The following is a 288,358-nucleotide window of genomic DNA, read 5'->3' as shown; positions in this document are numbered from 1 at the left end:
GTCCTTGTTGCACTCTACTTTCTACTTTTCACCAATTCCAAATGGCCCCCCTTCTAATAAATCTGAAAGGATAGAATTGTCCAACTAGCAGAGGGCAATGTAGTTATAACCATATTTCAAAAACCTGTCCAATCCCTTCAGACCTTTCAGATTTTCACAAAGGGCCTTGGGATAGGAGCTAAGGGACGCTTTACAATTGGGAAGTAGTGTTTCATAGGCTCAAGATATGATGAAACGTTTAGAAATGAACAAGGTATTAGCTGAACAACCTTTGGTGCTATTTGATGGTGTCAAGCAGTGTAACTAAATTGTATATCGTCTCTTCTCAGGTAAGATGTTCAAGTCCGTGGATCTGTCGCTGATCGTTGAGTTTATGCTAATGTTCTACAAGGACAAGCCAATTGATTGGTTGCTGGATCACATCATGTGGGTTAAGGTGTGCAACCCAGAGAAGGACGCGGTAAGTTCAACCTCCCCCATGGTAAACCTAGGCCCAGTTGGAAGTAAACCTTTCCTTATATGTTGTGGTAACCACTGTCCTGGTACAAGCTGTCCTTCAGACCCAGTCATGTTAGATCAGTGATTACTTCAAGGGAGAAAGAAAATACTGATCTGTTACAGAGTATCCAAGCAGGGAGTTACATGTAAATACTGTGACTTTCCAAACGGGTCTCAGAAAATGGTGCAACTCTCACACACTCATACTCTCTTTCTCTCTCCCTTCTCCTCTTTCCCACCTCTCCCCTGCCTGTCACACACTCATACTCTCTTTCTCTCTCCCTTCTCCTCTTTCCCACCTCTCCCCTGCCTGTCACACACTCATACTCTCTTTCTCTCACCCTCCTCCTCTTTCCCACCTCTCCCCTGCCTGTCACACACTCATACTCTCTTTCTCTCTCCCTTCTCCTCTTTCCCACCTCTCCCCTGCCTGTCACACACTCATACTCTCTTTCTCTCTCCCTTCTCCTCTTTCCCACCTCTCCCCTGCCTGTCACACACTCATACTCTCTTTCTCTCACCCTCCTCCTCTTTCCCACCTCTCCCCTGCCTGTCACACACTCATACTCTCTTTCTCTCACCCTTCTCCTCTTTCCCACCTCTCCCCTGCCTGTCACACACTCATACTCTCTTTCTCTCGCCCTCCTCCTCTTTCCCACCTCTCCCCTGCCTGTCACACACTCATACTCTCTTTCTCTCTCCCTTCTCCTCTTTCCCACCTCTCCCCTGCCTGTCACACACTCATACTCTCTTTCTCTCACCCTCCTCCTCTTTCCCACCTCTCCCCTGCCTGTCACACACTCATACTCTCTTTCTCTCTCCCTTCTCCTCTTTCCCACCTCTCCCCTGCCTGTCACACACTCATACTCTCTTTCTCTCACCCTCCTCCTCTTTCCCACCTCTCCCCTGCCTGTCACACACTCATACTCTCTTTCTCTCTCCCTTCTCCTCTTTCCCACCTCTCCCCTGCCTGTCACACACTCATACTCTCTTTCTCTCACCCTCCTCCTCTTTCCCACCTCTCCCCTGCCTGTCACACACTCATACTCTCTTTCTCTCTCCCTTCTCCTCTTTCCCACCTCTCCCCTGCCTGTCACACACTCATACTCTCTTTCTCTCTCCCTTCTCCTCTTTCCCACCTCTCCCCTGCCTGTCACACACTCATACTCTCTTTCTCTCACCCTCCTCCTCTTTCCCACCTCTCCCCTGCCTGTCACACACTCATACTCTCTTTCTCTCACCCTTCTCCTCTTTCCCACCTCTCCCCTGCCTGTCACACACTCATACTCTCTTTCTCTCGCCCTCCTCCTCTTTCCCACCTCTCCCCTGCCTGTCACACACTCATACTCTCTTTCTCTCTCCCTTCTCCTCTTTCCCACCTCTCCCCTGCCTGTCACACACTCATACTCTCTTTCTCTCACCCTCCTCCTCTTTCCCACCTCTCCCCTGCCTGTCACACACTCATACTCTCTTTCTCTCTCCCTTCTCCTCTTTCCCACCTCTCCCCTGCCTGTCACACACTCATACTCTCTTTCTCTCACCCTCCTCCTCTTTCCCACCTCTCCCCTGCCTGTCACACACTCATACTCTCTTTCTCTCTCCCTTCTCCTCTTTCCCACCTCTCCCCTGCCTGTCACACACTCATACTCTCTTTCTCTCTCCCTTCTCCTCTTTCCCACCTCTCCCCTGCCTGTCACACACAGAAACACTGCGACAGGCAGAAGGCCAACCTGAGAATTCGCTTCAAGCCCTCTCTCTTCCAGCATGTAGGCACCCACTCTTCCCTGGCTGGAAAGATCCAGAAACTCAAGGTATGGGTGTGTGTGTGTGTGTGTGTGTGTGTGTGTGTGTGTGTGTGTGTGTGTGTGTGTGTGTGTGTGTGTGTGTGTGTGTGTGTGTGTGTGTGTGTGTGTGTGTGTGTGTGTGTGTGTGTGTGTGTGTGTGCCTACATGGGGCTTACTAGCATCCACTCACTGTGCATGTGTCATATTATCTACTAAAGTCTGTGTATGTTCAAATATTCGTTTTCAAGTCTCTGAGCCCTGCAGTACTGGAATGCATTCCAAGTCACCATACAGACTCCAGCTGTAAAGACTTTGTTTAATGTCTCTGATTACTGTATTATTAAGAGCAATGGATATCAGCCTAAATACTGCTACTGTAGTCTAACCCAGGGTTCTCCAAACTCGGTCCTGGGTCCCCCATTGGGTGAATGTTTTGGTTTTTGCACCAGCATTACACAGCTGATTTAAATAAACAACTCAACTTTAAATATCCCCAGGACCGAGTTTAGGAAATCCTGGTCTAACCCAATCAATTCACTATTGATCCGCTCGTCCTGGACCAAGGCTTTCTCAATTCAGAGATTCTTTACCAAGCAGACCAGCTCACCACTTTCTATACATTAATGCTTACATGTATTTAGCAAATACTCGTATTTGATGAAGAGTATTTGATTTATTATATTCAATTGTTTATTTGAATGGGGATAGGTACAATTAGAACTATGACACATTCAGCTAGAATGGGATGAATTGGATGCACTGTCACCATCATCATTATCAGAGGAATTTGACTTACAGTTGCAACGGCCTATAAGCAAGCTCAAAGTGTTTTACAGTGCTACAAGTCATCTCTCAGAGATTTGTTGTGACATTATCTGGTGTTAGAAATATACTATTCTCTTTTATCATGAAATTGCACATTCTCCATGTGGAATTTCATCATTTTGTCCAACAGTAATGTAGTTACTCTCAACCCCAAAGCCACTTGGAGGAGAGATGAGAGACTATGACTCACATTCATTTTCAAGTAAATCATGTAAATGGAATAGTTAAAGGATTTAAATGAACATTTAAGTCAGACTTCCAGATCTCAATTCAGAATTCATCCCTGTCTTTAGAACTGCACATTCAAAGTCAATATGAGAACGATATCTAGAAACACCCTCATATCTTCTCCCTAAACCCTCCTCTTTTTTTCTAATTATTCATTCCAGGACAAGGACTTTGGCAAGCAGACCCTGCACAAGGGCCACGCCAACCCGCTGGCGGAGGTGACCACCAGCCTGAAGACCTACCAGCACTTCACCCTGGAGAAGGCCTACCTGGGAGAGGACTTCTTCTGGGCCTTCACCCCTGTGGCTGGGGACTTCATCCGCATCCGCTTCTTCACCCCCGTCCGCATCGAAAGGTGTGTGTGCTCACATTCTTGGATACACACACATACAGTTGAATTCGGAAGTTTACGTACACCTAAGCCAAATATATTTAAACTCAGTTTTTCACAATTCAGTTCTGCCCACAAATGTTCTATAGGATTGATGTCAGGGCTTTGTGATTGCCACTCCAATACCTTGACTTTGTTGTCCTTAAGCCATCTTTCCACAACTTTGGAAGTATACTTGTGGTCATTGTCCATTTAGAAGACCCATTTACGACCAAGCTTTAACTTGCTGACTGATGTCTTGAGATGTTGCTTCAATATTTTGTGAAGTGCACCAGTCCCTCTTGCAGCAAAGCACCTCCACAACATGATGCTGCCACCCCCATGCTTCACAGTTGGGATGGTGGCCTTTGGCTTGCAAGACTCCTTGTTTTCCTCCAAACATAACGATGGTCATTATGGCCAAAGAGTTATTGTAACGGTTTTTTGTAGACGAAGGAGAGTCGGACCAAAATGCAGCGTGTAGATTGCGATCCATGTTTAATGAAAACGTAAAACACGAATCAATACACATACTACAAAACAAAAAGAACGTAACGAAAACCGAAACAGCCTATAGTAGTGTAAACTAACTTAGAGACAGGAACAAGGACACTAAGGACAATCACCCACGAAACACACAAAGAATATGGCTGCCTAAATATGGTTCCCATTCAGAGACAACGAAAATCATCTGACTCTGATTGAGAACCGCCTCAGGCAGCCATAGACTAACGCTAGACATCCCACAAAACCCCAAGACAAAAACACACCACAATAACCCATGTCACACCCTGGCCTGACCGAATAAATGAAGAATGAACATAATATATTTCGACCAGGGCGTGACAGTTATATTTTTGTTTCATCAGACCAGAGGACATTTCTCCAAAAAGTACGATCTTGGTCCCCATGTGCAGATTCAAACCGTAGTCTGGCTTTTTTATGGTTGTTTTGAAGCGGTGGCTTCTTCCTTGCTGAGCGGCCTTTCAGGTTATGTCGATATAGGACTCGTTTTACTGTGGATATAGATACTTTTGTACCTGTTTCGTCCAGCATCTTCACAAGGTCCTTTGCTGTTGTTCTGGGATTGATTTGCACTTTTTGCACCAAAGTACATTGATCTCTAGGAGACAGAACGCATCTCCTTCATGAGCGGTATGACGGCTGCATGGTCCCATGGTGTTTATACTTGCGTACTATTGTTTGTACAGATGAACGTGGTACCGTCTTGGCTGATTTCTTTAGATTTTCCCATGATGTCAAGCAAAGAGGCACTGAGTTTGAAGGTAGGCCTTGAAATATATCCAAAGGTACACCTCCAATTGACTCAAACAATGTCAATTAGAATCTTATAAAGCCATGACATCATTTAATGGAATTTATGGAATTCCAAGCTGTTTAAAGGCAAGGTCAATTTAGTGTGTGTAAACTTCTGACTTATTGGAATTGTGATACAGTGAATTATAAGTGAAATAATTTGTCTGTGAAAAATTAATTAGATGTCGTAACCGACATATGTAAACTTCCGACTTCAACTGTACATGGCATGCTTGAATACACAAAAATACATGGACCCACACACATGCACAAACACACATACACTGTGCTAGTGGACAAAAACGATCTCCACACAGATCTCCACACATGTCCCAGACTGTCGCTCTCGCTCTCCCCTCTTTCTCTCCCTCTCTCTCTCCCTCTTGCTCTCCCCTCTCTCTCCCCCTTTCCCTCTCGCTCTCCCCTAGTCCCATGTGAATAATCTGCATACGCATGACGTAAAAATACATACAGTATTTAAACACGAATGTAAATGACTTTTTCAATAGGCATAGGGGCCCTGTCACAGATCAGAACAACCATGTTGTTCCTCCATGTCTTCACATTACTGTCAGGGCAGAGGGTCTATCTGCTTCTGGATCCCTCAAACTGATAATGCCTCTGTGGTCACCACTGTCTTCTAGTGGTGATGCTGTGGCTCTGTGGTCACCACTGTCTTCTAGTAGTGATGCTGCGTCTCTGTGGTCACCAGTGTCTTCTAATGGTGACGCTGTGTCTCTGTGGTCACCAGTGTCCTCTAATGGTGACGCTGTGTCTCTGTGGTCACCACTGTCTTCTAGTGGTGACGCTGTGTCTCTATGGTCACCACTGGCTTCTAGTGGTGACGCTGTGGCTCTGTGGTCACCACTGTCTTCTAATGGTGACGCTGTGTCTCTGTGGTCACCAGTGTCCTCTAATGGTGACGCTGTGTCTCTGTGGTCACCACTGTCTTCTAGTGGTGACGCTGTGTCTCTGTGGTCACCAGTGTCCTCTAATGGTGACGCTGTGTCTTTGTGGTCACCAGTGTCCTCTAATGGTGACGCTGTGTCTCTGTGGTCACCACTGTCTTCTAGTGGTGACGCTGTGGCTCTGTGGTTACCACTGTCTTCTAGTGGTGACGCTGTCTCTGTGGTCACCACTGTCTTCTCGTGGTGACGCTGTGGCTCTGTGGTCACCACTGTCTTCTAATGGTGACGCTGTGTCTCTGTGGTCACCAGTGTCCTCTAATGGTGACGCTGTGTCTCTGTGGTCACCAGTGTCCTCTAATGGTGACGCTGTGTCTCTGTGGTCACCACTGTCTTCTAGTGGTGACGCTGTGGCTCTGTGGTTACCACTGTCTTCTAGTGGTGACGCTGTCTCTGTGGTCACCGCTGTCTTCTCGTGGTGACGCTGTGGCTCTGTGGTCACCACTGTCTTCTAATGGTGACGCTGTGTCTCTGTGGTCACCAGTGTCCTCTAATGGTGACGCTGTGTCTCTGTGGTCACCACTGTCTTCTAGTGGTGACGCTGTGGCTCTGTGGTTACCACTGTCTTCTAGTGGTGACGCTGTGGCTCTGTTGTCACAACTGTCTTCAAGTGGTGACACTGTGGCTCTGTGGTCACCAGTGTCTTCTAATGGTGACACTGTGGCTCTGTGGTCACCAGTGTCTTCTAATGGTGACGCTGTGGCTCTGTCGTCACCAGTGTCTTCTAACGGTGATGCTGTGGCTCTGTGGTCACCAGTGTCTTCTAATGGTGACGCTGTGTCTCTGTGGTCACCACTGTCTTCTAGTGGTGACGCTGTGGCTCTGTGGTCACCAGTGTCTTCTAATGGTGACACTGTGGCTCTGTGGTCACCAGTGTCTTCTAGTGGTGACGCTGTGACTCTGTGGTCACCAGTGTCTTCTAATGGTGACACTGTGGCTCTGTGGTCACCAGTGTCTTCTAATGGTGACGCTGTGGCTCTGTGGTCACCAGTGTCTTCTAACGGTGATGCTGTGGCTCTGTGGTCACCAGTGTCTTCTAATGGTGACGCTGTGTCTCTGTGGTCACCACTGTCTTCTAGTGGTGACGCTGTGGCTCTGTGGTCACCACTGTCTTCTAGTGGTGATGCTGTGTCTCTGTAGTCACCACTGTCTTCTAGTGGTGACGCTGTGGCTCTGTTGTCACAACTGTCTTCTAGTGGTGACGCTGTGGCTCTGTGGTCACCAGTGTCTTCTAATGGTGACGCTGTGGCTTTGTGGTCACCAGTGTCTTCTAATGGTGACGCTGTGGCTCTGTGGTCACCAGTGTCTTCTAATGGTGATGCTGTGGCTCTGTGGTCACCACTGTCTTCTAGTAGTGATGCTGCGTCTCTGTGGTCACCAGTGTCTTCTAATGGTGACGCTGTGTCTCTGTGGTCACCAGTGTCCTCTAATGATGACGCTGTGTCTCTCTGGTCACCACTGTCTTCTAGTGGTGACGCTGTGTCTCTGTGGTCACCACTGGCTTCTAGTGGTGACGCTGTGGCTCTGTGGTCACCACTGTCTTCTAATGGTGACGCTGTGTCTCTGTGGTCACCAGTGTCCTCTAATGGTGACGCTGTGTCTCTGTGGTCAACACTGTCTTCTAGTGGTGACGCTGTGGTTCTGTGGTTACCACTGTCTTCTAGTGGTGACGCTGTGTCTCTGTGGTCACCAGTGTCCTCTAATGGTGATGCTGTGTCTCTGTGGTCACCACTGTCTTCTAGTGGTGACGCTGTGGCTCTGTGGTTACCACTGTCTTCTAGTGGTGACGCTGTCTCTGTGGTCACCACTGTCTTCTCGTGGTGACGCTGTGGCTCTGTGGTCACCACTGTCTTCTAATGGTGACGCTGTGTCTCTGTGGTCACCAGTGTCCTCTAATGGTGACGCTGTGTCTCTGTGGTCACCACTGTCTTCTAGTGGTGACGCTGTGGCTCTGTGGTTACCACTGTCTTCTAGTGGTGACGCTGTGGCTCTGTTGTCACAACTGTCTTCAAGTGGTGACACTGTGGCTCTGTGGTCACCAGTGTCTTCTAATGGTGACACTGTGGCTCTGTGGTCACCAGTGTCTTCTAATGGTGATGCTGTGGCTCTGTGGTCACCAGTGTCTTCTAACGGTGACGCTGTGGCTCTGTGGTCACCTGTGTCTTCTAATGGTGACGCTGTGGCTCTGTGGTCACCAGTGTCTTCTAATGGTGACGCTGTGGCTCTGTGGTCACCAGTGTCTTCTAATGGTGACGCTGTGGCTCTGTGGTCACCAGTGTTTTCGAATGGTGACGCTGTTTCTCTGTGGTTACCCCTTTTGGGGTGTGTGGTCCAGACTGCTGTACTTGGTGGAACATGCATTTGGACAAAGCAAAATGTAGAGGGAGTTTGAACTGGCTGGCTGGCTGGCTGGCTGGCTGGCTGATGATGATGGACCAGCTGTATCCCCACTTTCAAAATAGGGGTGCACCCCCATTTTTTTCATCTTGAAAATGATAATGATCCATTGGGTAATTTATCATGTTCAATGATTAGTAGTGTTTTGAGCTTGTATATATTAAAATAGATATGGCCATTTTATATATGATATAATCATTAACAGATTGCTTCTAAAACCCTGTCCCCCGTTGCCTCAAGATGAATAATTTTGACCACTGGACAGTTTTGATTCACTCACATGCACCACTGTGTTGGTTGCACCACTGGTGTATAAAATGAAAAGCCACCTGCAAAAGAAAATTGTTAATCTATTTTGTTGTGCTGTTGTTACATGCATGTCGTTGTTTCATGTCCGATGGTGTTGATTCAATGGTGTTGTTCCATATCTTTTGAGTTCCGTGCACCATGAGCAAATTCATTGTATCGTTTGACTTTGCCTGTTAGAACCATGATGAGCACGGGCATGTTTGATTAGGCTTCGCTGTATCATAGACTCTGACTCTGAGTAGCCTTCCATCAGTCTACCAAAGGTTGCACCTTAGCAGAAAACGTCAAGTTCTGTAGCTCGAGGCCTGTCAATGAGTAGCTTGCAATTGAGAAATAATCAGTAGGACTAATATATCATGACTCATTCTGTGAAATAACCCCCGAACCCTGCCCCCATTCTGCATTTTGTCATATTTATTTTCCCAACATCAATCGGTTATGTCAAATAGTTCAAATGTTGTCATTCAGTTACAAAAGTAACATTTCTGAGTGAGCCCATATGCAAGCACATCGTGGACGCTTTGCGGTTACATATGGAGCCAAGCTGTTTTTATGTGCCTATGTGCCAAATGAAAAAGCACAGGATAATATGTATTTCGATAAAACAAACAGCTCTGCTTGACTTGGTTAGTAATATTGAACAAACAAGCCATTTCTAGTCTTTGCATCAAATATGTATTTTTTTTAAAGTTAATTTTAAACATTTTCATGGCACCAAAAAAAAGTCCATGTCTAAAGAAAAGTGTGCACCCATAATGATGATGATGATCGTGGTGGATCAATTTGTGTTGAATATCAAATTGACATCTCCCCATTTGTTATTCTCTCTCTCTCTCTCTCTCTCTCTCTCTCTCTCTCTCTCTCTCTCTCTATCTATGTATCTATCTATCTATCTTTCAAGGTATTTCTTCCGTAGCGGGAACATTGAGCACCCAGGGGACAAGCTGTTCAACACCACTGTGGAGGTGCTGCCTTTTGACGTGAGTCTCACCGCTATTTACCCGATTCAATCCCAGCACATTATTACCATTACATAACCTTTACCATATATTATCTTACAATATGAAGCTCGCCACTATAAGCCTGATTCATCCTGTCCCAGGATTGCCAGTACATAGACCTTTACTATAGTAATATCACTGGAAATATATGTAATTACAGTGATTTATACAACGGGTGGATGTAATCCTGAATGCTGATTGAGCATTCCAGCCAGTGTCTATTCCACAAGTTACCACAGCTAAAATGCCTATTTACTCTGTTCCATCTGACTGCGCAATCCACTGTCTCATCAGCCCAGCCAGGCAATATATGAACGTGATCTCCGCTATAAAAAGCATCTAGACATTATCTCACATTTCTTTTAGACTAACATTTAGTTTTCAACACCAGAGATTTGTATAAACCTTGCTGTCTACCTCTCTGACATTTGCAACATTATTTCAATATTCAAATTCGATCTCCAGCTGTCCCATAGTAATGAACGCATCAGGAGACGGAACGAGACAGATATGCAGGCATGCAGCTTTTCTCAGTCAGTTGAAATCATGAAACAGCTGGCATCATTTTCATGGATATATACAAAGAAATGTCAATTAAAAAAAGGTCAAACAAAACAAAGTACAGCTAGTTTGCAGCCTTTCCAGCTTCGGTTTGAAGTGATTGTGTTAGCTGTGCTGTTGGCTAGCTCCTCTGAACAACAGTGTACTGATGAGAGAGCCCATTTTCTATGCCAGGCTAAATCGTGCCTCATTGTTATGTATCCAAATAAATTTCACAAAGAAACAGCTTAAACTAATGCAAATGCAGCTACTTTGTTATTATTCTGTCTGTACTGTTTGACGTGACCATTAGTTACCATAGTTGGCTAGCTAGCAAGCAAGGGATAAGAATGTTGCCAGCCAGTATGGCAATGGAACATTTAGAACGAATAAACGACTGGGTCGGGTCTCTGGCAACCGAACCGATAAAACGAATGACCAGCCGGCTTGGGTAGCAGCCCTAGATTTGTGTCGGGACTGTATCTTGCGGAAGGATTAAATAGCATGAATAAATTCATCAAAATAACATTTTTTATGAAAATATGTCAACCATTATTTGAATATGTTGGTAACCCATTGTATAAAAGTGATAATGCCTTCGAAGCTGGTGTTTGGAGGATATATTGGCACGGTTTGCCGGCACTCGACTTAGTCTCGGGCCTAACAACACCTGTGCCAATATAACACCAGCTTCTCGGGCATTATCACTTAATTATACCATGGCATTGTTGAATACTACTTTCTGATTGGCTTGAAGGGCACTCTAGAGCGTGCATTATTTCCTTGAAACGCACAGAATATTTGCATGGTAGAATTCAACGGCTATAGTTAATTTTTACATGTTTTGTTTGAGCTGCTTTTGAAAGCAAAAGTCGAATTGAAAACAGTATTGGTATTTGTTGAATTCGATTATCATAATAGCCAGCTAGGACTGATGGTTTGGTTAGCTAAACTAGCAAGTCTGTTTGTTTAGTTACCAAGGCAACTACTGTAGCAATCTAGTAAACTTGCTAGATACTTCAGTGGATGTTGAACACATTTCTATCTGCAAATGATCAAAGTTCTAGTGGCAAACGTGTTAAATTATAACCATGGTATGAAAGGGACAGTCAACTCGGGGCTCTATGCGTTCTCTGGAAAATAATGCAACTCCGTGGAAAGTCCGCTAACGCTTCGTGGAACACACCTTCCGTATTGTTCAATATCCCTTACATATACCGAGTATACCAAACACTAGGAACACCCCCTTTGCCCTCAGAACAGCCTCTATTTGTCGGGCTATGGACTCTGCAAGGTGTCGAAAGCGTTCTACAGGGATGTACTGTTACATACAGGGTCTCAAGATCATATACTTTCAGGAGATCTCTATTATTTTGTGTTATTTCTAGTGAGATACAGCCCATCTCATGGAAAGCCACACTGGATACATCACTCTTCCTCAAGTGGAACGGTATATAAAGTCATGTGAAGTCAGCTTCCATCTGGTTGACATAGAAGCACATAAGCCATGTTTAAGGGCGAGCACCCACAGTGTTAAGCCCCAGAGGACACAGAGAAGAGATGAGAAATGACTCAAGACAGAGTGAGGTTATTCTCTCTCAAAATAAAAAGAGAATATGAGAGAGATATTGTGGAGAAAGAAACAGAAAAAGAGGACTCCCAGGCGGTGGTAATCAAATCAGTCTCCCGCCGGCCACGGTTTGAGAGCTTTCGCCTTAAAGAATATTTCACCCGGCAGGGTGGCTAGGCGAGGTGGGGATTTCAGATTAGGTTCCGCAAACTGACGCTCACCTTGACAGATTAATAGCTGGGGTTTTTTCCCCTCACTCTTCTCCCTCTCTGTCTATCTCTATTTTATTATTGATTTTCCCTCCTTCACTCATTCAATCTCTCCTTACACCTGACTGTCATTGAGACCCTGTAATGCTGCAAGAGGGTGGAGGTGTTTGTGTTTTTGTTGTTGTTGTTCCTCCTATGGGAAGAATATGAGTAGAAGTGTTGATGATGAGTAGAAGTGTTACATGTCTTTAGAGTCATAACAAGTTATGCTGGTCTTAGAATGGAGAAGAAAGGATTGAGGAAAGAAAGGTAAGGAAAGACAGAGAGAATAAAGACGAGGAAAGATAAGAAAACAAGAAGATGATGCGAGAGAGACGCTGTCAGGTGCAGTTAAACGTCGGGAAATGTCATATTTTTACAGTGTAGCGTACAGATGTACAGTAGGATCTTAATTTGATCACTGTTGCATTACTGAGAGTACAGATGAGCTTTGTGATTTACATAAATTCACTGAAAACCTACACTAACACACGGTTACACTAACAGTATTGCACTTTTTATGGAGCTTACTTTCTGTAGCAAATAGCCTAACCACCGATCAAGCAACATTATGCACTAAACGTTCAAATCTTGTTGCTGCAGGATTATTTTGCTGTGACAATATAGGTCAAATTAAGATCCTACATCTGTAATTACTTGTGTGATTGGGCATGCATTGATTTCTCTTTAGAGGACCAACAGAAGGGGAAAATCCTGCTACAAAAGGTCAGCTTGTTTTCCCTCCTTTCCTTTCTCCTTCATTGCTTTAGATAAGCGAGTCAAACAGATATTTCTCCAACAGTATCAATTGCTATGACCCAGCAGCAACACTAAAGAGTCCCGCTGTATTAACTATGATGACCCATTGATATCTTTCTCACTTTTATGTTGTAAGACGAGGTTAAAGTTAGGTTGATCTGAGTTCACGAGTAGTGCCGTGAGGTGTGTGTGTGTGCGCGCATGTGTGTGTGTGTGCATGATTTACTAACTGAATCTGGAGATTAAAGGAGGTCAGTAGCAAGGAGTTTGCTGTTGTCAATGCATTGGTTGATGATGTATACAGTAGATTTTATCTGTGATCTGAGTGCAGATCAAACAGGATTTCTGCCTGCATTGATCTTGGTTGTGTGTGTGTGTGTGTGTGTGTGTGTGTGTGTGTGTGTGTGTGTGTGTGTGTGTGTGTGTGTGTGTGTGTGTGTGTGTGTGTGTGTGTGTGTGTGTGTGTGTGTGTGTGTGCGTGCGTGCGTGCGTGCGTGCGTGCGTGCGTGCGTGCGTGTACATTCGGCAAGCTTGCAAGCGTATATGTGTTCCTGTGTTGTGTTCCTCACACACCTCTCTCTCTTTCTCCTACAGAATATCCAATCAGAAAAAGAGGCCTTGAAAGAGGGGAGAGAGAAAACACCAAAGTACCACAGAACAGAGGACGGCTTTATCAGAATAGGTGAGTATTTTGCTTTCTGTAGCAAAAATGTTGTTACTGTACCCTCTAATGAAAATGACCCACCCATGGACATGTTTCAATAGGTGGTTATTAGTACTGGGGATGTATTTACCAGAAGTGTTAAGAACTAGTACTGCAGAAAGAATCACCCAAAGCCAAACAAAGGACTCCACTGTCATAAAAATGATGTCATCTTTTTAGAGAATCCAACACTGTACTCCCTGCCAAAATATCCCTCCAAAATTCTTTCCCTTTTGTTTTCATCCATCCATTCTTCAGTCCCCTTCATCTAACAAAACCTTGTGCCAGATTCTAACCGGTACTGGCAAACAGGAATAGTTCACATGGACTAACAGGCCCTGACAAATTACACACACACAAACACAAACACACACACATACGCTCTTACACAGGCCCCTGACAAATCCATCTCACTCAATTACTGAGCGCTCCAACACATGATTAGCTGCTGCACCGTCTAGGACTTTCACAGGAGGACGGGAGGAGTAGATAAGGACTGCCTTCACAGTTTTTAGAGGACCTTAGGTGCTCTTTCTGAAATTGCGTGAAGTGCAAGACAAGTGTTGCACTGGTGCGCTTTAAAATGATAGCATGGTACTCATTGAAAATAATTGGATTTAATGACACTACAGTGTTTTATATCATATTGAAAAATCAGGATGGGTAAAATGTAGTTAACATGAGGTAGAAATAAGGGTTTGAGCTCAATTCCATTACAACTGAATCAGTGGCAGTGTTAGATACACCATCGTTCCTTCCTTCAATCGAGATCTGAGGAGTGGATTTGTTATGCAATAGGGCAGAGACCTTGCTTTCATGTACACTATTATCTATCCAATGACATACAGATGGTTGATTAATTCAATGAAGGAAGGAAGGAAGGAAGGAAGGAAGGAAGGAAGGAAGGAAGGAAGGAAGGAAGGAAGGAAGGAAGGAAGGAAGGAAGGAAGGAAGGAAGGAAGGAAGGAAGTAGACAGCGAGTGAGGATGTGTGTTCTGTGTAGTCAAACACGTCCCCAGGCCAGTGATTACTGTCCGTAACACATAGACAGGCTTTCATCCCCTTGAAAGAGGTACTCCTTCTGACAGCATATAAATTACTACAAGCGCTCCTGCTCATTCATAAATATTTCAAGGGGGAATCAATATCAATCTGGCACAGTAGTCAATTAATTGTGCGATATTGCTATCAAATGTTCACCAGGTTCTTCTCCCTCCAGCTCTACTTTCAGGCGTAGTGTAACCTAAACCATAGAACTCACTCTATCACTGTGTCACTCTATCACTGTGTAAGATTGATATGAGAGAGAATTAATTGTGTATAGTTAGCATTTCAGTAGTAGATCAACAAAGAAAGCATAGCAAGCTGAATGCATGGTATGGTCATATTTGATACCAGCGCCTTGCCTTGAACCAATTGAAATGTCAACACAACATATCTTGTATCTAATGTGCTCTCTGTTAGAATTTAGGAGCACATGCAGTATTTATTGAGGTACAAATGAAATACAATGCTTCATCATGACTACAGTGTTTACTGACAAAGTCAATAGACCCTTTTTCAGTACACAACGCACAGATGCGTGCGACTCTTGGCTGCAGTAAGCAAGCCATCGCCATCTGCGCCCATTCAACATAGCCTAGATTTACGTTGTTATTACTTCTAAACAAAATAACTTTTGACGATTCTCGTACGCTTACAATTATGTTTTGATTCCTGCTTGAACAGTCACTAAGATTCTGTTTGGTTGTGATCTTTGCAAAATAACTATTTTGGATACAGCAGTTGTTTGCTAGAATGCCAATGCTCATTGATATACTGTAGCCTGTAGCAAAAGCTAGCCAAAGAGCCACTTTACTGGCTGAAGTTTAAGTGTTTTTTAAGTATAATGCAGCTGATTTGCGATGATGACACAAACATTACATTAAGCAGGACATTCAAACGAGCTTTAAAATCCAATTATAATCCAATTACAATCCATAAACAGCATCTAAATGGAGGCTTTTTTTGGCCAGTTGCTGGCATTCTATAAGAACTCCCCCTTGTTCTGCCACCAGCTTGCACGCGTCCCCCTCGTGCGACAATGTTTGTAAACACAGAAATGGTTCTATAGATGTCCAGCCACAGTCTATTGGTTATGTTGGTCTGATATATCGATTCTCTCTCTCTCTCTCTCTCTCTGACCTCTAGGAGTGTTCCATAATGGGATCGCTGAGGGAGAGGTGGATCCCACATTCGGGCCCCTGGAAGCCCTTCGTCTCTCTGTGATCACAGACTGCCCCGTCTGGGTCATCCTGAGCGAGGTAAGCCGGCTCAGTCATCACCCGCTCACCACAGAGCCTTGAAAGCCTTTGTCTTATAAAGAATCCCTTGTATTTTAGGCAACTTAAAGTGTTGGTTCACTGAAAAATCTAAAATGGTCAGATGTTTTCAGGCTTCAAAGTGGTCTATTGTAAAGTAGAATATATACCTCAAACAGATAGAATATGATTTTGTCTCAAATGCTATTCCTCTTGCACTTCAGATATTCATCAAGAAAGCAGAGTGAATGTCAACACCCCGCAGCAATACCTCAGTCATCCGTTCGACCGTTCGACAGAGGAACGGAGCCTTTGAAAGCTATACTCATTCCCTGGCTTTTGGCAATTAGTTTCTCGAGCGTAGTCGGAGTGCGCCATCTGTTGGCGAGATCTTGCCATCGCAGGGTCCTTCTGAGACTGTCAACTCAATCCATGGTTGACAGACCGTGTGGGAAGATCTTCCCAGACACTCGTAATCGGAGAACGCGCCCTGCGTGAACGACACAAAGACGACGCTGTATTTAGGAAACTGTATTTATGTGTACATAAAGGTTTATGTTTTAAATAATTGTAATTACACTGGTAATTGTCAAATAGCTCGCAAGATTGTTTAGCTCCTTTTGATGACATTATGACAATGAAATGTTGCTGCTTCGGAATCAAAGACTTGGCCTACAACGTTACCAAGATACAGGTATGTCTGAATTGTGCAACTTCAATAACTGATAATCATGTTTGACAAATGTTACTGGTTTTACCCAAATGTATTCCCAGTAGGCAGAATCTACCGCACACTCATAGCTGATTTGTGAAGGTGCTGGAGGCAAAAGGCAAAACTGGAGAAGCAGGAAATAGTCTCCCGCACACAAAAATGTATTTATTTGTGGCTGAGCTTTCGGGCAGTCGATCAAATGTATTCAGAAAATACCTATGTATGTGGATATAGGCCTAATATGCATATTTATGTAACACAATCATATGAATGATCTCTATTATGTGTGTTGATATGTATTTACAGTGAGTGTCCACAAAAGTCAGTCAGAAAAGTAGCCTAGGCCTATACAGTGTAGATGGAAATAGAACTTTAGCCAGAAAGTACACACATGTCTAATGTTTGAATAAAATATCTTTATATGGTCAATTCTAAAGCCAGAAGTCAATGTAGGCACATTATGATTATGGTTCTTACATCTGTTTGAGATTTATTTCAAGAACCATCTTCCCTAACATTGTTTTTCCCCCTTCTCCGCCTATCAATTTGCCTTAATGTGACATGAAGTTAACCAGGTTGTGGGGATAAATCAATGTAAGGCAAGGCCAGACACAAGCTACTCAATTGCATTAGCTAGGGAACTGGAAAAGACAGCAGCCTCAATAATACAGGAAACATATCTGGTTTACAGGAAACATATCTGTTGGATTTTCTATGTCTGCCACATATCAGATACACAAGGTTAGTTGTAATCCAAGGAGCCACATATCAGATACACATGTGGAGTAATTGTCTGGACTAGTCGGATGTAAGAGAAATATGTAGCTCTAATCAATGCATGAAGAATCATCTTTACTTCTCAGTAGAATCTATGTTTCTCATAATGACCATGAAGAAGTCAAGGAAGGACCCCTCTCTTCCCCTCAAGCGAGGTCTCATGAGAGAGTGAAACTGTCCAATATATGACAACCCCTCTCATTCCACATGTTCTGCACTACTACTATAATGAATTGATGATGGAATTTATTAAAGTAGTGTAATTGTCCTGACACCAGACTTATACATCTTCCAAACAGGCTCTGTGACGGCAAGGGCAAAACTCAAGTTCTATGTATTGCTAGATGCAAAGTATTTTGCAGTTAAAGGGACACATTCATTTGCTTTTGCATACTTGGATCCAAAAAACATTCCTTTATCAGAGCCCAACCGAAGAACCATTGAAAGCCCTTGATCGAAATCTAAAGAGTTGTCGGCACAGAACAGGAGTATGGGATCTCAGCCAATACAAGTGTATTGAAAGTGAAATTCAACTTGGGGACTTAACTCAGAAGCGAGGCCGCTTTTCTATCGAATACAGAATGCAACATTGATTCTGATTCTGCTCAATGTTAACACAGTTTCTCAGCAACAACTGACCTAAACTTGTTTTCCATTTATTGGCGTGTGCACTCCAGTAAACAAGCTGTTTTAGGAGCCCCTTCGTTGCTATCGGTATGGCCACTATACAGTAGCAGGTGCGTGGGTGCATTAAGTCAACGTAGGGCTATGGATAGAAAAATCTGAACTGTACCCAATGAGCTAAGAAGGAGAAAGTGTTTTCTTTTCTTGTAAGGTGCACTGGAATGCATTGCTATTATATGTTGTATTTTGTATAATTTAGATAAACTATATTTAATGATGTTATCTATCCATTCTGTGAATTGTAATAAAGATGGAATTTCAAATGACATGGGTTTGTTTTTGTTTCAAGTTATTTGCTCTGGTCAATTCAATAAAAATCTGAGTAATCTCGTGTGAATTAGTCTGCTTTTGTGAAAGGTAGGCTATGCTACTTTTCTGGTACCAAATCACATGTACATGGGTCACATTCCTTGCATATTTCATTAATGGACCATGTGACTGCAAAGTCCCATTGATATTTTGACACCATAGGCTTTGGTGCTTGGTAGAATGTAAGTGAGTAGGCCTATGTGTCGCTATGACATTGGCTCGATAGAATTGGAGTGCCCGTTTTCTGCAATTCAACTTTGAAAGGCAATGTCCACATTTACTGTAAATGCTGCATAAACTATGTCGGCTCAATCGGAAATTACTTTTAGAAATGTCCATTGAGCTATAGTTCCTTCCACAGGTCGGATTGAATGCATCTCTAGGCCATAAGGTTTTGTGATAATATTGTAGGGTAGGCTATTTGATATTTTCAGTTAGCAGCATACAGTCAGGGCACTTCAGAAAACAGGATGTATAGAACACAACATTCATTTTCAAACATGATCATCCATACAACATAAAGCGCTTTGAGCACATGTAAAAGTACTACATAAATCCAGTCCATTATTATGGGGTTCAAACACCCCCATATTTGACCAGGATGGGGGCATGCAATTAGCATTTGTTGTTGTTTATGATCAGAAAAAAACAACTGTATCCAAATGAATGCATCTGTCAACAGGGATGTAATTATATTGTACATTATTGAATAAGCCTACACCATATTCAATAAACCTCACATTCAGAATGATCACATCGGCGCTTTAGTTGTTAAATTAATATGTAAAGAGTTTTACTATTTTATTCGATCTTCACAAAGTACATAAATCATTAATTGATCATAAACTACAACAATCATCAATCATTTTCGCTGCTGCAAATTTATATTTGAGCCTTGTCTGACTATAACCAATCGGCATGCATTTCCTCTTAGAGCTGGACAAATCATCGCCGTCCACGAGGTTGAGATTGGGGGCGGAGACCATTCATTGTGATGAGCGTGTAGTACAAGCAATCACATTCCTATAATTCCCGGAAAATATCAACGTTTTCAAATTGGCAACCAATCAGCAAGTGGAGAAGGTGGAGCTACTAATCCAGTATGCATGCCCCAAAGCCACACGTGATCCGGCTGTAGTTCCAAGTTGTCACATCGGAATCAGGAGGTAAGTAAAGACGAACAAATATCACTTCTTACAAACATAAGTCGCTAAATTATAATGTCAGTCTAAATTGACATAGGATGTTCAGCTGTTTACATACAGGCCAGTATCGTTTAATTGCAATACTGAATAAGATCAAGAACCCATGCGTGGTCTTAGCATAGACTGGCTAGCTGACGGCCAGCTAGCAAGCTAATTTAGCCTAGTTAGCAATTAAGAGAACAAATTAATGTAATTGTTCCGTTTATTGTCATGTAACACCGTCAGTTGCACACTTTTCTCGTGTGTTCATTTTGCCGACATTTTGTGTAAGTCAAGTTGGACAGGCTAACGTTACCTAACTTGGCTACATGGGAGGCATCGAATGTGGATAGCAAGCTATACCAGCCTCGAGTTAAAAGCAAGGAAAATGACATATTGCCTCTGTTACAATAATGTTCCGACATTTTCACAAACTATATTGTAGTTGAAAAACACTAGAAATCGGTAAAAAAAAAAGTGGTGGTGATGATGATGCAGCAGTGTGTGTCATGGTGCGAAACCAATATATGGCTATTTAAATTTCGTACACAAGTAAATGAATGGACTCATGATAAGCATTCTGCCCTAACTATGTAGCTATGTCATTTTTCATGTGGTAATTGTAATCGCGTTTCCTGTGTTGGATATAGTGGGTAACATTAGCATACTCCCTTCAAAAGATGAGTACTATAGCTAGCTACAGATAATATTATATGTGAAATAATTTCCCTTAGGAGCTACATGAAGCCTGCTTGTAGGAATTGCTACGTGTTTTATAGGAAAACCTTGTTACCCCTGTTCTACCATGGAAACGGGTATTACTGGCAAAGCACTTAGAAGTCTGACCAGTTTTACAAACCCACTTCCGCCACTGAATGAAACCAGAAAGTGCAACGGCTAGATAGAGGTCATACAGCGCCCTCTTGGAAATGTGGCTTTTACAGTTTGCTTATCTAACAGAATTGGTTAGCTTTGGGACACATCAGAAGTATTGTATTGGTTGGACTCCCTGAGTTGTGCATAGATCTGGTGGCTGGCGACCGAAAATAACCATATCACAACATTGCCAGCTTCATCCCCCCCCCCCCGATTTATTTTCTGCCACCAAGGCACATGTATAATTTCTAGGAACTCGACTTGCCAGATGTTAACATTTCACTTTACCTCTCTATGAAATAAATGTCTGAATCCAACTTTTGTATGAACTGCACCATATTCCTGCTGTGTGTGTAGTGCTTGGTCTAATTGCAGGAATATGGTGCAGTTCGGAGAACAATTGGATTCGGGCGCTTATTTGATAGTGAGGGACACTTCACTTTATATCTGGTAAATCGAGTTCCTAGAGATTCTACGTATGCCTTTATTGACAGGAAAAGTTTTTGGGGGGTGGGGCCGGCTATATTCTGATAGGGTTATTTTCCGTCTCCACCCACCCGAAGGATGCAGAACTCAGGGTGTCCAACCAATACAGACTCCCGATGTTTCCCAAGGCTAGAATTGGTGTGTCTTATTGAATGGTTAGCTATTGTGAGAAATGTAATTGGTATTCTATATAAATAATTTATCTGAATGGGCGTAGGAAGTTGGACATTTGTTGTTATACCTTGTTAAATAATAACTTCTCAGTTCTCTGGTGGGTAATGTTTAAAACAGATCTGTTATGTTTTAAGATACTTGCATTTTAAATCCACTCTTGTTGACAATTTAGTAACTAATGTTGAATGGCACAATAGACTGATACACATGCTTTTAAAATATAATATTAGCTTTTACATAATCTTCTTACATCTTGCATTATCTTTTTTGAGATGGTCAAGGCCCCGAAAGGCACATGGGGGGGCTTTGGGTCCTTATCTGCTTCAACCCAGGGCACACCCCTTCCCAGATCCCTACAGTATGACCTAGACTGGGCTTCACAGCACAGAGTTGGCTTTCCAGTATCAGATGCTGCGTGTTTCTTATCCATGAGAGGACACTCTGTGAAAGCACAGTTTGACATCTTGCACAAGATGTCTCCTACTTAGATGGTATACACTGAGAGAACCATATGACCTCGGCATTAGAAGACAGCACTGTTTTCCCCAAGTACAGCGTGAACTGGATGGAATGAATTCAGAAGACTGGCTGACAGATAACGCTCCTTGCTGTGTTGCTTGAGCACTGATTGATTAGTCTACAGTCACCCTCCCTCCTTCTATCTGCTCTGCTCTCAAGGACATGTGACCACTGAGGCATGATGTGAATGGGGGAAGGCTGTCCACTTGGCAGCACAACTAGGGTCTCCCCTCCTGTGTGTGTGTGGTGTTTTGTTTGCCCGCATGACATCTCCAGCCTTTGTTGAGAAAGTTACATTTGGCACTACTCACATTTATCCTTCTGGCCCTCCCACCCTGGACCACAAAACGCCCCACATCTGTCCTAGGCTGCAAGCACCCTTCAAGCTCCTGTATCCCCCAAACAGAGCGACTGTGGGTTAGGGCTGGGCGATATATCGAATGAATTAGAATTTGTTTTTGCGTGATATTCCAAATTCTTGTATTGCAAGAATCAAGGTTATTTTCCCGATTTTATGAGTTTGGTTTGTCTGCTTGTTCTCATGTTGTATTTTTGGGAGTCATTGTCCCAAAGGCGGGAAGGCAGGCGAAAAGCTTAGATCCAAAATCAGCCTATAGAAACACATTGGCCTGATTTTGGACAGATTTTTATGGTTTACACATACACACCAGGCCCTTTCTCCTGCCTCTCACGTCAAACAAGTTAAGAGATCACATCCTTCTCTCTGACAAGTGGTTTCAACTTGCTATTTGAGGTTTGGTTAAACAGAATGGGTCATATGGACACAAACTCATAGAGATATTATTCTACTGTAATAGAGTAACTTTTCCAAAAATACCCTTTGTTAAATTATGCTCAGAGCAGACACTACTAAAACGAGAGTATCAATATGACAACCCCTCTTGTTCCACATGTTCTGCACTACTACTATAATGAATTGATGGTGGAATTTATTAAAGTACTGTAATTGTCGCTCTGGAAAATCAATGTTCAGTTTGTCGCTCGCAGCATTAGGAGTACCGGTAGCAGCATTTTAGCCACAGACTGTTATACTAGCTATCTAGTATGTGTTTTTATAAATATGCCATAAGCATAAAATACAATCATATAAGGAATTGGCAACTTGTTCTCATTCTGAGAAGTAAAGTACACTACATGACCAAAGTCATCGGCATTCATATGGAGTTGGTCCCCCATTTGCTGCTATAACTGCTTTTACTCTTCTGGGAAGGCTTTCCATTAGATGTTGCAACTTTGCTGTGGGAACTTGCTTCCATTCAGCCACCAGCATTAGTGAGGTCAGGTACTGATGTTGGGCGATTAGGCTTGGCTCGCAGTTGGCGTTATAATTCATCGCAAAGGTATTAAATGGGATTGAGGTCAGGGCTCTGTGCAGGCCAGTCAAGTTCTTTCACACCAATCTCGACAAACCATTTCTGTATGGACTGTGCTTTGTGCAAGGGGGTATTGTCATGCTAAAACCAGAAAATACATTCTCTGAACTGTTGCCACAAGGTTGGAAGCACAGAATCATCTAGAATGTCATTGTATGCTGTAGCGGTAACATTTCCCTTCACTGCAACTAAGGGATTTAGGCCGAACCATGAAAAACAGCCACATACCAGTATTCCTCCTCCACCAAACTTTACAGTTGGTGCTATGCATTCGGGTAGGTTGTCTGTTGGCCTGCCAGATGGTGAAGCATGATTCATCACTCCAGAGAACATGTTTCCACTGCTCCAGAGTCCAATGGCGGAAGCTTTACACCACTCCAGCTGACACTTGCCTGCGCATGGTGATCTTAGGCTTGTATGCGGCTGCTCGGCCACGGAACCCATTTCATGAAGTTCGTGACACTGTTGGTGTGCAGATGTTGCTTCCAGAGGCAGTTTGCAACTCGGTAGTGAGAGTTGCAACTGAGGACAGACAATTTTAATGCGCTACATTCCAACTCTGCGGTTCTGTGAGCTTGTGTGGCCTACCACTTCGCGGCTGAGCCGTTGTTGCTCCTAGACCTTTCTACTTCACAATAACCGCACTTGCAGTTGACCGAAACTCTTGCAGGGCAGAAATTTGATGAAAGGTGGCATCCTATGATGGTGAAACATTGAAAGTCACTGAGCTCTTTAGTAAGTCCATGCTACTGTCAATGTTTGTCTATAGATATTTCATGGCTGTGTGCTCAATTTTATTCACCTGCCAGCAACGGGTATGGCTAAAATAGCTGTATCCACAAATTTGAAGCGGTGTCCACATACCTTTGTGTGTATATATAAGTCTAGGTTACTTGATTTCAACATCTGAACAAAGTGACAGGCTAACATGCTTTTCAAACAGAGACAACTTCAACCTTGTTGGCTAGCAAATAGATCCAAGTTGGCTAAACTTGAAATATAAAGATTAGCTGGCCACTCACTATCACGTGGGCTTGAGAGATTGTTGATGAAACCTATGTTAATTTTCTATAGCCTAATACCTGCTACAAGAAGTTGGGCATTATTAGTGAATGTGCATTATGCATGGTTCTGATTAAATTTGTAACAAAGGGCATTTTCATAGACTTGAAAGCCAGATCAGTGATATTGCCCAAGCTGAACTGTGGACCTTGCAAGTCAACTACAACCCCATTGCCTCACCCACTCCCAAAAGTCTTGTATCTTAACCCCTCACTTGGTCATCAAGAAGATGCATGCATGGTGCTTTGGTGGTGAGCTTCCCTCTGGTTATCCCCTCTCTGTTGGCAGCCTGACTTGTTGCAGGGAAACACCCTCGTCACAGTTTACAAACAGACGCATGGCAGAGCCCTCTGTTAGAGAACACACCAGCTGTCGCGTAGACAGACACCGCCAGGACCATCACCGGGCCTGAAGGTGTCCCTCTTGGCCAGTGAAAGCAAAGTGGTGACAGTATTTCTTCTATGTGAAGGGAAAGTTGAGATTAATTTCTCTTTAGGCACTGCGTGGTCATCACTAGTTAACACAGCCACAAATTCGTAATTATGCCTAACACCTCTATTTCTACAAATGTTTTTGTTTTCCAAAATGTTTACGAAATAGCAAATTTTCTCTTTGTGGCTGTGCGAACTAGTGACAACCACCCTGCGTGGCTGTTGCCTGGCTACCCAAACCCCTTGCTACACGCTAGTGCCGATTTATGATTAAATCGAATATTGTGATATCTGACGTTGATGGTATATGTTGCAGCAAGACTATACTCCATTTAAAATGTACAAATCCGAAACTGTGCAGTTTTTTCAGCATGTTTAAATTAACTAAGCCTTTTATTTTTTTAACCACATGAAGATTATTTAATGAGAATGCGACTAATATTGTAAATACGCATAAATTGTACTTAACATTGTCATTAATGGCACAAAACGATTATATTGGGTATGGTGATATTGGGAGCAGCATATCATAGTAGATGTCCACCAACGGTTTCTTCTCTGCAATATGTCAGGATTTTAGTACCTCCCGACGATTTGTACATTTCGCACACACACAGGCGGTGTTCGCAGCTCCCCTGATTTGTCCCCTCAGGACACTCCTTAAGGGATATGGTTGTAGAGGTGATCTGTCCCTTGGGGGGGGGGGGGGCTCTGGTTATCTGGACAGATGGGAGTTGACTGGGGGGGATGGGTGTATAGCTCTCACCCACCTTCAAGGATTTTTGTCCAGCTACTCCAGTGAATTTCTTTTCACATGTATAATCGGGTGAATAATGTCGGCAGTCAAGTCTACAGCCGGTGGTCCTGTAAAAACGGTGCACTGAACGATCACCGTACCAACGCTAGGTCCACATTCGGTGCAGTGTGTGCGAGCCTTTAGAATGCACATATGACCTGCAGAACAAGCTCAATAGAGATACTGAATAGGAGTTGTGATGAGAACGGTAGTACTGGAGTATTAATCTTCATACCATATATGGACAGTAATGCATTATGGTTATCTTGACCTAATAACCATTTTGTTTAGACTGTCTGGGCTAGTTACCACCATTACTGCTGTGCCATGGGAAGTGCTAGCCGGTGGTGCTACTGATGCTAATACCACGTGGGGTTAAGATATGTACATGGTACGTATAGTGTGCGATTGCATGCTAGCGTGTAGGTGCTGGTGTGTGTCAGCAGTTCCTGCAAGAGGAAGGCATTGATGCTGTGGACTGGCCCGCCCGTTCCCCAGACCTGAATACAATTGAGTCCATCTGGGACATCATGTCTCGCTCCATCCACCAACGCCACGTTGCCCCACAGACTGTCCAGGAGTTGGCGGATGCTTTAGTCCAGGTCTGGGAGGAGATCCCTCAGGAGACCATCCTCCACCTCATCAGGAGCATGCCCAGGCGTTGTAGGGAGGTCATATAGGAATGTGGAGGCCACACACACTACTGAGCCTCATTTTGACTTGTTTTAAGGACATTACATCAAAGTTGGATCAGCCTGTAGTGTGGTTTTCCACTTTAATTTTGAGTGTGACTCCAAATCCAGACCTCCATGGGTTGATAAATTTGATTTCCATTGATCATTTTTGTGTGATTCTGTTGTCAGCACATTCAACTATGTAAAGAAAAAAGTATTTAATAAGAATATTTCATTCATTCAGATGTAGGATGTGTTATTTTAGTGTTCGCTTTATTTTTTGAGCAGTGTATATCAGTTGTATACTGCATATGGTAATGTGGACCTAATAGTACTCTTACATACTCACTCTCTCTGTGACCAGCCCCACTTATTTGGCTAATGGTATCAGAACATGCTGAGGGGTGAGAGTAGGGGGGATTTATGAGGGCACAAATTGCAATCTCATTGGCTTTATCCGATTAGAGAAGACAACTCAATCCCGAATCAATCCTTTCCCCCTAGGCACTAGCGAAGATCTGAGAGGATTGGATAGGTATAAGGGCTCAGACACAGCAATAGCGTTTCCTGGCCGAGAGTACTTAGAACCGCTGAACGCAATTTGAACGCAATTGTTTGAAAAAAGTTGTCAGTCTACTGCGGATGGTCCCTAAAACCCGATTGGCAGACACAAGCTCGATCCACATTCAGTGCGACATATGCTAGCCTTAAGAAACATTGTTATAATAATCTGATAATTCGGCAGAATATTTGCCATATTGCTTACACTTATGTAGTCCACTCCAGTAGATGGGTGGTAGGGCAGGCTAAGGGTTGATTTGGGACTGTGTCGGAGGAACATATGTCTGTGTGCACACAGTCTGTCCTAAATTATTTGTATTGTGTCGAGTAAATTGCCTGTGAATAATATGAAAGTTAAATATGTGTCGTGTATAAACTCAGTGGGTGTTATATGGCCTGCTAGTGTAATCTCATTGGGACTGATCGCATTAGGGGAAAGGCTAAGGCTGCATATCCCTCAGGCACCCCTCTCGTCGCTATGGCAATGGGTGCCAGGGAGGCTCTGGGTAATGGCATGGTGACCATATGCCTGGAAACGGTCAGAGGGTGTGTGCGTTCTGCAGGCATGGAAAGGATAAACGTTTAAAACCTTAGGAGGGAACCTAGTAGTATTAATGGACCATTTTGGTTCCAGGAACTTTCAATTATAGTCCTTATAAGACCGGGGTTGTCGGTTTGATTCCTGCATGGACCACCTATTCCGCTAGGTTTTTTATGTTCTAATAGGATAAAAAGCTCTATGGAATTTGACACGATGGCCACCTGCTCTGGAAGTAACCTTTTTTTCTCCAGCTCAGCGATATGTTGACTTGCATTGTCACTCGCCCACATATTTCTGGTGTCTCATGTAGTCCAGCCTCTCACATATTCACCCTCCCCCGTTTCCTTCCTTAAAAAAAAAAATCTTGTTTATCCCCTTATTTACTCTTTATTTAATGGCTGCATTTTCTCTGCTGTCATTTCCCTTTCTCCATCACATCCCTTCCACCATCTCTTGCCCTACCCATAGCTCCCACCGTTTGAAATCAGCCTTTACTCTTAGTCATTTTGATGTGAAAGGAACGAATGGGTGTAACTAAGCAATAATACTGTAACTCCGCTCCTCCTCCCTAGCCCTCGAGGTAAGGTGGCTAGAAATCTGGAAAGGCTAAGGAAGGAATTCAATAGGAATCAGTGTTTTCCCCCATATTCATTACCGGTATGTCATTAAAAAAATGTATTTCTGCCAAGGTGTGCTTTTAAATGGATAATATGTTAGAGGCATTCAGCTCTTACCCTAAAGGGTCTGAAGCCTGCTAGTTTTCTGTTCTACCTGATGATTAATTGCACCCACCTGGTGTCCCAGGTCTAAATCAGTCTGTGATGATAGGTGAACAATGAAAAAATGCAGTGGAACTGACTTGGCGGTCCAGAGTTGAGTTTGAGGGGTCTAGGGGAACAGCTAGCATGGTATTGCACTAACGCTAGTCGCAATGAAACCCCACTACCCTTGCCGCCACTGCAGAAAAAAGTCCTATGGTGAAACATTGGGAATCTGAATGTAGATGCAAACAGGAAGTGGGGATCTGTTAATTAGCCAAAGTAATTAGTAGGCTCGAGTCAGCAAGACTATCATTATCTGCCATACTTCTTATTATTAAAGCACTTATGGACAGCTGAGACAACCGCTCACATTTTATCCTAGTTTATGAATTGATCTCTCTCCTCTCCCCTAGACAATGGAATTGAATGTGAGGTGTGTTGTGCTGCTGGCCGTGGGCCTGTGCTCCACGCTGCTACTGACCACAGTGGCTGCCCACCAGGAGGAGGAGGAGCCTATCATGGAGCTGGCGGAAGACATGGGCGTGGAGGACGAGCTGGAGGACCTGGGCCTTGGGGAGGAGCTTCTGGACGGGGAGGTGGAGCCAGAGGATGCAGACACACCACCGGGACCGCCTCCAGCCCCTAAAGTAAGTATCCTATTGACCTAGACCAGTGTGTATGAAGTTAGTTTTAGTGGTTAGATAGTGTAGCTCCTCTTTTTCCCTCCAGCATACCCACATTGTGACAGCCAAGGAGGAGAGGTTATGCCAACATGGCTGCTCACTGTTCCCCTCAGGGATAAATGGATCATAATTTAGTTTACTGCTTGGATATACTCTGCATCGACTCAAAGGGAGTGCCTCACTTGTACACACATACATACCAACCGACCCATTTTCACTAGTCAAATGTCCATTGTGACTGGGCTGTAGAGTGAATGGGAGGTTTGAGCTCATTTTTTTATGACCTGAGTCTAAACCAAAATATCACAGATGAGACAAATTGTTCACCTGCCACTTTAAGGGTGGGAGGTTACCGTGGTTGTGCAACTACAGTCATGTTTGTGCCTGTGAGATTGAGTCTGACTACTAGAAGTGTTGTCTTCTCTTCCCTAGCAGTTGAAACTCAAACATAGAAAAGCAACCTAGCTTGTGAACAGAACAATGTAATTAGCCAAGAAACACAAGGACAAAGTCTCACTTCAGTAAATTTTAGTTTCAATTAAATTAGACTAACTTTTATGCTTGTGCACAGAGCTTCTAAAAATGAATCTTTCACTCAGCTCTACACATACGCACAGCCCCCAGCCAGGCAGTGCTGTAGCGCAAGGTGGAATAGTCTATTGGATTTGTAGTTCTTTGACTTTGTACAATTTTAAATTACCAGCTAACAAAATGGCAGAAATACTTACAAAACAACAGCTTCTGCATTGTTTATTTTACTATAAATTTGATCATACTTGACTATTTTTATTCACACATGCGAGTGAAAGGCTCACTGAAGCCCTGAACACCAGCCACCGTGGCTGGTGAAATAGACATCTTACCCGCCAATGCCAAAACCTACCTGCAGGTGGCGGGTGTTCATTTTAGACCCTGTTTCTACATAAAGGATATGGCTAATGCCAGAGTCATGAGACATTTCCAGTGGTGAATATCTCTGACTAGCCTAACTTCAGTAGAAGTAGGGAGGCATTTAAAATAAACTCTGAGGTGATACATTGACTAGCAATGTGACTTGAAGGTTTGCTATCTGGCTGGCCTATGTCCTCCCATTGCTCTTGCATAGGACACACACACACACACACACGTGTCCTGGTTGGCACACTGGGCAGTAGACGAGCTGACCCACTGACCCCTCTGTTCTCCGCTCCTCTCTAGGTGACCTACAAAGCTCCCGAGCCCATGGGAGAACACTTCTTTGCCGAATCTTTTGACAGAGGGACCCTAGACAGGTGAGAACTCATTAATCTTTGAAACAGTGCTGTTAAACACAGGCATTATTGTATACAGTCATTTGTAATGCAAATTACATCTACATCAAGGAAGATATATTCAAATATGCTGTGCTGAAATAACATGGGTGTTATAAACTGCATTTGTCTTCTCTTTATATGCCACACTGTACTGTTTGAGTGCTCACCATAGGACCAGCTGCCATTTTGACCTAAATATGAACCCAGCCCCAAGGTCATTCCCCCAGGGACTGTCCCTCTGGTGTCCAGGTGCTACCCTGTTTACTTGACTCAAGTCAATTTGCTTCTCCTGTTTCAGCTGGGTTCTCTCAAAGGCCAAGAAGGAGGATATTGATGAGGATATCGCCAAGTATGATGGTAGGCACTAAGACAGTTATGGCCCTGGTCAGAGAAGTATTTTTCCCCGCATTAATTACACAAAAAAAACAGCCGTTATTTTTTGCGGATGGGCGTGCTTTGTAATGTTTCTAAATCAATGAATGTGTTACTAGTAAGATGTCATGTGGTATATTGCTCAATTTCATTTAATATGTTGTGAACTGAGTCTTTTTAACCAAAATATCAGAGATGAGAGACATTTTCAGCTGCCCCTTGAAGGTTACCGTGGTAATGAGGCCACTTGAGTCATCAGGTGTGCCTTTGAAAATTTGTCTTCAATAGCAGTGGAAGCAAACTTTAACATTGAAAAACAGCCTGACTTGTGAACAAAACAATGTAAATATCCAATAAATACATGTATAAATTCTTATTGTAGTAGTTACACCAACTTTTATGCCTGTGTAGATTGCTTCTAAAAACAAATCTTTTAGCACTTCACTCACAGCCCCCCAGCCAGGTGGTATAGCTATAACATTAGGATTCAATTTGTTTGGTGCACTGCCAGATATGAAACAAAACGGCAGAAATACTTTGAAAACAGCTACTGCAGCATGTGCCCATACTTGACTTTTAACTATTTTTATATAAAATGCTCGCACTGTAGTGGCCCAAGTGTGACCACCCGCTAACATGGCTTGTGAATTAGATATTCTTACCTGCCAATGCTAAAATCTACCTGCATTTGACGGGCGGTGGGTGTTAAATTTAGGCCAGGTCTCTGACACATTTGTATTAAGTAGGGCACAACATAGCAAATCATTTTACAAACAGAAAACAAAAATGTGTGTTTGGTGCTTAATGAATACAACCTAGCTTTGGCTCCATTCAGGCAGTTATCAAGTGAGTATATTCACATATTTGACCTCCTCCTTGCAGGTAAATGGGAGGTGGAGGACATGAAAGACAGCAAGCTGCCCGGAGACAAAGGCCTGGTCCTCAAGTCACGTGCTAAGCACCACGCCATCTCAGCCCAGCTCCTCAGACCCTTCATCTTCGACACCAAACCCCTCATCGTCCAGTATGAGGTCAACTTCCAGCAGGGGATCGACTGTGGCGGTGCCTACGTCAAACTGCTCTCCCAGACCCCAGACCTTAACCTGGTAAGCCACACGTCTGCACCAAAGACGGACCACAGCCTGTCGTTTCGAATGGGAACAAATTAGTTATAGTGGGCAGAACAAGAAAGTAGGGGGGCGCCGCCAAGGACACGAAGCCAAGGCACGTTATAGCATGTTTTCGTTAGGGAACAGCTACTTTGCGAAGTGCGTGTGCAATAACTCAATGCACACTTGGACTCATTCTAAAAACCGATTTTGAATAATTATAATAATAAAATAAATAGTATACATTTACAAATGGTTAAATCTACAAAACTTAGTCCACTCTGTTCGTAAAATGTTCTAGTTTTGGAAACTGTATTGAGATCAAATGTTTCATCGGTGAGAATCTGCAGAAGATGAGCCAAAATCCATCTCGCTCTGTCATCTCCCACTGCCAGCCACTGGGCTTCCTCTCACCACCATATTTGGTAGTACCAGTGTAGACGGCCTGGAAATCCGGTAGCCAGTTACACATTCCATAATGCTCTAATACAGAGCCACAGTAAATGTATATTTGTCCTTCCCACCAGGATGAGTTTGTTGACAAGACTCCCTACACCATCATGTTCGGACCAGACAAGTGTGGCGAGGACTACAAGCTGCACTTCATCTTCCGCCACAAGAACCCCAAGACTGGCGAGTACGAGGAGAAGCACGCCAAGAAGCCTGACGCAGACCTGCGCACCTACTACACCGACAAGAAGACCCACCTTTACACACTGGGTAAGACATTTCAACATGTTCTCAGGCACCATTCAGGTATCCCTGTTGTTGTAACTGGTGCGATGTCACTTAACGATCACATAGAAATGTATTGTGTGGGACACACGATCGTATGCCAGTTAGATTAGGGAATAGTGTTCGTTCTTCTTGTTACATTTCTATTAGTTCCTCTAACCATTTCTGTCTCTCTCCCGCCTCCTAGTGGTGAACCCAGACAACAGATTTGAGGTGCTGGTAGACCAGACAGTGGTGAACAGTGGTAACCTGCTGACAGACATGACCCCACCCATCAATCCTGCCGCCGAGATCGAGGACCCCGACGACCACAAGCCAGAGGACTGGGACGAGAGGCCCAAGATCCAGGACCCTGACGCAGTCAAACCTGAGGACTGGTAAGGGCCTGTGTATAAGAGGGAGAGAGGGGCTATTTCAGCAGGTTAGTGTAATGAATGTGAAACGGCTAGCTTAGTTAACGGTGGTGCGCGCTAAATAGTTTCAATCGGTGACGTCACTTGCTCTGAGACCTTGGAGTAGTAGTTCCCCTTGCTCTGCAAGGGCCGCGGCTTTTGTGGAGCGATGGGTAACAATGCTTCGTGGGTGACTGTTGTTGATGTATGCAGAGGGTCCCTGGTTCGCGCCTGGGTATGGGCGAGGGGACGGTCTAAAGTTATACTGTTACATTAGCTTACATGTAAATTACACCGCATGTGCATGTTTCAAATGTAGTTGGATTGTTTTGACATGGGATAATAGGTGTGTCCTGTGGACAGTTTTATGTTTGTGCCAGGTGTGGGGGTCTGTGTTAGTGTGGGTGTGCTGTGTTAGTGCGTGTACCCTCTAATTCACCCGCCTGCCCCACAGGGATGAGGATGCGCCAAAACAGATCCCAGATGAGGATGCAGTGAAGCCAGACGGCTGGCTGGATGATCAGCCAGAGTACACCAGTGACCCCGATGCAGTCAAGCCCGAGGACTGGTAACTACCATACCGTCGCATTCAGCTCACCCCGCTATCTTGCTACACTCTCAAACTGCTGTCTCTCTCCCCTCTACCATAGTACTCCATCTCTTCTCTTTCTCCTCTTTCTCTACCTTCATCTACCACCTCTCTGTCTTCTTCTCTCTCCCCTTCATATACCACCTCCCCTCCGTCTTCTCTTCCCTCATGTTGTATCCTCATCTAGGTCAGCACACTTGTGTGTTGGAAGCTAATTGCTAGCCTTTGCAGCAGCTCCTCTTCTCTGTGAAGAGAGTGGGCTTCCTGGTGAGAGGAGCTAATTTCACATGGCATGCTTTGCCTCAGGACAGCCAGGCCTTTTTGGGCTGCGACGAGCTGCTTTTTCACTGCTTTTTCACTGCTTTGATGTCTCACTTCTGTGGCGGAAATTAAATTAGAGCTGGTAGAGAAGAGCTAGAGGAACGGGACACAGTGGAAAGAGGGCGGAGACCAATGTTGAGATACGGGCTAATGACCCCTTTTCGAGGTCCTCTAAATGCAGTCTCTTTTCTCTCTCGTTCTTTGCTTTCTCACACCCATAGTAACTTGCAACCGTATACCATCATTTTGTACACTGTATGACTGCGTCTGTGACATTGTCGTAACTTGTTCTTCTTTTTCTCCAGGGATGAGGACATGGATGGCGAGTGGGAGGCCCCTCAGATCCCGAACGCCCTCTGTGAGACCGCCCCCGGCTGCGGTGCATGGCAACGGCCCATGATTGACAACCCCAACTACAAGGGCAAGTGGAAGGCCCCAATGATCGACAATCCCAACTACCAGGTAACCCTTCACACCTCCCAGCGTGTACCATGTACCAAAGCATCGGCCTCTTTAGGAACATGCTTCACCCCAGTGAAGTGTGTAGCCTAAATAACATGCACACAATAGTTTCACTTGCTCTTCCAGAATTTGCCAACTATTTGTAAACTATATATACAAAAGTATGTGGGACATCCCTTTAAATTAGTGGATATGGCCATTTCAGCTACACCCATTGTATAAAATCGAGCACACAGCCATGCAATCTGTAAAGTTTGGAGGAGGAATGATGGTCTGAGGCTGTTTTTCGGGCTAGGCCCCTTAGTTCTAGTGAAGGGATATCTTAACACTACAGCATACAAATATGCAGTTCTGTGCTTTCAACAATGTGGCAACAGCTTGGGGAAGGCCCTTTCCTGTTTCAACATTACAATGCCCCCTTGCAAAGAGCGAGGTCTATACAGAAATGGTTTGTCGACATTAGTGTGAAAGAACTTGACTGGCCTGCACAGAGCCCTGACCTCAACTCCATCAAACACCTTTGGATGAACTGGAACTCCTAATGCTCTTGTGGCTGAATGGAATCAAGTCCCTGTAGGAATGTTCCTTCCCAGAAGAGTGGAGGCTGTTATAGCAGCAAAGGGGGGGACCAACTCCATATTAATGCCCATGATTTTGGAAGTAGATGTTTGACGAGCTGGTGTCCACACACTTTTGGTCATGTGGTGTATGTATTGATGAGAGCTTATTTACATTATCTTGAATAGTCATTTTATTTCATGTGTTTAAGAAAATGTCCTACCCTTTTTTCTTTTTTCTACTGAGCTGTCATTGCAGACAAATCCCAATGTACATACTTCGAACCCTAACATAATTGTAATGCTCACAGTACAGTGTACTCTACTCTCAATGTACCTCCACCTCTGCTTCCCCAGGGTGTGTGGAAGCCCAGGAAGATTGGCAATCCGGACTTCTTCGAGGACCTCCATCCCTTCAGAATGACCCCCTTCAACGCCGTGGGCCTGGAGCTGTGGTCCATGTCCAGCGACATCTTCTTCGATAACTTCTTCATCACCAACGAGCGGCACACGGCCGAGCGCTGGGCCAATGACGGCTGGGGTTTGAAGAAAGCTGCTGAGGGAGCCGCTGAGGTGGGTACAACTGCACAGACACAGACACTGATACTTGTACACCTACACTTGAATGCTTCATGTGGATCATGAAGCATACTTAATTTGGATCTCTCGTGAAACGTAACTGTTTTTGCAAGCAAAGCGTGAAGGTGGTGTACACAGGACCCGTGTAGAGGTATGTTGAGAGGTCGCATAATAGTTAGGACGGGCGAGTCCTCGCGCCTCGTTGATAAAACAAAAAAATATGCTGACATTTGATAAGGAAATGTATGCGGTGTCATTAACTGGCAGGACCACTCTTCTATCCTAACCATAGCACTTTCAACGTCTCTTTTGGATTCCTGTTGCATATAAGAAGTAGAGTACAGCAAGATCTTAATTTTCCCAATGGATGTTTGTTTTGCAGCAAGTGCAACTACGGGACCTGTCCTTGTAGCCAGGGACTTCTCTGAAACCTCTCCATGGAGCTATGCAGATATGCAACACAGAAAATGAAGTCCCTAGCCTCTGGGGTTAGCAATAAATTAAATCCAGACTAAACTAGAGGTGACGTGTTGTCCAACCACAGACTTAGAATCGGGCCGCCTGTATGAAGTGTTGTCTCAGAATAGGAGCGCTGATCAAGTGTCAGGCCCGTCCCGTCCATGTAATCTTATTCATCTTTATTCAGAGAATATCAGTGGTTAGTGGTGACTTCTTTGCCTGTGTGTTCTCATGGGGACACCAGAATAGACTCACTCCCCACGCCCTTCAGAGGAATGCTACTGGTTAGCGTGGCTATCTGTTCCGTGTGACGCGTAAAAACCCTGGCCTGCTCCGCCCATAAGTGGAAACAGACATACACATGGTGTTCTAGGGAGAGCGAGGCCAAGCTGAAGCAGTAACAGTGGAACAGTCACTCACCATGCTACAGCTACTCCTCTGTATGAGTTGGATTTAGTTGAAAAGCTTCCTGAGCTAGCCTAGCATGACTCTTACCCGGTCCCTTTCTTGAGCGAGCCTAGCATGACTCTTACCCAGTCCCTTTCTTGAGCGAGCCTAGCATGACTGTTACCCAGAGGAAGAGTGTAGCCTGAAGTGGCTGGTGCATTCTTGCACCGCGAGAGTACACTGTTCCATAAAGCCAAACATACAGCTGGGGCTCTAGACTATTAAGAAGCAGTTGCCCTGCTTCTCACACGCGTAGGTGGTCTCGCTCCATTGCAGTTGAGGCAAAATAAGCTTGTGTGCAGTAGAGTTGTGAGTCCAGTTGGGATGATGTTGGCTCGTACCCAAGGATTAGCTGTTAGTTTGGTTGCCTCTCGTCTAAATCCCTGCAGCCCCAGACCTATGCTGCCTTTTATTCCTAAAGATGAATTCTTGAGATGCCTGGCATGTTGGGCTTAATGGCCCTCTCTATACATCTAGGCTTCTCGCTCTCCGGTCTTAGCTCTCTCTTAGCGGTCTCCGCTCTCTCTTAGCGGTCTCCGCTCTCTCTTAGCGGTCTCTTAGCGTTCTCTCTTGGCACGCTCTTTCTTGTTGTTCTTAGTCTCGCACACGCGGCTGTACTAGCTACATACCCCTCACCGTGGGGCCCGCTGAGCATTCCACTGCTTTCACAGCCTCATTGTTTGATCTATGGATCATTTGGTTTTACACTGGTAGCCATGCTGGGCCAGTTGGCTGCCACTGTTAATATGGAACAGCTCGTCTCAGGTCTGATATTGTAGTATGGATGGAGTTGGATGCACACCCTCCCATGATCTGTCATTGTTCTCCCATAGTATGCGAGACTTAGTTTAGGACCAATGAATGATCAAACTAACTTTTGACTGAGATTGAACAAAAGCAGAGTCTTTTTGTTTTATCAAGTGCACAAGTATGTTGCACAAGTATGCACTGTGAAACAGGAAACCCCCAGCCCTTATGAAGACTCTCAGGAAGTGAGATGTGTAAAGAATAACTTTAAAAAAAGAATCATAACACAATACATATTTAGGGTTCATATGAAAGATACAGGAGTGAAGTTTTTTGTTTTGTTTTTTGTGGTCGACTTGGTATTGACCATTTCTTAATGCCCCATACCCAACACTTTGTTATACCAGCCATATTGTGGCAAACTTGTTACAAAGAACTACTTTCAATGGCACCCCCAATAGTGTATATGTAATCCATACCCTGTTGGTAATGTCGTTGATGTTGGTTGGTTGTGGTCGTTGGTTCCCAGATCTGGACCATTCCGTGACTGTGTTCTCCCATCTCCTCTAGCCCGGGCTGGTAAACCAAATGATGACTGCAGCAGACGAGCGTCCCTGGTTGTGGGTGGTCTATGTGCTGACTGTGGCCGTGCCCCTCATCCTCATCATTGTCTTCTTCTGCACTGGAAAGGTGAGGGACCAAAGACCATTTAAGGTTTCATCTCAATAGTGTCTAATTTATTATTAAAATTACTCCCACACACATTTACCTCTGCATGGTTATTTGTCAACAGTTCGGTCAAGTCGTCAGTACTTTTTCCCCCCCAAGACTTTCAGTGAATGTCGGTGGGAGTAAAATCCTTAATGGATGACTAAGTGATGTCATCAGAGAATGTTTTGATCTGTGTTGATGTGTAATCTTTTCTCTCTCTCCCCAACAGAAGGCGGTGGCTCCAGCTGCAGCTGACTACAAGAAGACAGACGAGCCTCAGCCAGACGTGAAGGAGGAGGAAGAGGAGAAGGCTGAGGAGGACCAAGTCAAGGAAGAGAAGAGCCAGCCAGGTTAGGACTCATTGGCTCGGTCCCCCTCTGTCTGTACTGTAGCTTCACAATGCGTGCTGCCTTGCCTCACCTGGGGGTATTTCACAATGGTCTCAGTAAAAGCTAACTCTGTGTTGGTTGGTTTCCATAGCAGCAGCGGGGAAGAAGAGTGATGCAGAGGACAGCCCTGCAGAGAAGGAAGAGGAAGACGAGGAGGAGGAGGAAGAAGAAGAGGCAGCAGTGAATGAGGAAGAGGAAGAGGAGGCGGCAAATGATCAGGTACGGGACACTAAGGCAAGTCTTGGTAAGCATGATGTGATTTGTTGTGACGACAAATCAGAGCTTGCCACTTTTGTAGAAAGAGCATTGTAAAAATGGCTTTAGAAATAATTGTGCCAGGGTTGATTTAGTTAATTTAATCGTTCAGAATAGAAATAATGATGACCCAATTCTCCCTCTCATTCCCGCTCTCTCCAGAAACAAGAAGATGATGTCCTCAGGAGGTCCCCTAGAAACACAAAAGGGAGAAAGGACTGAAGTGGCTGCCACAACCCTGGATCTTCTGATTTGAAAAACCAACTGGCCTGACCCCCCCCCCCCCCGGCTCCCTTTATTCCCCACTGCCTCCGGCTGTCTTCTCCACACCTCCCCCCTCCCAGGACGATGAAGCGATCTCTCTCTCGTCAGGATCAACAGAAAACAATCATGACTGCCTCCAATATGGAAGTGTGGATTCCAGTATGGTGAAGATGAAGACTGAGTTGTTGGTGTAAAAAGGGGCTTTTTCGAACAGTGAAGAAAGAATAAATCGATTTCCCATACCATTCTGTAACAGTACAGCAGACACTAACCTAGGGACCCCACCTTGTCTTCTCCTCCCACCCCCCACCCCCAACACCCTATGCTTCTGCTAATCAGCCCCATCCATCCATCCCGCAGATCTAGACAGTATTTATCAACCGGTGAATCTGGGCAACACTACAGCTCGTAGGTTTTAGCCATTTTCCCCCTCAATGTCTTCTTGCTTGGTCCAGTTTAACAGTCCCATGTGTTTTGTATGTGTCAGAGGAGTAGATAGACTTAACATTAGCATTTCTGTTGAAGGTCGACAAAAAAAAAACATGCAATTTGGATGTCTTGTCTGCTTTTAACACTGCAGTTGTGGTTTTGGGGGGATTTCAAGAGACAAACGTTCCCATGATAAACAGGTCTCCTCGACATTTCATTCCATGTGGCTTTCACCACGTAAAAAAAAAAGTGTGTTTAGTTGTAGAATACCTCGCTCAAGTTGTTCCTAATAGAGTGGAGCTGGGAGTAAGGGGGGGTCTTACTTCCTGCTTAGTTCCCTGCAGAACTGTGGGGCGGGCAAAGTTTTTGAAACAGAGAGCTTAGTAAACGGGCTTCAATAGATTAGATTCTGTGCTGCGTTACACAACCCTAGAGAGAAAGGTTTGCTGAACGTTTTTCTTCTGTGAATGTACTGTGATGTTTCTTTTAATACTTTGTACATGTCTTTTTTCATTTGTTTTTGATCTATAATGTAGGGATATAGTGTAAGTGTACATTAACAAATATTTGTGAGGGAGGGAGTATGTGAGGCTGGTGCTCGAAGGGGTGACTGTTGGTTGCCGGCAGGCTTCACTGAGATGCCAAGGTTTTCATACTGATGTCCTTGCTCCTGCTGACTCATCAAGAGAAGATGGAGAAAAAAAATCCTGGCTCAGCCCGCTCATCCTCCTCCCTCATTGGTGGGATAATTCAGTCTCCCGCCTGGCTATTGGTAGCTGAGTAAGTAAGCACATCCTGTGACTGCATTTCCTAAGTCAAAAGCAGCAGAATATAACACAGATCTTTAAGACTTTTACTCATGTTTCTCATGACAGTTTGAGTCTTACAAGAGTCATAAAGAGTACTCTCAGGGTGTCAGACAAGCTTCCCCCCTCACTACTATCTCACTGAATGATTCATTGATGTCTTTTCCTTTTAAACTTAATCTCATACGACATGAAAAAGGAACTAAGGAGGAAAGATTGGAACCGCCTACAGTGTTTTACGTTCCTTGTTTCTTTCTCCCATTCTTGTGAACCTGTCCATGCTGTTTTCAGAACATCAAAAAGCAGTGGAAGTCAAAAGCCATTAGAGGTTTGTCTCATATACAAAAAAAAAGTTGGCACTTTTCAAGGCAACTGAGGCTACCACGGAAACACATACTAGGTCATTTGCTGTCGCTGTCTGTCTGCATGGAATCCTGATCAAGTGTTATGGTCTCAGATTCCTTAGTGGTGAATGTCGGTCAGTCATGTTTGGAATCCTACAATTTTTATTCTCCGGTGTCTGATCGAGCGAGGTGAATGGGAATTGGTTCCCCCGACAAAACTCTAAGCTGCATGTGATTGGGTGATGAGGATCCACAGCAGCTGTTGGTTGATTGGGCATTCATCTACTCCAGTACATTTTGGAGGGCGGGGAGGAAAAGGTAGAACTTACGATGATACTCACAAAACACATAAACAGATTTCATTAAGAGATTGGAGGTTGACAGTGTTTTTCCTGTATTGGTCTCATGGTTTTGTGTGTTGTGGCATGTACAGCTTCCGCCTTGAGGAAATAGACCTCCATTTCTCATTGTTCTTTTTTCTTATTGTGAAATGGCCTGTGTCATGGGGTATATGCGAAGTAGTTAGTTCCCACTGCAACCTGGTTAGTAATGTTTCTTTATGGTACCATTGCTACAGGGTTTGTGTGAGGCTTAGATAAAATTAGAGGTGGGAGACCGAGACACCTAGTTGGCGTTTTCAAGAAAATGAAAAGGTCAGAGAACTACACTTTTATGAATATTCCTAAAGACATGCAGCTCTCCTTTACGCTCTTTCTGGCTACCTTTTTCATTTGAGTCTACAAAGTTTTCATTATTTTACCTTTTATTTGGTTCTACCTAAAGCTGCCTAGATAAGACTCCTAGACTGAACAGTGCACTGTAATGTACCTTACATATATCTCAGCTTTCCTGTGTGACAATACTCTCTGATGGGTCACCGAAATGAATGGGTTTAACCTAACTTAGTCCTGTACACTAGAGAGAGAAAATGAACTATAAAGAGTTACCTTTGGTTATCACGGTTGAGATTTAATATCACATCATGGGTAAAGTTGAATAATTGTTTAGTGGTGGCTTTAAAAACTGATCACAAATAGCCATGTTAATATGGGTCACAGACTGCTCCTCTGACCCATGTCTGTTATAAATGCAGTCATCTATGAATAGGGACGCCATTTTCTTTTGATGAATAAAAAGGCCTAATAGAAACTGACTGGGAGCCCGAGTGTTTCATTGCTGCCTGTCACTTGGTATTAATCGACATTTCACTGAGCAGATATTATGCCCAGGCTGTTTGATGCTGCATATTTTAAAACTACAGTGCATTTGGAAAGTATTCAGATCCCTTGCAAACTTGTAAAAAATAAAAACTGAAATATTAGATTTACATAGGTATTCAGACCCTTTACTCAGTACTTTGTTGAAGCACCTTTGACAGCCATTACAGCCTCAAGTCTTCTTGGGTATGATGCTACAAGCTTGGCACACCTGTATTTGGGGGCTGTTTCTGGGGACCTTCAATGCTGCTGACATTTTTCGTGACCCTTCCCCAGATTTGTGTCTTGACACACAATCGGAGTTCTACGAACAATTCCTTTGACCTCATGGCTTGGTTTCTGCTCTGACAGCACTTTCAACTGTAGGACCTTATATGGATGGGTGTGTGCCTTTCCAAATCATGTCCAATCAATTGAATTTACCACAGGTGGACTTCAAGTTGTAGAAACATCTGAAGGATGATCAATGGAAAAAGGATGCACCTGAGCTCAATTTAGAGTCTTAGAAAAGGGTCTGAATACTTGTAAATGTGTTTCTGTTTTTTATTTTCAATACATATGTAAACATTTCTAAAACCATGTTTTTGAGTTTTCATTATGGGGTAGTGTGTAGATTAACTGATTTAATCAATTTTAAAATAAAGGCTGTAAGGTAACAAAGTGGGAAAAGGGGAAGGGGTCTGATTACTTTCTGAATACACTATACATTTTTGCTCACTGCACATTTCTAGTTGGTTGTACTCTTTTTATTTGCATGTGTGTGATTAATGTAATATGAACATTATTCGTACATGTAATGAATATATGAACTATGTTCATATTTAAAGCTTGTCAGCTATAATTCAGTTTAAAATTTAATTCAAAAAGAGATCTGTTTTGAATCAATGGTCTCTCATTCAGAGCCATTTCTACATCTATGGCACTAAAGGTAAAACATATCTGCTGTTCAAGTAATCCTGTATTGTAACCAGACCGCATGATCACATGCTATCAGCGCTGGAAGACTGATTAGAGATGCTTAAGGGTGCATTTGACCCTGAACAAAATGACATGAGAAGGAGGCTTCTTTACAGAATCAATTTGCCACAACTTTTCCTGAATGGTTTAAAATATACCCTAGTGTAACAAACTGTTATGCCCTGTTGCCTCCAGTCTAGAGTCAAGCTATTTTGGGAAGCCAGATGAACATATTTCAATTGTGTAATTTAATCAGTTTATTGGCTCATTCATCCCCCTCCTCTCCCCTGTAACTGTTCCCTAGGTCGTTGCTGTAAATAAGAATGTGTTCTCAGTCAACTTACCTGGTAAAATAAAAATGTCACATAATAGGTGGTTCAACTCAGGGGTTGGGAGAGTTCTATCAGTGCTACAGTGACCTCCATAAGACAGCTTTGTTTCTGTTTCCTCTACAGATTTGGGATTCGGTTATAGTGGGGTTTTCCAGAGGGGATCCACATAGAATGATCACACAATGTAGCCTGGTTCCTGTCTCTGTACAGCTGGCCAATCCTGTCATTTGCAGAGGGGCAAGGTAAAAAGATCAATCAATAGAATTTTGCATTGTGACTAGACTATAACATGGGACAAGAAACTAAGAGGAACAATATGCCAAATATAGTCCTGGCCATAGTCAATGGTTTTCTTCAATTCAGTTGCATTAATTGCATTGCATTAGGCATGCTTTAGTCTAAATTGCGCATGCGCATCCCCTTTGGTAGTGATTGGTTGGCCTTCTTCCCGCCCTGCAGTGAAACAGAATTGAGGGATCGGGAAAGATGTTTAATGTTGACCAGGTAAACATTTAATGCCACATGTTTCTACAGTTCCTTTTGATTTATTGTACATTATGTAATGTTAAGACCATAACTGTCAGATTATTTTATTAGTCTAGATTTATATTTAATATAATTCAAAGCTTGACATGAGTAAATCACTTTGCTGATTATTAACACATTTTGGTAGCTACTGTATCGAACAAACAAGCAATGATTTTGTAGCTAAACCCAGTGATTAATTCGAGCCGGAACAAGATCCTGCCCCTCTCCGTTTTGGACTGTTTTGTTCCGGAACCTATTTATGCCGGACACGGTACTTCTCAAGGCATGAAAAATAATTGTCACTTTTTGCAATGTAAAAATTATAATAAAAGCAATCAAAGTTCATTCGAGTTGCCTCTTCCTTAATTAGCCGCCACCACAAAGAAATGTAATGTCAGAAAGTAGATTTTCAGCCCGGGCCTAATATTCTAAGAGTTGATTCGGTTTTGGCAGGCCCGGGTTTATGGTTTGCGCAACAATTGTAACCTGTTTGAGACCAACGCTTGTCGGTGGCTCGCATAACTAGAATGAAATTCACTATTTAGGATCTTTCTCCCACTCTGCTCTGATAGACTTGAGCCTGCAACTCTCATCTTTCCAGCGTTGCACTTCATCATTTTTTTCCTAATAGAATCATAGCCGCAGCACCTTTGATAAATTGAAATAGATTTGCCAAAGTGATAGAATTACGTCTGTCTGTTCAGAAATACATGTAATAATAAATATCCAACTACACAACGAGAAGGCCTATCATTTTGCCAAAGAGTATCAATTGCTTCTTTCTTTTTTTAAATTGCCAAGCTGTGGATTCTGGCCCAATAACAAGGAATAGCCTACAGTAGGGAACGCGCGTCGGGGAAAAAAAATAGCATGCAGACAAAACAGGCCTTTCGCAATATTTCATATACAATCTAGGGAAACACAGGTTTGAAAGCTAATGTCTCCTGCTGAAAACTGAAGACTATGCTGTAGGCTCCCAAAAATATTTTATCAACTTCCAAATATTGTTGTGAGAGAGGGGTTTTTGGCACGAGCGCATCGGCTATCACCAGCGAGTGTTGCTGAGCATCATTGGGCGAGTCAGTGAAACTGGAAAGCATTTTAAGGACTATAATTTCCTCCTCACATTGTAGCCACACGCCTAGGCTATTGATGGATTCAAGACATGGACGTTTGTATTGATCTCATATTATATTTGTCAGTGTCAAAGTAGCCTGCCATTTTAAATTGTGTTTATGAAAAAAATATTCTACCAAAGTCTCCAATCCCTAGGCTACGGAAAATGTTCACAATATGTGCAACTTCTCTAAGTGCCTCTAGTCGACAGCTCCATGCCACTACGCAAATGCGATGATTGAAGGTGTTAGCTACCCGGAATGCATTTCCGGTACCCCAGGTTGCACCTTCTCGCGCTCACTTTTTGTTCCCGCACCTCCCGAATTACAAATTAAGCACTGGCTTAACCTGTCATTGTGCAAACAAGCATAGTTTACCCGTGTGTGTGGCTCATAGAAAATTGTTTAAACATGGGTAGCTAACACCTTCAATTGGAATTCCAGTGCTCTGAATTCACTGATTATGCATACATTGCAGATTACAAAAAACGACCTAATCAATTAGCTGCACTTTACCATAAATAATATTGTAATCAGATTATACATATTTTAGAAAAACTAGATTGACTTTTTCATGGATTCCTAAATTCAGAAAGGATGTTTGCGAAAAAAACAACACCTTTCTGTTTTTTAATGACATTCAATTCAGCATTGGAAAAAGGCGCAAATTAATGTTTGTTACACCTAAACGAGACTGACCACAGGTTAGAGACCATTTTGATGACACCAAATGCATTTGATGGATACTTTTTGTCTTATTCTAATGCCTTTTAAGGGGAAAGTAATCAAAAAGAAACAAAATAAACTGATTACATTACTGAGTTTGGGTAATACAAAAGTTATGTTACTGATTCAATATTTTGGACAGGTAACTGACAGATTACATTTAGAAAGTAACTAACCAAATCCGATTGTCAGACGTGCATAGCTGCCATCAAAGAGTGGGCCACCAACAAACAAACAGGAGCAAATATAGCCCACAACATTTACACAAATATCTTGACCATCGTTCAGGATCCAAGCACGTCTGCCCGTGCTTCCGATGGCCTCATTCCATCCCACTTTTGACACCAATGTAGCGAACAATGAACCCTGGGGTGTATTAGCCGGATTCCGTTGCCAAACGTTTTTGCTACGGTCTGTGACTGATGAATACACCCCTGGTCTCGCAACCCGTGGGCAAACTTCATGCTTACCATAAGGGCTACTACATTATTGCCTTCTTTCAAATCAAATTGTATTCATCACATGCTTTGTAAACAACAGGTGTAGACTAAAAGTGAAATGCTTACTTACGGGCCCTTCTCAACAATGCAGAGTGAAAAAAAAGAGAAGTAATAATAAATACACAATGAGTAACGATAACTTGTCTGTCAATATACACGGGCCGATGTGCAGGGGCACGCGGTAATTGAGGGACATTTACATATAACTAGGAATAAAGTGACTAGGCAAAAGGAGAGATAATTAACAGTAGCAGCAGCAGCATAAGTGATGTGTCAAAAAAGGGTCCGTTTTATAGCTTGGGGGTAGAAGCTGTTCACGGTCCTGTTGGTTCCAGACTTGGTGCATCCGTACTGCTTGCCCTGCGGAGAGCAATTCGCCACACTTCTCTATACCAAGTCCCTGACATTTACATGCCTCTCTGATGGACTCACAGGTGCCATCGAACTTCTGACACCAGTGTAGCGATTTGATGTACCTACTTATCAGTTACAACACATTCTTCCAATAAAGAGTGTGTATTCGTTAGTTGAGCTTACTTGAAGTCTGACTGACTGTGCCATACTTTCACAAGTTTTCAAAGGATACAAGGTTGTACATTTTAACTGTAAATTCATGCAAATGTCACGGTCTCTCTATGTATTGTTTGTTTTCACTGTCAATCGTTACAATGAGGTGGGGACAGCGACAAAGTATCTTTGGCGACACTACTGTCTTGCAAAGCATAAGGCTCGAGAAAAAGTAAAGGAAAAAAACTTGTTCCAAAATGGCGACGAAGATCTGCCTGTCCATTGGAAAACAATAGAAATAGCAAAGAGGGGCATAGTTTGATTGTTGTCGCAATTTGTTTTTGTTTTGCATTTGACCTAACTGCATCAGATTCGGGTTGTGTGTTTCTAGCTATATGCAGTACTGGACGAAGTAGTCTGGGTATCATGCTTTGTTGTAGTTGGTTTTCAAGCTAGCTAGCTAACACCGTTACATCCGTATATTGTTGCAGTTGGCTGCTAGCTATCAAGTCACATTATTTGGACCTACACCGAGGATCAGCTCGCCAGGCAGAACAAGGATGGGGCTCGCCAGGCAGAGCACAGGAAACATTTGACTTCCAAGTCAAGTTGTGCGCACTTTTGTTATTACCAAGCAAACATTTTTAGTGTTTTGTAGGTCGGTGGTAATCGGTAACTTGACGTTTTATCCTGCCTAGCTAGCAGAAGTTAATTGCCGGAGTAAGTTACTGTAGCTACAGTAGTTAGCTAGCTTAGTAGAAACACTCAGCGTCACTTGGTTTCGCTAGCTAACTTCATGGCTAACGTTAGCTAGTTAACGGTAACTGAATTTCACAATGAGACTGGTGTGTTTGTTGTAGCTAACAGGTAGCTAACCAACTACGTAAAGTTGGGTAAGTCGTCAGTAAGATGTTTTAAAATATTAATTGTTGATAATGTAAACTATAATCTTACACGGTGAAATGTTTGTTCGAGCTAATACGGTCCAGTTTTGCGATGGCTAGCTAAATGTTAGATAGCTACTGTAGCGGCTAAAGTTAAAGTTATGGGCTTTTCTCGCACAAACTTTGGATGTTTGACTAGAGGAATGTTAGGAAGTCCCATACTAGCATTTTAGTGAGCAGCTAGCTAATGGTAACTTGGCTAGATTAGTGTCTCAACTAATGATATATGACGTGCGTATCTGTGATACAAATAATTTATATACTATATTAAAGATACATGAGTTTAATTTATACTTTTTAATTCATATAGACAAGGCTTGAATGAGCTTTCGCGAATTTGTCTAACTCGCCAATGTTGGGGCCTTTAGCTAGTTAGCTAGCTAACGTTAGCCAGACAGTTATTAGTGGCAATATTTTTCATGATGTGATAGATACGGTGCACCATCTACCTTGCTGGCTAGGCAGTTGAACAAGATTTTATTAATCGTCTTTTTCGTGCGTTTTCCGAGTGTTGTGACTGAAGTCTATTAGTAAGACAAAGGTCGACTATGGAAGCAGTAACGTTAGTTGACACTCTGTAAAAGGGTACCGGGTATAGACACCCACCCTGAAAAGGAGCAAATTCAGCATTTTATCCGGACTGCCGAAACCTGAGTCCAGAGTTTAAAACACTCTTTATTGATGATGGCCGATTTTGTAGTGCCGCGACACAGTGCGGTGATGGAGCGACTCCGCCGTCGAATCGAGCTCTTCAGGAGGCATAACACCAGCTGCGAGAACCGCTACGACAACACAGCGAGGGAGCGGCTGGAGATGGAACGGCAGCAGACCTTTGCACTGCACCAACGGTGCTTGCAAACTAAGGCCAAGCGGTCGAGTAAGCACAGACAGCCAACATCCGACCAAGCAGTTCAGAGAGGGTCAGGGACCGGGGGCAACAACGCAGACTTAGGGGATGGTGGGACGCCCGAGCAGAGCAGAAACAGCACTTTGATTGCGGTAAGTGACCATTTCATAAAGTGGATGCAAATGCACCACAAATCTGATAACAGCTTCATGGCTAAATTAGTATTAGTATTTAAATTAGTATTTTTCATGTGCAGCGATTGCAAGTCAAGGACAGAGCATTATTTGCTATCATTTGCAGTGTGCTCCATGTGCAGAAATTGCCACGAGTTGTAGCCAGTATCATGTGTACTCCTGTGTGCATTCTGGGTGGCTGCTGTCACATGTTCTCATTGTTGTCCTGCTGTGTTTACTAGGCAGCCTTTGACATGCTGGGGCACAATGTTCACTTTTTTTTTGCTGTGGTGAAACTCATTTTTCCCACTATATTAGTTCAAACATAAATGTCAGTGTAACAGAATATGGAAAGGACTTTTTCAACAAGGCATACTGTCGAAGTTGTGTCACAGTGAGGTGTCCACTAGAGTTGTCCATGTATTGTTGGCACTGAAGTTCATGTTTAGTCACAGCCATTCTGTAGAGTTGTCATGGATCTCTAAGTTATCGGAATGCTGATAGCACAGCCAAAGTGGGATAAACAAGTCTCAAGAAGGCTGAGTCATATTAAAATACTGCTTCTCTCTCTTGTGGCTCAGAAAAGTAGCAAAGTATTCAGTGAGTGCTCACACAGAGAACAGTCTCTAATAATATCTAGGCTTGTTTCTTTCTTCATCAATCTTCCAGTTGTCCAATGGACTTATAATCAACCATCATGGGAAAAAAGTTGCTGCCTCCATTGTTTTCAGTGTTGATTAGGCTCTATCGGGCGTTGGAGGAAATTTCTGTTTGCTCAAGTTACCTCTACTGACCCTGTAGTAATTATCCCAGGCATATGTTATACTCGAGGGAAACCAAAAAGTGAAAAGGAACAATTGAATTACACATGGCAACTTAGCGACATCTTGTATTTGCATGTGTTGTGGAGATGAGGAAAGTAGGATGGAATACATTTTCATGCAGTTTGGCTGTCTTGGCAGTCTGACCTACCATGGCAGTATCCATTTGGACAGTTTTTTGTTTTTTTGCCATGAACCCCACCTGAAGCATTTTGCCTCTGTGACCCCTCTTAACAATGGAATCTGCATTAGGGGAAACGGTGTCACTGTCCACCACAGCACATTTGGTATTGTTTTTGATTTGTGGACGAAACAGAGAAGAGTTCCATTGAGAAGTCTGGCAATAGAATTGCTGTCCATATTCTGCTCTTCTATCGCATGTGCAATTAAGTCAGGGGGGGGGGGTTTGTTGTTTGCAGTAACTTTGTTGTTATAATATCCCAAATTGACAGGACAGTTTCACAGTTTCACAAAACGTTTTTTTTTACACAAACCAGGCTTCAGTCACAGCCCAGTAGGAATTGACTGCCTCCCACCATTTGGGCAACAGCTGCATTAGGACAATATATCTACCCTCTGAATGAATGATGACTCAGGGTATTAGAAAAAACAACTCCACCCCCAGCCTAATGCTCTGAGCCTCTGACTCATCATTGCTCTGTGCCCTTTCCTGAACCTCATAATGCAATGCCACGGTATAGCTGTGTGTGTATCAAGCCACAGGGCAGAACTTGACTCTCCATTCCATTGTTGATGAACCCTATAACCTAGGAGTAATGTCACTTTCTAAAACTGATCTACATTCCATTCATGAATAGCAGTGCTAGCTAGCCCACTAGTGACTGGTACTGGGTTAGCAAGCTACCTAGCCTATCTTTCGTTCCGTCACGCTGTGCCAAATTAACGAGGCTCCGCTCCAGCCTGGCCAGTCAGTATGAGGTTAAAGCTTGTCCTATAAACTGTCCCCCCAGCCTTTAGTTAGAACGGCCCGCTGCTCCGTTCCACTCCTGCACATCCCAGGGAGGCCCATTGTGGCCACGCCGGTGGCTTCAAAGGCAAAACGGACGCTATCTTAGCTCTGGGTCCAGCGTTTGGAATTCGGCATGCTCCCCTCCATGGCCCAGGCACTAGCTCTTTTGTTGTAGGACTTCCTCCGTCTATACACATGTTAATTAGTTTCATGTGACTTGGGTCTGTGGTAGGTGGGGTAATGGCGATGATTGCTCAAAAGAAGAGGTGGGGGAGGCAGAGAGGTTGGAGTGAAAGGGTGAAGACAGAGACCAGTTTTTCAGGTTCATAAAGCACTGGAGTGAGTCACTAGACTGGCTTTTCTCTCCTCCAGGGGAGTGATGGGGTTAGAGACGAGGCCAGATCAGATGAGCCGCGCACACACTCTTCTCTCTCTCTAAAGCCAAACAGCTCGGCACAGCCAGCACACAGTGTGAGAGACCAGATCAAAGGAGCAGTGAGCTGCCTATGTTGTCAGCGGTGGAACTAACATACTTTTAACTCCTTTGCAGATATGAAACAGACAATCCTATCAGTCAAAAATATAAAAATCCCAGTTTATGCTACAACACCAACTTTATAGGAGGTTTTAAAATAGGTTCTGTTTGATTCAACATTCCATGACATACATTAAAGCACTGTTGGCAGAATAGAGGGTTGCAGTTCAATGCCTGATTGTTAATATAATTCACTGATACATTTCTTGGTAGTCCCAAAAAATATTACTGTCAGGTTGTACATCACTGCTGGCCTGGTACATTGTTTGTTGCCTCCATTCCGGATGCACTGTTTCCATTTGGATTTTTTTTTTGGGGGGGGGGGGGGTTGGTGAATGTAACTAAGGCTGGAAAGGTAAATACAATCAGACTAGCAAGGGCAATGATCAGAAGTCAGTCATAATGTGGCTAAAAAGCTACCCTATCTATTTATGTAGCAAGCTAAAAACACGTAGCCTAATGTTAGCTAGCTGCTATGAGGATGTCAAGTCATTGAAGGAGTGGGTGAGTGACTTTTTCCGCTCATATCATTTTTCGGTGGCTATACACAGCTAGAGATGCAGGTGTCATTTGGTTACCAAGCAAGAATTTGAACAACTGTTATCCAGTTAGCTAGCATATCTCTCGTGTTCGCAACTTCACTCTAGCTATCTAGCTGCTCTGATTTCAGAGCACTCTTGTTTGAATGTGCCAGAGCGCAGAATAACTGATGAATTTGCAAATTTGCAACACCTGCTGAATATGACCGGTGTCAGTAAACGTAGGAAAAAATTAAGGTAGTCACGAACGCTCTAGCTAACATGTAAACAGCCTAACCAGCTCTGCTAGGGCGAGTAAAATGATCGGTGAGGTGTTCTCTCATTTGTGTTGAAGTAGCTTGCTTGCCAACTTTAGCCAGTTAGATTGGGTGCTTGGTTGGGACAAGCATGCATTGATTGGCAGGCAAGCTGTAGAAGGACGAGTAGGCTACAATTCCCCGTTATCAGTCCAATTTTTACGGCCAACTAGCTGAAAGTTTGAGAGGGATCATCTAATGATCCGTTGTTAGATTTGAGCACATCTTGTTTTGGCTAGCATTAGTTGTTGATGTGCATAACTGAAGGGGGGAGAGCCTACCTTTTCATGGTTGTTTTATGAATAGGACTGTAAAATGCGTTCTAATGCTCTGAAGTCGCAGCTGCCTGTAAACACAGTCCAGTTCAATTGTGTTATGGTGGGCTTGTGTGGCAAATGGCTTGTTTGCATAAATTCCTACTGTAGCTCTGATTGGCTATGGTGCACCGGTCTGCGTAGACTCTGGTCCTGAACATGTCTCTGCAGTGCGCATTGCATGGAGTGTGGGGGGGAAAGTAAGATAAAAATCAATACATACAGTGCCTTGCGAAAGTATTCGGCCCCCTTGAACTTTGCAACCTTTTGCCACATTTCAGGCTTCAAACATAAAGATATAAAACTATTTTTTTGTGAAGATTCAACAACAAGTGGGACACAATCATGAAGTGGAACGACATTTATTGGATATTTCAAACCTTTTTAACAAATCAAAAACTGTAAAATTGGGTGTGCAAAATTATTCAGCCCCTTTTACTTTCAGTGCAGCAAACTCTCTCCAGAAGTTCAGTGAGGATCTCTGAATGATCCAATATTGACCTAAATGACTAATGATGATAAATACAATCCACCTGTGTGAAATCAAGTCTCAGTATAAATGCACCTGCACTGTGATAGTCTCAGAGGCCCGTTAAAAGCGCAAAGAGCATCATGAAGAACAAGGAACACACCAGGCAGGTCTGAGATACTGTTGTGAAGAAGTTTAAAGCCGGATTTGGATACAAAAAAGATTTCCCAAGCTTTAAACATCCCAAGGAGCACTGTGCAAGCGATAATATTGAAATGGAAGGAGTATCAGACCACTGCAAATCTACCAAGACCTGGCCGTCCCTCTAAACTTTCAGCTCATACAAGGAGAAGACTGATCAGAGATGCAGCCAAGAGGCCCATGATCACTCTGGATGAACTGCAGAGATCTACAGCTGAGGGTGGGAGACTCTGTCCATAGGACAACAATCAGTCGTATATTGCACAAATCTGGCCTTTATGGAAGTGGCAAGAAGAAAGCCATTTCTTAAAGATATCCATAAAAAGTGTTGTTTAAAGTTTGCCACAAGCCACCTGGGAGACACACCAAACATGTGGAAGAAGGTGCTCTGGTCAGATGAAACCAAAATTGAACTTTTTGGAAACAATGCAAAATGTTATGTTTGGTGTAAAAGCAACACAGCTCATCACCCTGAACACACCATCCCCACTGTCAAACATGGTGGTGGCAGCATCATGGTTTGGGCCTGCTTTTCTTCAACAGGGACAGGGAAGATGGTTAAAATTGATGGGAAGATGGATGGAGCCAAATACAGGACCATTCTGGAAGAAAACCTGATGGAGTCTGCAAAAGACCTGAGACTGGGATGGAGATTTGTCTTCCAACAAGACAATGATCCAAAACATAAAGCAACATCTACAATGGAATGGTTCAAAAATAAACATATCCAGGTGTTAGAATGGCCAAGTCAAAGTCCAGACCTGAATCCAATCGAGAATCTGTGGAAAGAACTGAAAACTGCTGTTCACAAATGCTCTCCATCCAACCTCACTGAGCTCGAGCTGTTTTGCAAGGAGGAATGGGAAAAAATGTCAGTCTCTCGATGTGCAAAACTGATAGACATACCCCAAGCGACTTACAGCTGTAATCGCAGCAAAAGGTGGCGCTACAAAGTATTAACTTAAGGGGGCTGAATAATTTTGCACGCCCGATTTTTCAGTTTTTGATTTGTTAAAAAAGTTTCAAATATCCAATAAATGTTGTTCCACTTCATGATTGTGTCCCACTTGTTGTTGATTCTTCACAAAAAAATACAGTTTTATATCTTTGTTTGAAGCCTGAAATGTGGCAAAAGGTCGCAAAGTTCAAGGGGGCCGAATACTTTCGCAAGGCACTGTACTTGTAAATGGTAGCCTAGTGGTTAGAGCATTGGGCCAGAAATGGTGGATTGCTGGATCGAATCCCCTAGCTGACAAGGTAAAAATTTATCGTTCTGCCCCTGAGCATGGCAGTTAACCCACTGTTCCCTGGGCGCCGAAGATGTGAAATGTTGATTTAAGGCAGCACCCGCACACCTCTCTGATTCAGAGGGGTTGGGTTAAATGCGTAAGACACATTGCAGTAGAATACATTCAGTTGGACTATCTGACTAGGTATCTCCCTTTCCCCAAATAAGGTATCCAAACAATAATGAAAACCCTGTAGCAGTAAAATATATATATATATATACACATAAACTCATCAAAAAAAGAAACGTCCTCCCACTGTCAACTGTTTATTTTCAGCAAACTTAACAAATATTTGTATGAACGTATAAGATTCAACAACTGAGACACAAACTGAACAAGTTCCACAGACCTGACTAACAGAAATGGTATAATGTGTCCCTGAACAAAGGGAGGGGGGGGGGTCAAAATCAAGTCGGTATCTGGTGTGGCCTCCAGCTGCATTAAAACTGCAGTGCATCTTCTCATGGACTGCACCAGATTTGGCAGTCCTTGCTGTGAGATGTTACCCCACTCCTCCGCCAAGGCACCTGCAAGTTCCCGGACATTTCTGGGGGAATGGCCCTAGCCCTCACCCTCCGATCCAACAGGTCCCAGACGTGAGATCCGAGCTCTTCGCTGGCTATGGCAGAACACTGACATTCCTGTCTTGCAGGAAATCACGCACAGAACGAGCAGTATGGTTGGTGGCATTGTCATGCTGAAGGGTCATGTCAGGATGAGTCTGCAGGATGGGTACCACATGAGGGAGGAGGATGTCTTCCCTGTAACGCTCAGCGTTGAGATTGCCTGCAATAATGACAAGCTCAGTCCGATGACACTCTGACACACCGCCCCAGACCATGACGGACCCTCCACCTCCAAATCTATCCCTTCGACGATAAACGCAAATCCAACCATCGCCCCTGATGAGACAAAACAGTGACTCGTCAGTGAAGAGCACTTTTTGCCAGTCCTGTCTGGTTCAGCGACGGGGTGTTTATACTAGAGGTCGACCGATTAATCAGAATGGCCGATTTAATTAGGGCCGATTTCAAGTTTTCATAACGATCGGAAATCGGCATTTCCGATTGTCTGTTAACGCAAATGCCTGTTACGCAAATGCAGTAAGCCAAGGTAAGTTAGCATTAAATTTCTTATAAGAAACAATCATAATCACTAGTTAACTACACATGGTTGATGATATTACTAGATATTATCTAGCGTGTCCTGTGGCGCATATTATCTGACTGAGCATACAAGTATCTAAGTATCTGACTGAGCGGTGGTAGGCAGAAGCAGGCGCGTAAACATGAATTCAAATTCTTCGTTGTGCGTCAAGTATTGCGCTGTTTATGACTTCAAACCCATCAACTCCCGAGATGAGGCTGGTGTGACCGAAGTGAAATGGCTGGCTAGTTAGCGCGCGCTAATAGCGTTTCAAACTTCACTCGCTCTAAGCCTTGGTGGTTGTTTCCCTTGCTTTGATGTGGTTGGTGGCTGTTGTCGTTGTGTTGCTGGTTTGATCCCAGGGAGGAGAGGGACGGAAGCTATACTGTTACACTGGCAATACTAAAGTGCCTATAAGAACATCCAATAGTCAAAGGTTAATGAAATACAAATGGTATAGACGGAAATAGTCCTATAATAACTACAACCTAAAACCTCTTACCTGGGAATATTGAAGACTCATGTTAAAAGGAACCACCAGCTTTCATATGTTCTCATGTTCTGAGCAAGGAACTCACACGTTAGCTTTCTTACATAGCACATATTGCACTTTTACGTTCTTCTGCAACACTTTGGTTTTGCATTATTTAAACCAAATTGAACATGTTTCATTATCTACTTGAGGCTAAATTGATTTTGTTGATGTATTATAGTTAGTTAAAATAAGTGATAATTCAGTATTGTTGAAATTGTCATTATTAAAAATATATATATATATAATTTTTTTTTTTTTAAATCGGCCAATTTAATCGTTATCGGCTTTTTTGGTCAACCAATAATCGGTACAGGCGTTAAATCATAATCGGCCGACCTCTAGTTTGTACCCATAGGCAACATTGTTGCTGGTGATGTCTAGTGAGGATCTGCCTTACAACAGGCCTACAAGCCCTCAGTTCAGCCTCTCTCAGCCTATTGCAGACAGTCTGATCACTGATGGAGGGATTGTGCGTTCATGGTGTACTTCGGGCGGTTGTTGTTGCCATCCTGTACCTGTCAAACTGTGGTCCTATACACTGACTCTGCGTGCAATGAACGCAAGAGAAGTGACACAATTTCACCTGGTTAATATTGCCTGCTAACCTGGGTTTCTTTTAGCTAAATATGCAGGTTTAAAAATATATACTTCTGTGTATTGATTTTAAGAAAGGCATTGATGTTCATGGTTAGGTACACATTGGAGCAACGATACGCACTGCATCGAGTATATGCAATGCAGGACACACTAGTTAATATCTTGTAATATCATCAACCATGTGTAGTTAACTAGCCATTATGATTGATTGTTTTTTATAAGATAAGTTTAATGCTAGCTAGAAACTTACCGTGGCTTACTACATTCACGTAACACGCAGGCTCCTCGTGGAGAGCAATGAGAGGCAGGTGGTTAGGGCATTGGACCTCTTGAAACTCCCCATCCCGGATCCGGGATCGTGACTAAAGCCTCAGGCTCATTAGCATAACGCAACGTTAACGATTTCTGAAAATCGCAAATAAAATGAAAATAATGTGCCTACTCTCAAGCTTAGCCTTTTCTTAACAACACTGTCATCTCAGATTTTCAAAATATGCTTTTGAACCATAGCAATTCACTAATTTGTGTAAGAGGATGCTAAGCTAGCTTAGCATTTTGAGTAGCATTTAGCACGCAACATTTTCACAAAAACCAGATAACCAAATAAATAAAATCATTTACCTTCGGAGCTTCGGATGTTTTCAATGAGGAGACTCTCAGTTACATAGCAAATGTGCAGTTTTTCCTGAAAGCATCTTTGTGTAGGAGAAATCGCTCCGTTTTGTACATCACATTTGGCTACCGAAACGAACCGAAAATTCAGTCACCTACAACGTCAAACTTTTTCCGAATTAACTCCATAATATCGACCGAAACATGGCAAACGTTGTTTGGAATCAATCCTCAAGGTGTTTTTTCACATATCTCTTCATTGATATATCGTTCGTGGAAGCCTGCTTTCTTCTCTGAATTCCATGGAAAAATACTTGCAGCTGAGTTTTGCGCACCAATTTTGGCGCAGGACACCGGGCGGACACCTGGTAAATGTGGTCTCTTATGGTCAATCTTCCAATGATATGCCTACAAATACGTCACAATGCTGCAGACACCTTGGGGAAACGACAGAAAGGGCAGACTCACTCCTCTCGCATTCACAGCCATATAAGGAGACAATGGAAAACGGAGCCTCAAAAATCCTGCTCATTTCCTGGATGCCGTCTCATCTTGGTTTTGCCTGTAACTCACGTTCTAGGGCACGCACAAAGAATATCTTTGCAGTTCTGGACACGTCAGTGTTTTCTTTCCAAAGCTACCAATTATATGCATAGTCGAGCATCTTTTTGTGACAAAATATTGCGCTTAAAACGGGCACGTCTTTTTATCCAAAAATGATATAGCGCCCCCAGAGTTTCAACAGGTTAACTGTAAGGTTGCAAGATTGAATCCCCCGAGCTGACAAGGTGAACATCTGTCGTTCTGCCGCTGAACGAGGCAGTCAACCCATCGTTCCTAGGCCGTCATTGAAAATAAGTATGTGTTCTTAACTGACTTGCCTAGTTAAATAAAGATTTAAATAAAGGTGTAAAAAAACAGATTGTTGTGATCTTGAAATCGTCCCTAATTAATCGGCCATTCCGATATAATTGTTCGACCTCTAGTTTAAACACTTTACAATGAAGGTCTATCTTTGAAAGACAGGGTCCTGAAAAGGGGCTGTTTCTTTTTTTGGTGAGTTTACATGCATGCGTACATACACAGATAAATGCCTCTTTTTTTTTTTTTTTTATTATTCTTTTTTTTTTTTTACTCCGGTGTCTTTTAATTGTACAAACGCACGGTCGCTTTCCCACTCTTTCTTGGTATAGAATTTTCGCAAATACTTTAGAATGTTTAGGAATTAAGTTTTCTAAGAATTTGTGGAAATGTTATAATTACCATATCTAAATGCTCACTTGTCAAATGTTTTTGTGTCATTCCTCCTAGGTGTACATGAACACATGTTAATGAAATTTCATGTTGCAAAAATGCTGTCAGTTCTACTTTAAAGGTGCACAGTACTATACAGGCGTGATTAAACAATCTGCATGGATTGTCCCAGTACATTCAAATATCTCCGCACAGGAGGGTAAACCTGAGGGGATCTGGTTGCCTAGGATGTCAGTCTGGGGTTCGGCCTCTGCATTCGGATGAGATGAGCGTACATTTCGTTGGCTAGTGTTTCTATCATAGCCTGGAAAAATAATGGAGAAATTACTCTAGTAGGGCTTTCCCCAACAAAACAAAAATCTTGTTTGACTGAAAGTCATCTGTTAAGCTGACTTTTTGTTTAAATAAGACAGAAATGCCTCAAGAGGGAGCCAGAGATCTAGAAGATAAAAACCTTAACCTGACCCAACCATTCTCCTGCAGGCTTTCTCAGATTCTGCCATTACTCTCCTGGAGTTGCCTGTAATAAGCTACACGAGGAGTCGACAATCTTTCTCATGTGGAAGGGCAATTTATCATATGCACATTTTCGTGGAACAGTTCCATTTAATTTATAATAATGTATTCATATCGCAATCATTGTCATGTGGTTAAATCAAAATTATATCTAAATGAAAATGATACAAACCTATAAAGTAACTTCTATTGCCATTGTCAACTATGTAAAAATAGCCTACATAAAGCCAACAAGTAAAAACATTACAGCCTGTAGGTAGAAAATATCTTTATTTTTATTTATTTTTTATATATTTTTTTAAAATAAAACAATATATTACCTATCAATCACAATGGTTAAGCATGGCCTTTCTGCAATGAACTTGAAACATTGTATTAACTTGGGTCCACCCTAAGCTTGTGCTAGCGAACTTGCTATGTTGTTTAAAATATTCTGGGACCTCAGTTTCCTGTGCCAGTGAGCTCGGGACAGACACCGCTGTTGGCTATTTGCGCAAGGGATGAGAAGCAGTGCTTGACTTGGGAAGGAGCTTTCCGAAGCTGAGTACTGGCACCTCAGCATTTCTACTGCTTGAGCTCCTGTTCCTCTTATAGAATATGAACTAAAACGTATTGTGAAGCTCCTGCACCTAAATATAAACGGTACCAACAATTAAAATGAGTACCGGAACCTATGTCGAGCACTGATAAGTAAGCAGGTAGGCCTATTTTATGTTTCCATTGGATCAGAGTACAGCATTTTCCCCTTGTCATGCTGAGTGGTTGTCAAAAGGGAGAGAGCTGGAAATAGTTCCTCAATGTATTTTTTTAAATTATTTTTTTATTTTATAAATATTGTCATTCTCAATGGCTGTTTGTTAAAACAGACTTTTGTTTTCTTGCAGTTTGAGGTGAAGAAAACATTACTTTGAGAAGCTCCACAGCTCATTGGTGGTGGTGCATTGAGCCATTCAGAAATACTATCAGATCCCCAAATGTCACATTTTATATGCCTACATTTGCTTGCGGGCCTGGTATCCTATATGTACTAGTTATGTGTATGTAATCCTACTTCTATCCGTAATCAGGTACCCGTCAAACAAGACCATCACTAAATTGGCAACTCGGAAAAGGAATTAAATAAACCAAAACTCGTTTTTCACAAGTGTAGAATAGGTTGTGCGCTCTACAAACAATGTATCCATTCCGACAATGAGAACGGTAAAAAGACTGGAATAATATATTGAATGCGTTAACAGAAATTACAGTAACCAAACAAACATTGTAGATTAGGAATTAATGGTAAATGTAATACTGGTGATTATGTAATGGGCAATTGATATACACTAACATTCAAATGCAAACAATTCACAAAATAAAGTTATGAAACAATAAATGCGCACAACTTGGAGGGAGAGTGCCCATTGTGGAGAGGGCAGCGCATTGTGCATCTGGGTGCTGCATGGTCTATCAGACGTCTGCATTGACCATGCAGCATTTGGTGATGTGGCGTCTGCGGAAGTCAGAGCATTCATACTACTTGTGCTTTGCGAAGAAGATGGAGCTGTTGTCAAGGAAGTGAGTTTGTGTTTTATACAGGATGTACAGCCCCCAACCTACCATCAATCAGTCATGTCAATGCGAAGCTATATAGAAACCTCTGCTTTGTTACAACATTTGGGAGTCGCATGGCGATGCGGAACGAGCATCTGGAGGCTCCACGATCGCATCATACACACCATATGGTGCATCCGACCACATTTTCAGATCAAGCATAAATTGTCTTTTTGGCCAGGGCTCCGCAATGCAATAATTCACTGAGATGGGAGTAAATATCTATTTATTTATTTATTTGCCACTGCTCGACCAATAAAAAACAATGATCTTGGTCGTCCAACAGCCTATCGACCAAACAATCGACCAGTCCACTAATTGGGGTCAGCCCTAGACTCTAGCATGGGGGGGGGACAAAAACGTATTGAACCTGCTTTGTGAAATAGGCTACAACCCAGTTCTGCGATCAGGTACCGCCATCCATGTAATCCTTATTAATTATGATCTAAAAAGCTAAACTGATCTTAGATCAGCACTCTTGCTTGATTAATATGAGCCAAGAGCTGCGTAAAGCTCTCCTAAACCCATGTCAAGTTTGACTATGTTTGACTACAGACTGTATACCTTATGGCAAGCTGCCAGTCCAGTTACAGAAAGCTAACCTAAACAAAGTCATAAGGTTGCATTACTGCCCTCATAAGGTTCTGTGTCTGAATCCATCAGAGACGCTTATACTTTGCACTCCTGGTCTGTTTCTCACCACTGGGGATAAGTAGCGGCTTAATTATTTGTCACAATTTTAATTTCTATAGACATCGATGGGCTTAATATTTTAAATGGGTAACTTGCCTCAACACAGTGATAAAAGTTGATTGGGGTTTTATTTTCCTTGTGAAGCAGTGTAATGTTTACAGGACCGTTAAGCATATCTTCATGCTAGCTGTACCCATAGACTTCCAGTCTTTTTGATAAGCTAGTTAGCAAAACTGTTTCTAGCGCAGATACATTAAGTTAATCTGACTCTCTGTTTTTAAAGGGCAACTGAATGCACAAAACAACTTTTCTGAAGTTGAAAATGACCTATGTGGCTTCGATATTAGTCAAACATTTACTCCAGTGTCAAAATTGACTTAAGTTTAAATAGGCTAATTTGTCCAAGTCAGTATTTTCCAAAACTGAGTTTTATGAGAATTTTGTAATGAGATTGTCACGACCTAACCCACAAGATGGTTGTGTTTGGATTACAACACCGATTGTAACGCCTAGGGAGAATTGTCATGCATGGAGAACAGTCTGCGGTGATTGTGCTCTATCCAAACATAGCAGCACCTACCGTGAGACTCACCTGCCCATTACGCGGTGGCTCGGACTTGTTTGCATGAAACAACAGGTTGCCAAAGTTCTGTTGAAAGAACACTTGGCCCCTAACCCCTTTATGGAGTGACCACTTGTTGATGTGTTTGATAGTGATCCCTTGAGTCTGCCACATTTGGGGAAAATGAGGATAGCGACGATGCGCACTTACATCCCAACTGCCATTTGTCAATATTCCAAAATTATAAACTCATTTGCAAGCATCTTGCGTCCGGCTGCAACATGTTCTATGACATGATTCACTATGAAACACTGCCATACAGAAGCACACTGGCAAAATACTTATTTTTCATGCAGTTTAAAAATAAAAAACTTTTAAAACCACCTTAACTAGATGTAAAATTGTGCGACTAAAATGTCCTCTGCAAAATGTGTAAATTAATTTGATTTCTTGGTTTGTCTTAGATTAATTATGACTATTTTGAGGAAGTGGTAGTGGCTATCTTGTTGCTACCGTACTTCAAGAGTGACAAACAGTAACTGCCAATGTATGCTAAAGCCAACAAAACACACCCACATCAAACCTCACCCCCCAAGACTCAAATCTCATATTTCATAATGAGCAGCAGAAAAACGCATGCGGAATCAGTGAGTTCAGTGTTTCCCTTATGATTTTTTTCAGCAGCGGAGAAAGCTAGTTTCCTACAATTCTACACATTTTGATGTGTTCTGTTATCTGAGTGACTCAAACATTATTCAAAAGAATTTTACATTTTTCATTCTCCCTGACTGTAGTTTTACATTTTGGTGGTTATTAGTTCTCAAAAAGATGATCTTATAAATATATAGCTATAAATGTATTCATTTTAAAATGATAGTTTGAACCATGTTTTGAGGCTATACAGTCAGTTTACATGTATATTATTTACAAAACATTAGAGAAAAACAAGCTCATATTTTGGATTCTGTTGGGGTATGACAGTTGAACTAAGCTCATGATGCTTTTTATAAGTTATATTCAAGAATCAATGGATATATTTTGTTAATTTCGAAGTTTAAAAAAAATGGATGTAACTAACTTGTGGCAAGGTTCTCAATCAAAAGCATTGTGACAGTTTTCAGCATGTGTTTATTGTATGGTACTAATGTTTACATTTCATTTACATTTCAGTAATTTTGCAGATGCTCATATCCAGAGCCACTTTCAGTAAAGAGTACATTTTCGTATTAGTCCCCCGTGGGAATCAAACCCACAACCCTGGTGTCGCAGGTGCCATTTTCTACCAACTGAGCCACATGGGGACATTATATTTTTTTTGACTTGTTATTTACTCTAGTTGCAGGAGTCAGTGAAGAGGAAGCTGGAAAGCACTGGCTCCCCTGGTCAGGTCAACGGCTTCAGCGATGGCTATCCCCCGTCCAAAAAGGCTTGCCTAGACAACAGCTCGTCCAATGGCGGCATCCCCCCTCGCTCACCCCTGGACTCCAAGCATGGCATTGGCGCAGACTCTCTCATACCCAATGGTGGAGAACATGGTGGAACTGCCGCTGGGGAGCAGGAGTTCCAGCTCAAAGAGATGAAGCAGGAGCCCATGGATGACATTCTCCCCTGCATGTTGCCGTCAGGGGGCGGAGCCAGCAACAGCCTCTTCCCTGACCTCAACCTCAATGAGCAGGAGTGGACGGAGCTCATGGAGGAGCTCAACCGCTCGGTTGCCTATGAGGACATCCAGGACATCCTCAACGACGGTTTCGAGGACCGCAAGGACCCTCCAGATCTGGCCGGACCCACCCCTGGGACGGGCGCACAGTCTGGCGGTACCTCACAGGGAGGCCTCCTGCTTCCAGAACTGGCCAGTGTCAAGGCAGAGTTCTCCCCGGCCTCTACCGCCTTCGAGCAGGACTCGTGCGCCGGCTCGCCCCACGCCAGGCCCAAGTCATCGGGGCCGCCCATGCAGCACTCCGCCAGCTTCCTGGCAGCGGCCACCTCCACCGTCTCCTCCCCGCCCCAGCCCCTCAGCCAGCAGCCTCCCCCATCCAGGCAGCTCCCTCCCCAGAACCACCGCCTTCCCCCGGGGCCTGTCTCCAAAGACCTGTCCCCTGCCCAGCAGCTCCAGCAGCTAGCCGCCCAGCAGCAGAGAGCCCAGCAGATGCAGTCCCAGCTCCAACAGCAGCAACATGCTCAGAAACAGCAGCAAGCCCAAAAACAACAACAGCAGCAAGCCCCCAAATTCCACCCCCCTGGGTCCCACCCCTGCCGTCCATCTTGGCCACCCCAGTCGGCCCCGTCTCAGAGCCCCCTAGGGGGAGCTTACGGCCTGGAGAAGCCCACCAGCCCCTCCCTATACCCCCAGGACTTCCCAAATAACCCCAAGCCCCAGCTGATGATGCCTGGACAGCCCAACAAGGGCTCACCCAAAGCCGTGGCCGGCGGGTACCTGCAGCCCGGAGGCCCCCACACCAACATGCTGGGCCACCCTGCTCAAGGACCAGGGGCTCCGCTTAGCCACCCTGCAGCAGCAGGCCCTGGGGGCCTGGGCTCTGCCATGCTCAACTACAGCAACACCAAGCCCCTGTCCCACTATGAGGCTGCGGCCCAGGGGCCACGACAGGGCCCCCCCAGTGCCCAGAGCCAGAACAAGGCAGTGCTGCTGTCGCTCCTCAGACAGCAGCAGCAGATGAAGCAGAAGCAAGGCCTGTCCTTCAGACCACAGCTACCCCACGGGCAGGTAAGAATACAGCTCACCTTGAACTTTATCACAAGACTGCTCATTGTGTAACCATTACTTTTATGTGACCAGGTTTGATATGAAGCAGGCTTAAAAAGGCTTCATTATAAGAGTCCTGGGTGGCGCAACATTAAAGTACTGCAGTGCTGGGGCGCCACTACAGTCTGGGATTTGATGTCACAACAGGCCGTGACCGGGAGCCACATAGGACGGTATACAATTGGCCCAGTGCCGTCCGGTGTAAGGAAGGGTTTACCCGGTGGGGCTTTCCTTTGCTCATCGTGCTCTACTGACTCCTTGTGACAGGGCCGGGCACCTGCAAGTTGACTCCGGTCGTCAGTCCAGCGGTGTTTCCTCCGACACTTTGGTGGGGCTGACATCCGGGTTAAGCGCGCCCTGTTCACAGTCAGGCCTGTTCACAGTCAGGCCTGTTCACAGTCAGGCCTGTTCACAGTCAGGCCTGTTCACAGTCAGGCCTGGTTAGAAACGGGACAGGACATCACCTGGGAATACCAAGTGCCGCAATACATTTTCTTTTTATAAGAGTCAAGGATCCACATGGAAAGATCAAGTGTTAGGCTATATTGGTATTCTGAATAACCGTTAAAAAGTTAAGAGGTCAACAAGTGCATATGAAAGGCTTACACTTACATTACTTGGTTATGGTCATCACCCAAGCCTAACATAATTTCACACTGCTTGACTGGGAGAATAGAGCTATTAACATTTCCAACAGGGGGAAGGCCCAAAGCATGTTTTATACTGGCATCAGCGAATAGCATTACAACTGAGGCACAAAGAACATTCCAAGGCCATGTTGTGTACAAAAACACACGCACACACACACACTACTCCAGTGCTACGACGCTGGTGAATGAGGGAGTATAATTTTGAAGCCAAACAATAAGGGCTTGTTAAAAATGAGCAATGGAGTCGTCTGTCTTGCCCTTTTAGTTTGAAAGAATGGCTCCAAATAAAGACTTGTCAAGAACCACACCAACCACACCATGTCAAGAACCACACCATCCACACCATGTCAAGAACCACACCAATGGATAGCATAGTTTTAATTATATTTGGTAATATATATGTCAACATGTAATTTCTGGGTAACAATTAAGTACATGACGGTGACTACAATGGGAAACAAAAATAGCTTCTTAGCGAAGAGACATTTCTCAAGCACAAACTTCTAGGACTGTCTGGGAGTAGTAGGGAGGGGAAAACTAACTGTTATTGGCGTAGCGGTTTGGAACTTTCTCTTTCTTATTTGTCTATTAATAAATGTACCCCCTGGTGATGTCACCAGGCAGGCCAAAACTCCATCCCACCAAAACAGTGGTCTTTTCAAACAGCTCTTACAGTAAAAGGGCATTGTCATTTTCACAATTTCACAGTTTTATTCCAACCTCCATAGTGCGGAAATGTAAATAAAACACAGAAAAATCATGTTTTTGACTGCACTCGGCCTTTAAGGTATACTGCATGTAGGCTGATAGTTGATGGTGGATCTAAGGCCTAGCAGGCTTTTTATGTTAGTCAACAAACACAACCCACACACTGTCCTTGTAGCTTATGTTTTGGTCCTACAAGTCTGGCATGGGCCCCACGGTTTGAGGGGACAGCGTGTGTGTCTGGGTCAAGCAGCTGGTTGCTAAGGAGCTGGCATGCAGTCTCCCATGGGGGGTTGGATGGGGGTGGAGGGGGTGGAACCAGGGAGGGGACAACCACGACAAAGCAGCCTTTCATGCAGCCCCCTCTACCTCGTCCCCTCTACCTCGCCTGTCCTCCACAATAGTATATTTTAGGAGTAGCCCCCCCGTACAGTTTCTTAACCCACTTGGGGTTTTCCCTCTCGCGAGAAGGGGCTCTTCCTACCCTCTCCTCTCCCTGACTCAACTGTGTTCTGCGGTGTGTGTGTGTGTGGACGGACCCAAAATATCCCCCGGCCGGAGCTAGAGGCCTGAGGCTAGCCCCTGAGAACTCTGGGTAACTTTCCAGATGTTTCTATGGCGAGATGGTTAGCACACTGGCTGAGGCTAACACTGCCAACATGGAGCTGTGGTTCTCACAGCTGTTCAAGGAAAGCACTTGTATGAGGACATAAACTAACTTATGAACTTTCAAACTGAAGTTGTACAACCACTGTCTTCATTTAAAGCTGTGTTGATTAAGGACATAACTAGTTTTTTTAGGTAAAGCCTGAGCTTTTTATTTGAATGACTTTTTTCCTTTGCGTTACATCAAACCTTGGTTTTTGCTTTACATCAAATGTTATTTCTGAACATATTCCCCCCACTTGTTTGACAAGGCCCCTAAAGCCTTACCTCAGACTGGATGCTGTCTCACTCCCTCTTCCTCTGGTTGACATTAATGGAATAACTATACAATTTTCCCCAATTTCAATTTTGCAGGAACAGAACGCATACCCTGCCGCACCGCACGGCCCTGGACCTGGCAACGCCATGGCCCCCCAGCTGGGGGGGCTTGGCAACGGCATGGCGGGAAACCTCGGCAACGTGGCCTACCTGTCGGGGCAGGCAGCGGTGAAGCAGCAGCAGCTGATGGAGCAGCAGAAACAGTTCCTACTGGGCCAGAGGCAGCAGCTGATCATGGCCCAACAGGTTAATACCTGGGGTCAAGGGTCATCTACTGTTGGTAGAATTTGGGTCTTGGATCAGGGTCTAGGAGCAGCATACCCCACCCTCAATCCTAATGACAAAATACAAAGAGATCAGACTTCCTGGCTCATTCACATGATTGGTTTCAACTTGCCCATTTACTATGTAAAGTCTGAGACAGGATCTCTGTCTGTTCTACCTGACTGGGCCTGCTAGTGCTGCATAGCCCTACATGTTGTCTATTAGTAACATATATATACACAAGGGCGAGCAATTTGTCTGCATGTAGAAGTGGTTATATGACTGACAGTTTCACAGTAGGTGTTTTCCATCTCTGGTCCTTGTCCAAGAGAATGTATGGGAGGAATTTCAGTCACCGGTGTATGCATGTATGACACAATCATGCTCTAATATGTTTTCTGTGTTTCAGGAAAAACAGCGTCAGCAGCAAGAGCAGCAGCTCCAGAGGCACCTGACCCGTCCCCCTCCCCAGTACCAGGACCAACAGAACCAGCAACCTGGCGCACAGAACAACCCCTTCCAGCAGCAGCAGGCTACCCAGTTTACAAGTAAATGAGACCCTACGTCACCACGTTACATCCAATGTAGCGTAACCCCCCCCCAACCCCCCTAGACACTCCAAGGTCTTAAAATGGCTTGTAGGGCTCTAATCCAATCCTCTACCTGAGTTCTGGCATAAGTGTACAGATGTTCACTTCCCTTTTATGGATTTCAGATTATTGAATTGTCTAATGTAGTTTCCTCTCATGTTTAGCCATATTGTTTTTATTCATTACACTAGGGCAGTGAATTTGTTTCTTGACGACCCAAAAAGTTTTGGAATTTTCCTTCAACCCTGGTGAATAAACAGGCACAACCCAGTCGCTTTCCACAGCCCGAAACAAATCAACCATTACCTATGGAAAGAGCAGGTCTATATTGGTTAGGGGGTAAGAGGGCGATTTTGGAAGCACAGCTAAACTCTTTACCACTGCTTGCACTTCCCTTTGCTATTGAATAGGCACTTTTTTTATGTCTGGTCATGGGCCAGAAGGTTTGCTTCGATGATGTAACTCACACAGAACAACTTTGTTTGGCAGTACACTAATATGTACTCTTCAATGCAAATGCTTCTTACCGTATGATTCATTTGAATGGTAAACCAGTAATGAGGTCTGTGTTCTCTCGTTGCTGAATACATTTGCCCTTTGTTCTGTGTCTTTGGAGAGAACAGCTGCTGTCTCAATGCTCGCTGTCCTTTTTACCTCATAATGGCATGAACTTATTGTGGTAGCTAGACCGTATCAGTTCCTTTCTGCTATCTGCATTCATGAAAAATAATGACAGATATGGAGACATGGAAAGCCATTTAAGTATATTGAGAGAGACTTGGTCTTCTCCTATAATGAGTTTATTGATTAAGATTGAGTTATAAAAACATGTGTAACTATTATGCGAAGGTTAGCTTTTCAATTTGTCACGTTTTTGTGACTCACTTCTTCTTTTGCTTCTCCCTGCAGGTTCGTCACAGCCATTGAGCAACGTTGGTACGCTGGGAGGCCCCGCCCCCGGAGCTCAGCGAATTTTCCCCCAGACGCAACAAGGCATGATTGGTATGACCATGGGCCAACAGGGTGGTGCTGGCCCCACCCCTGGTGTCCCTCCTCCCTCCAGCCAGGCAGACATGAGCCTCGCCTCCTGTGTGGGTGTTATGGACTCTGCCTTACAGCATCAGGTACTCTACAGCAACATGAACATGCACCCCTCCCAGCAAAGTTCCATGCAGAGGCAGCCTGTAGGCAATATGGGTGCCTCCTACCGACAGAACGTGCTATCCCAGCAGCAACACCTTAAAAACCAGCCCAACGCCGCCCTGCTGAAACAACAGCAGCAGCAGCAGTTAGCCAGGCCTGGCGGCAACATGCCCAGTGTTATGCCCAACGCCATGCAGAGCACCCAGAGCCAACCTTGGCAGCAGCAGGGCATGCAGCAATCTATGGGTGCCCAGCAACCTCCCTCCAGCAACGGAGGTCTCCTGCCCAATGCCTTTGCCAACCCCAACGCCTTCCACATGCAGCAACAGACCCACATACCAAACAAGATGCCTGTTGGCAACACCCCTTTTGGCGCCAATGCCAACGGCAGGCCCATGGGCGCCATGAACCCTGCCCAGCAACAGATGATGCAGCAGGCCCAGCAAAGGACTGCAGCCAACCCCCAAGTTTCCCTTGGGCAGCCCTTAGGCCCAGGGCAAGTCTTACCCAATCAGCAACAGCAGCAGGGTTCCCAAGGCCAGGGGGTGTTGCCCGACCTGGGTGCCTTTGGTCAGCCGCAGGGGGGGCGTTTGGTCAGCCAGGTGCTCCAGTGCAGACAGCAGGGCTACCAGGTCAACAGAACTGCTAACCAACAACAACAGCAGCAGCAGTTGCCGTTTATCTACAACACTGGGTCAGGGGCTAGCAGTTTGCCCAGCTTTCCTGGAGAGAGTGACCTGGTGGACTCTCTGCTGAAAGAACGCAGCACGCAGGAGTGGATGGACGATCTGGATGAGCTCTTAGCTAGCCACCACTGATGAGTTTTAATGAACAGGAGAGTCTCAATAGTCTGTGGTGGCTTCCTCTTCTCCATCTGCGCCAATGTTAGAGCCGGATGGTTGAGAGCAAGTGTCTGCTAGACATACGTCTTCCATGTTGTGTTCACCTTGCCTTTTCAGATCAGTAGATTAAGACTGAGAGGAGCTGGGGAGAGGAAGCCTTCAGGCAAGTGAGATTCATCTGATGAGTTGGTGAGATGGAATGTTGGTGTATGTGTTCCAAGCCAATTGCCAATGAAAGGCAGGAACAGAGAGGGTTACTAATGGAATCCTGTTACTTTTCTGACACGGTTAAGAGACGGTCATCCTCAGTATTGTGTGTACTGTGTATATAAGTTCAGGAGAATGATTGGATGGAAATGATGGTGTGCAGGACCAAAACCCCTGTGTGGATTCCTATTGGAGTATTTCCCCAGGACTGGGAGACGTATAGAAAGAACTCTGCTACTATTATTACTACTACTGAACCAGTGACTCAGTACTAAACCACTGAATCAAGGGTGAATCAAACGTCGCGCACACACACTTTGTCTACGCTTACCACAGTAGAGGTGCTTATTTTGGTTTCATTGCCCCCCTATCCGTCCTCTGCTTTGTTAGAAGTTGCGGCCTTAAATGCAAATGAATGCTCTATGTAGCAGAGGTGACCTAGTAACACAGTCCCTCATGTCAAATGTTGGTATTGATATTGCTAATAAATAGACGTGTGCCATCCCTTCTCTACTCTCAAACCAATGATGAGGTGCGCCAAGGAGACTCAACAGTGGCATACATATTCATTTGGTGAGCCAGTGCCAATAAGAGACAAGACTGCTCCTCTGTTAGTTGTGCAATGACCCCCCCTCCAATGGAGGCAGGTTACAAAAGTAAAGTGACAAATGGGGACAGAGTCCCAACACCACCCAAATACACCTTTGAATGATGCTTGTATCATGTTTATAAAATGGACTCCCTTTAGGTTCGTTACCATGTTTGACCAGGTTACCCTAAAATCACTGTCTTTAAACATTCGGTCCATTGTCATTTTAATAACCAAGCTATAAGATCATGTATGAATAGTGGACATTATTGCCTTCAGACACATTGCAGACAATCTTTTTCCATTCCCTTGAACAACAGTACAGCCAGATACTTAAGTTGAGATGTTTGAATTTGTTCATCCTCTTTTGTGTCAGGGGCTCCTTGTACATTTTTCACTATATTTTTTTGTATGTATGCATTTTCCGATTTGTTCTGAAGATAGATCTTATTTTTATATGTATATTGCAGCGGATTTTTGTAAGTAATTCATACTTTTAATATGGTTCTCTGTAAAACAGGAGTATTATGTAAATATAGTTATTTAGAAACGGACCCTGTGTTTTGTCTTAGTTTTGTGTGTGTGAATTGTAACTGACAAGCATTATGATATTAAGTGCCAATGTAAGGTGTGAGTAGAATCCCGTAGAACAGTGTGTTCCTATGTATCTCATTCCACTTAGTCATGATGATTTGACTTCCATCTGTTTTCTTGTCCTTCCTTGTAATTATTTTTGCATCCTATATCACAGGAATGGGCAGCTTCCAGTCTTCAGGGGCCTGACTGAGGAGCCTGACACATTTCTGTCCCAACCTTAACTCTGGACTCAAAATCAACTGTTCATGGTCTCCGGTTTAGAATGGAATTAATTAACTGAACCAGATGTGCTGGGGAAAGGTGTCTCTGACACTAATCAGGACCCAGAGTACTGGAATTGCCCATCCCTGATACACTCCCCTACGTATTTGTTTCTGAGCACTTCTACATTAATGTGGATGCTCCCATGATTACGGATAATCCTGAATAATGATGAGTGCGAAAGTTAAATGCACAAATATCATACCCCCACAACAAACTTTTTTTGGGGGGAGGGGGGTGTTTTATGATCTGTGCCTCAGACGTTCTCTCTCATCATTAGTCGTTGTTTATTCATGGTTCTCTGTAATCTTGGTAGCATCCACATTAATGTAGAAGTGCTAAGAAACATACTCTACCCTTAGTGACAATGCATCCAACATGTTTGTAGTCACAAACTTGATGTAGTCAGTGTGTTAGGAATATAGGCCCAAATACTAAATTATTGACTAAATTTAACACCCTATGTGCATTTGTCCAAATAACTATGACACCTTAAAATGGGGGGGGGGGGGGGGGGATACATAATGCTTTAATTTCTTAAACGGTGAAACCTATGTATGGAAATACCCTAAAATAAAAGGTGACATTCTTTACTGTCACCTCATATGAAACATTTGATCTCAAATTCTGGAATTAAATGTGTAGGAGAGTATATTGCATTGACTCTATGCTGATATATATTACATTTTATTGGTCACATTTGCAGATGGTTAGCAGATGATAATGCGAGTGTAGCAAAATGCTTGTGCTTCTAGTTCCGATTATGCAGTAAAATCTAACAAGTAATCTAACAAATTCACAACTACTACCTTATACACACATGTAAAGGGATGAATATGTACATATAAATATATGGATGAGTGATGGCGTGCGGCATAGGCAAGATGCAGTAGATGGTATAGAGTACAGTATATACATATGAGATGAGTAATATAGGATATGTAGACATTATTAAAGTGGTTTTATTTAAGTGACTAGTGATACCTCTATGTGAACATTATTAAAGTGGTGTTTTTTTTAATGACTAGTGATACCTTTTATTAAGTCTGTTTATTTAAGTGGCCAGAGATTTGAGTCTATGTTGGCAGCAGCCTCTCTGTTAGTGGTGGCTGTTTAACAGTCTGGTCTTGAGATAGAAGCTGTTTTTTCAGTCTCTCGGACCCAGCTTTGATGCACCTCTACTGACCTTGTCTTCTGGATGATAGCAGGGTGAACAGGCAGTGGCTCGGGTGGTTGTTATCCTTGATGATCTTTTTAGCCTTTCTGTGACATCGGGTGCTGTAGGTGTCCTGGAAGGCAGGTAGTTTGCCCCCAGTGATGCGTTGTGCAGACCTCACTACTAGAGGTCGGCAGATTTTATGATTTTTCACCGCTGATACCTCTTTATTGGAGGACCAAAAAAAGCAGATACCGATTTAATCAGCCAATTTTTTTTTATTTTTTTTTATTTTTTACATTTATTTGTAATAATGACAATTACAACAATACTGAATTAACACTTATTTTAACTTAATATAATACATCAATAGAAATCAATTTAGCCTCAAATAAATAATGAAACATGTTCAATTTGGTTTAAATAAAGCAAAAACAAAAGTGTTGGAGAAGAAAGTAAAAGTGCAATATGTGCCATGTAAAAAAGCTAATGTTTAAGTTCCTTGCTCAGAACATGAGAACATATGAAAGCTGGTGGTTCCTTTTAGAAGGAGGCTTCAATATTCCCAGGTGAGAAGTTTTAGGTTGTAGTTATTATAGGAATTATAGGACAATTTCTCTCTATACGATTTGTATTTCGTATACCTTTGACTATTGGATGTTCTTATAGGCACTTTAGTATTGCCAGTGTAACAGTATAGCTTCCGTCCCTCTCTTCGCCCCTACCTGGGCTCGAACCAGGAACACATCGACAACAGCCACCCTCGAAGCAGCGTTACCCATGCAGAGCAAGGGGAACAACTACTCCCAAGTCTCAGAGCGAGTGATGTTTGAAACGCTATTAGCGCGCACCCCGCTAACTAGCTAGCCATTTCACATCAGTTACACCAGCCTAATATCAGGAGTTGATAGGCTTGAAGTCATGAACAGCTCAATGCTTCAAGCATTGCGAAGAGCTGCTGGCAATACGCACAGAAATGCTGTTTGAATTAATGCTTACGAGCCTGCTGCTGCCTACCATCACTCAGACTGCTCTATCAAATCATAGACTTAATTACAACCTAATAACACACAGAAATATGAGCCTTAGGTCATTAATATGGTTGAACCTGGAAACTATCATCTCGAAAACAAGATGTTTATTCTTTCAATGAAATACGGAACCGTTCCGTATTTTATTTAACGGGTGGTGTCTATAAGTCTCTAAATATTCCTGTTACATTGCACAACCTTCAATGTTATGTTATAATTACGTAAAATTCTGGTAAATTAGGCAGCCCAAACTGTTGCATATACACTGACTGTGTGCAATGAACGCAAGAGAAGTGACACAATTTCACCTGGTTAATATTGCCTGCTAACCTGGATTTCTTTTAGCAAAATATATACTTCTGTGTATTGATTTTAAGAAAGGCTTTGATGTTTATGGTTAGGTACAGTCGTGCAACGATTGTGCTTTTTTCGCAAATGTGCTTTTGTTAAATCATACCCCGTTTGGCGAAGTCGACTGTCTTTGTTAGGAAGAAATAGTCTTCACAGAGTTCACAACGAGCCAGGTTAGCAGGCAATATTAACTAAATATGCAGGTCTAAAAATATATACTTGTGTATTGATTTTAAGAAAGGCATTGATGTTTAGGTACATATTGGAGCAAGACAGTCCTTTTTCGCGTATAAGCACCGCATTGATTATATGCAACGCAGGACACGCTAGATAAACTAGTGACATCATCAACCATGTGTAGTTAACTAGTGATTTATGATTGATTGTTTTTTATAAGAAATGTAATGCTAGCTAGCAACTTACCTTGCCTTCTTACTGCATTCGTGTAACAGGCAGTCTCCTCATGCAATGTAATCAGGTGGTTCGAATGTTGGACTAGACGGCAGTGTAGCCTAGTGGTTAGAGCATTGGACTAGTAACCGAAAGGTTGCAAGATTGAATCCCCGAGCTAACAAGGTTAAAAAATTTGTCATTCTGCTCCTGAACAAGGCAGTTAACCTAGGCCGTCATTGAGAATAAGAATGTGTTCTTAACTGACTTGCCTAGTTAAATAAAGGTTAAAAATGTAAAAAAGATCTGCCAAATCGGTGTCCAAAAATACCAATTTCCGATTATGAAAACTTCTCTACGCACTACCCTCTGGAGAGCCTTGCGGTTGAGGGCGGTGCAATTGTGTTTTAGATGACAAGCCAAATTTCTTCAGCCTCTTGAGGTTGAAGAGGCGCTGTTGCGCTGCCTTCACCACACTGTCTGTGTGGGTGGACCATTTCAGTTTGTCTGTGATGTGTTTGCCGAGGAACTTAACTTTCCACCCTCTCCACTACTGTCCCGTCAATGTAGATAGGGGGCTGCTCCATCTGCTGTTTCCTGAAGTCCACGATCATCTACTTTGTTTTGTTGACGTTGAGTGAGAGGTTAATTTCCTGACGCCATATTCGGGAGGGCCCTCACCACCTCCCTATAGGCCTACCACTAGTGTCGTCTGCAAACTTGATGATTGAGTTGGAAGCGTGCATGGCCACGCAGTCATGAGTGAACAGGGAGTACAATGCTGTGAACGCACCCTTGTGGGGCCGCAGTGTTGAGTATCAGCAGGGTGGAGATGTTATTTCCTACCTTCACCACCTGGGGGCGGCCCATCAAAGTCCAGGACCCAGTTGGACTGGGCTGGGTCAAGACCCCCGGGTCTCGAGCTTAATGATGAGTTTGCAGGGTACTATGGTGTTAAATGCTGAGCTGTAGGCAATGAACAACATTCTTACATAGGTATTCCTCTTGTCCAGATGGGATAGGGCAGTGTGATGGCGATTGCATTATCAGTGGACCTATTGGGGCGGTAAGTAAATTGTAGTGGGTCTAGGGTATCAGGTAGGGTGGTGATATAGTCCTTGACTAGTCTGTCATCATGAAGTGCTTTGAGAAAAGTGCAATGGGGCGATAGTCATTTAGTTCAGTTACCTTAGCTTTCTTGGGAACAGGAACAATGGTGGCCATCTTGAAGCATGTGGTAACAGACTGGGATAGGGATTGGTTGAATATGTCCATAAACGCCAGCCAGCTGGTCTGCGCATGCTCTGAGGACGCGGCTGGGGATGTTGTCTGGGCCGGCAGCCTTGCGAGTGTTAACACATTTAAATGTTTTACTCGCGTTGGCCACGGAGAAGAGCCCACAGGCTTTGGTAGTGGACTGTGTCAGTGGCACTGTTGTCCTCAAAGCGAGCAAATAAGTTGTTTTCATTTGTCTGGGAGCAAAACGTTGGTGTCTGCAATGGGGCTGGATGTATTTTTATTTTTTTTGTAATATAGCATAGATAAATATGCTTAGACATGAAACCGTCTGCTCCTTGACCATTGCACTGGGCTGCCAGGGGTGTAATCAATATGCCATTTCTGTTGCAGAACTTTTAAGTGGAAGGAGCGTGATGAACCAGGGAGGGACATGCCTACATTTATCCAATAGAAACTCATTTTAGTTGCAAAATGGAGGTAACTGTTTGGACTAATGATCAAACCCCTGATGAAGCAATGGATAATAAATTACCCACATGATCCAGGCCACTCAAAGACCGCAGCCTCTCGCACAGAGTTGACACCTATCGGTCCCCTCAGTCAGGGAAACGACATCTAAATACCAGGCTGGAAAGACACACTTTTTAGCTCTAAGACATGCTGGATCAGGTAGTGCTCATTGCAGGAGTTACGGTGTGTTAGAGCAAGGTAATTTGTTCACTATACATTGCACAAAGTGTTTACATTGTGGGCATGGCTACCTGCAGACTAAGGTGTGTATTTGGGGCAGCTTCTCACTCCAGGTGACCTACGCCAGACGCACATATTTGGTCTCAGCACCCAGCACCTCGGGACCGCCAGAGTTTGAGAGGGTCTTTAGAGCTCAGTCAGTCTGCTAAAGCTGGTAGATCAGAAATGTTGACTAATGTCGGTAAGGTGAAGACATATCATTTAAGCAATGACCTGACGTGTCATTCTTCACCACCACTCCGAAATTAATGGCACTTGAGAAATGACTTAGTGTTGAGAAATACCCTAGAGAAATGTCCTAGTCTTATCAAACACTTGGGAAGCATTATACTAGTGTGGGTGGGTATTTAGTTTTTGCAATCTTTGTTTCATCAGACCAGAGAATCATGTTTTTTATGGTCTGAGAGTCTTTAGGGGCATTTTGGCAAACTCCAAGTGGGTTGTTATGTGCCTTTTTACTGAGGAGTGCCTTCCGTCTGGCAACTCTACCATAAAGGCACCTCAGTTTAAGGCACATGACAGCCCGCTTGGAGTTTTCCAAAAGCCCCCTAAAGACTCTCAGACCATAAGAAACAAGATTCTCTGGTCTGATGAAACCAAGATTGAACACTTTGGCCTGAATGCTAAGCATCATGTCTGGAGGAAACCTGGCACCATCCTTACGGTGAGGCATGGTTGTGGCAGCATCATGCTGTCGGGATGTTTTTAAGAGGCAGGGACTGGGAGACTAGTCAGGACTGAGGGAAAGATGAAGGGAGCAAACTACAGAGAGATCCTTGATGAAAACCTGCTCCAGAGCGCTCAGGACCTCAGACTGGGCCGAAGGTTCCCTTTTAAGGACAACAACCATAAGCACACAGCCAAGACAATGCAGGAGTGGCTTCGGGACAAGTCTCTAAATGTTCCTGAGTGGCACAGACAGAGCCCGGACTTGAACCCGATCGATCAAACATCTCTTGAGACCTGAAAATAGCTGTGCAGCAACGCACACCATCCAACCTGACAGAGCTTGAGAGGATCTGCAGAGAAGAATGGGAGAAACTAACCAAATACAAGTGTGCTAACCTTGTAGCGTCATACCCAAGAAGACTCGGATGTAATCGCTGCCAAAGGTGCTTTATCAAAATACTGAGTAAAGGGTCTGAATACTTATGTAAATGTGATATTTATTTTTTAAATGATTAAATTAGCAAGAATGTTAAAAAAAACAGGTTTGCATTGTAATTTTCAGATAGTGTGTAGATTCATAAGGGGGAAAAAATATTATATAAATGTTATTTTAAGGCTGTAATGTAACAATGTGGAAGAAGTCAAGGGGTCTTTACCAATGCACTGTATGCCATACTTATGATCTCTGAGTGAGAGTGACTAACAAATGAAATGGGGGCCCACTGTAGGTCAGCGCCCCTGGGCATGTGCACGGTCAGTATTCAGCCATGATAACTGGCTATACTAACTTACCACTCAAAATGGTGAGCTGACATGGCTAATTGACTGACTGTCCATGACTGACAAAACAAGAAAAACTGCTGATGCTCAACCAAATTTTGAACTTCCACCTTGTGTATTCTACCAGTGGTATAAAGTACATAAGTAATACTTTTTAAAGTGTTTTTACTTACATGTTTTGGGGGGGGGGGGTGTCTGTACTTTACTATTTATATTTGACTGCTTTTACTTCACTACAATCCTAAAGAAAATATTGTAATTTTTACTCCATAAATTTTCTCTGACACCTAAAAGTATGTGTTACATTTTAAATGCTAAAGTGGTCCAATTCACACAGTTATAAAGAGAAAATCCTTGGTCCTCCCTACTGCCTCTGATCTGGCAGACTTATGAAAAATGTGTAAATCATTTGAGTGTTGGAGTGTCCAGGCTAGTTTGCTTAATATATGCAATTTCAAATGATTTATACTTAAGTATATTTTTGCAATTACATTTACTTTTGATACTTAAGTATATTTAAAACCAAATACTTTTTACTTTTAGTGAAGTCGTATTTTACTGGGTGACTTTCACTTGAGTCATTTTCTATTGAGGTATCTTTTACTTTTACTCAAGTATGACAAATGGGTGATTTTTCTATCACTATTCTACTATTCTAACTCTCAACAGTAAGTTAAGATACTGACTGAGTTCCTAAAAAATTCATATTTTTTTGGGGTTCGCGCTAAGCGACCGCTTATGCCTGGAGCCAGCCCTGAGCTGGAGGCTCAAACAGTTCAAATCAAATGTATTTATATAGCCCTTCGTACATCAGCTGATATCTCAAAGTTCTGTACAGAAACCCAGCCTAAAACCCCAAACAGCAAGCAATGCAGGTGTAGAAGCATGGTGGCTAGGAAAAACTCCCTAGAAAGGCCAAAACCTATGAAGAAACCAGGCTATGTGGGGTAGCCAGTCCTCTTCTGGCTGTTCCTCAAATGCCACTTTCCCCATATCTTTCCCATAGGAAACTTTTAGAAAAGTTGTAATCTCATATTCTGTTCAAGACAAATTAATTTTGTCATGTTTTTAGTCAATATACTTCAAACACACATCATCCACTCATTCATTGTGCATTAATCAATATTAAAAACGCTCATCCGGAGGCGGTGCTCCTAGTGGCCGGGGACTTTAATACAGGGAAACTCAAATCAGTTTCTCACTGAGCTAAAGAGTAGAGCTGCCGCTTTCAAGGAGTGGGACTCTAACCCGGAAGCTTATAAGAAATCCCACTATGCCATCTGACCAACCATCAAATAAGCAAAGCGTCACTACAGAACTAAGATTGATTCATACTACCCAGGCTCTGACGCTCGTCGGATGTGGCAGGGCTTGCAAACTATTACAGACTTCAAAGGGAAGCACAGCCATGAGCTGCCCAGTGATACGAACCTTCCACACAAGCTTAATTACTTCTATGCTCGTTTCGAGGTAAGTAACACTGAAACATGCATGAGAGCACCAGCTGTTCCGGATGACTGTGATCACACTCTCCGTTGTCTTTACTGACAATTTCAACATGTCCCTGACTGAATCTGTAATACCAACATGTTTCAAGCAGACCACCATAGTCCCTGTGCCCAAGAACGCTAAGGTAATCTGCCTAAATGACTACTGACCTGTAGCCATGAAGTGCTTTGAAAGGCTGGTCATGGCTCACATCAACACCATTACCCCAAAAACCCTAGACCCACTCTAATTTGCATACCACCCCAACAGATCCACAGATGATGCAATCTCTATTGCACTTGTAACAGTATAGACTTTATGTCCGTCCCCTCGCCCCGACCTGGGTGTGAACCAGGGACGCTCTGCACACGTCAACAGTCACCCTCGAAGCATCGTTACCCATCGCGCCACAAAAGCCACGGCACTTGCAGAGCAAGGGGAACCACTACTTCAAGGTCTCAGAGCAAGTGACGTCACCGATTTGAAACGCTATTTAGCGCGCACCACCGCTAACTAGCTAGCCGTTTCACATCCGTTGCACACTCAACACTGCCCTTTCTCACCTGGACAAAAGGAACACCTATGTGAGAATGCTATTCATTGACTACAGCTCAACGTTCAACACCATAGTGCAATCTAAGCTCATCACTAAGCTAAGGACCCTGGGACTAAACACCACCCTCTGCAACTAGATCCTGGACTTCCTGACGGGCCGCCCCCAGGTGGTAAGGGTAGGGAACAACACATCTGCCATGCTGATCCTCAGTCCCCTCCTGTACTCCGTGTTCACTCATGACTGCATGGCCAGGCACGACTCCAACACCATCATCAAGTTTGCCGATGACACAACAACGATGAGACAGCCTATAGGAAGGAGGTCAGAGACCTGGTTGTGTGGTGCCAGGACAGCATCTCTCCCACAACGTGATCAAGACAAAGGAGATAAGGACAACCTGATTGTGGACTACCTGAAAAGGAGGACCGAGCACGCCCCCATTCTCATTGACAGGGCTGTAGTGGAGCAGGTTGAGAGCTTCAAGTTCCTTGGTGTCACCAACAGTCTATCATGATCCAAACACACTGAGACAGTCGTGAAGAGGGCACGACAAAGCCTATTCCCCCTCAGGAGACTGAAAAGCTCCTCAGATCCTCAAAAGGTTCTATAGCTGCACCATCGAGAGCATCCTGACTTGTTGCATCACTGCCTGGTATGGCAACTGCTCGGCCTCTGACCGCAAGGCACTACAGAGGGTAGTGCGTACGGCCCAGTACATCACTGTGGCCAAGCTTCCTGCCATCCAGAACCTCTATATCATCAGGCAGTGTCAGAGGAAGGCCGAAAAATGGTCAGACTCCAGCCACCCTAGTCATACTGTTCTCTCTGCTACCGCACGGCAAGCGGCACCGGAGCGCCAAGTCTTGGTCCAAAAGGCTTCTTAACAGTTTCTCCCCCCGAGCCATAAGACTCCTGAACAGCTAATCAAAGCGCTACCCAGACACCTCTTTATGCTGCTGCTACTTACTGTTTATAATCTGTGCATAGTCACTTTAACTCTACGTGCATGTACATATTACCTCAATTACCTCATCTAACCGATGCCCCCGCACATTGACTCTGTACTGGTCACCCTGTATATAGCCCTGCTTGTTATTTTACTGCCAATGTTTTATTTATTTTTAACTTGCTCCTATTTTAATTTTTTTTTACGTCACTTATTTTTTTCATTCACTTCTTAATGCATTGTTGGTTAAGGGCTTGTAAAGTAAGCATTTCACTGTAAGGTCTACACCTATTGTATTCGACGCATGTGAAAAGACAATTTGATTTGATTCTGAATTATTGCTCAATAATTCACTAAAATATATCTTTCTTGCTCTCCCTCTCCCCCTCCTTATCTCCCTCTGACTAGCCCCTCTGAATTTCAGTGCTAAGGTTCTGTGGGTTGTCCACACTGGCGATTCTTTATTCTGTGTGCCGATTCTACCTGGGTCTGGACCTTACCCAGCGCTCCAGCACTGTCCTCTGCCTCACTGAGGGGGAGAGGGGGAGCAATGAAGGAAGGGAGTGATGAGGAGAAGAGATTAAAGGATTGAGGCGGGAGAGATGGGAAGAGATTGTTACAGGGAGGAATTGTGTGGGAGACGTTTCTGTACATATCCATTGACTGCCAGTTGGCAAATTTTAACAGAAGGTGGCGCCAAAGTATATTGTTTGAAACATGTTTTTTGGATACCCTGTTTTCTGTAGGTGATTGATGTTATGTTGTATGACTTTGGTATGGATACCTATATATGATATGTGCTGGAACTTAACAGTGACTAAAATGCAAATCAGATTTTTTTTCTCCATTATATGCAAACACACTGACCAACAGACCAACAGGACTTGGTTGTTGTATGGAGGGAGTCTGACAGAGAACATTCAGGCTGTCAGCCAACAGATGAATGGTTACAGCAGGGATTCCCAACCACTAGGCAATGGACCAGCCTGCCCTTTTTATAGTTTATAGCCTGGCTAATGTGTGACACACACACAAGCAGGTCGGAAAACCATTCTTTCCTCCACAATATTCAAAACACAACCAATGAAGATGGATTTAGGGCTGATCTAATAACACGTGTAAGCATGGGTGAGCTGTTGGTCTGTATGGGTCGATCTGTGTTCACTGACCTGTAGTCAGTCATGTCCAAACACAACAGCACTACTAGTTTGCTGAGCAGGTATTTTCCATGAATGGCCTTGTATGCTTATTACCTGTGCCGTTGGTTTAGTATGAATGAGTCTGACACAGGTTTTACCCACTTCAAATACACAGGGTAAAACACTGGTTATTGGTGTGAAAGAGGTATAAGTATATGCATGGGGCGAGGCTCCCATCACCCTCTCTGATCAATTCATGGTTGCCGCACTTCTGAACTGAAATATGAACTGAAGCTTACAAAGGTTCTACCTACTAGCTAGCACTTGGCAGTGTCAATGTTACAGACTCGTCACATAAACAATATCAAAGAGCCGATATAGTCTGGTGCTTTGGTCTGGTCAGATATTTAACTTTCTCCCCAAAGTAATTGTAATGTTTCTACTGGGACCGAAAATTATGACGAATCAAGCAATACTTACCATATATGGGAAGTACATCATCATCGAGAGCAACCACAGTTGGTTCCTGTACCTCTTGCTTAGGGATCTCGACATCATCCTCTGCTAATGACGCCATCTTCTTTGCATTGTTTGTAAATCCTTTTACGTGACATTTTATGGATGAACAAATAACACAGTTTCAGTGTAAACCAAAGTACTGTTAAAAAATGTGTCATGCTTTCCAAAGGGAAGCCATTATAAATGTGTGGGACATACAAACATGGTTTTCAGAATCACTAAGGTTCTAGCGAGCTCTCATCTGAAAAGGTACTAAAATGTACTTAATTGCAGGTATTCATTCTTGCTATGGTTATTACAAGTGCAACACAGGATAATACTTCTAAAGCCAATTATATTAATTAATCAGGTATTACAGATATATCATATATGAGCTATTACTGTATATTTTCATTGTATATACTTATTGTAGTATTAGGTTATTACTTATGTGGAAATTGGTCTGTCACAACTAACTACGATGTTGGTAACAACTTCTAATGAGCTGGCTCGAGCTATGGCATACAACTAGCTAGCAAGCTAAACCAGCCAGCTTGTCTAGCTAACAGTAAATACCATCAAATGGTTTGGCTAAGCTAAACTTAGCTATCACCACACTGACAGTAGACTAGCCTAGCTAGTAACATTAATCTTAGCTTATTAACTTAGGTTGCTAACCAGGCCACTGTACAGGCTAGTGACTTTACATTTGCTTATTTTTTATTTAACTAGGCAAGTCAGTTAACATATTCTTGTTTAAAATGACAGCCTACCCCGGCCAAACCAGGACAATGCTGGGCCAATTGTGCATGGCCCTATGGGACTCACAATCACAGCTGGATTTGAACCAGGGACTGTAGTGATGCCTCTTTTACCACTGATCCCCAGTGAAGGCCATCTAAGTTAGATCTGGACTATTTGAGTGGGCTTCTATTGGGCTACACGTGGCCAAGCTATAGGCTGTGTATAAACTGGGTGGTTCGAGCCCTGAATGCTGATTGACTGACAGCCATTGCATATCACGGGTATGACAAAACATGTATTTTTACTCCTCTAATTACTTTGCTATCCAGTTGATAATAGCAAAAGGCACCTCGCGGGTTTGTGGTATATGGCAAATATACCATCGCTAAGAGCTGTATCCAGGCACTCCGTATTGTGTCGTGCAAAGAATAGCTATTTGCCCTGGTATATTGGCCATATACCACAACACCTCATGCCTTATTGATTAGAAATACAACTAGCTAGTTACTGTTTGTGTAAACATCTCAATCCCAGATGTGTCATTTAGACCTTAGCTAACGACAGGCTGGGACCGAGAACGAGATTGAGGCATCACTCGGGATCCCTCAAAAGGATGGACAAATCCACCGATTAATCAAGACAAAATCAATTCTACATTTTAACTACATTCATATCTTACTATTTATTTACCTTGGTTGTCCTTGGTCAACGTTGACTGTTGTTCAACAACATGAGAACAAGTAAACATCTGTTTCTTTGCTGAATGATGTTACTACAATTTCCCCACCTGGGTATTTCACGGCAATTTCTATAATTACCGCTGGATACACATTCAAACTCTTAAACTGTGCGCCCAAATCCAATACTGTTTTTACCTGACCCAGGGATTTTGAATTGAACATGGCGTGTGTGCTAAGTGATATATTGTCAGATAGATTAATGTGATATATTAATCCAAGTTCTCGCACAAGAGAAAGGCATAGCATTATCAATGTTGATGTAGTAACATTCATTATCTGGGCTTGGGCACAGAGATCATTTGTGGATGTATTTCACTTACGGTAATCAGTTACCTTGTTAAATTACTCCTCAGTGGATATACTGATATGGATCAAAAATAGAGGGCTTGCCCATTTCATATACTGAATTATTTGATAAATACATCTCTGCTGTTTGGACACGTCATCAGTGATGTTTCCCAGGATCATGTTTCAACATTATACAACTTCACCCATCAGACCTTAGCTTGTGTCATAAGTGACATTCTTCTAGTTCCCATGGATTTACAGATCCCTGCCATTCCAAGGCGCGACGAACCACTGGCCAACTCCCTGTCGCAAAATAACGATATGCACTTGTTCCTATCTTTCAGTACAACCGTGGAAGGATGGGGCAAACGTGGAGAAGACGGGATTTGGTGTTTGGGATGATGGAGGTCAAACACAACAGACTGAGGACAGTTCTTAAAGTGGTGTAAAACCGCTCACAGGAAACCTTCATCCCTGTCATCAGACGACATGTGTGAAGGGGTTCCACCATTCTGAGTGGCTGCTGGAGAGCATATGTCAGGTCTCTAGACAGTCAACCACACAAACAACTTTGTGGATCCTCACACAGGATGTCACACACAACACATTGAAAGAGGGTGGCAGACAATAAAGGGGCAGATTTGGAGGCTAAAGGAAAATCGGACCAAAAAATGTTTAAGAAAATAAGAAAGGAGTGCTCTCTCAACTCTTCAAAGACATCCGATTAGAATATTAGCTGTATGATCTTTCAGCCTTTGCATGCATCCCCTAGAGGAAATGTAACCGGGAGTACCCGGTGCCAGGTATTTTGCTGTGTCAATTTAAATAGCGGTCAATACCGGACCTTTAAATGCAAGCATCCCCTGCAAGCTCTAATTTGCCAAAAACAGCAATCTCAACTTTTCATTTATATCAACCAATGCGATGTCTTTGGGACAACCATCCTACAGCAAATGAATGTTTCATTATTTTGACAGGGTTATAAGCATGTTTGGTTGCTATCTGTTTGGGTCACTCCATGTAACAATGTGTATCACATGAAACGGGAGACTCTTGATTCTATTGCTTCATAACATATCACTGTCCTATCAACAGGCTAAGCACCAACCCTCAGTGTCTTACCAAACTTCACCTACTACAATCAAAAACACGTAACATAGAGAATAAATCAAATGGGTTTCACTTTACATTGAGTTGCTTGTTCCTGCATAAAAACATGATTTACAATACTTTTCTTTGTAACAACATTGTAATAACTGACATTTTGATGTATCCTGTGAAATATGTTATTGCATTGAAAGTATATTGTAATTACACTTATAGGTTGAGATGGATTCCCATTGATCACAAATACAAGTGCTTTATTGGGTGTCTGCCTAAATTGTAACATAGTAATTACATGAGTAACACACAATGTGTTTCACTTTACGTTACGTTGCTTGTTCCTTTGTAGAAACATTGTAGTTACGATACTTTTCTTTGTAACATTGTAATAAATAACATTTGGATATATACTGTGAAATATGTAATTGCATTGAAGTACATTGTAAACACATCTTGCAAAAATCTTCCCTTGAAATTAGCAGGCACTGATGCGGAAGATAATTGTGTAGTTTATTTTTGTATTTTTTAAGCTTTTCCTTGTCACTGTGCATTTTTAAAAGGTCAACTACTTTTTTTGATTTGTTTACTATTGTTCGTCTCCATTGTTTTCAAGTGTTGGTGGGGAGACGGGTGGCAGCGCTGAAGTAGCCACTATATACTCCTGAACGAGGCCATTAACCCCCTCTTCCAAGGCTTTCATTGTAAATAAGAATTTGTTCTTAACTGACTTGTCTAGTTACATATATCTACAAAGGTTATACCATTATGTGTTTTTCTTTATATTAAGTTGCTTGCTCCTGGGTAGATACATTATAGTTACATGCATATCCATTGCATGTAACATTGCATATACATTGCTCTTACATTTTATTCAGTACATCCTTTAAGCCAAATAATATGGAAATAAGATAACAAGCTGTAATTAATGATAGGGTTTGCATAGTTACAACAGCTGACGGAGTCCTTGCCTAGCTTATTTAGGTGGTAGTGACTTATGTAGTTACACAATAGGCTGCATTGTTAACATGGTGCTACACAGGAGACTAACATGTTAGTTACATTTGGAACTAGACCTCTTGTAATCACGCATACATCAATCATACGTAATTACACATGTGGAATAACCCTCAAGTAGATTTGTATTTACATATCCTTGTTACACTTGTGTAATAACCCAAATAACACATTATTACAGTGTAATTAGTAATGACATGTAACTATGTTATAAATAAATGTATTACTATTTAGTTACATATTAATGTGCACTTAAAGTAAAGTGTTAACCAATATATTCTTATTACTAATTTTAAATGTACAATTGCAGCATTGTTAGTTTTATTTATTTTTTATCACATAGAAGAGCTACTATCCCTCTCTCCACCCACCCCAATCCCACCCTCCTTTCCACATCTGTGAATTTGAATATGAATGTGAGATGCTCAATTGCGCTCAACTAAAATACGGGAATACTTTTGAATAAAAAAAATATGTATTTAAATGTTATCTGCATAAATAAATCACCTTTAACAATATTAAACGTGTTGATTCTATTTGCATTGAAGTTGTGTAGACTTGACAATCAGTATTTTACATTGTAAACATTAATTTGAGACCAATGCACATATGGGATACTTCTGTGTTTGGGCTCCCCAAGCCTTCAGCTTTACCAGCTTGTCATGTGGGGGAAATCTGTTTGGGGAAAGGACTATAACCACAGACAGAGCAGCATCTGGTTACTTTAAAGACTTAATTGGAGTTGGGGGATTCAATTTAGGATGAAAGAGGGGCTCAAACGTTTCTGCCCCATCTGGATAGTGTTTACAGTAGAGTAGTACAAATCATATACATAAAATGGTACTACTATCCCAGAGTCCTACTGTACACTGTGGAATGATTCCAAATATCCTTCATGATCAAATCAAATTGGATTGTTTGCATACACATATTTAGCAGATGTTATTGTGGGTGTAGCGAAATACTTGTCTTCCTAGTTCCAACAGCGCAGTAGTGTCTAACAATTCACAATAATGAAAGTAACACTTCCATTCCGCTGCTATGGAAACATGCATAGAGTCCATACCATAATAGAGCAGCATGAGAAGCATCAGAGAGGAGTGGCAGGAGGAGTGGGTACATTTGTATGCAACTGGACTATGATACATACTTAATCTCCACCTGTATCCTTCTGGAGGTTTTTAAATCTATTAAATGGCACCCCAGATCTGTGGTGGCCCACCCTACTCTTGAAGAGATAATAGATGTGCAGGTTTCTATGTAGTCTAATCAAGTCCTGATGAGCAGGTGCTTAGTATGGTCAGGTGTGTTTAGAACAGGGTTGGATCAAAAGCCATCGAGCGGAGGGTTGGATATCCCTGTGCTAGATGTTTAGGGACTATGGAAACAGCATGGTTTCCAGTTCTCTTCTGCACGGAATAAATATTGTGGAATGCATCATGCCTGCATTAATGTTAGAAATGTCACGCCCTGGTCGAAGTATGTTGTGTTTGTCTGCATTTATTTGGTCAGGCCACAGGGTGTGACATGGGTTTTTTGTGGTGTGTTTTGTCTTGGGGGTGTATAGCATAGTCTATGGCTGCCTGAGGCGGTTCTCAATCAGAGTCAGGTGATTATCGTTGTCTCTGATTGGGAACCATATTTAGGCAGCCATATTCTTTGAGTATTTCGTGGGTGATTGTTCCTGTCTGTGTTTTTTTGTCACCAGATAGGCTGTATAGGTTTTCACGGTCCGTTTGTCATTTTTGTATTGGTCATTTTTCATCGTCATTAAACATGTCTCTAAAATACCACGCTGCATTTTGGTCCACTTCTCCTTCACCAGACGAATGCCGTTACAAGAAAACACATTCCCAGACAAATGTATTAAATTATTCACCAGGGGAGGAGCAAACCTGGTGGAGCAAACCCCTCCTCACCCACAGTTTCATCTTCCAGGAGGGCCAGTGGGTGGCTTCCAGTGTGGGTCTACTTAAAGAAAGTCCAACAGACGATTAAGATGACAGTAGTGTGTGGTGGTTAGTTTGACTGGGTGATGTGGTTACTGATGGATTCATAAGCTGTGGCTAACTCTCGTCTTCTGTCTTACTGGACTTGGTGTTTTAGATTGACAGGTATTTGACTGACTATTCCAGCCTGTGTTAGAGCCAAGTGTGTGTGCATTGGGGTGGCTTCACACCACTTCTGATGCATAGTTGTCTGCTGAGTGCTTTCGGAGGTGTGGTGGAGTGATGGAAAATGAGGCGGGAGCAAACTCATGCTGTTCCTTTTGAATCGGTTGACAGCTTCGTAGCCAGGATATGCTGCGTCAAAAATAGAAATCCTTCCACGGAAATGTAGTGCATCCCATTCTGTGCACCTTTGCATTGCCACAACGCATGGCTGTCATTGAACACCATTGGTTTTCCTGAGTTTACGATGCATCATTTTGATCGGTTTGGAAGCACCCTTAGTCTATCGTTCTGTACTGGTTTGTCCAGGAACATAGTGTGGTGCACAGATTCTGTGGTGGTTACCCCATAACTGATGCCACATTAGCTTTTATTGTCCCTTAGAACTGTGGGTAAAAAGATGTCTGTGCCAATGGACTTCCTGTCTGAATTGAAGCTTTTCCACACCAAGTGTTCCACAGCTGGCTCACACTGGCCTACATGAATACACACACACTAAAGCTCATGATCTAAGTTAAAAGTATTCTATTCGTGTTTAGAAGCTGAATTCAATTCTCATTGATACTGTTTGCGCATCACACTGGCCCTATTGATTCCCTGTTTATAGCTTAGCAAAATTCCAATGGGCAGCTTTCACAGGTCAATACTTTAGCTTGCCAAAAGCACTTAATATGCTAACTGTCGTCTGAACCATTGCCTCCACAAGAGACTGGTAAACCCATATTTTTCTCTTTCCTTAAACAACCTAGATACACATGACGAAAGATGAAGTTGGAGAGAGGAAAAAGAGATAAAAATATTGGTATCGTGTGCCAGCATGGAGAAAATCTGTGGAGCTTCCTTCTCCTCTGAAGTCCTGTGAACCTTCACAGTAAACTCGGGATGAGCCTCGGGTCCTGATATGCCCTCAACAGCTCCGTGAAGGAATTGCTAATCAAATGCAGATAAAACTCAAGGTTGACTGACTACAAAGAAAGAATTGCTTCTAGAGACTTGGACATGTATTTTTATTCGAAGTCACTGTTTATACATGTTTCTTTTGTGTCATGAAACACTGACACAATTACACTGCAGCTTCTTGCTCATTTTATCGGTTATAAACATTTGCTTTCAGCCTGAGTAGAATTTAAGTACTCCACTGAGGGAAATTGTGTAGGCATGTGAAGAATGCATCTGATTGAGCTGTCTGTGATTTCTGTATTGTCATCGAATCAACCAGATTCTGGAGTAATAGGCTGCCAGTGGAATGCTCAACCTAGAATTGAACTCAAGGATTCACTGCGAACAGGACCTACATACTAAGGGAGAGGACATGCGAGAGAGGAAGCAATTTTGAGATATTGGTACATGCCATGTGCCAGTGCCAAACACTTCAATTGAAGTGTCAGTGCATCATTAATTAACAGTGATTTTTTTGCAGCTTGTAACTTGAATAACCCAAGGAAGTGTAGTCTATACGTGTCTGTAGTGTGTGGAAGTAGCATTGCTCCTGGGGTTAATTGTAGCTTCCTGTCATTCTCAGGCCAACTGACCCTCTCCCCCCACCAGACACTCCCGCCAAGGTAAAACCACTAGAACAACTTTTCCTTCTGTCAATAGGCCACTATGTCATTGTACACATGCAATCACATCCCATTATTAAGGAATTACAGCAATGATACTTGTTGTAGAAATGACATTGCTGCACAGTTACAGTAGGTCTATTTTTGACACATCCACACAAAGTTGTGATGGGCTCATTGTCAATTGTCTTCCCTTGATTCCTCGTACCCTCCCCTTAATTATTTTCCAAACACATTGTCAGAGAACGTCTGAAGGTCTCTGGTTTCTCGTTTCCAGAACATTTGCACTTATATGTTAGTCAGATCAAAATGAGTCTGTTCGGAATGTTCCATCTCCATACTGCATGATAGCTGGATGGTGTATCCAGGTCAGCGGAAGTCAGTCAGTCTCTGTAAGGGGAAACTTCCCTTCCTTATCGTTGCATCGGGGCTCGAAGCCAACTGGATCAGTGTCTAGTGTTTACTGTCTTTAAGGCCTGGTTTCTGTCTAAATCACCACCGTGGAAGCCAGAAAGGAAGTGTTGACCCCCAGGTAAAAAGACAATGGAAAAAGTGTTTACTGTCAATGGCCAAGTTTTAAATTGAGACTGCACGCGCAACTCAGACTGTCGTGCAAGTCCTCCATTGACATCAATGTATGACTTAACGCAAGTGTGTTTCAATGTAGAATTTGGCCCTATGACAGGGTTCCACAGTAGCAGAGGATGGGGGTGGATAGTCTGTGTTAAGATTCCACCCAATCCTAATCAGCTCCTCTTTATCATAATTAATAGACAAGAGTTGGTGTAAACACCAAAGAGTGCCCATGCTGCATAACCATCATAAAAAAACAAGACATTTAGTAGCCTTTGTTCTCACTGAGTGATATAGTGTCATCAACCCCATGGGTTTGAAGGAGGCCATGGAAAACTCTTACAAGGCTGTTAAATCATTGGGAAAGGAAAGTGACCACTTCACCCTGCCGTTGACCACTTCGCCCTGCCGGTGAGCACTGCGCCCTGCAGGTGACCTTGTCTGTGACCACTGCACTAACAGCTGATATGAATTTGAATAATGCTGATGAATAAGCAGAGTGCTTCTCTAGCCAGAATAGATTCAGACCTTACACTTGAAACTGGAATGGCAGTGTCAGCCAATCAGCCCCTTTGTTGTTCAACGTGAGGTGTCATTCCATAATGGCTGCTGCATGAGAAGCATGAGAACAAAAACAGCAACAATCTTCTCCGTGTAACAGTTGGGATAATGGGACAAGTGAAGAAAACCTGTGGATGTCCCTGCCATCTTATTAGTGCATGGCCACAACACTCTCTCCCCTCTCCTCACCTCTCTCTCTCTCCAGTAATTGACATTGGTGTTTCAACACCACCATCCCGGCTCCAGGAAGTCTGTTTCTGGCACTGACCACCAGATGGGATTTAGCTTCTTCCTGTGGCAGGAAGCTGGTTCAAGGATGCAAGGAGATGGTGAGGAGAGAGGGGGCAGAAAGGTTGAACGGGGGAGGACAGGGTAATTGGGGGAGGACAGGGGTAGAGTGGGACTCAAGGAGGGTTGGAGCTATGTCAACAAACAGCTCCAGGTTCTAACAAAGGCAGTGGGACAATGGTCGAAGGGTTTGTGGGTTCAGACCGCTGAGTGTTTGGGTGTAAACGGGCCGTGTCATTGCCTGTTGTTGTTGTCTATAAGCTAGCTATCCAATAGGCTTAAGGCTTAGGGTGGAAGAATCACTAAGGAAGCTAAGGTAGAAGGACTAACATCCTCAGAGTTTAGCTTGGGGATTGGTCATATGTGGTTGGGTTGGGCAGAATGTGTTAGGGATAGTGGTTAAACAGGTTGTTGTGGAAAAAGTGTACTGCCATTACCTTGCATGAATTTCAGAACAAACGGAATAGATAGCTTGAGTGTGTTGTACAGTTGTGTGCATGTGTTGGTAAGCGTACAGACTCAGATTTAGGTTAAGAACATTTTTAATATAGCAGATGAGTGACACAATCTTTTCCACACCTGCATCCTCCCTGAGGAGTGGTGTCATACAACCTCTATCCTGTCACAATGATCACTGCCATACGACCTCTATCCTGTCCCAATGATCACTGTCATACAACCTCCATCCTGTCCCGATGATCACTGTCATACAACCTCTATTCTGACACAATGATCACTGTCTCACTTCCAATATGTAGGTCAGTAGTCCAGCTACAATATATCCTGTCTTTACATATACCCAAATCACTCTAACACACACACACACACACACACACACACGCACGCACGCACGCACGCACTCACGCACGCACGCACGCACGCACGCACACACACACACACACACACACACACACACACACACACACACACACACACACACACACAGCCTCACTTGTCTGAGTAGGCACTGAGAGAGACTGAGCCCGTAGGACTACTTAACTGTGTGTGTGGATGTTTAGAAGAGTTCCTGGTCTTGTAATCATGGGGCCTTAGCAGGACAATAGGAAAGTATTGGGCGCTGACTGCACTCACTCTGCACTCTGAATGGGAGTGGAGGGTCAAAGGAAGAGCTTCTCTAAATGTAGCCTGGAGGTAACTAGACACAACATGTTTATAGGTTGAGGGCTGTAAGGAGTGACTGTTAATACTAACTTCTTTGGGAAATCATGTTTTATTTGTGAATTCATGCAACATACTGGACATAATGTCATCATGATTGACAAAGTTGAGCAATTTCTCTCATCTCTAGTTAAAGATTTATATTGTGTATCCATTCAAATGTGCGATTCAAGGCTATTGGAGGGGGGTGGTGGGGGAGGTGTGTGTGTGTGTGTGTGTGTGTGGGGGGGGGGGGGGGTTGGAGAGGAGTTTGAGGAGTTGAATACCACTGCTGGTTTGGAGTGTGGCTAGATTCTACCAATATGACTGGAAGTCAGAGAGATTCGGGTTTTCCTATTATTTTTCAACCACACACACACTCAGCTGGACTACAAAAATACACATGCACGCACACATTTACATGCACACACTTGCATACCAACACCCTGTCTTGAGGTAGACTAAATTCCTCTTCCCGATTTAACATTTTTCATACAAAACAACATTTATCACAAGTGTTATTTCTGTATTGGTACACACTGTATCATCACTGAAAAATGAGGAGCTACTCTGATACAGAAACGAGGTCACAAAATCACCACATCCCACAAAAAGCTGGGAAAACTAGTGGGTGGTCACGAGGGGCGTGAAAGAGGCACTTAGAAAAAGAATAGGAAAACCAAATCTCTCTGACTTCCAGTCATATTGGTAGAATCTAGCCACACTCCAAACCAGCAGTGGTGTTCAGTAGGAACGGAGAGGGAGAAAATGTTTTCAAACTCCTCAAACTCCTCTGCAACCCCCCACCACCCCCTCCCACACACACACACACACACACACACACACACACACACACACACACACACACACACACACACACACACACACACACACACACACACACACACACACACACACACACACACACACACACACACACACACACACACACACACACACACACACACACACACACACACACACACAATAGCCTTGAATCACACATTTGAATGGATACACGATATAAATATTTAACTAGAGATGAGAGAAATTGCTCAACTTTGTCAATCATGCTGACATTATGTCCAGTATGTTGCATGAATTCACAAATAAAACATGATTCCCCAAAGAAGTTAGTATTACAGTTTTTTACAATCACTTTGGCACTAATTTCAGAACCTTGTGGTCATTTTCCCCACTCCAGTGTATATTTGGCCTTGTGTTTTAGGTTATTTGCCTGCTGTAAGGTGGAAAGCAGACTGAACCAGGTTTTCCTCTAGGATTTTGGGCTTAGCTCCATTCTGTTTATTTTTTATCCTGAAAAATTCCCCAGTCCTTAATGATTACAACAATACGTATAACATGATGCAGCAACCAATATGCTTGAAAATATGTTGAGTGATACTCAGTAATGTGTTGTATTGGATTTGCCTCACACACACACTTACACATACCAACTGATTAATGGACTGCTGAATGCCATCCCTATATCTGTCTATCCTGTCCTGTTTCATGCCTGTTTATTAATTAAATGTTCACTCCCTGTACTTGTTTCGCGTCTCCCAGCGTTGGTCCTCACAGAATGCTGACACCACAATTTGGAGCATCAGGGAGCTTTTGTTTTTTGTTTTTGTTGGTGACATCGGGTGCCGCTGCCGATGGAACCGGGGGTGCCTTAGCCGGCTCGTTGAGCTTCCATGCCTTAGATGGCTCGAGAGGTTTCCATGCCTTAGTTGGCTCGAGAGGTTTCCATGCCTTAGATGGCTCGAGAGGTTTCAATGCCTTAGCTGGCTCGAGAGGTTTCCATGCCTTAGATGGCTCGAGAGGTTTCCATGCCTTAGCTGGCTCGAGAGGTTTCCATGCCTTAGATGGCTCGAGAGGTTTCCATGCCTTAGATGGCTCGAGAGGCTTCCATGCCTCAGCTGGCTCGTCGGGCTTCCATGCCTTAGATGGCTTGAGAGGTTTCCATGCCTTAGCTGGCTCGAGAGGCTTCCATGCCTTAGCCGGCTTGTCAGGCTTCCATGTCTTAGATGGCTCGAGAGGTTTCCATGCCTTAGCTGGCTCGAGAGGCTTCCATGCCTTAGCCGGCTTGTCGGGCTTCCATGCCTTAGATGGCTCGAGAGGTTTCCATGCCTTAGCTGGCTCGAGAGGCTTCCATGCCTCAGCTGGCTCGTCGGGCTTCCATGCCTTAGATGGCTCGAGAGGTTTCCATGCCTTAGCTGGCTCGAGAGGCTTCCATGCCTTAGCCGGCTTGTCGATCTTCCATGCCTTAGATTGCTCGAGAGGTTTCCATGCCTTAGCTGGCTCGAGAGGCTTCCATGCCTCAGCTGGCTCGTCGGGCTTCCATGCCTTAGATGGCTCGAGAGGTTTCCATGCCTTAGCTGGCTCGAGAGGCTTCCATGCCTTAGCCGGCTTGTCGGGCTTCCATGCCTTAGATGGCTCGAGAGGTTTCCATGCCTTAACTGGCTCGAGAGGCTTCCATGCCTCAGCTGGCTCGTTGAGCTTCCATGCCTTAGATGTCTTGAGAGGTTTCCATGCCTTAGCTGGCTCGAGAGGCTCCCATGCCTCAGCTGGCTCGTTGAGCTTCCATGCCTTAGATGGCTCGAGAGGTTTCTATGCCTTAGCTGGCTCGAGAGGCTTCCATGCCTTAGATGGCTCGAGAGGTTTCCTTGCCTCGGTTGGCTCGGCAGGCTCCCATCCCATTTTATGCCCCAGCCTCAGCCTTAGGCCTAGCACGCTTCAGCCGGATCATCAGGCTCCCATGCCTCAGCCGGCTCGTCAGGCTCCCAGGCTCTCCTGCTCCCCCTCCCTGGCACTCGATGGCACCAGGCTGCCCATCATGACGCACACATGTCACCTTTGTTACGTGAATCAGCGCTTCATTGGACTCACCTGTACTCTTTCATGTTTTGATTGCCTTCCCTATATCTGTCTGTTCCTCTGTTTCATCCCTGTGTCAGCATTAATGTTATGTTTTTCATGTCCAGACGCTGTCCTGTCCTGTTTCATGTCTGTTTATTAATTAACTGTTCACTCCCTGTACTTGCTTCTCGTCTCCCAGCATTGGTCCTTACAATATTACTCATTTCTGAGACTCACTTAGATAATTCTAATTCTGCTGTATTTGATGATACAGCAGTAGCAATACAAGGACATAACATCTATAGAAGAGACAGAAATGCTTATGGGAGAGATGTTGCTGTATATATTCAGAGCCATATCCCTTTATTGCTTAGAGATGATCTTATGTCAAGTGTTATTGAAACGTTGTGGTTGCAGGTTCACTTGGCACATCTAAAGCCTTCTCTTTTGGGATGTTGCTATAGGCCACCATGTGCTAACAGTCAGTATCTAAATAATATGTGTGAAATGCTTGATAGTGTATGTGATGTAAACAGAGAGGTCTACTTTCTTGGGGACCTGAATATTGACTGGTTTTCATCAAGCTGTCTGCTCAAGAGGAAGCTTCTCACTTTAACCAATGCCTGTAATCTGGTTCAATTTATTAATCAATTTACCAGGGTGTTTACAAACACTACAGGAACAAGATCATTCAAATGTATTGATAACATTTCTACTAATACTGTAGACTTTGTTCTAAATCTGTGTCCATACCCATTGGATGCAGTGATCACAATATAGTGGCTATATCCAGGACAAGCAAAGTTACAAAAGCTGGGCCTAAAATAGTGTATACAAAAGATTTTGCTGTGACTCTTATCTGGATAATATTAAACATATGTGTTGGTCTGATGCGATTCATAATTAGCATCCAGACGCTGCACTTGATTGATTTATGAAATTGCTTCTTCCAATTATTGCTAAACATGCACCTGTTAAGAAACTGACTGTTAGAACTGTTAAGGCTCCGTGGATTGATGAGGAATGTAAAAACTGTATGGTTGAAAGAGATTAGGCAAAAGGAGTGGCTAATAAGTCTGGCTGCACATCTGACTGGGTGGCTTACTGCATATTGAGAAATGATGTGACTAAACTCACCAAAAAGAAGAAAAAACAGTATTATGAAGCAAAGATCAATGATATACAGTGGGTATAGAGAGTCACCACTCCCTTTCAAATTGTTCACCTTCTGTTACATTGCAGCCTGAATTGAAAACACATCAAATTATACATTTCCCAACTTTATTTACACACAGTAACCCACAATTACCAAGTGAAAAAAAACATCTTTATTAATATTAAAACAGTAAAATACCCTATTTGGATAAGTGACCCCCCCCCCTTAGAATTGCAATTGCAAACTTGCTGAGGTATAGTTCAGAATAAAAGCAGATGTTCATAGAGGAATCCACTGCTTAGTAGTACAATTCAAAGCAAAGAATCCACTACAGGCAGATCAGGCGACTGGCGACTTTGAAGGAGCTTCAAGCCTGTATGGCAAAGACAATGGCAATGTGTGCATGACCACAATATCACAAGTGCTCCATAAATCTGGCCTTTATAGGGAGGGTGGCAAGAAAAAAAACACTCCTCAAAAAAGCCACATCAAGTCTCATTTGAGCTTTGCCAAGAGGCACATTATAGATTCCGAGGCCAAGTGGCAAAAGGTGCTGTGGTCTTTTTGGAACTTTTTGGCCTGGACACAAAATGATATGTCTGGCAAAAACCCAATACATCTTTCCACCCAAAGAACACCATGCCTACAGTAAAGTACAGGATTGGCAGCATCCTGTTGTGAGGGGTGTTTCTCTTCAGCTGGGACTGGAGAGAAACTTGTCAGGATAGAAGGGAAAATGGACAGTGCAAAATACCTACATATTCTTGAGGAGAACCTGCAGCCCTCTGCCAGTAAGTTGAAAATGGAAAGATGGGTCATGTTTCAACATTACAATGACCTAAAGCACAACGCCAAAGCAACCGTACAGTGTCTGAAGGACAAGAAGGAGAATGTCCTTGAGTGGCCGAGTCAGAGCCTTGATCTAAATCCCATTGAGAATCTGTGGGATGACTTGAAGAGCGCAGTCCTTGAGTGGTCACTATGCAATTTTACTGAGTTTGAACAATTCTGCAAGGAAGAAGTGGGCAAATATTGGACAGTCTAGGTGTGCAAAGTTAGTAGAGACATATTCAAAGACACTCATGGCTGTAATTCAAGCATGGCTGTAATTATATATATTTTTTCACTTGGATATTGTGGGTTACTGTAGGTAAATAAAGACAGAAAAAGTCTGATTTTGTGTTTTTATTTTAGGCTGTAAGGCAACAAAATGTAAACATTTTGAAAGGGGGTGGTGACTTTGTTGTACTTGAAATGAAATGATGGGCAGAAAGACACATTCAACTCCATCTTTCATTGAATCAGATGCAGTGGTGTAACATACTTAAGTAAAACATACTTTAAAGTACTACTTAAGTAGTTTTGATGGGTATCTGTACTTTACTGTACTATTCATATTTTTGACAACTTTTACTTTTACTTCACTACATTCCTAAAGAAAATAATGTACTTTTAAATACATTTTCCCTGACCCCCAAAAGTATTCGTTACATTTTCCATCCTTAGCAGGAAAGGAAAATGGTCCGATTCACTTATCAAGAGAACATCCCTGGTCATCCCTACTGCCTCTGATCTGGCAGACTCACTAAACACAAATGCTTCATCTGTAAAGTATGTCTGTATGTTGGAGTGTGCCCCTGGCTATCTGTAAATTAATAGAACATGAAATTTGTCACGTTTGATTTGGTTAATATAAGGAATTTGAAATAATTTATACTTTTACTTTACTTTTGATACTTAAGTATATTTTAGCAATTACATTTACTTTTGATACTCAAGTATTTGTAAAAACAAATACTTTTACTCAAGTAGTTTCTTACTGGGTGACTTTCACTTTTACTTGAGTCATTTTCTATTAAGGTATCTTTACTTTTACTCAAGCGTTACTATTGGGTACTTTTTCCACCATTGATCAGATGGCTTATTCATCATAAAACCATTTGATGTTGCCAATTATTTGAATGATTACTTAATTGGCAAAGTGGGCAAACTTAGGCAGGAAAAGCCAACAACGAACAGTGAGCCATTATACTCAACAAACTCAACTCGTCGTGTTTGGAGGACAAAGAATGCTGAGTTGCATCCAAAGAACACCATACCTACTGTGAAGCATGGGGGCGGAAACATCATGCTTTGGGGCTGTTTTTCTGCAAAGGGACCAGGATGACTGATCCGTGTAAAGGAAAGAATGAATGGGGCCATGTATCGTGAGATTTCGAGTGAAAACCTCCTTCCATCAGCAAGGGCATTGAAGATGAAATGTGGCTGGGTCTTTCAGCATGACAATGATCCCAAACACACCGCCCGTGCAACGAAGGAGTGGCTTCGTAAGAAGCATTTCAAGGTCCTGGAATGGCCTAGCCAGTTTCCAGATCTCAACCCCATAGAAAATCTTTGGAGGGAGTTGAAAGTCCGTGTTGCCCAGCAACAGCCCCAAAACATCACTGCTCTAGAAAAGATCTGCATGGAGGAATGGGCCAAAATACCAGCAACAGTGTGTGAAAACCTTTTGAAAACGTTTGACCTCTGTCATTGCCAACAAAGGGTATATAACAAAGTATTGAGATAAACTTTTTCTATTGACCAAATACTTATTTTCCACCATAATTTGCAAATAAATTCATAAAAAATCCTACAATGTGATTTTCTGGATTTTTTTTTTCTAATTTTGTTTGTCATAGTTGAAGTGTACCTGTGATGAAAATGACATGCCTCTCTCATCTCTTTAAGTGGGAGAACTTGCACAATTGGTGGCTGCCTAAATACTTTTTTGCCCCACTGTATGTCACTCCCATTTGTTCCTTCCCAAGGTGTCGTTGTTTCTGTTTCATGTCTGTGCATTGTTCTTGGTATAATTTGTTAATTCATTAAATGTATTCACTCCCTGAACTTGCTTTCCTACTCCCAGCGCACATGATGCAGAATGACACCTCACCAAAAGGAATCATCAGGGAGTGTTTTTGTTCTGTTGAAGATGTCGGGTCCGGGTATCAGAACCGGAGTAACCTGGGAGGCCTCAGCCGGTTTGTCGGATTCCCATGTCTCGACGGGTTCCCCTGCCTCAGCGGGATCGATGGGTTGCGTGCCTCGAACCGAGGCAACCGGGGTGGTCTCAACTGGCTCATCAGGCTCTCACGCCTCAGCCGGTTCATCAGGTTTCTGTGCCTCAGCGGTGGCGACCGGTCCTCTCCTGATACCCGGGATCGTTCCTGTGGTTGGCGGCCGGAGCCGCGCACCGGGGAGGGGGTACTGTCACGTATGCTCTCTCCTGCGACATGCTCCCGCGCCTCAGCCGGATCCACAGGTTCCCGCGCCTTAGCAGAGGTGACCGGTCCGCTCCGCTCCTGATTCCCGGGATCAGCGTCCTGCAACTGGAGCCGCGCATTGGGGAGGGGGTACTGTCACGTGTGCTCCCCTCTGGCCTCTAGGTCACCAGGCGGCTCGTTATGGTGCATACCTGTCACCATCGTTACGCGCATTGGCACATAATGACACTCACCTGGGCTCCATCTCCTCCTTGATTACCTGCCCTATATATGTCACTCCCTTTGGTTCCTTCCCCAGGCGTCATTGTTTCTGTTTCATGTCTGTGCGTTGTTCGTGTTTCCTTTATTCATTAAATGTATTCACTCCCTGAACCTGCTTCCCGACTCTCAGCTCACACGTTACAGCTATCTTTTCTCTTTCTTCATTGCCCCAGTCTGCTAGCTGCTAGCTCTCTATTTTTCACTTTGCACTTTCTACTTTAGGGCAATTCCGTGTTAACGAAATTACGCTGAGACTCAGATTTTTCACTTTAAAATGTATGCCAAACTAAACACTGGTTTAACAAACCATAGAACTATGTGCACAATGACTACTTTGAACAATTTACACAGTATGTGCACAGTTCTTTCTGTAAAATGTGTCTTTGTAAAAATGTTCAGTGGAAATTATTCAAAGTAGTCATTGTGCATGGAGTTCTATGGTGTGTTAAACTTTGAAATCAATGTTTTTTTGTTTGGCATACATTGTAAGGTGAAAAATCTCTGCTCGACTCAAAATGTTTTCTTTGAGTGTCAGTTCAGTAAGTCAGTAATTCTGTCTTTAGAAAAGTGTGCGAGTGCTTATGCATGCACACACATTTATGTAATCACTATGATCAGATGGAGCCTCTCCCGTAGAGACTCCAGCAGCTACTAAACTTGACTAGACAGAGGCAGGGAAATTGCACTTGGCCTTGTTGTCTTGTTTACCAGCATCCATATCCTTTATCTGTCTGGAAAACAACTCAAATAGCTGGTTTCTTCCTGGAACCCCAGTGGCCCTATTTGGCTTTGTCGACTCACTTTCCTGTTTTTCCAAGTATCACCAGCTATTGTTTTCACTTCACAATGATGTTTAGATTAGATACCCAACACCGGTCCGCACTAAAATGAGAATGAAAAGGAAGGTGTGTAGGAGGCTCTCTCTTGGGGGTCTCCAACGTGAGCGGTGGGAGCGAGAGGGATGGATGTATATGTTTAAGTGAAGGGGAAAATGCTCTACACACACAAGAAAATGTGCATCTTGACGGGATGTACACACACTCACAACAAATGTGGCAACCAAGACTACTACCAGCAGGAAGTCTCCCCCACATGAAAAGTCTTGTCAGATGCCAGTTTACATTGGCAGACCAACTTAAGGGGGATGAGGAAGGAAAAGGAGGGGGGAGATAATAGTTCATCAGATGCTCTCTGATCTGTTGTTTTCACATGCTCTGCTTATCTGCATTGTGGAACAGAAGAGCACAACTCAAGCCAGAGCCAAATGTTACCGTCTCCTTCTGGCCCTACTGTGTTACACTCCCTGAGGCTGTCTGTGTTTTTGGCTGAATGTTTTCCTCCTTCTCCTTAGCTGCTGTGTATTTTTCTGTATTGACTAGCGACAGATGAATTATCTGAGTGCCAAAAAGGGGATTAAGCATTATTCTAAAGCAGTGTAGCAGTAGCTGCTCTGGAATGTGTATGTGTGCTGCAATGGAGGCTGCTGAGGGGAGGACGGCTCATAATAATGGCCGGAATGGAGTGAATGGAATGGTGTCAAACATGGTTTCAATGTGTTTGATACCATTGTATTCTCTCCATTCCAGACATTATTATGAGCCGTCCTCCCCTCAACAGCCTCCACTAGTGTGCTTGTAATGTATACTAAAGTTTAGCATCAGACTATAACCTAAGAGCAGTGTTTCCCAAATGGTCACTCGGCAAGGTGTGTGTGTGTGTGTGTGTGTGTGTGTGTGTGTGTGTGTGTGTGTGTGTGTGTGTGTGTGTGTGTGTGTGTGTGTGTGTGTGTGTGTGTGTGTGTGTGTGTGTGTGTGTGTGTGTGTGTGTGTGTGTGTGTGTGTGTGTGTGTGTTTGTGCGTGTATCTGTATGTTCTCCAGTGGTGAGGATGACAAGTGGCTCAGGATTGTTTGTAGGGAACGAAATGCATCAGTGGTGCATGTTATTGGAATGCAAACAAACCCTAAACAGGGATGGTAGACACACACACACACACACCACTACCGTGCTACATTTTTCTCTCCTTGATGTCCTCCACTCTATGAATTCTCAATTGGTCCTAAGAGTCCAGCTTTATGTCCACTTCTAGGTTTTCTTGACTGCTCGACTTCTCATGGAGCCTGCAAAATATCAAGACTCTTATGTCTGACAGTATGACAGCAGTTCCAATCAGAGCCTTCCCACCGGGCAAAAACTGGTTGAATCAACGTTGTTTCCACGTAATTTCAACAAAAAAATATATATATGTGATGACGTTGAATAACGTGGAAAACTGATTGGATTTGAAAAAAGTAATCAACTTCAGGGAATTTAGTCGTTTTTAACAGAAATCCAATGACAAGGTGACACTTTTTGATTTCACGTTGAATTCACATTAGATGATAACTCAATCAAGTGTAAACCAAAACTAGACGTTAAAATGACATCTGTGCCCAGTGGTGGCTTATTCTTATTCTGAAATCTTTCAGGTAACAGTATATTTTTTTTAGAAACCATTTCAAAAAGTTTGTTTTGTAGAAAAAATAGGGCTAATCATTACCACATACTAACCACATGCCCTCCCACAGATGTGGAGGTTGAGAATGTTGAAAGTTACAACACACCTACATACACGTTATGTTAATTAGGAGAAGGGGTAGTGGTATGTTTGCCCGTGTGTGTGAACGTGCATGTGTGTTTATACTTTGATAGAGAGACAGAACTGTTAAGGACTCCCACCAGCTCTCCAAATGGGGATAGGACGAGAACAGCTTTATGTGTGAAACGGATCCCCTGTTTGTTTAGGAGATAGAACCTAATCGCATTGGCCGACCTCTGCTCTCTCTGGCCGCACAGAGACGGTCGCTCTGAGGGGAGTCAGTCTCCCCTTTTGGCTTTTTACGAGGTCTGGGGACCCTTAACTATGTCTCTGAAAACATACAGTGGAAAGGGACTGGTATCTTCAGCATCATCTTTCCCAGAGTTATCACCCTGCCCGGTGTTATCACTCTGTGAAAAGCTTTTATTGGCCCGCACAGTGATAGGTTTGTTGATGTCCAAGCTGAAAGAGAAACTTCCCATGCTATTGTTTCTGGTATAGGTTATAGGCCTACGGTTCCTTCAGTCCAGCTCATCAAATAATTGATAAGCATTGTGATAATACAAACAGGATATTTATATTAAAGTAAACATTGATTGATCAGGCTGATTGTTCAGGCTTTACATGTTGTGTTAACCGTAAAGAGTATAACAAACTTTGTCTATGTAGGCTATTAGATCATTTCCTGTCGCACATTCAACTTTTATATATACATGCAGAGCTAAGATTAGGCCATTTCACACTCCTTTATCATTTTCCTATTGCAGAGATCCATATAATTGGCAAGATGTCTGTTGTTTATCAGGATTGCTTGCCCTGTTTGTTAGCATCTATATTGCAGTTTTGCATTATACACTACATTGTTGCTAGACCTTCAGTATGGATAGCTTCTACTTTTTAGAACAGCAAAGATGTTATTTTCTTGACTGAGCTATGTGTGATAAAAAATAAATAAAAAAACTGCTCAACAATTGCAGTTTACTGCTGAGAAACCTAACAAAAACCACATCATATTACAACAAAACATGAAAGAAGACATTAAAGTAATCCAAAAATGGGCATTTGACAATCTAAAAGATGTTTTCTACTGACAAGTTTGAAGTTGCCCACACATTTATCAGCAAGTGCTATCTAGTGTTTAGGATTTCTGTCGCGAGCCCAGACCGTAGATCATGCAGCTCTGAGTGGAGAGCAGGCCTGGTTACAGCAAAAAGTCCCATAGGGGCGGCACTTCAAGCCCACTACTGAGTTAAAGATCCACAATGCAAGGCTCTGATGGTTTTTTGAATATTGCAGGAAAAAATGAACAAGGCAAAATGTGGTCTGGGGGCAGAGAGGGAGGATCACATTTCTTTAAAAGCACTCAAATGTTGTTTCAACTCCTGCTTAATTTCCTGAGGGCCCATTTTTTTTCTTTCTGTTTTAGGTTGTGGAGTCCAGATTTGCATATGCTCCATGCCTCCTGTTCTGATTGGCTGGGTCCTCCCCTGCTTGTATCATCACAGATCCAAACTTCCTCAGTGTTCTCCTAACTTTACTTTGTAGCTACAAGCTGATGAACCGAGAGGCTGGGAGCCAGCAGCTAAGTGAGTGAGTAGTGCAGTAAGCTATGAGTGTATGTATGTGTAAGAGAGGGAGGCAAGAGTTATAGTTATAGGGTTTGTAATTTAGTTCTCTGACTCAACTTAAGGGTTGTATAAGGTTGTTGGTATAAAAAGGATGTAGGGTTATCTTTAATTTCATTTTAATTTTGTTTTTTTAGGAAATACATTCGATTGTTTCATTGATACATTTAGCTGTAATTGTTGGTATATTTTGTGCTGATATTCAGAGCTCTGTAAAAGCATAAGAATATGGGTGGATGAGCAGTTTGATTCATGGTTTTTACTGATAAAAGATAATTCTATGTTTTGTTGATTTATAACTCAGATATTGAACTATCAACATTTTTCTATCAAAAGGTTTAACTTTTTTTCATCAGTCATCAGTATTTAAATTGAAGAAGATCATTTTAGAGTAGGGGCAAAGAATTACACCACCTTATCTCAGTAGTTTATAGTGGGTGTTAGACATGCCCTTTTAAATGCTGGACAGGACAGTAATATCTCACACAGTCATGCTGCTGGCTCTACTGCTGGTTCTGTGTCTTGCTTCTGGGGCCCAGTGTTCAGACCCGGCCCCATTAACTGTTATGTACAGAGTCTGGGAGGAGCAGCCTGTGGGCACCAGGGTCGGCCATTTGGTCGATGATCTGCGTCAGAGAGGCGAGACAGAGGCATTGGAGGATTTCCAGGTCGTGGAGCATGGTCAAGCCCTGCCTTTCTCCATCGGAGCGAGCGACGGAACTCTCTCCACTCTGGGACAGCTGGACCGGGAGGAGCTGTGTCGAGGCTCGGACCTGTGTGAGTTGGCCTTCAGTGTCCTCTACAGGAAAGGTGGTGCTATCCACTTTCTGAGGGTGCGGGTGGAGGTGATGGACCTGAATGACCACAGCCCCACCTTCCCCAGTGGCAAGCAGGAATTGGAGATCTCTGAGACGGCCACGTTGAGGATGCGGATTCCCCTGGACCGAGCCGTGGACCCGGATGCCGGCCCCAATGGACTGCAGACCTACTCACTGTCCGTTAACCAGCACTTTGCCTTGGATGTAAGGAGCACTGCGGATGGGCCAAAGCAAGCAGAGCTGGTGGTGATAAAGGAGCTGGACAGGGAGGTGCAGTCCTCCTTTGAGCTGACTCTGGTGGCCTGGGACAAGGGGAACCCTCCCAGGTCAGGCAGTACTCTGGTCAGAGTCAAAGTCTTGGACTCTAACGATAACAGCCCCATGTTTGAGGATGGCACCCCCACCGTGGAACTAACTGAGGACACAGCCCGTGGGACTATCGTCATCAACCTCAAGGCCACTGACCCTGATCAAGGGGCCAATGGGGAGGTTGAGTACTCTCTAAGCAAACATGCTCCACCTGAGGTGCAGAAGCTTTTCAGTGTCCACCCCCAGAGTGGGGCAGTGACCTTAAAAGGTGAACTGGACTATGAGGACAAACACTCTTATGAGGTGGACATCCAGGCTCGCGATCTGGGGCCCAACGCCATCCCCTCTCACTGTAAACTACACGTCAAGCTGAGGGACGTCAATGATAATGCACCAAGGATCCACGTGACTTGGACACCTCCTGATTCCCCAGTGGCAACTGTTTTAGAGGGTGCACCGGAGGACACATTCCTCGCACTGGTGATGGTCTCTGATGCAGATTCCGGGGACAATGGGAATGTGCATGCCCACATCTGGCACGGATCAGGCCACTTCCGCCTCAAGAAAATCCATGGCGACAACTACATGATCGTAACCAATGGCACCCTGGACCGCGAAAAGGTCATGGAGTATAACCTCACGTTACTTGCCCAGGATTACGGTGACCCTCCACTGTCATGTGTTAGATACCTAGTTGTCCATGTGTTGGATGAGAATGACAATGCCCCTGTGTTCTCCAAGTCCCACTACAGGGCTTCCTTCAAGGAGAACAATGGCGTAGGCCTACAGGTCCTCAAGGTAGAAGCTAATGATGTGGACATTGAGCTCAGCGGCAGGGTGTCCTACTCCATCCGAGAGTCCAATGAACTGGGAACTCCCACGGCGTCTTTTGCCATCCACCCCATCAGTGGCGTAGTCAGCGCCCAGCAGTCATTGGACTATGAGGAGTCTCCCACCTACTCCTTCATCGTGGAGGCCATAGACCATGGGCATCCACCCCTCACCAGCACTGCCACGGTACTCATCGAGATCCAAGATGTCAATGACAACTACCCCGTCATCAATGAGCCAATGCCAAAGAAAGGCATAGCCTTTGTGAGCGTCCCTGTCAACGCAGAGAAGGGGGAGATGGTGACAGAGCTAGGGGATGGTGCTGAAGAAGGCTCCACCTATCCTCCGATCGATCGCTCTGCACAAAATGGACTTTCAGGATTCCTGGCCACTACCATCAAGGCCAACGATCTAGACTCTGGCCTCAATGGAAGACTCAGCTACATGATCACAGATGGAAACCCCACAGGGCTGTTCAGACTCGACGACACTACCGGACAACTGTATGTTAACACGACCAATGCGACAGAGCTCATTGGGAAGACTTTCAAAGTGGATATCGCTGTATCGGACAAGGGCTCTCCAAGGCTAGTGACAAAGGTCACCTTGGAGGTAACTTTCGTCAACTTGCGGGACCATCTGAAGAACTCAGCCCCTGGTAACCGTGGCCATCTGAGTTTCACCATGATGATGGCCATATGCCTTGGGGGCAGCTGCCTCCTGCTTCTCCTGGCTGTTGCCCTGGTGACCACCTTCTGTCGACCCACGAAACGAGACAACCATGCCTACAACTGCAGGATGGCTGAGTCTACCTACACGCGTCACCCTCGCCGTCCACAGAAGAACATCAGGAAGACGGACATCCAGCTGGTGCCAGTCCTGAGGGGACGAAGGGAGGGCCCTCCGGAAGACGAGGATGAAGCCCAGCCCCTCTCCCAGCCCCTGGTGGTTGAAGAGCAGCACACCGAAAGGCAATACAGCATAGCCACCTCCATGCACCCAACAGTCCACTCCCAGGCCTACCCTGATGGGGGCGCAACGCTGCCAGTCTCCCATACCAGAACACTCAGGAAACCTGGAAGCATCGAGCTGGACGGCAGTCTCCCTCGAACCCCCACCACTCCTTACCGAACCCTGCGCAAGGCAACAAACCCTTCGTTGTCCTCCTCACTCTCTCAGACCAGCACCCTGAGGCGACATGGGAACTCTGAGATCCAGGCTAGGCCTGACGTTGAAGAGCCAGAACCATCCTCCCCAGTGTCCCAGGTAGCAACACTTAGAAGGTCCAAGAACACAGATACCAGAGGTGGACAGGATGCTGAAGACCACAGACGGATGCTGAGGAACTTAGTCCGCCTCTCCATGGCTGCCTTCGGAGACAACTCCATCGAGCTGTCTGCTGCCTCTCCAGAAGTACAGGTAATAAACATTTTAGTTATAAATACTACAAACATGAATGCACATTTGGTATATATCATGCAATGCATTACCTTGATTTCCATCATTCTCATGTTCGATGATACCGTATATACATCTAACTAATAACATACTTTTGTTTTGTAAATAGGCCTTCTTTTTTTCACTTAAAGAATTACTGTAAGTAATTAAGTGTAACCTATAGGAATATAAATTGAATGTCCTGAGAGCAAATATTTTTCTCCCTCTGTTCCTCTCTGCTATTTTGGCCCGGTGTTTAGCTTACATATAGGAAGCCTGAGGGGACAGCTGACAGATGATGCTGGAGCCAAAGCATTGAGTTTATTCAGGTGCTCATGTGTCAACCACTGTAATCCTGTCTACCTCTGTGCCCCCCGAGCAATCTCTCCTTTTACTCAATATCACATAACAGATTCATACAGGGGAGGAAAAATGGCAGGAAGAATCAGTAGACCACTCTTATTCTCTAAGCCCAGCCAAAGTAAGCTCTGATATGTCTGTAGTGTAAGGTAATACTGCCTTGACATGTAAGGACCTCGAGTTGTCAGTTACAAATTGCCCAAATTGCTATTTCTGAGCTCACTTTAAGCAAAGAAAAACAGCAACTGTAAAGGTCTGGTTTCCAACTACTCCAGAAGTGCTGTGCTAGTCAAACGATGCATCCTCATTGAGGGAGAATTCATGCAGTCGACAATGCCAAACACCCAATGGGCTTAGAACATAGAGTCTGGCAAGGTCTGAAGGCCTCATGTGAATTACATTTTAACAGCAGGAAGAGGCCTGATTCTTGACCCACCTTTCCTGCACCCCCGCCTGCCCGCCCGCCCGCCCCACTTGGCACTTTGGCTTTAGAGTCTCTCCGTCCTTCGCCTCCACACGTTCATATTTCGGAGGTTCATCCTGGAAGGAAACTGGTCAGAGAAGAATAGTCCTTTATGTAAAAGCACTTTCCTGTCCACCCTCGACCCTCTGTGTGCAACACATACATGTGCCTACGCACGCACACACACACACACACACACACACACACACACACACACACACACACACACACACACACACACACACACACACACACACACACACACACACACACACACACACACACACACACACACACACACACACACACTTCCCTCTCTTCACATCACAAAGCCTGTTTCCTCTCTGAGCTTGGGGCCACAGTTAGCAGCACATCCGGTCCTATGAAAAAGATGCCAGCACAAACCGCTCCAATTGTCTAATTGAATGACACCCATTCCCTCTCCCACTGAAAGCCACCTTTCTTTCACATGTTGCAACAGTTAAATCAACATGTACCATGAACATAGATAAACAATGAGAACCACAGTACTTCATGGTATTTACATGCTGTTCAATTTAGTAGATTAAAAACTCTGACGTTTGTCGGCATTGCCTTGGTCAGGGAGTTTAAACGATATCCCATACAGTTGGTATAAAACTGTCCAAACAGCCTCAGTACACTACATTCCCCAAGCACTAGTTTGTTATTCTGACTTCTGTGTTATAATATCAGTAGCTGGTTTCCATCCAATTCGTGACATATTTTCATGCGGATATTCTCAAATCTGAGAATTTCCTCACTAGAGGTGCGCTTCCATCAAACTGACTTTTTGCGAATAAAATGCTGTGCGTGATGATGAAGGGCACATAAAAAACACTTTTGGGCTTAAGTTTCCATGTACCGAATAAAAAGTTATATGTGTTTCCAATCAATTGTTATCTTTGTGGATGATTTTGGCACAAAAAGTATTTGATAAAGAGCAAATGTGCCCACTCAGGTCTTGGCACCAACAGCTTGCAGATAGGCTACAGTGCAGACGGTACATGATGCGATTATGGATAAGAGCCAGATCATTTTTATTACTAAATTAGCAGCCAAGCACCGATTCCAAAGCTTTTCCATAGTAATTGTTGCATATTTCGTTTTACAGACACAAAAGTATCGCACCATGTCCAACGAACAAAATGTCTATCGACACTTATGAAATTGTACCGACACTTAGTCTTTCCATCACACCTGTCGTGTTATTTTTTTTTACAAGGCACGACTTAACATAAAAAGGTTGGCTGGAAACATGGTTACCGTCTCCTAACTCCTCTCTCCTCCTGCAAATTTAAAACAAGGTTACTGTCTCCTAACCCCTCTCTCCTCCTGCCAATTTACAGCAGATCTCCCAGCTCCTCTCCCTGCTCCACCAGGGCCAGCTGCAGCCGAGACCCAACTTCCGAGGCAACAAGTACTCCCATCGCGCTGGCAGGTGAGTACATTTCCTCTTTCTTTTTTTCTTTTCTTCCCTTTTTCTTTTAATTATCCCTCCTTTGTTTCAGAGCCATTTGGCTGTTGATCACTACTACCGCTACCGCCTTGCCAGACTCTATGTTCTAAGCCCATTGGGTGTTCGGCATTGTCGACTGCATGAATTCTCCCTCAATGAGGATGCATTGCAACGTCATGTTTTTTATTTATATGTATCCTTTATATGTACAAGTGATCCCATTAAGATGTTTTTCTCTGCTCGAAGGCACCCTATAAATAATTATAGTTTCAAATGGTCCTATGAATATAACTAGGCAATAGAGCTCAGGTTTGTGTCTGATAAACCGGAAGACCACCTCTGCCCTCAGTCTGCCAGTAACAGGAAGAGTGTCTCATAACCTAGGTGATCTGCCAGTCAGTCAATGTGTCAGGGGGCATGTTAGAGCATGACTCACTGTCCTGACTCATGCCTCTCGGGCAGGAACCAGCACATCCAATGACCACAATGTTATTATCATCTATAGTGAGAGGTTTATATCTGGTTCGGCTTCTTAGCTAACACAAGGAATGAAGAGTCTGTCATAGTGTTTTCTTTCATTGAGATCATCTTAAAACAAGACACAGGCACGATGCAGACTTTTCTCCTCTACTTAGGTATCTGTTTTTATGTGTCATCATGACACGTAAAAACATGTTGACCCCCCCCACACTGAGAGGTGACATTAGTCTACCTGATTGGGTGAGACAGCCTGTCTCTGGCCTGATTGGCCTAGCTATCTCCCTTGGTTCCAGGTCTGTCTGGCTCTGACTGGCTCAGATAACGTCTCTGACAGGGAGCATGTTCTGTTATCAGTCTATACCTCAAGTCTCTGGTATTTTATCATTAAACACTAAAACACCTAGAAGTACAGTGCATTTGGAATGTTATTCAGACCGCTTGACTTTTTCCACATTTTGTTACATTACAGCCTTATTCTAAAATCGTATTTTTGCCCTCATCAATCTACACACTATACCCCATAACGACAAACCAAAAACAGTTTTTTTTAAATGTCCGCAAATTTGTTAAAGATAAAAAAATACGTAAATATCACATTTACAAAAGTATTCAGACCCTTTTACTCAATACTTTGTTGAAGCACCTTTGGCAGTGATTACAGCCTTAAGTATTTTTGGATATGACGCTACAAGCTTGGAACACCTGTATTTGGGTAGTTTCTTCTATTCTTCTCTGCAGATCCTCTCAATCTCTGTCAGGTTGGATGGGGAGCGTCACTGCACAGATATTTTCAGGTCTCTCCAGAGATGTTCGATCGGGTTCAAGTCCGGGCTCTGGCTGGGCCACTCAAGGACAATCAGAGACTTGTCCCAAGGCCACTCTTGCATTGTCTTAGCTGTGTGCTTAGAGTCGCCCCAGTCTGAGGTCCTGAGAACTCTGGAGCAGGTTTTCATCAAGGATCTGTCTGTACTATGCTCCGTTCATCATTCCCTCAATCCTGACTAGTCTCCCAGTCCTTGCCGCTGAAAAACATCCCCACAGCATGATGTTGCCATCACGATGCTTCACCGTAGGGATGTTTCCAGGTTTCCTCCAGATGTGACATTTGGCATTCAAGCCAGAGTTCAATCTTGGTTTCAACAGACCAGAGAATCTTGTTTCTCATGGTCTGAGAGTCTTTAGGAGCCTTTTGGAAAACTCCAAGCGGGCTGTCATGGGCCTTTTACTTAGGAGTGGCTTCAATCTGGCCACCTGATTGGTGGAGTGCTGCAACCTTATTAAATTGTAAAAAAAAAAAAAATGCTTCTTAGCAAAGTGCAATTTCTCAAGCAATATTTTTGCTAGGACTGTCTGGGAGGAGAGAGGTTTGGAACTACCTTTCTTATTGGTATTGTTCTAACCTCTTGATGTAGCAATATATATAAAACACAGGAAAATGAAGGTTTTGACTGCACTGGTCCTTTAAACTATTATATTGAGCTCAGATCAGCATATTTCCAGAATGGAATCAACTTTCTCCCATCCAAATTTGGGAAAATTGAACAGGACAGTCATAATGATGGTTCCACAAGATGGCTGACGTTGGTTCTAAAATGTCCTCCCTCACTGTCCCTGACACTCCCCTGTCTGCTTCCCTGAAGGACCGGTGTTCAGGATACTGATTGTCAGAGCACCAAGGACAGTGGCCATGGCGAGAGTGAAGCCGGAGACATGGACTGGGACACGGGCCGAGACTCCCCTGTCAACCTGCTACTGGAGGAGGACCTTAACACCCTGCTCAACAACCCTGGTAAGAACCGTTTTTATTTTTCAATGAAACCTTTATTTTACTAAGTTGTCCCATAGACATCAGAATACCCTTTCACCACTAAAGAGAACTTATACTATTTTATAGTCAACAAACAACAATAACATTGAAGAAAACTTAAAACAAATAATGGTCAAAACTAACACAGAGAAAATACTTTTAGTTGCATTCCTAGCTCTCTGTGGGGCTTCATTCTGTTTTGACAATTCATAGCTGACTTAAAAGACTAACAATGGGTGTTTTCACTCAGCCGTGAAGATTCACATTGGGATATACTGTATGTGAAACAGTAGTGAGCGCAGCGCTCTGTATGGTCAAACAGACTAATATGTTCACATTCTATTGTCCAACATACACAGTAAATATATGTGTGGAGTTCCTTCCAGGTATTGTTCAGGTCATTGTCTCGTTCTGACTAGGGGCCCTGTCTTTGTTCTTTTCAAATCAAAGACACACCCCTTAGTTTTTCTCACTTAAGACCTCCGGGCAAATACGGGGATTTCTATCTTTCGGTTGATCTTCAGTGAGAGCAATATAAAGTCTATGCTGGTACAGTAATCTCACACAGGGGTGTTACAAAGACCTGCGTGTGTGTCTGTGTGTAATCCTTGAGTCACCCGTACCCAAAGGCAAAGGGGTCCTCCATTAGCGTTGTAGAGTCACACTATATTTGTGAGACACGCAAATGGTGAGAAGCTCAGGCTCTTTGAGGATTCCTGACTATGTTTAAGCCGCCTGTTTCTCAGATGTTTTGTCTTCTCACCTGGAGAGTCTTTCTTTCTTGTATTTTGCTATGGTAGTCCCATTTTCTAAGCTGTATAGAGCAACCAGACAGACACACCCCGTCACCACCACCCACTCTTCCCTGAGGCAGTAAACAGATAGTCTCACCTCTGACATCATGTTTCAAATCCAATTTGTTTGCCACATGCTTCGTAAACAACAAGGTGTAGTGAAATGCTTACTTACGGGGCCCTTCCCAACGATGCAGAGAGAAAGGAAATTGAGAAACTAAGAAAAGTAAAACACATAATAATATAAGTAAAAATAGATACACAATAAGTAAGGATAACTTGGCTGGATACACGGGTTACCAGTACCGAGCCGATGTGCAGGGGTACGAGGGAATTTAGGTCAACTGCTACCTACATGTACAAATTACCTTGACTAACCTGTACCCCAGCACATTGACTCGGTATATAGCCTCGTTATTGTTATGCCATTTTCTTGTGTTACTTTTAGATTTTATTGATTAGATTTTGTTAAACTTTAGTTTATTTAGTCAATACTCTATTTCTTGAACTGCATTGCTGGTTAATGACTTGTAAGTAAGCATTTCACGGTAACAGAGTAACAGTAAGGTCTACACCTGTTGTATTCGGTCTGTGTGACAAATCAAATTGAATAGAGTGACAGATAGTAAACAGTAGCAGAAGAGTATGCGATAAGTCAAAGAAAATGTAGTGCAAAAGTGGTCTATACAGAGAGTCCGGGTAGTTGTTTGGTTAAATATTTAACTAACTATTTAGCAGTCTTATGGCTTGCGGGTAGAAGCTGTTCAGTGTCCTGTTAGTTCCAAACTTGGTTCATCGGTACCGCTTGCCGTGCGGTAACAGAGAGAACAGTCCATGAATTGTATGGCTGAAGTCTTTGGCAATTTTAATGGTCTTCCTCTGACACCACCTGGTATAGAGGTACTGGATGGCAGGGAGCTCACCCCCAGTGATGTACTGAGCCCTCCGAATTACCTTCTGCACCTTGTGCCAAGCAGTTTCCATACCAAGCAGTGATGCAGCTAGTCAAGATGCTCTCAATGGTACAGCTGTAGAACCTTCTGAGAATCTGAGGGCCTATGCCAAATATTTTCAGCCTCCTGAGGGAGAAGAGTCATTGTCGTGCCTCTTCACAACTATGTAGGTGAGTTTGGACCATGATAGATCCTTAGTGATGTCGACACAGAGGAACTTGAAGCTTTCGGCCCGCTCCACTACAGCCACGTCAATGTGAATGGAGGCGTGCTCGGCCCTCCGTTTCCTGTAGTCAACACTTGTTTTTTTCGATCAGTTCCTTTGTCTTGCAGACATTGAGGGAGAGGTTGTTTTCCTGGCACCACAATGCCAGGTCTCTGACCTCCTCCCTGTAGGCTATCTCATTGTTGTTGGTGATCAGGCCTAGCACCGTTGTGTCTTCAGAAAACTTTAAAATGGTGTTGGAGTTGTGCGCATCCATGCAGTCGTTGGAGGAACAGGGAGTACAGAAGTACAGATTTGCCAAATGGAGGGCGAGTGAGAGCTTTGTATGCATCTGTGTTAGTGGAATAAAGGTGATCTCGAGTTTTTTTTCACCTCTAGTAGTATAGATGACATTCTGATAGAAATGAGGTAAGACTGATTTCAGTTTCCCTGCATTAAATTCACTGGCCACTAGGAGTGCCTCCTCTGGATGAGCATTTACAGGTCATTGAGTGCGGTCTTAGTGCCAGCATCTCCAACTTCTTAATCATAGCCTCAATTTTGTCCCGCATATTGAATATAGTTGCGGAGAGTCCCTGTAATCCTAGAATCAGGTCATTCAGGTGAGAAAAAACATCACCCAGATAGGCCAGTCCTGTGAGAAACTCATCATCATGCAAGACAAGTGAAAATCATGGTCAGTAAAGAAAACTTTAAGCTCGTCTCTCAATTCAATACTTTGCCCCTTGATAACCAGCACACTTCTGTCTGTTGTTAAAGCGTTACATGGTCGCTGTCTTTATCATTGCGTAGTGCAGAAAATGCACGCGAGTTCAGGGGCCTTGCTTTAACAAAGTTAACCATGTTCACTGTAGTGCCCAAAATGTCTTTCAAGCTGTCAGGCATTCCCTTGGCAGAAAGAGCCTCTCAGTGGAGGCTGCAGTGTACCCAAGTGGCGTCAGGAGCAACTGCTTGCATGTCATGGCTTTTGCAACATCACTAAAGATAACAACAAATCTTGACCACCAAAGTCCACTTGATATCACAAAGCTGTCCAATACTTTAAAAATGTCCTCTCCTGTTGTCCTGGTTTTCCAGTGGTTTGCAGAAGAGAATGTCTTCCTTAATTGACCACCCATAAACATAATGGACATATACCAGGAGCTGTGCCAGGCCCGCCACGTCTGTTGACTCATCCAGCTGTAACGCATAGAATTCACTGGCTTGTATGCGAAGCAGAAATTGTTTCAAAATCTCCTGCCATGTCAAAGATGCGTCGTGAAACAGTGTTGTTTGATGAGAGCACTGTCTGTATAGTTTTTTGGGGCTTTTTCATCCAGCATTGTCCCAGCCATATCCGCGGCAGCAGGAAGAATGAAGTCCTCCACAATAGTATGGGGCTTGCCTGTCCTAGCCACTCGGTAGCTCACCATATAAGACGCTTCTAGCCCCTTCTTATTAATGGTATCTGTTGCTTTTATACATCTTACTACTTGAAAGTTATCTTAATTCTCGCAAAAGAATAATAGGTTGTTTTGTTTCTAAATGTCTGCGCAAGAGTGAAAGTTTCATTGAGTTGTGAGATAGTACTTTTGCACATATAACACACTGTGGCTGAGGAAAGGCACTACTCCCAATGTAAGTGAACCCCAAATCAATCTAGTTCTCATCAGATTCACAACTGTCAGTGTCCATGCTAGCTGGGCTAACAACAAATGTATAATTACTGATGCTAGCGTTGGATGTGCTCATGGAAGCAGAACAACTTGTGTCGTCAACAGGTGCAGATGTAGTACTGCTGGTAGTAACAGTACTACCAGTAGAGCTGGTGTGTGTCTCTATGGACGCGGGCCTTACTTTCTTTTTGACCATAGAGCAAACCGGAATGAGCAGCAGCTATGTTTGGCTACATACGGACGATTAATGAAATTCCTGCTAGAGAATAACGGTTAATGTGATTGAATGTTAATTATTCGACTAGGCTTCCTGTATTTGACATTGTGTTGTTATTTCGCTGAACACAAGATTTAAGGTTTAAGATTTAAGGTTTAATTTTATTTCTGTATGTTATCCGTGTCGTCGTTCAGCCACGACTCAGTGAAACATAAGATATTCCGATTTTCAATGTCCCGTTGGTAGGATATTTGTGATCGTAGCTAGTCTATTTTGTTATCCAATGATTGTACGTTGGCTAATAGAACTGATGGTCAAGGCAGATTGCCCACCTGCCGTCGGATCCTTACAAGGCACCCCGAAGAACGTCCCCAATATCTCTGTCTCTTCTTCATGCGAATGACAAGATTTGGGCCTTGTCGGGTGTCTGAAGTAAATCCTTAGCGTCTGACTCGTTAAAGAACAAATCTGTGTCCAGTACGAGGTGAGTAGTCGCTGTCCTGATATCCAAAAGCTCTTTTCGATCATAAGAGACGGTAGGAGAAACATTATGTACAAAAGAAGTTTACAAATAAGGTGAAAAAACACACAATAGCACAATTGGTTAGGAGTCTGTAAAACGGCAGCATTAACCTCCGGCGCCATTCTTCTTAGAAGATTTCTTTGGGCACAAGCACTGTTCATGTCACAATCTGTTCACACCCCTCTTGTTGGTGGAGAGAATTTAGCATTCTTTGTAAAAGTTTATTTCCTGCAATTCTACACATTTTGTCATGGGGCGCAAAGAACATTTAGCAGTTTTAAAGCATATTTTCTAGCAATTCTATACATTTTGCTATGTCTAATGTGTATTCATGTGATATTGGAGTGACAAAAAAATGACAACTATATCTATGGGCTAAAAAACCTAAATAAAAAAATGTTAGCTGACATGGGCTACTTGATCTGGACATTTCTGACAAGTTATAAATAGCTCTCTAATGTATGCAATGACTGACATGACAAGAGGAAAACTGATGATGCACGACCCAATTTCCAAATTGCACCTCGTGCATTCTACTATTACAACTTTCAAGAGTACATTTAAAGCCAGACTGAGTTCCTTAAAAACGAGTGTCTGCGGGTTTTCTCTCCTCACAAGTACTTAATTGATGGAATATGGTCACTAATTAGTAAGGAATTCCCTTCGACTGGCTGTCTATGGAATGAGTTTTAAACCCCTGGGTTAAATGGAAACTAAAATCTGGAGACTGACTGTAGGTCTGTAACACGTGTCAAACTCATTCCACGGAAGGCAGAGTTTTCGCTCCACCCTTGTTCTTAACTGATGAATTAAGGTCACTAATTAGTAAAGCACTTCCCTCACCTGGTTATCTAGGTCTTAATTGAAAGGGAAAACTCACGGATGCTAGGCCCTCCATAAAAGTTGACATTTAACATTAACTCCTACAGAACTAAGCATTTCTTGCAGTAAAATGAGTCACCAAATGTAGGCAACATTTTGACTCAGGAACAGGAGTGGAGAAATATAATTTCTTTCTTTCAGCATCTTGAATGTGAATGCGCAGTTAGATACCATCTGTAGAGGTGCTATCTTTATCAGCATCATAAAAGCTGATTGTATTTCAGCTACATGACATTATGCTGGTGAGCAAGGGATTATTTAGTATTCTAGGGCAACATATAATGACAAAAGAGAAGCTGCATGTTTCTAACTATAGACAAGTTGACTAACACAGGGTTTCCCAAACTCGGTCCTGGGTCCCCCCTGGGTGCATGTTTTGGTTTTTGCCCTAGCACTACACAGCTGATTCAATTAAACAACTCATCATCAAACCCTGGACCAACAAAAAGCCTACCAAAACGTCGGAAATTATAAGCAGAAACATATCTAAATAAGGCAACAACGAAAAAACTTTCCACAGTTTCTGACTGCATTTTCTAAATTAGGGGGTTAGGGTTGGGTACAGGACTCAAATTTTCACTTGATCCTTTATCACATATAGTCGAGTCAGGCGGTTGTGGATGGCTTATGACTGGTTGTGGATGGGTTATGACCGGTTGTGGATGGGTTCCGACCAATTTTGGATGGGTTATGACCGGTTGTGGATGGGTTATGACCGGTTGTGGATGGGTTCTGACCGGTTGTGGATGGGTTCTGACCGATTTTGGATGGGTTATGACCGGTTGTGGATGGGTTATGACCGGTTGTGGATGGGTTCTGACCGGTTGTGGATGGGTTATGACCGGTTGTGGATGGGTTATGACCGGTTGTGGATGGGTTATGACCGGTTGTGGATGGGTTCTGACTGATTTTGGATGGGTTATGACTGGTTGTGGATGGGTTATGACTGGTTGTGGATGGGTTATGACTGGTTGTGGATAGGCCATGTCGTGTCTTTGCTATCATTAAATGAAGACTTTTAGTTTTTATCAAAGATTCTCTGTAATTATTATTACGCGATTAAACTGATTAATCATGTCACTGTAATTAACTAGGAAGTCGGGGCACCAAGAAAAATATTCAGATTACAAAGTTATAATTTTCCTAATACAACATTTCAGATATTTTCATATCTGATCAATAGTCTTCTGATTATTGAATTCTTCTTTACCTCATATTAGTCTCATTCCAAACGTCGTACATTGTTGGTCATCTGCAGGATCCCAGTCTTCACTATGAGTCATCCATACATCAATTGGCTTAAATAATTTATTTAATAACTAACTATAAACAGTCACAGAAGTGCACACACAAACAAACAAAGTAAATATGATTATAAGAAATGATAGGGGAATGTGCCCTCGTGGGCAAACCGGCATGGCAGCTTGTTAGACAAAAGGGGAGTGGGGGGCAGCTGAGAAGTCACCACAGAGTTGATAATTATAACAATTGAAATGCTAATCCTTTGCACATGAACGCTCACTCATTCGGGAACAATTGCAATCAATATATATATATTTACGCTCAGTGTGTCGTCGGGGTCTCTGTTGAAAAGTTTGTTTCTGTTGGAGAGTTTGTCCGCCCTCTCTGTCGTGGTTGGAATGGATAGTTCAGAGTGACATTCATTCATGTCGTTATGGATAGATGTTTCAGCGGTTGTCGGTCTTCTTGTTCAATGATACCGAATTCCTAGCTGCAGACTAGTAGTTAATATCAAAAACCGGTTGTAGATGGGATATGACAGGTTGTAGATGGGATATGACCGGTTGTGGATGGGTTATGACCGGTTGTAGATGGGATATGACAGGTTGTGGATGGGTTATGACCGGTTGTAGATGGGATATGACAGGTTGTGGATGGGTTATGACCGGTTGTAGATGGGTTATGACCGGTTGTAGATGGGATATGACAGGTTGTGGATGGTTTATGACCGGTTGTGAATGGGTTATGACCGGTTGTGGATGGGTTATGACCGGTTGTGGATGGGTTATGACCGGTTGTGGATGGGTTATGACCGGTTGTGGATGGGTTATGACCGGTTGTGGATAGGTTATGACCGGTTGTAGATGGGATATGACAGGTTGTGGATGGTTTATGACCGGTTGTGGATGGGTTATGACCGGTTGTGGATGGGTTATGACCGGTTGTGTATGGGTTATGACCGTTTGTGGATGGGTTATGACCGGTTGTGGATAGGTTATAACCGGTTGTGGATGGTTATTAGCAATTGTGTGCGGGTGAACAAACAACTGAACCATGCACCACTAGTGTGTAGATCAGTGTGTTTTCAGCACCCCGTGTTCAGAATGTGGCCTCACAATCTCTATCTGTCCTTGAGCTCTGCTATTTTCTTTCAAATCTGCATTATTTTGTTTGGTAGCCATATCACCCATTAAAGGTACAGTTCCCTTGAAAATCTAAATTGAAACTATAGTCTTAGAGAGGATAGAAGATGAATCACAAATCACCAATTGAGTTGTCAGATTAACTAACCCGATGATTATGACTGTTATTAAAGCTGAGCTCTGACTTTAAATAGATGTGTAGATCTAACGCTTGGCGGTATGCTTTAAACTGCTTCCATATTTGCGGGTGTTTGGTTGTGGTTGTCGTCGATCTACCACAGAAGGAATGTTCTCCACATCAAACCTGTTTGTGTGATGTGGTGTGTGGGGGTTCCTCTGGTTCCAATAAGAGGGTAATTGTTTTCTGAGGATTTAGGGGTTCCCTGCTGGTGGGTCCAGTCTAATTAAGTTTGCAAGGGGGCGAGCCATGGATCACGGAAGATAAAGAGAAGAAGGGAGTGGGAGAGGGAAATTAGATGGAGAGTGGGGGGTGTAGAGAGAGAGGGATGAGGTACAGAGTGGATGGTGTAGATATAGGGGGATGAGGTATAGAGTGGGGGGTGTAGAGAGAGGGGATATAGAGAGTGGGGGTGTAGAGAGAGGGGATATAGCGAGAGTGGGGGGTGTAGAGGGGATATAGAGAGAGTGGGGTGTGTAGAGAGAGGGGAAGAGAGAGAGTGGGGAGTGTAGAGAGAGAGAGAGGATATAGAGAGAGTGGGGGGTGTAGAGAGAGGGGGAGAGCGAGATAAGGAGAGGGAGAAGAGTTTGCAGACATAAAAACAAAAGGGGTTAGACCAGGGATGGTCAACTTTGATGGGGGCCACAAAAAATCACAAGGGGCCTTAGTGGCTCGCGGGTCTGCATACCCACATTCATACCCACACAAGCAGTCAGAGTAGGCATTAGCCTTTTTTTGGGGACCTAAGAAACATTTTTGCAAATCTTCTCTCCTTCCCATGGAAAAATGTGTATAATTGCAGCAAACTTGCTTTAAAACTGCAACATTTTCTCTACGCCCCATGGCAAAATGTGTATAATTGCAGAATTTAAATTTTCTGAATACATTTATACACATTTTGCCATGGGGCGTAGAAAAAATGTTACAGTTTTAAAGCAAGTTTGCTGCAATTATACACATTTTGTCATAGGGTGGATAGAAATGTTTGTAGTTTTTAATATGATATTTGAGTGAGAGTGACTAACAAAATCAATCGGGGCCTCACGTCAGTAATTCAACCATGACTACTACAACTTTAGATAGCTGACATGGGCTAATTGAGTGACTATCAGTGACTGACAAGAGAAAAACTGCTGATGTACAACCACATTTCAAAATTGCACCCTGTGTATTCTACTATTCTAACTCTCAGACCCAAATGAGTTCCATTCGTTTTTTGGGAAATTGATCCGCGGGCCTAGTACCCCACCCCTGAATTAGACAGTAAGAGGGACAGAGAAACAGAGAGAGAGGGGATGTGTTTGCAGAGAAAGCAGCCAGACAAGGAAGCAGCATTTTATTGAACCCAGGCAGTTATCTTGTGAGTTAATCTCTCTCTCTCTGATGTGGTCTGCTGTGGGGCTAACACTGCCTCCCCAGCCTCCGTGTCAAAGTCAAGCAGTCGCAACAGACCATGTACAAGGGCCAGCCTGCCCCTTTAGTTACTGGCAGTTTATATGCATGCTAGCAATGTTAGCAACGCTCTCTTCTGAGGTCTCCGGGAGACGACAGACATGAGAGATGGCCTTAGAAGTAATGGTGGTTGACTGGTTCAAGGCCACTTCGTTTGATTACCTGTGTGTGTGGTTCAACAACTCAAGAGTTAACCCCCCCCCCTCCACAAATATGGAGCTTCCTCTCTTTCATTCAAAAACCCCCACATACATGGAGCTCAGTCTTTAAACATTCCAAACAAATACTGCAGAGGATAACTATATTACAGGGATTTGGGGTGAAACATGATATGCGTCTGAACGTCTTGTGGGATTTGTGTAGGTTGCTCTTCACTGATGTGTAGGGTAAACACAGCGGGATAAGGATTTGTGTAGGTTGCTCTTCACTGATGTGTAGGGTAAACACAGCGGGATAAGGATTTGTGTAGGTTGCTCTTCACTGATGTGTAGGGTAAACACAGCGGGATAAGGATTTGTGTAGGTTGCTCTTCACTGATGTGTAGGGTAAACACAGCGGGATAAGGATTTGTGTAGGTTGCTCTTCACTGATGTGTAGGGTAAACACAGCGGGATAAGGATTTGTGTAGGTTGCTCTTCACTGATGTGTAGGGTAAACACAGCGGGATAAGGATTTGTGTAGGTTGCTCTTCACTGATGTGTAGGGTAAACACAGCGGGATAAGGATTTGTGTAGGTTGCTCTTCACTGATGTGTAGGGTAAACACAGCGGGATAAGGATTTGTGTAGGTTGCTCTTCACTGATGTGTAGGGTAAACACAGCGGGATAAGGATTTGTGTAGGTTGCTCTTCACTGATGTGTAGGGTAAACACAGCGGGATAAGGATTTGTGTAGGTTGCTCTTCACTGATGTGTAGGGTAAACACAGCGGGATAAGGATTTGTGTAGGTTGCTCTTCACTGATGTGTAGGGTAAACACAGCGGGATAAGGATTTGTGTAGGTTGCTCTTCACTGATGTGTAGGGTAAACACAGCGGGATAAGGATTTGTGTAGGTTGCTCTTCACTGATGTGTAGGGTAAACACAGCGGGATAAGGATTTGTGTAGGTTGCTCTTCACTGATGTGTAGGGTAAACACAGCGGGATAAGGATTTGTGTAGGTTGCTCTTCACTGATGTGTAGGGTAAACACAGCGGGATAAGGATTTGTGTAGGTTGCTCTTCACTGATGTGTAGGGTAAACACAGCGGGATAAGGATTTGTGTAGGTTGCTCTTCACTGACGTGTAGGGTAAACACAGCGGGATAAGGATTTGTGTAGGTTGCTCTTCACTGACGTGTAGGGTAAACACAGCGGGATAAGGATTTGTGTAGGTTGCTCTTCACTGACGTGTAGGGTAAACACAGCGGGATAAGGATTTGTGTAGGTTGCTCTTCACTGATGTGTAGGGTAAACACAAGGGATAAGGATTTGTGTAGGTTGCTCTTCACTGATGTGTAGGGTAAACACAGCGGGATAAGGATTTGTGTAGGTTGCTCTTCACTGACGTGTAGGGTAAACACAGCGGGATAAGGATTTGTGTAGGTTGCTCTTCACTGATGTGTAGGGTAAACACAGCGGGATAAGGATTTGTGTAGGTTGCTCTTCACTGATGTGTAGGGTAAACACAGCGGGATAAGGATTTGTGTAGGTTGCTCTTCACTGACGTGTAGGGTAAACACAGCGGGATAAGGATTTGTTTAGTTTATGGATTGAGATTTAAGTCAATGTCTGTCAGTGTCACAGTGGTGGGAGAGAGTATGAGTGTCTGTGTGTGTGTGTTTGAGAGAGGGAATTAGGGTGTGTGTACTGTAAGTATGTATGTGGGGAGAGATGCTAGCTGCTGGGGTCGTTCAGGAACTTCTTTGCAAGTGTGTGTGTGTTGCTGAGTGTGTGTGCACCAGGTCTGGTTGTGATTTAATGAGGACCACAGGGTGAGTGATCCACAACAGGCGCTTTTTCTAGGCCACGAGCCTAATCAGATTGAAGTGAGGAGAATCAGGTTAAAGAGTTGGGGAGGCCAAAACAAGAGGAGTCATTCTGGTGTTTTTTATATTTTTTATTCCTGGGGTTGTAACCTGTAGCATGTTGCTTGTGTTTTGTCATCTAAAAATGTCTCTCGATAGTCTCTATCCATTTTGTTGAAATGTGTTGTTTTTTTAATGTAAATTTTGTTGAAATGTGTTTGTTTTTTATGTAAATACTGTAAATTATCAGTTATACTACAACTAACACCCCCCCCCCAAAAAAAAAAAGAATTAGAAAATAGATAAGTTGGTCAAGATAATCAGGTATGGACATCCCCATAATGCCTGGAATGCTTAACACTAGAGATTTGCTTAGCTTTAAGTGGATTTTCACCCGTTCTGAGTCTGTTTATGCTCATTATGTGTAAAACCACTTGGCCACTTTACTTGAGTATAACTCAGGATATAGCCAGGAGATGACAGGAAATGGCAGATAAATATACTCCTCCTGTGATTTCCTCCATCCTGCCCCCCCCCCAAAGAAAATTGTTTTTGAGCAAGATTGGACTTTTACCTCCATAAGCTTATTTTTTATTAACTTATTTTTCTCTTTGTTGTCTTTAACATACCAGATAATCATTCTCCCATCTTCAGATTTCATTTAATGTTGTTTTCACAGGGGGAAAGGCATTTTCTCAGTCGCAAACAACAACACTGGCCAACAACAACAAATACTATAACAAAGGACACCCATGTGGTGCTTTGTGTCACATCCAGCGGTGTATTTCCGTAGAGCTGTTGCTTTGTCTTGTATACATGTTGTTAAACTGTTTTGCCAGTTTTATACTTTATCGACATGTTCTCATCTCTTTCCTTGTCTCTTATCAGATGACGTCTTTGCTGACATAGAGGACCCTGCATGGATGGCCCGCCTCTCCCTCCCCCTCACTGCAGACTACCACAAGAACATTTTTGTCCCCAACGGGCCACCGTCCTCCGACACCCATTGCTCCCCAGACACCCTTGACGACTCCTCCTTCTCCACCTTCGGCAAGACGCCGGAGAAGGATGGCCCGCTGGGCGGGGCCTTGCTCTCCGAGGTCAACACCTTGTTTAACATGCTCCTGACCCAGAAGGGCGACTCCCAGTCACGCCCCTCGCCAGATGTGCTCTACAGATTGTCTGCCGCCTACCGGCGCTCGCTGGGGCTGGACGGAGCTGCCAATGCGCCACGGAACTCTGGGAACCCCGAGAAGACGTCCCCTCTGGCTCATTGCTCAGCCCAATTCCCTTAGGCCTTGTCTTAACATGGTTACGTCATGGAATTCAGTCTACAAGAAGTTGCTGTAAAAAAGTCTCTTCTAGCCAGAATGTTGAATACAATGATATTCAAACGTACGTTGCCGGTTGTCTGTGCTGTTGGTCCTTTGGCGGTAGGAAGTGTAGATAGGGTATCCACAGGAAAGTGTTGTTTACACAGCTTTTCGCCACGCCGATAGTTTCTGTCACTTGTATTTTCCATCACCTGATGCATTTCAAGTGATGCACAATATGTCAACATTAGCCAAATGTAACTGAATGTTGTTGACCAAAGCGCATTACTTCAAAAGCTGCTTGAATTGCTTGTGAAATTTGCCAGCTGATTACGTGGGACAACGTTTAGTCTGTGGCATTTTGTACATATTGTGCATGTCGCTTGCGGATTTCGTCAGCATTGAAAATACAAACCAACATACAGACCAACGTACTGAAAGTTGGGTTAATAACACTACTCTGTGGATATTTTGTCTCAGATGACCTCCTACATCAGGACAAAATCAACAGACAACAGGTAAATTACATTCAAATGAAGTTTATTCAACAGTCTGACTTGTGATGTGACTGTTCACAAAAAGGGAGCCTACATGTTAGAGACGAGAGTCGTCCACTCTTGGATTCGTAGAGGCTATCTTAGACCCAACTCCTGGTTTGAAAACAGTTGCATCAACTTCATTTGATTGGTTCCTGTGTGTTTGGGCTATTTAGAATGTCCAGTATGTTCTTACAATCCCCCCAAACCGGTGACTGTGTTTTCCTTTTTGCTGTGGTTGCAGAAATGACTGAACTGCTCAAGCTTACAACAGCAACCTCTTCTCCTAACATATCCCCATTAGGAGACGTCAATTACACTATTAGCCCCAGACAGACTGCTTCCCTGTCTGGAACAAGCCAAGGCCAGAAAAGGGAGAGTTAACCTAAGGTCTTTGTTCAGTGCTGGAACACGGTCAATGCACTATACAGTACTCCCTACATAGCACAGTGTACATTCAGCTTGAGATAAATGTTACACAAGTAAACTGTTTCCCTCATGTGGCACATTCTCCCCTGTATCATTCTGATTAACTCTCTCTCTCTCTCTGGTCAGAAGTGTTTATCAGTGGGAGCAACAACACGGTGCTATTCTTTGTTAGCGTTGTCCATGTATTGAATGGCTGAGTTTGGCAACCCAAGCAAAGAGTCCAAGAAGGAAATGGCTCTTTGTCTTTTCTTAAGAGAAAACACTAGCGAAACTAAGTCCTGTTCCTGAGGATGTCTGCCGCCATTTCCTTCACCTCCATTTTGAGAAATGTCTCCATTGTTGATTACTATTTGTATTTACTCAAGTAAATTCCTTAGCTACTGAAAAATGTCATATTTACAGAGGTAAAATATGCTGTTTATTGAGGTCTGTGTAAGAAAACATAAACAGGATTTGGTTTTAGATATTTGAATGGCTGTAAAAGTGTTATAAATTAACTTTTTTGACAAAACGTGTCATTTGTAACTTTGCTTGGGAGAATGGCATTTTTTTGGCCATAAATCAAACCAGCAGCACTTTGTACATAATATTCTCTAAAACATTTAAATACAATTATTTGAAAACAGCATCATGCTCATTTCATTCTACAAATTCCACGATGTTGAGGATTTTGACTTTTGTTTTGAATGTTGCGAAATGTGATTTTCTTTGGGTGAGAACATGGAGACTCACTGCAAAAGAACATCTCTAGGAAAAACCTTTGTAAGACAATGACCTCTGGTGCTTTTTCCATGTCATTTTTGTATATTGACTCGTGATGAACCAGTAGCTGGAGTTTTCCTTATTATTCCAATAATTATTAATTAATTATTATACCAAGGCCTTATTGGAATTCTTTCAAAGTGCATCCTTCATTACCGTTCTTGAACAAATAATGGGCTTGATTCAATCCGTATTGCGGAAGTTCTGCGTTACAGCACAATTGAAATGTAAAGGTAATTTCAGATGTTCTGATGTGATTGGTCAAAAGATCAATTAATTGCAAAACTAAAATTGGGCAGCCTTTGAAAGCTCTGCCCAAATGGTCTAATCAGTCAAACAGGACCCAGCTGTGTTTTGAGGGCGGGACAAAATGTGAATGGTTGATTGAAAGCTAAATGGGAAGAGATTGTTTTACTCTCACCTGTCACTGCAAACACCATCATGGAGGGCTGTGACCAATGACATCCCTGGTTCGAATCCAACCACTGTCTTTCTTTTCCAATTTAACAGTATAACTAATTAGACCCCTCTCCCCCCGGATGTTCTTCCTCAATGTGTTTTTTTAGGAGGCAAGTAGAGAGGACGCGAGGAATCAAGGAAATACAAGTACAATTAAGATTAAGCCAAAATGTTACAACCCCAGCACACTGGATCCATGGCAAAGGGAAACAAAAGAGAAATGACATAACATTTGATCTTGTTTTATTATTTACATCATTGACGTATTTGCACCTTGCACTTACAGTATTTCACTGATTAATCGTTACATGTTTTCATAGGCAACGGGGATCTACATTATAAGAATAAACAATGTTAAAATTTGACGTCTATGTATGGGACATTGAAGTTATTTTGATGTTAACAATATTGTTTGTTAATTTGTTGAACAAAAAAATACCTTCAATGACTAAGGATACTGATATTCTACTTGTCTTTCCTCTTCAGAACATTGATGAAGGCATCCTTGGGGACTTGCACGGTTCCAATATACCGCATCTTCTTTTTACCCTCTGCTTGTTTCTTCAGGAGCTTCATCTTTCTAGTTACATCACCTCCGTACTGAAAGAGAGAAAAGCCCTGTTTATACCTGGTTGTAACATGCATTCTTTGTCCTGATCCTGTCCACATTCAGATTGTGCCCACATTTCCAGACAGGTATAGATAATCAAAAGACACATTATGATCAGGTCTTCCTGCCCACCTCCAGGGGTAGTCAGACACACATTGTGTCTGGATATCTTAGAAGTCTAGCCGGATCTGGACAGTGAAACCACTTAACATACTATTATCAGCCTTCTAAAATCATTGACAGGTGATTGCCATTGACTTATGGCATAAATATATGTCTTGTAATAAATAAATAGTATTTTGAAAGATTGTCTCAAATAACTTGCATAAAGGGAGGGACCAGGAAATCTGGTCACAATGCAAACACAGTGGACGGATAACAGACATATTTTATTACCATGTGTAGACATCTGTAAATATGAACACAATCAGAATGTAAACAAGATCAGGACTAAGGACCTATGTTAGCATTAGTTATAAAATGGGGCTATAGAGACTCAAGGATCAGCTAACATTCTAAAACACTACAATGTAGAATAATAGTGAAGATATCAAAACTATGAAATAACACATCGTAACCCAAAAAAAGGTTAAATTATAGATTCTTCAAAGTAGCCACCCTTTATGACAGCTTGGCATTCTTTCAACCAGCTTCATGGAGGTAGTCACCTGGAATGCTTTTCCAACAGTCTTGAAGGAGTTCCCACATATGCTGAGCACTTGTTGCCTGCTTTTCCTTCACTCTGATCCAACTCATCCCAGACCATCTCAATTGGGTTGATGTCGGGTGATTGTGGATACCGGGTCATCTGATGCAGCACTCATTACTCTCCTTCTTGGTCAAATAGCCCTTACATAGCCTGGAGGTGTGTTAGGTCATTGTCCTGTTGAAAAACAAATGATAGTCCCACTAAGCACTAACCTGATGGGATGGCATATTGCTGCAGAATGCTGTGGTAGCCATGCTGGTTTAGTGTGCCTTGAATTCGAAATAAATCACTAACAGTGTCACCAGCAAAGCGCACCATCACACCTTCTCCTCGCTTCACGTTGGGAATCACACATGCAGAGATTATCTGTTCAACTACTCTGCGTCTCAGCGGCTGGAACCAAAAATCGCAAATTTGGACAGACCAAAAGGACAGATTTCCACCGGTCTAATGTCCATTGCTCGTGTTTCTTGGCCCAAGCAAGTCTCTTCTTATTATTGGTGTCCTTTAGTAGTGGTGTCATCGCAGCAATTTGACCACGAAGGCCTGATTCACAGTCTCCTCTGAACAGCTGATGTTAAGATGTGTCTGTTACTTGAACTCTGTGAGGTGCAAACTAAGGTGTAGTTAATTGCCGATTTCTGAGGCTGGTAACTCTAATGAACTTATCCTCTGCCATAGAGGTAACTCTGGGTCTTCCTTTCCTGTGAAGGTCCTCATGAGATCCAGTTTCATCATAGAGCTTGAGGTTGTTTGCAACAGCACTTGAAGAAACTTTTAAAGTTCTTGAAATGTTCCATATTGACTTGACCTTCATGTCTTAAAGTAATGGTCTCTCCTATCATTGCTATGCAGACGACACACAATTAATCTTCTCCTTTCCCCCTTCTGATGACCAGGTGGCGAATCGCATCTCTGCATGTCTGGCAGACATATCAGTGTGGATGACGGATCACCACCTCAAGCTGAACCTCGGCAAGACGGAGCTGCTCTTCCTCCCGGGGAAGGACTGCCCGTTCCATGATCTCGCCATCACGGTTGACAACTCCATTGTTTCCTCCTCCCAGAGCGCTAAGAACCTTGGCGTGATCCTGGACAACACCCTGTCGTTCTCAACTAACATCAAGGCGGTGGCCCGTTCCTGTAGGTTCATGCTCTACAACATCCACAGAGTACGCCCCTGCCTCACACAGGAAGCGGCGCAGGTCCTAATCCAGGCACTTGTCATCTCCCGTCTGGATTACTGCAACTCGCTGTTGGCTGGGCTCCCTGCCTGTGCCATCAAACCCCTAGAACTCATCCAGAACGCCGCAGCCCGTCTGGTGTTCAACCTTCCCAAGTTCTCTCACGTCACCCCGCTCCTCCGCTCTCTCCACTGGCTTCCAGTTGAAGCTCGCATCCGCTACAAGACCATGGTGCTTGCCTACGGAGCTGTGAGGGGAACGGCACCGCAGTACCTCCAGGCTCTGATCAGGCCCTACACCCAAACAAGGGCACTGCGTTCATCCACCTCTGGCCTGCTCGCCTCCCTACCACTGAGGAAGTACAGTTCCCGCTCAGCCCAGTCAAAACTGTTCGCTGCTCTGGCCCCCCAATGGTGGAACAAACTCCCTCACGACGCCAGGACAGCGGAGTCAATCACCACCTTCCGGAGACACCTGAAACCCCACCTCTTCAAGGAATACCTAGGATAGGATAAGTAATCCTTCTCACCCCCCTCCCCCTTAATGATTTAGATGCACTATTGTAAAGTGGCTGTTCCACTGGATGTCAGAAGTTGAATTCACCAATTTGTAAGTCGCTCTGGATAAGAGCGTCTGCTAAATGACTTAAATGTAATGTAAATGTAATGATGGACTGTCATTTCTCTCTGCTTATTTGAGCTGTTCTTGCCATAATAAGGACTTGGTTTTTTACCAAATAGGGCTATCTTCTGTATATCAACCTTACCTTGTCATAACACAATTGATTGACTCAAACACATTAAGAAGGAAAGAAAAGCCACAAATGATTAACAGGCACACCTGTTAATTGTAATGCATTCCAGGTGACGACCTCATGAACCAGGTTGAGAGAATGCCAAGAGTTTGCAAATCTGTCATCAAGGCAAAGGGTCGCTACTTTGAAGAATCTCCAACATAAAATATATTTTGATTTGTTTAACACTTTTTTGGTTACTACATGATTCCATATGTGTTACTTCATAGTTTTGATGTCTTCACTATTATTCTACAATGTAGAAAATAGTACAAATAAAGGTACATCCTGGAATGAGCAGGTGTGTCCAAATATTTGACTGGTACTGTATATACACCCTGAATTGTTGACGGTATGTATTGTCCATTGAGAGGCCTTGAAGACACAGGTCGGCCATATTGGCACTCCCCAGTGGGAGCAGTCCTTCAAAGGAATTCTACATTATTTGAATTAAATCTTTCAAGGACAAAATTACATGCATTTAAGCATTTTTGTTGTTGTAGTGGGCACAGTAATATACTTTAAAGGCAAATGGTTTTTAAAATATATTTTGTAATTTTTTATTTGATGTTTAGCTCACATAATAAAATTGAAAAGTATGCATTAAGGTGTCTGTAATATAATAAATGTGGCAAAAAACGAATGTAAACATTAATAAATGCATTTCTATTTTTTACAATGGTGGGGGAGTGCCAAGATTGAGGCACCGTGGCTTCAACACAGCGCCCCCTATCAGTCACCTAGAGTATATCTGAATCATTGGTACAAACCAACATTTGAATTAAAAGAACAAGTTTACTTACACATTTTGCGAGCACATTTTTCTTGTAAGCCTTTATTCTGCAAGAGAGAGAGAGAGAGCGGGTGTCGTGCAATCTGAAACGCTACCAACTTTCCAAATGACTTGGTCTTGTGTGCATTCTTCCATGTTTGGCCACGACACTTACGTCTCCCTGGCGATGACTTTGCTGCCGATGGCTGCTTGTACTGCGATTTCAAACATCTGTCTGGGTATGGCGTCTTGCAGGCGCTCGCACATGGCTTTGCCTGCACTGTATGCCCGGTCTCTGTACATAGGAGAACAGAAGACACCCAAGGGTCACATCATTACTGTACTCAAATATATCATACTATTAGTAGCCCTTGAAAGATAGATATATTGAGCCAAATAATAATTTGTATAGTAGATAGTTTCTTTTACTCAAGAGTTGAATCACACAGTAATGTCAACGGGAGAGATTCACAAAAGTTTGAGTTAGGATTCAGTCAACACTTGTTTTTCAACCGTAGGAGTCTGAGCCCAAAGATTAGCTGATACAGGTCGAAGCACTAAGTATCAAAGACTTACTTGTGAACAATAGTGGTGAGTTCCTCCACAGGCTTCCCGTTCAGCAGAATATCCATCTTGATCACATTGGCAGCCTGGTACCCTGCATCCTCATAGTCAAAGCTGATGAACAGTATTACAACATACAATGTCTCATGTTCTTCTAATGATTCAGGTTACCAAATCAATCTGAAAAGTTGGGCCGGAGCAATACGAATACTCGTTCGTATCCTGGCAAGGAAACAAAACACCAAGCGGATTTAATTTCTTTAGGAAAACAGGCATAATGTTGGGAACAAACATAATTTATGTTGTCATCCAGAGTCACATGAATTTATTTTCCAAGATCTACAGCACACAATATTTTACATCCAGCAGGTTTTTAAAGGACCAAAGAGTTGTCTGCTTTGTGTTTTCTTTTTTTTGCCATGAAAAAAACTATTGCGATACTGGTCCCGGCCCTACTGAGAAGGTTCCCTATGCAACATTGAATTACCTGGCATATCCTGAAGACATGGATTTGAGGAGGTCATAGAAGTCCACGACAATTTCATTCAGAGGGAAGAGATATTTCATCATCACTCGGTGGTCGTCAATGTACACCATGTTCTTCTGGACGGCTCGGCGATTCTACATGAATGGACCAATTAGGGGAAAAAAATAAAAAGATTTTTGTTTTGCAAAGTGAAAGTAATCAAAACACAATTTTTTAAATGTCTCTGTTACACAGTGATCCTAAAAACAAATAATTAGCAACACCTGAAAGCCAGGCTGGCTTACCAAGCAGATACTCATGATTTTCCCAATGTAGTCATCAGGGGTGATGATGGTCCCCATCACCATGGGCTCCAGGTACTCTTTCACTACGGACCTGTCTGGGAACTGGGCTGGGTTCACTATGGTGATCTCCTCCTTCCCATGCTCCTACAACACAACAGTTAGAACCTTTACCAAACAACGGTTACCATGTACATACATATATATTTTGTCACATGACAGTGTATGAAACAGTTTATAAACCATTTTGTCACTGTTTGAAAATAATAGTTGACGTATAGTACCAGTCAAAGGTTTGGACACACCTACTCATTTAAGGGTTTTTCTTTATTCTTACTATTTTCTACATTGTAGAATAATAGTGAAGACATCACAACTATGAAATAACACATATGGAATCATGTAGTAACCCCCCCAAAAAGTTAAATAATTCTACATTTTATATTTGAGATTCTTCAAAGTAGCCACCCTTTGCCTTGACAGCTTTGCACACTTTGCACTCTCAACCAGCTTCATCAGGTAGTCACCTGGAATGCATTTTAATTAACAGGTGTGCCTTGTTAAAAGTTCATTCCTTCTTAATGCGTTTGAGCCAATCAGTTGTGTTGTGACAAGGTAGGGGTGGTATACAGAAGATAATATGGATTTGGTCTTTTACCAAATAGAGTTATGGCAAGAACAGCTCAAATAAGCAAAGAGAAACGAAGGTCAGTCAATCCGGAACATTTGAAGAACTTTGAAAGTTTCTTTATGCGCAGTCGCAAAAACCATCAAACGCAGAGTTCAAGTAACAGACATCTCAACATCAACTGTTTTAATTTATTTAACCTTTATATAACTAGGCAAGTCAGTTAATAACAAATTCTTAATTACAATGACGGCCTACCAAAAAGGCCTCCTGCGGGGATGGGGGCTGGGATTAAAAATATAGGACAAAACACATCACGACAAGAGACAACACTACATAAGAGACCTAAGACAACATAGCATGGCAGCAACACATGACAACACAGCATGGTAGCAGCACAAAACAGGGTACAAACATCACAAAGGGCAAGAAAGTAGAGAAAACTCTCTCACGCAAAGCAGCCACAACTGTTAGTGGAAGTGTCCATGATTGAGATAAAACTGTCCCGTGTGAGTGTTTGTTGCAGCACGTTCCAGCCAACTGAAAAGACGAGCGACCCAGGAATGTGTGTGCTTTGGGGACCTTTAACAGAATGTGACTGGCAGAACGGGTGTTGTATGTGGAGGATGAGGGCTGCAGTAGATACCTCTGATAGTGGAGGAGTGAGGCCTAAGAGGGTTTTATAAATAAGCATCAACCAGTGGGTCTTGCAACATGTATACAGAGATGACCAGTTTACAGAAGAGTACAGACACTCGCAAAAGTATTCACCCACCCTTCACATTTTTCCTATTTTGTTGCATTACAACCTGTAATTTAAATGGATTTTTATTGGATTTCATGTAACGGACATACACAAAATAGTTCAAATTGGTGAAGCGAAAAAAATAACTTGTTTAAAAATATTCAACAACAAAGAATACGGAAAAGTGGTGCGTGCATTTGATTTCACCCCCTTTGCTATGAAGCTCCTAAATAAGATCTGGTGCAACCAATTACCTTTAGAAGTCACATAATAAGTTAACTAAAGTCCACCTGTGTTCAATCTAAGTGTCAACTGATCTGTCACATAATCTCAGTATAACACACACGTACTGAAAGGCCCCAGAGTCTGCAACACCACCAAGCAAGGGGCATCACCAAGCAAGCGGCACCATGAAAACCAAGGAGCTCTCAAAACAGGTCAAGGACACATTTATGGAGAAGTACAGATCAGGGTTGGGTTATAAAAAAAGACTCAACCCAACTGAGTTGGTTTGGGATGAGTTGGACTGCAGAGGGAAGGAAAAGCAGCCAACAAGCAGTCAGCATATGTGGGAACTGCTTCAAGACTATTGGAAAAGCATTCCAGGTGAAGATGGTTGAGAAAATGACAAGAGTTTAAAGCTGTCATCATGGCAAAGGGTGACTACTTTGAAGAATCTAAAATATATTTTAGTTTGTTTAACACTTTTTTGGTTGTGTTACTTCATAGTTTTGATGTATTTACTATTATGCTACTATGTAGAAAATAGTTTTAAAAAAATCAACTGGAATGAGTAGGTGTATCCAAACTTTTCACTGGTACTGTACATTTGCAAATATATGTACTCGTGTGCATTTATTTTGCTGTGATATCATGTCAACTTTCCAATGCAATATATGTACAGTTGAAGTCGGAAGTTTACATACACCTTAGCAAAATACATTTAAACTCAGTTTTTCACAATTCCTGACATTTAATCCTAGTAAAGTTAGGATCACCACTTTATTTTATGAATGTGAAATGTCAGAATAATTGTAAAGAGAATGATTTATTTCAGCTTTTATTTATTTCATCACATTCCCAGTGGGTCAGAAGTTTACACACACTCAATTAGTATTTGGCAGCATTGCCTTTAAATTGTTTAACTTGGGTCAAACATTTCGGGTAGCCTTCATCAAGTTTCCCACAATAAGTTGGGTGAATTTTGGCCCATTCCTCCTGACAGAGCTGGTGTAACTGAGTCAGGTTTGTAGGCCTTCTTGCTTGCACATGCTTTTCAGTTCTGCCCAAAAATGTTCTATAGGATTGAGGTCGGGGCTTTGTCCACTCCAATACCTTGACTTTGTCATCCTTAAGCCATTTTGCCACAACTTTGAAAGTATGCTTGGGGTCATTGTCCATTTGGAAGACCCATTCGTGACCAAGCTTTGACTTCCTGACTGATGTCTTGAGATGTTGCTTCAATATATCCAAATAATTTTCCTTTCTCATGACGCCATCTATTTTGTGAAGTGCACCAGTCACTACAGCAGCAAAGCACCCCCACAACATGATGCTGCCACTCCCGTGTCACGGTTGGGATGGTGTTCTTCAGCTTGTAAGCCTTCCCCTTTTTCCTCCAAACATAATAGTCATTATGGCCAAACAGTTCTATATTTGTTTCATCAGACCAGAGGACATTTCTCCAAAAAGTATGATCTTTGTCGCCATGTGCAGTTGCAAACCATAGTCTGGCTTTTTATTGGCGGTTTTGGAGCTGTGGCTTCTTCCTTGCTGAGCGGCCTTTCAGGTTATGTTGATATAGGACTCGTTTTATCGTTTCCTCCAGCATTTTCACAAGGTCCTTTGCTGTTGTTCTGTGATTGATTTGCACTTTTCGCACCAAAGTACTTTAATCTCTAGGAGACAGAATGAGTCTTCTTCCTGAGTGGTATGATGGCTGCATGGTGTTTATACTTGCGTACTATTGTTTGTGCAGATGAACATGGTACCTTCAGGTGTTTGGAAATTTCTCCCAAGGATGAACCAGACTTGTGGTGGTCTACAATCTTTTTTCTGAGGTCTTGGCTGATTTCTTTTGATTTTCTCTTTGTCAAGCGAAGAGGCACTGAGTTTGAAGGTAGGCCTTGAAATACATCCACAGGTACACCTCCATTTGACTCAAATTAGGTTAATTAGCCTATCAGAAGCGTTTAAAGTCATGACATAATTTTCTGGAATTTCCAAGCTGTTCAAAGGCACGGTCAACTTAGTGTGTGTAAACTTCTGACACACTGGAATTGTGATAAGTGAAATAATCTGTCTGTAAACTATTGTTGGAGAAATTACTTGTGTCATGCACAAAGTAGATGTCCTAACCGACTTGCCAAAACTAGTTTGTTAACAAGAAATTTGTGGAGTGGTTGAAAAACGAGTTTTAATGACTCCAACCTAAGTGTATGTAAACTTCCGACTTCAACTGTACATGTGAGTTGAAGCCCCTAGAGGTGGTGCTGTCTATTACCTTAATGAGCTTGGCGGAGGACAGGATAGCCTTGTAGGGCACAGTGGGGGCTGTCACTATGACAGAGGCGTTGTACTCCTGTTCCAAGCGCTGGTTAAACACCTCCATGTGGAGCAGGCCCAGGAAGCCTAGTCTACAAAATGAAGGAAAGAAAAACAATAACAGTGTGTCAGTGTGAGGGAGCGAACAATTTAGGAGTCAGGGTCACACAGGGGTCTTGATCACAGCTGAAAATGGTATCCCTCAAAGCAAATGAAGAATATAAAGCATAGCAGTGCAGTCACAGACCAGGGAGGTTATAATGCATTGACCCAAAGCTATGTATCCTGTCAAGGTCTTCCCTGTCACCATTTGTACAGCTTTAAGTAGTAGATGTTTGTAGTTTAGTTGGTCATGTTATGATCTGACCTCCAGCCTGCTCCCAGTGCCAAACTGCTGTCTCTCTGGACCGTCACACTGGAGTCGTTGAGCGTCAGTTTCTCCACAGCACTGCGGAGGGCGCTGTAGTCTGACTGGTCCATAGGGTACATCCCTGGAGAGAGACGCAAACAAGCACACTCAGGATAGAATTCAGTGACACCTGCTACTACTAATGTTTGCTTATAAACTACTGCCTATTGACACTTTGTAAATGCAACATTATGGGACCAGTTGCATTGTTTTCTCACTTATATGTCTGTCAGCGTACCGGCAAACACCATGGCCTTGGCTGGCTTGAACCCCGGCAAAGCTTCTACCAGATGTTTCTGATGGTAGAGGGTGTCACCGATCTGGGCCTCCTTCACCTCCTTCATACCTGCTATCACATAGCCCACCTGGCCCGCGTACCTGCACAACACACCAATATGTGACCAATATGATATGCCTATATAGCAATGTACCAAACAAGAAGAACCGATACAATTATTAGCATCTTGTATCTTACTAACACGAGGAAGAGGAGAACTGACAGAGTGTGCATTTAATACAACAGTCACCACCAATGATATGAAATCAGACAAGATGAATATTATGCAGGATAAGACACTCACAATCTGTCTGTGGGGTGCTCATCTGGCCTGAGGAGGCCTAGCTCGTTGACCTCGTAGCTTTTCCCCAGGTAAGCAGATATGATCCTGTCTCCTTTAGACAAGTAGCCTCCGAATAGAGCGATGTTCGCCACCACCCCTCTATAGTGATCGAAGTTGGAGTCAAACACCAGGGCTTTGAATGGGTCCTCTTTTTTAAAGGTTGGTCTGAGAACAAAAAATGACTATGTTGAGTGCATCTGAAACGGCACTCTATTCCCTACATAGTGCACCACATTTGACCAGATCTCTACAGGCCCTGGTCAAAAGTAGAGCACGACAGGGAATAGGGTGCCATTTGGGAGGCAGACATGGATTCAAAGAGTAAGTGCATTACATTGGAAGACATTTTTTATTTTTCCAACAGGAAGTAAGGAGTCAAATAAAACTTACGGTGGTAACCGTTTCACCACCTCTTGGAGGACTTGTTCTACATTGGTTCCCAGTTTGGCAGAAATCTAAAGAGAGGAGGAATCATCATATTTAGACAGTTGTCCAAAATATGATATTGGCAATTATCAACATCTCAGTCAATAAACTCACCCTAATACATTCTTCAGTTGGAATATCAAACACCTTCTCAATCTGTTTTTCTACCCTCTCTGGATCAGCATTTTTCAAATCAATCTGAAAAAGAAACAGAACATGATCATATTTGTCAATCACTTTTCTAACATAGATTAATTGGGAAATGTACCTTGTTGATGACAGGAATGATGGTCAGCTGAGCTTCGAATGCCAAGTAGAAGTTAGCAACAGTCTGTGCTTGAATCCCCTGATCCACACAAGAACACATCAATGACACTCTACCTTGGATACATTTTCCAGGTAATGTGTCTGTCAAATGCACATTATGCCGAAAATAAAGTTTTACCTTGCTGAAAACCTACCTGATTGGCATCAACAATCAACAGTACACCTTGGCACGCTGAGATGGATCTAGACACTTCATAACTGAAGTCAACATGACCCTGAAAACAGAGAAGACCAGGAGTGCTGTAATTAAGACTAATACAAACAAACCCCTTGTTTCACTGATGGTATCGAGTCCCATCTACACTGAACAAAAAATATAAAACGTAACATGTAAAGTGTTGGTCCCATGTTTTATGAGCTGAACAAGGATGAATCCCAGTTTCAACTGTACTGGGCAGATTGCAGACAGTGTGTATGGCGTTGGGAAGGCGAGCGGTTTGCTGATGTCAATGTTGTGAACAGAATGCACAATGGTGGCGGTGGGGTTATGGTATGTGCAGGCATAAGCTACGGACAACGAACACAATTAAATTTCATCAATGTCAATTTGAATGCAAAGAGATACCGAGATCCTGAGGCCATTGTCGTGCCATGATAATGCACGGCCCCATGTTGCAAGGATCTGTACACAATTCCTGGAAGCTGAAAATGTCCAAGTTCTTCCATGGCCTTCATATTCACCAGACATGTCACCCATAGAGCACGTATGGGATGCTCTGGATCTACGTGTATGACAGCGAATTCCAGTTCCCGTCAATATCCAGCAACTTCTCACTGCCATTGAAGAGGAGTGGAACAACATTCTACAGGCCACAAACAACAGCCTGATCAACTCCATGCGAAGGAGATTTGTTGCGCTGCATGAGACAAATGGTGGTCACACCAGATACTGACTGGTTTTCTGATCCACGCCCCTATTCTTTTTTAAAGGTATCTGTGACCAGCGGATGCATGTCTGTATTACCAGTCATGTGAAATCCATAGATTAGGGCCTAATGAATTTATTTGAATGGACTGACTTCCTTATATGAACTGTAACTCAGTAAAATCTTAGAAATTGTAGCAATGTTTAAAAAAAAAGAAAGTTCAATGTACTTACTGGTGTATCAATGAGGTTGAGCAGGTAGGTCTGTCCCTGGTACTTGTAGAACAAGGAGGCTGTCTGGGCCTTCACAGTTATCCCTCGCTCTCGCTCCACCTGCAGCTTGTCCAACACCTGTTTGTTCTTATCTGTCGTGACTATGGCACCTGTAAAAACCAAGCAATGAGCTGAGCCATATCATACAAGAAACGAAATGCATGAGTATTTGTGTGATCCATGTGTATGAATATGGTAATGGCCCAGCATGGAACCCGAGACAAAGATGCAGAGTAGCCCACATTTGATATTCTCAAGATGTCATGGCCTTGAAATACATCCACAGGTACACCTCCAATTGACTCAAATGGTGTCAATTCCAAGCTGTTTAAAAGGCACAGTCAACTGAGTGTATGTAAACTTCTGACCCACTGGAATTGTGATACAGTGAATTAAGTGAAATAATTTGTCTGTAAACAATTGCTGGAAAAAAATGTATTGTGTCATGTACAAAGTAGATGTCCTAACCAACTTGCCAAAACTATAGTTTGTTATCAAGAAATGTGTGGAGTGGTTGAAAACAAGTTAATGACTTCAATTGTAGGTGAAGGGTTAGTTGGTGGTGCCATTTCTTCCCTTCCCTTTTATATCACAAAATATAATGTGATCCATCACACACTCCTGCAGTTGGTGCCAGCTTGCACAAAAAGGTTAAACACCATGACACCAATGAAGAAGAATATGGCCATTTAGGTGATAGCTACCTGTTAGTTCCAGAAGCCTGTCAGCCAAGGTGCTTTTCCCATGGTCAATGTGAGCAATGATGCTGAAGTTTCTGATCCTCTCCACTGGGAACTTTGACATATCTATGTTCTCCTTCAAGAAATAACCAAATCAAATCAAATGTTGTCACATGCCCCGAATACAACGTGTAGACCTTACCGTGAAATGCTTACTTACAAGCCCTTAACCAACCATACAGTTTCAAGAAAATATTTAATAAATAAACTAAAGTCAAATGTAAGTCACACAATAAAATAACGAGGCTATATACAGGGGGTAAAGATTAGTCGAGGTAATTTGTACATGTAGGTAACGTTAGAGGTAAAGTGACTATGCAACAAAGTAGTGCAGTTAGCTACAATAAAGGCCATGACCATACTGCACGGCACGCTTTCTGCAATGTAAAGTCCATTACTTTGTCAGCCTGTGTACTGATCATCTTGTTGGTGGTGTTGTGTGTGCAGAAAACAGGTGCCCTCTTCATCCATCGGTGTCTAATGACCGTGCAAGCTATTTCACAGCACTGGCTCCTTTGTCTTGTTTGATAAACCCGGAAGTCCAAAAGATGCCTTAAAAAAGGTGTTGCACACCCTTGATGTTTTATTAAAGACAGCTGCATGTTATTGTTCGTTAGGTAATCAATTCGTTAGCTAAAGCTTCTGTACAGGTCATTGACATTAGCCCTGATAGCTAGCCAATTTAACGCCGCAGACCCTGTTAAATCGTGTCAACATACGCTACATTTCAATCGCAATGTATGAATTCTCAGAGGTGTGATGAAAAATCCAAATCAGGTAAATATAACTGTGTCTAAAGGAGAACTAAAGTTAATCAAATAAAAAACATGCTTGGTAGGGCGCAGCCATGTTGGGTTGTAAGGTTACTAACAATGCATCCTGGGAAATGTAGTTTGGCGCCTTGTGCTCTAAAAAGCCACCTCTGTTGGTTCCACGTGTTTATTTTCAAAATAACAAAACCCCGATTTTTTCATTTATTAGGGGGAAATTACAAAGAATGGATTCAGATTGAGTGAGTAGAGTGTGATATTACAGGAATATCATACAAACTAATAATTTAGGAACCATTTAAATCCGTTGACTATAACAGATGAGCCATCTGAAAATGAACTACAAATACTGTTCCACTCATTAACCAACTGGGCTTGGGCCAGAATAAGAGGTGCCACCATTCCAGGAAGATGGCTTCATCCTGGCTGAAGAGGAAGACTACCTTGTAGCAGTTCCCAACCTCGTTGTCTCCACTGACCTGGATAAATCTCTCTGACTAAATTGCAGCAGGAATATTTCAAGCATGGTCATAAAGCCAGATAGGCGACTGACACATCTTGTGAATACTGATAGTGTACCTTTCTTATGTAGGGCCCACACATCTGACAGTTCCAATTCTCCTTTGGGATGAGTTTGACACCTAATCAGAGCCTTAGAAGAACATTAGTGATCAAAATGCAACCCAGAAAAAGTGAGGAGGCTGAAAATGTGTTTTGGGGTATTTGTTGTTGTTTCTTATGGTAACCATTACAGTGAACCTTGAGAGGAAACATTTATTATTGAGTTGCAGGGTGATGACAGATGTTACAATAACGTAATATATTGTGTAGCAGCCTATACTATGAATGGTGCTGTTTCTAGGCTATTCCATTATTTTCCACATGCACAGATGACAAGAATAGGGGTAGAGGGTGGAAAAATCATTGCCATGGCAACATAAGACAGCAGCCCGCTCATACTGAGTAGGTCCCCAGAATGATGTTCAGATAAGAAACCAAATGAAATATCTTGCCACCGCTTTTCATCTCTGACTTCTGTGTGTGTGTGTGCCTCTTTCGCACGTTGACGTCGCTATTACAATTCTCCTTCCTTGCCAAGTGTGATACATCAAGGGCAATTGCACTGTTTTTCTAGGTATTCTACCAATATGAAAACGCTAAGCTTTTTCATAATCAATCTGTTTCCAACTCGTTAATTGTAATAATCAATTAGCTCAATAGGTTGCTGATGGATGCAGGTTTTTCAGTGCACTCATTAAGATTCTAATTAATTTGGCAAGCAGATAAAACGAGGATTCAAACTACGTGTCGCGTGAATTAATCAACATTTATTGCTTCCCTATGCTATGAGGTTACTCATTTTAATTTGTTGACCAACTATCCAATGACTCAGGCAAGACACTCAGACACTTTATCTGATTTCATAAATTTGGGATTCCAACAGGTTCTGAGGATCTTTAATGCAGCACCACTGACCAAATAGGACTGGGAGAAAATGTGGGTTGATTATTTTAATTTAAATAATTAAAAACAGTTTAAAGCTATAGATTTTCACTCTTGAGTCCTCATTGTAGACAGTCTCAACTCATTCTTGATGTACCACAGTATTCTATGACTGTACATTTCTAAATCTATTCTCATGCTTTTTTACAGCTACAATTGATATATTGAGTGATTTAGTTAAAGGTCCAATGCAGAAGTTTTTTATCTCGATATCAAATTACTTCTGGATAACAATTGAGTACCTCACTGTGATTGTTTTCAATTAAAATGGTAAAAATAAACAAATCGTTTCTTAGCAAATAGCAATTCCTCAAGCAAGAATTTAGCTAAGACAGTCTAGGAGTAAGGAGGGGAAAACTGAACATGAGCTGTTATTGGTAGAGAGGTTTGGAACTCTATTATTGGTCTATTAACTGCCCATCGCATCACCGTGGGAAAACTACCTGCCCTCCAGGACACATTTACAACCCAATGTCACAGGAAGGCCAAAAAGATCATCAAGGACAACAACCACCCGAGCCACTGCCTGTTCACCCTGCTATCATCCAGAAGGCGAGGTCAGCACAGGTGCATCAAAGCTGGGACCGAGAGACTGAAAATCAGCTTCTATCTCAAGACCATCAGACTGTTAAACAGCCATCACTAACATAGAGAGGCTGCTGCCAACATACAGAATCAATTCTCTGGCCACTTAAATAAACAGACTTAATAAAGGTATCACTAGTCACTTTAAATAACGGCACTTTAAAAATGTTTAAATATCCTACATTACTCATCTCATGTGTATATACTGTATTCTACACCATCTACTGTATCTTGCCTATGCTGCACGCCATTACTCATCCATATATTTATATGTACATATTCTTTTTCATCCCTTTACATGTATCTGTATTTGTGTGTATAAGGTATTTGTTGTTATTACTTGTTAGATTATACTGCATAGTCGGAACTAGAAGCACAAGCATTTTGCTACACTCATCTGCTAACCATGTGTATGTGACCAATAACATTTGATTCAAAAATTTTTTATGGAGCCTAAGCATTAGATCCCACTGTAGCACCAAGTTTCATACCAGGTGCTGGCTGATTCAGTCATCATCTCATATCATATCAGTTGTACCACAAGCAGATGTTGATATTCAGTTGTAGGTTTTTCTAACTATAGCCAGTAAGAATACAGCAAGAAAGGAGGGAGATAATATTCTAATTTGCACTGCATCTTCAGCATTGCATGAAGAATTTATGATGCATTACTTCAGTTTCACAATGATGATTCTATTTTTAGTACACAAAATAGTTGCCCCATTTGGAAGGATAATCAAAGCCATAATGATCTTGGATAGAAAACATGACATTTTCTTGGATATAAAGTCTTTGCCATTGAATGGGAGAACCGAGGCATTAAGTTTAATTTGTGCCGAATTGATTGGCATGTTAAAAAGATGGGAAAGCAATGAAAGGACCTGAAATGGTACACAATTATGTCATAGTTTGCTTGCTCCAAAATTGCAGCTTTTTTACATTTAACATAATTTGATGTATGTGTAGTGTGGAGGCAAATGGAAAGCTGTCCACAGTAATTATACAGTAATTATCCATTGGCATGCCTGTTGGGAGCTGTGACAGTGCTCTGTAATTACATTTGAATGAAACCTGCAATGAATACTGATGGTCAGGTCTGACAGTGGATAACGGATACTACTATCCAGAGACAGATCTTTGTCAAGATTACAGCACCCCCTTCTGTTCTAATTTTGAGCTATCTATCAGCCATGTCCAATCCAGAAGCTGTTTTATAAACTGTAGAGAAACTACAGAAGAACGAATGTGATAGAAGGGGGAGAGTAGAAGAATGATACTCCTGTAAAAGAAGGTGCTATCTAGAACCTAAAGGGTTCTTCGGCTGACCCTTTTGAGGAACCCTTTTTGGTTTCACGTAGAACCCTTTTGGTTCCAGGGTTCTTCTATGGGGACAGCTGCAGAACACTTTTGGAACTCTTTATTATTCTTTTTTTTAAAGAGTGTAGAAGACAACTGGAATGTGATGTATTTCATCAGATGAAAGTGTGTTTTATCTACGGGTCGACTGTGGTATTCTGTGCACACATGGGATTTAGCCTGTGGTTGGTAGAAACTTCAAACTCAGTCTAGAAGAAGGACATCTAGATGTTCATTTACTCTTCAGCTTACTGAAAGTGCCTCAAACCCAGCTTCTATTTGACTTCTGCCAAGCAGACCATGAAGTAATCTCTATCCTCCAATTTCTGGAATGTTTTGACAGCAAGGTGAAATAAGGAAAGCACCAATCTTGACCGTGCGCTGGTTAGAAAAATGTGTCTTGTCCTTCTCTACTTCTCTAGCTTGCTGCTCCCCAACCATAAAACAAGTACAGTGGTATCCATGACCCTCATGACCAACTCTCTGTGATCTGTACACTGTGTTAATACAAGATGTCTCTGCATAGTCACATTCATTGAAATAATAATAATGCTTACAGATTCTTCTCACAGACGTCAACACAGCTGTGGATTGTGTCTGGCTCTGAGTGTTCACATTGTCTGCTGTTTGTCTCTCAATAAGAGGAGCCACAGACTGTGATGTAACTGACAAGTTGAGGTAGTTTGCCCGGTGCTTCATGACCCATGGTTCTAAACATCTGCTGCCATTGTACCATAGAAAAATGCATTGAAGAGGCTTTTGTAAATTGTTCTTGTTGTTTTACACAAGACTGACCCATAGGGAAATTCAGCTCTTAATAATGGACGGTTAATTGTAATTCTAATCTCAATTCAAGAGATATTCTATATCTACGCCTACACGTTCTCACTTATCATCCACTGGCAATATGAATGGTGACCATGTATCACTGATTGGTGACCCTGAAGCTACACTCTTAGAAAAAAAGGTTCCAAACGGGTTCTCTAGCTGTTTCCATAGGGGAACCTTTTTTGGTTCCAGGTAGAACTCTGTAGTATTCCATGCAGAACCCCCTGTGGAAAGGGCTCTACATGGAACCCAAAACAGTTCTACCTGGAACCAAAATAGGTTCTTCAAAGGGTTCTCCTATGGAGACAGCCGAAGTACCCTTTTTGTTCTCGACGGCACCTTTTTTTTATAACAGTGTATGATTGGTGACCATGTAGCTCTGATTGGTGGGTTTGACCTCGGCCTCCTTAATTCCTTCCTTCCAGAGAGTGACTGTAGGTTCCTCTGAGTGACTGGAGCTCTTCCAACTTGAAGTTGCAGACTGTACTGTTGGCATGGCAACTGCCAGGATTGTCATTGACATGACTAGAATTTACATGAGCTTTGGTTTCTTGTTCTAAGGATTATTAAAACCCCAAAAGAAAAGGATATCTTTGGATATAAGGGGTATTTTGTCTGAGGAACTTCAATGAATCAATGAACAATCGACAAATACATATGCATCTATCTATGTAGGCCTACTGGTTATGGTTTAGATCAAAGAGCATGAGATAAATCCAGAGGATCATACTCACTAGAATATTCATTTTATATGATGCGTTATGGATGCCAAGCATTGTCAGGGAAACGGCCACTCTGCTAAGATCCTGTTTGGCTCTTCTCAGACAGCTGAGCATGGGCCATCTGGACTGTCTAGGCTCCAGAGATAGGCCCATCTGAACAGATAATGCCATCCATGCAAGATGCCAAGTCCAAAGGCATGTCAGCGATCATAGGCTCTTATGACCTTGGTCTTTCAAATCTGATGAAGATCGGGCCATATTTACTTCTCCCTTTTTAAAGGGATAGTTCAATTAAAAATGGTCCATCGTCATCAGCCATTAGCAGTCACGCAGACCTGTAAAAGTTAAGATACCTTAATAGAAAATGACTCAAGAAAAAGTGAAAGTCACCCAGTAAAATATTACTTGCGTAAAAGTCAAAGTATTTGGTTTAAGTATCAAAAGTATAAACCATTTCAAATTCCTTATATTAAGAAAACCAGACGGCACATGTTTTTTTTGGGTTGACGGATAGCCAGGGGTACACTCCAACACTCAGACATAATTTACAAATGAAGCATTTGTGTTTAGTGATTCCGCCAGATCAGAGGCAGTAGATATGGCCGGGGATGTTCTCTTGATAACTGTGTGAATTGCACAATTTCCTGTCAAAATGTAACGAGTACTTTTGGGTGTCAGGGAAAATGTATGGAGTAAAAAGTACATTATTTTCTCCTGAATGTAGTGAAGTAAAAGAAAAAGTTGGCAAAAATATAAAAAGTAAAGTACAGAAACGACTTAAGTAGTACTATAAAGTATTTGTACTTAAGTACTTTACACCACTGCTGATTGGTGTCAAACCTTTTCCGAGGGCAGTGGATGAATATGAGTTTTGGTTTTTGGTGTCGACATGGTGATTTAGTGGCAGGGATGCTCTTTGTACAGACAAGCTCTTCTTCATTGGTCATATTATTAGCCCATGTACTGTCAAGGGAAGCTTGGCTGTTAAAGGAAGATCCCTTCTTTCTATGGTTGTCAAGGAAACTGTTTAGAGGCTATTTTCTCCTCACATTTTTCCAGAGAAAAAGACCGATTCTGAGGGCAGTTGACCTTCAGCAAACAAAAACACAGTGAAGGATTCATAATCTTACAAATCCATTTAATCTTGTGACATTATGTCATAATAACAGTAAATTGAAATGTTGTATGATATTATTTCCCCTCAACCCTACAGTTTAATTATAAGCCATGAGCTTTATTTTTTATGCCTTGTATCGTGTTTATAACAGTTAAATCTGTGAAAGCAGAAAATACCTATCCATTTTTACCTTCGAACACAGTTGTTTTGTTCTAGCTAGCTTGTCAATGAAAAGATGTAGGTGTAACTATGTGATATTATCGTGAGTTACATATGTAAAGTAAAAATATCATCAATTCCTACGGAAGGACACCTGCCAAGGAAGGTCACCCTGAACGTAAAAGGTCATATTTAAATAAGAAAATGCCACAGCATGACCGAGGGGAAGTGTTTACATCGTCTTTGATAAGAATCCATTTGTGCTATTTTGAGGTCTCTTTCAGTTGAGACCTTTGATATCACCAGTTATGACATCTGTTCAGCCCCTGCTCTGGCCCAAGCATGCTGAATTAAGTAAGCCAGCAAATATTAGTCTGGCCAAGCTTGCAGAGTGGTGAAAAGCCTGCAGCACTTAAGACATCTTCAGTCTACAACAGAATCCTTCTCAATTGTGGTGTGTACGCCGATTCCTGTGGAGCCACTGATGTATGAACAAAACAAGCAATTGTTTAATCCGCTCATTTAATCAAGCCCAGTTGTCCAGTGAAATTTCAGGCACTTATGGTTTAACCTCTTTCCCTCCAATAGTTCTGGGAGATGGGATTCCCATGAGAGACTATAGGTGTCATCAGTTACCACAGAGTGTGACATGTACTGCTCTACTTCACAAATGAAATCACACCGCTCAATAAGGCTTCACACATTTGGGGGAGAATGATGGAATGTGATAGATGGATAGACAATGTGTGCATACTGCGCAATGCGGCGCCGGTGAAGCCAACCATGAGTGTGGAGAGTCTTCCGCCTCAGTAAGGCAGCCACTGAACCAGACATTACATGGCTTCGAGGATATTGTTATAAAGTCAGGATGTTCTTTTTGATTTCATAGTCAAAGATACTACATAATGAGTTAGTAATGCGTGATAAAAATATCACTCCCCCCTCCGTTTGCTGCTACATCAAGAAATAGGTGAAAATGTCCCCATAAAGTTACATTGTCTTAGGCCATTTTATCATTATCCAAACTTTGGTAAATCATTCATGGATATTTTTGTTCCATTTACACCCATATGGAGGACATCAAATTAGCAAACAACCAAGGAAAAGAGTGGTGATTTGCATGATGGGGGAGACATGTATTTCTAAAGAATCGCATCTAGCCATCAGGAGTCACTGTGGGTGGCAGCATGGGAGAATGACGATGAGAACCTGTCACGATGAAGCTTGGGGATGGTCACATATGCTATGGCTCAACTTCCACTGATCATCGTCTCTTACCAAAGGGGAGAGCCAGATGGGGAGGCAGCCACTGAGTGACAGTGTGCATCGGTAATCATATCCATGTAAACACAAGCCTTTTCTTAAAGCAAGCTAATTAAAAAATATATTTTCATAGTACTTAATAAGGCCCGTATCACATGTATTGAAATAAAAAAATATATATATGTTTCTGTGTACATCAATACATTTTAAGTTTCTCATACATACTGAACAAAAATATACAGTGGGGAGAACAAGTATTTGATACACTGCCGGCTTTGCAGGTTTTCCTACTTACAAAGCATGTAGAGGTCTGTAATTTGTATTATAGGTACACTTCAACTGTGAGAGACGGAATCTAAAACAAAAATCCAGAAAATCACATTGTATGATTTTTAAGTAATTAATTTGCATTTTATTGCATGACATAAGTATTTGATCACCTACCAACCAGTAAGAATTCCAGCTCTCACAGACCTGTTAGTTTTTTTAAAGACTCCCCCCTGTTCTCCACTTATTACCTGTATTGACTGCACCTGTTTGAACTCGTTAGCTGTATAAAATACACCTGTCCCCACACTCAATCAAACAGACTACAACCTCTCCACAATGGCCAAGACCAGAGAGGAGGAATAAGGAGAAAGGAAGGAGGAAGAAGAAGGATGAGTACAACCCCAAGATTACCATACCAACCGTGAAGCATGGAGGTGGAAACATCATTCTTTGGGGGTGCTTTTCTGCAAAGGGGACAGGACAACTGCACCGTATTGAGGGGAGGATGGATGGGGCCATGTATCGCAAGATCTTGGCCAACAACCTCCTTCCCTCAGTAAGAGCATTGAAGATGGGTCGTGGCTGGGTCTTCCAGCATGACAACGACCCGAAACACAAAGCCAGGGCAACTAAGGAGTGGCTCCGTAAGAAGCATCTCAAGGTCCTAGAGTGGCCTAGCCAGTCTCCAGACCTGAACCCAATAGAAAATCTTTGGAGAGAGCTGAAAGTCCATATTGCCCAGCGACAGCCCTGAAACCTGAAGGATCTGGAGGTCTGTATGGAGGAGTGGGCCAAAATCCCTGCTGCAGTGTGTGCAACCTGGTCAAGAACTACAGGAAATGTATGATCTCTGGAATTGCAAACAAATGTTTCTGTACCAAATATTAAGTTCTGCTTTTCTGATTTATCAAATACTTGTCATGCAATAAAATGCAAATGAATTACTTCAAAATCATACAATGTGATTTTCTGGATTCCGTCTCTCACAGGTGAAGTGTACCTATTATAAAAATTACAGACCTCTACATGCTTTGTAAGTAGGAAAACCTGCAAAATCGTCAGTGTATCAAATACTTGTTCTCCCCACTGTAAATGCAATAATTTCAACGATTTTACTGAGTTACAATTCATATAAAGTAATCAGTCAAATTAAATAAATTCAATAGGCCCTAATGGATTTTACATGACTGGGAAGGGGCGCAGCCATGGGAGGGCATAGGCCCACCCATTTGGGAGTCAGGCCCACCCACTGGGGTGCCATGCCCAGCCAATCAGAAAGAGGTTTTTCTCCACAAAAGGGATATATTACAGAAATAAATACTCATCAGCTGGTCTCAGACAATCCTGCAGCTGAAGAAGCCGGATGTGGAGGTCCTGGGCTGGCGTGGTTACACGTGGTCTGCGGTTGTGAGGCTGGTTGGATGTACTGCCAAGTTCTCTCTAAAATGACGTTGGAGGCGGCTTATGGTAGAGAAATGAACATCCAATTTCACGCTTCCTCAACTTGAGACATCTCTGGCATTGTGTTGTGTGACAAAACTGTACATTTTAGAGTAGCCTTTTATTGTCCCCAGCACAAGGTGAAAATGTGTAATGATCATGCTGTTTAATCAGCTTCTTGATGTGCCACACCTCGCAAAGGAGAAATGCTCACTAACAGGGATGTAAACAAATTTGTGCACAGAATTTGAGAGAAATAAGCTTTTTGTGCTGTTGGAACATTTCTGGGATCTTTTATTTCAGTTCATGAAACATAGGACCAACACCTATTTATATTAATATTTTTGTTTAGTATACAAACGTACGCAAACTTTTCCAAAACATGTTAATTGTTTAAACGCCTTTACAGAATTACCAAAAACAAGGAATGCTTCCACCTGATTGTGTTTAGAGCAGGACTGTCAGAGTTAATCAGTTAACTCAAGTTCACCTTTTGAAATTTTTGTGCACTTTTATTTTATTGTGATTAATCAAATTGTCTGCAAGCACTCAAAATACATAATCTAATCTTAATCATAAGCTAAAAACAAAAATGTGATGTCAAAACAAGTTGACATTGAGGTTAAAGAAAGTGTGCTCTATCAATTTACCAGATATTGCTAACCGTTACACTGGACAAATTCAAGATGTCAATATTCTTGTATTTCTTTTTGTATACATTAAAAAAATAATTCATCTTAAATGTTAATTTCCTATTTAGGGGCCTTTCATTATAATTTAATTGGTTTATCAAGGCATATCAAGGTAATTCGCTTATAAATCAACTTCTGTTAGGCCAAATCGTTTCACAACAGTTCTGGCCCTATTCCCCTATTTTTCATGAATAGGCTGTTCATAGCATGTGAAATTGTTAAATGAATTCTACAATGTACTATTTTTCATATTATTTACTATAGCAGTGCATACTAGTGCATTATGATAGATAATAATAATAAGTACAAAACAATGCTGAACATCTGATCTTTCTAGCAGTATAAGGAATTACTGGGTACCGTTCATGACCCTCTCATGGAGGTATGCTTTATACGGCCTTCCACTTAACATTACATTACAGTTCAATTTGAGCAAAATCTGAATTTGCGATTAATTGTGATTAATTAATGCAAATCCTGTGATTTAACTTGATTTAAAAACTAAAAATGTTTACAGCCCAAGTTTATATATACAGTGCCTTGCGAAAGTATTCGGCCCCCTTGAACTTTGCGGCCTTTTGCCACATTTCAGGCTTCAAACATAAAGATATAAAACTGTATTTTTTTTGTGAAGAATCAACAACAAGTGGGACACAATCATGAAGTGGAACGACATTTATTGGATATTTCAAACCTTTTTAACATATCAAAAACTGAAAAATTGGGCGTGCAAATGGCTGAGCTCAAATGTGCTGGTTGATAAAATACCTGTATTTTTGGGAAAGATGTTTGAAAAGGGTATTTTGTTCTTAAATTATATTGTAAATTGGAATGGCAGAGTGATGTTCTTCATTGTACGGGAAGGTCTGCTCAATCCAAGAGTACAACCAATTGATTACAGCATCACCCCAAAAATGGAGGATGCAGGTTGCAGAGGAGGTAGTAGGGAACTGGTCTGTCTGCCCAATTTTAAGGATCAAAACTGGCGGAGGAATAAAAAATAGAATAAATCGGGAAAGTATACCAGTTTCATTTGAGGACCAGGATGTTGACAAGTGTGCCATACAGATTGCAAAATAGTTGGGAGGAGATTGTTGATGTACTGATTCCATGGTACAGGGTGTATGAGTTGATATATAAAACAACGCAAGATTCAAGACTTTGTGCTTTTCAGCTAAAATAATTATATAGAATTCTTGCCACCAACAAAATGCTGAATATTTGGGACATAAAATCATCGAAGCTCTGCAGATTTTGTTGTGAGGATACAGAATCAATAGACCATTTATTTTGGTATTGCCCTCAGGTAGCCTGTTTCTGGTCTCAGGTTCAGGAATGGCTGAAAATGCATAGCATATAAACATATACAGTTGGCATTGCTGTTATGATTTTAGTTGTCCTTGATGTCCTTTGTTTTTATTATATTTTTTGTGCTTTTTTGCTGTTTTCTTCTGTCTTTTTCTTTTTTCTCTTTAGTTCATTCTCTTTCTTGGTTGTTAGTGCATTGTGGGATTCTTGGGGTTGGGGAATGGAATTTATTGTATTTTTTATTTTTCTTCTGGGGGACAGTGGGAGGGGTCTCGGATGGTTGAGGGACAGCTATTGGGGAACTGCCGGGGGGATCTTGGGAGGGTTCGGGTTCACAGTTTTTGGCCTGGTGGGAGATCTGTCAACGTGCCCTTGAGCAGGGCATTGACCCTGGACGCTTCTTTGTGTTGCTCTGAATGGGAGTCTGTTGTAAGACTGGTATGGTGTAGTTGTTGTTCGGCTTCACTACAATATACTTGCATGTTTTGGATATTCAATTAACATTTTTTTTTTGCAACATTAAAATATTGTCCCATTTACATTGTTACATTTATTGACAGTCCCTAACTTGCCCCAGAGATAGGCTATCCAATGTCAAACCAACTTTGCCACAGTCACACACCAGCTGGCTGAAGCTAATTGGCAAAATAAGTTGGCAAGCACTAGCTACCCTAGGCGACTTCAAGACACAAGACCTGGTTAGATTGTTTCAAGTTATCTGGAAGGGTGAGGGACTGCAACTGTGTACTGTTTTGGCAGAGTGAAAGTACAAACCCTTTCCACGTTCAAACACACACGAGACATTCACATCAAAGCACACCTCCAAGACCCAGGCGCATTTCCTAATGAGGAGAATTGAAACCGAGGCTACATCAGGAAGTTCAGCCCTCCTTTCATAGAGAAGCTGTGGAGTGAAACCAAAAGACCAAATGTGTAATGAATTAATTGAAAACTTTACTCAGGTATTCTATGTCTTTAGCTTGCAGCCATGGAAAAAAATGACAATTAGAGCTTTGTAGAAATTAGAAGATGTTTGTGTAGGAATGCCGGGTGGAGTTCTATTTACACCTGCAAACTGTATGTCCCTAAACAATACATACTGTTCAGTATGTGCTATCTTAATTCGATGAGCAGGAAAATAATCCTGCAGCAACAGGATAAATCAAGTCTGGCATTTTAAAGTAGAAATTACGTTCCATAAGTACACAATGTTGAGAGAATTTCATCCATCGTCTTTAATGCATTGACATTTCCAGATGAACCATGGTGCGGAGTCTTTAAAACACCTAAAATAATCTGCACAGCACATTAGTCATTCTGCCCCCATATCCAATCTGATGAGTAAAACTGTTTGGTAAACAGAGCAATCGTGGCAAGATCCCTGCTTTTGGCCCTGAAGTCATGTAACTGTAGCAAACACTGAGCATCGCATCGCATCCACACACTAATCTCTACATTTCTATAGGAACTTCAACCATTACAGAGGCTCGACTGTAGTCTTCTTTTCACCTGTCTGTATGAATTACATATAGTTTGACAGATCACAACATGGAAAACAAATAAAAAGAATTACAGTAAACTTGGATTCCCATGAGATATCACAGTGGAACATCTAATTAAATCGATATGACTCATCGGACCAAGTTCTCAAATGATGTGATATAAACCTTTTTAGAATGATATTGGATTAGATTAGCTAGAGGTGATGACAGAGAGGAGAGCCACATTATATCACATTTTACATAACACACTCTGGCTGATTGTGTTCCATACCATTATATGGGGATGCGGCGTTATAAGAAGACATCTTTTATGCTTTTTGCTCATATAAACACAATTTAATGGTGATTTGTTAGACAAACTTAATAGCAAAACAATTGAAATGGTTCTCTATGTCACCAATTTTGGTAATGTATAAGTTGTCATACAGTACACATGAAAATGTACACTTCAATAGTTCATAATATATTAAAAACTCTTGAGACAAAATCTAACCTTTGAAGAATGAGTAAAGTGAATAACAAACATGACATGAAGATGAAGATGGTTGTTAAGGGATTTTTTTATCAATGACTAATTATGTATACATTTCAATCAGGACTGACTAATCAGAATACTATTATGTTACTGTATAGATGTATGAATTTTCTTTTAATCCTAGTACTGAATATAATGTGTGTAAATATAATCAAGAATTAGAACAATGACTCTCTGTTCCTTGGTAGAAATGAATGAACTTATCGTCAGACTGGCTAGAATGCTTATCTACACAGGAAGACCTTGGCTCGGTCATAAATTATATTAAATTGGTGTGGGATGATGTGGGAAGGCTTGTGATATTGCCTTTGTACCAGGGTGAAGAAGAGACGGGACAGTTCGAAAACTAATGACGTCATTTTCAGTTTATAACCTGTGGTAAACTGTATCATGTTCAGTACTCTCGAGAATAAACGCTGCTTGATTTTGAGACTGGTCTCTGTCCATTTTATGCAAATAAGAGTCTTACAAATTCTTAGAAGTGGACAGAGTGTTTAATTTAATTAGAGACTCTGGGTTCCAGTCCAGGCTCTGCTGTGACCGGGAGGCACATGGGGAGGCGCACAATTGGCCCAGCATCGTCCGGGTTAGGGAAGATTTAGCCGGCAGGAATGTCCTTGTCTCATCGCGCACTAGCGGAAGCCAGCTGCACCAATGTGTCGGAGGAAACACCTGTCGACCGTGTCAGTGTGCACTGCGCCCGGCTTCCGGGTTGGATGGGCATTGTGTCCAGAAGCAGTGCAGCTTGGTTGGGTTGTGTTTCGGAGGACGCACGGCTCTCGACCCTCACCTCTGCCGAGTCCGTACGGGAGTTGCAGCGTTGAGACAAGACTGTAACTACTACCAATTGAGGTGAAATATATATATAATTTAAATCTGTAAAGATTTGATAAACACATTCATACATACATACTAAGTACCCTTAGTATGAGCTGACAGGAAAACCTCAGGGCACTACAGTACATAACCATTAAAACACGAAGTTAATGATGAGCAGATTGGTAGAAAATGAACATATTTAACACAAACATATATAGATAGATGATAACTTTATATAAAGGTAAACAAATGTATTAATAGAGTGTACATACTGGTCCAATTTTACTTTGAAGCACATGTGGGTGTTTGGTCCATGATCAACCTGTGAAATATGGCTAAATTGATCTGAGGATTTAGAAGAAGGCAGCACCATTGTAGTCATCAAACAATGCATTGCATTGATTCCACTTCATACAAAGCAGGGGTTGGAACTGGTTCAGGGAACAACAAAACAGTTAGAGGAAAAGAAACAGAACCGGGAACGATAGTAATCTATAATGTTCCATTATTTAAAATAACCATTAAAATAACCATTACTTTAAAAGCATGGGAACGGTAAAAAAATCTAATTTTACGTTCAAAGTATTTTTTACAGTCCTACAAAAAAACTTTAGCAACAGACTGTAAAAGACTGTAAAAATCGCCAGAAACATGTTGCAAAAAACGGCAGCAACAGGCCGTACAAAAACGGCAGCAACAGGCCGTACAAAAACGGCAGCAACAGGCCGTACAAAAACGGCAGCAACAGGCCGTACAAAAACGGCAGCAACAGGCCGTACAAAAACGGCAGCAACAGGCCGTACAAAAACGGCAGCAACAGGCCGTAAAAAACGGCAGCAACAGGCAGTAAAAAACGGCAGCAACAGGCCGTACAAAAACGGCAGCAACAGGCCGTAAAAAACGGCAGCAACAGGCAGTAAAAAACGGCAGCAACAGGCAGTAAAAAACGGCAGCAACAGGCAGTAAAAAACGGCAGCAACAGGCCGTAAAAAACGGCAGCAACAGGCCGTAAAAAACGGCAGCAACAGGCCGTAAAAAACGGCATCAACAGGCAGTAAAAAACGGCAGCAACAGGCCGTAAAAAACGGCAGCAACAGGCCGTAAAAAACGGCAGCAACAGGCAGTAAAAAACGGCAGCAACAGGCAGTAAAAAACGGCAGCAACAGGCAGTAAAAAACGGCAGCAACAGGCAGTAAAAAACGGCAGCAACAGGCCGTAAAAAAAAGCCAGCAACAGCGAGGGACACAGACCCCCTCAAAAACTAGTAGAGACACTACTGAGTGTTTGCCACCCCAGTTTATTTGAAACAGGTAATAAAGTTCTCTCTACAGTCCAATATGTATTTCATATACAGTGTATTGTATTGGGGGCTATGTAGGGGGAGAGTAAAAAGCCAGCTACAGTCTGTACGACATAGTCCCCCTCCAAAACAAACCATATTTGTTTAGTAGAGACCCTACTGAGAATTTTCCACTCCACTTTAGCTGAGACAGGTAGTCAAGTTTTTCTCTACAGTCCAATATGTGTATTGCACTGCTGTTAATGGAATTGGAGGTAGGGTCCAGCAGCACTAAGTACAGTGCATTCAGAAAGTATTCAGACCCCTTCACTTTTTCCACAATTTGTAACTTTACAGCCTTATTCTAAAATTGATTCAAGAATTTTTTCCCTCATCAATCTACACTCAATACACCATAATGACAAAGCAAAAACATGTTTAGATTTTCTTTTGCAAATATATAAAAATAAAAGACAGATCACATTTACATAAGAATTCATACCCTTTACTCAGTACTTTGTTGAAGCACCTTTGGCAGCGATTAAAGCCGCAAGTCCTTTTGGGTATGACGCTACAATCTTGGCACACCTGTATTTGGGGAGTTTCTCCCATTCTTTGCAGAAGCTCTCAAGCTCTGTCAGGTTGATGGTGAGCGTCGCTGCACCGCTATTTTCAGGTCTCTACGGAGATGTTAGATTGGGTTCAAGTCCGGGCTCTGGCTGGGCCACTCAAGGTCATTCCGAGACTTGTCCCAAATACCACTCCTGCGTTGTCTTGGCTGTGTGCTTAGGGTTGTTGTCCTGTTGGAAGGTGAATATTTTTCCCAGTCTGAGGTCCTGAGCGCTCTGGAGCAGGTTTTCATCAAGGATCTCTGTACTTTGCTCTGTTCATCTTGCCCTCAATCCTGACTAGTCTCCCAGCCATGCTTCACCGTAGGGATGGTGCCAGGTTTCCTCCAGACGTGATGCTTAGCATTCAGGCCAAAGTGTTCAATCTTGGTTTCATCAGACCAGAGAATCTTGTTTCTCATGGTCTGAGAGTCTTTAGGTGCCTTATGGCAAACTCAAAGTGTGATGTCATGTGCCTTTTACTGAGGAGTGCCTTCCGTCTGGCCACTCTACCATAAAGTCCTGATTGGTAGAGTGCTGCAGAGAGAGTTGTCCTTCTGGAAGGTTCTCCCATCTCCACAGAGGAACTCTGGAGCTCTGTCAGAGGGACCCTCAGGTACTTGGTCACCTCCCTGACCAAGGCCCTTCTCCCCCGAATGCTTAGTTTGGCCGGAAGGCCAGCTTTAGGAAGAGTCTTGGTGGTTCCAAACTCCTTCCATTTAAGAATAATGGATGCCACTGTGTTTTTGGACCTTCAAAGCTACAGAAATTTTTGGTACCCTTCTCCAGATCTGTACCTCAACACAATACTGTCTCGGAGCTCTACAGACAATTCCTTTGACCCATTTGCTCTGACATGAACTGTAAACTGTGGGACCTTACATAGACAGGTGTGTGCCTTTCCAAATTATGTCCAATCAATTGATTTGACAACAGGTGGACTCCAATCAAGTTTTAGAAACATCTCAAGGATGATCAATGGAAACAGGATGCAACTGATCTCAATTTCGAGGCTCATTGCAAAGGGTCTGAATAATTATGTAAATAAGGTTTCTGTTTTTTATTTGCAATAAATTTGCCTGTTTTCACTTTGTCATTATGGGTATTGTGTGTAGATTGAAGAGGAATAAATGTATTTAATCCATTTTAGAATAGGGCTGTAACGTAACAAAATGTGGAAAAAGTGAAGGGGTCTTAATGCTTTCCGAATGCACTGTATTAAAGCATTTGCCCACACAAGACCACATTTATTTTTTACAGACTATTGGGTAATGACATTAACGTATTTATATACATGTTATTAAAATTGCATTTATTTTAAATGTACAGTACCAGTCAAAAGTTTGGACACCTACTCATTCAAGGTTGTATTTATTTTAAACATCAAAACTATGAATTAACTCACATGGAATCATGCAGTAACCAAAAAAAGTGTTAAACAAATACATTTTAGATTTTAGATTCCTCGAAGTAGCCACCCTTTGCCTTGATGACAGCATTGCACAGTTTTGACATTCTCTCAACAAGCTTCACCTGCAATCCTTTTCCAATAGTCTTGAAGGAGTTTCCACATATGCTGAGCACTGGTTGGCCGCTTTTCCTTTACTCTGCGGTCCAACTCATCCCAAACCATCTTAATTGTGTTGAGGTCGGGTGATTATGGAGGCCAGGTCAGCTGATGCAGCACTCCATCACTCTCCTTGGTCAAATAGCCCTTACACAGCCTGGAGGTGTGTTGGGTCATTGTCCTGTTGATAAACAAATGTTAGTCCCACTAAGCGCAAACCAGATGGGATTGTGTATCGCTACAGAATGCTGTGGTAGCCATGCTGGTTAAGTGTGCCTTGAATTCTAAATAAATCACAGACAGTGTCACCAGCAAAGCAACCCCACACCTCCTCCATGCTTCACGGTGGGAAGCACAGATGCAGAGATCCTCCGTTCACATATTTTGCGTCTCACAAAGACTTGGCGGTTGGAACCAAAAATCTCACATTTGGACTCATCAGACCAAATGACATATTTCCACCGGTCTAATGTCCATTGCTCATGTTTCTTGGCCCAAGCAAGTCTCTTCTTATTACTGGTGTCCTTTATAGTGGTTTCTTTGCAGCAAATCGACCATGAAGACCTGATTCACGCAGTCTCCTCTAAACAGTTGATGTTGAGATGTGTCTGTTACTTGAACTCTGTTAAGCATTTATTTGGGCTGCAATTTCTGAGGCTGGTAACTCTAATGAATGTATCCTCTGCAGCAGCGGTAACTCTGGGTCTTCCTTTCCTGTGGCGAACCTCATGATAACCAGTTTCATCATTGCACTTGATGGTTTTTGCAACTGCACTTGAAGAAACGTTCAAAGTTCCGGATTAACTGACCTTCATGTCCTATATTAATTATGGACTGTCGTTTCCTTTTCTTATTTGAGCTGTTCTTGACATAATAATTTGGACTTGGTCTTTTACTAAATAGGGCCAACTTCTGTATACCCACCCTACCTTGTCACAACACAACTGATTGGCTCAAACGCATTAAGAAGGAAAGAAATTCCACAAATTCACTTTTAACAAGGCACACCTGTTAATTGAAATTCATTCCAGGTGACTACCTCAAGAAGATGGTTGAGAGAATGTCAAGAGTGTACAAAGTTGTCATCAATGAAAAGGTTGGCTACTTTGAAGAATATAACATTTGTTTAACACTTTTTGTAAAGTTACTATATGATTCCATATGTTATTTCATAGTTTTGATGTCTTCACTATTATTCTACAATGCAGAAAATAGTCTAAATAATGAAAAACGCGAGTAGGTTTGTCCAAACTTTTGACTGTTACTGTACATTATTTTCAACATAGCAGTATTTGTGTAAACTTTCATAATAATCCTGTTATAAATAACAAACACATTTACAGAAAATACATCAAATGATCAATGTATTTTTTCCTATGGTTGCAATGCTGTAAAACGCTGCACTATTCCCAAAGTTTAGCATGTCTTTGCAGGGCGACTTTTTATAGAATTTGTTTTTAAATAGTTTTGTCTTCAGCATAATGATTTGTTGCTCGCAGAATGGAATTTTGGCTCCAACCCCTGATTCAAAAGCAGTTCACCTATATATTTTTCCTGACAAAAGAAGTTACAGAAGCTTATCAAGTTAGCATTCAGTTCTAGGTGCTAAATACGGGGCGGCAGGTGGCCTAGTAGTTAGAGCATTGGGCCAGTAACCGAAAGGTTGCTAGATCGAATCCCTGAGCTGACAAGGTAAAAATCTGTTGTTCTGAGTTTTGATAACTCTTGCTAGTGATTGAGTAGCGTGTAAATGTGTGTGTGTAACGCATTGTCATGCTCTGGCACATAATATCGCCTTACCCAATACATGTATATCAAAGAAGAAAGGTTACCAAATAAACCGCGCAGCAGATTATCATGCTGCAGTATTTCCCATGGTCTTACTTTTGCACAGTACAGTGCTGTTTTGTGTGAGGAAGATGGCACCTGCCTTCGACGTAGTATGTATAAACATTTAAAAAATATATAATAATCAACTTGAAACATTATTACACAGTATGGTTTGTTTTGCTTATGTTGATATTTTGTTTAACAATAATAAGTTACATTGCAATACAACAAAAGCATAAAAAAAATTACTCTTTTTTTGCATTGGCTTGTATAGAAAAAGATAACTTCATACCATAAATGAGAAATCCCTGGTTAATGAGAAACATTAAATTGTTAGCCCACAAAAAAAGTTAACTTAAGAAATAAATTTTTTAAACTATAAAAAAAAACGTTTTGACTTAAATCTCTCGATTCTGCAAATAAACATCTCAAGGTTCCTTTCGTAGACTTTTCAAACATGTAAACATCACTGGTCAATAAAACCATAAGATAAAATAAATGTATTGTTCAATGATTTACATAACCAAACACACAAGTCATGACTATAAATACATCTATATTTACAAAAGCAGTTGTTTCCAAAAGCACTGCAGAATGTGGTGTAGAAAAAACAGGACAGATGGGGAGAGAAAGCAATCCAGGGCTTGTCTGTCTTGTACCAACAAACCAAGAGTTAGCAGATACTGGTCATATTTGGTAAGTATTTTAGTTCCGTAATTCAGATGTATTACAATGCAGGAGGGAGAGACCTCTAGGTTGAGGGCACCATATCCTTTATATACGGTTCTCTGTTTAGGTACGTGGCCCAGTAAACTAAATTGAAGCTGCTAAACAGGACAGGGAACATAATCCTTGAAATCCTATCGATTTTGCTCACACTGTTGAAAGTCTTCTTCGGGTCCGTTTTGCCACCCACCTTGCCAACTGCCATGTTGGGGTCAACAGCGCCGCCCTTGGCGATGGTGGACAACCCAGAGTCCTTGGTGATGTTGGGCGCATAGTTGGCCACCGCCACGGCATACGCGTTGTTCTTCTTCATGGTGGAGGCCTTCTCTTTTTTCTGTGGAAGGAGCCAAAGTTAGTAGCTAGCAGTCGTCAGACGAACCTGCCACTTATCGGCCAGCATGTGTTCCAGACAGTCCTGGATGATGAATGCACCCAGGGAGGGGGGGGGGGTCTTAATAATAATGAATGGGATCTGGGATAGGATAGTGCATCAATCTAAATGCAGAGAAGTGGTAACATGAAGGTTAGCCGGGCCTCCAATATGCTGTCAGGCACCACACTGTCAACACAAATTACTGTCACAGCTCACTCTGATGTCATTCATTCACTTGGCTATTTACAAGTTAAACATGTTTGCGAGGTCAGAATGAGTATTTTATGCACTGCTCAAAAAAATGAAGGGAACACTAAAATAACCCATCCTAGATCTGAATGAATGAAATAGTCTTATTAAATACTTTTTTTCTTTACATAGTTGAATGTGCTGACAACAAAATCACACAAAAATGATCAATGGAAATCAAATTTATCAACCCATGGAGGTCTGGATTTGGAGTCACACTCAAAATTAAAGTGGAAAACCACACTACAGGCTGATCCAACTTTGATGTAATGTCCTTAAAACAAGTCAAAATGAGGCTCAGTAGTGTGTGTGGCCTCCACGTGCCTGTATGACCTCCCTACAACGCCTGGGCATGTTCCTGATGAGGTGGCGGATGGTCTCCTGAGGGATCTCCTCCCAGACCTGGACTAAAGCATCCGCCAACTCCTGGACAGTCTGTGGTGCAACGTGGCATTGGTGGATGGAGCGAGACATGATGTTCCAGATGTGCTCAATTGGATTCAGGTCTGGGGAACGGGCGGGCCAGTCCATAGCATCAATGCCTTCCTCTTGCAGGAACTGCTGACACACTCCAGCCACATGAGGTCTAGCATTGTCTTGCATTAGGAGGAATCCAGGACAACCGCACCAGCATATGGTCTCACAAGGGGTCTGATCTCATCTCGGTACCTAATGGCAGTCAGGCTACCTCTGGCAAGCACATGGAGGGCTGTGCGTCCCCCCAAAGAAATGCCACCCAACACCATGACTGACCCACCGCCAAACCGGTCATGCTGGAGGATGTTGCAGGCAGCAGAACGTTCTCCACGGCGTCTCCAGACTGTCACATGTGCTCAGTGTGAACCGGCTTTCATCTGTGAAGAGCACAGGGCGCCAGTGGCGAATTTGCCAATCTTGGTGTTCTCTGGCAAATGTCAAACGTCCTGCACGGTGTTGGCCTGTAAGCACAACGCCCACCTGTGGATGTCGGGCCCTCATACCACCCTCATGGAGTCTGTTTCTGACTGTTTAAGCAGACACATTTGTGGCCTGCTGGAGGTCATTTTGTAGGGCACTGGCAGTGCTCCTCCTGCTCCTCCTTGCACAAAGGCAGAGGTAGCGGTCCTGCTGCTGGGTTGTTGCCCTCCTACGGCCTCCTCCACGTCTCCTGATGTACTGGCTTGTCTCCTGGTAGCGCCTCCATGCTCTGGACACTACGCTGACAGACAAAGCAAACCTTCTTGCCACAGCTTGCATTGATGTTCCATCCTGGATGAGCTGCACTACCTGAGCCACTTGTGTGGGTTGTGGACTCCGTCTCATGTTACCACTAGAGTCAAAGCACCGCTCTGGTGGGTTTGCACAACCAAAGAATTTCTGCACAAACTGTCAGTAACCTTCTCAGGGAAACTCATCTGTGTGCTCGTCGACCTCATCAGGGTCTTGACCTGACTGCAGTTTGACATCGTAACCGACTTCAGGAGGCAAATGCTCACCTTTGAAGTTCCCTGGCACACTGGAGAAGTGTGCTCTTCATGGATGTATCTTGGTTTCAACTGTAGCGTGCAGATAGCAGACAGTGTGTATGGCGTTGTGTAAGCGAGTGGTTTGCTGATGTCAACGTTGTGAACAGTGCCCATGGTGATGGTATGGTATGGGCAGGCATAAGTTATGGACAACAAACAAAATTGCACTTTATCGATTTGAATGCACAGATACCGTGACGAGATCCTTAGGCCAATTGTTGTGCCATTCGTCTGCCGCCATCACCTCATGTTTCAGAATGATAATGCACGGCCCCATGTCAAAATAATCTGTATACAATTCCTGGAAGCTGAAAATGTCCCAGGTCTTCCATGGCCTTCATATTCACCAGACATGTCACCCATTGAGCATGTTTTGGATGCTCTGTATCGAAGTGTACGACAGCGTGTTCCAGTTCCCGTCAATATCCAGCTACTTCACGACAGCGTGTTCCAGTTCCCGCCAATATCCAGCTACTTCACGACAGCGTGTTCCAGTTCCCGCCAATATCCAGCTACTTCGCACAGCCATTGAAGAGGAGTGGGACAACATTCCACAGGCCACAATCAACAGTCTGATAAACTCTATGTGAAGGAGATGTGTTGTGCTGCATGAGGCAAATGGTGGTCACACCAGATATTGACTGTTTTTTTGAACCACGACCCTAACTTGTTTTTGTTTTATGCATCTGTTGGTCACAGATACCTATCTGTATTCCCAGTCATGTGAAATCCATAACATTTATTACAATTGAATGATTTCCTTATATGAACTGTAACTCAGTTTTGTAACTAATTGTACAAAATTGTAGATCTGCACCAGGCTGGGAAGACTGAATTTGCAATAGGTAAGCAGCTTGGTTTGAAGAAATCAACTGTTGGAGCAAATATTAGGAAATGGAAGACATACAAGACCACTGATAATCTCCCTCGATCTGGGGCTCCACGCAAGATCTCACCCCGTGGGGTCAAAAAGATCACAAGAACGGTGAGCAAAAATCCCAGAACCACACGGGGGGACCTAGTGAATGACCTACAGAGAGCTGGGACCAAAGTAACAAGCCTACCATCAGTAACACACTACACCGCCAGGGACTCAAATCCTGCAGTGCCAGACGTGTCCCCCTGCTTAAGCCAGTACATGTCCAGGGCCATCTGAAGTTTGCTAGAGAGCATTTGGATGATCCAGAAGAAGATTGGGAGAATGTCATATGGTCAGATGAAACCAAAATATAACTTTTTGGTAAAAACTCAACTCGTCGTGTTTGGAGGACAAAGAATGCTGAGTTGCATCCAAAGAACACCATACCTACTGTGAAGCATGGGGGTGGAAACATCATGCTTTGGGGCTGTTTTTCTGCAAAGGGACCAGGACGACTGATCCGTGTAAACTTTACACTGTAAAGGAAAGAATGAATGGGGCCATGTATCGTGAGATTCTGAGTGAAAACCTCCTTCCATCAGCAAGGGCATTGAAGATGAAACGTGCCTGGGTCTTTCAGCATGACAATGATCCCAAACACACCACCCTGGTAACGAATGAGTGGCTTTGTAAGAAGCATTTCAAGGTCCTGAAGTGGCCTAGCCAGTCTCCAGATCTCAACCCCATAGAAAATCTTTGGAGGGAGTTGAAAGTCCGTGTTGCCCAGCAACAGCCCCAAAACATCACTGCTCTAGAGGAGATCATCATGGAGGAAAGGGCCAAAATACCAGCAACAGTGTGTGAAAATGTTGTGAAGACTTACAGAAAACGTTTGACCTCTGTCATTGCCAACAAAGGGTAACTAACAAAGTATTGAGATAAACTTTTGTTATTGACCAAATACTTATTTTCCACCATAATTTGCAAATAAATTCATTAAAAATGCTACAATGTGATTTTCTGGATATTTTTTTCTCATTTTGTCTGTCATGGTTGAAGTGTACCTACGATGAAAATTACAGGCTTCTCTCATCTTTTCAAGTGGGAGAACTTGCACAATTGGTGGCTGACTAAATACTTTTTTGCCCCACTGTATATGCTTTTTTGAAAATAAACAAATACATTCTGAAGGATGGGTTGAAACTAAGCACCAACCTTTCCACCTCAGCTTTTATGTTTTTTTGTTGTTGTTGTCACGAACTGATTAACAAGGTGCAAAGTGTCTTTTCCCCATCAAAGTCTGATTCACTTCAAACATATCTTCCCACACAGAAAGAGCTCTTATCACTCTATGGCTCTTTCACAGTTTGCCTCTCCTTTTTGTTATTTTTTTTTCATCTCAACCCATTTATCCTGGCTATGTGATTGTGATTGTGATTGTGGAGGCCAGGTCATCTGATGCAGCACTCCATTACCTTCCTTCTTGGTCAAATACCCCTTACACAGCCTGGAGGTGTGTTGGGTCATTGTCCTGTTAAAAAACAAATGATAGCCCCACTAAATGCAATCCAGATAGGATGGCGTATTGCTGCAGAATGCTGTGGTAGCCATGCTGGTTAAGTTTGCCTTGAATTCTAAATAAATCACAAACAGTGTCATCTGCAAGGCAACCCCACACCATCACACCGCCTTCTCCATGGTGGGAACCACACATGCAGAGTAGGTGAACGGATGATCTACGCGTCTCACAAAGACATGGAAGTTGAAATAAAATGTCTAAAATTTGGACTCATCAGATCCAAAGGACAGATTTCCACCAGTCTAATGTCCATTGCTTGTGTTTCTTGGCCCAAGCAAGTCTCTTCTTATTGGTGTCCTTTATCAAATCAAAGTTTATTTGTCATGTGCGCCGAATACAACAGGTGTAAACCTTGCAGTGAAATGCTTACTTACAGGCTCTAACCAATGGTGCGGAGAAAAAAAAGTGTGTGTGTGTGTAAGTAAAGAAATAAAACAACAGTAAAAAACATTTGAAAATAAGAGTAGCAAGGCTATATACAGGCACCTGTTATTCAGGCTTATTGAGGTAGTATGTACATCTAGGTATGGTTAAAGTAATTATGCATATATGATGAACAGAGAGTAGCAGTAGTGTAAAAAGAGGGGTTGGCGGGTGGTGGGACACAATGCAGATAGCCCGGTTAGCCAATGTGCGGGAGCACTGGTTGGTCAGGCCAATTGAGGTAGTATGTACATGAATGCATCGTTAAAGTAGTGGTTTCTTTGCAGCAATTCGACCATGAAGGCCTGATTCACGCAGTCTCCTCTGAGGAGCTGATGTTGAGATGTGTCTGTTACTTGAACTCTGTGAAGCATTTATTTGGGCTGCAGTTTCTGAGGCTGGTAACTCTAATGAACTTATCCTCTGCAGCAGAGGTAACTCTGGGTCTTCCATTCCTGTGGCGGTCCTCATGAGAGCCAGTTTCATCATAGCGCTTGCTGGTTTTTGGGACTGCACTTCAAGAAACGTTCAAAGTTCTTGAAGTGTTCCAGATTGACTGACCTTCATGTCTTAAATTAATGATGGACTGTCATTTCTCTTCGCTTATTTGAGCTGTTCTTGCCATAATATGGATTTGGTCTTTTACCAAATAGGGCTATCTTCTGTACACCACCCCTACCTTTTCACAACACAACCGATTGGCTCAAATGCATTAAGAAGGGAAGCAATTCCACAAATGTATTTTTAACAAGGCACACCTGTTAATTTAAATGCATTCCAGGTGACTACCTCAATAAGCAGATTGAGAGAATGCCAAGAGTGTGCAAAGCTGTCATCAAGGCAAATGGTGGCTACTTTGAAGAATCTCAAATGTAAAATATATTTTGATTTGTTAAACACTTTTCTGGTTTCTACATGATTCCATATGTGTTATTTCATAGCTTCGATGTCTTCACTATTATTTTACAATGTAGAAAATAGTACAAATAAAGAAAAACCCTTGAATGAGGTGTGTCCAAACATTTGACTGTTACTGCAAGTATTCACACTACTGATTCAATACTTTGTAGAAGAACCTTTGGCAGCAATTACAGCTGTCAGTCTTTCTGGTTAAGTCTGTAAGAGCTTTCCACACCTGGATTTGGCATCATCTGCCCATTATTCTTTTCAAAATGTTTCAAGCTCTGTCAAATTGGTTGTTGATCATCGCTAGACAATCATTTACAGGTTTTGCCATAGATTTTCAATTAGATTTAAGTCAAAACTGTAACTCGACCACTCAGGAACATTCACTGTCTTCTTGGTAAGCAACTCCAGTGTAGATTTGGCCTTGTATTTTAGGTTATTGTAATGCAGAAAGGTGAATCAAATCACGCAGTGTCTGGTGGAAATCAGACTGATCAAGGTTTTCCCCTCGGATGTTGACTGTGCTTAGCTCAATTCAGTTTATTTTTTTATCCTGAAAAAACTCCTCAGTGCTTAACGATTAGAAGCATACTCATAACTAATGATGCAGCCACCACTGTGCTTGAAAATATGGAGAGTGGTACTTAGTCAGTCGTGTGTTGTATTGGATTTTCCCCTAATATAACACTTTGTAATAAGGACAAAAAGTTAATTGCTATGCCAATTTATGTTTCCCAGTATTACCTCAGTGCCTTGCTGAAAACAGGATGCATGTTTAGGATTTTTTTTTCCCTGTACAGGCTTCCTTTTCACTCTGTCAATTAAGTAAGTTTTGTAGAGTAACTACAGTGTTATTAATCCATACTCAGTTTTCTCCTATCACAGCCATTAAACTCTGTTACTGTCTTAAAGTCACCACTGACCTCATGGTGAAATCCCTGAGAGGTTTCCATCCACTCTGGCAACTGAGTTAGGAAGGACACCTGTGTCTTTGTAGTGACTGGGTGTATTGAAACACCATCCAAAGTATAATTCACAACTTCACCATGCTCAAAGGGATATTCTTACTTTTTACCAATCCACCAATAGTATTACTATTTGACTGAGGGACCTGACATATGATGGTGTAGGGTACAGAGATGAGGTAGCCATTCAAAAATCATGTTAAACAATATTATTGTACACAGAGTCCATGCAACTTATGTGACTTGTTATGCAAATGTTTTACTTTCACTCTTGAATTTATTTAGGCTTGCCATAACAAAGGGGTTGAATACTTATTGACTATTTATTTTATTATAAAAATATAATTCCACTTTGACATTATGGGATACTGTGTGTAGGCCAGTGTAACAACAACTTGGAAAAAGTCACGGGATGTGAATACATTCTGAAGTCACTGTATGTATACATTCATACGTATGCAGATGGTCTTCCAGGTACAGCACTGCCCGTGGCTGTCGAACAGGAAATGACCTGAATGCTGATGCAAACACAACACATGCAAAGGACCCCGGGTTGAAAATCATACGGGTTGGCCACCTTCAAAACAAACAGATCACCATATACTATCTCTGAAAATGCTGCCTTTTAGGCCATCGGGGGGGGGGTTATGCTTCCATTACCTTGTCATTCACAATGCTCTTCCCATCCCAGGCCCAGCTGCGCTTTGTGAAGTAGTTGACGGTGGCAAACTCGATGAGTGCAGAGAAGACAAAGGCGTAGCAGACAGCGATGAACCAGTCCATGGCCGTGGCGTAGGCCACCTTGGGGAGGGAGTTACGAGCACTTATACTCAGGGTGGTCATTGTCAGGACAGTGGTTACACCTAGGGGAACAGCAAACAGTTTCAGCTTGGTCAGTTCTCTTTGATTATCATTCAATTATTTAAGTACCTTATCATCAGATACCATGTACAGCCAAATAATTACATTTGGGTTAGCAAAGTAGTTTAGGTGTATTGTAATGACACGGTATAGCGCAGACTTAAAGTGAAATGTTACTGATTTATGTCATTTAGGAGAATGCATAACTTAACATGTACCAACAAATGCTTTACTGTAACATCAAAGCAAGATTACATTTAGGATGCTCCAGTGTTACAGGAAAAGCCTGGGACACAACTTGAATTCATAAGGAGATACAGTGCCCTGCGAAAGTATTCGGCCCCCTTGACCTTTGCGACCTTTTGCCACATTTCAGGCTTCAAACATAAAGATATAAAACTGTATTTTTGTGTGAAGAATCAACAACAAGTGGGACACAATCATGAAGTGGAACGACATTTATTGGATATTTCAAACTTTTTTAACAAATCAAAAACTGAAAAATTGGGCGTGCAAAATTATTCAGCCCCCTTTACTTTCAGTGCAGCAAACTCTCTCCAGAAGTTCAATGAGGATCTCTGAATGATCCAATATTGACCTAAATGACTAATGATGATAAATACAATCCACTTGTGTGTAATCAAGTCTCCGTATAAATGCACCTGCACTGTGATAGTCTCAGAGGTCCGTTAAAAGCGCAGAGAGCATCATGAAGAACAAGGAATACACCAGGCAGGTCCGAGATACTGTTGTGAAGAAGTTTAAAGCCGGATTTGGATACAAAAATATTTCCCAAGCTTTAAACATCCCAAGGAGCACTGTGCAAGCGATAATATTGAAATGGAAGGAGTATCAGACCACTGCAAATCTACCAAGACCTGGCCGTCCCTCTAAACTTTCAGCTCATACAAGGAGAAGACTGATCAGAGATGCAGCCAAGAGGCCCATGATCACTCTGGATGAACTGCAGAGATCTACAGCTGAGGTGGGAGACTCTGTCCATAGGACAACAATCAGTCGTATATTGCACAAATCTGGCCTTTATGGAAGTGTGGCAAGAAGAAAGCCATTTCTTAAAGATATCCATATAAAGTGTCGTTTAAAGTTTGCCACAAGCCACCTGGGAGACACACCAAACATGTGGAAGAAGGTGCTCTGGTCAGATGAAACCAAAATTGAACTTTTTGGCAACAATGCAAAACGTTATGTTTGGCGTAAAAGCAACACAGCTCATCACCCTGAACACACCATCCCCACTGTCAAACATGGTGGTGGCATCATCATGGTTTGGGCCTGACAATGACAATGACAAAGACAATGATCCAAAACATAAAGCAAAATCTACAATGGAATGGTTCAAAAATAAACATATCCAGGTGTTAGAATGGCCAAGTCAAAGTCCAGACCTGAATCCAATCGAGAATCTGTGGAAAGAACTGAAAACTGCTGTTCACAAATGTTCTCCATCCAACCTCACTGAGCTCGAGCTGTTTTGCAAGGAGGAATGGGAAAAAATTTCAGTCTCTCGATGTGCAAAACTGATAGAGACATACCCCAAGCGACTTACAGCTGTAATCGCAGCAAAAGGTGGCGCTACAAAGTATTAACTTAAGGGGGCTGAATAATTTTGCACGCCCAATTTTTCAGTTTTTGATTTGTTAAAAAAGTTTGAAATATCCAATAAATGTCGTTCCACTCCATGATTGTGTCCCACTTTTTTTTTTTTTTTTTTTTCCACTTGTTGTTGATTCTTCACAAAAAAATACAGTTTTATATCTTTATGTTTGAAGCCTGAAATGTGGCAAAAGGTCGCAAAGTTCAAGGGGGCCGAATACTTTCGCAAGGCACTGTATATAGGCACATTTATTTTATTTATTTCCCATCTAATCAATGGAAGACGGGATTAAATGGACAGGCTACAACACCAAGAGCCAACAGGTAGGCTGCAATTTAATAATCTGAATGGTGTTATTGTTATTTACTGTAGGATTTGGAAGGGGAGAAAGTGGACAGTTAAAGTTATGTAGACTAAGTTAGCCTAGCTAAAGTTAAATAGCTCATCTTGGTTTGATCAGTGGGGAACCATCGGGGCCTTGAGGCCTAAGGATTTATAGAAATAGATTAATAAAATATATATAAAAAAAACATTAACATGTATATTTTACAATATTGTAATAATTTTCTGATTTAATCTCTTCAGTTTGTGTTAATACTGAATAGAAAAAATATCCAATCAGAATATTCTTTAGTGGTATCTGGATAGAAACATTGAACCTGCTCAGCCAGCCATTGGCTCGGCCTTTAGAAGCTGGACAGCTTTACCATTGTTATACAATTTAGGAGTAATAGTGGAATGAACATAGGACTGTGGCGGTCACAAAATGTAATCAGCTGGCGATTGTCAAGCAAATAACTGGCGGCCTCACATAATTGACCATTCGTTAATTAACACATTTAGCATCTCCTGGCTTCCACACGTTAAAAGTCTAATAAATCCATGTAATTTCAAATCAAATCAAATTGTATAGGTCACATACACTACCTACTCATTCAAGTGTTTTCTTTTATATTTACTATTTTCTTCATTGTAGAATAATAGAAGACATCAAAACTATGAAATAACACATGTGGAATCATGTAGTAACCAAAAAAGTGTTAAACAAATCAAAATATATTTTATATTTGAGATTCTTCAAATAGCCACCCTTTGCCTTGATGACAGTTTTGCACACCCTTGATATTCTCTCAACCAGCTTCACCTGGAATGCTTTTCCAATAGTCTTGAAGGAGTTCCCACACATGCTGAGCACTTGATTGCTTTTCCTTCATTCTGCAGTCCAACTCATCTCAAACCATCTCAATTTGGTTGAGGTCGGGGGATTCATCATCTCCTTCTTGGTAGAATAACCCTTACACAGCATGGAGGTGTGTTGGGCCATTGTCCTGTTGAAAAACAAGTGATAGTCCCACTAAGCACAATCCAGATGGGATGGCATATCGCGGCAGAATGTTGTGGTATACATGCTGGTTAAGTGTGCCTTGATTTCTAAATGTCACCAGCAAAGCACCCCCACTCCATAACACCTCCTGGGAAATACACATGCAGAGATCATCCGTTCACCCACATTGCGTCTCACAATGACATGACGCCTGGAACCAAAAATCGCACATTTGGACATCAAGACCAAAGGACAAATTTCCACCGGTCTAATGTCCATTGCTCGTGTTTCTTGGCTCAGGCAAGTCTCTTTTTCCTGTTGGTGTCCTTTAGTAGTGGTTTCTTTGCAGCAATTAGACTATTGAAGGCCTGATTTACGCTGTTTCCTCTGAACAATTGATGTTGAGATGTCTGTTACTTGAACTCCGGGAAGCATTTATTTGGGCTGCAATTTCTGGAGGCTGGTAACTCTAAACTTAACCTCTGCATCAAAGGGAACTCTGGGTCTTCCAGTCCTGTGGCGGTCCTCATGAGAGCCAATTTCATCATAGTGCTTGATGGTTTTTGCAACTGCACTTGGAGAAACTTTAAAAGTTCTTGAAATGTTTCAGTTTTGACTGACCTTCATGTTTTAAAGTAATGATGCATGGTCATTTGTTTATTTGAGCTGTTCTTGCCATAATATGGACTTGGTCCTTTTTTAAAATAGGGCTATCTTCTGTATACCCCACCTACCTTGTCACAACACAACTGATTGGCTCAAATGCATTAAGAAGGAAAGAAATTCAAGAAGGCACACCTGTAGATTGACTTGCATTCCAGGTGACTACCTCATGAAGCTGGTTGAGAGAATGCCAAGAGTGTGCGAAGCTGTCATCAAGGCAAAGGGTGGCTATTTGAAGAATCTCAAATGTATTTTGATTTGTTTAACACTTTTTGGTTACTACTGTACATGATTCCACATGTGTTAGTTCATAGTTTTGATGTCTTCACTATTATTCTACAATGTAGAAAATAGTAAAAATAAAGAAAAACCCTTGAATGAGTAGGTGTTCTAAAACCTTTGTCCGGTAGTGTATGTCAGTTAAGCTTCACACCCCTTGTAAATCAGATTCATGTGATTCATTTTAAGATGTTATTTTGCCACTTAAGTTGTGATACAAACCTTATCAAAACCTAAAGGCCTATGGGCTAGACTACATGAGGTGTGTGACTATGATTAGAAAAAGTCGCAAAGTGATAGGCTAATATTGTCACCCATCAGACTATTCTTGATTTAATCTCGTCTTTACATACATTAAATAATATGTGTACAATTTGTTTTGATTGAGATTGGACCATTATCATGCTCCTGTCGTAAAACAGGGGCAGCAGGGAAAAATACATCTAATCTATGCACTTAAATAGCTAATTGAGGACACTTTTCTTGTGGTTCATTTTCATGCCAGCCAGGTAGGCTATTACTCCTGTTGTAAAGATAAACAATGCGCTTCAGATTAGTAAAGTTCAGAAATAAATATAGTAGGCCTAGCCTATTGAAAACTGATGGATCCTCCTCTTTTAGTAGAGGCCATCACTCTGTTTTCTCGAGCAATTGCACAGCATATAGAAATGTTGCGCAACATGAGCACATGGGCTCTCATGAAGTGTTTGATTAGATTTTCGAACACATTTTCACTGATGTCATAGTGATTAGAGGGAAAATAAAGTGCTGAGTACTAGGCAGTTAGCAAGTTTGGTAGGCTACTGATGACCATCAGCAGCATCATAGCTTGGAGAAGTCTAATTACCGTGACTAAACAGTCATGACTTGTGACTGTCAGTGTGGCGGTAATACAGTCACCGCAACAGCCCTAAATGAACCAGTTACATTTTGACTTGCATTGGGTGGGACCATTTATTTTTTAAAGTGACGTGTCTAGGACTCACTACTGAGAGTGCAAGAGGTAATGAATTCATAATACAGAATAACAGTGGGTGGCGGCAATACACTAATAGTCTGCCATAAAACATTGAAGAAGAAAGGGGCGCATTATAAAAGAATCAGTGTCGCTAGTAGCGTTAGCTAGCTTGTGTTGTAGTAGTGTTACAAAGGTGACAACATCTGTAGCAGCTGTTCAAGGTGGACATCAAGGTGGATGTTGCTAATTTGTTATAGATTAACTTTCAAACTTAATTTACAAATGTCAATCATCTGGTAAGTGGCATTGTTTTTTGTTGCAGCTCGCTTGCTGTGAGATATCGCTTTGAAAATAATGACTGAAACATTATTGCATTTAAACTTTAGATCACCTGTTAGTGTGATGAACGTGATAAAATATATTTGCAATGGGAATTAATAGCTGGTTTGTTAATTTCATTTTGGAAATTAAATGGTTGTGATTTTGTATTGTTATGATTTTATGGGGCCTACTGGAGTGAATGGGCTGCTTATGCTTTAACATTATTTGATGCTGTGTGTGACTGCTGTCGATGCGTTTCATCAAAACGGGCTCTCTTTCAGCACCATGGAACGCACAGGTATTAGGGTCGCTGACCTTTCAGCGCCATGAGGCTGTCACCTTTGATGTGACACTGTTGTTGTCACCATTGGCGATAGTGGTGTTGGCTACAATAGGTTGTGTAAACGGTGCATTATTTTATGATGTGTGTCACATACCGGTTCTGTCTGTGTATACGGGAGCCCAAAGAGCGGCCAGGCTCTTTAGGCTCTTCCTTCTGCTTTTCAGCTAGAGATTTTTTCTTAACGTTAAGGATCCCAATTTTGTTTATAAGTTTTAATATTTAAACGTTAACACTCCTAATTGCAACATATGGTGCATTTGGTTTCTTGTAGGCGTAAGTAAAATACCATGTAAACTACTCGGTACCGGTGCCCCCGTGTATATAGCCTTGTTATTGTTATTCTTATTGTGTTACTTTTATTATTTTAGCCTATATTTTTTTCTTATTGAACTGCACTGTTGGTTAAGGGCTGTTAAGTAAGCATTTGTTGTATTTGGCGCATGTGGCAAATAAAGTTTGATTTGATGTCTTCTACCTGAACAGTGAACCTTGTATGTCAATGGTGACATTTTTTTTAAATGTACCTTTATTTAACCAGACAAGTCAGTTAAGAACAAATTCTTATTTTCAATGACGGCCTAGGAACAGTGGGTTAACTGCCTGTTCCGGGGCAAAACAACAGATTTGTACCTTGTCAGCTTGGGGGTTTGAACTTGCAACCTTCTGGTTACTAGTCTAACGCTCTAACCATAAGGCTACCCTAACCACTAGGCTACATTAATCGATGACACAAAATATATGAAAATAAATAACCATACTTATCTAAAATTTTCTCATGACACATTTGTGCCTGATGTTTTGATTTGAGGGCTGTATGAAAACATTGCGAGTCCCTACTGAAGTTCAGCTCAGCTCAGATTTCCTTTTATTTTAATGAGTGGGAGGGGAAAAAGTATCTGCAGATAAGAGATGAGACTGTATTTACTCAGAGTATTTTTAGAACTAAGGTCCAGAATAAGTTCTTTGAATTTCTTTAACCAAGTTTTTTCTTAAATGTTCATTTGCTGCCCACTTCTCTGTGGCACTGAAATAATGAGGAGAATTAAAGGGACACAAAGAATAATAAACCAACTAACTCGTCCTTTTCAGAGCATACCCAATCATATCTAGAAATGGCCTGATTAATGCTTACACAGCTATGGGCCATTTCTACCGTGAACACATCAGCATTCTGTTTTTCGGGGGATGCTATTTTGTGATGTACTTCTCCTTTATGTGATATACTGTGTTTATCATGTGAATGGTACTCACCTCTGCAGTGATATGACATCAACACCAATGTCCCGGAAACCAAAGACCCAATCCAATTTGCATACCGCCCCAACAGATAGTGCCCACAAAGCTCCTCACGAAGCTAAAGACCCCGGGACTAACACCTCCCTCTGCAACTGGATTCTGGACGTCCTGATGGGCAGTCCCCAGGTGGTAAGGGTATGCAACAACACATCTGCCACACTGGCCCCTCAGTGGTGACATGCTTAGTCCCCTCCTGTACTCCCTGTTCACCCACGACTGCGTGGCCAAGCACTACTCCAACACCATCATTAAGTTTGTTGATGACACAACGGTGGTAGGCCTGCTCAAATTGTAATTATTTGCCTACCTCCTCTTGCCTTTTGCACACAATGTATATAGACTCTTTTCTTTTTTCTACTGTATTATTGACTTGTTAATTGTTTACTCCATGTGTACCTCTGTGTTGTCTGTTCACACTGCTATGCTTTATCTTGGCCAGGTCGCAGTTGCAAATGAGAACTTGTTCTCAACTAGCCTACCTGGTTAAATAAAGGTGAAATAAAAATAAAATAAAAAAACTGGGCTTTAGTGGAGCGGGTTGAGAGCATAAAGTCCCTCGGTGTCCACATCCTCAACAAACTATCATGGTCCAAACACCAAGAGAGTCGTGAAGAGGGCACGACAATGCCTATTCCCCCTCAGGAGACTGAAAAGAGTTGGCATGGGTCCCCAGATCCTCAACAGCTGCACCATCGAGAGCATCTTGACTGGTTGTATCGTCGCCTGGTATGGCAATTGCTCGGCAACTGACCGTAAGGGTAAGGCGCTACAAATGTTAGTGCGTAGGGCCCAGTACATCACTGGGGCCAAGCTTTCTGCCATCCAGGACCTCTATACTAGGCTGTGTCTGAGGAAGGCCCAAAAAATTGTCAAAGACTCCAGTCACCCAAGTCGTAGACTGGTCTCTCTGTTACCGCACGGTAAGCGGTAACGGAGCGCCACGTCTAGGTCCATAAGGCTCCTTAACAGCTTCTACCCCCAATGCATAAGACTGCTGAACAATTAATCAAATGGCCACCCGGACTATTTGCATTGACACCCCACCCCCTTGTTTTTACACTGCTGTTACTTTCTGTTTATCATCTCCGCATAGTCACTTTACCCCTGACTACATGTACATATTACCTGGACTAACCTGTACCCCCACACATTTACTCAGTACCGGTATTCCCTGTATATAGCCTCGTTATTGTTACTTTTTTTTTTACTTATGTTTATTTAATATATCAAATAAAATCAATTTATCAGGGTCTCCCCATAAGTATAAAGCATATTTTGTAGTCTATATTCCCCCATGGACTACAATCAACCCCCTGCCTTTTGTAAACAGTCCAAGTCCTGTTGACACTGGTCACACCATTAAGCTAGCCTTCCTCTTGGCCACTAGCACTCGATTAACATACCTTGCTATGGCAGAATGAAAATTCACTTGGCTTTTCAGGATGTCGCACTGGATCACATTTAAAGTGTTGCTCATTCATTGCACAGAAATACAAACAGCTATTGGAGCTGCAGAGTGGAGTTGGAAGACAGGCTAACGGACACACAGGGCACATCCCCAAGGCTCCTGGCACCACAGAGAAACTCTGAACCGCAAGTAGACACGCAGAGGGGTTAGTCTAAGACAGTGGTTCCCAAACTTTTTATAGTCCCGTACCCCTTCAAACATTCACCCTCCAGCTGCGTACCTCCTCTAGCACCAGTGTCAGCGCACTCTCAAATGTTGTTGTTTTCCATCATTGTAAGCCTGCCACACACACACTATATGATACATTTATTAAACATAAGAATGAGTGTGAGTTGTCGTCACAACCCGGCTTGTGGGAAGTGACAAAGAGCTCTTATAGGACAAATAATAATAATCTATAATTTTGCTCTTTATTTTTATGATTTTACTTATAAAACCTTATTTGTTCATCGAAAATTATGAATAACTCACCACAGGTTAATGAAAAGGGTGTGCTTGAAAGGATGCACATAACTTTGCAATGTTGGGTTGTATTGGAGAGAGTCTCAGTCTTAAATCATTTTCCACACAAAGTCTGTGCCTGTATTTAGTTTTCATGCTAGTGAGGGCCCAGAATCCACTCTCACATAGGTACGTGGTTGCAAAGGGCATCAGTGTCTTAACAGCGCAATTTGCCAAGGCAGGATACTCTGAGTGCAGCCCAATCCAGAAATCTGGCAGTGGCTTCTGATTAAATTCAATTTTCACAGAACCACTTGTTACAATTTCGATGAGGCTTTCTTGTTCAGATATCGGTAAGTGGACTGGAGGCAGGGCAGGAAAGGGATAAGGAATCCAATGTGTCACCCGTTTCGGGAAAGTACCTGTGTAATTGCGCACCCAACTCACTCAGGTGCTTCGCTATACCACATTTGACATTGTCCGTAAGCTTGAGTTCATTTGCACACAAAAAAATCATACAATGATGGAAAGACCTGTGTGTTGTCCTTATTAAATGCAGACAGAGAAGAGCGCCAACTTCTAAATCATGTCTTCAATTTTGTCCCGCACATTGAATATAGTTGCGGAGAGTCCCTGTAATCCTAGATTCAGATCATTCAGGGGAGAAAAAACATCACCCAGATAGGCCAGTCATGTGAGAAACTCATCATCATGCAAGCGGTCAGACAAGTGAAAGTTATGGTCAGTAAAGAAATCTTTAAGCTTGTCTCTCAATTTAAAAAAAACTTGTCAATACTTTGCCCCTTGATAACCAGTGCACTTCTGTATGTTGTAAAAGTGTTACATGGTCGCTGCCCATATCATTGCATAGTGCAGAAAATACACGAGAGTTCAGGGACCTTGCATTTTCACTGTAGTGTCCAATACGTCTTTCAAGCTGTCAGGCATTCCCTTGGCAGCAAGAGCCTCTTGATGGATGCTGCAGTGTACCCAAGTGGTGTCGGAAGCAACTGCTTGCATGCACGTTACCACTCCACTATGTCAATGTGATTGGATGTTAATTATTTGACGAGGCTGCCGGTATTTGACATTGTGTTGTTATTTCACTGAACACTAGATGGTTTCATTAGATTTTTCTGTTGTTCTGGAACTGATTTGCACTTTTCGCACCAAAGTACATTCATCTCTAGGAGACAACTTGTCTCCTTCCTGATTGGTGTGACGGCTGCGTGGTCCCATGGTGTTCATACGTGTGTACTATTGTTTGTACAGATCAACGTGGTACCTTCAGGCATTTGGAAATTGCTTCCAAGGATGAACCAGACTTGTGGAGGTCTACAATTTATTTTCTGAGGTCTTGGCTTATTTCTTTGGATTTCCCCATGATGTCAAGCCAAGAGGCACGGAGTTTGAAGGTAGGCCTTGAAATCCATCCACAGGTACACCTCTAATTGACTCAAATTATGTCAATTAGCCTATCAGAAGCTTCTAAAGCCATGACATAATTTTCTTGAATTTTCCAAGCTGCTTAAAGGCACAGTCAACTTAGTGTATGTAAACTTCTGACCCACTGGAATTGTGATACAGTGAATTATAAGTGAAATAATCTGTCTGTAAACAATTGTTGGAAAAATGACTTGTCATGCACAAAGTAGATGTCCTAACCGACTTGCCAAAACTATAGTTTGTTTTAACAAGAAATTTGTGGAGTGGTTGAAAAACGAGTTTTAATGATTCCAACCTAGTGTATGTAAACTTTCGACATCAATTGTATGTATGTATGTATGTATGTATGTATATGTGTGTGTGTGTGTGTGTGTGTGTGTGTGTGTGTGTGTGTGTGTGTGTGTGTGTGTGTGTGTGTGTGTGTGTGTGTGTGTGTATGTATGTATGTATGTATGTATGTATGTATGTATGTATGTATGTATGTATAATAAAATATTCAGAACTTTTTTATTTGCTTTATCATTCACGGCATTGCACATACGTACCCCAGTTTGGAATACCTGGTCTAGGATAACATCACTGTCGGATAAGGAGTCCCATACTCACCAAACACAGTCCTAGCTGGCACGGACTCTCTGTTCAGCCAGAAGGACACTTGGGAGAGGATGACGGTCATAATGCATGGTAGGTAGGTCTGGATCACAAAGTATCCAATCTTCCGCTTCAAATGGAAATGTGCCGTCATGACAGTGTATTCGCCTGTGGAGAGAGAGTGCTTTATTCATTTATACGGCCTCGACTACAGTGCCACTCTTGAAGGATAGCGTTATTTATTTACGTCCGATTCTATTTGTTTTTCACCAGTTCATATGCGAATTCATAATAATATGGATGTGGATGCTTTGGGTTGGATATGCAATGTTCAAAAAACTATGGACTTTTCAGAGTTCAAAAAATAAGCCTATTGAATAAAGCTTTGTACATTGTAATTGTATAACCGCAATGCAAAACTAAACCTCTAACGAGGACATTCAATTACGCCAATACCGCATGCATGACTAATAATGGGAGAATATCTCAAAGAGAACCCAAGATGAGAAGAGAAAGTTGTTTACCCACCTAATCCCAAAATATGTATTATTCCCTGTTATTTGAGAGCACTTGCAGTATTGCCTGCTTTCACCCCATTTACAGGGAGTCTTGATGCTCTCTCGCTCTCCTGTCTTCACACACACGTTATGTTCTTCTATAATCGTGGGGACCTAAAATACATTTCCATTCAAAATCACATTTTCCCTAAACCTTAACATAAACTTATCCTGTAACCCTAACCACCAACTCTAACCCTAAATCTAACCTCTAAGCTTAAAATAGCCATTGTCCTCATGGGGACGTGGGAAATGGGGGAGGATAATTTGCATGCCTGCCCTGATGTCTCTGTCGTGGATGGGGAGGGTAATTTGCATGCCTGCCCTGATGTCTCTCTGTCGTGGATGGGGAGGGTAATTTGCTTGCCTGCACAAATTGTCTCTCTGTTGTGGATGGGGAGGTTAATTTGCATGATTAACATGACATTGTAAGTAATATGAAACAATTCCTAGGACATAGACATGTATATGTGCAGAAAGCTTAAATTATTGTTAACTTAACTGCAATGTCCAATTTACAGTAGCTATTATAATGAAACAATACCATACTATTGTTTGTGGAGAGTGCACAACAACAACTTTTATCACGGCAACTGGTTTGATACATTCACCTCTGAAGGTAGATAATGTACTTACATTCAGTAATCTTGCTCTGATTTGTCATCCTGAGGGTCCCAGAGATAAACTGTAGCATAGTTTGTTTGATAAAATCCATTTTTATATTCAAATGTAGGAAGTGTTCTACAGTTTGAATTCTCTGCTGTGTCTGGCTCCACACCCACCCCGCCCGGCCATCTAGATGTGTGAAGGAGGTCCTGGTGGGAGGCCCTGGTGCACAGCTGAGCAAGAGGACAGGGACATTAGAGTGTCTAGTTTGAGAAACAGACACCTCACAAGTCCTCAACTGGCAGCTTCATTAAATAGTACCTGCAAAACACCAGTCTCAACGTCAACAGTGAAGAGGCGACTCCGGAATGCTGGCCTTCTAGGCAGAGTTGCAAAGAAAATAATTGCAAAAGGGTTTTCTAATGATAAACTTGGATTTAAAATGATAAACTTGGATTGGCTAACGCAACATGCCATTGGAACACAGGAGTGATGGTTGCTGATAATGGGCCTCTGTACAGTTATGCAGATATTCCATAAAAAATCTGCCATTTCCAGCTACAATAGTCATTTACAACATTAACAATGTCTACACTGTATTTCTGATCAATTTGATGTTATTTTAATGGAGTTTTTTTTCTTCTTCAAAAACAAGGACATTTCTAAGTGACCCCAAACTTTTGAACGGAAGTGTACATATTATCTAAAGTACCTCGACTAACCTGTACCCCCGCACATTGACTCGGTACCCCCTGTATATAGCCTCGCTAGAGTTATTTAATTGTTGCTCTTATTTTTTTTTACTTTAGTTCATTTAGTAAATATTTTTCTTAACTGCATTGTTGGTTAAGGGCTTTTCACAGTATTGTATTCAGCAAATGTGACATTTGATTTGAACCCTTCTGCCTGGGTTGGGAGGGCCAGAAACATGGATCTTACCCTTCACCCCTGGCTGAAGAAAACCAACAGTGCACCTCAGCCACACTAAAGGTCCTAAACGATATCATAAGCGCCATCGATAAAAGACAGTACTGCGCAGCCGTCTTCATCGACCTGGCCAAGGCTTTCGACTCTGTCAAACACCGTATTCTTATCGGCAGACTCAACAGCCTTGGTTTCTCTCATGACTGTCTCGCCTGGTTCACTAACTACTTCTCAGATAGAGTTCAGTATGTCAAATCGGAGGGCCTGTTGTCTGGACCTCTGGCAGTCTGTATGGCGGTGCCACAGGATTCAATTTTCAGGCTGACATTTTTCTCTGCATATATCACTGATGTCGCTCTTGCTGCGTGTGATTCTTTGATCACCTACACAGACAACACCATTCTGTATACATCTGGCCCTTCTTTGGACACTGTGTTAACAAACCTCCAAACCAGCTTCAATGCCATACAACACTCCTTCCGAGGCCTTCAACTGCTCTTAAATGCTAATAAAACTAAATACATACTCTTCAACCAATCGCTGCCCGCACCCGCCTGCCCGACTAGCATCACTACTCTGGACGGTTCTGACTTATGTGAATATGTGGACAGAATATGTGGACAAATACAAACACCAAGGTATCTGGTTAGACTGTAAAGTCTCCTTCCAGACTCAGATTAAGCATCTCCAATCCAAAATTACATATAGAATCGGCTTCCTATTTCACAACAAAGCCTCCTCCACTCATGCTGCCAAACTTACCCTCGTAAAACTGACTATCCTAAATATCCTTGGCTTCGGCGATGTCAATTACAAATTAGCCTCCAACACTCTACCCAGCAAACTGGATGCAGTCTATCACAGTGCCATCCATTTCATCACCAAAGCCCCATATACTACTAAAGCCAACAGCGACTTTGGCCGCCTTTCCTTCAAGTTCTCTGCTGCCAATTACTGGAAGGAATTGCAAAAATCACTGAAGTTGGAGACTTATATCACCCTCACGAACTTTAAGCGTCAGCTGTCAGAGCTGTACACAGCCCATCTGTAAATAGACACGTTGGTGGTGAGGGACTCTTCACTGTTCTAAAGTGGAAGAAGGGAGGTGCCCTCCCCTATAGCTTGTTAAATCCGCCACATTTGATTGGGAATGGAGTAGACCAGGGGAAGGATGTCTTTCCAGCAGATGAGCAATGCACTCTCATTCCAGAAGAAGGCAGGAGACATGGCAGCTTGACATACTCCTCTGTGGGTGCAAATGAAGATGGAGAGCCTGGTTCTAGATAGCTTCAGCCTCCTGTCGGCACTGATGACGCCAACACACCCTCACTTGAGATGCTAATGTCCAATGCATCTGATGGAATCTAGGCCAATCATTTGATTTCACATTAACTTTAGTCCTCTGAGCAAGTTGACCTTTGAGATGAATCTGGTCCTTGAGGAAGAGCTGTGCGATTTCCACTAAATGGGCCATCTGCAAAGTCAAAATTGGCTGTATATATATAATTTAAAAAATAATGAAAACAAAAATATGGTCTTTTTGGTGATTAATTTAAAGTTTTGGTTAGAATTAATGTTAGAAGTATAGTTAGGTTTAAAATGTAATTTTACGACTTTGTGGCTGTGCCAGCTAGTGACTAATATGCCAAGCTGCCTCCAGTACATGAGTCACCCCAATAAATGCCAATATGTGTCCTCTGATAAAGGACAGAGGGAAGGAAGCATGGGCTACAGTGCCTATGTAGGAGTGCTGCCATTGACCAGGGTGAGGGGGATAAAGACAAATAGATAAAGATGAATACACTTGATTGGTTAGAAAACAAACCCACAATATTTTCATTGAAGGTCCAATGCAGCCTTTTTAAATTTTATATCAAATCATTTCTGGGTAACAATTAAGTACCTTACTGTGATTTCTTTCAATGAATATGGTCCAAAATAAACAAAAACAGCTTCTTAGCAAAGCATTTTGCTAGGACCTTCTGAGAGTGTTATGAATGGGGAGGGAAAAACTGAAAACTTGCTGTAATTGGCAGAGAGGTTTGGAACTCTTATTGGTCTATTAACCTAAAGAGGCTGACATTTCAGACTGTGGTTTCAAACAGCTCTTACACTAAAGGGGCATTATCATAATTTTCACAATTTCACAGAATTATTCCAACCTCATAGCATAATATGACCTCATATGTAATAAACACAGATTAAATTCATGGAAATGTACAAATATGTACTTCTAATGTTATTTTGTCATTTTCTGTCCACACATTCGCTTTGGCGAACACCCCTCTGTTCTCTCTATGTGAGTCAACGTAAAAATATAACAAAATGAAGTGATTTGCTAAAAGTATTTTGCTGTTATTCTCGTGGCCCTATTGCAAGATGTCCCTCGCACTCAAGCCTCAGTCACCCAAGATGTCCCTCGCACTCAAGCCTCAGTCACCCAAGATGTCCCTATCACTCAAGTACAGTCACCCATGATGTCCCTCACACTCAAGCCTCAGTCACCCAAGATGTCCCTCGCACTCAAGCCTCAGTCACCCAAGATGTCCCTATCACTCAAGTACAGTCAACCATGCCAAATGACCTAGTTTACCCCCATGGTTGATGACACACTGACCCAGTGCTGATGAACGATTCCTTTAAAGTCAGACGATCAGCAAATCTGTAGCGGGAAAATACAACAAATGGATTTTCAGCGAAGGGGGCTCCTCCGTATTTCACTTGGGAAATGTTCCTAGTGGGACTTGGGCCCAGGAATTAAATATTTTACTCTCTTTCAGACTAGTAGCATCTCAGATAGAAAATTTGGTTCCTTGGAAGTTGTCGGAAGGTACGTTTTTGGTTTGACATTGGTTCTGGGAATGAAGCCATACATTTTCTGACCAGTTAAACAACATTTGTTTTAAATGTTCTGAGAACATTTTCCCTGTTCTAGGAATGTTTATTTTTTAGGTTATAGAGAGTTTGAGAACATTTTACTCTGGTTCCTTGAAAGTTTTGCTGGGAGATTTTACTAACACTCTTTTTTTATTTATTTAACCAGGCAAGTCAGTTAAGAACTAATTCTTATTTACAATGACGGCCTAGGAACAATGGGTTAACTGCCTTGTTCAGTGGCAGAACGATTTTTACCTTGTCAGCTAGGGGATTCAATCTAGCAACCTCTCGGTTACTGGCCCAACGCTCTAACCACTAGGCTACCTGCCACTCTGAAAACGCTCTGAGAATTTTGAATAACTTCCTTAATGAACTTTCACTGAATGTTTCAATAAGACTTCATAACACTGCTAGAGTAGCTTATTTCGGGTTAACTTAAAAAAAAAACTCAAAGCACAGATAGGACACATGGAAATTAATTTCCATAGGCATGAATGATTTTTTATTGTGACACGGCATCGGCGAGATTCAAAACAATAATCTTATGTTCTCTCTCCATGGAATTAGTCCACTGCCCCACCAAGGTGGCACTAGCAATGTTTTTTTGATGATAGCAAAGCTGTTCATTTTAGTAATTTCAAAGGAAACAAGCACTTATTAAGATCAGGTGTGGCCAATTAGTGGGCGCGGCCAACACACCTGAACACATTTAACAAGATAGAGGATAGAGTTTTGTTGATGCTGAGAATGGAATGTATATGTTTTTAAATACCACTTAAAACGCTCTGAATGTTAGTGTTGTGGTTTTTATAGAAACATTTCTTAACATTCTAAACTGAATTTATGTATTTAAAAACTCTTACAACGTTATCTGAATATTAAAGTTTTCTTGTCATTATGGCAAGTTTTCTTAATGTTCTCGGAACAATTTGAGAACATGATTTTAAATAGAACCACAAGGAAACCTTTAGGAAACATTATACTTTAGTACTAAAATTCCCGTAGACGAACATTGCTAAAGTTCTTAAATAATTTGTTAACATGACTTTAAATAGAACCATGTGATAACCTGTAGGAAGCGTTATGCTTAAGTACTGAAATTCCCACAGAACAATTTGAGAACATGACTTTAAATAGAACCATCAAGAAACTAATGTACTGAAATGACCACAGAACTTTGTTTCTTAACATTCTCTGAACAATTTGAGAACATTCCCAATGTCAAACGTTCCTAGAACATTGCCAGAATTGAAATTAAATGTAATCATGTTTGAAGTTGTAGGAAACATTCTGTTTAAAGTAATGAAACTGGAGATGAAAGAAAGGAACACCTAATTAGGTGAGGTGCTGGCTAGCGGAGTAGAACACTTGAAGAATTAAAGGAGAGCCACACACTCTAGGAGCTCAGATGCAATAATTGAATAACCTAATAACCAATGTTTCCGCATCTGAGCTCCTAGAGTGTGCGGCTCTCTTGATCTTTTTAAAGTAATGAAACGCCAAGAAAACACTTTTTTTTTGGTCAAGTTTCTTAAATGTGCTGAGAATGTTCCAAAGCAATTATCCTGCATCATTCCCAGAAAGTTGTGGGAAGATTGTATGCAAAGTAATCATAGGACAACATGATCTCACCAAGCTCTAAGAAACATATGGTTCTCAGAATGTTATGTGCTAGCTGGGATTATGACTGGAGCATTTAGTTGAGATTGGAGGGCTTTTCCTGAATGAAAACAGAGTTGGGATTGCAATTGGATGTTAAAACAGCCAACAGTAGTATTCTCTACATCATTGGAATGTAGACGTCTGGGTAATAATGGAGAGTGGGAGTCTGTTTGTCTATGTGAAGGAGAAGAAGAAGGGGAAGGAAAGAAGTGGGGAACGGAGGAGGAGAAGAGATCATCAAGAGCGTTTCAAACATGTAGTGACTTGTCTTATGAGAGTGCTCCCTAGAGACGCATGTGGAGACATGCAGAGGGGGCAGATACTAATCATTGAAGACATGAGCCACCGTATTGATCCACCTAGCTGATCCATGCCATACAATGTAGCTGTGTTCTGTGGCTTTTCTGACCTATAATGAACTACTGTTCTGTATCTTCACAGGAGCTAGTACAGTTTGCTTTTGTTCCAATGGTGAATCATGTAATGTAGTTAAAAAAAGGAATATACTGTAATTCCACGAACCTTCTGCTTTCCCCTCAGTACTATACACATGTTGTAACTCCTCTTAAATTCGATGAGTAATTGCATTTTAAAATGTCAGAATGTTTAATGATGAAAAACAACCTGTTAGCCATACTCCAGCATAAACATGCCTGTCTGTCATCTCGATGGAGTGTATGTGTCACTGTCGGTTCCCTTTCTTTTCGCTAATGACTCCCCTCCATCTCCTTTGTTGAATGCTTTCCCCATCTGTTCCTATACGCAGGCTTCTTCCTTCCTGTGTTTCCGAGGCCCAGAACACCACAGTTCCTAATTTAACACTCTGGTGCACTTTGGTGAGACAGGGCTACTTTTGTGTCTTACGACAGCTCCAAAATAAGACCAGCAGCAGCAGCACAGCTCAGGAATAAAGAGGCGGCTCTCCTTTCAGAACGCTCCCCTGTGTGTCTGAGTGAATGGCAGCTCCTACAGCTGTACTTTTGTTTCCCATTAATTTTGCAATTAGGCACAAAGTGCTCACTCGCTCCCTCCCCTCCACTCTCCTCTCCAACCGACTGAGGAGAGCAGGAGTTCTTGACTCCCGTAGGAGGCGGCGCAACTGTGTCTCCAAAGCTTTTGTAGTCCAATGGGTCCAATGTGGAAAGTCTCGTTTTCCGACAGTCAAAGCAGAATCATCGGTTGTTGTTTTGTGCTGTTGGTTCCCCAGTTAGACTAAAATGTATTTGAGAAATTCTAGTCGCAGCTCCTATGAATAAACTCAGACATGCAGTATCTCCCACTGAGAAGACATGGAATAAACATTCTTTCATCCTTGTTATCCACTGGCTGAGTCAACTAACAGTGCATTGCAACCTGAGTTGTTAGTACTCTTGAGGAGACTTGGCCTATCCACAGTGGGACCTTGGGACGATTTCATAAGAACACAGACTTAGTCCTTGGTTGCACAAGCAGAATGGAAGATAAGAGTGAAATGTGATTGGTGGATTCAGTAGCCAAAACGGGTTGAGAAGCACTGAACAAACCGATGCAGCCAGTAGTAGCAAGCAGTGCCTCTCACTGAAGTGGGCATCAGGAATCTTAAATGATCTGTAGTAAAAACATTCACATCTGCTCCACTAAACTTTGGCCATCTACAAAGTGATCTTGGATAAATTATGTATTTTTGTTTCTCACTTTCTTCATTTGCTGGCAGCGGTGGGATCCAGGCCTGCAGGGAGAGCTTGTGCTCATGATCTAGTTGTCTAATTGGATGAATAACCAAGTGAAGTAATATCCCGAGCTTACCTGTACTGGACTTGATGGTTTCTTGGCCCACTGTTTGGCCGAGCAGGTCGTACTGGTTCAAACGGGAGCTCTCTCCTTCCACCACCACAGAGTCGGCAGCCTTACTAGTCCAGACGTAAGTCACCTCCGACATTGTATAAGCATCTAAGATCACAAAGGGAGTGAGGTTAACACCGACAGTGTGGAATGTGAAAAATAGGCATATAAAAATAGGGCAGTGATTCATTCTCTCTTGGGCAGTGATTCATTCTCTCTTGGGCAGTGATTCATTCTCATTTCTGATGATTCAAGAGAATAGTGTCTAATGTCAGGTAACTGATTAAGGGTTGTATAATCCCCCCCCCCCCCCCAAAAAAACATCTCCATGACTATGTTGCCCATTGTAAGCAAGATCATTACATATTGTTAGGCAAATTATAAATGATATAAGATCCATATCACACCATATTAGTATATATATATATATATATATATATATATATATATACACACACACACACACTGCTCAAAAAAATAAAGGGAACACTTAAACAACACAATGTAAGTCAATCACACTTCTGTGAAATCAAACTGTCCACTTAGGAAGCAACACTGATTGACAATAAATGTCACATGCTTTTGTGCAAATGGAATAGACAACAGGTGGAAATTATAGGCATTTAGCAAGACACCCCCGATAAAGGAGTGGTTCTGCAGGTGGTGACCACAGACCACTTCTCAGTTCCTATGCTTCCTGGCTGATGTTTTGGTCACTTTTGAATGCTGGCGGTGCTTTCACTCTAGTGGTAGCATGAGACAGAGTCTACAACCCACACAAGTGGCTCAGGTAGTGCAGCTCATCCAGGATGGCACATCAATGCGAGCTGTGGCAAGAAGGTTTGCTGTGTCTGTCAACGTAGTGTCCAGTGCATGGAGGCACTACCAGGAGACAGACCAGTACATCAGGAGATGTGGAGGAGGCCGTAGGAGGGCAACAACCCAGTAGCAGGACCGCTACCTCCGCATTTGTGCAAGGAGAAGCACTGCCAGAGTCCTGCAAAATGACCTCCAGCAGGCCACAAATGTGCATGTGTCTGCTCAAATGGTCAGAAACAGACTCCACGAGGGTGGTATGAGGGCCCGTCGTCCACAGGTGGGGGTTGTGCTTACAGCCCAACACCGTGCAGGACATTTGGCATTTGCCAGAGAACACCAAGATTGGCAAATTCGCCACTGGCGCCCTGTGCTCTTCACAGATGAAAGCAGGTTCACACTGAGCACATGTGACAGACGTGACAGAGTCTGGAGACGCCATGGAGAAAGTTCTGCTGCCTGCAACATCCTCCAGCATGACCGGTTTGGCGGTGGGTCAGTCATGGTGTTGAGTGGCATTTCTTTGGGGGGCCGCACAGCCCTCCATGTGCTCGCCAGAGGTAGCCTGACTGCCATTAGGTACCGAGATGAGATCCTCAGACCCCTTGTGAGAGCATATGCTGTTGCGGGTTGCCCTGGGTTCCTCCTAATGCAAGACGATGCTAGACCTCATGTGGCTGGAGTGTGTCAGCAGTTCCTGCAAGAGGAAGGCATTGATGCTATGGACTGGCCCGCCCGTTCCCCGGGGAACCTGAATCCAATTGAGCACATCTGGGACATCATGTCTCGCTCCATCCACCAACGCCACGTTGCACCACAGACTGTCCAGGAGTTGGTGGATGCTTTATTCCAAGTCTGGGAGGAGATCCCTCAGGAGACTATCCGCCACCTCATCAGGAGCATGCCCAGGCGTTGTAGGGAGGTCATACAGGCATGTGGAGGCCACACACACTACTGAGCCTCATTTTGACTTGTTTTAAGGACATTACATCAAAGTTGGATCAGCCTGTAGTGTGGTTTTCCACTTTAATTTTGAGTGTGACTCCAAATCCAGACCTCCATGGGTAGATAAATTTGATTTCCATTGATCATTTTTGTGTGATTTTGTTGTCAGCACATTCAACTATGTAAAGAAAAAAAATATTTAATAATAATATTTCATTTAGATCTAGGATGTGTTATTTTAGTGTTCCCTTTATTTATTTTTTAGTGTTCCCTTTATTTTTATTTTTTGAGCAATATATATAAAGTCATCACATCTTCGTACCATGGGTGTTTTATACAGAGAGTCAGATCTCTTCCAAACCGTGGGGGTTTTATGCAGAGAGACAAATATGAAGAGGCTAAGACATTTCAAAGAGTAAACATTGACACAGTGAGTCATCAACGCCATTAGAGAATGATTTTCTCCCGCTGCCTGTCTTGCTGCGCCATGAAAACGCTTAACATACAGTATTAACTCCTCCAAACATTTAAAGTAAGGCTTTTATTATTAATTGGCATTGGCAATGGTTGAGTTTCTTTTAATAGGCTGAAGGTTTTATAGCCAGGGGACGGCTTGCAGTGCACTTCACAACATGCAATGACATACTGACTCAGGTAGCGTTTTATTTGATTTTAGGGGATGAAGCACTAGTTTGTTTTGTTTATCATCTGAACAATAATGCATCATGCAACTGAACGAACATATCCACATTGTGTATAACAATAATATTTTCAGATTCTACTTTTTCAATTAGCATAATTTCTAGAGCTCCTTCAAGAAAGTCTTTAGAATTGGGTTTTGTGGTATGGAGCAATATAAGTGCCAACAGAAATTGAATAAAAATATTTTGTTGTGCCACAATGTGCCACTCTAACTAACATCCAAGGGTAGTAGCAGCCAAAGGAGAGGAGAGCGCTGCATCGATACAAGGATGAAAACAGAGAGCTCAACTCAGCCACCAAACCCAATAACACTACCTTCTTATCTTTTTCCCAGAAGCTCAGACCAAAGCCTTTCTAAATATGTGCTGCTACTGACAGCGTGTGTTTTAAGTGAAAACGTGTGGGCGGTGGGAGGTAATTCTACACCCTTAGTGGTTATGGAATGGTTATTGCTGTAACAAAGTTGAAATTTAAAGCTCAGTGTTTGTAGCAGCAGAAACAGAGTCTATTCTTATCCTGTGTCTTGTTTGGTCTTGTATCCCCTGTTTGGTTTGTTTAGTTATGGTGTGGGACTTGAGAGTGGGCCTGTATGCGGGTTTAGGCTCAAATCAAATGAAGCAAGAAGATCAAATTCTGCCTCTTGGAAAAGCCAATGTGACAGTGTTGTTGGCATGGAGCAGAGTGAGGAGCCGTGCTGAACGACACTGAACACAAAGGTCACAGTGGTGATTCATTCAAAACTGGTGGCCCCCCAACTAAATCAATGTGACCTACACACATACGACACATGACCTATTGTACGACTTAAACTAGACACATTTTGATTCCTGCACGAGTTTCAAATCGCATGTTCTTTTCATGAGAGTAATGCCTTGGTAACCCAGTGACGCCGTGCGTCTATGTATTTGGTATGCATTACTCACAGCTGCCAAACTTCAGGGGACATGAGTGGAAGTCCATGGGGAAGTCCTCCAGATGCATCGGACACTCTGCGTGAACCGTCAACCTAGATACAACACATAAAGCCCAATGCGTCACTGTAGCGTCCCAAAACACAGATCCAGTTGAAGTCGAAGGTTTACATGCACCTTAGCCAAATAAATTTAAAAACTCAGTTTTTCACCATTCCTGACATTTAATCCAAGTAAAAATTCCCTGTCTTAGGTCAGAGGATCGCCACTTCATTTTAAGAATGTGAAATGTCAGAATAATAGTAGAGAGAATGACTTATTTCAGCTTTTATTTCTTTCATCACATTCCCAGTGGGTCAGAAGTTTACACACACTCAATTAGTATTTGGTAGCATTGACTTTAAATTGTTTAACGTGGGTCAAGCGTTTCGGGTAGTCTTCCACGAGCTACCCTCAATACGTTGGGTGAATTTTGACCCATTCCTCCTGGCAGAACTGGTGTAAGTGAGTCAGGTTTGTAGGCCTCCTTGCTCGCACACCATTTTCCAATTCTGCCCACACATATTCTATAGGATTCAGGTCAGGGCTTTGTGATGGCCACTCCAATACCTTGACTTTGTTGTACTTAAGCCATTTTGCCACAATTTTGGAAGTATGCTTGGGGTCATTGTCCATTCGGAAGACCCATTTGCGACCAAGCTTTAACTTCCTGACTGATGTCTTGAGATGTTGCTTCAATATTACCACATAATTTTCCTCCCTCATGATGCCATCTATTTTGTGAAGTGTTCCAGTCCCTCCTGCAGTAAAGCACCCCCACAATATGATGCTGCCACCCCCGTGCTTCACCGTTGGTATGGTGTTCTTCGGCTTGCAAGCTTCCCCCTTTTTCCTTCAAACATAACGATGGTCATTTTGGCCAAACAGTTCTATTTTTGTTTTATCAGACCAGAAGACATATCTCCAAAAAGTACACTCTTTATCCCCATGTGCAATTGCAAACCGTAGTGTGGCTTTTTTTATGGCGGTTTTGGAGCAATGGCTTCTTCCTTACTGAGAGGCCTTTCAGGTCATGTCGACATAGGACTCGTTTTATTGTGGATATAGATACTTGTGTACCTGTTTCCTCCAGCATCTTCACATGGTCCTTTGCTGTTGTTCTGGGATTGATTTGCACTTTTCGCACCAAAGTACGTTCATCTCTAGGAGACAGAACGCGTCTCCATCCTGAGCTGTATGACGGCTGTGTGGTCCCATGGTGTTTACACTTGTGTACTATTGTTTGTACAGATGAACGTGGTACCTTCAGGCGTTTGGAAATTGCTCCCAAGGATGAATCAGACTTGTAGAGACCTACATTTTTTTTCTGTTGTCTTGGCTGATTTATTTTGATTTTCCCACGTTATCAAGCAAAGAGGCACTGAGTTTGAAGATAGGCCTTGAAATACATCCACAGGTACACCTCCAATTGACTCAAATTATGTAAATTAGCCTATCAGAAGCTTCTAAAGCCATGACATCATTTTCTTGAATTTTCCAAGCTGTTTAAAGGCACAGTTAACTTAGTGTATGTAAACTTCTGACCCACTGATACAGTGAATTATAAGTGAAATAATCTGTCTGTAAACAATTGTTGGAAAAATTACTTGTGTCATGCACAAAGTAGATGTCCTAACCGACTTGCCAAAACTCTAGTTTGTTAACAAGAAATTTGTGGAGTGGTTGTAAAGTTTTAATGACTCCAACCAAAGTGTATGTAAACTTCCGACTTCAGCTGCATATGTTTAGTGTGTTTAGTAGTGTTAGAATGAACAACCAATGCATTTGTACCAAAAAACATCAGTGCCTCTTTCAACCTAAATGTAGCTAAGGTTAAATCAATAATGAAGCAGGACCAGAGTTGATGGAAACCAAAGGGATACAAATGCTTATAGGGCACACTGAGCATCCCCAGTTTATCGTGGGCAATTTCTGAAATATATTGCACTATGTGCTGTGAAGATGCTCTGTGTCTATTTCCATTCCTGCCAAATGTATTATTATTATTATGTTTAACGTTATTTAACTAGGCAAGTGAGTTAAGAACAAATTCTTATTTTCAATGATGGCCTAGGAACAGTGGGTTAACTGCCTGTTCAGGGGCAGAACGACAGTTTTTCTTTTTACCTTGTCAGCTCGGGGTTTCGATCTTGCAACCTTTCAGTTACTAGTCCAACGCTCTAACCACCTAAAGAACCTGACAATGCCTTTTCCTAAGTGATTCAATTCAAAATGGCCTCTGATTGGGCAATATTTTTCTTCTGTATTCTGAAATCTTGCAATAAAGCCACTAGCTCATTTTCAACCCTCTCTCAGCCTCATCACAAAATGTGTACCTATAGATGAGCTATAAAACTGCACATTTTTCTCCCTGTCCCATGGCAATATGTGGAGAATTTCAGGAAATTAGCTTTAAATCAGCAACATTTTCTCTCAGCCTCATGGCAAAATGTGTAGAATGTGGGACGGCAGGTAGCCTAGTGGTTAGAGCGTTGGACTAGTAACCGAAAGGCTGCAAGATCAAATCCCTGATGTCATGACGTTGGCCTGTGGGTAAGGTTTATAACCCCCCCCCATAAATACCTTTCTCCCTTCCCTCTGACTCTGAGGGACTCTTGAATAGCCTTTGTTAAACATAGAGAGTCTGGGAACATCAAAGTGGGGGGAAAGGAATTTTGGTAATAGAACCAGTTGAAAATGTGTTGGTACTTAATGAATATGATGTCAGTTCGGTTGTCATCTGAGACATTATGACTGATGACAGGACGACAAACTGTATCTGGGAGAGTTTACACATTCTAGTTATCGACGATTAATATTGACTGCTATTGATGTAAAATATTACTAGGTCTTTCAGAGTTTATTCGGAAGATAACAGCTCTATAAACACTCTTTCGTGGTGCCCCGACTTTCTAGTTAATTACATTTACATGATTAGCTTAATCAGGTCATATTAATTACAGAAAAAGGATTTTATAGAATAGCATGTCATATCACTTAATCCGGCATAGCCAAAGACACGACACTGAGCTGTCAAGGTAAAAATCTGTCGTTCTGCCCCTGAACTAGGCAGTTAACCCACTAGTTAACCCACTAGGCCGTCATTGGAAATAAGAATTTGTTCTTAACTGACTTGCCTAGTTAAATAAAGGTAAAAATAAAATAAATGATCTATAACTGAGATGTAATGAGATGTGTTTGGGTCGAGGTGACATTGGGGAGACTGGTACTCCTGTATTTTCCTGTTCCATGTTAATTGTAAGGCCCTGAGACAGACTAGCGTCCTGTCCAAGGGGTGTACTTGTACATCAAGCTGCCTCACGCTACAGAAACAGGAGATAGGAGCCTATGAGCCGTTCTGACTCCAACAAGACAAGGCTTTTACTTGAAAGAACACAAGCTAAACCTGCTACGTTAATAACATTTCATTAAACTGTATTTTCCCTGGCAACCCAGTGACCCTGTGTATTTGCCTCATGGTGTAAAGCAGGGTGCCATCGTCTTGAATCCTCAGTAGTTTATTGGGCATGGTCATGTTGTGAGCCACTGACTTCTTCCCATTGTGGAAGAACGTGTCCGGAGTCCATATTTTACTGGCCATCAAGTTGTTCAGCCGCAGTATGTTCATGGGCCCGTCGAATTTTAACCTCTCGTCTTTCCAGCTTTGCCGGAAGAACACGTCTATGGTGTATTCCTGTGGGAAGAGGTAACATTGTGGCTACAATTGACAACAATCGCACAGATGAATTTCACAAATGAATATCACAGGTACAGACAATGCCACCATAAATGAATCTCCACATAAACATAGCAAACTTAATATTTCTGCACTGTGAATATGGAATACCTGCTCCTTAATTTTTAAATAAAGTGACACTTCTAACGATGCCGTACTATCCCTACTATAAAAAAAAAAAATATGAAGCAGATAAACAACACAAGCAGCGCCTAGCGAGAGGCTTTGAAGATATCCTGTGGTAAACCAAGGTGGATGGCACCCTCTCTCTCCCTTCCACTCCAGGCTGTGCATCCCATATAACATCCATTACTGACTCACTGCGCCTCCTGCATGCACTTGGGCCTGCCATTTATCCACACTGGATGTTTTTTCTCCTGGTGATTTATTTCAGAGTGGAGCAGCCTCTACAAGGTGAGGTCCCTGGTCTTAGTGTACTGTCTACCTACCACGCCTCTCCGACTCCACTGACCATGTTTACATGTGCACATTGTTCCGGATAGTAGCTCAAATCCCGCTTAAGGTCTTATCTGAGATAAGCGGTTTACATGCACGTTTGATATCCCACTAATGAGTGTCCCTGTATCCATGAATAAACAGAATATTCCTAATTTAAGTGTATGGGTTAAATTGAATAGTAATTGAAATATGGACACCTGCTGTAGGCCTATAATCTCTCACATGTAGCGTTATCTAATATTAACTCCTGCAGAATTATGCATTTCTTGCAGTGAAATTATACAACAAATGTAAATTTGTTCTTGGGAACATATTATTTCTTTCTTTCAGCATCTCTTGAGAAAATGTGAATGTTTGTGTAATGTGTTCTCTTTGACACTGTTATGCAAAAAGGCAGTTTTTCAACCACATAAAATATGCACCGAAGATGACTTGAGGTCTTATCAAGAAATGTGTTATCGTTTTCTCAGCTTTTCATTTCCTTAAAACTGATCAAACTGATGGTATTTTGGACATTTTGCACAGGACCAATCTTTCCACTGTTGCGTTTTTCCCCCACGGCCCCTAAACAAAACAGATAACTTCACCAGTGTTAACTAGATTACTAATGCATTCAGTCTATCGATGTAAGATATTATTCTGGTGAGCACTACTTTATTTAGTCTTCTGGGGCAACAAGTTATGACAGAAGAAGAGAAGCTGCATGAATCAAACTATAGTTGACAAGCAAATGTCAGAAATTGTAAGCAGAGACTTGTCTAAATTAGGGGTGAAAGTTGCCAGTAGTAAATTATAGTAGGCTAAATTATTCTGGTGGATCGAACTTCGCAGGTAGCCTACTTTTTGAACTGATTTATTTGACAATCAAATGAAATCATCACACAGCACCCATGAAATGCCAAACAGCCTGTTCCGACTGCAAGAGCAACAGTAAATAGGATAAGATGTTTACATGCCACTCTATCCTGTCTTAGATCATCATATCCCAGGAATCTATTCCGTCCGTCTCCAAATCCTGCCCTCAAGAGGATACCTGGCTTGTTATGGGCTCCAGGGCAAACGGTATTGGAAGAGGTATGTGTTTTGGTGTGTTCAAAATCATATGAGCTGGGAAAAAATACAGTATAGGCCTTAGGTGTGAGGTCCAGTTTATTACATCTTATGAGACCATATGGGCAATGCAAATGGTTAATTCATCATTCTAACTTTAACCACTAGCAATTTGATGGCAACAACAGATAATGTATTATGTGATTTATATATTTTACATGCAGCTTGTGTCGTCCACTGGACAATCTTTTGGAATTCCCTATGTTGAGTTATCATTCATATATCCCAGCTACCAACAACCATGTACAAATCCTTATTGTATAAATGCTAAGCACAAATGTTAATAAATAAGAATACAGTTAGTCTCCCTAGGATTTTAAGTCATGGCTGCATCAAGATCATCGTACACATCTTACATTATTGCTCCTTGCCATGATATGGGACACTCGCTTAGTGAATACTTAATAGCTGTCCGTAATGTATATTTTGCTATTCCATTAATGAGCTTTTGAATTCTGCATTGCATTTCAAACATCATAAATGTTTAATCATTAGCAGCGGAACCATAATGTTCCTTTACAGAATGGCTAGCTCTGAATATTGTCGTTTTAAAGGGTGTGTGCTTTTTTTTTTTTAAACAAGCCCGATATAAATGAAGTAGTGAGTTGAATAAAGAGTAGATTTTCAATCATCCATAAGACAAAACTGTCGAAGGAAGAGGGAGAGAGAGTCCAATCAAAAACACATATTTTGACCAATGGGTAAAATATGTTACTTGTGTAGATACTCCTCTGAGAAAATCAATGGTCAAAACCCCATGTCTATATCATAATATGTTTAACAGTTATTGGAGCTTTAGGGTGCCCCAATTTAGGGTGACTAAATCAATGGAGGCCAGAGAGAAAAAGTGGTAAAAATTCAGGAAAATTGCATCGTTGAATTAAGGCTACCTGACAGGCTCACTTTCATCATCCAATCGAGAATCTGTGGAAAGATCTGAAAACTGCTGTTCACAAATGCTCTCCATCCAACCTCACTGAGCTCGAGCTGTTTTGCAAGGAGGAATGGGAAAAAATTTCAGTCTCTCGATGTGCAAAACTGATAGAGACATACCCCAAGCAACTTACAGCTGTAATCGCGGCAAAAGGTGGCGCTACAAAGTATTAACTTAAGGGGGCTGAATAATTTTGCACGCCCAATTTTTCAGTTTTTGATTTGTTAAAAAAGTTTGAAATATCCAATAAATGTCCTTCCACTTCATGATTGTGTCCCACTTGTTGTTGATTCTTCACAAAAAAATACAGTTTTATATCTTTATGTTTGAAGCCTGAAATGTGGCAAAAGTTCAAGGGGGCCGAATACTTTCGCAAGGCACTGTATATATATATATATGTTGCTGTACCAAATGGAGGCCGGACAGTGAAATAGCAGTCAGGATGAAAAAGAGTAGAACATTGTAGCTAAGGTAGAGACACAATGGGAATATAGACCAAATCTTAAGGAGTCAGGGTTACTGGGGCTTTGTTGCTTCACTAGTGCCAAGCTAAGCTGCTTGGAACGAACACAAACACCGGTCCCATTCATTTGGCACCAAACTGAAGAAAACATACCGAAACAGGAATGGGACGCTCCTTTTTATTTTCAGTTGCAAAACGTTTTGATATGGTGTGCCCCAATGAATACGACCAAGACTAAGTGGTCCAAATAAGTGACAAAAAGGAAAATGGTGCCAAGGTTTTGCAATGAAGCGGTAAACAAAACTCCTGGAATGACAAAATCATGATTTGTTTATTCTGTGTTGTTGTGTAGTATTTAAACTAAGTGCTTAGTTCCACCAAAGTTCTGTGTCGTACCATATTATCCTGTTGTAAGAATGGTTTAGGCTATTTACTCCCCGTTTCAATTGTAAAACACTACAGAAACTAATCACAAGAACCAATTTGGTCCTTTACCCTCCTATCTTGTTTATCACAATTGAGTTTTCATGGTTATCAGTTGCAGAGCCTTCTGAATAGTGGTACAATGATTCAGATAAAACTGATTCCCCCTACATACAGATACGCTATTTTAAATTTAAAAGTTTCTCATAGCAGGAAAATAATCCAGATTATAATTAATGAAACTTTTTGTTAAGTGAAAATTACAAACTTTAGAAGCCTTTTTAAATCTTGAACACATTACACGTTTACTTTCTATGATGAATGTGTAACCAGGCCAGCCCAGCACAGTTCAGTTTGGGAACAAGGTACTCGTAAGATTAGAATGTGGTCTCACCATGTCTGTATCTGAAACTGGGCCAAAGCTGGTGACGTAGACATTTGTATTCACCTCTGTTATACGATCTGAAAAACATAAAAGATCATTAATATAGAACAAACAAAGGCTGGAAAAAATACTATTATTACAGATCTAAGAAGAACTGTAGCTCATCTTTTGAGTGGTATTTCCCTGCCGTGCAATAAAATATCACTTAGACTTTTACTCCAAACAACACCATCCTATCAGGCCTGCCTGTAACACCATCCTATCAGGCCTGCCTGTTACACCATCCTATCAGGCCTGCCTGTAACACCATCCTATCAGGCCTGCCTGTAACACCATCCTATCAGGCCTGCCTGTAACACCATCCTATCAGGCCTGCCTGTAACACCATCCTATCAGCCCTGCCTGTTACACCATCCTATCAGGCCTGCCTGTAACACCATCCTATCAGGCCTGCCTGTAACACCATCCTATCAGGCCTGCCTGTAACACCATCCTATCAGGCCTGCCTGTAACACCATCCTATCAGGCCTGCCTGTAACACCATCCTATCAGGCCTGCCTGTAACACCATCCTATCAGGCCTGCCTGTAACGCCATCCTATCAGGCCTGCCTGTAACACCATCCTATCAGGCCTGCCTGTAACACCATCCTATCAGGCCTGCCTGTAACACCATCCTATCAGGCCTACCTGTAACACCATCCTATCAGGCCTGCCTGTAACACCATCCTATCAGGCCTGCCTGTAACACCATCCTATCAGGCCTGCCTGTAACACCATCCTATCAGGCCTGCCTGTAACACCATCCTATCAGGCCTGCCTGTAACGCCATCTTATCAGGCCTGCCTGTAACACCATCCTATCAGGCCTGCCTGTAACACCATCCAATCAGGCCTACCTGTAACACCATCCTATCAGGCCTGCCTGTAACACCATCCTATCAGCCCTGCCTGTAACACCATCCTATCAGGCCTGCCTGTAACACCATCCTATCAGGCCTGCCTGTAACACCATCCTATCATGCCTACCTTTATTCAGAGCGAGTGAAAACAGTACACACACTTTTCTTTCTCTCCTGAGTTCCTCTTTCATTAAGTTAATCTCTAAAATGCTTGGGTAATTTCTTTAAAAAGCTTTCAGACTTTACGACTATGTTATCCACTCTCTGCTGCACACACACACACACACACACACACAGACAGTAACTCACGTGTATTCTAAAGAGCTTCTCATTGGCCTAAAAATAACGTGAGTGCTCTCATACAAGGTGTCTAGGCGAGGCAAAACAGGCCCAGTGCGCTCACCACTCCCTGTTCACTGCGTCTGCTGACAAAATGCATCCAGACATGTAATGGATATGCTTAGTTATTTATGAAGTAGTGCATATTGAGAGGAACAGGCGGATCGGTGGGAAATGTGTGCAATAAATGTAGCAATACATACACTGGATTGCATTATAAAGTAGGTGTTTGCATGTGTAAACCAGACACGTGCAGACACACAATAAATGAATAAATACAATCGGAGGAGTAGAAATCTGAAATATGACACCAGTGACAGTGACCCCGATGTACCCCATCTTAATGCACTGTTTTAATGTGAAGCCTTTACAATGTGGTGATACCATGTTTATCCTGTGGATAGAGATCCTATAATACACTGCTCTATGATTCTATGGTCATACCTACAGTCAATAACTCCATAGAACCAGATCATCACCCATAACAGTGGACACAACAGCAGACGTGTTCATATTCGATGGAACATTAAACCAAATCGTGAAGAAACAAAACAATTACAGTGTTACGTACAAATGATGCAAATGATGCATAGCCCAAGTACAAAAGGAGTGTCCCTTGGGGACAAATCACTTGTTTATTACATAGAAAAGAATCCTGAGTGCATTTGAATCCCGAAGATGTGAGGCCACTTTATTTATCGTACCATGTAGTGCAGGTTCACTTCTTCAGCTCAGATGGACCAAAGCGAGTGTTTTAGTCATGTTTACTTATAGCTTGTCATTTATGTGATTTAGAGCTGTCAATTGTCTAACTAAACGACAATAGTAAACACCCAAACTGAAAATGCGTGCACTGTTTATAGTTGAATACAAAAATAGCATCTAAAGTGAGATATTTTTCTTTCAATTAATGTAGAACAGGGTTGAATTAAGAGAAAAAGGTTGACAATCATACCCAACCTTCTTTAACTATATATTAAGGACAACTAAATGAACTAGGAAGCATGTATATGACCTGCCTGGAAGGTAAACTTTAGATATCCTCCAATATAGTTGCTCTGAATGACATGAATAGTTCCACAATACTGTGTTGACAGAGGATACAAATCATTAGTTAGGAGTGTCAGGAATTAAGGCGATTCCCTAGGTGCATATGTGAGGGGGTGGGGTTGTGTGCTCCTGACCCTCATACGGACCAGTGAGCAGCTATCCCTGGTTAAATAATCAGACCGGAAACCCAGAGGATTAAAGGGGCAGGTTTGCAGGCTATTCTGCTGCTGGATTGGGTAGTCTTCAACAACAGCTCACCCACACAGCTTCTGTTTTAGCGATTAGTAGTGACGTTGTTTCAGCTAGTGGTTATGATACATTTAAAGAAAACCTGGACACAAAGCAAAGAGAACTTTTGGAGAAATTCTGTGGGGAAAACGTAATGCACTTTCTTAAGGCAGATACTATTAATCTGCATCATGAAAATATTCAGTTATTTCGAATACAAGTTAAATGACTCTCTGGCATCCAACGTCTGTCAAACAGATGGCAAAACAAATGCAGCTTAGGCATCAATTCATATTTTCTTCATAAGCCACTCAATTTTGGGTTACAGAAGTCTAAGGATGATTCCGTACCTCTAGGCATGAAGACATTTTTCCCCATAGAGAAAGTATGTCAGTGCTACTGTACCACATACTGCCATCCAGGCCTTTCCCCGACACCAAAGACTATCACCATATGGCTGATGCTGTTCTGGGCTAATGGCCCCTTGAATATCTGTTTAAATGTAAAATGACACCAGATCCTGTGGGAGGCCCAGTCTCTGGGCCATCTGGAAATCAAATCGAGAGAGGGATGGAGTGAGAGATGAGGGATGGAGTGAGAGGTGAGGGATGGAGGAGGGAGGCAGATGCATTTTTTCATGATGGAAGGAGATGCTTTAATAGCCATACAACAATTACACTTAGAGAAATCATTTTATATAATATATAATAATATAATATAATATATCCCATTTAGCAGAAGCTTTTGTCCAAAGCGACTTACAAGTCGGCTAGGGCCACTACTTTTACATATGGGTGGCCCCAGCGGGAATCGAACCCACGACGCTTGGCGTTGCAAGCGCCATGCTCTACCGACTGAGCCACACAGGACCCTGAATTGTTGTAGTAGTGGTAATAGTAGTATTAGCGGTAGTAGTAATAGTAGTAGCAACTCACAAGACACTACACTTCAAGCTTGTTTAACATCACACCTAGAGACTCATTCACCTTCAGCTCAACCTTCCTCTAGAAGGTAGCATGATCATTATGTTTAGATTTCTGCAGACAGTGTTTGGCTTTTTATGAGCTTGTTAAAGGCTAGAACACACACAAACACACACACACACACACACACACACACACACACACCTCTCGGAGGAGGGAACACAACACCATGCTACACTCAACTCCCCGTGGAGTGAAAGAGGTATGTGACTGTAGGTGTGGGTAAGGATGACTGAGCCAGAGAATTTTGCCATTAACAGGGAATTTATTCCTTCACACGGTAATTTTGTGAAAAAGGGTCTGGACTGAACCAAAGCAAAGAAAGTTCAAGTTAAAGAGCCCCTCTACTACATTACCTACCTATCCACTACTTATCTATTCTTAACGCCACCTGGCGTGCTAACCAAAATACAGGGGGTGATCCGCCCAGGTCTTACCTAGTGTGCATAGACAAAGTACATACTACGGGTATATGTATGCCCGCAGTCCTCTTGCCTAAGCACTCCCAAGGTGTCTTCCCCGTCCCCCCTGGGAACAAAAAATAATTACTAACATAAGTAATCAATTTAAATAATCAAAACACAGTCCTTGTGACAAAAACATACCTCAGCAGGACCAGTTACAAAATACTTGACAAAAACCTGTCTGAGCAAAAACCAACACAGGACATCAAAGAAGCTCTATTTGAGCAACAACCAACACAGGACATACCAAGAAGCTCCCCCTCCTAACAAAGGAACACTGGCTTGTAAAAATGCAGAAGGAGTCTGTAATTGAATACAGCTGTGTCCTTTGATGAGGGGGCGGGGTCAGAGCTCCAATTATCGATGGGGTCGACCAATCATCTGCTTTGGGCTTCAGGAAGCCATCCTGAAACACATACATACAAACAAACCCACAACACAGAAACTGGGGAACGTAACACACACACGGTGAGGTGTCCAGGGGGTGAGAGATGACTCCTGGGCCTAGCTAGCCACTAGCCCCATACATAGTTAATTACATGGAACGAGCCGGTGGTGGTCAACAATGAGACGTCTGATACATCAACCAATGTCCATGATGATGCCTGAGGGCCGGTGTTCCATCACACAACACTTCCACATCAGAACGTGTCCCAATTAAAGATCTTAGATTGGCACAGTGACATTTTGGAGCTAAACTGTGAAAATATGAACCCTTTGTGGTCAATTTTATTTATGAACAAATGACACAAAGAAAAACATGGATGTCGCAGTAGAGTCTTTAAAGACAATATTACCACAACTAAAGAGGTTACTAGTACTGTATCTCTGTTGACAGGAGCATGGTATCAGGTTACTAGTACTGTATCTCTGTTGACACTGGCATGGTATCAGGTTACTAGTACTGTATCTCTGTTGACAGGAGCATGGTATCAGGTTACTAGTACTGTATCTCTGTTGACACTAGCATAGTATCAGGTTACTAGTACTGTATCTCTGTTGACACTGGCATGGTATTAGGTTACTAGTACTGTATCTCTGTTGACAGGAGCATGGTATCAGGTTACTAGTACTGTATCTCTGTTGATACTAGCATAGTATCAGGTTACTAGTACTGTATCTCTGTTGACAGGAGCATGGTATCAGGTTACTAGTAATGTATCTCTGTTGACACTAGCAAGGTATCAGGTTACTAGTACTGTATCTCTGTTGACAGGAGCATGGTATCAGGTTACTAGTACTGTATCTCTGTTGACACTGGCATGGTATCAGGTTACTAGTACTGTATCTCTGTTGACACTAGCAAGGTATCAGGTTACTAGTACTGTATCTCTGTTGACAGGAGCATGGTATCAGGTTACTAGTACAGTATCTCTGTTGACACTAGCAAGGTATCAGGTTACTAGTACTGTATCTCTGTTGACAGTAGAATGGGGTCAGGTTACTAGTACTGTATCTCTGTTGACAGGAGCATGGTATCAGGTTACTAGTACTGTATCTCTGTTGACACTGGCATGGTATCAGGTTACTAGTACTGTATCTCTGTTGACACTGGCATGGTATCAGGTTACTAGTACTGTATCTCTGTTGACACTAGCATGGTATTAGGTTACTAGTACTGTATCTCTGTTGACAGGAGCATGGTATTAGGTTACTAGTACTGTATCTCTGTTGACACTGGCATGGTATCAGGTTACTAGCACTGTATCTCTGTTGACACTAGCAAGGTATCAGGTTACTAGTACTGTATCTCTGTTGACAGGAGCATGGTATCAGGTTACTAGTACTGTATCTCTGTTGACACTAGCATGGTATCAGGTTACTAGTACTGTATCTCTGTTGACAGGAGCATGGTATCAGGTTACTAGTACAGTATCTCTGTTGACAGGAACATGGTATCAGGTTACTAGTACTGTATCTCTGTTGACACTAGCATGGTATCAGGTTACTAGTACTGTATCTCTGTTGACACGAGCATGGTATCAGGTTACTAGTACTGTATCTCTGTTGACACTAGCATAGTGTCAGGTTACTAGTACTGTATCTCTGTTGACACTAGCATGGTATCAGGTTACTAATATCTCTGACACTAGCAAGGTATCAGGTTACTAGCACTGTATCTCTGTTGACACTAGCATAGTATCAGGTTACTAGTACTGTATCTCTGTTGACACTAGCATAGTATCAGGTTACTAGTACTGTATCTCTGTTGACACGAGCATGGTATCAGGTTACTAGTACTGTATCTCTGTTGACACTAGCATAGTGTCAGGTTACTAGTACTGTATCTCTGTTGACACTAGCATGGTATCAGGTTACTAATATCTCTGACACTAGCAAGGTATCAGGTTACTAGCACTGTATCTCTGTTGACACTAGCATAGTATCAGGTTACTAGTAATGTATCTCTGTTGACAGTAGCATGTATCAGGTTACTAGTACTGTATCTCTGTTCACAGTAGCAAGGTATCAGGTTACTAATATCTCTGACACTAGCAAGGTATCAGGTTACTAGTACTGTATCTCTGTTGACACTAGCATAGTATCAGGTTACTAGTACTGTGACAATATGAACCCTTTGTGGTCAATTTTATTTATGAACAAATGACACAAAGAAAAACATGGATGTCGCAGTAGAGTCTTTAAAGACAATATTACCACAACTAAAGAGGTTACTAGTACTGTATCTCTGTTGACACTAGCATGGTATCAGGTTACTAGTACTGTATCTCTGTTGACAGGAGCATGGTATCAGGTTACTAGTACTGTATCTCTGTTGACAGGAGCATGGTATCAGGTTACTAGTACTGTATCTCTGTTGACACTGGCATGGTATTAGGTTACTAGTACTGTATCTCTGTTGACACTGGCATGGTATCAGGTTACTAGTACTGTATCTCTGTTGACAGGAGCATGGTATCAGGTTACTAGTACTGTATCTCTGTTGACACTGGCATGGTATCAGGTTACTAGCACTGTATCTCTGTTGACACTAGCATAGTATCAGGTTACTAGTAATGTATCTCTGTTGACAGTAGCATGTATCAGGTTACTAGTACTGTATCTCTGTTCACAGTAGCAAGGTATCAGGTTACTAATATCTCTGACACTAGCAAGGTATCAGGTTACTAGTACTGTATCTCTGTTGACACTAGCATAGTATCAGGTTACTAGTACTGTGACAATATGAACCCTTTGTGGTCAATTTTATTTATGAACAAATGACACAAAGAAAAACATGGATGTCGCAGTAGAGTCTTTAAAGACAATATTACCACAACTAAAGAGGTTACTAGTACTGTATCTCTGTTGACACTAGCATGGTATCAGGTTACTAGTACTGTATCTCTGTTGACAGGAGCATGGTATCAGGTTACTAGTACTGTATCTCTGTTGACAGGAGCATGGTATCAGGTTACTAGTACTGTATCTCTGTTGACACTGGCATGGTATTAGGTTACTAGTACTGTATCTCTGTTGACACTGGCATGGTATCAGGTTACTAGTACTGTATCTCTGTTGACAGGAGCATGGTATCAGGTTACTAGTACTGTATCTCTGTTGACACTGGCATGGTATCAGGTTACTAGTACTGTATCTCTGTTGACAGGAGCATGGTATCAGGTTACTAGTACTGTATCTCTGTTGACACTGGCATGGTATCAGGTTACTAGTACTGTATCTCTGTTGACACGAGCATAGTATCAGGTTACTTGTACTGTATCTCTGTTGACACTGGCATGGTATCAGGTTACTAGTACTGTATCTCTGTTGACACGAGCATAGTATCAGGTTATTAGTACTGTATCTCTGTTGACAGGAGCATGGTATCAGGTTACTAGTACTGTACCTCTGTTGACACGAGCATAGTATCAGGTTACTAGTACTGTATCTCTGTTGACACTAGCATAGTATCAGGTTACTAGTACTGTATCTCTGTTGACACGAGCATAGTATCAGGTTACTAGTACTGTATCTCTGTTGACAGGAGCATGGTATCAGGTTACTAGTACTGTATCTCTGTTGACACTAGCATAGTATCAGGTTATTAGTACTGTATCTCTGTTGACAGGAGCATGGTATCAGGTTACTAGTACTGTATCTCTGTTGACACGAGCATAGTATCAGGTTACTAGTACTGTATCTCTGTTGACAGGAGCATGGTATCAGGTTACTAGTACTGTATCTCTGTTGACACTAGCATAGTATCAGGTTACTAGTACTGTATCTCTGTTGACACGAGCATAGTATCAGGTTACTTGTACTGTATCTCTGTTGACACTGGCATGGTATCAGATTACTAGTACTGTATCTCTGTTGACACGAGCATAGTATCAGGTTATTAGTACTGTATCTCTGTTGACAGGAGCATGGTATCAGGTTACTAGTACTGTATCTCTGTTGACACGAGCATAGTATCAGGTTACTAGTACTGTATCTCTGTTGACAGGAGCATGGTATCAGGTTACTAGTACTGTATCTCTGTTGACACTAGCATAGTATCAGGTTACTAGTACTGTATCTCTGTTGACACGAGCATAGTATCAGGTTACTAGTACTGTATCTCTGTTGACAGGAGCATGGTATCAGGTTACTAGTACTGTATCTCTGTTGACACTAGCATGGTATCAGGTTACTAGTACTGTATCTCTGTTGACACGAGCATAGTATCAGGTTACTTGTACTGTATCTCTGTTGACACTGGCATGGTATCAGGTTACTAGTACTGTATCTCTGTTGACACTAGCATAGTATCAGGTTACTAGTACTGTATCTCTGTTGACACTAGCATAGTATCAGGTTACTAGTACTGTATCTCTGTTGACACGAGCATAGTATCAGGTTACTAGTACTGTATCTCTGTTGACACTAGCATAGTATCAGGTTACTAGTACTGTATCTCTGTTGACACGAGCATAGTATCAGGTTACTAGTACTGTATCTCTGTTGACACTAGCATAGTATCAGGTTATTAGTACTGTATCTCTGTTGACAGGAGCATGGTATCAGGTTACTAGTACTGTATCTCTGTTGACACGAGCATAGTATCAGGTTACTAGTACTGTATCTCTGTTGACAGGAGCATGGTATCAGGTTACTAGTACTGTATCTCTGTTGACACTAGCATAGTATCAGGTTACTAGTACTGTATCTCTGTTGACACGAGCATAGTATCAGGTTACTTGTACTGTATCTCTGTTGACACTGGCATGGTATCAGATTACTAGTAATGTATCTCTGTTGACACGAGCATAGTATCAGGTTATTAGTACTGTATCTCTGTTGACAGGAGCATGGTATCAGGTTACTAGTACTGTATCTCTGTTGACACGAGCATAGTATCAGGTTACTAGTACTGTATCTCTGTTGACAGGAGCATGGTATCAGGTTACTAGTACTGTATCTCTGTTGACACGAGCATAGTATCAGGTTACTTGTACTGTATCTCTGTTGACACTGGCATGGTATCAGATTGCTAGTACTGTATCTCTGTTGACACGAGCATAGTATCAGGTTATTAGTACTGTATCTCTGTTGACAGGAGCATGGTATCAGGTTACTAGTACTGTATCTCTGTTGACACGAGCATAGTATCAGGTTACTAGTACTGTATCTCTGTTGACAGGAGCATGGTATCAGGTTACTAGTACTGTATCTCTGTTGACACTAGCATAGTATCAGGTTACTAGTACTGTATCTCTGTTGACACGAGCATAGTATCAGGTTACTTGTACTGTATCTCTGTTGACACTGGCATGGTATCAGATTACTAGTACTGTATCTCTGTTGACACGAGCATAGTATCAGGTTACTAGTACTGTATCTCTGTTGACAGGAGCATGGTATCAGGTTACTAGTACTGTATCTCTGTTGATACTAGCATAGTATCAGGTTACTAGTACTGTATCTCTGTTGACAGGAGCATGGTATCAGGTTACTAGTACTGTATCTCTGTTGATACTAGCATAGTATCAGGTTACTAGTACTGTATCTCTGTTGACAGGAGCATGGTATCAGGTTACTAGTACTGTATCTCTGTTGACAGGAGCATGGTATCAGGTTACTAGTACTGTATCTCTGTTGATACTAGCATGGTATCAGGTTACTAGTACTGTATCTCTGTTGACACTAGCATGGTATAGGGTCATTTTGTCAACTCACCGCCATAAGAGTTGTCCAGTACAATGTCCAGTATTTCTGTGTTAATTTTTCTAAACATATGGATTCTTTAGACATTCAGAATAGTGCATGAGGGAAAATAGAGACACTCTACAAATGATTACTAACCCAAACACAGTGGGGGAAAAATTAGCCTTCTAATCCATCAGAGAAGGGCTCAGGATTTATAAAATTATGATTATGATAATACAGTGCCTTCGGAAAGTATTCAGACCCCTTGCCTGCTTCCATAGTTTGTTACGTTACAGCCTGATTCTAAAATTGATTTTTAAAAACCCTCACCAATCTAAACACAATACTCTATAATGACAAAGTGAAAACAGTTTTTTTTAAATTTTGTGCAAATGTATTAAAAACCTTATTCGGATAAGTATTCAGTCCCTTTGCTATGAGACTCGAAATTTAGATCAGGTGCATCCTTTTTCCATTTATCATCCTTGAGATGTTTCTACAACTTGATTGGAGTCCACCTGTGGTAAATTCAATTGATTTGGCCATGATTTGGAAAGGCACATACCTGTCTATATAAGGTTCTACAGTTGACAGTGGATATCAGAGCAAAGACCAAGCCATAAGATCGAAGGAATTGTCTGTAGAGCTACGAGACAGGATTGTGTCGAGGCACACATCTGGAGAAGTGTCAAACTTGTGTCAAACTTGTAGCGTCATACCCAAGAAGATTTGAGTCTGTAATCACTGCCAAAGGTGCATCAACAAAGTACTGAGTAAAGGGGTTGAATACTTATGTAAATCTAATATTTCAGTTTTTTTATTTGTATAGATTTGCAAAAAATTCTAAAAAACAGTTTTTGCTTTGTCATTATGGGGTATTGTGTGTAGATTGATAATGGGAAAAAATGATTTAATACATTTTAGAATAAGGCTGGAAGATGTGGAAAAGTCAAAGGGTCTGAATACTTTCCGAATGCACTGAATAATAATAATAATTTCAATGTGTTCTGATTTTAATAAGAAAAATATATAAAATCAGGATTTGTCTTTGCTGGTCTCTGGGGAGATCAATAGCTCGCTAAGTCAGCCATTCAACTGTATTAGGGCAACATTTTGGAATGACAGCGGTCACATTTTGACTTAATGAGTGGGACCGTTTTTACTGAAATGTATGGAAACTTCTACCTTCTTCAAGGCCAACAGGTCACTGCGCAACAGCGAGCAGTAGTTTTCCCACAGTCTAGCTAGCTAGCTTTTGTTATTGGCTAGTTTGCAGCAGGTGTTATCAAAGAGGATGTTGTTGGTAATTTGTTAGCTTCTCACTTTTCAAGAATACATTTAAAAAATAAGTTATTTTTAAATGATCATTATCTGGTGAGTGGAACTGTGTTTGTTTTTTTTGCAGCGTGCTTGCTATTGTTAGCCATCTCTTTTAAAATAACTTGTGCGTGAAACAACGCTGCATTTAAATTGGAACTGACAATATTTTAGCAACATGAAATCTTAAAATCTGTATACATTTATACACCCCCAGGAAGAATATGAAACCAAAAAGAAAATTTCTGACAAGCGACCTCTTAGATATGGTCATTTTTACGTGTTCATAAATTCTTAGAATGTTTGGGAAATACGTACTGTATACTAAGGCATTTGTGAAAATTCTATAGCAATATAGAATGGGAAAGTTGGCGTGCGTTTGGACAATTAATAGACACTGGTGTAAATAAAACCGAATAAAAACATCTGTCTTGTCTAAGATAGGAGTCCACCAGACTGGTGCACTATAGTCAATCCGAGCTACAGTAGACCTTTATACAAACAAGCCATTTGCCACACGGGCCTGCCATCATTCACTTTGAACTATACTGGCAGACTGGCAGACTGGCAGTCGCAACAGCGCACATTTAGATCATTAGAGCACAATTCACCAAAAGCCACAAAATACACCTGAATGGATTTCTGCGAATGTGTAAACACCACGGGAGTATTCTTACATTTGGGAACTTTACAGTTCTATTGATCAAACACTTATGAAGAGGTAGGCTCTCTTTCCCTCAGTTAGGTATATCAACAACAACTAACATTAATGCTACCCAAAGCAAGATGAGCTAAAATCGAACGAAGGAACATTAGATAAACCCTCAAACTTTTTCAACTAGTTGGCCGTCAACTAGTTGGCACTGATAGACGATGGGGAATTGTAGCCCCCTTGTCCTTCTGCAGCTTGCCTGCCAATGCATGCTTGTCCAAACCAAGCACCCTAACTAACTGGCTAAAGTTAGCTAGCTTGCTGGCTTGCTACTTCCAGACCCAAATGAGAAAACATCTCACTCTGACCATTCTACTTGGCGTAGCAGAGCTGGTTAGGCTGTTTACATGTCATCTAGAGTGTTCTTGACTAACTATGACTTTTTTTGCAGGTGTTGCGAGTTCGTAAATTCTTCAGTTGTTCTGCGCTCTGGCATACTGAGACGAGAGTGCTCTGAAATCAGAGTAACGTTAGATAGCCAGAGTAAGTTTGCAAACACAAGAGATATGATATGAAAACAGTCATTCAAGTGTTTGTTAGCTACCCAAATGACACCTGCATCTCTAACTGTGTATAGCCACCAAAAAACGATGAGGGGTGTCTTGTTTTGCACACTTTATACAAAATAATGAAATGCAGTGCTACAGTATAATTCTTAACGTAGCTCTTTATTAGCTAGCTATAACTGGCATGTTCACATATCGCCAACCAGGATCATTCTGACCATGACCTAACCATTTGAGTGGTCTTAACCAATCATAGCACAGTATGATATGGCGGTAAAATGCATCCAATTACAATTCAGTAGGTTTACACATATGAATATTACATCCCCCTTCTTTTAAAACAAAAGAAAAATGTTTACATATTCTAAGGGTTTCTTTTGAATACGTGCTCTGTAGTTTGAACTCAAGGTAAGTAACCATTTATATTGCATACTACACCAACTGAAACAACATAGACTCTGAAACAATAATCCAACATACTGTTACTTTTCAAACAAGGGATTCTCAGCAACTCAGCTTTCACTGTAGAAATAACATCTTAACATTTCAAACAAATACATTACCAAAGCATTTCAAGTGAACTTTCAATAACAAGTTTACAGTCCGCTTGACCTCTCTTCCGGAGCTTGTGCGATATGATGCTGAGCATGCTTCTGTGTCAGTCAACAGTTCTTGTGGTGTTGCAGGTAAGTATGGTGTATGTTGTGCTGTGTGTTGAGTCCATCAAGTTCTCTTTCAGGGGTCTCTCTTGTCTGCTTTTGCTTTATCCATGAGTGATTTAGCAATCTGCACAGATTTTTCAGCAAGGCCATTACTTTGAGGGTAATGCGGGCTTGTGGTGACGTGTGAACTCCCATGCTTTTGTGAAGGATTCAAACTCATTTGATTTGTAACAGGGCCCATTGTCAGATATTAAAGTCTCTACAATGCCATGCCTGGCAAAGGCTGCTTTCAGCTTGTGTATCACAGCTGCAGATGTGGTGCTGTGAAGCTTGTCGAGTTCGAAGTATCTGCTGTAGTAGTCCACTGTTACGATGTAGTCCTCATTGTTCCAGTTGAACAGATCGGTTGCCACGACCTGCCAAGGTTGGTCTGGGATACAGTGAGGTAACATTGGCTCTTTGGTGTTTGAGGGGCGTCGTTCAAGACAGATGGTGCATTTACCAACAATGTCCTTTATTTGTTTGCACATTCCGGGCCAAAACAAAATGTCCCGTGCTCTCTGTTTGCACTTTTCCATGCCCATGTGTCCAGCATGGATCTTTGTCAAAATCTCTTCTCTGAGACTGGTGGGAATAATGATTTTCTCTCCTTTGAAAATTATTCCGTTGATCTGTGATAGTTCATCACGATGGTACCAGAATTCTGAGACGCTCTGAAGGCATTTTCTCCTCTCCTCAGGCTATCCATCCTGTATGACTTTCCTCAGCAGTGTGAGTTGTGAGTCCTTTTCTGGTTCTGCTTGGATCTCCTTTAGTTTTGTGTCACTAACTGGTAAGTTGCTGTACACAGTGTGCACTTGCGAGTCCATGCCTTCACTGAGGCTGCTGTCCTTATAGGTAAGAAACTTCCTGAAGAGTGCGTCTGCGACAGGGATGTCTTTGCTTGAAAGGTGAGTGATTGTGAAGTCGTATTTTTGTAGTTGAAGGATCATTCTCTGTAGCCTTGGCGGGGCTGCAGCTAGTGGTTTCCTCATAATTGACTCAAGGAGCTTGTGGTCGGATTCCACAATGACTTGTTGTCCATATATGTACTGATGGAAACGTTTACATCCAAATAGAATGGCGTAGAGCTCCTTTTCGATTTGAGCGTAGTTGATTTCAGTCTGTGAGAGATTTGGAAGCATAGCCGATGGGCTTTCCTTCTTGCAGTAGCACTGCACCTAGTCCATACTTTGACGCGTCCACTTGTAGTCTGAGCTGTTTGTCGGGGTCGTAGTAGGCAAGGACTGGTCCTAGTTCTCTCGTGATCAAGTCTTTCACATTCTGGAAAGCAGATGCCGTGTTGCTTGCCCCAGAGAAACTCACTGGACTGCTTTAGCAGTTGACGCAGGGGTGCATTAGCATTGGAGAGGCTGGGTGCGAACTTGGCTAAGTAGTTGACCATGCCAAGCACTGTTTCCAGCTCTGCACGGTTCTTTGGTGACTCTATTTCTTTTATGCCCAAGATCTTCTGTGGATCTGGCTTGATTCCAGTCGCTGTGAGAAGATGTCCAAAGTAGCTGACCTCTGTAGCGCCAACTGTGCTCTTCTCGGGGTTGAGCCGGACTCCTCTGTCGCGGGACCTTTGCAGCATCGCGCGGAGGTTTCGGTCATGCTCCTCTTTGGTTCGACCATAGACAAGGATGTCATCCACAATGGCCACAACTCCGTTGAGGCCTTCGTACACTTTGTCGATCTTTCGCTGAAACTCGTCTTGGGCTGAGATAATCCCAAAAAGCAGGCGACGGAACCCGTAGCGTCCAAACTGTGTGTTGAATGTTGTGAGCTTAGATGACTCTTCTGTGAGCTTGATAGCCGGTTCTGTAACAGTCAGTTCTGTAATTCAGTATGTTTACACATGAATATTACAAGGGGAAAAAGCCAGTCACTCACCCACTATTCCAATGGCATGACATCCTCATAGCAGCTAGCTAGCTAAAGTTAGGCTCTGTGTTTTTAGCTTGCTACATAAAGAGATATGCTAACCTATTAGCCACGTTATGTCTGACTTGTGATCATTGCTAGTTTGATTGTATTGCCATTCCCAGCCTTAGTTACATTCGTCCGTTTTTGCCCAAAATATTGAGTCATTGAATCTGAACAAGTGCATCCTGAATGGAGGCAGCAAACAATGTACCAGGCCACCTGTGATTTACAACCTGATAGCAATATTTTTTGGACTACCCAGAAATGTATTGATGAATTATATTAATCATTCATTGAACTGCATCCATCTATTCTGCCAACGACCTACTGGCTTATTATGTCCAAGTTTAAGGACTGCTTATCTTTGACATCATTCTGTGTGTGACTGCTGTCTTTCCATTGGTCCTACACAGTGGTGTAGTGGTGCCAGGAAAAGTGGTTAAACTCTAATTTTGCCCAAAAGTTCCCAAAAGGCCGGCCTAGTGTTAAAAATCCTATATTTTCCTATGTTTTTTATGAGTTTTGCTATAGATTTGTCTGATTTTCACTCTCAAAATCAACTTCTTTTAATAGAAAAAAAAATACAAAAATGTGATGGTCTAAGTCCACAAGAATGCTTAAACCACGTCAATCTAATTGGTTGGGCCTATCAGGGCCTGGCTCCCCAGTGGGTGGGCCTCTTGTCCACCCAGGCCCATCGATGTCTATGCCCCTGATGCAAAAAGCATATTATGACAATTGCGCATCATAAATAGCCTACTAACCAACACTTCGGACTAAACTTTTTCAATGCCTGATTTGCATACCCATTGTTGCCTTAGCAGTTACTGGTAGATCTCATAAATTGAAACATCTTTCCTACCCTACCGGCTACCGATGTCATTCTGTGAGCTGCTCCATGCCAAAACCAGTTGAGAGCTGCACGCTCTTGCTGCCTGCAGATTATATTCCGTTGAAACTAGGCTGTGTGCATGTAAATATATTTCATGTGCTTTGGGAATGTATAGGCTGCTTTGGCCATGACTTCTCTATCGCATGACATAATTTATACAGTTGAAGTCGGAAGTTTACATACACCTTAGCCAAATACATTTACACTCAGTTTTTCACAATTCCTGACATTTAATCCAAGTAAAAATTCCCTGTCTTAGGTCAGTTAGGATCACCACTTCATTTTAAGAATGTGAAATGTCAGAATAATAGTAGAGAGGATGATTTATTTCATCATTTACATTTACATTTAAGTCATTTAAATTTCATCATATTCCCAGTGGGTCAGAAGTTTACATACACTCAATTAGTATTTGGCAGGATTGCCTTTAAATTGTTTAACTTGGGTCAAACGTTTAGGGTAGCCTTCCACAAGCTTCCCACAATAGGTTGGGTGAATTTTGACTCATTCCTCCTGACAGAGAGGGTGTAACTGAGTCAGGTTTGTAGGCGTCCTTTCACGCACACACTTTTTCAGTTCTGCCCACAAATTGAGGTCAGGGGTTTGTGATGGCCACTCCAATACCTTGACTTTGTTATCCTTAAGCCATTTTGCCACAACTTTGGAAGTATGCTTGGGGTCATTGTCCATTTGGAAGACCCATTTGTGACCAAGCTTTAACTTCCTGACTGATGTCTTGAGATGTTGCTTCAATATATCCACATAATTTTCCTCCCTCATGATGCCATCTATTTTGTGTGATGATGCCATCTATTTTGTGAAGTGCACCAGTCCCTCCTGCAGCAAAGCACCCCCACAACATGATGCTGCCACCCCCGTGCTTCACAGTTGGAATGGTGTTCTTCAGCTTGCAAGACTCCCTCTTTTTCCTCCAAACATAACGATGGTCATTATGGCCAAACAGTTCTATTTTTGTTTCATCAGACCAGAGGACATTTCTCCAAAAAGTACGATATTTTTCCCCATTTGCAGTTGCAAACTGTAGCCTGGCTTTTTTATGGTGGTATTGGAGCAGTGACTTCTTCCTTGCTGAGCGACTTTTTAGGTTATGTCGATATAGGACTCATTTTACTGTGGATATAAATACTTTTGCACCTGTTTCCTCCAGCATCTTCACAAGGTCCTTTGCTGTTGTTCTGGGATTGATTGCACTTTTCGCACCAAAGTACGTTCATCTCTAGGAGACAGAACGCTCCACTACACTACTTTGATACCCATCAATAGGTATTAAGAAGCGAGTATAAAAATGCCCACTGAGAAAAATGTGGGTATACAGTTTATGCCTGCTTTTACCCTCCACTACACCACTGGCCCTTTGTGTTTGAGAAAAAGTGCACCCTCCGACAAGCTGGTATTACGGTTGCTGTCCTTTCAGAATCGCGAACCTGTCACAAACTGAAGGCCTGTATAGTTCGCCTAAATCGCAAACATGGCTCTAATATATATAAAGGCTGTTTAGATATACATTTTTCAGTAAAGGACTGTATACATTTGGCCTGGTGAAGTGGTTTAATGCACTGACTGGATGGAAGCTGATAATTATGAGTTTTTTGCTCCACTGGACTCAGCTGGTCTCACGGTGAAATTACAAGTCCTCACTGTTGACACTAGCATGGTATCAGGTTACTAGTACTCTATCTCTGTTGACAGTAGCATGTATCAGGCTACTAGTATCTCAGTTGACACTAGCCTGATTATGATGTCTGATATTGGTGATACAGTAGCTGTGTGCTGGGCCGGGGTCCAATGTCAAAGTGCACAGGTCAACGTTTACTGAGGAGGAGGACCGAAAGCAACAAGGGTTAAGCCATACTAGAGCAAAAAGGATGGGCAGGTGATTACCCCCTTTCACATAGAAGAACAGAACTGACAAAACAATATGGAGCTGATATACTGTTAAATCAACGGCCATTCAATTCTTCTATTTCCAGGCATAATCGTAATCACAGATTGATGGAGTTGAATGCACTGAACTGTCCTTTATAAAGCATGTATTTGTGTCTAGTGTAGATCCCTAACTAGACCATCATGCCACCACACAGAGCGAGTATTCCCAGGTGGCCAATGGGCTAGTGCAGCAAATAGCCCATCTGAAAAGACGCCAAACAACATCTTGATCGTGTGGATTGAAAGCAGCTGTAACAGGACAGGGCAGTTTCCTAATAAATTGTTAAGTGGACTCTTCTATGTATGGTGGTGAAGGGCAGCTGAGTGTCGATGCTGTTTCCTCTGGGGAAATGTTGAAACGCCTCCTGCTGCCTAGACAACACTACTTTCAGCAAACAGGCAGGAGGGTAATCAAATAGTACTCTTCCCTTTATAGTGCTCTACTCATGACTAGGGCCTATAGGGCTTGGGTCAAAAGTAGGGCATTGTGTAGAGAAAAGGATACCATTTAGGACACAGATTTGTACTGAGGATTTGGGATAACAAGCCCACTGATGACCAATATGTTCATGCGCAGCACCATTAAATGTAATGAGAAAATATTAGCTTATTTTTATGACAATCACTTTGTTGTCATGGGGGAAATATTGTCTGAACTGCATTTTGCTTCTCTACACAAATGTATGCTGGGCACACAGCTACACTCTACATGATTTATGATCACACTATTTCACACATTACAAGACAAGTAGACGCATCGCTGGCACTATTTCTTCTGCATGCTGATGGAAATACTGTGAGGAAAACTGCCACTAAACCTGACAGGAAAATGAATCAAATGAAGCCAAGAAAGTTAAAGGCATCACAATCTGTGATGTGAATTTATGCCATGTCTTTCTAAAATGTCTGTTCACAAACTGGAACCGTATTCATAGTGTTTCAGAGTAGGAGTGCCGATCTAGGATCAGGTCTCCCCCTGTACATGTAATGTTATGAATTATGATCTAAAATGATAAACTTATCATATCATCTCCTACTCTGAGACCCTTTATGAATACAAGCCCTGAGCTTGTTTTGTCATAGTTAATGAAGCCAAGAGATATTCCCTACCCCCAAGGCCGGGTCGAAGACGATTATCATAGCCATCTAGAAGTCTGTCAAGGATCCGTGTGAAGAGAGTGATATTGTTCTTGAAGGCATCTGTTGTAGGATCAGCAATCACTGGCCTGGGAGACAGACAAGTCAGATTGATGAGGATTTTGCATAGTTATTCCAGAGGGAATGAAAGAGGAGATCAAGTCAAAAGGTAAAAGAACACACTCCCCCTTCTCAAGCACCCTCCCAGATGACCCAGTTATGAGCTGAACATTTGTGTGCCATCTGATCTGGGAGCAAAAACACAATTGAATATGCAAATGTCATCAGAGCTGTATATTCATGAATCCAATAATCGGAAAAGGCATAAATTCATTAAATGTGCTCTCATTGCATGTGATTGATGTGGATAATTACTTGGTTAATCAATTGACTGATATATTGGTTCCTTGATTGAATGTATACTAATATCAGTCTACAAGCTATATTCATGAGGGCTCTTGATACAGTGACCTAAGTGCAATGTGCCAAAAATGCTGGAACCATGAGACTTCCTGGTCAATTTGAGAATTACACTACCTTACTAAAATAAGCTGTGTTATAAACTGAGGCTATAGACACAGTATAGGCTATACACTACATATACTGTATGTTTGCCATACAGTACAAAGGTCCCACTTTACAAAGTGTCCCAACACAAACGTATGCATTCCTATAGTAGTTACATAGGCACAATTGAGAGAACTGAGTGATCTCATGGAATGTCATTCCTCGAGCATTGAAATCAAGTGCTATTTACATATTAGTGACTCACGCTCAATGGCATCTGAAGTGAGCGCTGCTTTTTCAGACTGAGAGTAGCGACTGTACTTTATCGCCACCCACAGGAACATAATCAGAAAATCACCCACTTGATTAATCTCAAAGCCCCCCACGTCGACAAAGCCTGATTGATGTTCCCCATGCTAAATACATAGGCTATTCATAGGTTAGGCTACTAAAACATAGTATCCCTACATTCGGTTATTGTAGTGTACAAAACGAAAGGAATTCAATTCCAAAACCCAGATATAGTGGTATACTTTCAGTCTTCCTGTGTAATGTGACAAAACATAATTGATCAAAAAAATATTTTCAAGGACTTACCTCGTTTGCAAGAGGAGCGTCAGTGTGAGGCAGATGAGTAGACATTGAAAAATGTAGCCTCTATTCCTCATAGCTGCATGTACACCTACACACCAGGGAAGACAATACATAATGGTACCATAATGGATCAGCTGTTGATTTTGCGTATCTTGTTCTAGGTGTAGGCCCATTTCTACGGGAATATATTCAAATTAACACACAATAAACACAGAGAATAAATACCTAGATACAGTATTACTAGAAATAATTCATTTGAATGCGCGTAGAAGAAAAAATACATTTAACATTTACACCATGTTAACTAGGGAGACTGCAATTAGAATTCATTGACAAATAGGCCTAACATGCCTCTGTTGAATAATAATTTCCACTGTCAAACACTAAACATTTAGCGTTGTTCAAAAGAGCGTCTCCTTCTCAACCACCTTTCTAAAATCCCTTGCTCGTGTGCAGAAATGTTTTAGGGGTATCCCCACTGAGATAAACTCTGCATCATATCTAGGCTAGGCTACTTACGATGTATGAGATCAGCGGAGACACAGACAGGAACTCTCATATCTTTCTCATCACAACACGACTTTTCATCAGCGAGGAGACTCACCTGGAATGCAGGACGTAGCCTAATTGCAAGCAATTATTCGTACAGAAATTGAGCCAAATGTTGAAGTTGAACCCAATGGAACCACTACGATGTGCCGTCTCTCAAGATGGAATGAGCACACCGCGCGAAAATAACGAGTGATACTTATTGTAAATTCAAAGCACCAATAGATCACAGTTATGGCAAATCATGCACTATCTTAATAATTTAATAGCGGATAAATGCATAGTCCTTGATGTCACTGGGTCCTGTTCAGCATGTCATATTTTCCAATTCTGCTTCCAATTTAGTTTACCTCGTGACAGGGGTAAGGAACACACGCTCCGCGACTCTCTCGCTCCCCCCCCCCCTCTTTCGCCACACACACACACACACACACACACACACACACACACACACACACACACACACACACACACACACACACACACACGCACACACACACACACACGCTAAAGATTGATTACTAACTAAGGTTTTAAACATATGTAACAATTTTCCAATGAATTCAAAACCTTTAATTAGTTCGCATCAAGGTTGACCAATATTTGCTTATGCATTTAAAATAAATGTTCTTGTTATATTTTTGTTTAACCCAGCAACTAAACAACAATAATAGCATAATACATATGTAATAACACAAGGGTGTTGCGTATACTGCGTGGCATTTTATTAAATCTTTATTTCTCTTCAGAAAAAAATGTGCTAAACGATACACTATGAGATGAGCTGTAACCGTCCCTGAGAGAAAAACGGCTTAGGAGGAGAAAGACCTTGTTTCTGAAAAAAATAAAATAAATAAATAAATAAATGAATAAATATAATATAATATATATATATATATATATATATATATGACAATCTCAAGGAGGTGGAATTTTGATCCTATTCTAATTGAATTGTCCACATACCAGATCCATATTTCAGAGTAAAGAGGAATGTTGATACTTCAAAGAAGAAGAAGGGGGGAAATCAATGTGCTTGGGAACCACCTCCATCTGAACTACACATATTTGCACAAGTAAATGATTCATTTATTTCTTGAAATGCATGAATTGCCACATTCAGTCTATATGATCTATAATACTATTGGATACATCGATTATGTCTCCAGTTTCTTATTTAAAACTACATTCAAACCGAGAGCAATAGCCATGGTGGCACAGTGATATGTAGGTGGCTAGTGAGTGGGCGCATGAAATCATTTGAATGGCGAGGAAGGAATATGAATGATGAACGAGGTAAACATGGTTACCTTGACAAGTTTACAGACAGATTCAATTAGTCATAACTCCTTAGCTGAGAGACATCCCCCCAAAAATACTTATTGTTTCAACAAGGAAAGACATGGGTGCTGTAAAGGGTAAGCAATTAACACACCACCTCTCAATCAATGAATCAATACACTCATAGAAAAAATGATGCTATCTAGAACGAAAAAGGGTTCTTGGGCTGTCCCAATAGGAGAACCCTTTCCACAGAGGGTTCTACCTTGAACCAAAAAGGGTTCTGCCTGAAACCAAAACAGGTTCTCCCAGAACATTTTTGGAACACTTTTTTTCTAAGATTGTACTTAGCCAAATCTCACAATTCAACATAGGCGTTGGGGGCAAAATAACTTCCATATAAATACATAGTGACATCCCTGTCACTACATTTAATGTCAACAAGCACATGCAATGAGATAATCTATGTTCAAATGTGTCCATCCATAATGCTATCTAGATTGCACCACACAATACACATTCTCTCACTTCCTTACCCTCTGCTCTTTCTCCCCTCCCATCTGCTGAATAGTTTGCCGCGCTTTCTCCTTGATGCCGCTACTTTCACCATTCTATCTGTCCTCTCCTTATTCTCCCTGTTGGTTACAACTACGTAGTTTGATGGACTGTTAAATGGCCAGCAGACATGTGAGATTTGCTTCCGGGTTCCAAGATTAGGTTGTATTACAGCACATGTTCATTTGTGTAGTAATAGTACTGTGTTAAACTATGAAATTACAATAACTGAATTAAAACCTTTAGCCTTAGAAATCCACACCCCACTTTCATCACAAAATCATTCCTGAAATGTGGCAAAGGTCGCAAAGTTCAAGGGGGCTGAATACTTTCTCAAGGCACTGTATTATCTCAGTTTCTGTGCCCCTGGCAAAGAACACTTTATGTAGCCAGAAAAAAAGTGATGCGTCACATTAAGCTCACTGGACTGATGGGTGGATCTCTGGGAAAGATGACTGTGTGACACGACAAGATGATTCATGAAGTTAAAGGAATCTGGATAGGAATTGAAAGTGTGATTGACAAGGTTTGGGAATACCTGCCAAAATGTGCCCTCCCTGTCCTGAATGATTTGTTCACAGTGCAGCAGTGGCAGTGGTACTCCTTGTATATACAGTAGCTTCATTCTTGTGTGTTTTATTCCTCATTAAAAAATATATGTATTATATTTTATTTATTTATTTTCTATACTTTTCCCCCTATCATCCCTACCCTAATTGGATTAAACTAACGGGCAACAATACTTCTACTGCTACTTACAGCAAATTTTCCCTTTAATTTATCTCTGCATCATTGAGGAAGTGCTTGTAAGTAGGCATTTCACTATAACATCTACACCTCTTGTATATGGCCCATGTAACAAATACAATTTGATTTGTTTTGAACAATACTCAGAGTCAATATTCACATCATAAGAAGGAATTCCTCTCGACCACACCCACAGGAGTTTGAGGTGGGGGAAGATGTATTCGAGGGTTCGTATTCAAGCTCGGAAGCAAAATAGAATCCATCGTTCTATATTGGGGGAAGAGGTTTTATCAACAACTCTGCTGGACTGTGGTCGACACGGATGATGGTTCTAATGGTATGGGTGGGGATGATGACAGTCATGGACCTGGATGGGCTGGTGAGAAGGAAAAGGAATGTCCCTGCTGTAAGTGCTGCTGACAGCAGTGGCACTTCTAGTGTTGAGAACGTGAAGAGGGTGAAGATAGTGAAAATCAAAAGTAACGATGTGTCAGAGTGGAAAGTTGCAATTGTATTTGATGTGACCACGGGGTCTCATCAACACCTTATTCAATTAACCAATGCCGTTAAGAAAGAGATAAGTGTAGAAAGAGGCTAGAGTGCCTCTTTGCTTGAAGATATCCCTCTCGTGGTGTGGGGGCTGTGCTTTGGCAAAGTGGGTGGGGTTATATCCTTCCTGTTTGGCCCTGTCTGGGGGTGTCCTCGGATGGGGCCACAGTGTCTCCTGACCCCTCCTGTCTCAGCCTCCAGTATTTATGCTGCAGTAGTTTATGTGTCGGGGGCTAGGGTCAGTTTGTTATATCTGGAGTACTTCTTCTGTCCTATTCGGTGTCCTGTGTGAATCTAAGTGGGCGTTCTCTAATTCTCTCCTTCTCTCTCTCGGAGGACCTGAGCCCTAGGACCATGCCGCAGGACTACCTGACATGATGACTCCTTGCTGTCCCCAGTCCACCTGGCCGTGCTGCTGCTCCAGTTTCAACTGTTCTGCCTTATTATTATTCGACCATGCTGGTCATTTATGGACATTTGAACATCTTGGCCATGTTCTGTTATAATCTCCACCCGGCACAGCCAGAAGAGGACTGGCCACCCCACATAGCCTGGTTCCTCTCTAGGTTTTGGCCTTTCTAGGGAGTTTTTCCTAGCCACCGTGCTTCTACACCTGCATTGCTTGCTGTTTGGGGTTTTAGGCTGGGTTTCTGTACAGCACTTTGAGATATCAGCTGATGTACGAAGGGCTATATAAATACATTTGATTTGATTTGATTTGACAATTGAGTACTATTTCCACCACTGGTCCCAGCACATTTGGGTGTGGAAGGGAATGAAATTGTTGACCAGTTAGCAAAAAGAGCTTTGAAATTAAACATGATTGATATTAATGTTCCACTGGGTAGAGGTGAGGCCAAATATAAGATCAAAGCCATTTTGATAGATGTGTGGAAGAAAAGATGGGACTCTGAGCCCTCCAAATAAAGGTTGTTGGATCAAGATTCAAACTCGTCATTACGTCTGGTTGGCAAGCATGTGAATGGTTTGTGTCTGGAGTGTATGGTCAATGAAACGGTGGAGGATGTGTTGTTATATTGTTGTAAGTATTTTAAAGGGAAGGAAAGATGGGGGGGGGGTCAATGAGATTGGATGGGGTTGGGGGGGTTTGAAAGGGATTTTGGGGAGGATCTATTAGAAGTTAGTACAGCTCTTTTTTTATTTTCTCAGAAGTACCGAGTTTGGTAGGAGGATTTAGAAATGTTGTAAACCGTGAATGACCACACACTACAACACAGTAGGTAGCGGCATGCAGCTTTAACGTTTATTTGCGGACCGCCATTATGTGATAGAAGAAGACCACGCCCACAAATTAGGGAAAACAAACATTCTTTCCCATTGATCCCCATTGTAAAAGAGACAACTTCGTAATCTATTTTTAGTTACACAGAAATAAGAAAGCATGCCAAAAAGCTGCTGTATTGTTCAAACTGCATGTAACTAGGTCAAACATTCCAACCTAAGGTTCACAATGCACCCATGGAGGGAATTAGAGCCTGCGAGAAGAGCCCTGTGGCTTTTGGCTATACGATGTGGGAGTGTGGGAATTGTTGGGACTCAGTGTTCAAGAAGGCTACACATAGCTGTGTGTGTGGAAAACATTTCATCACAGGAAAGACTTTTAATTAACTTGTTTAGTATAGTCTGTTTGTAACTCCACTAAGTACTTGTAGCTGTATAGTTTGTGTTGTTGGTCTTGCCTAGCTTAATGGCTAGCACTCATTCTCTCAGGTGGCTTCGAGCGCCTTCATGAAAAGGGGCATACGGGTAGCCATACAATATTACTTTTTTCTTAGTAGTGTGAACACTTGGGAGCAGGCGATGTTGAAAAGTAATCTTTACACATGTTGTACTTTTCTTAAATTGAGTTTTGTAATTAACCAAAACAAGCAGACAACTAAAAAATAAAGTATTTGAAAAAGGTCACATTTCTGCAGTGATCCAATGGGGTAACCGAGGTAACCAGAGGGGGCCATACCATTCTCTAATAAAGACTGTGGGACTATCGATGATGACGGTGATGACAGCGTCCTCTGCTGGAGACACGTTACTGTAACTCAACAGATCACTTCCCATGTTTGTTTTGTATTTTTATATAAAATAGTCTTCACTCTTAATAGTTATTATCTAAATTGTTTCTCATAATATAGGTATATCATCTGGAAGGGGAAGATTGCAATGTTACCAGCCGAGATATGGTGCATTCAAAATAGACAAATTACACATATTCTCCTTGCGTAATGATATTGGGCATTCATGCATTTACGTTATTAGAAAATGGCAAGATAAGATATTACAGTAATTGTATCTAAACTATACATGCTGGAAATATGAGGAAAATGTATAACAAAGGCAAATGACATCAATCAGTGATTTATGAGAACATAAATTATACACTTAAATCAGCCGTACATTATCATCATTTTGGTCAGCTGATCCCACACATGTTGCTGGAACTGCCAGACCTGTTTCCCGCCTTGTTGCCTCGGCAACAAGCCTTGCAGAATACAGATGAAGAGGCTGTCGAGGGTCTGACACCGATAAAGAGCACACTGCTCCGTGGAGGAAAAGACAAACCGTGTTACATCTTTACAGGTAGCAAGGACTGTGTGTGTGGGAATGAGAGAGTGTGTGTATGTGTGTGTTTATGTATGAGTGAGAGGGAGCAAGGGTGCGAGAGAACAACAATGAGAGAGATAGAGAGGTTACAAGGCTAATGGGTTCAATGAATTATGTGTAATTGCTCAATTTGTTACAAAATTGGCTTATTAATTCAATGTACTATGAAGCTAGCTATATTATTACCATAATGTTATAGGATGTTCTCTTATGTAATACATTACGGATTCTGGAGGGTCTCATTGTCATCATGGTATGTCTCATAAGATTCCTCTGATAAGAAAAAAAAGTGCTGTGTTTAGACGATCAGAATTGGGCTGCCCGTCTAAATGCAGCCAAGTAAGAAATTCTCTACTGAGGGTTGTCTGAGAACAGTCTCAGAAATGGCCATTAGATAGATGTTCTCTGTCAAGATAATTAAGAATAGTTTGGTCATTTTGTAACCAGTAATTAGACTTATTATCCCTGCCCCTGTCGATCACTGAAGGATTTGCTTTAGGAGGTCATAAAGGCAGTAGTGATCTCCACACTCTTGGAAAAACATTCTACCTTTCATAAAGGATTCTACGGCTTGTCCCTGTAGAACCCTTTCCAGGTGGAACCTGTTCACCCAACAGAGAACGCTTTAAGAACCCGTACTTCCATAGAGAAACCTTCTCTGATGAGAAAGGTTATATGTAGGACTCTTGTCCCTGTAAAAAAAAAAATGTTAAATACAATGATGACATTTGACATACAGGTGAGGGATAAAGTATATTGAAAGCAGGTGATTCCACACAGGTGTGGTTCCTGAGTTAATTAAGCAATTAAAAACCCATCATTACTTAGGATCAGGTATAAAAATGCTGGGCAGGCCATTATTTTGGCTACCATGGCTATGCCCCCATAGGATGACAATGCCCCCATTCACAGGGCACTGAATAGTTTGTTGCGCAATCAAACGATGTAAGCCATATGCTATGCCCTATATTGGTCACCAGATCTCAACCCAATTGAAAAAAATTCTGGTGCGACGCCTGAGACAGCGTTTTCCACCAATATCAACAAAACCCCAAATTATGTCATTTCTTGTGGAAGAACGGTGTGGCATCCCTCCAATACAGTTCCAGATACTTGTAGAATCTACCGAATGCCAAGGCGTGTTGAAGCGGTTCTGGCTCGTGTTGGCCCAACAGCCTATTAAGATGCATTATGTTGGGGGGGGGTCCTTTATTTTGGCAGTTACAGTACCTTGTTAATGTGTTGTTCATGAATCTGTTCAACATTTTTTAATATTTATTAAATGCATATGATTACTGTGCCCTGACCGAGATGGTAACATGAACTCAGTCGTGCTTCACAAATGCATAGCTTTTCCTCAGTTGCAGGTGTTGCTTATTGCACTCCAATTAAGTATGCACTCTAGGAGGAATAAATACCTTCATTAATTAAAACGGGTTACACACCTACATGGATAGGCCTCGCTGAAATAATGATGTTTAAATGATGAAACATGTTTTGCACATAATTAGAAATAATGGAGGTGTAGCTTTTGAGTTGTTTGCTCAAGTGTAATGGCAACCCCAAATGCTTTCCCTGATATGAAAACGGAATGATGAGGTACAAAATAAAGAACATTGATTACTTATAGACGCAACTAGGGAACAGGCTTGGCACATGCCTGAAAATGACACTCCCAAACTTTCATATTTCTCCCCACTTCGATTTTCAGGTGAAATCATGAAACGATAAATCCATACAGAAACATCTTCTGTATAATTTAACTCTTCTCTCCTCCAGTCTTATGTAATTCCGCAGATGAATCATACACATGTGAATCAACCTCTACGGAATCGGTGTCCACCCACCCCCCCCCCCAAACTTCAAAGTGTTTCCTTTCAAATGGTATCAATAATATGCATATCCTGGCTTCAGGTCCTGAGCTACAGGCAGTTAGATTTGGGTGTCATTTTAGGCAAAACGTTTTTTTTAAAAGGGTCCAATCCTTAATAGGAGTCTATTGACGCACCTACGAGTCAATCGAATTAACATTTTTAAAAAATCCATCAAAATTGGACTTTTAGAGGTTTGAGAATAACCTAAATATATGAACAACAAGGGAAAGTGTATGGATGTGTGTGAACTTATTAGGTGTCCAAGAACTGTAGGTTCCCTAGCCCTCTCTTGACCTTGAATCAATCTAGGAATATTCCCTAAGCCATGGGTCTCCAACCTTTTCTAGCAATTAAACATGTTGCGAGCTACTCATATAGCTTTGAAATAGGACCATTCTTTTCTTCTCCTCTACCCTGCAACTCTTCCCTGTATGTGTATTTTGTGTATTTTCTGTCAATATACCTGACAAAATAATGGTTAATAAACAGCTCTAATGGGGCCCCATAAAATTGCCTTTTGTATTTTTCCTGGTTTTAGATTTTCACTCTATTTTCAATTATTCATAGAGAAACAACAAAAATTGATGTTCTGAGCCCATATCAGCACTTAAATCACATCAGAAGACCATTTGAGGTGTGAAAACTCCCATTTAGATTTAAGTGTAGTTTCCCTTTAATTACTCATTAAGCAAGAAAGAAACGTGTCTGTCTGGTGATGTTTCTGCTGTTAAGCCTGCTGCTGCAGCATGTCATAGCAGAGTTTGCAATGGCCACACAATTGGGACAAATAATCCTAATATCTTTCAGGTAAGTCTATTTGCAGTTAACATCATTTTTGGGGAAAGTCTTTCTGGTCTACCCACAAGACTGTTATCATTAGCATAACAGGCTACATACAGAGTGATGTGTGCACCAAAACAGACAGACATCCATATTGCTGGAAATTAATTGGCAGATATTGTTTTACGTTTGGCTTTTTAAACCAATATTGTCAATAGTGGCTAACCAGGGACGGGATAATGTCAATGTGGCTTTGATTGGATAGTAGCCGGGAGCTTTATGTTTGACAGTTTTTGATGGAACACAATTTTTTTTAATGTCCTTTTAGAATTGCTTGGATAGCTACTCATAGGTGGGCTGCGAGCTTCTGTTATAGCATGCGATCTACCGGTGTGAGACCCCCATACTTTAAGTTTTTTTTTTTTGTTACTACTTTACTATTTGACAACTTTTTACTTTTACTCCACTACATTTCTAAAGAAAATAATGTACTTTTTACTCCATACATTTTCCCTGACACACAAAAGTACTCGTTACATTTTGAATGCTTAGAAGGACAGGAAAATTGTCTAATTCACCGACTTATCAAGAGAACATCCCTGGTCATCCCTACTGCTTCTGATCTGGCAGACTCACTAAACACAAATGCTTTGTTTGTAAATTGTGTCTGAGTGTTGAACTGTGCCCCTGGCTATCTGTAAAATAAAATAAAAACTAGAAAATCATCTGGTTTGCTTAATACAAGTCATTTTAATTATTTACACTTTTACTTTTGATACTTAAGTACATTTAAATACTTTGACTTACTCTAGTAGTATTTTACTGGGTGACTTTTACTTGAGTCACTTTCTTTGAAGGTATCTTTTACTTAAGTATGAAAATTGGGTACTTTTTCCACCATTGGAGACCCCTGCCCTGGTCACTTCAGGGGTCACAAACTATCAAAATACATCTGAGTTTCTATTGTCTATTTCACCTGAAGTTTTACATTTTTCTAAGAGAACAATGCACGATTCTCCTTTTTTAGGTTAGACAGCAAGACATTACCGAGAAAATTCTGACTGTATAAAATCTTGATAAGACTTCATAATGACCACTCACACATTATTTTAATATTCTGGTGTAACATCATTAAATGTCAGCAAGGGGGCATAACACTAAACATATTTAAAGCAGGACAGACTAGTGTACTGACCTAAATGATATGCCTTTTTATGTACCAGGGGGAGGAGCGAGGAGGATGTGTGTTGATATTGGCAAAGGTAGGAAACAAGGTAGGATTCCAATAATTTCAAGTAAATGAAATATAACCCTTGATGATGAAACATATAACGTCTTACCATAACCCCCCAAAAATAAATGGACTACATGACCAGTCAAAACTGTTCTGGGTCAAGAAATAAAATGCCAAGACTGTACTCAGACACAATACTCCGCTAATTGAGAAATGTTCTCATTTCACTCCCGTTTGGGGTTGTTGTCAAGTTGCTTACACATCATTGACTGCTGTGACATGCTAACCAGGGAGATGTGAGTAAAATTGGGATAGCAGCAGCAGGTTATAACAAGCATGAGTCAGAGCCCCTCAGCTTATTGTCTGGCACTTGTCAATGACAAGCCCTCAGCCAAACATCTATGAAGTCATTTTTCTTAATTATGCTTTAATTGCTTTGTGAAATTACCTCTCAAGTCGAGCACCAACAAACTGTTCATGTTATTTACAGGCAATATATTATTAAATGAAGGCCAGGGCTGTCACTGCAGTTACTAACATTTTAGCCATAAGGGTTAGGAAGTCCAAAAACAGAGAGAACTGAACTGGATGGTTGATGTTTTTTTACCTGAGCAAGGGGTGAGGTTTGAGGACCATGACTGAAGTTGTACTAATATGGATGCCATTAAACATTTATACCAAGAGACTCACAGATTCTCTTTTGTGCACCACAGTAAGCCTTTTTACCAAATAGGGTGAAGACATGTGGCTGGGAAAATGACAGCCTAATGACTGACCACATAACATATTAATTACTTTAACATTATAGAAAGAGAAGATCAAGAAACCAGACCCATCAATGTCACATTATGCACTCAGTTTATTTGGCTGAGAGTGATGTCACTTCCTCTCAGAAGGCCCAGAATGGGCACCTGCACTATGTCACAATTTTATCATGTTCGTCTTGCATAGCCAATTGCAATGGTAATCTCTTGACTACAAAACACACAACGTCAGTATTTTGTACAAAGACATTCGGTTATTGTTGTGAGTATGTACAGTCAGGAGGAGTTCACCATTTTGTCTAAGGGTTAACCTCTTGGAAAGAAGTAACAATGCCTTTTTTTATTCCACCTACGTGTATGCCATCCCAATCCCTCTCGCAGTTTTATTCCTCGCCTGGGCTTGGTTCTGGAGGCAGTCCAAGGAGCATTTATGGATATTTGCTCACATAACTGCTTGCACAATGAAAAAAAAATATCTCCAGTTATTCTCAGAGACAAAGACTTACATTGCTAAGTCAATTACAAATCTGATTCTCTTCCAGTGGCAGTAGATAGGACTAGGCTGATCTAGGTCTGTGAAATCATCCCTAACACAGAAAACAAAGTCAAAGCTCAGCATCGGAGTCCAGTATGACAGACATGTTCAAATTGGTGGAGGAAGCCTATTGTGATTTCCAAGCTGAAATGATGCTTGCCACATAAGAACACAAACCACACGAGTCTTTTGTGTAAAACACAATTACACTGAAAAGTAAATCGCACATATTATTGACTTGAAAGTACATTGCTTTTATAACTAGCTTATGTCCCATCAATTGATCTACTGACCTTCGGGACCATGTCTGAGAACATCTTTAGGGGCAACATTTATTCAACCATTGGGCTTAAGCAGTGGACAGATTAGGCCTGGGTTTGCTGTGAGTTAACACATCATATCCACAGGTCTTCTTCTAAGCAGTCTCATTTAGTTATTCAAGACGTAGACCAAACATTCTGAGGGCCTGTACGAATACAAGTGATGTCGATGTGTTCCTTTATTGGGCCTGCATAATGACCTCCCTCCCCCTCTGCTGTACTGTGGCTGAGCACCCAGGGGGATGCTTTTGTATTAGACGTAACCAGTCAACCACATCCTCTACAAGAGCTCTCTGCGTATATACACTAGACTCGCTACACTTGTTTCGCTGCTCCCACACAGCAACCAGGAGCTCTTTAGGTAAGACTCAACTTTCATTAGCCGGCCGCAGACCTGACTGTATGTTTTGTTTTACTCCATGTGTAACTCTGTGTCGTTGTATGTGTCGAACTGCTTTGCTTTATCTTGGCCAGGTCGCAATTGTAAATGAGAACTTGTTCTCAACTTGCCTACCTGGTTAAATAAAGGTGAAATAAAAACAAATAAACTCTAGCCTGAAATTATTTCAACAAGCAAGGCGAACTGCCCGTGACACCTGATCAATCACTAGGCAAGGTGTGTTATTGAGAGAAAATACTGGGGAAAAGAACACAAAATGCATCAAAACACACCATTCCACCGGTTGCAAACAAGTTCCTTAAAGAGTGTGTGTGTTGTACGTGGATGTGTGATTGTGTGTGTTGTACGTGGATGTGTGATTGTGTGTGTTGTACGTGGATGTGTGATTGTGTGTGTGTGTGTGTGTGTGTGTGTGTGTGTGTGTGTGTGATTGTGTGTGTGTGTGTGTGTGTAGTTGGGAGTGCAGAATCAATTTCACACGAGTGCATCAAGGAGACGAGGCTGAGGCAGACATATTGAGCTGTCTATCAGCCTCTCTGTTTTGAGCCCCATCTGCAGGAACTTAATGCACTATTATGTCAACAGTGACTGAGGGGCCAACTATGTAAGACCTGTCTGGGTGATAATAGCCATTAGCAGGAAACCAGGCATTAGGAAAGTCACTAACCATGCCTCTGCAGATGACATCACCTCAGCTGATAACGAGAGCGGAGCTGTCCTCAGGGAGACAGCAGTATACTTTTACTATAAGAGAGGTTGCATAGATGCCATGGACATAGCACATTTAGGACTGAGAAATGTGGAACTTTGTACCTTATCAGTGGAAAGCTATCCAAAGTTGGTTATAGGACCCTAAAGACCCTCAGCACTCAAGGCTAATGCACTAGGAAACGCCCAGAGAGAATTGCATAGTCACTATACACGTTCCTCCCGATCTCTCAAGTCCCTAACCAACATAACTTGTGGTCTCTGATGGACTCATAGTTGCATTCTACACCAATGTAACAAATGATGATATGGGGAATGACCCTTCCTCTGACCTCATGATGGACAATAACAGGTACCGTACATGAAAGGCCCATGAAAACCCTCAATCAGGCCCCCACAGCTGCAAAGAAATTAACATCCCTGAACTCAGAGGAAATGTTCCCAAGACAAAGGGTTTCACCAGATTCCTACAATATATTCCTTTGTGAGTTATCAATATTCTTATTTTATGTTTAATGAATACATTAATACACTGTTCCAGAAACAGACTACGTAAAAGGAAAACACATCATTTCATAGTTGAACATTCAACCAAAGACTCCCTAGAATGTTGTTGGAGGGAATGTACTCAGAATATTGAACTAATAGGGCTTAGAGGAACCTTATCCCCTGGAAATGTTGTTTGTAGGGTACTGAGCAAAGTAGGCCAGCATGTATGGTAACCTCATTCTACTCTTGTTAACAAAGCTTGGTCGAGGTTTGCTGTACAGGCTTGGGAGTGGAAAGTAGATTTGAGTGGACAAAATGGATCTACATCTGATACCAGAACAAATGACAACATACCCAGATATCTACCGGTGTTTATCAGTAAGGGAGAAAATACACCCCAAATCTGCTTGTCAATGCATCTCTGTTCTTCTTGACACCTTGTGACTTGTAGTGTGTCCGGCTCACCCTCGGCGATAGTGACTCCTAATCCTGTGTCATTGTAACAACGCCTGCTAAGACTAGAGGGATCTATTAGCCGTTTTCGCTAAGATCAGTAATTACTGTATTTTGCGTCAGTGACGGTACTTACTAACATTAAAACTAACCAATCCATCAAACCGTTACTGTATTGCATATTGGATATGGCCACTCAGGGTATGGCCTAGTTGTGATTTGTTTGATTCAGACATATTTGGAATGGTTTTGTTACCATGCACATTCTCAGAAGAAAAATGAAACAAACAGATGTTCTGAGATTAGTATTCCTAGGTGTAATTATTTAAGGCTCTTGTCCAGCATGTCTGGTTTCCTTATCATGTCATCTTTCGTTTCTCCAGAGCTCTGATAGGATTCAAGAGAACCCATTGTTGTTATCCCGTCACTATACAGTGTGTAGAAAATGATTCCCAAGATCACCCCTAGAGGAGCTAGAAACTAGATTTGGCCTCGAAATTTGGCCTCCATAGTGTCTTTGGACAAGTAAACCACCCAGTAGACCATGTTGAAGGCTCCGAAGGACACTGGGAACAGGATGCGAGCGTACTTATCGATTTTACTGGTCCCGCCCATACCGGTGGTGGTCGGCTGGGAGCATGGAGACTGCTTGGGCTCATTTTTACCCATCAGTTGAATGTGCTCCAGTCTAGGTCCTAGGAGGTCCTGGAGGGAGGAGTCAGCAGTGGGCTGGCTCTGATTGGCTGGTATTGTCGGGGTGGTGGGTGGAGCCGGGGGCGTGTTCTTGACGGACAGGGTGGTGAAGGAGGTGTTCGGTTGGCTGGCAGGGCCGGGGCTGGAGTGGGGTAGGATGATGGTGTCCCCAGTCGACCCCGTGGATGAAGACGATTGGCCAGACTGGGGTTGTCTCCTGGTTACCCCTGTAGCTGCTGTGCTGTTTGACTCAGCTTTCTGGATGTCTTGCTGGGACATATAGTTCATCCGTTTGCGAAGGTTCCCATTGGTATCAGGGTTATGCTGTGGAGGAGGAACAATAAGCAAGAAACCCATATTGCAGTGAACTGTGCAACAACAAGAGCACACACCTTGAAGAGGAGACATTTGACTGAAATTAGACATTCACTTAATTCTTTGTGGTAAGGTAAAATATGACAATGGTATTGTGCTGATAAATATGAACTATATAGACCTCTCCGTGCTAGAGGACTATCAGGATAAAACAGCCAGAAACCTCCCATTCTAAACCTGGCCTATGGGCCTGAATATGACTGGCTTACTTTAGTCTGTATGGTAGAATAACCCAGCTCAAAGACATTATTTGGGTAGGCTTTCGGTAATTTCACACAAACTTATGTCACAAGCACTGTTCCATGGGGTGGTGTGGCAGTACAGTAAAACATCAAAAGAGCTCATCTCCTGAGAGCAATCGTAGTATTTCAACCCCAGTAGAGGGCGCTGCTGCACTCTAACCACAGCCTCACCAGTGATAACTCCCCCACTGACTCCCAATGGAATGTTTCTAAACAGCTAACCATATGGCCTCCTGTCTGAGAGATTTGAGTCGGAGAACTGTGGATTCAAAGCTAAGTTTGACAACACTATGGCTGGAAGGTAAGGTTTAGAAAAATCTGCGCGACATCAATATACGCCACAGGTCCTAATGCAGAGCAGATTTCCCCACTGGGGCCACGGCTCTCTAGGAAAAGAGGCATCTGAAACCTATAGACACACACACACACACACGTGCCCCGGCTGCGTTGCCGTGGCAACCTGCTAATCCATTGATGTGCCGTTGTCACAAAACTGCATTCAGGCGAGATTATTCCACACGAGGATTTGAGATCCACAGAGAAACTAAGTAGTCTTCGGGCCACACAGGGGGAATGTATGGCTGTTTTCTGGTGGGTTTCAGCCATCAATCAACAGTTGGACTGTGACGCAAGAAATGTAGCACCGCACAATGTAATGCCCTCAAATATAGGATTGTGTTCTTACTACAGTAGGCCTGTGTTTCTGATAGATCACATGTATGGAGTAATGAATTCAATAAAAACATGTTTGGTCAAACCCCATTACACACGCTTTAGGCATGCATATGCTTTCAAGAGAACAGATTGTAAAATGCTGAACAACATGTTTGCGTCACATTGCAACTATAGGTCAATTATTATTATTATTACTATTTAACATGTTACCCATTCTATAATGCATGTCTTCAAAACACGTGTATCTTAAAATGCTGGAGAGTCTTTTTTAATCACAAGAAAGCAAGCACATGTAGGACATTCAGAGCATATTTAGAATTTTTAGGGATAATATTGCTAAGCCTCTGCGCTGGATTACAAATGGCGTGCATTGATCTAAGCAGACAGCTGTACTCTAAACAGGCCAAACTTAATGTGTGTTCACCATTTACTATTCTTATTTGGCCTTCAGGAAGTGAATCGTCATCATGCTTCTCGCTCATGCTATCATGGAGAGGGAGAGAAAGAGAGAGAGAGAGCGGTACAGAGAAAGAGGAGTACAGAGAAAGAGGGGTACAGAGAAAGAGGGGTACAGAGAAAGAGGTGTACAGAGAAAGAGGGGTACAGAGAAAGAGGTGTACAGAGAAAGAGGTGTACAGAGAAAGAGGTGTACAGAGAAAGAGGTGTACAGAGAAAGAGGGGTACAGAGAAAGAGGTGTACAGAGAAAGAGGTGTACAGAGAAAGAGGGGTACAGAGAAAGAGGGGTACAGAGAAAGAGGTGTACAGAGAAAGAGGAGTACAGAGAAAGAGGGGTACAGAGAAAGAGGGGTACAAAGAAAGAGGGGTACAGAGAAAGAGGTGTACAGAGAAAGAGGTGTACAGAGAAAGAGGTGTACAGAGAAAGAGGGGTACAGAGAAAGAGGGGTACAGAGAAAGAGGTGTACAGAGAAAGAGGTGTACAGAGAAAGAGGTGTACAGAGAAAGAGGTGTACAGAGAAAGAGGTGTACAGAGAAAGAGGTGTACAGAGAAAGAGGTGTACAGAGAAAGAGGTGTACAGAGAAAGAGGTGTACAGAGAAAGAGGTGTACAGAGAAAGAGGTGTACAGAGAAAGAGGTGTACAGAGAAAGAGGTGTACAGAGAAAGAGGTGTACAGAGAAAGAGGGGTACAAAGAAAGAGCGGTACAGAGAAAGAGCGGTACAGAGAAAGAGGTGTACAGAGAAAGAGCGGTACAGAGAAAGAGGGGTACAGAGAAAGAGGTGTACAGAGAAAGAGGTGTACAGAGAAAGAGGTGTACAAAGAAAGAGCGGTACAGAGAAAGAGGTGTACAAAGAAAGAGCGGTACAGAGAAAGAGGTGTACAAAGAAAGAGCGGTACAGAGAAAGAGCGGTACAGAGAAAGAGGGGTACAAAGAAAGAGCGGTACAGAGAAAGAGGGGGGGGGCCGAGATACTTCAAACTATCAATGATAAAGTAACTTTCAGTGATAGTATTGTCTGACATTTCCAATGCATTTCTTTGAATGGGTGATCATGTGATTAATGAAATGCCAGTCATTGTAAACGCTTCTTTAATTCTCATCTGTCACAAAAGAGTCTTTAAATAAAAGCAAATCGGAAAGTTTGTAAAACATGGCCTTTCAATATCGCTGATATTTTAGACTTGAATTGAATCTCCATTTGAAAGGGAGTGTACACGTCAGTCTCTGAAGGGTAAAGGGAATGAAAACAAGTCTTAAGTCTCACCTGCAGAACTTCCTCCATATCCTTCACTTTCACTGGGGTTGTTTGGGGGGCCGGTGGGCATTTTGCCGGCTTCCTTTTCAGTCTCTCCATCTCTGCGTTGGTAAAGTAGTTGACGGCAGCAAACTCGATGAGGGCGGAGAAGACAAAGGCAAAACACACGGCAATAAACCAGTCCATGGCTGTGGCATAGGAGACCTTGGGGAGGGAGTGGCGCGCGCTGATGCTCAACGTGGTCATGGTCAAGACTGTGGTGATGCCTGAAAATGAGAAAAAGTTGAACCTTGGCTGTAGTCAAAATAATACAAGTTACATCAACACACTAAAATAATAAAACTAAAACAGAAGGCCTAACCATCCTCTATATCAGAATTACTCAAACCTTTCCTCAGGGACCCCCAGCTGTTCAATGTATTGAACTAGCACACCTGATTCAACTGATCAACTAATCATCAATCACATAACTAATTGAATCAGGTGTGCTAGTTCAGGTCTACAACTTCTTAGAAAATCTATGAAAATGATTTAGAAAATTCAGCACACAAATCAATGCATGACAGCCTTAATGCTAAATATGAAAAACAGGAAACAGAATGTTTGTGACACTAGAATGACCTGTAAACCTCCAATCGATGACCTATTGACCTTTGCTTCCAATGCGTTCCCTCTTAATGAGATTGCCCTAGTGACCCCGTAGCATACCTACTTTCCCTCCTCTCTAATTCCTTTTTAAACAATAACCAATCCGACCTGCACCAAGGATCATACCATTACAATAACTGGGGAGTTACAATAAACTTGTAGGTCACATGTCCTTGGGATTATTAGCAAATAGCTATAAATGTGATTTAGTGAAAATCACCTTTATGTTAGAGATATGACACAATATGTAACGCCAGGCCACCTGCTCTGACGTGACTCGCAGCATAATTATGTGTCTAAACTCAGCCGACCACCGGATGATTCTGTAATGTATGATTCCGAGGACGAAATATCCAGAGGTAGATATTAGCTTTAATATTAGGATATTCGTTCATATTCACATCTTTCATTGGGTTAATTGGCGAGATCAGAGGCACAATCCTTCTTGATACCGATTAACGAGGTGTGACTGATTTTAATCAGATGAGCTATTACAATCCAATTTTTGAATAATGCCTGTTTCTATTGGAATACATGCATTTTCATTCCTTATCTTGTGACACATTGTTAAGATTAGAACGCATTGCTTTGGAGTTGCTTGGATTAGCACAGAATGGGTCTCATTGCTTTAAAATTGCTTGGATTAGGACAGAATGGGCCTCATTGATTTAAGGTTGCTTGGATTAGGACAGAATGGGTCTCATTGCTATAAAATTTATTGGATTAGGACAGAATGGATCTCATTGCTTTAATGAAGGTTGCTTGGATTGGAACAGAATGGTTAACATGACCAGTGCATGTTCAAGAGGCGGAGCCAGTTTCATTAGCCTGGTCCCAGATCTCATTGTGCTGTTTTGCCAACCCCTATGGCCTTTGTCATGCCAGACATTGATTGGACAAACATATCTGAGACCAGGCTAGTTTTATATAACGTCAATGTCAAATTCCAACATCACCAGACAATAACACCTTGAGCCTCCAGGGGGAGCTTTGCTAATCATCCCTCAAGTCAATGTCTTTTTTCCCTCCCAAACATAGTCCTACAACCATTATATGTGCCAGGCTTGGAGTCACAGAGTCAGAAAATGGAACGTTATATCGTGGGAAGAGGAGAGAAGGGAAGAAAATGCCAGTCAGCCTGTGCGTTAGTGCACACTCCCACACACACGCGAGAGACGAAAGAGTACTGTAACAGCCCCACAGCCCGGGGGATTGGCCAATGCAACAATATTTATGTTCCCACGACACCCTCCTGTCACATATTGGACAGTTTCATTAGCTTGCCACTGAGACGGGAGGGGACTGAGGGGATGCATTGGGGCGTTGTGTGAATCAATGTGGCGGTGGAATAACACACACTGGCCTCTACAGCTGCTGAGATACGAGTAGAACCCATTGAGTCAGCGATATGTGTCCCTGAAAGAAAGTCAGTGGGCTAAATGAATAGGCCCACAGATGAAACAGATGCAGTAACCAACATCATGTGGAGTAGCATGTAAGTGTCAAAAGTGGGTGCTCATAAAGAAATGCATATTTCCATCAACACATGCAAGAGCAAAAAGCAATTACCTTCTCATGACATTAAACCTACTGTATTTTCAACTACCAACCCCACTGGATCAGCCAAAACAGTACTTTTCCCAAACAAAATATCCTCCAATTATTTTACAGTGGTGCCCATGAAAGTCACACATCCTCATAGACACCCATATAACAAACACCCCAGTAATCATCCATATAACCAACACCCCTGCAATCACCCACATAACCAACACCCCTGCAATCACCCACATAACCAACACACCAGTAATCACCCATATAAACAACACACCATCAATCACCCATATAAACAACACCCCAGCAATCACCCATATAAACAACACCCCAGCAATCACCCATAAAACCAACACCCCAGCAATCACCCATAAAACCAACACCCCAGCAATCACCCATAAAACCAACACCCCAGCAATCATCCATAAAACCAACACCCCAATAATCACCCATGTAAACAACACCCCAGCAATCACTCATAAAACCAACACCCCAGTAATCACCCATGTAAACAACACCCCAGCAATCACCCATAAAACCAACACCCCAGTAATCACCCATAAAACCAACACCCCAGTAATCACCCATAAAACCAACACCCCAGTAATCACCCATAAAACCAACACCCCAGTAATCACCATGTAAACAACATCCCAGCAATCACCCATAAAACCAACACCCCAGTAATCACCCATAAAACCAACACCCCAGCAATCATCCATAAAACCAACACCCCAGTAATCACCCATGTAAACAACACCCCAGCAATCACCCATAAAACCAACACCCCAGAAATCATCCATAAAACCAACACCCCAGTAATCACCCATGTAAACAACACCCCAGCAATCATCCATAAAACCAACACCCCAGTAATCACCCATATAACCAACATCCCAGCAATCAATATTGAAGAAATAGAAGAAGCTAGCAGGAGGACAACAGTACACCTCAGAAACCACTGACCTTACATTACTCAGCCACGTGCACTAGATTTCTTCTACACTAAAAGGACCCTATCCTACATAGCTAATCCTCTACAACCAGGCATGGAATTGAAGGATTTTGGGCACTGGCCAGCCAGGCTAGTAGACAGCAATTTTTACTAGCCCGTGTCCAAAATCTGTGCTATGGGATATTTCAAAAGAGAAAAATGTTACTAGCTGACAGGCTAGTTTGGCTCATTTTCTATTAGTCCCGTCTAAAAAGTACTAGTCACAAGCTAGCTAAAATTCTATCCATGTCTCACTAAAAAAAATTCCAGGAGAGGTTAATTAAGTGCTAAAGTTAATTTCAGTTCAGCAAACTAAATGGGCATGAAAAATAATAAGACTGAAGACTATAATACAAGAAATGGATACTCAATTATGCAATACAGAAATGCAGATTTACACAGAGCACTTGTAAAAGTCGGATTACGCAACAAAGGGAAAGGTGGTGTGGAATTGATAGGAGACCAGGCAAACAGACAGAGGATATGTGATGAACATCTGGTAAAGTACAGTAATTCCATGAAAGGTGCACAAGGTTCCCAGCTTAAAGGTGTACTCTTTCATTTCTGACTCCACCCACCGTGGGGAACGAACACTTCTGTTTCTATACAAGTGGGCATATTGGCAAATGCAACTGCCAATTTGATGGATAACAAAAATAGAAGTATAACACACATTTAATTAATCGTAGACCTTAATAGATGTGTGAGAGGCTAAAGACAGAACGTCGGATGCTCTGGCTACACAGCTAGAAAAAATGGAGACAGAGACGGCACAGAAGAGGCACTTCCCTCTTCACATTTGCATCTTCTCTGCCTCTCAACAGACGTATTCTACAGAATGGCGGGATTTGTGAGTAATACTTACCGAAGACTGTTCGAGCCGGGACCGATTCTTTATTTATCCAGAAGGACACTTGGGAGAGAATTACTGTCATGATGCAGGGGATATATGTCTGAATCATGAAGTAGCCCATTTTCCGCTTCAAGTGGAAGTGCACTGTCATCACCACGTATTCACCTGGCGGATAGCCATAGATATCACAGTTGATTAGTTCATGACTGGCATGAGACAATGAGCAAGAGGACAGGAAATAATGGACTTCTGGTAGCATGGAGTTTTTATTGTGTCTTCTCTGTTCTCTGAGGTAAATGGTGTCAAACAGTTATTTGGACAAAGCCATTGTAGAGAAAACATTCCAAACTGAAGTAAGAACTGATGAAGAAATGTAAATGATTATTAACAAAGAATGGCATCACTATCATCAGAGTTGGGGATATCTACTATATCTAACCAATGGTAAGTAGCTTTTCACCAGCCCATCATCAGAGTTGTGGATATCTACTATATCTAACCAATGGTAAGTAGCTTTTCACCAGCCCATCATCAGAGTTGTGGATATCTACTATATCTAACCAATGGTAAGTAGCTTTTCACCAGCCCATCATCAGAGTTGGGGATATCTACTATATCTAACCAATGGTAAGTAGCTTTTCACCAGCCCATCATCAGAGTTGGGGATATCTACTATATCTAACCAATGGTAAGTAGCTTTTCACCAGCCCATCATTAGAGTTGTGGATATCTACTATATCTAACCAATGGTAAGTAGCTTTTCACCAGCCCATCATTAGAGTTGGGGATATCTACTATATCTAACCAATGGGAAGCAGCTTTTCACCAGCCCATCATACCTGTGATTGACTTGACCTCTTCACTACTGACAGTGTGGCCAATGAGATCGTACTGCACTAGGCTGGAGGATTCTGGGGGAACCTCCACTGAATACTGTGGTCCTTTGGTCCAGGTATAGATCATCTCTGTTTTAGGGTATGCATCTGAGGGTGGAGAAGGAAAAGATTTGGATTAAACTCTCAAGAGGGGGGGGGGGGGGTTGAGGCCAATTCTAAATTGTAGAGTGAGACAGAGAGAGAGGAGAGGATTTATTATAGGATAGAGAGAATGTCACGTTTAAGTTTATGAAAGAATGACTACTGTAAGCCGGTGACATCCTCTTCATAACTCTAAACTCTGAGAACATGAGAAATGTTTCTATCTCCCCCATTTAGTCAGGTGATCACAATGCATTTGAAAGAGACATATTGACGTGAAAAGTCCAGTCACACTTGATCTGCACTTCACTCACTGACTTAATACATGCAAATGTTGAAGATTACCTCAAATGGTACACTCTCTGGATTTTCAGATATCTTTTCCTCATAATTTGATGGAAAATGAGTAGTACAATAGCAATAGCAATGAGTTGTCTTTTAAACAAACTACCTGGTCTCACGAGCTCTTTGGTACAATGTTTTTGAATATCCAACGTTGCAAAGATGTTGCAAAAACAGTGAAATGTGACATGAGAGTTCCTATAAGACAGGGCTGAAAGAAAAACGAGAACACAGGCTTGGGTTTATGTTAGGGTCTGTCTCCGGCTACGCATGCCCCCTTACGTTGTTCTCATTTGCCGTTTCCCACAGGGGACTCGAAGTCGGCAGGACACCAACTGCGCCGGGAAAATGGGCCAGCTGGGGCGTGTTGTGGAGCGGAAAGCTGCGCGGCGCTCCGACACACACCAGCTCTGGAGAGAACCGGAATAGGTCTGAGCTAACCAGGGGCGAGGAGAGGGATTCTGACCTTTACACCATCGGGTCCAACATCTACTTCCCTGACTCTGGGCCAGGATGGGAGGATGGGATGGGAAGGTACTATCTTAAACCAAGAGTAATGTGACAGAATGATAACAGAGGAATCTATTTTGTCCTCTACCTCTACAATGTCACAATTGCTGATAACAGATTGGGGGAGGATTGGGAAGTGCATGGGAAAACCATCCTTCATTCCTCCTCCTTTCTTTAGTTTCCCCCTCAGCAGATGTTATCTTAAATCACTACTGTTTTCTGACAAGAAAGAAGGCTCATTGGAGAGATTCTTTCATCGAAGATAAGTCACTGATGACCTCTCATTATGAATAATAGTGCTGATTTTGGGTTTCTTTGTTCTGTTTTTGGTACAAAAAGAATGTAATGTATTATTAGCATTTTAGTCAGAAAAGTAATTACTTCTCACTCTGGGAATATGTCTGAAATCCTCAAATATGACAAGAAAGAATTTGACAATTCATATGGTAATGGTATTACAATAGAATGGTATATTCTTCTAACCCAATTAGTCAACTTCATTTATGTGACGAACTGGGACAGATTTAGTGCATTGAAGTATAAATAGTTTTTTTTAAACATTGCATACTAAATAAATTGAGACAAAGGACAAATGAGTTTACTATGAAAGCATGTAAGCACGTAAACAGTGTCAGGTTTAAGATCTACTAAGAAACAGTACAGGTGGATTTGCTTTGGGTTGTATGCCAATAAATGCACAGTGTTCCGAAGTATGCATGTCATCAGAACAAGGACTAAGAACCACTTCATCAAGTCACTCCTGATACAGTATTAGAATAGACGTACAGTGTCATATCATACTTACAGCTTCCAAACTTGAGAGGGCATGCATGTCCATCCATGGGGAAGTCAACCAGCTTCATCGGACACTCTGCGCTGATAGTCAACCTTTTGGGGACACATACACCCAAACATATTAGAACCAATGGGAGTTGGAGAGAGTTGGGACCCGTCTAAACATAGCTCAAACATGCATCATATCTATACAGTGGAGCCCTACTTTTATGATGGATACTGTAGGTAGGCTGAATAGCACTTAGCATTGTAACACTGGCATGCTGGGTAATGTAAGCATCAGGGTGTAAAGCATTTTGGCAAATGTATTACCTCATGGTGTAAAGAATGGTGCCGTTCTTCATAATGCGGAATAGCCTGTTGGGGGCAGTCATGTTGTGGGCCACAGACTTCTTGCCATTCCTGAAGAAGGTGTCTGGAGTCCACACGTTGGAGACCATCATGTTGTTGAGGCGGAGGATCTCGATAGGCCCCTCATACCTCAGCCTCCTGTCCATCCATGTCTGTCTGAAGAACACGTCCATGGTGTACTCCTGAGGAAGCAAAAGACAGAAATTGGCAAATGTCAGACATAAACAGTTATGTTTGGGACTTCATTCTTATATGAAACGATAAGTGCATGGTCAGTCAAACTTATTTTCGGGTACTCATCTGTTTCAAATTCTTGATTTGGTACATACCATTTCAACATCAGAGACAGGCCCGAAACTTGTCACATAAATGTCTGTTTTCACCTCTGTCACTGGACCTATTGAGAGAACAATTTAATCAGTTTCACAATCCCTAGAATACCTAGGCATATCCCATTACAGCCCCAATAGACCTTAGACTAGTAGTTCTGGTTTGCTAGTCCACCCTTTAAGCATCAACCCTCATTTGACCTGTATTCACCTGTAGGCCTGGAATAATATGTAAAACATGAAACCCCAGAAACAGCCGAACATGGGCCAAACGTTGGGTTGGTAGTGCTGTGTGGATGTGTGCCAAAACGATTAACCCAAATAGCTGGCAATGCCCTGTATGCAATAGCCTATAGCTTATGACTAGCTAACAACCTGCACCAGTTTCTAAGCATGCATATAATGGAATGCAAAATAGCTAAATAGGTTTAAAACATAAACCTCTGGGACAAGCCGATCAGTATCTAACCTATGCTATGCACACTTGAAGGGTGAGTCCTGAAGTTTACGGGCCCTGAGTTGGAATAATTTTTAGGCTTGAGTTGAAGAGCGTAGTTTAAGGTATTTTCAAGCACAACGACATGCATGTCAGATGTCATTGCTGTAGGCCTAATGAACGATAAAGAGGTTACTTCTCGTTAAATGCATAGTCTTTAAACGTGCGTCTGATACTCTGAGCTCGTGGAGGATTTGACAGACACAAAAAGTACATCTGCACTCTTTCTACTTAAATTGTGCATTAAGCGGCTTTTTCCTCAGCGATTACATAACTAAACTCGCTTAAACATTTGAAGGTAGCATACCGTTTTCAGTCGCACATAAGAGTCAAAGCAGTGAATATAAGAAAGTGTTAATTCAATTCATGATGACCAGCTTTTGAAACATGGAATGTCGTTGTACATCTGTGGGAGGTAGTGCTCGTAACTCAGTAGAGCAACATGTTTCACTTGAAACAGTATTGAACAGCTCTGGTTGATAAATGCAATGCAATTTTGATCGCAACCTCATACCCTATCTAAACTATTCAATAGCATTGGCACAATAGTGATAATAATTTTCGACCGTCTCTGAGAAACATAGAAACTCATTCAACAGCCGAAAACGGTCACTGCTTCAGATAGGTACCTACCACCAAATCCAGGTCGCAGTCTGTTGTCATACCCGTCCAGTAGTCGGTCTAAAATGCGTGTGAAATTCTCGGGATATAGTCTTTCATCCTTTTTTATCGTTCCAGATATTCTCTTTACACTGAAAAACGACACAAATAATCAAAATAGTTTGTTATCGTGAAAGACAGCAGCTTCCCCGATACCCAGGCTATGGATGACAAAATTGGGAGTCACAACCATATGACACAGTTAGAGCACTTTTGGATTTCAGCACCTAGAGTCTTCAGGACCATGGACAGCGGCACCAGAGCAGCTCGCGCCAATCTAACAGGAGAAATCAGCCCCCCAGATCATGTATTTTAGAAACTCACCAAGCAGTCAGGCAGAAAAGGTAGAAGAGAGTCGAAATATAACTAGGGTACATCGCAGTCACCATCTCCTTCTTGGCAGAAACCATCGTTGCATGCCATACTTTAAGCCTCTTCACATCTCCCTTAGGCAAATGTCTTGTCCCAAGGAAAGATTAAAGCCAGAGAGACAGAGAGAGCGGAACGGCACAAAAGCAACTCCAGCAGCATATCCCGTTATCTCTCTCTTGCCAGGGAAAAAAGCCCGTGCCAGCGGAGCATCTGAACGCGCGCACCTTTCAGGCTGTCGCTCGATGACTTAACCAAACACCTTCTTCTCTCAGTTGTTGGCATCCATCCACCAGTCCAGTATGTATGCTCTCCCCCAGTCTCACACCATCGTTTGACTTGAGAGATGAATAGAATAGACGTGCACGGTGCACTGTTCTGCGCTGAAATTTTGTATGGCAAAATTGTGTTGTGCGTCTGCCGCACAATAAATCCAGTGGTGAGACCAACAGCTTTCAAATCAGGATGTGACTGCTTGTATTTAGTTACACCCTCGCCCCAAAGCTATGGTGACAAAATTGCTGTTAAACGTTTTAATTTAGAGTGGACCATATGCTAAGCCATATACGCTGAGAAAAAACCCAAATATGACTGTGTGCGTGTGTGTATGTCAAATATTCAGTTTTCCGTGCAATATCAAAATTTTCTGCATCAGTCCACCACTTCACCTTATCTAAAGCAATTGATGAGACTCAAAGAGTCATGTTGCTTGTGGAAGACTGCATTCTAGATTCAAATGGGTCAGTCTCGGTGCAATATGCAATCACACACACACACGTGCACGCACGCACGCACACACACACACACACACACAGGTAGAGTAAAGGAACTGGGACAAGCCGCATGCTGCTTCACAGACCTGAGATAGGAACTTCAGAGAGACAGTGTATATGTGTGTGTGTGTCCTAAATCTTAACAGGTAGAGGAAACACGTGCGTGTGTGTGTGTGCGTGCGTGCGTGCCCAGGTCCGTGTGTGTGTTTGTGCCCAGGTCACTGTGTGTGTGTGTGTGTGTGTGTCTGTGTGTGTGTGTGCGTGTGTGTGTGTGTGCCCAGGTCACTGTGTGTGTGTCTGTGCCCCTCTGAGCCTATGCCCCTGAAGGTGGGGTGCGGATAAAATCCCTGCTCTGCAACCAGACAGAAAATAACTGTCTAGGCTCTTACACAGTACTGGCTTTAACAGAGGAGAAGCTAATTAGAACTCTGTTTGTTGGGAGTCTGAACAATGTGCTGGCAACACAGGAGGTTGATTTGGAGCTGGAAATGTGCACACAATGAACAGTCAGAGTGAACCTGATACAGTATGCATCCCAAATGGTACCCTATTCTCTACACAGTGCACTTATTTTAGTCTAGTCAAAAGTAGTGCACTTTATAGGGAAAGTAGTGCACCACATAAAGAATAGGGTGCCATTTAGGATGCAGCCCTGGAATCATGTGGCAACAGCAGTTCCCTATGTTCTACCCACAACCCTCCCACATACCTTAGTCCACCCACAACACACTGAAGCATCGCTGCTTTCTTTGTGGGGGATGAGTAATGCACATGCTCTTTATGGGGAGGGCTTTGTTCCAACTATAACACCTTATGTATGTTATTCAATTAGAATATGTATGTTTCACATGAGGACTCTGGGTATGTACAGAAAATAATTGGACATATATGTAACAGTATTCATAAATGTATGCAATGGAATGTCTTAAAAGTGTTTTAGTAAAAATACATGTAAAGCTTTTTATGCTATCTTGACCTTTCATAGTCTAACCTGACCTCTGTCTTAGAGAGGACAACATGTATTGTAGCCTTCAAATAAGGGATGTTGTTTTAGTCTTAATTAAGATAATAATGTGCTGCTTTACAACGAGGACAGGACGGTGATGGGAAAAATCAACATATTTTACTCTGTGTGTGTGTGTGTGTGTGTGTGTGTGTGTGTGTGTGTGTGTGTGTGTGTGTGTGTGTGTGTTTGGTAGTCCACGTCCCAGGACTCCTTGAAACAGGTTATCTTGCTCTGTAAGATATATACCCTGCAGCAAGTTTACTGCTATGATAACCTAGTTTCTCACCTGTGTGTGTGTGTGTGTGCGCGTGCCCATGTGTGCGAATAAATGTTTGAGTGTGAGCATGTGTACAGTACGTGCAGGCGTGTGTGTAGGTTTGTGTGTGGTGTGCGAGTGGCTATAAGACTGAGTTTGTGTGTGTGTACATCCATGCTGAAATACGCTGGTTTAAAACCTAAATACCAGAAGAAAATAACAGAAATATTTGAATGATAACATTTTGCTCATATCCAGACATTTTCCTGACATGCTCAGTCAGTATCCCCTCAAATACAGATTTACAGTAAAAGATGGTATTTTAACAGAAAACGAAGCCATACAAATGCCATTGTAGCTGTATGTTAAGCATGTCATTGTGTGTAATTGTTTTAGGTCATTGCGTTGAGTACACCGAATGTAATGGGCAAGTAGAGAGAGAAAGCAGCCCCTTTGCACTGGGGCTGGGATTGATGATGCTACACGGCGGTGTTGGCACATGAACCCAATGAGTCAGAACCGTGAGTCAAGCTGTCTAGTAATCACACCCCAGCCAAAGACTGACATCTTAGCTAAACAGAGGCACATCAAGCATAGGGAAAGAGATACCATGAAAGATGCAGCGTTTTACCTTCCACTGCATCAATGCCTAGGTGTTTGACTGAGTGAACAATGAATGATAGTCATCTTCCTCACTGTCATCATCATCAGTTAAAGCCTTGCTATTTATGTTTCTTGCTATTTTAGGCTTCTTATGCATTTCATAATGTGACGACATATTTAACAAAGGAACAAAGGTAAATCCCCAAACTAAGCACAAGCCCATGAGCTTTGAAAACAGCTGGCTAACATCTCAATAGAGCCACGTTATGTAATGTTAATACATTTGGGAATGTATCCATACTCTCTGAATTGCAGCGCATCTTGTTGACTAGTGCATTTGAATTCATTTACAAACGTTTGAAGGGATTTACAATTGCTGCAAATTACAGCCTGGCGTGATTATTTGGCTAACTTTATTTTCAATGATCGTTTCCGATCGGATCTGATGACAGGCAAAACATGGCTCCAGATGGAGCCACACATCATGGTGCTTCAGGAACCAAAACGATGACACAGTTATTGTAACATGCAGAGTTTGGTGTGTCAATGCTTTATCTAACGCAAGGTTATGGTGATGTCACTTGGTTTCCGTCCCATTTGCCTGCAGCTCAGCAAAAAAGGCCCAGCACAAGTGTTGTGCATACATCTGCTGCTGCTGGTGGGGGGCATGGGCTGCCGTGGCGACGGATGAGGAAGTGATGCAGGATGCAAACTGTGACTATCTTTCCATGATATCCTCAAGAGGGGGCAAGGAGATGAGATCACAGAGAGGGAGAAAGGAGCAGCTTTCTGTGCCACAAAGCAGTCTGATAAAAGTGCAGTACAGTATCAAAGGATGAGGATATTTGTTTACCTTACCCATAACCTACAACGCATAGTGACAGAAAAAAACACCGATCTAAATATCAAAATGATAAATTACGCCCTGGGAAGGTCACAGCTCTCAAGCCAACGGATAAAGGTCCATCATGAGCATCAAACACCCAATCTTCCAAAGAGGGGAGAAAAAGATGATCGTTAAAGTCCAAAATATTTCCTGAATTGAGCCCAAACTGAAATACTTAGTGGTGTGCGTAGTAGTTGCTAAGGGTAAAGGAGTGCATAGCAATATTCACATAGACACCCACACAGGACAAGTATCCTGCCAATGTCCAAGTTATAAAATAAGACATTTTGCAAACCCATGAAACCCAAATCCTTTAGTCTCTGTAAGAGGCTTTTATGAATCTGGGGTGGTTTCTTAATCCAAATAGAGGAACCACTGCATTAAAAGAGATTTGGGAATGAAGATGGGGATTGACTAAACCAGATATTGAAATGTAAGTAAATATGAATTCATCCTGCTTGGAAACTACTAGAAATTGTACACTAGAAATGCATGTTTAGAGTTATTGTCACACAAGTATTTACATGTATTGCAGGAAAACATGAGTGAGATGCACTTGAACTCAATTATTCGCAGCAGGATCGAGGCCATTGGTCGACAGTCTCTCCAGTTTCTCCTCTGAAGGGGCAAAGGTTACCAGATCACTGAAGGTGATCATCCTTCTCATGGTGGAGCCAGGAGCATTGCAGAGGCCATGAGGTAGTCTGCGGAGCTCATACAGACCAAACAGGAGTTGTACAAGGAGTACATTTCTTGTCAACTTCATGGAGAAAGGTGTTATGGATGCACCTTGAAAGCCCAAGGGACCAATACATGGTGGAAAAACAGTAGTAGTCTCTTTATCATTAATTTTTAGAAATGAACAGTAACTGCCAAGGTATTTTTGAATTTCTGGGGAAAGGAGAAAGCTCAAATCTAATCAGACCGTTTTGCTTTTGCCTTTCACATTCTCCTTCATTTTAAAATTGAACTATTACATTTTCATGATAGGATGACGAGGATCAAGTTATCAAGCAAGTAGACCATTGGACCATTGGACCATTGGACCAGGAGACCATCAAGCAAGTGTCACCAGTGGGGCATTGTACAGCCTACAGGCATCCACAGATGACATCATTTGGTGCCTCACATTCAAACCCCTCTATATCAGACTATATTCACTGGAGGAGAGAATCAGGGGCTTTCTTTATTTGACTGCATTGGAATGGAGAAAGAGAGAGGAAGACGAGACTGCATTGCAACAATAGTCCGTTTCCAGTCTTACCGTTTCCAGTAGGACACCAATCGATTGGAGAGGGGGTGCTTCATAAAGAGCACAGTTGATGCGCCAGAGGAGTAATGTATTCATGAAAAGCGGAGAGAGAGAGAGAGAATGAGCACACTACACGTACACACACAAGCTCTGGGGCAAACGTTTTCCCACCAACGTTATTTTACGCCTCTCCTTACGTCTCCCACCAGCCCGTAGCCCGGAGACGCATGCAAAATCATCACCACAAATGGCTCATAAAAGAACGCCTCATTTCCGCCCTTGTTTAAGAAATAAAGACCTGCTGCCTACAAGTGCCAGTGCATACTGTGTTAGCTTGTATGTACAGCAAACAAAGCATGCATCAGCGAGGCTCATCAATGTCCATTAGACCAAGTAATGAGAGAGAGGACATGGGAGAAAGAGAAATGTCACCAGCTGCTCAAATGCCAGAAAACATTCTACAGTAATAACAAGCTGGATTCTGCAAGATTTTTACATGTCTTCCATATAACTTTGGATATCATACCATGTGACTTTGTAAAGTTTACATTCTGGAAGTCTGTTTTAGCATCTTTTTTAATGCCTCAACATTAATTTTGTTTGTGAATTAGTGTGCACTGCATTCCATAACCTTGGAGGACTCCATCTCATTAGTATCTGTACCCTGAAGCGGCTTCAAACACATCCAGCACAGTTGGGGACTTGACACCAAAAATGACGACACACACACACCACTCACAAACAGACACACAGCAAAAGGCTAATGAACTCAATCACTTCCTCCTGAAAAGGTGTTCATTTATCATACACACCTCCTGTTGTGGTACACTCCATTTGTTGAGGTGATCGTGATCTCACAAGTCTGAGGATTGAAACTGACCTGAACTATCAAAATACTCAACCAAGCCACGGCTTTGATTCAACAAGGCCCTTAGACGGACAGATTACTGGCCTGATTGCTTGAAAGATCCGGCTAATTTTGCTTCTCTATTGAGGCGAGCAGTACTGTATAAATAGACTAGTTCACTGGAAATAGCCCTCGGTTCTCAGAAGAGGCTCTCAGGAGATGGCTGGACCCATGGCCAGTTTCCCAATTGCTGCCCTCAACATAGAGTTATAGAGCTTACTGTAACAATAAGACATTCAGATGCGAAACCCCTTTTTTCTTCATGAAGCTGTTTTTGATTATTACATATTTGAAGTGGGGTGTTGATATCTTTCAGGAATGGAGACACCCTGTTTCGTGTCATGCATAGCCTATATAGGGCATCTGGAATGAAGGGTAATTTATTCTAGCCTAGTTTGATGTTTGGAAGCTGGTGACAGAAATAGCCAAATGATGCATTGTTGTCCATTTGTGAATGAGTGTCTTTGCCAGCTGCAAACCAAAAGGTAATCTACATGTACGTTTGGGTGTACGTGACATTTACTCTTGTCCACTTTAGGTTCTATGCCTCTCTTCCAGCTAACAGGCACTCCTCTCTAACTTCCTCTCTTGAATATTGTTGCTGTGAGTATGTTGAGCATTAATTGAAGGGAAACGTGAACGGACATGTTTAACATTCTCCCTCAAGCATTCCATCGGCCGCACAATCGGTAGGTGCTAATTAATGCTTATTTCCCACTTTTATCGCAGGACACAATTTGCAGTCTTACTTTCGTCTACCAATTTGCAATGACCACACAACACCCAGGGATAACTTGTCAATACTCAAATCAAGCATCTTTTGTCTGCTGTCATTCTTGTCTTCGCTCACACACAGTGTTTCAGCTCATTCAATTGAGCAAGGCACACATTAATTAATGTGTAATGATTGGACGTGATGTCATTTATTTGCATGTGACGTGGGAAGTTTTCCACATGACAGCTGCCCCTGCAGGGGATGTTTTCGCTGACGGAGACGGGGGCTGTCGACACTCTGGGATGGCGATGACTTGGTGCATATTGACCTCATTTGATGCTGCTGAACTGGGGCCGAGGCATGAGAAGCACAGTGTCTGTCCGTGGTGTCCTTCATCCGCTGTGACAGGTCAGTGGCATGCAAGTGTGGCGCCTAAATATTTTTTTACGTCATTGAAAAAAGTGTAGCTAAGTAGTCTGAAGCCATCGTGGTGTAATTCACATCGTTCTGCCTGTGATAGTGGGCTGAAGCTGCAGGAACCTGAGTCAAGCGTAATGTAAAATCCCTCCTGTGGACTGACCGTCCAGCATATCACAGCAGAACTGGATGAGCAATGACTTCTGATAATTGCCAGCCGGATGAATGAAAGCAGAACCAATCTTTCTGGAAAGCAAGGGACCACTGACTAGGCACTGACATTAGTTCTAGTGGGAGAAGTGTCAACAGTGGACAAGGGGGTTAAAGCTGAGTGGTCCACTTCACTTCATCACATTAGCATGTAACGCTGACATAAGACTACTCAGTACCAACCATTTCAGTCCTCTACCCCCCCAAACAGTCATCTTGAGTAGAATACATGACCACAATCTACAATATCTCCATTACATAAAGAAGGCATCCCAATGCTGTACTTACTTAATGGTGACTCATAGCTAACATTAGCACAATGGCTTTATGTTTGGGAAAAGAAAAATCAAGGAATTCCAAAGGACTAAAATGGCTGCGGAGTAGATCCAAACTAAATCTCCCTCATTTCTGTCTCCTGGGTAGCACAACCCTTTAAGGGAGACTGATTTCCTCTGATGAAATCCCAATCTATTTTTACCACAGTGATGAAACAATCTTTGTGAAGAGTCCTCTTTTAAATAGAGCTGGAGGACTTTTCAGCTCCGCCCCAATGCATCCAGAGCGACCGACGGTACAGTACAGCGACAAAAGCTACACCGTGAACCCTGTCCCTCTGCTTCAAGCAGTGGTTCCTATGACGATACAGTGTGTGTTTGGACCAAGCATATACTGTAGGTTTCCCATCGATGGGCTGATCTTTTGATTGGAAAACAGAAAGGAAAACGCCGCACACTGCTGCTCATGCTCCCAGGTGATATTTATTAACAACGTTTCGACCCTTAGATCTTGATCAGGTATCTTTTGATTACCCAGCTATCACCACTCTATCATAAAGAATGATAAATGGTTCATTATATTCCAAAAGTAAGCTTTATGACACCATAAATGTAAAGGTATTGTCAATAACAGGCAGAGACCATTACAATTATGCACTGAGCTTTTCATCATTGGGAAAAATGATAATTGAGTTGGTGTCCTCGGATATAGTTTTTTGAGGCCAAGGTGAAAAGGTACATTCTTCTTAGTAATTTCTCTCCGAATGGTGGATTGCACAGTACTCACAGTAAGTCTCACTGGCAATTCATTTTTTGCAGTGGATTGGTATATAAATAGTTTCTTTCTTTATTTTGAAACCTGTTTTCTATGCCTCACATTACATTATTTTAGAGATTTTATTAGGTATAGTACATACTATATATAAGCCATTTTCAAGACAGAAGAACACAGTACAATCCAACAATGACATACTGTATATCGTAGCCACTCCACCACATAAAACGTGGCTTTCATATACCTTAAATCAATAAGACAGGACAATATACGTTTGACATACTGTACTGCTGAAACATTGGGGCAAATTTAGGGAATTATGTGCTTCATGGCAAGCCTGGGATTCTCTCACTCCCAGCAAATGTAATAATTATTGCCTGTTAATTTACATTAGACATGGTTCTGAATAGGCTATATTTGGCCTTTCTAAAAGAAACCTACATTTACTCCAATTCTTTCTGCGAAGCAGATTGCATAGACATATACAATGTCCCATTTATATAGTGGGACATGCCTTTCAGTTACTGACCCTGAATACTAGTTTAACCATATGTGATCCAAATGTATGATACAAGTTGGCATAGTCTAGAAAGCGTATTGCTTCTGTCTGAGGACCAATATGCCTACAGTCCCCACTGCTATGTGAAAGACGCAGAATTGTTTGTGTGCACAGACCGACACAGTGAACCAGGGTTTGTGAATTTGCCACACATGCCTCTTAAAACCCCCTAGAGTCGATGTCTACGACCCCGGCGGAAATGTAATTAGCATCAAAATCAGTTTACAGTAGAGATACCTGTTCTTTTGTATGGGCTGCAGGTCAATCCACCGCATCGGCCAATGGCGGCCTTCTGCGTCTGCGGTGGAAGGTGACTGAGCTACAGCGGTGTTTGTTAGACCATGAGACTTCCCATCCCAAAAACGTCTGTAGCAGCCGAATGGTTTGGCTTACAATGGTTAGGCCTACTCTATGGAAAGAGGAAAATCTCACGAACACGATGCGGTTTTCCATCACAGGACTCACGAACACGATGCAATCTCAATAGACAAACATTGGCAGTAGAATGGCCTTACTGAAGAGCTCAGTGACTTTCAACGTGGCACCGTTATAGGATGCCAACTTTCCAACAAGTCAGTTCATCAAATTTCTGCCCTGCTCAACTGTAAGTGCTGTTATTGTGAAGTGGAAACGTCTATGAGCAACAATGGCTCAGCTGCGAAGTGGTAGGCCACTCAAGCTCCCAGAACGGGACCGCCGAGTGATGAAGTGCATAGCACATGCAAATCATCTGACCTCGGTTGCAACATTCACTACCGAGTTCCAAACTGCCTCTTGAAGCAACGTCAGCACAAGAACTGTTTGAGCAGGTTTCCACATATTTTTGGTCATGCAGTGTATATTATATGGTACACTACATGGCCAAAAGGTATGTGGACACCTGCTCATTGAACATCTCATTCCAAAATCCTTGGTCCTCCCTTTGCTGCTATAACAGCTTCCACTCTTCTGGGAAGGCATTCCCCTAAATGTTGGAACATTGCTGCGGGACTTGCTTCCATTCAGCCACAAGAGCATTAGTGAGGTCGGACATTGATGTTGGGCGTTCCAATTCATCCCAAAGGTGTTCGATGGGGTTGAGGTTAGGGCTCTGTGGAGGCCAGTCAAGTTCTTTCACACCACTCTCGACAAACCATTTCTGTATGGACCTCGCTTTGTGCACAGGGGGATTGTAATGATGAAACTGTTGACACAAAGTTTGAAGCACAGAGTCATCTCGAATGTCATTGTATGCTGTAGCGTTAAGATTTATCTTCACTGGAACTAAGGGGTCAGCCCGAACCATGAAAAACAGCCCCAGACCATTATTCCTCCTCTACCAAACTTTACAGTCAGCACTATGCATTCGGGCAGGTAGCATTCTCCAGCCTTCAAACCCAAATTCGTCTTTCGGACTACCAGATGGTGAAGCGTAAATCATCACTTCAGAGAGAGCACTTCCACTGCTCCAGATTCCAATGGCGGCGAACTTTACACCACTGGAGTCGACGCTTGGCATTGCACATGGTGATCTTAGGCTTGTCATATACATCGGCCATGGAAACACATTTCATGACGCTCCCGGTGAACAGTTCTTCTGCTGATGTTGCTTCCAGAGGCAGTTTGGACCTCGGTAGTGAGTGTTGCAACCAAGCACAGACCGCATTCCTGCTCTGTGAGCAACTTCGGGGCTGAGCCATTGTTGCTCCTAGATGTTTCTACTTCACAATAACAGCACTTACAGTTGACCGGGGCAGCTCCAGCAGGGCAGAAATTTGATGAACTGTTGGTGCCACATTGAAAGTCACTGAGCTCTTCAGTAAGGCCATTCTACTGCCAATGCTTGTTTATGGAGATTGCATGACTGTGTGCTCAATTGTATACACCTGTCAGCAACGGGTGTGGCTGAAATAACCGAATCGACTAATTTGAAGGGCTTTCCATATACTTCTGGACTTGTAGTGTAGTATGGGTACAAATATATATCAATAATTTTCTGATCTTTCTCATAACTCTCAGATATAGGCCAGACACTTTAAAACAAACTTCCTTTTGATAGATTTTTTTACTCTCTGTTTTTCCATCCATTAATCTGTTATTTAATGCATTTCTATGGGCTAATAGCAGCAAATACACAGCAAATACACAGCCCCCCACTACTAAAAACAGGATTAGTCATTAAAGTGACAGATTGAGGGGGGGGGTGTACAGGAGGGTAGTTTACTTAATATATTGATGTATTACATGAATAGTCAGGAGGCGACAGTGAGCCTGCCATTCAGAAAGACCCGTGAATGTAAAATCATGTTCACCTTCTGTGTGATTTTTATGAGGAAAAATCTACCGTCTTAAAATCCACCGACAACAGTGGTATCTCCTAGTTAATCCACCGACAACAGTGGTACCTCCTAGTTAATCCACCGACAACAGTGGTACCTCCTAGTTAATCCACCGACAACAGTGGTACCTCCTAGTTAATCCACCGACAACAGTGGTACCTCCTAGTTAATCCACCGACAACAGTGGTACCTCCTAGTTAATCCACCGACAACAGTGGTACCTCCTAGTTAATCCACCGACAACAGTGGTACCTCCTAGTTAATCCCCTGACAACAGTGGTACCTCCTAGTTAATCCACCGACAACAGTGGTACCTCCTAGTTAATCCCCCGACAACAGTGGTACCTCCTAGTTAATCCCCCGACAACAGTGGTACCTCCTAGTTAATCCACCGACAACAGTGGTACCTCCTAGTTAATCCCCTGACAACAGTGGTACCTCCTAGTTAATCCACCGACAACAGTGGTACCTCCTAGTTAATCCACCGACAACAGTGGTACCTCCTAGTCAATCCACCGACAACAGTGGTACCTCCTAGTTAATCCCCTGACAACAGTGGTACCTCCTAGTTAATCCACCGACAATAGTGGTACCTCCTAGTCAATCCCCCGACAACAGTGGTACCTCCTAGTTAATCCCCTGACAACAGTGGTACCTCCTAGTTAATCCCCTGACAACAGTGGTACCTCCTAGTTAATCCACCGACAACAGTGGTACCTCCTAGTCAATCCACCGACAACAGTGGTACCTCCTAGTTAATCCACCGACAACAGTGGTACCTCCTAGTCAATCCACCATTAGCAATGGAATGCTGATAAGGATTCTAGCAGAACCTCGTGCTGAGCTGAAAAATATAATTGAATATCACATTGAAAGCGTAGAGATTTGCCATTGTTATATTAAGTGCAGAATCATTTGGAATTGTTTGGAGGTTATGGGGATACTATGAAATGATTGATATGAGTGAATATGTGTGTTAATGCTCTCACTGGGACAGCGGGACCAAATCTACTAGAAGCAATGGGGCCAATTATAGAAGCAGTGTGTGGAAATGACAATTCCAGTGAAGAATTGAGAGGTCTGCACACCACCACTGAGAATATTTTCCTAAAGCATCTGGTAAGTGCCCCACTACCCCTGTTACCTGATTTGACAAGCTATTCAATAACTGTGAAACTCTGATTGAGAATCTTCGGCCCCCAGCTTCAATTTTATACACCTTGGTTATCATTAACATACCTTGGGAGTGTAGCATCTTGCCTGGGTTGTATGGAACAACCATGTCTATCATGGAGTGCCTTGAAATTTAAATGAGAACCTTGCTGTTAGCTCAATACTTTATGTAATGACAATAGACCTGGAGTTAGACGCTATCAAAATAGTAGACAAAGCATCTTGGTTAACATGATGTCAGAAGTGGAGTGGTGAAATCCCACTTCTGACACCAACGCAACGACCATACAGTAGTGTTCTGCAGTAGTGTTCTGCAGGCCAAAATCATTATTTTATGTACTGAATCAACAGCTTATGGGTCCATTTTCAGTCCTTTCCCTTTTTTTCTAAGCATTGCAACTTATTTTAGAACACAAGTATCAACTTGCTTCAAACATTCCCTACTTATGCAGCTAGCCCTCCATTTTTCTGCGCTGAGAATTTACACTCCCTGTCATGGCTCTCGTCAGAATGAGGATCGGACCAAAGTGCAGCATGTTAAGTGATCCTAATATTTTATTTCTCAAAAAACACTCGAACAAAATAACAAAGAGAAAAACCGAAACAGTTCTGTCAGGTGCAGACACTAAACAGAAACTAACTACCTACAAAACACAGGTGGGAAAAAGGCTGCCTAAGTATGATTCCCAATCAGAGACACCGATAGACAGCTGCCTCTGATTGGGAACCACACTCGGCCAAAAACAAAGAAAAAGAAAAAAAAGAAATAAAGAACTTGCCCACCCTAGTCACACCCTGCCCTAACCAAAATAGAGAATGAAAGCCTTTCTATGGCCAGGGCGTGACACTCCCCCATATATGATATACAGTACGGTCTGGAATAATTGGCAAATATATATATAATATATAATAATACAAATATAATACAAATACTCTATGGGGTAAATGATACTATGACAATTTCTTAGAGAATTAAAACATTTTTTTGATAACAATTAATATATTTGTTTTTCTTCTAAAAAAAGAGGTTAAAATTATTGACACCCCTGTTTTCAACAACTCACCTTGTGAGGATAACTGCACTGATACTTTTTCTAAAATGTTTTATGAGAATGAAACACATCGGGAGGTATTTTAGACCACTCCTCCATACAACATTTTTCCAGATCCTTGATATCCTTTGTCTGCGCTTATGGACTGCCCTCTTCAATTCAAACCACAGCTTTTTATTGGGGTTCAAGTCCTGAGACTGAGAAGTCCATTGCAAAATGTTAATTTTGTGGTCAACCATTTGTTTTTGGATTTTGATGTGTGCTTGGGGTTATTGTCTCATTGGAAGATCCACTGGTGGCTACGTTTCAGCATCCTGACAGAAGCAAACAGGTTTTTGACAAAAATGTCCTGGTACTTGGTGAAGTTCATGTTGCCGTAGACCTTATAACAAGGGCTCCAGGACCAGTGGAAGCAAAATAGACCCATAACATCAAAGATCCATCTTTTCTGAATATGGATCTTTCTTTCGACGCCAAACCCACCCCTGGTGTGCGTGGCCAAAGAGCTCTATAAACATGTATTTGTTGCTCATCTTTTTCAAGGGTGTCAATAATTTCGGACCTGACTGTGTGTGCGTTACACGAAGGCTCTTTGACCCATTGATATTGGGATTGCTCACAAGAGAGTGTGTGTGGGCTGTCTTGACGATTTAAGATGTGCAGGGTCATATGTGGATGGGTGGGAGGAGATACATGGTTCTGAGCATTTTCAGCCTTACACAAAATGCAAGAGAGAGTGGGTGATTCAAATCAACTTCGACCAAATCACACTTTGTTATCATAGCATTGTACACATGCAAATTGGACCTATAAAACACCAATCAATACAAATGCTTCTTGTGTCTTCCCAGAAACCCTCTTCCACCATTTACGGTTAGACCACTACATTATTGGACGACTGTATCTTATTGTTTTATTGTAGAGAGATACTGACTTAACAGAAATGCGCAGAGCGTACCCGTATCTACGCCATCTGGTGGATCACTATGGATCTGTGGCTGGGAGGCATTGCTGATCTGGGTTGAAGTACCAAGTTGCTTGGGTCCGGATTTCAGCATCTGGATGTAATGGAGACAGGAGGTAAGGCTGAGAAGGTATCCATTTCCAAAACGTTGACGCAATAATAACATTTGATGATACCCAGCCGGATCTACTTACTTCTTATGAACAGCAGTCCGAAGTTTACACACAGTAGAAGGGAGCATGAAATTAGTTCACATGGTTTGGATTAATGACACCACCCTCAACACAGACAGACAGACGGACGGACGGACGGACGGACGGACGGACGGACGGACAGACAGGACAGACAGACAGAGAGCATGTCCTAGTAGCAGGAAACTGGTTTGCACCCAGCACACTCCCAGAAAGTAGTGTACAACACCATTGGGAAACCAGGGTCTTTCCACTTCCATGTCCTCTGAATTGAAATGGGGTTTTCCTGTGTAGCCCAATGAACCTATTACTGAAGGGCACAAAGCAGTAGTGATAATCTCTGATCAGGGATTGGCTAGAACAGATGTTGGATCAATGAAGCCATACTGTACATATCTATTACAGAGAGTGTTGAAAATGAAGATGAAGCAATTTACACCCATCACTCCCCATGGAGCTACAGAGGAGTCTGCCCTGCATAGGAAACTTTGCTAAATGACCTATATACAGAAGGAGTGGTGTCTGTCTTTGTCAACTTAGTGTACTGGGGCTTATAGGCAGTGCTAAAACTGAACACGGTTCCACAGGGGGCCACTCACACTCTGTCCCCCCACCAGACAGCTAAGGCAAATCGCTTAATTTGGACCTGCCACTAGAAAACCCACCAGCACCAGCTCAGTGTAGGTCAGACATTAACCATGGAAACCAGATTCTACTGACATAGCTACCGTACCACTGTTTCAAATGTACTGAATAGAGGGAGATGTTGCCCCAGGTTGAAGAGTTAGGCTGGCATTCAAACAAGTTATATAAACACCCAGGTGTAGTCTATAAAAGGTCAGGGCCATCTTGAATTAGTGCTATTTTGTCTGTCTTTCATGGCTATGTTTTTATTTTTGAACACTTCCTTAAAATTGTATTTTTTTAGCTGTCGTAATACTCTGTTTGTAAAACAAAATGAGACTGGAGGAAATATCACCTCTTATCTTAGCTTTTGAATCTTTGATGATGTAGCCATACAAAAATGTCTTTACATAAATATAAATTACATGTTAAATATATAATGACTTTTATGGACATCACATGCGATCACGTTATCACATGTGCAGTTCCATGTTATCACGTTGCTTTACATGTTGTAACGTTATCACATTATCTTCACACCAGATCGCGTGATCACATGAAAACATGTGTTTTTGGAACACTTGAAGAGTTCACATGTGAAATTCACATGTTTTTTCCATAAGGGTCAGTGATGAATGAATGAATGAGCACCTTACATATCATATCCATGAATGAATGGAGGATGACTCAATCCATTGTAGGGTAGTAAAATTCTGGTAACTTTCCTAAAATACCTGGTTGGAGGATTACGGATTTCCTGCTTTCCCCTCACGGGAATCTTCCATCTGGAATTACTGAAAGAATATGGGGAAATGTTCCTATAATGTTTCAACTCTAATCCATTGTGATATGAAAGCACATCATTCCCATTGATAATCAACACAGTACCTGTGCTGTACCTTTCTGCACTGTGCCTTTCTGCACTATCAACAGAATAAAAATATAAACACAACATGTAAAGTGTTGGTCCCATGTTTCATGAGCTGAAATAATACATCGCAGAAATGTTCCATACACAAAAATCTTATTTCTCTCAAATTTGTTGACATCCCTGTTAGTGAGCATTTCTCCTTTGCAAAGATAATCCATCCACTTGACAAGTGTGGTATATCAAGAAGCTGATTAAACAGCATGATCATTACACAGGTACACCTTGTGCTTTGGACATTAAAAACGGCACCTTCTGGCTTCTATCAAATCAAATGTATTTATATAGCCCTCAACTGATATCTCAAAGTGCTGTACAGAAACCCAGCCTAAAACCCCAAACAGCAAGCAATGCAGGTGTTGAAGCACGTTGGCTAGGAAAATCTCCCTAGAAAGGCCATGGAACCAGGCTATGAGGGGTGGCCAGTCCTCTTCAGACTGTGCCGGGGGGAGATTATGACAGAACATGGCCAAGATGTTCAAATGTTCATAAATGACCAGCATGGTCAAATAATAGGTCTGGGACAGGTAGCACGTCCGGTGACCAGGTCAGGATTCCATAGCGCAGGCAGAACAGTTGAAACTGGAGCAGCAGCACGGCCAGGTGGACTGGGGACAGCAAGGAGTCATCATGCCAGGTCGTCCTGAGGCATGGTCCTAGGGCCCAGGTCCTCCGAGAGAGAGAAAGAAAGAGAGAAAGATAGAATTAGAGAGAGCATACTTAAATTCACACAGGACACCGGATAAGACAGGAGAAGTACTCCAGATATAATAAACTGACCCTAGCCCCCCGACACATAAACTACTGCAGCATAAATACTGGAGGCTGAGACAGGATGATACCACCGGACAGGGCCAAACAGGAAGGATAAAACACCACCCACTTTGCCAAAGCACAGCCCCCACACCACTAGAGGGATATCTTCAACCACCAACTTACTATCCTGAGACAAGGCCGGGTATAGCCCACAAAGATCTCCGCCACGGCACAACCCAACGGGGGGTGCCAACCCAGACAGGAAGATCACATCAGTGACTCAACCCACTCAGGTGACGCACCGCTCCTAGGGACGGCATGAAAGAGCACCAGTAAGCCAGTGACTCAGCCCCTGTAAATAGGGTTAGAGGCAGAGAATCCCAGTGGAAAGAGGGGAACCAGCTAGGCAGAGACAGCAAGGGCGGTTCGTTGCACCAGAGCCTTTCCGTTCACCTTCACACTCCTTGGCCAGACTACACTCAATCATATGACCCACTGAAGAGATGAGTCTTCAGTAAAGACTTAAAGGTTGAGCCCGAGTTTGCATCTCTCACATGGGTAGGCAGACCATTCCAAAAAAATGTTGCTCTATAGGAGAATGCCCTGCCTCCAGCTGTTTACTTAGAAATTCTAGGGACAATTAGGAGGCCTGCATCTTGTGACCTTAACGTACGTGTAGGTATGTATGCCAGGACCGAATCAGAGAGATAGATGGGAGCAAGCCCATGTAATTCTTTGTAGGTGAGCAGTAAAACCTTGAAATCAGCCCTTGCCTTGACAGGAAGCCAGTGTAGGGAGGCTAGCACTGGAGTAATATGATCAAATTTGGGGGTTCTAGTCAGGATTCTAGCAGCCGTATTTAGCACTAACTGAAGTTTATTTAGTGCTTTATCCGGGTAGCCGAAAAGTAGAGCATTGCAGTAGTCTAACCTAGAAGTAACAAAAGCATGAATTTTTCTGCATCATTTTTGGACAGAAAGTTTCTGATTTTGCAATGTTACGTAGATGGAAAAAAGCTGTCCAAGAAACAGTCTTGATACGTTTGTCAAAAGAGAGATCAGGGTCCAGAGTAACGCCGAGGTCCTTCACAGTTTTATTTGAGACGACTGTACAACCATTAAGATTAATTGTCAGACTCAACAGAAGATCTCTTTGTTTCTTGGGACCTAGAACAAGCATCTCTGTTTTGTCTGAGTTTGAAAGGAGAAAGTGTGCAGCCATCCACTTCTTTATGTCTGAAACACAAGCTTCTAGCGAGGGCAATTTTTGGGCTTCACATGTTTCATTGAAATGTACAGCTGTGTGTCATCCGCATAGCAGTGAAAGTTAACATTATGTTTTGGAATGACATCCCCAAGAGGTAAAATATATAGTGAAAACAACAGTGGTCCTAAAAGGGAACCTTGAGGAACACCGAATTTACAGTTGATTTTTCAGAGGACAAGCCATTCACAGAGACAAACTGATATCTTTCCGACAGATAAGATCTGAACCAGGCCAGAACTTGTCCGTGTAGAACAATTTGGGTTTCCAATCTCTCCAAAAGAATGTTGCGCAACAGCCTTTCCTAACATTTGAGAGGAATGGAAGATTCGATATAGGCCGATAGTTTTTTATATTTTCTGGGTCAAGGTTTGCCTTTTTCAAGAGAGGCTTTATTACTGCCACTTTTAGTGAGTTTGGTACACATCTGGTGGATAGAGAGCCGTTTATTATGTTCAACATAGGAGGGCCAAGCACAGGAAGCAGCTCTTTCAGTAGTTTAGTTGGAATAGGGTCCAGTATGCAGCTTGAAGGTTTAGAGGTCATGATTATTTTCATCATTGTATCAAGAGATATAGTACTAAAACACTTGAGTGTCTCTCTTGATCCTAGGTTCTGGCAGAGTTGTGCAGACTCAGGACAATGGAGCTTTGAAGGAATACGCAGATTTAAAGAGGAGTCCGTAATTTGCTTTCTAATAATCATGATCTTTTCCTCAAAGAAGTTCATGAATTTATTACTGCTGAAGTGAAAGCAATCCTCACTTGGGGAATGCTGCTGTTTTAGTTAGCTTTGCGACAGTATCAAAAATAAAATTCAGATTGTTCTAATTTTCCTCAATTAAGTTGGAAAAATAGGATGATCGAGCAGCAGTGGGATCGTCTGGGGGGGGTGCTGAGGTGAGGAGTACATCTGTCTGAAATAAAGCCCTTTTGTTGCATGTGGCGTTTATATTTTTGTTCAGTATATTTTAAAGGTTACTCTACAATGTCACTCCTCTGGGCTGCAGAGTGATTTCTTTGTGACACTATGAAGCCCTGCAGGCTCCAGCACGCATATGGTTGAGGTGACTCCAACGTCAGTGTGAGGAAATGGGAAATTAGTAAAGTACTCTAGAGACATGTTGAAGGGGAGCATTTATTAGATGTCAATTACTGCTACTATTTGTGGTGTAAAGTCACTTCCTGTAGTGTGTGTGTGTGTGTGAGTTTTATCTCATTAACTATTACTGACGAGATGGCCTACAAACAGCAGATTTCCTTTTAACCTCAACTTCACTATTTTCCATTTTAGTAACCCTAAGATAACGAAGGTCATTTGAGATGTGCTGTATAATCACCATAACCATTTATCATAATATGTTCACTTTATTTGACTTATTTGAATGGAGAACCACTCATTATATCCTCTACAGGGTACTGTGTAAAAATTGGGACAGCAGTGATTTTTGTTCTGTTAACTCACTAGCATCATGGAAAATCTGTCTTGGCTCATCTTTCAGTTTTCCATGATGATGTCAGACACCATTGTGAGAGGAAGGAGGGAAGCTGCGGAGGTAAGTCGGTGGATGGGGGGGGGGTACTTGAGGATGTCCATGGGATTTTCTTGGATTTTCTGCATTGCTTTGAAAATTAAAAACACACACACAAAAAACAACAACGATAGGCCTATGCATACTGGACTCTGAGTGACTGACGGGACACTGCTCTGCAGCATCATTCAGTACCATGAGGGAGATAAATACAAGAAATAGCTTTAAGATAGAGGGAGATAGCTAGCTTTCATAATCTGTCACATTCAGAGAGGGAATGCTATAACAAGAGTACTTTATACTAATTACATTTTCAGTAAATACATAGGATGAGAATATGAAGTTATGAGAAAGGTAGCTTTTGATTTGTAAAGGTAGCTTTTGATTTGTAAAGGTAGCTTTTGATTTGTAAAGGTAGCTTTTGATTTGTAAAGGTAGCTTTTGATTTGTAAAGGTAGCTTTTGATTTGTAAAGGTAGAAAGGTACATCCTGGATCTGCATGTCTATTCCACCTAGTCCTATCTCCCTCCATCCGTTCTGTAACACAGGCATTCCTAGCCAGTTAGGACAGCAACAAATCTCTAAATACCTGGCAGGATAAGAAGTAGTACTACTAATATACTCTTAGCACATACCACCCATTTTCTACTTTGAGCTTTACACTTACGACCCCTGTAAAAAATAATAAACCATGCCCTCTTGAGGACAGACATGGTGGCTGCCTTAAAAGCCTACAGTTTAGACTCTACCCAGATTGTGTAGAGAGCCCACAAGGAAGAATGGGCTATTGACTATATATATAGTACCAATCAAATGTTTGGACACACCTACTCATTCAAGGGTTTTTCTTTGTTTTTACTATTTTCTACATTGTAAAATAGTGATATGAAATAACACATATGGAATCATGTAGCGTTAAACAAATCAAAATATATTTTATATTTGAGAATATTTAAAAGGTAGTCACCCTTTGCCTTGATGACAGCTTTGCACACTGAGGTAGTCACCTGGAATGCATTTCAATTAACAGGTGTGTCTTGTTAAAAGTACATTTGTGGAATTTATTTCCTTCTTAATGTGTTTGAGCCAGTTGTGCTGTGACAAGGTAGGGGTGGTATACAGAAGATAGCTCTATTTGGTAAAATACCAAGTCCAGATTATGGCAAGAACAGCTCAAATAAGCAAAGAGAAATGACAGCCCACCATTACTTTAAGACATAAAGGTCAGTCAATCCAGAACATTTCAAGAACTTGGAGTTTCTTCAAGTGCAGTTGCAAAAACCATCAAGCACTATTATGAAACTGTCTCTCATGAGGACCGCCACAGGAAAGGAAGATCCAAGTTCATTAGAGTTACCAGCCTCAGAAATTACAGCCCAAATAAATGCTTCACAGAGTTCAAGTGACAGACACATCTCAACATCAACTGTTCAGAGGAGACTGCGTGAATCAAGCCATCATGGTCGAATTGCTGCTACGAAATCACTACTAAAGGACACCAATAAGAAGAGACTTGCTTGGGCCAAGAAACACAAGCAACGGACATTAGACCGATGGAAATCTGTCCTTTGGTCTGATGAGTCCAAATGTGTGATTTTTGGTTTCAACCGCCGTGTCTTTGTGAGATGCAGAGGAGGTGAACGGATGTGGTTCCCACCGTGAAGCATGGAGGAGTTGTGACAGTGCTTTGCTATTGACCCTGTCAGTGATTTATTTACAGTTCAAGGCCCACTTAACAAGAATGTCTACCACAGCATTCTGCAGTGATATGCCATTGCATCTGGTTTGCATTTAGTGGGACTATAATTTGTTTACCATCAGGACAATGACCCAACACACCTCCAGGCTGTGTAAGGGTTATTTGACCATCAGATGACCTGGCCTCCACAATCACCCAACCTCAACCCAATTGAGATGGTTTAGGATGAGTTGGACCGCAGAGTGAAGGAAAAGCAGCCAACAAGTGCTCAGCATGTGTGAACTCCTTCAAGAATGTTGGAAAAGCATTCCAGGTGAAGATGGTTGAGAGAATGCCAGAATGCTTTTTTGGTTACTACATGATTCCATATGTGTTATTTCATAGTTTTGATGTCTTCACTATTATTCTACAATGGTGGTGGAAAACGCTCTCTGCTCCACTCCAGGATCTCCCATAAGCGTTCAGTTGGGTTGAGATTGGTGACAGATGAACATGGCATATGGTTTACATTGTTTTCATGCTCATCAAATAATTCAGTGACCACTCGTGCCCTGTGGATGGGGGCATTGTCATCCTATGGGGGCATAGACATGGTAGCCAAAATAATGGCCTGTCCAGCATTTTTATACATAACCCTAAGCATGATGGGTTGTTAATTGCTTAGTTAACTCAGGCACCACACTTGTGTGGATGCACCTGCTTTCAATATACTTTGTATGACTCATTCACTGAAGTGTTTCCATTATTTTGGCAGTTACCTGTACCTAAAGATTAATAGTGATGGGAAGAGCTCTATGTGAGAATCTCAACTGCATACTCCTCGCATCCTCTCTCCTTCTCAAAACCCATTCGATTAAAAAGTCAGAGGTTCCTCCCCTCTGACCTCCACCAATCGGTGTTGACAAGGAGGTGAGGAAAAAGAGGACGCGAGTATGCAATTGCAATTCTCCCAATGGCATAATCCTTATGTCCTCTTTCCTTGTCTCCTTCTCAAAACCCATTGGAGGAGGTCAGAGGGGCGGGACCTCTGGCTTTCTCATCCAATGGGTTTGAGAGAGGTGAGAGGACGTGAGGAGTATGCAATTGAGATCTTGCCCATGGCTTATGACGTGCCTGTCCAATATGGACACATGAATGTCTTTCCATCCTTCCTGCCAGATACCTGGTTGTCTACCTTACAGCAAGGCCTACCTGTGAGTGCCTATGAGTCAAAGAAACAATAGCCACAGTCTCCAGGTAAAATCAACTTTCATTAAGAACCTTGTCACTTTGCTGTCTGGAGCAGGTGTGTGTGTTTATGTTTGTATAGTAGTGCTACGTGCAGTTGAGGTTGAGTAGCAGTAGTGGAACGTTAAGAGGGGACGGGGGGGATAAAGAAGTACCTCTACCTGGCTCCTAGTCTGGTGCGTCGCATGCTCCATAGTGTGAAATGGGATTTGCTCCCCGTGAAATAAAGTGTTGCAGTAACTCGGATTTCAGATTTTAATCCACTTGACTTTAAGGGCTCAGCATAGTGTCAAGGGAGCTGTGCCAGTGAGGACATTCATTTGCTGTCAAACATCAAATCAAATTTTATTTGATGTTAATGAGAGTGTAGCTAAATGGTTTTGCTTCTAGTGCCGACAACGCAGTAATATCCAACGAGTAAACAATTTAACAACAATTACCTTATACACACACAAGTGTAAAGGAATAAGAATATGTACATAACAAATATATGAATGAGTGATGGTATAGAATGGCATAGGCAAGATGCAGTGGATTGTATAGAGTACACTATATACATATGAGATGAGTGATGTAGGGTATGTAAACATTATATGAAGTGGCATTGTTTAAAGTGGCTAGTGATACATTTATTCCATACATTTTTCCATTATTAAAGTGGCTGGAGTTGAGTCAGTATGTTGGCATAAGCCACTCAATGTTAGTGGTGGCTGTTTAACAGTCTGATGGCCTTGAGATAGAAGCTGTTTTTCAGGCTCTCGGTCCCTGCTTTGATGCACCTGTACTGACCTCGCCTTCTGGATGATAGCGGGGTGAACAGGGTTGTTGTCCTTGATGATCTTTTTGGCCTTTCTGTGACATCGGGTGGTGTAGGTGTCCTGGAGGGCAGGTAGTTTGCCCCCGGTGATGCATAGTGCAGACCTCACTACCCTCTGCAGAATCGGATTAATATATATATTTTAACATATATATTTTAACATATATATTTTAACATACATACATACATACATACATACATACATACATACATACATACATACATACATAGCTCAAAAAATAAAGGGAACACTAAAATAACACATCCTAGATCTGAATGAATGAAATATTCTTATTAAATACTTTTTTCTTTACATAGTTGAATGTGCTGACAACAGAATCACAAAAAAAATATCAATGGAAATCAAATTTATCAACCCATGGAGGTCTGGATTTGGAGTCACACTCAAAATTAAAGTGGAAAACCACACTACAGGCTGATCCAACTTTGATGTAATGTCCTTAAAACAAGTCAAAATGAGGCTCCGTAGTGTGTGTGGCCTCCACATGCCTGTATGACCTCCCTACAATGCCTGGGCATGCTCCTGATGAGGTGGCGGATGGTCTCCTGAGGGATCTCCTCCTAGACCTTGACTAAAGCATCCGGCAACTCCTGGACAGTCTGTGGTGCAATGTGGCGTTGGTGGATGGAGCGAGACATGATGTCCCAGATGTGCTCAATTGGATTCAGGTCTGGGGAACGAGCGGGCCAGTCCATAGCATCATTGCCTTCCTCTTGCAGGAACTGCTGACACACTCCAGCCACATGAGGTTTAGCATTGTCTTGTATTAGGAGGAACCCAGGGCCAACCGCACCAGCATATGTTCTCACAAGGGGTCTGAGGATCTCATCTCGGTACCTAATGGCAGTCAGGCTACCTCTGGCGAGCACATGGAGGGCTGTGCGGCCCCCCAAAGAAATGCCACCCCACACCATGACTGACCCACCGCTAAACCGGTCATGCTGGAGGATTTTGCAGGCAGCAGAACGTTCTCCACGGCGTCTCCAGACTGTCACATCTGTCACATGTGCTCAGTGTGAACCTGCGTGAACCAGTGTGAACCTCATCTGTGAAGAGCACAGGGCACCAGTGGCGAATTTGCCAATCTTGGTGTTCTCTGGCAAATGCCAAACGGCCTGCACGGTGTTGGGCTGTAAGCACAACCCCCACCTGTGGACGTCGGGCCTTCATACCACTCTCATGGAGTCTGCTCAAACGGTCAGAAACAGACACATACACATTTGTGGCCTGCTGGAAGTCATTTTGCAGGGCTCTGGCAGTGCTCCTCCTGCTCCTCCTTGCACAAAGGGGAGGTAGTGTCCTGCTGCTGGGTTGTTGCCCTCCTACGGCCTCCTCCACGTCTCCTGATGTAAATCAAATCAAATTTTATTTGTCACATACACATGGTTAGCAGATGTTAATGCGAGTGTTGCGAAATGCTTGTGCTTTTAGTTCCGACAATGCAGTAATAACCAACGAGTAATCTAGCTAACAATTCCAAAACTACTAAAGGGATAAAGAATATGTACATAAAGATATATGAATGAGTGATGGTACAGAGCGGCATAGGCAAGATGCCGTAGATGGTATCGAGTACAGTATATACATATGAGATGAGTATGCAAACAAAGTGGCATAGTTTAAAGTGGCTAGTGATACATGTATTACATAAAGATGCAGTAGATGATATAGAGTACAGTATATACGTATACATACGAGATAAATAATGTAGGGTATGTAAACATTATATTAAGTAGCATTGTTTAAAGTGGCTAGTGATATATTTTACATCAATTCCCATTGATTCCCATTATTAAAGTGGCTGGAGTTGAGTCAGTGTGTTGACAGCAGCCACTCAATGTTAGTGGTGGCTGTTTAACAGTCTGATGGCCTTGAGATAGAAGCTGTTTTTCAGTCTCTCGGTCCCAGCTTTGATGCACCTGTACTGACCTCGCCTTCTGGACGATAGCGGGGTGAACAGGCAGTGGCTCGGGTGGTTGTTGTCCTTGATGATCTTTATGGCCTTCCTGTGACATCGGGTGGTGTAGGTGTCCTGGAGGGCAGGTAGTTTGCCCCCGGTGATGCGTTGTGCAGACCTCACTACCCTCTGGAGAGCCTTACGGTTGTGGGCGGAGCAGTTGCCGTACCAGGCAGTGATACAGCCCGACAGGATGCTCTTGATTGTGCATCTGGAGAAGTTTGTGAGTGCTTTTGGTGACAAGCCAAATTTCTTCAGCCTCCTGAGGTTGAAGAGGTGCTGCTGCGTCTTCTTCATGATGCTGTCTGTGTGGGTGGACCAATTCAGTTTGTCTGTGATGTGTATGCCGAGGAACTTAAAACCTACTACCCTCTCCACTACTGTTCCATCGATGTGGATAGGGGGTGTTCCCTCTGCTGTTTCCTGAAGTCCACAATCATCTCCTTAGTTTTGTTGACGTTGAGTGTGAGGTTATTGTCCCGACACCACACTCCGAGGGCCCTCACCTCCTCCCTGTAGGCCGTCTCGTCGTTGTTGGTAATCAAGCCTACCACTGTTGTGTCGTCCGCAAACTTGATGATTGAGTTGGAGGCGTGCGTGGCCACGCAGTCGTGGGTGAACAGGGAGTACAGGAGAGGGCTCAGAACGCACCCTTGTGGGGCCCCAGTGTTGAGGATCAGCGGGGTGGAGATGTTACCTACCCTCACCACTTGGGGGCGGCCCGTCAGGAAGTCCAGTACCCAGTTGCACAGGGCGGGGTCGAGACCCAGGGTCTCGAGCTTGATGACGAGTTTGGAGGGTACTATGGTGTTAAATGCTGAGCTGTAGTCGATGAACAGCATTCTCACATAGGTATTCCTCTTGTCCAGATGGGTTAGGGCAGTGTGCAGTGAGGTTGAGATTGCATCGTCTGTGGACCTATTTGGGCGGTAAGCAAATTGGAGTGGGTCTAGGGTGTCAGGTAGGGTGGAGGTGATATGGTCCATGACTAGTCTCTCAAAGCACTTCATGATGACGGAAGTGAGTGCTACGGGGAGGTCGTCGTTTAACTCAGTTACCTTAGCTTTCTTGGGAACAGGAACAATGGTGGCCCTCTTGAAGCATGTGGGAACAGCAGACTGGGATAGCGATTGATTCATTATGTCCGTAAACACACCAGCCAGCTGGTCTGCGCATGCTCTGAGGGCGCGGCTGGGGATGCCGTCTGGGCCTGCAGCCTTGCGAGGGTTAACACGTTTAAATGTTTTACTCACCTCGGCTGCAGTGAAGGAGAGTCCGCATGTTTTGGTTGAGGGCCGTGTCAGTGGCCCTGTATTGTCATCAAAGCGGGCAAAAAAGTTATTTAGTCTGCCTGGGAGCAAGGCATCCTAGTCCGTGACTGGGCTGGTTTTCTTTTTGTAATCCGTGATTGACTGTAGACCCTGCCACATACCTCTTGTGTCTGATGTACTGGCCTGTCTCCTGGTAGCGCCTCCATGCTCTGGACACTACGCTGACAGACACAGCAAACCTTATAGCCACAGCTCGAATTGATGTCCCATCCTGGATGACCTGCACTACCTGAGCTACTGGTGTGGGTTGCAGACTCCGTCTCATGCTACCACTAGAGTGAAAGCTCCACCAGCATTCAAAAGTAACCAAAACATCAGCCAGGAAGCATAGTTACTGAGAAGTGGTCTGTGGTTATCACCTGCAGAACCACTCCTTTATTGGGGGTGTCTTGCTAATTGCCTATAATTTCCACCTGTTGTCTATTCCATTTGCACAACAGCATGTGAAATGTATTGTCAATCAGTGTTGCTTCCTAAGTGGACAGTTTGATTTCACAGAAGTGTGATTGACTTGGAGTTACATTGTGTTGTTTAAGTGTTCCCTTTATTTTTTTGAGCAGTGTATATTAAGATATATATACAGTATATATATTGTAACCAACATGTAATGGAAAAGGCAGCTAGAGCCCCACAGTGGAGGTGTCATAATACCCATAAAACCTAGCAGTCAAACAGGGTCCCAATCATTTTAGCAGTCAAATGGTCCCAATCATTTTTCCACCATTCATTTTTCCCATAGGGGATTTTAGAAACACTTAAAATAAGGCCTGTGTTTCATGTAGGTTTACCCTAGAGTGACGTTTTGATAACCATGTACAGTAAGTCTCTCTCGGACAAGGGACTTATCAATATATTCGGCTCTATTTACTCTCAGATTTGAAAATACTAATTAGCATCAAAATAGGCATCATGCAAAATGACAAAACCCTGCAAGTCATCTCTAGCTGAGACCTTTGCTAACAGATTGTGTCGATTTAAAACTTACATAAGACAGTAAACAGATTTGTCCACCTTAAAGAAATGTAGCCAATTTTGTCATTACTACATTTAGCTAACATTAGATAGTTAATCCAGAGATTTTTACCTTTGCCTTGATTCGGCAGTCTCGTCCAGCTCATGGCATTTGTAGTTATTTTTTATAACCACGTTAGCAGCTAATTGACATAACATTTGTGTGTGTGTGTGTGTGTGTGTGTGGGAGGGGGGGGGGGGGGGTTGTATATACAGGTGAATATATTGTTAATTACCTTGTCCTAGAGAGATTTCCACAGTTATCAAAATGGCATGCCAGGGTAAACCTACATGAAACAGACTTTATTGAGTGTTACTAAAATCCCCTATGGGAAACATTAATGGTGGAAAAACAATTGGAACAATTTCCTTGTTTGACCACTAGGTTTTATGGGTCAAAGTAGTGGTATGTGGTGGTTGGCAGGGTAATTTTCTTTCTTTTACCCTTTTTGTGTCGCAAAAAAGTGTAATGTATTTACACTCCAGTCCAGTTGGTAGTGGCAATGCAACTTTTTGGTTCTCAACCGCCATTTAAAAATCACACACGGGCTACCTGAGGGCGTTCACTTCGCTTGAACATTTGCTACATTGCGGAACGTTTTGTACTTACAGAATGACATGTTTCCACAAAATATTAATCCCAAAAAATTGTGTGTTTGCTACCTTCATTTTTATTTGCGACCAGGTTTTTGCTAGAAGTTTTTATTGACACAAGACCGTTCAATGGAAACACACAGTAGCAGGCAAATGTCTCTTATTTTCCATGCAATTTTCTAAATGTCGACAAAAATAATTGGACACATTCATGGAAACATAGTTATTGAGTGTTGAAATCCATAGTTTTAGGTAAGAATGACATTCTACGCAACCTGCCAAAATTACGCAGAGGGAGCCATTTGTCAATGGAGCAAACACTTTTATAAAATACATGTGGGCTACTTTAGTGTTGTACAAAATATATGCCTCCAATTTGAAAACAAAGAATAAGTAATAAGCATCCCAAAAGTTGTTGATTTCTTGAAACAAGAGGCTTGTGCAGGAGACTGCTGACTGACTGATCAACATATCACCTTGAGGAGTCTTGGTGTCCCATCCTTTCAGGTTGTTGGCCTGAGGAAGGACTAAATAGATTGAAATAGTGGAGTACGGTGGTGTTATTTTTTATTATTTTATTAATTATTTTTTTGTGAGTGTTGTGTTAGATGGCAGGGTATTTGTTTATTTATGGTTTTCAAGCGAAGTATAAGGGAGTTGTACTCCAGTCTAGTAGGTTGGGGTAATGCAACATGTTTTGGATGTCAACCGCCGTTAAACCTCATCGAAGAAGATGATGGCTATTTTCTTTTTGCAACTGTTGCATGCCCACGTCGTTTGAGCCAGATGAGTCTCCGTAGCTAAGTAAACACGAGTCACGTGCGAGGAAGAGGAAATATTGAATGAGAATTCTGAAAGCCACAGTTGTAGCCATCTAGCCACATTTTTTTCCTGATGAATATTGATGTTGCAACAAGCGTCTATACATATACAATGCGTCTTTAAAGTCCATATTTTGATCGCTCATTAGCTGTCATGTCACCCTGTAATTGTATGAGCTAGCTACGAGCTAATACCTGTGCCTAACGGCGACGGGTCGAAGAGCGTACATCTGTGCTAGCTATCCATTAATTTGTGAAAATATCCAGTACGCCAGTAGCTTGTTAGCACCCAACCCAAGGAAGGTATATCTTGACAGAATGCGATGGGAAACTGTTGGGCTTATTGTTCTGGAATCTTCAGAAGAGAAGCAAACATTGTACAACGAGGAGGCGGGTAAGTGATACGCCCTTTAAACCAACGTTGGCTAGCAAAGGTTAGCTAGGCACAAGTATACAGTTATTACAGTATCAACGTAAAAAGATCCACGGTGTCAAGGCTTGTGCCGTGTTCAAAACAACTGGGAACACGGACATCTCCGAGTTTAGGATGGTGTTAAAAACAACTCTGGAATTCCAATTCGGGAACTAACTTCACGACCAAAAGATCACTGACGTTATGATTTCACCTCGTATTCCCAGTTGTTTTGAAAGCGAAATTATAGCTACGAACCAGAGTCGCATGTCATATAACGTTACCTTTCCCTGCGAACGAGATAGGGTTTCCCGCAGCAAGCTGAAGTGTTCCTCACACCACCCCTTCATGTGGGGTTTTCCATGCACTGACACACGGCTTTGTAAATGCATGGTGCATTTTATGCTGTATTCAATTACAATTGACTAATATGGAAAAATATTTTGTTGACACTCATTGCATCCAGCTTCCTTAAAGGAAAATGACATTTCTGAGTAGGTTATAAACTGCAGGCTTGATGTTATTGATATCAGTTAGGCCTATAACGTTACAGTTGTGATGCCAGGCTGTATCTGAGCAATTCCACGGTAAGAATTATACTGAGACTCAGATTTTTCCCATTAAAATGTATGCCAAACAAAAACCAATGATTGCAAAGCTAAACAAACCATGCAACTCTATGCACAAGGACATCTTAACAATTTCCACTGAACATTTGACAAAATCACATTTATTTGAACAATGCAGATACAAAGTGTGGTAACAGCATGACTGCACCAACCACCATTCTGTGTCATTTCAGCAAGCCATGACACTCACAATCCAAGATTGTAAAGACATTTTTTCTGTAGGTAAGAAACCGATATTAGCATTCTTGAAACATTATTTTGTTGAAATATAATTTGATCATTGAGAAATTAAGCTAATTGATTGTGCCCCAATTTGACATTTTATTTTTAAGGTTCACAAAATATTAAACACATAGTACCCAACATCCAATTTGGACTAAACTATACTTAGCTTGAAAAGAAAGAAAAAAATACCCTAACACTACACTAACAAAACAATGTATACAAAAATAACACCACCCTACTCCACTATTTAAATACATTTAGTCCAACCTCAGGCCAACAACCTGAAAGGATGGGACACCACCACTTAACACACTCTGTAACTCTTCTGATGTAAAGTCTCGCACTCCCAAATACTGTACGTCTGCAGCTGCCACCACAACCTCAATTCTCTGCGACTTACGTTCCATCCCTGCGGTACAGTTGATAACCATTGCTATGAATGCTAAAAATGAAATCTTACTGAAACATAATATCACATAACATAATATCCCTCCCCCTTGACCCACCTTCCTCTACCTTCTTCACTGCCTCAGCATATGACAACTTCTGCACTACTCTCACCCTGGAAGCCTCAACCTGCCTCTCTCACACTGGACATTTCTGATCCCCAGCACCATGGGCACCCTGACAACTAACACATACCACTACGTTCCCTAATGCTACACATTCCTTTGTCTCATGCCCATCTGCACACTTCTCACACCTAGGAACCTCCCCCCTACACGCTGCTGCCACATGCCCTTCTGCACACTTCTCACACCTAGGAACTCCCCTCCTACACTCCGCTGCCACATGCCCTTCTGCACACTTCTCACACCTAGGAACCCCCTCCTACACGCCGCTGCCACATGCCCTTCTGCACACTTCTCACACCTAGGAACCTCCCCCCTACACGCCGCTGCCACATGCCCTTCTGCACACTTCTCACACCTAGGAACCTCCCTCCTACACGCTGCTGCCACATGCCCTTCTGCACACTTCTCACACCTAGGAACCTCCCCTCCTACACGCCGCTGCCACATGCCCTTCTGCACACTTCTCACACCTAGGACCCCCCCCCCCCTACACGCCACTCCCACATGCCCTTCTCACACTTCTCCTACCTAGGACCCCCCCTCCTACACGCCGCTGCCACATGCCCTTCTGCACACTTCTCACACCTAGGAACCCCCCCCCCCCCTTCTACACGCCGCTGCCACATGCCCTTCTGCACACTTCTCACACCTAGGACCCCCCCCCTCCTACACGCCGCTGCCAAATGCCCTTCTGCACACTTCTCACACCTAGGAACCCCCCCCCTCCTACACGCCGCTGCCACATGCCCTTCTGCACACTTCTCACACCTAGGAACCTCCCTCCTACACGCCGCTGCCACATGCCCTTCTGCACACTTTTCACACCTAGGAACCCCCCTCCTACACGCCGCTGCCACATGCCCTTCTGCACACTTCTCACACCTAGGAACCTCCCTCCTACACACCGCTGCCACATGCCCTTCTGCACACTTCTCACACCTAGGAACCTCCCTCCTACACGCCGCTGCCACATGCCCTTCTCACACCTAGGAACCTCCCTCCTATACGCCGCTGCCACATGCCCTTCTCACACTTCTCACACCTAGGACCCCCCCCCCTACACGCCGCTGCCACATGCCCTTCTGCACACTTCTCACACCTAGGAACCTTCCTCCTACACGCCGCTGCCACATGCCCTTCTGCACACTTCTCACACCTAGGAACCTCCCTCCTACACGCCGCTGCCACATGCCCTTCTGCACACTTTTCACACCTAGGAACCCCCTCCTACACGCCGCTGCCACATGCCCTTCTGCACACTTCTCACACCTAGGAACCCCCCTCCTACACGCCGCTGCCACATGACCTTCTGCACACTTTTCACACCTAGGAACCCCCTCCTACACACCGCTGCCACATGCCCTTCTGCACACTTCTCACACCTAGGAACCCCCCTCCCTACACGCCGCTGCCACATGCCCTTCTGCACACTTCTCACACCTAGGAACCCCCCTCCTACACGCCGCTGCCACATGCCCTTCTGCACACTTCTCACACCTAGGAACCCCCCTTCTACACGCCGCTGCCACATGCCCTTCTCACACTTCTCACACCTAGGACCCCCCCCCCCACACGCCGCTGCCACATGCCCTTCTGCACACTTCTCACACCTAGGAACCCCCCTTCTACACGCCGCTGCCACATGCCCTTCTGCACACTTCTCACACCTAGGACCCCCCCCCCCTCCTACACGCCGCTGCCAAATGCCCTTCTGCACACTTCTCACACCTAGGAACCTCCCTCCTACACGCCGCTGCCACATGCCCTTCTCACACCTAGGAACCTCCCTCCTACACGCCGCTGCCACATGCCCTTCTGCACACTTCTCACACCTAGCAACCTTCCTCCTACACGCCGCTGCCACATGCCCTTCTGCACACTTCTCACACCTAGGAACCTCCCTCCTACACGCCGCTGCCACATGCCCTTCTGCACACTTTTCACACCTAGGAACCCCCCTCCTACACGCCGCTGCCACATGCCCTTCTGCACACTTCTCACACCTAGGAACCCCCCCCTACACGCCGCTGCCACATGCCCTTCTGCACACTTTTCACACCTAGGAACCCCCTCCTACACACCGCTGCCACATGCCCTTCTGCACACTTCTCACACCTAGGAACCCCCCCCCCCTCCTACACGCCGCTGCCACATGCCCTTCTGCACACTTCTCACACCTAGGAACCCCCCTCCTACACGCCGCTGCCACATGCCCTTCTGCACACTTCTCACACCTAGGAACCCCCCTTCTACACGCCGCTGCCACATGCCCTTCTCACACTTCTCACACCTAGGACACCCCCTCCTACACGCCGCTGCCACATGCCCTTCTGCACACTTCTCACACCTAGGAACCCCCCTTCTACACGCCGCTGCCACATGCCCTTCTGCACACTTCTCACACCTAGGACCCCCCCCTCCTACACGCCGCTGCCAAATGCCCTTCTGCACACTTCTCACACCTAGGAACCCCCCCATCCTACACGCCGCTGCCACATGCCCTTCTGCACACTTCTCACACCTAGGAACCTCCCTCCTACACACCGCTGCCACATGCCCTTCTGAACACTTCTCACACCTAGGAACCCCCCCCCCTTCTACACGCCGCTGCCACATGCCCTTCTGCACACTTCTCACACCTAGGACCCCCCCCCCTACACGCCGCTGCCAAATGCCCTTCTGCACACTTCTCACACCTAGGAACCCCCCTCCTACACGCCGCTGCCAAATGCCCTTCTGCACACTTCTCACACCTAGGAACCCCCCATCCTACACGCCGCTGCCACATGCCCTTCTGCACACTTCTCACACCTAGGAACCTCCCTCCTACACACCGCTGCCACATGCCCTTCTGCACACTTCTCACACCTAGGACCCCCCCCCCCCCCTACATGCCGCTGCCACATGCCCTTCTGCACACTTCTCACACCTAGGAACCTCCCTCCTACACGCAGCTGCCACATGCCCTTCTGCACACTTTTCACACCTAGGAACCCCCCTCCTACACGCCGCTGCCACATGCCCTTCTGCACACTTCTCACACCTAGGAACCCCCCCCCCCTCCTACACGCCGCTGCCACATGCCCTTCTGCACACTTTTCACACCTAGGAACCCCCCTCCTACACACCGCTGCCACATGCCCTTCTGCACACTTCTCACACCTAGGAACCTCCCCCCTCCTACACGCCGCTGCCACATGCCCTTCTCACACTTCTCACACCTAGGAACCTCCCTCCTACACGCCGCTGCCACATGCCCTTCTGCACACTTCTCACACCTAGGAACCTCCCTCCTACACGCCGCTGCCACATGCCCTTCTCACACCTAGGAACCTCCCTCCTACACGCCGCTGCCACATGCCCTTCTCACACTTCTCACACCTAGGACCCCCCCCTACACGCCGCTGCCACATGCCCTTCTGCACACTTCTCACACCTAGGAACCTTCCTCCTACACGCCGCTGCCACATGCCCTTCTGCACACTTCTCACACCTAGGAACCTCCCCCCCCCTCCTACACGCCGCTGCCACATGCCCTTCTGCACACTTCTCACACCTAGGACCCACCCCTCCTACACGCCGCTGCCACATGCCCTTCTGCACACTTCTCACACCTAGGAACCTCCCTCCTACACGCCGCTGCCACATGCCCTTCTGCACACTTCTCACACCTAGGAACCTCCCTCCTACACGCCGCTGCCACATGCCCTTCTCACACCTAGGAACCTCCCTCCTACACGCCGCTGCCACATGCCCTTCTCACACCTAGGAACCTCCCTCCTACACGCCGCTGCCACATGCCCTTCTCACACCTAGGAACCTCCCTCCTACACGCCGCTGCCACATGCCCTTCTGCTCACTTCTCACACCTAGGAACCTCCCTCCTACACGCCGCTGCCACATGCCCTTCTGCACACTTCTCACACCTAGGACCCACCCCTCCTACACGCCGCTGCCACATGCCCTTCTGCACACTTCTCACACCTAGGAACCTCCCTCCTACACGCCGCTGCCACATGCCCTTCTGCACACTTCTCACACCTAGGAACCTCCCTCCTACACGCCGCTGCCACATGCCCTTCTCACACCTAGGAACCTCCCTCCTACACGCCGCTGCCACATGCCCTTCTCACACCTAGGAACCTCCCTCCTACACGCCGCTGCCACATGCCCTTCTGCACACTTCTCACACCTAGGAACCTCCCTCCTACACGCCGCTGCCACATGCCCTTCTGCACACTTCTCACACCTAGGAACCTCCCTCCTACACGCCGCTGCCACATGCCCTTCTGCACACTTCTCACACCTAGGACCCACCCCTCCTACACGCCGCTGCCACATGCCCTTCTGCACACTTCTCACACCTAGGAACCTCCCTCCTACACGCCGCTGCCACATGCCCTTCTGCACACTTCTCACACCTAGGACCCACCCCTCATACACGCCGCTACCACATGCCCTTCTGCACACTTCTCACACCTAGGAACCTCCCCCCTACACGCCGCTGCCACATGCCCTTCTGCACACTTCTCACACCTAGGAACCTCCCTCCTACACGCCGCTGCCACATGCCCTTCTGCACACTTCTCACACCTAGGAACCCCCCTCCTACACGCCGCTGCCACATGCCCTTCTGCACACTTCTCACACCTAGGACCCCCCTCCTACACGCCGCTGCCACATGCCCTTCTGCACACTTCTCACACCTAGGAACCTCCCTCCTACACGCCGCTGCCACATGCCCTTCTGCACACTTCTCACACCTAGGAACCTCCCCCCTACACGCCGCTGCCAGGTGCCCTTCTGCACACTTCACACACCTAGGACCCCCCCTCCTACACGCCGCTGCCACATGCCCTTCTGCACACTTCTCACACCTAGGAACCTCCCTCCTACACGCCTCTGCCACATGCCCTTCTGCACACTTCTCACACCTAGGACCCCCCCTTCTACACGCCTCTGCCACATGCCCTTCTGCACACTTCTCACACCTAGGACCCCCCCCCACACGCCTCTGCCACATGCCCTTCTGCACACTTCTCACACCCAGGACCCCCCCCTACACGCCGCTGCCACATGCCCTTCTGCACACTTCTCACACCTAGGACCCCCCCCCACACGCCTCTGCCACATGCCCTTCTGCACACTTCTCACACCCAGGACCCCCCCCCCTACACGCCTCTGCCACATGCCCTTCTGCACACTTCTCACACCTAGGAACCCCCCTCCTACACGCCGCTGCCACATGCCCTTCTGCACACTTTTCACACCTAGGAACCCCCCTCCTACACACCGCTACCACATGCCCTTCTGCACACTTCTCACACCTAGGAACCTCCCCCCTACACGCCGCTGCCACATGCCCTTCTCACACCTAGGAACCTCCCTCCTACACGCCGCTGCCACATGCCCTTCTGCACACTTCTCACACCTAGGAACCTCCCTCCTACACGCCGCTGCCACATGCCCTTCTCACACCTAGGAACCTCCCTCCTACACGCCGCTGCCACATGCCCTTCTCACACTTCTCACACCTAGGACCCCCCCCCCCCCTACACGCCGCTGCCACATGCCCTTCTGCACACTTCTCACACCTAGGAACCTTCCTCCTACACGCCGCTGCCACATGCCCTTCTGCACACTTCTCACACCTAGGAACCTCCCCCCTCCTACACGCCGCTGCCACATGCCCTTCTGCACACTTCTCACACCTAGGACCCCCCTTCTACACGCCGCTGCCACATGCCCTTCTGCACACTTCTCACACCTAGGACCCCCCCCCACACGCCTCTGCCACATGCCCTTCTGCACACTTCTCACACCCAGGACCCCCCCCCCCTACACGCCGCTGCCACATGCCCTTCTGCACACTTCTCACACCTAGGACCCCCCCCACACGCCTCTGCCACATGCCCTTCTGCACACTTCTCACACCCAGGACCCCCCCCCCTACACGCCTCTGCCACATGCCCTTCTGCACACTTCTCACACCTAGGAACCCCCCTCCTACACGCCGCTGCCACATGCCCTTCTGCACACTTTTCACACCTAGGAACCCCCTCCTACACACCGCTACCACATGCCCTTCTGCACACTTCTCACACCTAGGAACCTCCCCCACACGCCGCTGCCACATGCCCTTCTCACACCTAGGAACCTCCCTCCTACACGCCGCTGCCACATGCCCTTCTGCACACTTCTCACACCTAGGAACCTCCCTCCTACACGCCGCTGCCACATGCCCTTCTCACACCTAGGAACCTCCCTCCTACACGCCGCTGCCACATGCCCTTCTCACACTTCTCACACCTAGGACCCCCCCCCTACACGCCGCTGCCACATGCCCTTCTGCACACTTCTCACACCTAGGAACCTTCCTCCTACACGCCGCTGCCACATGCCCTTCTGCACACTTCTCACACCTAGGAACCCCCCCCTCCTACACGCCGCTGCCACATGCCCTTCTGCACACTTCTCACACCTAGGAACCTCCCTCCTACACGCCGCTGCCACATGCCCTTCTGCACACTTCTCACACCTAGGACCCACCCCTCCTACACACCGCTGCCACATGCCCTTCTGCACACTTCTCACACCTAGGAACCTCCCTCCTACACGCCGCTGCCACATGCCCTTCTGCACACTTCTCACACCTAGGAACCTCCCTCCTACACGCCGCTGCCACATGCCCTTCTCACACCTAGGAACCTCCCTCCTACACGCCGCTGCCACATGCCCTTCTCACACCTAGGAACCTCCCTCCTACACGCCGCTGCCACATGCCCTTCTGCACACTTCTCACACCTAGGACCCCCCCCCCACGCCTCTGCCACATGCCCTTCTGCACACTTCTCACACCCAGGACCCCCCCCCTACACGCCTCTGCCACATGCCCTTCTGCACACTTCTCACACCTAGGAACCCCCCCCCCTACACGCCTCTGCCACATGCCCTTCTGCACACTTCTCACACCTGGGACCCCCCCCCCTACACGCCCCTGCCACAGGCCCTTCTGCACACTTCTCACACCTAGGACCCCCCTACACGCCCCTGCCACAGGCCCTTCTGCACACTTCTCACACCTAGGACCCCTACACGCCTCTGCCACATGCCCTTCTGCACACTTCTCACACCTAGGACCCCCCCCCCCCCCCCTACACGCCCCTGCCACAGGCCCTTCTGCACACTTCTCACACCTAGGACCCCCCCCCCACACGCCGCTGCCACATGCCCTTCTGCACACTTCTCACACCTAGGACCCCCCCCTACACGCCTCTGCCACATGCCCATAAGCTTGACACCTGTAACAACGTATTCGGCACAGAGCTCGTACAGGATAATGTGTATATATCCTAACATCACTTTGTCAGGCAAAGGCTCAACATCAAAACTTAAAAGAACAGACCATCACTCTTCTGTTTCACCACTCACACCACCTTGTCTGCGTTGCACCAAACGACGAGCGTCACAAACACCGGGAATCTTCCACTTGGTCAAAGAATCATTGGTCAACTTTTACATTTACTGCTACCCCAGTTATCACTCCTTTCAATGGCGCCCTTTTCTTGAGTGCAAAACAATTCACATTTCTTGCCCCATTCGTTTAACGCCTTCTCCATCGGACCAGCAGAAACACAAACAATTATCACAAGACCACTTCTGGTTACCCTCACCGATTCCACAGCACCCAACTCTGTTTTCACCCACGGGATGGGCCGCAAAGCCGCGCACAGGAGACAGACCCGGGGGCCGCCACCACCCCACACATTTGGAAGCACAGATAATGGAGCTGACAAGGGAAACGTTTCCCGCTGTTCTTAGTTCCAGGCTACACGGTCAAACTAGAACAGATGAACTAATCTTTAACTAGATGCCACTGTTCCGGCTTGTGCCAACACCCATTTATCCATTTCACTGGTCTCATTTCTTTTCAACTTTGTGTAGAAAACTAATAGCTTTTGCTCATGATGAAAATAAATTGTGTGGCCAAGCCAGTCCTCGATGAAAGCATTTGTTTGTCCTCCTCTCAGCAACCTAATGCTTCAACCCAACTCTCCTTGAATAGTCTAACAAATGGCATCTCTCTGAGAAGGCTATCCCCATCAAGCAATTCTGATATTTAGACATCCTACAAGCCCAAAAATTTGATGGAGAAATTGGTTAGTGACTAAAATGTTGTGACAACCCTAATAAAATAATACAATTATAAACCATTCATGGAAGTCTTTTTTTCAATAACATGTGATGTGACATTTACCATTAAACACAGCCCAACCCAATACCATTACAAAACACTATGCAATGTGTGTTTGGGCCTTTTAACATTGAAGACCATTAGAGACCATAACATTGAAACCATTAGAACTGCTGTATCCTAATGGTTTGCTTGTTCGCCAGTAATGGTCTAACTAATCTCGACCCTAATGGAAATAAACCACACACGGAGGGTCCGTTTCCTAGACACCAATTAAGCCTAAGAGAAGGACAAACTGAATTGCTTTCCTGGGGGACTGGCTTGAATTATGAGGATGACCACATTTTTTTTCATAATGAGCAAAAGCTTTTGGTTTTCTACCCAAAGTTGCAAAGCATCAGATGTGATCCATTTAATAAACACAAGAGACCAGCAAAAATTGATTAAAGGGTGTGGTGACAGTAGCGGTAACAGCGGCATCTAGTGGGAAAAACGTGGTACTTTCACAATGCATGGTAAATAATGCAAGAGACTTCAATGGCTAATTTCTCTAATACCAGATTCACAAGGAATAAAATACATAGGATGAAGACGCAATACTCCAAGCAGCAGCTCCATACTACTTGTACTTGTCAGACAGAATGGATACTGTATACTGGTTGTCCGGGGTGGGATTGTGGGTCGTTTTGATAATTATATTGGATTCCTCGTGTCTTAGTCATTGTTAGGAAGAATTATGGTCCAAATCGGATGTAAAGGTACTGTATTTATTGAAGATTATATTAGTCCTATTAATTCAAATGGCCAATTTGCATGCAAACAAATGGCTTCATATCTCAGTTCAAATTATAATTCAACAAATTAATGTTTCAGGAATGCTAAGAAACATAAGATAACTACAGAAACTATTTTATAACAATCTGAGTCTCAGCATCAATTGCCCGTCTCTTCTGTTGAAAGAACTAGCTATGAATGACAGTGACCGAAAGCATCCTAAATGGATGTCAATATTGTTAAATTTCTGTCCATACAGGTCCAAATACTTTAGAAGCAGTACAACTGGGGAACATTACACAATAGAGGTATGATACTTATATTTTTCTGGAAGTAGGCCTATGTCATGTTTCATCATGCATCACTTGGTTGGAAAAACATGATGTACTTACAGTGCAATTCTGTCTCCTCACAGTTTGAAAACCTTGTTGAGAGTGATGAGGTAAATGTGTGAACATGTAGAGCATATTTGTTAGATTGAAACCATCTGAAAGAGTGCCATTGGCTGACGATATACAGAAGACACGATGATTGTGGGCCTGTTCTGGATGATTCTTTGCCCACTTTTAGTATTTAAGTTGTCTCATTTTAATTTCAGGCAGAGAGCCCACAAAGCTGTCCCAGGTATGTTTTTGAAACTTTTTTGGGGGACAGACAAATGCATATTAGAAGAATAATGTTAATCAGGGCTTTAACCAAGATGAGCTTGAGGTAATGTTTGTTTCATTTTGATACCAGGCCTATCAGTGAAGATGAGATCATCCACCTCAAAGAGCACCGGTATACTGCAATTTCTGATCAGCAGAACTTGATAGACGAGAAGTTGCAAGCAGAGGTAGGCTTACACAAGAACAGTGCCACTGAAAGGGCTGGAGAAATCATAGTACCTTTTTTTTTTTTTTTTTGCTTACAGATAATGGAAGGTTCAATTCAAAGGTCATTACACTTTCTCGTTTATGAACTTTGTACTGCCTTTCATGTAGCAAGATACAGTATCTAAGATAAGTTTATGCTTAGCCTACGTGCTCATAGCAGCGTTATATTTACATTTTGAGTGATTTAAAAAAAATGTATTTGCTTTTCAGTATTGTTTTGCAATTTTGGTTTTCTGTTCTCAACTTTGTTCTTTGTTTTGTCATTTCTGCTCAGTTATTATCACAAGAGGAGAAGTTAAGGCTAGAAGAGGAGGCTAGAAATGCTGCCCAGCGTGAGGCCGCCAGACTGGCACGCGAGCGAAAGCTAAAGGAGGTGAGGCGGCCATTATTGAGTGCGTCTGTCGTCCCTTCATTACCATGTTCCGCCTCACCCACCTTTTCCTTGGCTCTACCCCTGCTTCTTTCGATTAGTGTTGCACACCAAAACGTCTACTTTTTCCATAATACAACATATCAAACAGTTCGGTACTAGAATTGTTCGGTTGGTCGTTCTATGTGTCTCATGTTTGGAGATCAACTAAATGTATTGCATTTATTAAGTTAGTTAATTAGCTAAAGTTTAACATAAGACCTGAACAGAAAGCATCAGTGATTTGTATTCTCTGCCAGTTTCTGAAGAGGCAATGAGAATGCCCGTCTGTGTGTGGTAGCCATTAGTGAAACTAATAATGACCATCTTTCCCAAAAACCTTTCTAAATTAAAAGTTTATGCCTACCTGGCAGAATCATGATTATTGGCATCAATCCAGTAGCCGCTTGTTTTACAAACTCTATCACGTGAGCTACAGAAAAACCGCTAACCAAACAACCTAACCAAACAACCATGACCACTGCATGAGCACTTAAATTAAAGGGTAACCACATTCAAATCTAAACCTCTTAGAATTTTCCCAGACCTCAAAACTGGTCTCCTAATGTGGTTTAAGCATTGTTATGGACTTAGAACATCCAATTTTGTTTTTCTATTTTAAAGAATTGTGAGCACAGTCCTCCCTGCTTTCTTTCTTTGGTGTGGTATCGAGTATCGTGGTACTAAACCTGGTACCGGGATAGAAGCCATATTTCTGGTATCGTGAAAACAATAGTCTTTATTACCACTTCAAGTACATAATATCACAAATTGGAGGTCAATCCCCTTTGTCAATCTAAAGAACTGTAGTCGATGGTATGTCGCTCAATATGAATTTGTAAATCGTACCTCCAGGCAAGTGTCCTTTGAAGTAGTGATTTGCCTCAGTTAATTCACACACAAAAGGGAAAGGCATTTGTCTACACTTCATTTCTTAACCTCAAATTAGTCTATGCATCCATTCATTTCCATTCTTTTGATATTTGAGTTGTTTCTCAAAGCTGTGCTTTTTTTATAGTTCATTCCACAGTTTTTCCCTTGGTTAATTCCATTTTTTTCATCTGTGTTTGCCTTTCTGCCACCTTAATTTTAACACAGCCGGTAATGGCAGCATGTAACTAACAAATCTTCAAGTGATCGTTATTTACATGTACATGTTTGACCAAGTGTTTTTCTGAGGTATAATTATTTTTCAAAGCAACTGCTTGCACAACGGGAAAAAGGCAAGGCAGAAGTCCAAGGTGGCGCAGCCCACCCAAGAAAGTGAGTATATAAACCAAGTAGAAATGGCTACCTCAAGGTCCATGTGTGTCAGTGATGGTATGACCATGAAATTGAGTTGTTGACTGTTTCTCCTCCACTGGTTGGACTCTGTTCTAGGCATGGCTCAGGTGAAGACTTTGATGTCTACCTACAGCATGTGAAAGTCATGTCAGAAGCCTTCAGGAGCAGCAGTGAGTCTGCTATTTCAGCACAACCATTTTCTGTAGCCTATATATTATATTCCGTGTTTGAAATGGTTCCTCTCAAATTGTGCATACCAACATTCTATTTTAAGATAAAACATTTTCGGTATCCCTGAAAGTTAATCGTCATGCCTCATTGAGACTTCTTGCTCTTTGAAACCACCTGTGATTTGATAAGCCAGTGTTTGTGTAATCAGGGCTGTCCTCTGAGACTAATGTGATCACTCCCAACACGGAGAGCAGCTGGGACTTCAACACCAAGACCCGCTCCACCAACGATGATGGAACCTCACTGGACCTGGAGTGGGAGGACGAGGAAGGTGGGGGCTTTTGTAATTACTTATTGTCTTTTTATTGTCCACTTGGCTGTTTTGTCACATGTCAAAAAATACATTCCCTGAACATACTGTGCAGTTTCATTGAACAACAACAGTAATTGTTGAATTCAACCCTCTCAAAACCACCAGTTGAATGGCCATGCGATGTTTAACTAGACGTATCAAATTGTCCTTGTCTTCAGGGATGAATCAGGTGGTCCAAGCGTGGGAGAGGTCTAAAACCGAGGAGGACATACTCCGAGCGGCACTCCGGCCGGGCAAGAAGCAGACAATCAGCGGTACGGCCTCCGCCTCTGAGGACTCCAACGCCCTGGAGTGGGAGAACGACTTTGTAAGCGCTCACGGCGAGGATTATGCTGAGGAGAATGCAGAGGACTCTGAATATGAGTGCTTTGTCAACCCCGTCATGGATATGCACACCCCATCTGAGGAAACACCACCGGTAGAGATAACTGCACGGGAGACTGAGAAGAGATAGTCCCCATCGCCTGGGGATCCAGAGTCAAATCCTAATGTTAGACCACATTGTGAATGTTTGATTATACACCTCATCAACTTCAAATGTGTTTGTTTGTCCTCATTGGCTGGTAGACCAGTTTTTATTTGACAATCTTCTCTTGTTTTTAATTAAGCCTTAGTTGGCAACGTTTTCATGTCATCCAGTGCATTATTGAATCAAGTGCAATTTCCAGATCTAGTTTGGTGTGGTAGTGATTGGGTTTTTATTTGTGAGGGCAATAGTGTTTTCACAGTTAGAATGAACTGAAAACAACATAGGGACACATACAATAAAAGCAACAACAACCTTCTATCAGTGCCTGAATCACTAGGAAATACAACTTTCATAAATTGTTAACCAGGTCATAGGACAGTTAGCTGATGAGGATTTTGTCTGTTGCCAAGTGAATATTTTAATCAGTGGTTCTCCAGGGATCATAGCTTGCCAGTTGTCTGGTATGGAACATGTAGAGAACCCCTAATGGAGTGGAGTATATCATGTAGCAACTTGTCTGTACACTCAATGTGTTTTTAATGGTGCCAAGTGCTTAAGATTAGCGATTTTGTTTATCCTCTCAGTTCCAATTAACAAGGGACTCATCATGGACACAGTACTACATTTTGATTGTTAGTTTGAAACAAAATGTGTTTGTCAGTCAAATGCTGCTCAAGTTATGGACAGGTTTGTGTGCCCAACATTTTAATTTGTATTATATACAGTGAAGGTTGGCTACATCACATTTGTAGAATTCCTTAGTCCCCTATGTACACATTTAAATCTTAGAGCGTCAGACTTTTCTATTCTTTTTTTTTTAAC

General features: G+C 42.7%; 8 protein-coding genes across 12 annotated transcripts in view; 5 read left to right on the top strand and 3 right to left on the bottom strand.

The window, feature by feature from the left end:
* The window catches only part of LOC135526480 (alpha-1,3-mannosyl-glycoprotein 4-beta-N-acetylglucosaminyltransferase B), a 175,543-nt gene extending 157,290 nt beyond the window's left edge, over positions 1 to 18,253 (top strand). For both annotated transcript variants that reach the window (XM_064954881.1, XM_064954882.1), the window contains 7 exons: positions 330 to 460; positions 2,202 to 2,309; positions 3,497 to 3,690; positions 9,595 to 9,673; positions 13,406 to 13,493; positions 15,705 to 15,817; positions 16,039 to 18,253. In XM_064954881.1, coding sequence (XP_064810953.1) covers positions 330 to 460; positions 2,202 to 2,309; positions 3,497 to 3,690; positions 9,595 to 9,673; positions 13,406 to 13,493; positions 15,705 to 15,817; positions 16,039 to 16,062 — 737 coding nt within the window. In that variant the 3' untranslated portion in view covers positions 16,063 to 18,253. The remainder of the gene's footprint in view (positions 1 to 329; positions 461 to 2,201; positions 2,310 to 3,496; positions 3,691 to 9,594; positions 9,674 to 13,405; positions 13,494 to 15,704; positions 15,818 to 16,038) is intronic.
* A 1,119-nt stretch (positions 18,254 to 19,372) lies between these two features.
* LOC135526479 (calnexin-like) lies at positions 19,373 to 40,850 on the top strand. 2 transcript variants are annotated; one of them, XM_064954880.1, is made up of 14 exons: positions 19,373 to 19,462; positions 28,169 to 28,402; positions 29,636 to 29,709; positions 30,029 to 30,087; positions 30,985 to 31,208; positions 31,739 to 31,931; positions 32,134 to 32,323; positions 32,793 to 32,906; positions 33,554 to 33,710; positions 34,625 to 34,840; positions 37,070 to 37,189; positions 37,440 to 37,560; positions 37,694 to 37,818; positions 38,017 to 40,850. In XM_064954880.1, exons 2-14 carry the CDS (start codon positions 28,172 to 28,174, stop codon positions 38,074 to 38,076), a joined length of 1,884 nt encoding a protein of 627 aa, XP_064810952.1. In that variant the 5' UTR covers positions 19,373 to 19,462; positions 28,169 to 28,171; the 3' UTR covers positions 38,077 to 40,850. The 2 variants fall into 2 exon arrangements, with proteins under 2 accessions (XP_064810952.1, XP_064810950.1); XM_064954878.1 differs by having other exon boundaries at positions 37,691 to 37,818.
* Positions 40,851 to 45,777: 4,927 nt separating this feature from the next.
* On the top strand, positions 45,778 to 69,780 carry LOC135526478 (mastermind-like protein 1). 2 transcript variants are annotated; one of them, XM_064954877.1, is made up of 5 exons: positions 45,778 to 47,522; positions 61,828 to 63,213; positions 65,628 to 65,837; positions 66,265 to 66,403; positions 67,355 to 69,780. In XM_064954877.1, the coding sequence occupies exons 1-5, from the start codon at positions 47,205 to 47,207 to the stop codon at positions 68,404 to 68,406; spliced, it is 3,105 nt and encodes a 1,034-aa protein (XP_064810949.1). In that variant the 5' UTR covers positions 45,778 to 47,204; the 3' UTR covers positions 68,407 to 69,780. The 2 variants fall into 2 exon arrangements, with proteins under 2 accessions (XP_064810949.1, XP_064810948.1); XM_064954876.1 differs by having other exon boundaries at positions 45,779 to 47,522; positions 61,822 to 63,213.
* Positions 69,781 to 102,947: 33,167 nt separating this feature from the next.
* On the top strand, positions 102,948 to 125,064 carry LOC135526475 (protocadherin-12-like). Its single transcript, XM_064954873.1, has 4 exons — positions 102,948 to 106,403; positions 108,612 to 108,703; positions 110,842 to 110,990; positions 123,164 to 125,064. Exons 1-4 carry the CDS (start codon positions 103,485 to 103,487, stop codon positions 123,568 to 123,570), a joined length of 3,567 nt encoding a protein of 1,188 aa, XP_064810945.1. The 5' UTR covers positions 102,948 to 103,484; the 3' UTR covers positions 123,571 to 125,064.
* Positions 125,065 to 126,000: 936 nt separating this feature from the next.
* On the bottom strand, positions 126,001 to 139,616 carry guf1 (GTP binding elongation factor GUF1). 2 transcript variants are annotated; one of them, XM_064954874.1, is made up of 17 exons: positions 139,150 to 139,616; positions 138,716 to 138,827; positions 137,973 to 138,121; positions 137,008 to 137,088; positions 136,815 to 136,892; positions 136,661 to 136,744; positions 136,511 to 136,575; positions 136,082 to 136,285; positions 135,739 to 135,878; positions 135,459 to 135,582; positions 135,051 to 135,183; positions 131,178 to 131,321; positions 130,894 to 131,027; positions 130,419 to 130,520; positions 130,018 to 130,137; positions 129,874 to 129,910; positions 126,001 to 126,374 (listed from the first exon to the last, which is right to left on the bottom strand). In XM_064954874.1, exons 1-17 carry the CDS (start codon positions 139,351 to 139,353, stop codon positions 126,240 to 126,242), a joined length of 2,046 nt encoding a protein of 681 aa, XP_064810946.1. In that variant the 5' UTR covers positions 139,354 to 139,616; the 3' UTR covers positions 126,001 to 126,239. The 2 variants fall into 2 exon arrangements, with proteins under 2 accessions (XP_064810946.1, XP_064810947.1); XM_064954875.1 differs by having other exon boundaries at positions 138,716 to 138,824.
* Positions 139,617 to 159,095: 19,479 nt separating this feature from the next.
* On the bottom strand, positions 159,096 to 217,873 carry LOC135527076 (gamma-aminobutyric acid receptor subunit alpha-2-like). Its single transcript, XM_064955726.1, has 9 exons — positions 217,803 to 217,873; positions 216,672 to 216,787; positions 197,475 to 197,542; positions 193,429 to 193,649; positions 189,929 to 190,011; positions 186,507 to 186,650; positions 178,111 to 178,263; positions 167,150 to 167,352; positions 159,096 to 159,964 (listed from the first exon to the last, which is right to left on the bottom strand). The coding sequence occupies exons 1-9, from the start codon at positions 217,871 to 217,873 to the stop codon at positions 159,656 to 159,658; spliced, it is 1,368 nt and encodes a 455-aa protein (XP_064811798.1). The 3' UTR covers positions 159,096 to 159,655.
* A 9,349-nt stretch (positions 217,874 to 227,222) lies between these two features.
* LOC135526474 (gamma-aminobutyric acid receptor subunit alpha-6-like) lies at positions 227,223 to 244,398 on the bottom strand. Its single transcript, XM_064954872.1, has 9 exons — positions 244,189 to 244,398; positions 243,838 to 243,956; positions 242,709 to 242,776; positions 242,341 to 242,561; positions 242,039 to 242,121; positions 240,244 to 240,387; positions 239,417 to 239,569; positions 235,365 to 235,621; positions 227,223 to 232,673 (listed from the first exon to the last, which is right to left on the bottom strand). Exons 1-9 carry the CDS (start codon positions 244,272 to 244,274, stop codon positions 232,137 to 232,139), a joined length of 1,668 nt encoding a protein of 555 aa, XP_064810944.1. The 5' UTR covers positions 244,275 to 244,398; the 3' UTR covers positions 227,223 to 232,136.
* A 28,754-nt stretch (positions 244,399 to 273,152) lies between these two features.
* The window catches only part of LOC135526473 (AP-1 complex-associated regulatory protein-like), a 16,610-nt gene continuing 1,404 nt past the window's right edge, over positions 273,153 to 288,358 (top strand). The window contains exons 1-10 of the mRNA XM_064954871.1: positions 273,153 to 273,540; positions 284,215 to 284,263; positions 284,371 to 284,397; positions 284,554 to 284,579; positions 284,694 to 284,790; positions 285,105 to 285,203; positions 286,438 to 286,502; positions 286,620 to 286,693; positions 286,903 to 287,025; positions 287,226 to 288,358. The exon at positions 287,226 to 288,358 is cut by the window's right edge and continues 1,404 nt beyond it. Of these exons, the coding sequence (XP_064810943.1) occupies positions 273,470 to 273,540; positions 284,215 to 284,263; positions 284,371 to 284,397; positions 284,554 to 284,579; positions 284,694 to 284,790; positions 285,105 to 285,203; positions 286,438 to 286,502; positions 286,620 to 286,693; positions 286,903 to 287,025; positions 287,226 to 287,521 (927 nt within the window). The 5' untranslated portion in view covers positions 273,153 to 273,469 and the 3' untranslated portion in view covers positions 287,522 to 288,358. The remainder of the gene's footprint in view (positions 273,541 to 284,214; positions 284,264 to 284,370; positions 284,398 to 284,553; positions 284,580 to 284,693; positions 284,791 to 285,104; positions 285,204 to 286,437; positions 286,503 to 286,619; positions 286,694 to 286,902; positions 287,026 to 287,225) is intronic.

This window comes from Oncorhynchus masou, chromosome 32 (assembly GCF_036934945.1).
Source record: "Oncorhynchus masou masou isolate Uvic2021 chromosome 32, UVic_Omas_1.1, whole genome shotgun sequence".
In the NCBI taxonomy this organism is placed as follows: domain Eukaryota; kingdom Metazoa; phylum Chordata; class Actinopteri; order Salmoniformes; family Salmonidae; genus Oncorhynchus; species Oncorhynchus masou.
This window is presented reverse-complemented; position numbering and strand designations above follow the sequence as displayed.

Excerpts from the sequence above, each read along its gene's own strand:
- LOC135526479 (XM_064954878.1), top strand. The coding sequence starts at position 28,172 with ATGGAATTGAATGTGAGGTGTGTTGTGCTGCTGGCCGTGGGCCTGTGC. Across the intron at positions 32,324-32,792 it reads GCAGTCAAACCTGAGGACTG|GGATGAGGATGCGCCAAAAC; the intron begins GTAAGGGCCTGT and ends CCTGCCCCACAG. Across the intron at positions 34,841-37,069 it reads CTGCTGAGGGAGCCGCTGAG|CCCGGGCTGGTAAACCAAAT; the intron begins GTGGGTACAACT and ends CATCTCCTCTAG.
- LOC135526478 (XM_064954876.1), top strand. The coding sequence starts at position 47,205 with ATGATGGCCGATTTTGTAGTGCCGCGACACAGTGCGGTGATGGAGCGA. Across the intron at positions 47,523-61,821 it reads GAAACAGCACTTTGATTGCG|TTGCAGGAGTCAGTGAAGAG; the intron begins GTAAGTGACCAT and ends TATTTACTCTAG. Across the intron at positions 66,404-67,354 it reads GCAGGCTACCCAGTTTACAA|GTTCGTCACAGCCATTGAGC; the intron begins GTAAATGAGACC and ends TTCTCCCTGCAG.
- LOC135526475 (XM_064954873.1), top strand. The coding sequence starts at position 103,485 with ATGCTGGACAGGACAGTAATATCTCACACAGTCATGCTGCTGGCTCTA. Across the intron at positions 108,704-110,841 it reads TACTCCCATCGCGCTGGCAG|GACCGGTGTTCAGGATACTG; the intron begins GTGAGTACATTT and ends GCTTCCCTGAAG. Across the intron at positions 110,991-123,163 it reads CACCCTGCTCAACAACCCTG|ATGACGTCTTTGCTGACATA; the intron begins GTAAGAACCGTT and ends GTCTCTTATCAG.
- guf1 (XM_064954874.1), bottom strand. The coding sequence starts at position 139,353 with ATGCAGCTGTCTTTAATAAAACATCAAGGGTGTGCAACACCTTTTTTA. Across the intron at positions 136,893-137,007 it reads TGATTGTTGATGCCAATCAG|GGGATTCAAGCACAGACTGT; the intron begins GTAGGTTTTCAG and ends TGTGTGGATCAG. Across the intron at positions 130,521-130,893 it reads ATGTCTTCAGGATATGCCAG|CTTTGACTATGAGGATGCAG; the intron begins GTAATTCAATGT and ends ACTGTTCATCAG.
- LOC135527076 (XM_064955726.1), bottom strand. The coding sequence starts at position 217,873 with ATGAGGAATAGAGGCTACATTTTTCAATGTCTACTCATCTGCCTCACA. Across the intron at positions 190,012-193,428 it reads ACCCTGCTTTACACCATGAG|GTTGACGGTTCACGCAGAGT; the intron begins GCAAATACACAG and ends TGTTGTATCTAG. Across the intron at positions 178,264-186,506 it reads AACCATCAAGTCCAGTACAG|GCGAATACACTGTCATGACG; the intron begins GTAAGCTCGGGA and ends CTCTCTCCACAG.
- LOC135526474 (XM_064954872.1), bottom strand. The coding sequence starts at position 244,274 with ATGGTTTCTGCCAAGAAGGAGATGGTGACTGCGATGTACCCTAGTTAT. Across the intron at positions 235,622-239,416 it reads CCCGGCTCGAACAGTCTTCG|GCATCACCACAGTCTTGACC; the intron begins GTAAGTATTACT and ends TCTCATTTTCAG. Across the intron at positions 232,674-235,364 it reads ATATGGAGGAAGTTCTGCAG|CATAACCCTGATACCAATGG; the intron begins GTGAGACTTAAG and ends CCTCCTCCACAG.